Source organism: Acipenser ruthenus, chromosome 14 (genome assembly GCF_902713425.1).
Source record: "Acipenser ruthenus chromosome 14, fAciRut3.2 maternal haplotype, whole genome shotgun sequence".
In the NCBI taxonomy this organism is placed as follows: Eukaryota; Metazoa; Chordata; class Actinopteri; order Acipenseriformes; family Acipenseridae; genus Acipenser; species Acipenser ruthenus.
In genome coordinates this window covers 17,647,846-17,891,638 of record NC_081202.1, presented here as the reverse complement: position 1 = coordinate 17,891,638, position 243,793 = coordinate 17,647,846, and the positions used below count along the sequence as shown (strand labels likewise).

Sequence of the window (243,793 nt, the reverse complement as noted above, 5' to 3'; positions counted from 1 at the left end):
AACTAAGGACTGTGACAGACAGGCATGACAGCATGCAATAAACATGTACATTCAAAACAGCAAGTGTTACATTGCTGTCCTGATACAGTGGGCACTCTGTTTTAAAAGAGATGCACACTGGCAAGTAGATTGCTGTACAGGAATTAAAAGATGTGCTGTACATGTTTATAGAAAGATAATCACAACATAACGTTTCTGGAATTTAAAGTTTAATAAAAAATAATAAAATAATAAAAAAAATAAATCTGCTGAGTAAACGTCAATGTCACAAAAGATTTCTGGTGTTCCAGAACCTCCATTTACAGTAGGAGTTTGATTATGCACAAATGGATGTTCTCCTAAATAAGTAATGCCTGGCCAGATAATATCCAAATGAAAGATTAAACAACATCTTCAGGTTTTAAATGGCTCTCTTTTTGGTTGAATGTTCAGCTATGGGGTGTTAAAGCAGTTTTTTTATACCTGGATATGCTTACGATGATATGAAATAAATAAATAAATGAAACATGCAAGGTCAATCAATCAATCAATCTTTATTTTATATAGCGCCTTTCATAGTGGACCAACATCACAAAGCACTTTACAAGATAGTGAAGAACAATGCATAATACATTAAATACAGTGAAAATAAATTAAATACAGTGAATACAGGTGATGAAATAGCGACACCAATATACTGTACCACTCTGACTGATACTGTTCCAATGTATTACCACTAACACCTGCAGCTTTCCAGTGAATACAACATGATTTTTTTTTTAAAAAGAGATGCACTTAACTCTCAAAAAAACAAACTTTAAAAATAATCTCTATCAATATACTTTTTCATTCAATATACTTTTTACATTTTTCTTACAGAATCTGGCTCCAGAAACAACACTACATAATACAAACAACAACAACAACATAATAATAATAATAATAATAATAATAATAATAATAATAATAATAATAATAATAATAATAATAATATTATAAGTTGTTTTTTTTTTTGTAAGGAAAGTGTAATGTACACATTTACGCATTTCCCAGCTGAAAGCAATGTTTAATTGTAAATTATTATGCAGTGTTGGTAAAATGATTGCAGTGTTAGCAAACATTTACAATAAGGTCATTTTTTTTATTTCCAAGACATCCTCAGTCTGGAAAACTATTAAACGATATAACATGTATAAGGATATGTAGGTCTGTGCAGTGTGATTTTATTATCTTAAGAGGAAATGCAATGCTGCTGTGGCTGCTATTCTTCCTGTGGTTTCCCAGGAAACCCTTGTGAAATGATATCTCAACATGTTTCCTGGTAAAATATTTATATAAATGTAAAATATCTAAATATATAGTTTTTAAAATTGTATTCCTCCTGTTCTTGGTAACTTAATCTTGGTTCTGCATGACCATGTTGACAAGAGACATTTGAAAGAAACCGTTTGAACAATGTCTCTTAATGTGCAGCAACAGGGGTGTCCATTGAAACCTGAATAAAGTTCAGCTCCACTTATTTTTCAAGTGGCCATTGCTTTTCAGAATCAATCAAGAGTACATAAGGGCCAGTTAGGTTAAAAACAAAAGAAATGCTAAAATGTTATATTCAAAGTTGTTTAATGGGGTTGTTAGCTCTGGACAGAGATGTACATTTTAAGCAACATATCAACTGACCACATTATTATTTGTTTATTTAGGAGACGACTTATAGAGACTAGGGTGTGTGAACTATGCATCAACTGCAGAGTCACTTACAATTACGTCTCACCCGAAAGACGGAGCACAAGGAGGTTAAGTGACCTGCTCAGGGTAACACAATGAGTCAGTGGCTGAGGTGGGATTTGAACCTCCTGGTTACTAGCCCCTTTTCTTTAACCACTGGACCACACAGCCTCTTATAATTATGAGGAGCATTTTTCTTGTAAACACACTGAAGGAAATCAAGGTTCTGCTAATTAGACACTTGCGTACATTAAAAACAAGAGTTTTTTAATGTCAAAGCTGAACACTTTAGCTGCCCTTGTAATTCCTCCAGGTACCTACCCTACCCATCTGAGCCAGGCTGACCAGTGGGTGGGTTCCCTTGTATGTCTGAGCCAGCTCTCCCAAACAGTGATCCACATTTTTTACCACAAAATGTTTAATGTATTTACCTTACTGCTGAGCGTGCTTTAACAATGTTGCTATTAAAACAAATGAGTTTTCATTCCTGGCATTAGATTTTCATAACAGCTGTGCCAGTTCAGCTGTATCTGCCAGGATCATTAACCCTTGAAACAACCCCTATAAATTGTATTAATTGTCTCAAGAGAAAAGCAAAAAAAAGCAACATGGTGAAGCATTATTCACACATGGTAAAGTATTATTCAAAAGCGACAGAGGTTGTGATTTAGTGTGCACACAGGTTTATGCCCTTTTCCTAACACATTTTATATCAACCTGGTGCAACATAAACAACAGCTTATACCAGCATCATTATAAGACTCAGACAGGTGCATCAAATGGGACAAAATAATATCCAGTTTTTATAGGGTTTACTTGGAAACAAAGATGTTGAGTATTACTGCATTAAAATATCCTTTTAGTGTCCTTTTCCATCAGCCTTTGACCTTCATTGAGTAATTCACAGACATTTAAAAATCATTCCAGGCTCCCACAAAACAAATTGGTTGCAAATACAGTAACAGGCATACCTGTCAAGGTCCCAGGACACTTGACCAGGAGATTTTTGTAAGGGATAGTGTTAAGTGAGCAAAGCTGCACAGGGGGAGGGAGCGGGAGGGGGTTAACCTCCTCCTGCAGGGAGGGGACCATGATGTTTGGACTGGGAGTCTGTGAACCCACAACCTTGTCTGTCTGCTGAGATACTTCCACACTTAGTGTATTAAGCAGGTTTGCTAACAGTGGCAAATATTCCATACATTTACAGCCTGGTGTTTTAGCTTTATTCAAATCGCTATCCCATTCACCAAGTCAATTAGCTTTTCAATCTTTCATTTGTTCTCGTCAGTATGCAATCATACTGGGCAGCAGTGTGGAGTAGTAATTAGGGCTCTGGACTCTTGACTGGAGGGTTGTGGGTTCAATCCCAGGTGGGGGACACTGCTGCTGTACCCTTGAGCAAGATACTTTACCTAGATTGCTCCAGTAAAAACCCAGCTATAAATGGGTAATTATATGTAAAAAATAATTTGTAAAAAAATAATGCAATTGTATGTATAATAATGTAATTTTATGTAAAATAAAAAATAATGTGATATCTTGTAACAATTGTAAGTCGCCCTGGATAAGGGCGTCTGCTAAGAAATAAATAATAATAATTCATTTCTTATTAACAGTTTCAGATAATGGACCAAACTGTGCATGAAGTCTAATAGAATTATATTTTTTTCAATGATATTAGAATTAGAATGATGGTGGTAAGAGGTTTATGAGTTTTAGGTTGGCGGTATTTAGATCTGCTGTTAAGATCATTAAAATAAACTCTGGTATTGTATTATGAAAGGCAGACAAAACAGTCTTCTGTCACTTTTCTAAAAATAACGAAGAACATTTCTGTTGTCTTCTGTTGTAACACTATGTATTCTCACTATAAACACTACATTCATTATTGAGTGTTTAAATAAAATGTCTAAAAATATTAACATTAGAGGACCACTTTGTAAATGAGGCCTCTGTCTCAATGGGTAAATCTCCTAGTTAAATAAACAACTAAAACAAAAACAAAAAATAACCTATGAGCATTAGACCACAAGAAATATTGGATATGGGAAGAGAAAGCGAAGTTTGATTTAAAAATGTCATGATAAAACAGCTACATATTTGTATTGCTCCTAATTTGGCAATGTGAGAATTTGATTACAATTGAATAGTTGTACAGCAATGAATGGATGGCCTATTATCTTTTGGGTTTGGCAGAGTAACACTGGTATAGAGTCTGATTGTCTTGTTTTTCTAGTTTTTGCACCCTTGACTGTTGAATATCAGTTAGCTTTATTGACATTTCCCCAATTTCCTGGACTTATACACATATCATTAAGTAAAAATAAGAATTAACACTGAGAACTTTACTTTACTTTGGGCAAACTTTATTTTCTCCTCAGAGTAGAATATAAACATTTTGCACATAACCTTTTGCTCTTACATTTCCTGATGATTTGTTTGCTGCAGACTTCAGGTCATTAACAGCGAGGCCCGCTACTCCTTGGGGTCATCAGCACAGACATAATTAAAATGAAGTTCAGGGATGAGCTGCAGGAAAATACCACCCGGGCTTTTCTTTATTAAATGAGTCTTGCTTAACAGGCTTGTATACTGAGGCTCAAAGTGGGTTGGATTTTAGTTTGCATTCTTTCCAAGAAAAGTGGCCAACATTTTGCCATGAGATAATATGTTTTGTATTGTAATTAGGATAAGCTTTGGAACTGCCAGTAATTAAATTCAGCAGAAACTACAGCATATTATGTTTCTAACTACAATCCTAATCGTAATAATCACCTTTTGAAGCCACATGTGACTGAACAGTAATCCATAATTATTGCCCAGTGAATCCATTTAAATCTTTATCCAGTGGTAAACTAAGAGACAATATTTTCATGTTTGCAGCCACACCACTTTTTTTATTTTTTATTTTTATATCTCATCAGAATTAAGAAGATAGCAGGGCAGGTTTTGGGTGTGAGACGTCCAAGAGGCTGTAGAAAGTTGTTTGATTAGAAAGAACCAATGACCAAGCATTGTTTGAGGAGAGAACCATGATATTGGAGGTGGCACTACAAGCGTCCTCTGCTCTGTGGGCAAGACCAACATTATTGTTTTTTGGTACAAAATTCAATATTGCTGACTGTACTTTTTTTTTTCAAACTAACAATATGCTGTGAATGGAGTCATCCCAATTCCAGTACCCATTAAAATGATTTAGCCAGGATGACCTTCTAAGGCCTTATTTTAATGTTTGAGGTCAAGGGACACAGGTAAAAAGTGCTTCAATGAAACCTTTCTTCCACTCCTGGGTGTGTTAAACCCTGGGTGTTGTTAATTCTTTGCATCCATGCTGCTTTCCTGTCAGGATTAGTCAGATCCAGAAAAGCTTTGTTTCAAGTTAGGGTTGACAAATAATACATCCTTTGTTTGAGGAATTTAGCCATAAAAACTGTAGGGCTGCCAAGATAGTAAAGCTTTATCAAATCAAATTTAAGAGGTACAGTCCCATAATCCAGGTCTCATCATTGACCATCATCCCAAGACTGTGGTTGAGTGGCAACGAAGAGGAGCAAAATGGAGCCAAAGATAATGTTTACGGAATGATTATAACAAGGGAAGAACCTAGGCTATTCCAGCCCATTGCATTTTATATATGAGCTATATACTGTACCACAATCTTATTGTGGAGATTGGGAAGTCTGTATTGAAAGATCAGCCAGTAGAATGGGGAAATTCTGACTTATGATCCTGTGGAAGGATAGAGTTTTGTAGAGATCAGTTTTTGTCTTGGGTGTTTTGGACTTGGGAAGAGAGGTTTTAGCATGTTGTTGATAGATGTGAATGAGAACGTTGCTGGTGTCTGTAAGCTATGTTAAAGCAGTATGGTGGAAATGATATTCACAGTGAACTGAATACATTAATGGCATATGTGGTAGTTCTCTAGTAAATTAGTATTTTCCTGATGTCACTTGATTGTACTTCATTAACTTGTGTCCATCAGAACACCAGGTACACCTGAATTATGAGACTCAAGCATTTGCAACTAGTCTCACTTTTGTCTCATAAAATCTCAGCATACATTGGACCCATTCCACCCAGCTTCATATCCAATGATGATGTCACATATTAGTATTCTTATAATCTCACTCATTACAACTTTCGCAACATGAGATCTCTACAGGTAATGATTCATTTTTATGCTTGCTGCCTACTCAACATTTTTGTTTAATGGGTTTTCACATTAAATACAATTTAACAAACCACTTAGATCAGCTATAGTTTTCATATGCATGTACTGTATGTACTTTTATTTTAAGATGGATCTGCTATAAATTTGCTACAGTTTATTAAATATTTAAGTTGCATGTGACGTGTGTGTCCAAGGTATCTATTTCCTGACAAATGTAACTGAATCTCACAATCTGCCCCCCTACTAGCACTGATAAGTGTATCCCTTCATACTCGTACTGCATTATTGACTGACAGAGTCTCTCATGAGTTCTTGGATCATTTTCATCCATGTGTTTCCTTGGGCCCCCTAATGAGTCTGGAAGACATTCATAGACAATGACTTGGCTGAGTTGATGGAATTGTTTAAACACCATTATGTTTGTTTGAAAAATAAATCTTAGGAGACCAGAAAGTATGTTATTGAAAAGAGTATGCTAAGAAATCAAAGACCAGTTTACATTTTTTAAAATACATTTCCTAGTCGCATGAATAATGTATTTTTTCTTTCGAAAATACCAGAAAGTGTAACTCAGCATATTTGGCAACTGATGGTTTAGCAATTAGATTAAAAAAATACCAGTGCTAAATCAAAACTTCTAATAAGTGTAAGCATATTTATAAAAAGGTAGATAACAGCTGACCTTTCAGAGTAAAACAGTGCCTCTTTCATATCAGATACCTTCTATTGAATATCAATCTAGGTTGTGACTTTACAGTCTTTAGCTCCTGTGGACTATTCTGTGACATCAAAAACTGGCAGAAAGGAGGCTCATTGCTAGTCTTCTGTCTAGCTACATCTTCTAACTTTATGGTAACAATGAATAATATAGTAAAGGCACCATTGATTGTAGTCACTTTCAGAGCAACAGTTTAGAAATATTGAAAATCTCACTCCCTTCATATGAACCATTTCAAAAGATTCTGGATTTTTTTATGACTGTTTTCATGGGATGTCGCTGTCTCTTACATCTCAGTGGGCGAATCCTAATAATTTAGGAGATTTAATTGACTAATACAGCTGGCTTCCAATAGAATAGAGCACATAACCCTCATTTTTTATATAAATTCTCTATTTTGGCCAATTAAACCATAAGGTATAAGCATTTATTGCTGAACAATATGCATTTAAACATCCCCTACCAAATCATACTATAACAATTGCACAAAAGTGTCCTTCATGAACACTATAACTATTAAAAACACATTTAAATAAAACCTGATCAAAGATACCTTCAGACTAACCTTAACAATATCGTCTGTCTCTGCTCCTAATATTGCTTAACTTACTTCAATTGCTTAACTGGTTACAGGAACACATTGCTTATTATCTCCATAACTCCATAACCATGTCACTTCTCAGTTCATCTAAAATAAAAAAAACAGGCAATTTTTGACTCCAGCCTGACACTGTTTTCTGCTTACATTACAAATAAACATGCATCGCAGTTAAGCTTAAATAAGATGTTTTGCATAATCATTCCAAGCAACATCGCTGAGTGCACTGAAGAACATGTCAATATTTACCTTTTAGCTGAGCTGTGGGCTGGAATATGAAACGGAAAATCTATGTTGACTGAAGATGAGCCAGCCGGGAGATAAAGACTTGTAAAGAATTAGGAAACATTCCAAAGCCATCACAGCCTTCAGGTTATTTTGTGGTTAGGAGCTGGAGAAAACAAATACAAAGCCCCCTAGATCTTGAGCATTCATGTATATTTATTTTTATTTTATTTAAGTCTTGAAGTATTTTATTTAAAAATTACAATATTTGTACAGCTCCCCTACACAGCTGGGTTCTGCCAATCAATAGTATTACCTAAGGTTAGCTATATCTGTATCTGCAGCTGTGCAATTTAAAATGTTTATTTTAATACAGTACTAATGTGGGATTTTATGGACACTTTTGAATCTCCACGCAAGAGCTCCGGAGAACTTAAAGTGTATGTGCGTCCTCTGATCTCACCACCAAGCCAATCACCTCTTTAACCCAGGCTACTGGTCCCTGGGTGAAAAAGGCCATCTCTTTATGACCAATGAAGTGCTCCAATATTAGCACCCTGGCAAAGCCAGGACACAAACCTGTGTTCTACTGACTTCATGACTCACCCTACACACCAGGCTTTTTTAGAAGCACAATTTTTGCATGTTATATACTGTTACAACCTTTATTTTTAATAATGTGTTTATGACCTTTCGCCATTGGCACGGAAAATGTTAAGTGGACATGTTCTCTCAAATGTTTTTGCTAGTAAAAACCTGAACTCCAGGGTTTTTAGAACCAGCCTGCCAGAAGGCTATGAACTCTGTAAAGCACTTGCAATTTAGTGTGACGAAATTTGACACTCATTCAACATGGGACCTGTCAAGCTGTCGGAACAATTTCTAGTTCCTTTGATCTGGGCCTTATTCAGAGCCAAGAAGCTAATTGTAAAGCCAATGTTTTAATGTACAGAGCCATGTAGACCTGTGTTGTGTGTCTCTTTCCATTGAATATAAATGACTAATTATGACATTTCTTTGGCATGTAAGCATGTAAATTGTATTGCAAGACAAATACTGTTGTTTTTTTTCTGTACCTAGCATTTGAAGATGATTGTCAGAGAATTGTTTGGATAATTATTCAATTAAATGTATTTATATGAGTCAGAGCTTTACTCATCCATGCACAGGACTTTTTGAAAGATAACAGTGGAGGATTTTATAAAAGTGGAGAGTAACTTTTAAAGGTTACTTAAGGCTATTTTAATTATCTAAACAGTGGTATATCTAAATGTACAAAAAATGGATATATTGTGAAAGGACTCACCCACTCGGGTTCGTTGCCCCTTTAAAAATACGACCCAGGACACTCAAATGGATTTTTTTCAGCGCGGTTGCGCTATTTTTTAATAAACACAAAAGTAAAACAAAGTACACAAAATAAACACCTAGCTCTTTCTGAGCACTAACTACACACGCAGGAACCTAACTATCACAGGACGGCTAAGCCGTTTCCCTGTTCCACAAAACTTAACCACACAGGTTTGCACTGTACCTTTTTCCTCGGGACTGCCAGGAAGCAGAGCACTCCTTTCTGCCTCCTTCTCTCTAGCAGCCCCCGAGCAGACTGCTTGCTCTCCTTTTAAACCCCGCACCTGGGCCTAATTTCCAATAGCGCCCAGGTGTGGATGATAATTAACAATAAAACAATTAAACAATTAAACAATAACACAATTAGCAAATTAAATGAAACAATAAAGCAAACAACCAAACAAAGGTACATTCTCTCGCAGGGAGGTTTTAACCCCCTCCCTGCTGTCTCTCACAACCCTCTATCTCACAATATATATATATATATATATATATACAGTATATATATATATATATATATATATATATATATATATATATATTATTTTGCCGATACCATTCTACTGTTTTTATTATCCTTATGATGTTAACAAAGGGTAATAATACATGCAGAACAGAGTTGTTATTATTATTATTATAGTTGTTGATCAATTGTACACATTTTTCTGCCTAATCTGAAATGCCCAATTCAAATGTTGTCTCACCTTTGCAACCTACTTACCATTCCTGCTGTCAAACTACTGAACCCTGGATGAGGGCCCAGCCTGGGTAATGTCTACCTGGACTTGTCATGTGCCTGACCTTTAGAGGTCACTGAAACAAGATGAAGGGAACCAGCACCAACCTTGTGAGAGTGCAAAGGCTGGGCAGCGATCCACATGGGTCTCCAGCCTAGATTGTCAGCCTTGCATTCCATGGAATTTAAACCAGACTTGTGTGTTTATCTACCATGAATACATTTTACTGTGTATGAGGTCAATAATATTTTTAAATGTAACTTACCGACTGTATAGTCATTTGAACGATCGGGCCCCATTAACAAATCTTTAACACACATTTTATTTATCAAAACCATTATTGACTTGGAAGTGTATTCTTGTGATTTGAAACTCTCTGTTGCCATGGAGAGTATACCAGCAGCTTGCCACCAGGTGCTGGAAATAATTGTTGATCCAACATGGAGGTAAAAACTGTATTCTTTCATTGTTTACACGTAATCCAAACAACAATCAAAGGCCTTCTTAACCCCATTATTTGATGTCAAAAATGTAATAACAACCCTCCACTGAAAAGAACATCTGTTCACACATGTGTGCAGATTGAAGTTTAAAAATACCAGTTAGTACATGTTTCTTTTTACTCTCTAGACTCCAGTAAACCTGTATCAGCATTCGATTCATCCAGGCTATATGAGATGAATAAAGATATTATAGTAAACATCTATTCATGATGCATATGTATTCAGTGTGTGACCAAACTTAGTTCCATTGGTTGGATGCTGTATGTGGTTCAACTCCATCTGAAATAAGAACATGAGTTTAGTGCCTCTACCTTGTTCTTTTATTGAGGAAGAACTTTTTAAGGAAATACATTTGAACTTTAAAGTGCCAGGAGATGTTACAAGCCAAGAAACTGCATCAAGGCAATCTTGATTCGTCTCCTGCCATTCCTTTTGTAGTGGAACCTATCTTCTTGGCAAAAAAGTAAAAACGTCTTGAATAAATGTACTGTAGGTGCATGAGTCAAACTGAGAGACTCTCTCATCATGGTCTACTATTTACGCAATAAGGCTCACTGTCCTTGTGTGCTTTTGTGATCAGATCTGGCAATAATGAGTTAACACTGTTTTGTTGGAAGGTCATGCACAAATGCACAGTATTCATTCAACTTTCAAACTCATTTGAGTTACTTGTTTAGTTTGAACTGCTGTTGCTGGTCATCGTCATTGACTGAAATAAGTTGAGTGCTTTATTTTAAGCTTGGTATTCTTTGTTCTGAATAAAAGATAATACAAATGTACAAAAGCTGTTCTATATTTTTTATGGGGCCAAACTTATTATTATTGTTTTAAATAATCAAGAACCAGAAGGCTCTAATAAGATAAATCACACCTATGATTGCTTGCAAAAAATTTTGCTCACTGATCTGCAGTATGCAGGTGAGTATTTGTGGTTTATGGAAGAATGGTTTAGTATAAAAATGTGATGCTCTCCCACATTATAAAGCTGTATACAAATTTCCATATACAAAATGTAGAAACACAGTATATGTGCTGTGCATGCACATTCTGCACATAGTATTTTACTGTTGTTTTAAAAAAAGGATTCCTCCTGGAGGTGATTTAAAGTTAGAGGGACTATTTATGGGGCTTATTCCATACATTTTAATGGAAGAACATGAGATTTGGATTGATTCATTTTATAATTTAGACAATACAATGTATTCATTTAATCAGATCTATAACTGAGGATTTGTGCTGTATAAAACAAAGTTGTTTTCATTCCTGATTTCTTAAATAGTTCCTAATTGGTTGATATGCACATACAGTAGCAAGAACTAAAGGTTCTACAAGAATTGGACAATGTCAAGAGAGGAGGGAGGGCAGCCTTGCCTAGTAACACAGGACACAGATAACATGCTTGACAATAAACCATTAGATGAAACTGATGCTTGGAATGAAAGTTTTCACCTTCATTCAAAAGGAGGTATCTACATCTAGAGAGTTTAGAAAGCGGGTATTTTGTATGACTGAGACTAATCAGCCTGCTAAGATTTTGTAATCTGTATGAAGTAGAAATATAGGTATATAATCTCCCATCTCTGCAGATTTAACCAGGAGAATAATTGCAGCTGGATGAACATTTTGTACTATATTGTGTTTGGCAAGTTAATACTAGCTAAACGACCAACAATTTGAGCAACATCATACATCCCCCACTACAGATGATGAAAAGGTTGATGCCCACGGAGTTCCTTCCCAGCAGGGGATAATAAGTGTTCCATATCAGCTGATTCAGATACTTTAGTTAGGATTTGATGTCTGTTAATGTACAATTAGAAATGAAATAGGCAATAGAGAATGGTTGATCTGAATTTATTGGAGAAAAACAATTATTCTCACATTTTATTTTAATCATGATACAAATGTTAATATGTTTACATGATTGTCAAAGGCAGAGTTTTGCTATATAGGCCCCATAACAATTTGCAACATCACAGTCAGAATTATGTTACTGTAAAATTACAGGAATCTTTATTACATGCAAAGAGTAAATACTTTATGTTTCATTTTCTTTTGGACAGTATTCTCATGAAAATATAACAATCACAAGACCATTTGTTTTCAGTTTATATATATATATATATATATATAATCGAGGCACACCAACATTCCTGGGTTTGAACCTGAAGCGCTTGAAACATGCTTGCATGTTGGATACAAGTTCACCCCTTTTTTATAGCAACTTCTCTTAACATTTCCAATATATTGGTAAGCAGTAGAGACCCAGAAACAATGACACTGTCATTTAAATGACTTACTCTGTATAATTTGGAAGCATCTTCAAGTCTTTTTTAAAAAATAATTTAGAAGTGAAGTTTATCGGTTGATTTTTTTTTTGTTTCTGAATATGAATGAACTTTTCTCTCTGTTTACTCATTTCCAACCCTTATTAAGTACTGTTGGCCAAAATTTAGCAAAACAAGTGCAGTATAACCCAAACTGTTAACATAGTCTGTCTTATGAACCTGTCTACCTATTTAAACTTAAAGGCATTTTATAATGGAAATTAGTCTAAATTGTCACTTTCCTACAATTTTGTTCCTTTATAATATCCGCTTTGTAATATTCAAAGACATAGCCATGACCTTGTCATTTTCAATAATGTGTTAATCACACTTTAGAATTACCAACCAAATCATGTTGTCAGGCTGCAATAACCAAATTATTATTTTTTATTTATTTTTTTATTTCTTAAGCATAACACAAACAGTTAAAGCTGTCAGTATGAAAACATCTTTCCTGGAATAAAAATACCTGAAACAAAACATTTAGTTACTGAAGTTAACTTTTTAAACTGGTGTCCATATAATCACCAGTCTTGTTTAAGTACATAAAGGAACAACACATTCTGTAGAAGTTGCAATTTAAAACAACGAAACAGTGTCTTGGTCTGGAATGTATTAAGACTGTGGATAATTCTTTATATTTGAATGATTCTTTTATTGGCTCATGCAGCGCAGGGTCATGCATTTATTTGTATGACAGTTTCTGTATAGTTAATGCATTTTAAGATATATTTCACTTGTGATTTTCAAAACACTGACAGTGTGCACTTCCTGGTTCCTACTTAAATTCATCCACAATTTAAGACTTGTTAATCTGACTAAATTAAGAATGATATTGTCATGTCAGCCCTTTGTGTTTAAACAAACTGCCATGCATTTGAAAATGAGAAATCCAAACGCTGTTTGTACAGTGCATACAGGGAGAAAACTCGGGAAAGTGGTTCATATCTCAGTTCAATAGGTACAATCACCTTTTAATACATGAAGTACATTCTCTTTGGTTAGAAATTGAGGTTGGCTTTTTCACTGTAAATTACTGAACAGTGATTTAGTGTACTGCTCGTTAGACACATAGCAAGCTTTAACCTGCAACAACATGAAACACCTTGTTTTAAAAATATAAACACTATTTGCTGGTAAGTCTGTATGGAATAAAGCTTTGTGCATCTTTAATATTAACTAGGTGAGCAATTGAACAGTCCTACAGTAATGAACCAGGAAATAGGATCAAATAGAAGATGGTCCTGATTACCTTGGACACATTTTCAAAGTCAGCCCTGCATTACAATTATATATATATATATATATATATATATATATATATATATATATATATATATATATAAATATTGTATACTGATGAGCCATGTTCAGGAAAAGGGGGGTTCTATAATCACTACAAAATAAAACAATACACGCTTTTCTATTTTAAGGTTTGTTTTCTACTGCCCATGTCCAGCTTATGCTATTAATTGTTGCCGTTCAATGCAGATTCTTGAGTCCTACACGGGTTTTAAAGGACCAATGACTAATATACTGCAAGCGTGCTGACAGTGCCTTCCCTACCTTCTCTCATTGGTATAAGCCAAAAGCCTCATACTAATGAGATGCAAGTGGTGCACAAATTGATAATACATTGAATTCCAAAATGACAGGTGATGCAGGGATGATAGATTTATACCTATGGATTTTGGTGGTTCTAAATAAGACTGTTTACCATGGTGTCATACACATCTCAGGAACTCAACTCAAGCAGTACCTTGTTGGCAAATATATTCATAAGTAAATTAATCATCACATGTATGTTGGGTATATATATTATATATATATACTGATGCACAATGAAATCACAACAGTAAGTTTTAAGGAATAGCTCATTGGGCGCATACATAATGTTATTTACATTTTAAATAGTGAGCAGATAGATTTGTTGATTGTTTGAGTAGTATTGTTCCTTGGAATAACAAAACACCAATCTTGTCATGTGATTTCATAAAAACACCACGTGCTCAGTGTTTGGAATTTGAGTTGAGTTAAAATTGCCAAAATGAGTTGATTAAGAATCTGTATAAATAACCATTCGAAAAGAGATGATTTTAATTAACGCAAGAACAGTGAAAGATACGTCCATGTCCTGCTTGAGTAATGAAGATTGCCTGGTTGCTATCGGCTTGATTGAAGGTGGCCTGTCTGTAAGAGAACTTGCCCGGAGCATGAGATGTTCTGCTTCAACAATCAGCAGACTAGTCCAGAGAAACCAGGAAACAAGTTCTGTGAGAGACAGGCCACATCCTGGAAGGCAGAGGGTCACCACACTGGCCCAGGACCGTCACATCTGACTGATTCATCTGCGTAATCGTTTTCAGACTGCAGTGGCTACAGCAAAATTCCAGGAAGAAATAACCTACGCATCAGCAGAATGACTGTAGCTCGCCATCTGCACGAAAATGATTTGCATGCTCGGAGGCCGTTCAGGGGTCGATTTTCCAGCAGGACAATGCAAGACCACACAGTGCTAGGATTACAATTGCACGACTTCAAGAATACAATGTCGAGGTCTTCCCGTGGTCAGCTTTTTCTCCAATAGTCCAATAGAACATCTGTGGGACTATATAGCCAGTGCCATCCACAGGAGACAATCGTGATCAGCCAACCTTCGCCAGCTGGCTGCAGCTGCACAGGAAGAGTGGCGGTACATCCCACAGCAGTCTATCCAGAGGCTGATCAGGTCTATGCGTCAACGCTGCCAGGATTGTGTTAATGCTCAGGGAGGTTATACCCGATACTAACTTTATAATGTTTTCATTTTGACAGTGTGTCACGTTTCATACTGAAAATGTATCATGATTCTTTGATCTGTATTTTTGTTCAAATTTTCTGTGATTTTGTTTGACATCTATGTTTAAAATATTTGATTAAATCCATTAGACTTGAGTGTTGAGTTTCTTTTGTGCATCAGTATATATATTTTTTGATGACTTGCAACTTTCTGTTCTAATCAGTACATTTCGGTTGCACCACAAAATGGTTAGTGTAGACTGGCTTTAAGAGTAATAACATTAAAAACTAGCAAGTGAAATAGTCTTCATGTTAAATGCATTATTCAAGTCATATAAACACAGGATAGTCCTGGAAGCTTCTAATATTGGAGAACACTTATAAATATGATATATAAACTTCAATAGGCCCCAGTCTATGCTTCCCACCATACATGATAAGCAGTAAAATAAGTTTGGGTGTAGTGGCCCATTGATGACTAATCAAAATCTCAGAACAGTCGGATTATGTTTCAATTACAACAACCTGCTAAGTGCAGAATGAAATGACGTTAATATATACTGTAAAAATAACAGCACAATTAAAAACATTGAATATCTTAATAATACATACATAAATACATCTAGCAGGTTCTGGGTTGACAAAAGACTAATTCGAGTGTATACAACACTGATGCATTTCCTCATAAATGAGTCAGCTCCTAGTAAATCAGCAGGGGACAGCTGCATATTGAAAAGCTTCACTTGCAATATTTAAAAAAAATGAAAATCAAAAAAGAGATGAGGCATAATCATAAATGATAAGCAATGCATAAAGCAGCACAGTCACATCAGAAGGTTTGGTACATCTAAATACCTTGGCACTTGGCTTATGTTACGCAGATACCTGTACAGTATGCTTAATACTTGCCCAGTTAGCCTAAGTGAAATACATATTTTAATAGTAAACCCAAACCTTCATGAGTGTGTTTGATTTATGGAAAAAAAAAAGATCAATCACTTCCAACCTTCAGACTGGATGCACCTTGACATAAAACCTCAATTTTTAAAAACAGATTTACATGAAAGCTAATGATTGCAATAGGTTATTTTCCAGCTTTATTTTACAAATAGTTAGCAAATATCAGTTTTAAAAAACTTGCAAATAAAAACAGGGCACTTTGTCTTCAAAGAAATAATTTAAGAATAAGCAAGTGCTTTGATGAAAATGGTAAAAACTTGCAACATGCTCTACTAACATCAATGAATTTAAAATAGAGTGAAACTAAGTTATTGCTACCTACTGTTCATTCACCATGTCAAGCAGTCTTGTCCCTTTCCCAGACACGTATCATAATATTAACTACATTCAGTTATCACTACTTCCTCTGTTCAGACTGTGCATCCCTTTCATTTTACACTTGAAAGACTTTTTCATTTCTCCTCTTTCCAGCCAGGCTATCTAAATAATGTATACATTTTAATATGTATTTAATATGGAATCTTTCCAGATTAAATAAAGAAGACTACATTGGGTACTATGTTAACTATCGAGCAGGTCACATGGTCCACATATCAAGTGATGGCATATACATTTTGTCCCTTGAAAATACTGTTGTGTATTTTAATAAATTAATAAATTACACACATAATGTTAAATTAGATGTGTCAAAGTTTGTCCTTCCTTTTTAACTCTGTTCAACCCAAAGACTGATCTCATTTGGAAAAAAAAGTACACTCTCAGTCTTTCCAGAACAAATCCTGACATTACCACGGTGAGCATTAGGGGGAAGATACTGCCTGAAGTTTGAAAAAGTCTTAGCCCGCAGGCTTGGACAACTTTAATGTTCTTGAGTTTGGTAATGATTAGGGGTTCTGTTTTTCTGTATTCATTTACATGCTTTTTTTTTTACTTTTATTTTCCATCTCCTCAGCATTTAGTAGCTGATGTTAAAGCATGATATGGTTTACCAATTCTTGTTTTTTTTTTAGTTCTAGATTACCAACAGCATGTTGTACTGTAATAGAATTAAAGAAAAACAACAAAAAAAACATTAAAGATTTGGTAAATTAGCATGAAATATATGCATTTTACCATGCCTTTACCGTGCTAATATTACTGTCTGCATTTAATATGTTTTATCGTGACTCACTATGGTTTTCACCACGTTTTACCATACTTCTCTGTGATACACAATGCTTGCCACACCTTCCTTTGCTTTTATCATCGTACACCACAGTAAACTTTTACAAGGGAGACCAAGTAAAATATTTAATAGGTATGAGCATAATTAGTTACACTTTTCTAACAGGATCATTTTAATGAACCTGATTCAAATGACTAGTTTCCCTGAGAACTGGCTGTCCTTTGAAAAAAGCTGATACTTCTTCAAACAGAAATAGCAGGTTTTAGCACATGGGACAGTTGATAGGTTCTGGGGTTTGTTAAGATGGCAAAGCATCTCATTTAGGCTTTTCTAAGTTCACTATGTTAAATCTTAATGTGTTTCTATATTCACATACTGATTTTAATGAAGTATCTATGAATATAATTATGTGAAGGAAATGGTTATAGTGATTTATATATATAAAATCTACTAAAGCATAGCTAGAGCCCCATTATTGTAATTTGAGCCGTTTTCATTTTACAGCCTTCTTACAAACCAATGCTAATTACGGCTAAGTCTGACTGATTGACCTGTGTGTTATTTTCTCGGAAAGCCATCAAAATCCATATGCCAAAATTATCAGCTGAAAAACAATTCACAGAAGTTTTTTTAAAATTCTAAAACACTTCTTTGGCCCAAAGTCATAGATCTAGGAAGCTTAGAAAACCATGAATAAAGCTTTGGACATGAATATTTCAGAACTTGGCAATCCAGTTATAACTTTGATTTATGAAGAAAAAACAAAAAACAAACAAACAAAAAAAACACAACAGTAGAAAGCCACAGGAGTCATGTTGCAAAACCACTGAGAAAACCTAATGTCCCTTATTAAACCAGAACGTTTCAAAATGGATATGCACAGAACCAGAGACTGAAAAAATCCATCTGGATAATTGGAGTTCAATGCAAGTTCTATGATACATGAAATTCATTTATAGTTACAGTATAAAACATGGCCATAAAAAGTCTTCCTTTCTTCCAGTCCTTCCAGGCTTCAGTGCACATGGCAGGGTGAAATCATTAGGAGAATGGCGGGATACATCTCACAGTGATGTCATTTCCCATCTGGTTCCCTGCAGGGCGAGTGGATCACTTGCTTCCAGTATGCACTGTGGCCACTGTAGTGGGTCGGGGTCTCCGCTCAGCTCCTACTGGAGACAGGACAGGGGAGGGGGACGAGGCTGCAGACGCTAGACTACAAGCAGTGGAGGGGGACATACCTGAAGGGAAAAAAATAAGATCAAGTAAAATATATTTAGATGTTTCAATTGCTATGATATGGAAAGAAAACATAGCTTGAAAACAAATATGCGTACATTGTTGGATACAGAATGCAAGTTACTGACACAGTGCCTCATTTCAACCTATCCCTGCAGTTGTATAGGCGGTAGAATACATTTTGTACCTCATTTACAACAAAAAGAACATGTTTTTTAGAAGACGATAAGTTATCATTACCACTTTTGCCTTCATCTTTTGTAAAATATATTTTATAACATTATTTATTATGGCAAAGCTTCTACATACTCGACTTTGAACAAAATCAATTATTACATCATTTCACCACTTGATTAAATGTGTCATCATCAATGTGTTACTTGGAAGGGCTTCTTAATGAACCTCTTGCCGCTTATTAAACTCTCCTCAAACAGGTATCAGAAGGGATATGCTGTGGGTCAGAAGGTACTTACAATCTTTACGAGCGGTTGTGGCTATTGGGGGGTTGTTTAGGTGAGGGCTGGTCTGTGCGTTTTGGTGGTGTGAGCCCTCCATGCTGCTGCCCAGGTGTAATCGTCTCATGTGCCTGATAACCGCTGTGGCATTAAAGGCTTGCTGGAAATAAACAGTTAAAGAAAAACTTTTTAGTAAAACACGGGAAGACCCCTCTATTATCACAAGAACTGTGCTGATCAACATAAAGAGATACAGAAGCAGACAATGGCTGATTTACCGAAACAATCTGTGATTGTGTTCAAAGAAACAAGCTTTTTTTTTTTTTTTTTTACTAAATGCACTACCAAGATTAAATGTTAGTGTGTTATTCGTTCATTGTGTAAGATAATAAGAAATAGATTATCCTAGAGTACTTACCCTCCATTTACTTTTTGCGAAATTCTTTCTAATTTGTGCACTGACAGACTCGTGGATATTCTTGCTGAGGGCTGTATCGCCAGCAATCCTGAAACAGAATCACAATGGTAACTGGTAAATTATAAAAGCGTATTTGAGTGCGTCATTGTGGCAGTGTGCCCCGCCCTTGTGCGTATCTTTGTGTTCCATGTTGTCTGTTATATGTGGATATAGTGGTGCACGGGATATAAATGGGTCTGTGTAGCACAGGGGTTCTCAAACTCGGTCCTGGGGACCCCCTTGCAGCTCCCACCTCCACCACAAAAGGGAGACTACTTGCAGCTCCCACCTCCACCGCAAGAGGGAGACTACCTGCAGCTCCCACCACCACCTAAAGAGGGAGACTGCCTGCAGCTCCCACCTTCACCACAAGAGGAAGGATCAGGACGTGATCAGCCATTGCATAAGGATCAGCCATTGCATAAGCTGCTGAGAGGAACACGGGGGAAAACAGCCCTGCCACAGCGTCAGCGAAGACGGCCAGCACCGCCACTGGGGTTGCCTGTCCCGCACCATGACTGCAACGTCTAGGGCTGCCACGACTGCAACGCCTAGGGCTGCCGAGCCTGCGACGCCTAGGGCTGCCGAGCCTGCGATGCCTAGGGCTGCCGAGTCTGCAACGCCTCTGGGGATTTGCTAGGGTTGGAGGAACCAGCCTTGGCACTGTCAACATCTGCTGACAGCCATAAAAGCCCTTCTTTCTTCACAGCTGAAGAGATGCTTTTGTCTGAAATGTCCTGAAATAAAAACTTTTTAATCATTTAAACCTTTTGTGTACATCCAAAAAAAAACTATACCTCCTTTCAAACCTATATATAATAAAAAAATAAAAAAACTGCCCCCTATGCAGCCCTATCAATATTAGCCTGAAATAGAATGCATCACATAATATTCTACCCTAAGTGAATGTCTTAATACAGTAGTTCAATAATTGAAAAGGCAGCATACTGTACCTGGCCCCCTTCAAAAATATATAGTTTTTTACATGTGACAAGAATGAATCTTGGTTATAAATCTCCCTCCCGACCTGTGAGAGCGCGGCGTAAAGGGAACAGAGAGCCCCAGACTGGATGGTCGGACAATTCATTCCAACGGTTAGGTGGAAGTCGGGCATCTAGAAAGGGGGTGGAGCTATGGTACACCAAGCTATTGCCCCAGAAGGGAAGCGATGTGACAACTGCGGATTGGAGGAGAAATGGCTGCACTCGCTAACCAAGGGGGCGTGACTGACGGTACAAAAGAGGATGTGGCTAGGTGATCTGTTCCTTTGTTTATGGTTAAGAAAGAAACGCTGAAGGACGAAAGTAAAATAACCGTGAGTGTTTAGTGTTTGTTTTGTCGAGTCTAATTGTACTGTTTGTTATTTATTAGACGGCTAACATGATCCGGAGCTGTCGCTTAAGGCCAGCACAAACCCGGACAACACTGCACCATTGTTCACGGATAAATTGTAATTACATCACTTGCACGTTAGCACTCACTGTGGACTTGTGATCGTGTGTGTGTTTGTGTGTGTTTAATACTGTGTATATTATTTCGGGACTGTAACCCGTAGTTTAAACAGTGCAATACACATTGCTGTGTGTCTACTGCCTGGGATTATTGTTTACGGTCACAAACGACCTGGATTACAACCCCCCCCCCCCCCCCCCCAAATAAAACATTGTTTGGACATTGCAATCACATGTTTGTCATTACTTGTGCACTGCATGATGTCTACACCTGCACACTACAGCCACTTTGCCACAGTGACATAAATACTTGTACTGATTAAGGAGGAAGTCGCTTCACATTTTATTTCAACAGTTTATCTGCTTCACTTTCCTCTTGATGATATTTGCTAGTGTTTGTCGAACCAGTATCAGCTCTTCAGATCTACAATCCCTAAACATTTTGTGACTATGGCCCATTATGTGTTCGACAGGTTTTTTTCTGTTACTTACCAGGGATGTCGGAGCGCCTGATCACATGTATACCTTTTATTAGGATCCTTCTCCATCAAACTGCTAATAAAATCTTTAGCTGAAAAAAAGGAATAGTAAACATTGGCGGGGTTTCCACGCAACTTAGAAAGTCTTCACTCTCTCTCCACAGTCATTATTTATGTGACGTAGCACACACATACCAAGCACATTCCACGCGTTACAGGAAGCGTGCCTTTTCACGCTAAAAAGCATGCTCAGTTGACCAACTCAGGGTTTTTTGCATGTAAACATATCCAGAAGTCATACATTATGCTTACGAGACTTAAGCAGTGAAAATCCCGTTTGTGACGTAATCTCGCGCAACATTCTACTATAACTGAAGGCTGTGCCAAGCAATCCTATTGGCAAGCTTCTTTGACCAAATAGGAAAACAATAAGCATACAGTACAAGGTGCTTAGTGTTTTGTTTTGTTTTTTATTCAACGTTTCAGATTATTGCCATTAAAAACTGCTTTATAGTTATGTTGTTTTATAAGCAAGGTTATAAAAAATACTGAAGTGCCTTTGCAATAATTACATAAATACACAGCGGAGTCCTTACACTTCCTTTTTACTGTCTTCGTGATTGGTCATTGAATCGCTGATTGCTTTAGTCTAGACTTTTCTGTCCCTTAGCAATAAGATACAATATTATTTTACACTAGCCTTAAGCAGCATCTATCATGGGTACCTTACCAAAGGGAACAAAAGTGACGTTTGTACCGAAACATGTATTAAATTAGCAGAGCTGTGTTCTGCGGGCTACTGACAACGATAGGCTTGAGTCTATTTCTCTGAACATAAGATTTGTTTTAAAATTACGAAAACATTTAAAAAAAACGGATAGTTCCACGAATGTGCACCTTCCCTGTGGAATTTGGATTCATGTACAGTTGGTACCACTTTATCGGGACACCTCGGGAGAAGGGAAGATATCCTGAATAAGCGGCTGTCCCAATTAAATGAGAGGCAGTTGAGACGACCTTAGTCACACTTTTTAAATTCTTAATGAAAAGAAAAAGAATGAAATCACATCACATTATGATTAAATGTTAAATACATAATTTAAAATATGTCAATGTTTTTTTTTTTTTTTTTTTTATTCCTAAACAAAATGAATCGCACCTGTGATGTTGACACACTAACTTTCTTTGCAACAGCAGCCTGATAAACCACAGGAGACTCATCTTTCTTCTAGAGTTCAACCTGGTTTACGCAATTTACACAATTCACAGCGTAATCACGTACTCACTGCACTGTGCTACGCGACCTGTCTTGCTCTGAAAAGCGATCTCCGTTTATCATTTGAAAATACTGTATCCCAATTAAACAAAGTGACATCCCAATTAAACAACATAATAGCATTGGGAAGAACCGTCTCCCAGAGTTGTATCCCATTTAAGCAGAAATCCTGATTATCAGTATCCCTTTTATTAGGCTGTGCTGACTGTATTAATTATTATTATTATTATTATTATTATTATTAGAATGTCTTTATAAGTGAGAAATGCGGGCATGTAGGGTAGCCTATTGTAGATATACTACCTATATTTTAAAAATGTACTGTACTAAACATTTTGTGTATCATGAACCTAAATGTTGGTATTTTAGCTCTGTTTGATCAGAATTGCTGAAGCTACAGTTCTGTAGGAAAACTTTGTACATATTATATGTGCATGTATAATAGGTTTGTAATAAATATATATGCAGTCAAAAAATGTTTAGCAGATAATACAAGGATAGTACGCAACACTTTCTTATTGAATGTTGTTGTTTTTTTATTATTTGTGTAACGCTACAGTATGTCTTTTTTTCTTTTGTTTTGTTTGTTTTTGGCCAAATGAGGCAGGCTGTTAGGTGTTTTAAGACAACCTAAAAACTTAATGGGAAACCGGTTTAAGAAAGCTGTATGGTTCAGTAAGTCGTGCAAGGCCAAATTGGAACTCAGACACAAACATTTAAATATACCCTCCCGTATTTTAATATTAATTAATTTATTTGCATTTGGAACAAGAATTTCTCAGACTAAAATAAAACTACATGGAAACAGACACAACCCTAAAGTACTACCAAAATAGAGTGAGAGAAAGGTGAGACTTATTTTTCTTTTTCCATGGAAATTGCCCCATTGACATACTATTCCCAAAACTGGGGAAGAGGGCATAGGTTTTATACAATAACTAAATTAAACTTCACTTGAACCAAGTTGAGATGAAGTAAACTAAAATTAAACTAAAATGTGTTAAACAGTGAAAGAAAATGTAGCATTTGATAGCCTTACAGATTGTTAATGGTTCACAGATTCCCTGTGAAGTATACCAGTAAAGAAAAGGGAGCTAAAAGGAACCGAGCACTGTGTGAGATTAAAACCGAACTGTCTCCTCTGCGTTAACCCATGCCAAAGTGTTTGAAAGCTTTATCAGAGCTATTTATTGCATGCCTACCTGATTCATCAGCTCAGTTTCCTTTTAGTTTTCTGGAGAGACAACAGCTATAAGCTACTGAATCATCCCAAGATGGACACAGGATGCAACTTACTGGCACAGTGTCTCATTTCAAAACCATGAGAGGAATTTATATTGTCCCTCGGAGTGTGTGGAAATCTGGAGGGTGTAAATCAGTAGCCTTCATTATCTTTATGTTGAATTCCTCAGTTCTGACTTTAGCAAGTCAGACCGCAGACGATATGGACTGGATAATGTGTACTGTATAGCAAATGGAAGGGATCTGGGAATGGAATTTATTCCAAATAGGTTTGATAATCTGTACATTTATTTTAAAATGCATATTATTATTATTATTTATTTCTTAGCAGACGCTCTTATCCAGGGCGACTTACAATTGTTACAAGATATCACGTTATTTTTACATACAATTACCCATTTATCAATTGGGTTTTCACTGGAGCAGTCTAGGTAAAGTACCTTGCTCAAGGGTACAGCAGCAGTGTCCCCCCACCGGGGATTGAACCCACGACCCTCCGGTCAAGAGTCCAGAGCCCTAACCACTACTCCACACTGCTGCCCAGATTAGGTATTCATAGGTATTCTTTATATTATCACATCAAGATAAGAAACCCTAAATAAAATGTAGGATGAATTTGTTCAGATGGTCATTTCTCAATGCTTTAAGTCGATACATTCTTGTCTTCAGTATTCATCGTTGTGGATTCATTTGACGTAAAAGATTATACACCAGACATCTGATTAAGTCAATTTGCAATTTAAACTATTTACTGGTATGCAAGTAGAAATTGTATCCACATGTGTAATAAGCCGATGCTCTCTTTTTTAAAATTAACTTGTTTTATATATGTTCTGATTTATTTTACAGACTGAGCTAGGTGCTTAATAATACAAAGACTGTGCACTTGCATGTATTTTATTAACTAAAAAAGACCACAGTTTTAAAATGATGAATCCATGATGATTGCTTTATAATTTTTTTTAGTTCATGGATAGCATTAGTGTAGCAATGACCTGTGCCAGTTTCCTTCTGGTCTGAGTGATTTTAATGTTTGTTGAGGGAGTCTGTACTGGCTGAGAGCCCCGATAATGTGAAAATCCTCAGCAGGGAGTTTCAGAGTACGAGAACTCAGGGTTTGGGCTGGTTCCAGTACAACTGTGTGCCAAACTCTAAATTACACATCTATAACCTATCCCAGACTTGCAGGTGAACATTAAGTGTGCAGGTAGAAAGCAGAACCACTATACATGAAAGTCCAGTATTCAAACATGTTCTTGTACTGCATTTCAGTTATGTAAAATCTCTAGTTTAGTTTTTAATTTTCAGGCATAATATCTAAGTGCTTGTACTGTATACAGTACATGTTCACTGTTCATGTCAGTTCAGTTGGTGAACTTTATAAAGCAATGCAGTTTAAGTAACACATCATTAAATATGTTTTATAATTTATGACATAGTACATTTGCAGCACTGTATCCACAGTACTTACAGTGCACGCTTCAGTTAGATAATTGTATATAGATAAGCCTAATGGATGTGTGAAGCATGCCTACATGACCAGGAATGCTTAATTGTGAATCGGGCATCCTTATGCACTTCTGCATGTTTAAATTAAACTACTGCTAGTTTTCCTGATCTCATTATCAATATTGGGGCGCATATATTAAGCAAAGCCACTACTCACCAGAATCTGAAATGTCATCCCAGTACGGAGCATCAAACTCATACTCTGCCTTCAGAATCTGTTCAAAAAGCTTGGAGTCATTCTCATCATAGAACGGAGGGTAGCCACATAATCTAGAGAAAGATAAATGTTATTTACACTGTACCGTACTTTAACACAAGTAAAAGGTAAAAGTCTGAATATTGGCAAATCTTAAGATTTACTGGTAAATGTCAACATTTATTAAGTAATGCAGTAAATGTCAGAAATGATAACATTTACCGGCAAATCTCAAGAATAACCAAGTGCCTTTACCAATAAGCTTTGGTAAATGTCCAAAAAGCCATATCTTTCTTCATAATTCTGGACATTTACCACCTTACTTGGTAAATGTTGACAGTTACCGGTAAAATGTAAGATTTAACCCAGTGCTCCGAGTCCCCCTCAAAAATGTGCCAGAACGCACTATATCATTTCAACAGCAGTTCAAAATGAACTAAGAATAACATACAGTAGGAGCCCGTTCATCCAAACAGCTGGGGAACATAGCAATGGTTCATATTAATGAGCGTTCAGATGTTTACAAAAACAGCAATACATGTACATATATTGCACTCTAAAGGTTTCTTTAAAAATGAGTGTTTTCCTGATAGCCCTAGTTTTACACTGTATATAATGTCACTCTGCAAGCATGTCTGACAGCGGTACTGAAGTGTTATATACAAGTACATTAAATGTAAAACTGTTTTTTATTTGTATGCACATACATATCAGTTCATTGCTTTCACATTTTTTTTCAATGTTAAAAAAAGGAAAAACTATAAACTGAATACAATACTATTTTCAAAACAGCAGGCTGTATTCCATAGTGCTGTTGGTCCTACAGTTTTACGCTTACATTTGTGTGAATATTTCCCCCAAAACAACAACAAACATAGTTGATGAAATGTTAAATTAAACAAGTGACACAGTATCATGTCTTTCTTAACAGCTTGTCTAACTAGGGTTCCACCTGTAATTTATAACTTACATTTCTTATCAATAAATTCACATTTACTATTTTAACTGTCTTATCTCTTCATACAACATAAAACGTTTTTACTGAATTAAAAAAAAAATGGTATTGTTCAAAATTGAAGATTATATAACATGGCTAAGATCTGCATGCAGCTACCAACAATTACTAAGCACGAAACCCCGGACCCGGTGTTGTGTAATATTCTGCATTCCCTTGAATTCTGCATCCCCTGACTGATTGATTGCCGCATGCACAGTTTCATTTTTAGTTGTGATCTGACTCGTGTGCGCCTGATTGTTTTCAGTAGGGGGATTGCACATTCATGAGTCATCACCCAACAGTGCACGCTTGTGTGAGTAAGAGTAATTTGCTCATGGCAATCTTTTTTACGTATATATATATATATATATATATATATATATATATATATATATATATATATATATATATATATATATATATATATGCATTGGTTTACAAATAGTTTAAATATAAATGGTGTATGTTTTGTCATTTGAAAATAAAGCTACGCAGTGAATTTAAGTCAAATATATTTTAAACGGAATAATTTTTATCGTATTTTATAAAGGGTAATGTGCGGCAATCAGTCAGGGGATGCATAATTCAATATTGCACTTTAAAATTACAGTTCTTTGGGTAAAATACATGAATTCAGGTTTGACCTTAAACTTTCAATGAGTTAAAATTATTTGTACTGTTTCGGTGAATTGCCTGTGTACTGTATGTCATACAGATGACATGAACCTTAGTTGGAAAATGAAACAAAGTCACAACTGTGTTGTTAGGGTATAGAGATCATGGGACCTGCAAGCAGTACCTTTCAAAGGGTCTGAGAAGAATTACTGACTTTAAAAAAAGAATATAATCAAATTTGGATAGCTCTGATTTTGAAAGAAATAACAAAGGAAATGCATTTTAAATTAAATTTAACTAACACAGCTTAGCTGTTTTTTTTTTTTTTTTTTTTTTAAATGCAAATAAAAAGCAGTTTATTTGAACCCCAGTACAGCATCTCCACTTTAGAGCCATTTAGGTGCTTTGTGTGAGATGATAATATCTTGATTATACCTGATAGATACAAAAGCCATTGGCATGATATAATAACTATAATCTGGTGTTCTGTAGTAACGGGGGTGCTAAAGTATAGTGTTTCTGGAGACAATATTAGAAACAAAACATTCTTTATTTCTATGCTTGCATTTCAAAGCAAAGAAAAGTTCCAGTCACTTAACGAGGATATCAATTAGTTTACTTGACTGCACAAGCAGTTTTCAAAGCTAAAGTGGGTTAAATGGACCATACATTGGATGCAGTGCTATCAAATATGCTTCCAAAAATGGATTTGCATGGGACTGCAAAATGTTATACTATGCTGTTGTTACAGTGAGAACCCTGTTAGCTGCTTTAAGGGATTCTACTAAAGGATAGCGACCTCTCTACTTAAAGTTACTTTATTTTAAGTATCACATTAAACTAACATGTGCTAAACCTGCATTAAGTATCGGTTGTGATGTTAAAACGAGGACCAGCAAAGGTGCCAGATCATTTCTCTTACATTTTTCAGACAGGGGCAGTTTGCTACAGTGATCCAGAGAAGAAAACCTTGTGGTCCAAGGCTATAGTTTAAGCTTGAAATGTAATTGGCTCTTTAAACTTCAGTTACCATACTCTTGCCCATATTTAGCAATATACATGTGCAGGATTTAAACCCCCAGCTGGCATCATAGTTTTCATCCACTTCTGTAACCAGCATGATACAACTTTGTTGCTTTATTTAACACGCACTCTGTTTTTTCTCAGTAAGTGACAGTGTTGAAGAAAAATGCTCCCGTGATTCACAGCAACAACAACTACCTAAAAAAAAACCTAAAAATGTTAATACGGCTAAAAATGGTTTCATGAGTAAGACGCTTGTTAGTCTGAATGCTGATTAGGCTAATTGTTGAAATATGGAGTCAATTAAAATGAAAGATGGAACGTTCATTTTAAGATATCTCTCTGTAATGTGTAACAAAGAGTGTCTGACTGTTCAGATTACCTTGTAAACTCAGGATTCTGAATATGTAAAAGATGACTGTGGATTTTTGATTATGGAATTCTAAGGGCCAAAGGAAGGAGGATCTACCGTCCAGCTTGAGGAGAAGCTTCCATCCGACAGCCAGAGGAGGAGGAACTGCCATCCCAGAGATTGAGGAAGGAGAGAAGCCTGTGCTCCAGTGCGACGCCTATGGGTTAGCTCCCTCGGCCCTTGCTTCCAGACACCCCACCATTGTGTCTGGACCTCCCATCACCCGTTGACCCCCCAGACAGAAGAGGAACCAGCCAGAGATATCGAACGGATCGGTGGTGCCGTTGTGAGGGGGAGGATATGTGACAGGGAGAGCCCTGTTGCTGGTTATTGCGCGGATGTGTGCAGCTGGGACGCGGAACAGGAGACGTGTTGCTGGCAACCAATTGAGCAGTTAGGCTCACCCGGCGCTGAGCTGATCGGATTGGCTGGGGGGCCTGCCCGGGGAGGCTGCGTGCAGCTCAAAAGACGTCTGCCATAGCTTGAGGCCACTGCACAGCCATAGCCATACAGACAGGCACTGAGCGAAAGCTTGCTGTGTTTACATCGAGGAGGAGAGCGTCTGCTCTATGGAGAGAATACTACAAGAAACCCTTCCACTCCAAGATGGTGCTCGTGAAGGCATTGCCCAGCAAAGGTCATCAGGAAGAGGCCAGAGTCACAGGGAGAATGCAGGGACTTGGCTAGGTTAGTTTAGGAGATTTGATCCCAACAACAGTATAGCGAGGGTTTCGTAGGGTAGGTTCCTGGAGCGGGACATCTCTTTTAGTAAGGCTAGCGCTTGCTGTGAGTGGCAAACATTTATTTTTAGCTTTGGTTTCTTTTCTTTATTACCATTACCATTGTTGATACCCTAGCGTCAGGCCTGTGCTGAATTAAATCTGCACGCCTGTAGGGCGTGTCAGCACCCAATGCATTATTCTTCTGTGACGACCCACACACATAACACGTCCCCCTGTTACAATCTGTCATTTAATTTTGATAAGTGCAGTACTTATAGTAGTACTTAAAGTACAATGACTCTGTACCCTACCCCATGATCCTGTTAAACACATGACCATAGCAACCTGTAACTGGTTCAATGAACTGCTTCAATGAACACTGACTTTGTCCAAAATCAAAAGTACAACATTTAGATGTTTTTATTTATTAGTTACAGTTTGTAGACTGCGAACAGAAAAAAACATTTACAAAAAAATTATTCAGAACAAAGCAAGGTGACAGAGTTGTTTCTCGTCATGTTGTTAAGAAAATGACCTCATATCTTGGCTTCTAATTGAAGACCCTACATAGCTGTTGTTTATTTGTGTTCTTTTTTTAAGTAGCTTGCCTTTCTGTGAATAAAAACAGCTGTACATAAAAACCGCCTCAAAAAATAAAGATTTTTAATGAAATGGCATAGGTTATGGAAATAGATTAGTCAGCAACAATATTCACAGAAAAGCTTTCTAAGTTAGAGATCTGTCTTTCATGTGCACGGTGTTTCAGTTTGAATTTTAAAAAGGGGATTTAATAGTGTGTCTGCTTAAATATTTCATTCTTCCACATACAAAGCTTAGTGTTTTCCACAGTATACTGTGCAGCGTGATTCATGTTAGTATGCAGGGTGCTAGTACAAGTTAAAGAGTACTCACAGAATATAGGCAATCACACCAATGGACCAACAGTCTACTGCTTTGCTATAGGGTTTCTGCGCCAACACTTCTGGAGCTGTAAGAGAATATAGAATAGCCTGGTGAAATGATGAAAAAAAAACAGTACTAAAGTACTAGTTCTTCAGGTTATTAGTCCCTTATTTATATACCAAACACTGGCGACGCAAAGGGGGAAGCTTCCCCTCAAATTTCCACTAAAAACTACATCTCCCAGGATGCCATGTCTTTACTAGGCAACCATACACGAGAAAAATCTATCCACCCAACAAAACAGTATCCAATGTCTGATTAGCCCTGTTATCTTTACAGCCAATCAGAGTCATTGTCAATAGTGACAGTCATTTTGATGAAGCCTGAGCACATGAGCGAGAAAGGAACGAAGCTGAACCCACAAATTGTACCACCTTGTTGTAAAAAAAAAGGTTATGGATTTTTTATTAATGCATTTCCTTATTTTATTTCCCTGTGTTGTGAGCTTGTTATATATCCCATGGTGTTGTATTTACATGTTAACACGTTAACTGAGATGAAGAATTTCATGTTAAAATACAGCCCCCAAATAACTTAATTATTTGCAGTGTCAGTGTCATACCTCAACAGAAAAAATGTGCAGCCGAGCCAATAAAGAACCTTGTAGAACACACCCAAGAAACCCAGCTGGTATATGCAGTGTTTGTATTATATTAGTAACAACTGGTATCTCTTGAATATCATTTATTGGCAGTGAGTATATAATATTAAATTTATGAAGTCTAATCTAGAGACTTATAGGATGGTGAATTTCTTCAACAAAATGTTCCAATTATTGCCCAACCAAAGAAGCCATTCACAAAAAAATGATCTCTTAGAAATATCAGAAGTGTATACTTCCGCACTACCTATCCAATTGCTCAGAGGTCAGTAACACTCCAGTGAAAGGGAACACACTACTGTGGCCCAGATCTGCAGTGTTTTCAGTTCAGTTAAAACATTACAAAATCAACATGCTTTTTAAAATGGGTGATGCAGTGAGTTGTACTGACCCAACGATGGAAAAGTAACAAGCTGTGAGAAGACGCACTCATAACTGAATCCACTTGCCTCACAGCAGGCTATCTCGTTTGTTGTGACAACATCCCTGAGAGATGGTGTCAATTCAGATCAAAGCTGGTTTGTGTCTAAGCCAGCTTCAGTCATTTCTGTTACAAGATTATGGCAGTTCAGCAAAATCAAAAAGTTTAAATCATTTATGAGGACAGTTGTTCAGAAGATTTGCATTCACAAATCTCCAGTTAATTTTAAGCTACAGTAGTTGTTTCCAATGGCATAACACCTTACTAGAAATAAGTAAATTGAGATCAGTCAAAACAACACAGATCATTACACAATGGCTGCAAAACAGAAAAAATTAAATGGCCCCAAAACATGTTAGGGGAGAAATCTTAAAGCTCTAGTTAATTTTAAGCTTTTTGCTCCGACATGTGACATTGCTAGAAATAAATACTGTAGTGACACACCATGAGAGCGTGTAAGATCATACTTACAACTTACTGGTTTCCTTTTAAAGCAAAATAGGGATATAATATAAATAAATAAGTAATAATAATGGGCATTGCTCTGTGGGTAAGGTATTATTACTTTCATAAACATTATTTTTATTTTTTAATGTATCCAATAAATCTATTGTACAGTAATTATTTTGTATTTTCAATGCACTGGTATTCAAGTACCGGTATAAGAACAGACACATACTGTACTTTTATATTTACTATTCACAAATGTTTTTTTTGTTAGTTTTTTGTTTGTTTTTTCTTTTTAATAAAAAAAACTATACTATATGAACATAATTTAGATCTTTTATTTAACATCATGTAATCAAAGAAACTACAAAATCATCACGCAAAAGTCCTGGAAGCCATAATAGTAGTACAGTATAACCTTTCTCTACACAGCTAACTTGTTTGTATTGTTGTACAGTATGTGTGCAATTCTGTTACTAGCTTATAGCAAATCTATTTTGCCTTTTAGGTCAGTATATAATATTTCATTAGCCTCTAGATCGCAAGTGAACCTGAAATATTCTCTGAGACTTCAGACACCCTGCATATTTCTATTAATGTGTAAATTCAATTTTTCTAAATTCTGCAGTAGTAGATTTTAGTAGATAGACTTCACACACTTTGAATCTGCATAATATAATTCTGTTTATCAGCCTATTATATGTGTTCTTAATCATTATGTAATCATGTTTCTGCACACATGAATATTTGGGATCTTTAATAAAGTCAAGGTACCATTTCTGCAATGAGGCCAGCACAAAAATAACCACAGGGGGTGCGCCAGTAATTTATCCAACCTTGAAACAATATGTTTATTAGAGATCTGCAATGAAAAAACTGCAATGGAAAACAAATTCACTGTTTAGGAGGGAGAAAATTACTGGTGCACATACCTTACTCAGACAGCTCCAGTGTTAAAATATGTTATCCATGACTGTGAGCGCAGAAACAGTAATACATGCTAATTAAGAAGACATACAATGTGATAATATTCAGATACAAACATACATATGGTGGAAATTCAGAGGGTATGAAGTATTACTTTATTATTTTCTCCCTTGGAATTACAGAAAGAAAAAGGTGACACATGCTGTATCGTAAAAGATGTCAAGACTAAGAACCATGAAAAGCTGCATTTATGTACTGTGATATGGAGCAAACAGCAAGTGAACAGGCATCAAGAACTATCATGTTTTGTTTCTATCTAGGAACTTAAAAAGGCAAAGCGCCTTTTTCTTCCACTGTGTAGAATATAGCTCCTCTGTGTTTTCAGTGTTAACTGGTCCCCAGCCACTCGGTTGTATCAGAGCCCAATATTATTACATTTTAAGCCATTTTTATAAGCCGTTGATTGCTTTTTCCCTGCTTCAAGTGACTGCAATTGAGGCCAAGTGGGTGGCTCCCTGCTGTGATTCCCTGCTGTTTTCTGCCTGGGACTATTGCTAAAGGCACCTGCAGCAGCTATCATGTTATCCGCTCCTGCGGTGGGCACATTATCACTGCACTCACATAATTTGATATTTGTACTGAAGAAATATGATGTGCTCTACCACGTTACATGGTGGCTCACGCCAGGGAGGTTGTGGGTTTTGTTTTAATTAGCTTAAAAAAGGTTCATTTGCTCTGAAGCAGATTGGTTTCTTTTCCAAAGGGCACTTAAAGCTGATGAGAATGTGGTAAAATTTCCATGAGATCCACATGAAGAGCTACAGTACATTTCAAACACTTTGGATAGATTCTCAAAGCTATTTCTGGTTTGGTAATTTTTATTGGGTGTGTTTCTCCTTTCTGAAAAAAAAAGACTAAAGACAAATTGTAATAAACAACTTTGAGAATGTAGCCCATAGTGTTAGTTACAGGCACACTAATCTGAAATACAGTGCATGTTTTTCCATCCCATATATAAACATTGTAATTTCAGTGTTTAAACTATTTATATCAAGTCACTTATTTTAATGAATGATGTATTATTCCCTTGGGCTAGCTTTGCTGGAAAACTGCTTTACTGTATTTGGTAATACCAAATACATAACTAGGTTATCTGATGGTTGGTCATGTTTTTCAAAGTCTTAAAGTATTTTTTAAATTTGTTTCTGTAAAGTATTTGGGCTTTCTAAACACAGTAATTTTCCTCAGTACTTTGTGGAAAACTTCCAGTTAATTATATTCAAACCACAAAAGCTTTGTCAGTTTGGCCCAACATTTGTAAATATGGAATTCAGTCTAGCCACATGTGCAGTAGTTAACTGATCACTGAGCATGCCATTATAGTAACACACTAAAAATATTATAGTTGGAGAGCCCTGTGGCCATGTGACAGGTTGGCTGTAGGGGTGACGTCAGACCAGGAAGAAGTACTAAAAAAACACAAGTAGCAGGGCAAAATTGCCCTGCAGTGCTCGCATTTATTAAATACAAAACAAAAGGGCACAATGGCCAAAATAAACCAATCGCTTACCTTTCAAAAAATACAAAAGTAGCATTCCTCCAACTCTCACCAGACAAAGGCTTTCTTCCAGCTTTTATAGTATGTGGCTAGCGCCCAATTAATCAATAATTAACAATTACCTCATTAAGGCTCCTGCCACATTCTCACATGTATTTCTGGCAGGGAGGAATTTAACCCCCTCCCTGCCGATCCAAAACAAACAATTGCAAGATCAAAATATAAATAGAAACAAATACACACACACACACACACACACACACACACACATATATATATATATATATATATATATATATATATATATATATATATTAACTGAAATAAATCATAATAACAAAATATATATACACATAAAGGGGCGGGCACCCCGTCACACTTGCCTCTTCCCCCTTCTGCGCAGCACACATGGCCTTAATGGCCACCTCCCCCATTAAAGTCCCAAAAGTCCTGGTTTACATCCTGCCACAGAAACAGAATTAACAAGTAACAGCATGCTCCTGGCTGTGGAGGCGGCAACAGCAGCACTGAGAGACCCCTGGGTGGCGATGTACAGGCATCCCCGGGCAGCAAACTGGCCTCCCCAGACAACGGTGAGCAGGCGACCCCAGGCGACGACGAGGTCCCTCTTCATGTCCCCCTCAAAGTCCACCATCCAGTCCCAGATCAGCTTTGAGGACATCTGCTCTGGCAGCACCAGCAGCGCTTCTTCTGGCGCTCAGGTGTGTGGCTGTTCCTTACCCGAGGTCATGCCTGAGGGCAGCAGCTCTTCCAGCTTCTCTGGGGTGCCTGGTCCTGGCTCGCTCTTGCAGCCAACTCCTCTCCCTGATATTGGGTGGGGCAGATGGCCACTGAATGCTCGAACTCACCACAACCAGGGCACCACTCGTCTAGAAGGCAAACCTGGCAGATGGCCGGCTATGGCTACTCTTCTGGCCCTGGAGTCAGGCTCCAGGGCCAGAAGAGTTCCTGTGGCCGAGCTGACGCAGGTCGTGCATAGGGAGACCCCGACCAGTTGTGTCCGAATTCTTCACACCGCCTGCACCAGTTGGCCAGTGGAACATGCTGCTTGGGAGGTTGCTTCTGCTGTCACTGCTGCTGTTTCCTATGGCCGCTCCTTCCCATTTTCCAAAAAAGAAATACTTCTAAAAAAAAAATGCACTACTGCTCCTGACCTAACTGACATAGCTCAACAACAATCACGACAATGTAAGACAAACTCCCTTATGGGCAAACACTGATCCATCTGAATTGTAGCCAAACAAATTTCAAAATTATAATACAGTCTATCCTTGGGTAATGTCCTCTGTCTCAGAGGCCCATTGTTTTCTATCAGTGGCCTTAAGAGACCTTTTGCTTTAAAGGCACTTTAGGTTCTATAAAATGCAATTAAGCAGGTGTATACTGTACCTTGGGTTTTTGACAACAACAGTCTTATGTGAACATATTCTGTCATAGAGCATGAAGACAGGCAATACCTTCACCATCACACTGGTATAGTATTAAAAATGATTGACAATGCACTCTTTATGAGTAGGATTAATCTGCTTTTCTGATGGGCTATTCAACCAGTACCTGTATATTGTTCATACATGTGGAACTGTAGTGGATTCCTTCTGATTTATAATGGCCAGATTTCTGAAAGGAATAACAATCTCTCCACCAGACCAATAAATGAGTTTTTTGCAAGATTTTTGAAAATGTGTGCAGGATAACTACTGTTAGGAGCAGACTGAAATAAAAAATACAGGCGTAAATGTAAGGATGGAGGCTAATGGTTGTTTAATGTGTAAGGGGGGTGTACAGCACTATTGTAATGTTGTAAATGTTATGTTGTAAGCTCTGAAATACTGAACAAAAAATATAAATTTATATATATAACAAGGGCAAAGGGAAAGTCTCTTTTGGACTATACCATTACAGATTGCTATTATATATACAAAAATAAGAAACCAAAAGAAAAACACACAGTTACTGCAGATTCAACCAATAAAACCTAATAAATCTGACTATATCAGCAAGTTAAAGATTCAGAAACTATTCATTGTATTTGTTTTCTGTAAAACAAGCCTGTTAATGTAATAGTTTTAGTATTGCATTTATGCAACATGAGCACAAATATCAGAATATTAAGGTATATGTACTACAGTAGTCTCCGTGTATAGAAACATCTCCTAAGAGAACACTTCGCCTAAGGGAACACCCCAGTGGTGAAATGTAATTTTCCCCATTGTAAATGCTCTGTCTAAAGGAACAGGAACTTCGCTTAAAAGAAGACCTTTTTGTCACCGATAGCAATTCGTTCACAACTGATACAGTACTGTTTTATAACCCAATAACTCATTATCATCGAACTTAACAGCAAAACACACCGCTGTTTCTCTTGCTGCAAAAAAAAATTGTTTGAGCTCTTTAAAAAAACCTGAATCAGACACAAGTCGCCGAGCAATCTGATGTTTCCCGTTCTGGTGAGTTGCTTCACCATTCTGTTAAATATCTAGAGCTGCTGCTGCATTTTTTAACGTGTGTAGGGGTGCTGTGTTAATTTAGTTTGATAGTTTATTAAAGTTAGTTTGTCTGTAACTTTATTATTATAGTTTATTAACATACACTAGCCTATTGCTTTTCTGTTTTGTATTCTCATACTGTATGTTGATGCCTGTGCATCATGACAAGTAATACATACGTATTTATTTATAAATTAATATTGAGTCTGTGGTCAACTCTGGCTCAGAGAACACTTCACTTGCTTCCCAAGGGGCGTTCCCTTATCCAGAGACTACTGTATGTCCAGGTAATACATTCTCCTTAGAGTAGGATGCGAAAACAAGAATAAGAAAGCTTTATTCAAAAACACCTTTGGAGACTTTACAATATTTGCAAGTTAATTTATTTTACAGGATACAGATTTTCCAATTAAGAACAAAAATCTGTAGATAGTAATTGCCACTTTCTACTTCATTGGCAAGTAAAAAAAAATAAAATGAAATAATTAATACTTCAAATGAAGCAGTTACCACAGTATTTTCTCAGCTGTGTTCCTCTATGAACCAGCACTCCACATTCTACCTTGGTGATTGACTTCTCTCTTAGGATTAATAAATAGCATTGTGTCACTGAACCAAGTCATAGAGACCAACTAAACATCTGTTTTACTGGAATAAAATCACTTTGCAGGTTTAGATTGAGACAGACATCATTGCACTGGAGAAAGTACAGAGAAGGGCAATTCGGCTGATCCCAGGACATAATGACATGAGCTATGAGGAAAGGTTAAAATAATTACATCTCTTCAGTCTAGAAAAAAGAAGGGAAAGAGGGGACTTGATTGGAGGCTATACAATCATGAAAGGTATAGCTAAAGTTAACCCAAGACACTTCTTCAAATTTAGTAGAGAGAAGAACAAGAGGGCATAAATGGAAGCTGATAAAAGTAAGTTTTGAACAGAAAGTAGGAAGCACTTTTTAAAATGCATGGAATAGCCTTCCAGGTGATTAAATATGAGCTAAAATACTAGGAACATTTTAAAAAAAAAGATTCTGTGCTTTTATGTTCTAGATTCAGGGTTTGAAAAGCAGCTCAGACTGGCTCAGCATGTGACCTCTGTGTGCCACTGTCCCAGCAGGTGAAAAAGGATATCATGGGAAAATCCTTTCTAAAATAAGTCTAGTAGGTGAAGAACTAATGGAGGTTTATATAAAACCCATTCCACACTGTATAAAGGATCTGAAACAAAAACACATTAGAAATGTGAAAAAATACCCAAGTTATCAAAAGTGCTCAGCCATTTAAAGTGGAGATATCAAAAACACAAGCCAAGTTTCAAGAAACCATTGGGGCAATGGTTGCGCCAATAGGGACCACAATGAGCGTTACACTGACAGGAAACCAATATTTTTCAGAGATCAAGACCAGAATCTTAGAATGATGATGATAATGAAGATGACTCGAAAAATCTCCAAAATGTGTCCTAGAATTGACTTCATCTTTCAAAATACTGCTTGTTTTCTCAACTAATCGTGTAGCACTGAAACAGTAACACAACATGCTTGCAAACTGAAAGTTATAGTTTCAAATCCCATGCATGCCAGACCTGTTTTTATATTTATATTATATAAAATAAGATATTTTTTGCAGGCAAATGTTCCATTTTAAAATAGAAATAAATAATTTAATATAAATGATATAAACGTCACAATAAGTGCATTCCCTAGTATATTTCCATGTTGACGAAACAAGTTAATTGTCATTAAACTCGGATGTCCTGTAATATACATATGTGGATACGTATATACGTGGATAAAAGTCCTTGGGGTCTGCAAAAATCTGCAAAAAAACTGGAGAAAAAGAAGATAAAAAGGAGAAGGACTTATTTCTCTTACTGTATGACAGGTATTGACTTTTTTTCTACATTTCACCTAAGAGTGTTGGGAACTAGAAATTAAAAGTGAAATGGTGCTTTTGGCTGATTTACTTGAATACCCTGAAAACACATAAACTATCCTTGCTGTATAGAGAGTCTCTCACAGCTCTCGCTGATACCTTGGTGTGAAGAACTACCACTCCTCTCAATGTAAGTGTACAGTTTGAATTATCAGGCTTGCAAAAGCATGATGCAGCAGACTTGATTAGATTAACATTTAGCTGGAAAAAAGCATAGAAGGGAAATAGAATTCAATGCAATACGCAGAGTAAATGTTGATCAAGCATTATTTTGATCTAATAAACATATTGACAGTGAGTCTAAACAAACATTGCACCAAAAAGCTGTTCATTTCTTAATTTTGTTTTTCATTTATTTCCAACCAAAGGGTAATTGTATGTAGGCCAACTGTCCATCGCATAATATACAAAAGTTATACAACCTGTACAAGCAATTTTGTTAGGTTTATGTAATAGCCTCCTCTGCAGCGATCATTCCTACTTAATAATTTAGCTTTCTGATTAAGAACCATCTTCATGGGGACTGTTCTGACTCTTTACTGTCATCGTAGTCCTTTATCAAGCAGGAATGCCTCAGGGTCAGCATTCATACTTTGGTTCCTTACCTACATAACCTGGAGTCCCACATGCCGTTGACATGACATCTCCTGTTCCTTCCATTTTAGATAACCCAAAGTCACTGATCATAATCTTGGACTCGTCAGCGGGGTTAAAGTATAACAGGTTTTCTGGCTGGGTACAAGAAGGACAACACAAAATGGTTTAACTAAATATACAACTGACAAGACACTTTGTTACCTTGACTACAATAGAAGTATCCGTTCAGTGAAGAATGGTGTAACCTAGCTAATTTGCATATACTATGAATTAATGTGCTCAGTGATTGTTTGTTTTTACCAAAGTTTCTCTGTCATTTACCTTTCTTGTCTGTGCTTTACCAAGATTTTACCGTGGTTTATTACACTTGACTATGCTTTTAACATGGTATACTGAAGTTAAATTTTATAAACAAAATGAGCATTTTTTATTTTATTCCATAGAAAAATTGGCTTGACAGTTCTAATATTTTCCAGTCAGATACTGTTAGCATCATGAGATGGTTGTCAAGGCCATTGTCACAGATGGAAAATAAAGAGGGATGACTGATCTTTCTCGTTCTGATACAGTTTAATAATCATCAGTAAGTCTCCACTGAGTTTCTACTAGAAGTGAAAAAGTGTGATGTCACCAAAGTGTATTGTCTCGTTTTTCTGTGAGAAATGTTTGATCACTAAAGTATTTCTGTAGATGAATATTGCCTGACAAAATGTATTTTATTGAACTGTTCTGGTCAGTTTTGTTTTGTTTTGTTTTTTTCAAATATACTGTATGACAATAAGCAATTTTGAAAGACTTTTATGTGAATTACAATAGTTTATAACATATGTCTAATTATATATAATAAAGAGAATCAATTTGTGGTGTGTGGTCTCTGCCAAACAGCTGGGTTATTTTAGTCCAATGGTAACAATATAGAATAATATAATCAGTCATGTTATGCTATTAAAAGTACAATTATTACAGCATAATTACAATGAAGTAAGTGCTATGAATCAAGATTCTATGTGAACGCAAATAACTTTAAACAATGATATCACTCCTGGAAATAAGGAGCTTAACTAAATACTAATACATTTTAAGTTTAGGAAAGGGTTGACTCTTAAGGCCGCTGCACAGCAGAATCCAAAATAACGGAGGGAAAAATAAAAAACCAAGAGCTTTATAAAGATCATTGCAATTATAAAGATAAAGATAAAAGATAATATATGGGAGTCCATTTCAAAGGAACTGGATAAGCCTGGTGTGTATGATTTATTGCCATCATGTTGTCGAATATGGACCAGTGTTGACCATTGTTTTGTCAATAGCAGTTTTTTATACTTTTATAGATATGGCAGTTTTCAAACCTGTCACATTACATCTGTGCCATTTCGGTGTATATGCTCATGTTGCTGCGAAAGTATCTTGCATCTGGTGTGTAGCGGCCTTAAAAGTGACAAGCTCCAATATATTTATTTATCCAAGTGTTTGTGATTCAGGGATAGGGTCAAATGAATGCTCCACATAATGTTTACTTACTATAGCATGCTATGTTTTATTTGGCAATATTCAATCTTATAGTCCTGCAAAAATAGAACTGGCAACAACATCATCAAAATGTTTTTTTTTTTTTTTTTTTTAATGCCCTGCTATGTTCAGCTCCCCAGTGAAAATGCTACATTACCTTGAGGTCTCTATGGACTATGCTCATTTTGTGTAGATAATTGACAGCATCCAAAACCTGCCGTATCAGGGTACTGGCATCCTTCTCTGTGTAAAATCCTTTCTCCACTATTCGGTCAAACAGCTCACCTCCCGAGACCCTGTAAAACAAAAGTGAGGGGAAATGCATTCACTATTTCATGAAGAGCTGCCATTCGAGTATTGGAATGATGTTTTAGCAAAGGATGGGAACATGGATATTCAGTTGTTCTCAGTGATGTGGGTGTCAAGAGAAATAATGGATTTTGATATCAATCACAATGAAAGATATTCTGATTCTGATCCGGTTGATGCATAAGAATTATGAATGAATCAAAGTTACATCAGGAAGGATTAGTGTAATGAACAAAAACATAAATGTACATAACTGAATTAGAAAGTGGAATATAATTTTATTAACAGTACAGATATTGGTGACCTAAACTCTTTCCCTATAATTGATAAGCACTGACACCTGGTGATTACAGTTCTAACAAGACACTTTACAAGGACTTTTGATGTGTTTCTGTGTTAAAACTGAAACAGAAATTGGAACCGAAGAGCCTCTTCCTGTATAGCAGATTAAAACTGTCATCACACTAGAAGTTACTTTGAAACTCAGAATGAGAATTTAGATGACTGACTGAAGTCATGTTGCCACATTAAAACTGTATTTTTTTATAAGGATTTAAATCCGCTAGAATTTCCATTTAACAGCAGCAATCGTTGTCCTCTCGTAAAAATTCTATTTTTACGAGGCAAAAGAGAGGAGTATTCACTTATTAACAGCTGAGAAAAACATGGTGGAGTTCCTGACATCAGTGACATGCAATAAGAGTGTGCATGGAAATGATTATCAGACTTGCAAGTCCTAGACTATGCCAGACACAAAATCTCCTGAGTGCCGTAAATCAACTGTAATTAATTTACTTTACGAGTAAAAGAAATATAGTGTCTGTCTAGACCCCAGTTGAAACTATTGGATGCAGAATAACACATTATTGGTTATGAGCTTAGTTTAGTTAATGAAGGTACTTGATTTTGAAATGTTTCACACTACTTCTTATGCAACAGATATTTAGGCTTTAATGTAATCATATAGTACCAAACATTTGATGTTTGTTTGTTTTGTTTTTAATTGGTGTTTTCTGGTTTGGAAACATTTCACATTTGAAGTGTATATCTGTTCAAGAAATATGTTTTCATTAAAATGTGTCCAGCATTGCAGATCTTTTAATATGGTATACCCATACCTGACAACATTGAGTTTTCAAAATAAGGGAGCTTTTGTAAACTGAAATCTTAGTGGCCTAAAATGAAGTTAATACCTACATAAGACAAAAACATACAACTATTCCACTTTATTACTGCCTTCTAATTGCTTTTAAACAGGAAGAATATCAAACAGAAAAACAACCATGACATGCTTCATAATCAGATTCTCTCCTGGCCCCTGTGGTTCTTATTGTACTGTGGTTGTAGGCGGCTGATTTGGCAGCAGCCGATACTTTCTAAACAGATCCACTGTAGTTGATTTTGCACGACAGCAAAGCATACACAGTTGGTGATGTTACTTTCATCACACAACAAACCTAAAGGCTGAGTTTGGTGCTGCACGTTGACCTCGTCATCAAAGGACGAGCTATGGTACCTACTTTATAACAAGAAAAAAAACCCTCTAAATTCAATATCCCACCTTAAAAAAAATAAATAAATAAAAGCCATATATAAAAAATATAATATATATATAAGCCAAAATTGTGGTATTGCAGCATTATTCATTGCACTGCACATATGTTGTGGATCAATAACACCACTGTCAGTAATATTTCATTGGTGGACTTTCCATTCTTTTTTCAGCTCGACACATTTTCTTGAGAAAAATGTCTTGTGTAAAATGCTTTTTTGGGTTTCCATTTGCTCAGTTTATTTTACTCGAGTAAACTGGGCTTTTCACCCGACGTCATGCAAATGAAAGGGGTTGATATGTAAATTAGCTATGCATAAAGTACTCGTGCTGTTTTTGAAGATTACTCGTGAAATTTTGTGAAAATGTGGTTCCTATGTGCAGAGCTGCTGTAATAAAGCAAAATACCTAAGGCTAAACCAAATAGTATTGGCTTTACATTTTATTCATACTCATACATCTGTCTACAATACTTATTTAAACATATTACAGGTATCAGTATCATGGAAAATCATAAAAAAAGCTTGTTACTCTGACCTACAGTAAATCCACAGCCTGTAGAATAGCAAATGCCCATGCACAGTTTAATTAAATCTAGTCCTGTGGTTCCCAATATAAAAACCCATAATAGCTCTGCCCTACTGTACGCTCACAGTGTGTGAAATAACTTCTTGTTATTCCTTAACTAAGGTTCATCAAATTCAGAGAAGTGCTTCTAAATACACAGTCATAATTGACATAACCAATCATACATGTGACATACACACAGACATATGGGCGCCTCCACTGTATCCCGTTGCCTGGGATATTCATCCCCTGGGAGAATAAAAAAAAAGCTAAGTTGGAAATCAAGATCACTGGTAATACTACACTGTAAATTACAAAAAGACCTGTGCATAAATCAACTCACTGACCTCAGTGAAACCTTTGCCAAGCTGTCCCCGGTGCTACATGTGTGGGAAGCTACTGTGCTGTACGTTTAAATCTGTTAATCTGTGATTAACAGATCATCAGCATATTTGGAATAAATCTGCAGATGTTTCACAGAGTTGTATTATTTGGGAAGTGATGACACAAAGCATTTATACTTGTAGGCAAAGCGATTCACACCTGTGAACTGTATTAGACATGCCTTAGTCAAGTATCTCAACGAAAGAGGCTTGTGAATGTGAATATGCTGCTACATTTATAAAGATGCATCTTTTCAGATTAATATTGTTATTCTGAACACAGGATATATAATTCTACAGTTGTTGTTGATTTTACACAGCGGTATCTCAATTGTGGTATAACACCACACTAAAACTTCCAGTAAAACTGCCAAAGTAGAATCCAAAATTGTATGCAAAAAAGGGTAAGAGTCAGTTTCATTTTTTTTAGATAAAAAAGAAGCTATTGTTAAGAGTGTCAAATTAGCTTTCATCTCAAAGACCTTAATCCCGATGGTAGGTTTTAGTATTCCCTTGTGTGCAGTACAGCATTTTATGAGACGTGTGTGACAGTAAGTCAACCTACTCAGGGTTGATCTGTGATAACTAAGCAGCTTCACAGTGCTGCCAGTACATCGTCTTTCAAAGTGCATCACCAAAACCAAAACGATGCAGGGAGCTGCAGGAAGAAGACAGTCAGGAAGATTCAACATCACCATCATTCTTTTAGAAAGCTTTTTCTCAAGGCAAGTTCTAATTAACATCATTAGGAAACTAGTACTAGTACAGGAGACAGAAATACAACACAGAATACTAACTAAGTAGAGGTAAATTTGTTTTAAAAGACTTTCTTTCTGTTAGACAATATCAGTGACATTAAAACTCCACCACATCTATAAAAACAAAATAAGAGACATTACTAATGTGAAAACGTAGTTAACCATGATTTACATCCACTGTATGTTCATGTAAAAATAGAAGTTTGACATAGACAGATGGCTCCATATACCCTCCAGATTGTGCTAAAGAAGGTCCTTTGCAAGTTTCATCACTATTGTTGGTTCTCTAGATATTTGTGAAAACGACAGGGTGACATACAGGGTTAGGGTCCAGGGGACAGACATAAAGCCTCTATTTACCCCCGTATTCTATTACTTGTAATAATCTCAGCCAAAAATTGCCCTTTAAGTTTCATTACAATTGGATAAGTGGCCATCCATACTAATGTAAAACTGTAATGTAAAAATAAGGTCCTTTGAAAGTTTTCTCATAATTAATCAGGAAACAAAAAACTAGGAGTGAACCTGTGTTTTCAAACTGCCAGCTACCAGGGTGTTTTTGTAGAGGATCTCTGGTGGTTTGAGAAAATTGCAGTGACATTATTTATTTTTTATTGAAACTAGAAAGAGTAAGGTCCCCACAGAGAGGAAATGTATGATTCCTTCCCTGGAAATGCCCTCTTCTTCCTGCTTTGAAATTAATTGGTACACAATTCATGTTCCACCAGGATAATCAGAAACAGAACTATTTATATTTTCTTCAGTGAACTCAGTCAGTACATGCTGAACATTATAAGAACATAAGAACATAAGAAAGTTTACAAACGAGAGGAGGCCATTCGGCCCATCATGTTCATTTGGTTATTAGTAGCTTACTGATCCCAGAATCTCATTAAGCAGCTTATTGAAGGATCCCAGGGTGTCAACTTCAACAACATTACGGGGGAGTTGGTTCCAGACTCCCACAATTCTCTGTGTAAAAAAGTGCCTCCTATTCTCTGTTCTGAATGCCCCGTTATCTAATCTCCATTTGTGACCCCTGGTCCTTGTTTCTTTTGAACAGATTCAATTATTTTAGCCTGTCTGCATATGACATGCCTTTTAAACCCAAAATAATTCTGGTTGCCCTTCTTTGCATTCTTTCTAGAGCAGCAATATCCTTTTTGTAGCGAGGTTACCTCCACAGTAACCCTAAACCATTAAGGTCAAATATAAGACCCCTGTAAAGGGACTATAGTCAACTAAATATCTGTACTAAGAAATATGAGTAGGTACCATAAAACATTAACCATTACTCCTCTATAGTTGGGGAAAAAGTGTATATAAACTGTCCCTAGTTATTCACTTTCGCACAAAGAAGAGCAGAGAGTTTCAAGTTACAGTATATCTGTTCTATGTGGTATTCTATGTACATACAGTATTTGGCATATACTATAGTTACTGTATACATTAACACAAGTATAATTTCTGTTTTATCATCAATTGACCACAGGAGGGCCCCAATACCATTTTACTCACTCTGAACAAGCTGGTTGACATTGGGCTGTCATTTCACCGCATATGAAGACAGTAACTGTCCTCTACAGCTTAGAACGGTAAAGTAGAAAACATGACACACACATGTGTGGCTTCTTTATGCTCCGTGAATCTTAAACAGAATTGAGTCTTGAACAGTGACTTTCAAAACCTGGAATGCATACATTTTATTGTAAATGGGATGTCAAAATATTTTAAATTATTATATAAGTGGCAACCATTTTGAGCAATTTCCCCTCTGTTAGTTGAACAAGAAATCCCATATCTGATGTCTGTTTATTATTTTACTTTGGGGTTTGGGGTGGGGTACTTAATAACATTATACAACAGTTATCTGAATCCAGATACACTGGCATAGACTACAGAGGTAGTTATAATAGCCTTTACAAAACAGCAGTGCAAGTGAAATCCCATAATTTTACAAGACCTGATAATTAAATAACATCCTATTAAATTTGTCCAGCTCATGATTACACAATTTCAGATCCCACAATAGTAAACTGCATCATCCACTCAAGCCCGAGACAAATAACCACTGTCATTAGGCTGCAGATTGAGTGCTACAGAAACCCCCTGTGGCCTCAATAGAGCTCATGGAAACATGTCTAATGAGCGCATCTGGTACAGCAGAGTGTAATCTTTAACTTGTCCCCCTGCAACACTCTTCCCCTAGTGATTGTAAGAAATACATCAGCTGGAAATACCAGTGTTGCAGGGGGGGAGGGTAATTGCTATACTCTTGTGTACCAATTGAGCTCAGAGAAAATAAACGTTTCTGAGAGCTCTCTTGAAGACACATGGAGGCTTTAAAGTTTTAGTTTTTAAAAGTTACCAGGGATTGATGATTGAAACAGAAAACGATATACAAAGTGAATCTAAACAAAATGAAGAATACATCAGTTTATACAGTTTAACACTGATATTTCATACCCATACTCAGCTTCTATCTTAAGATAACTATATCACACTAAATGTGAATTTGCTAAGAATACAATCCATTAAAAAGAAGGAAAAAACAAACTGCCACATGTGTTAATCGTTCAGTTCTTCTGGGCAGATGTTTCAGAGTTTAATCAGTTAGAAAGTTAAGTGAAAGCGATTTTCAAAAATAATTTAATTAAGCGCAACAGGTGCTTAGGCAGCATTTCATGATTTTAATGTGCAAGGATTCGCATGACAGGTTTTTAAAAGGAATAAAAAAAACCATAACTGTCAAAAAGCTTTAAATCAGAGTTTCTTCTTGCTAACCAAGTCAAATTCTCCTGTCCTGACAGATAAAGGAGTGAGAAAATTATAGCTACTTCCATAACACTCTCAGACACAGCTACAGGTACATGCATGGGAAAAACAGATATCAAATTGATAATTTACATTGGATGTTATGATATACAGTACTATTAGCAACAGATACTCCTAAATTAGGAAAATTAGTTTGACTTTTTAAGTATTGAAAGTTCACTTCAGGCAAATACTGAAAGATGTATGACAGTTTCACCAAACTACAAACACATTTTACTGCCCAATTTGAAATTCTCTGTTTAAATATTGTATCACAATTGCAGCCCACTTACTGAGTGCTGATCTCTGATCTGAATTGACGGTGTTTATTTGAAGGCAGTAAATAGGTAAAAAATCTTCCAAGTGTATAAGCATACAGATTGTAGGTTTTTTCTATGTACGTTTTAACTATCAAGAATGGTTTGATCAAATGTTGTACCTTTCATTTATATTTAATTGCATAGGGATTCCAAATGCAATGATAGGACCCAGTACATAATCAATAGTCTACAAATTTGACTTACTGTAAGCACACCCATAAAATGTGAACCAAAGGCCATTTTGTCTTGCCAGCTGTCCTACTGCATGTCTGTGATGACTCATATGAAACCTTGTCACTCAACAGCTATAATAGAGGATGCATCACGTACATTTGGAAACAACTGATATTCATTGCAAAAAGTGCTGCATGTGTTTCTTGGTATTCTGGCACCACCAGCATCCTTATTAAAGGTCGTTGAAAGGCTTGTGGTGAAATATTTGCTTTTTGTCTTGTTTATTGTCAAAAGTGAACACAAACAGGACAGCCAAGGATTTTATGTAAATGTGTTGAGGTACTGAAGTTAAGGAGAATCTGATCTGCTGAGTAGTACCAGCACTTTGTACATAGGTCTCAATAACATCCTGCTGTGGTGTGTCCTGCTCTGCAGATGCATCGCTTACTGCAGCAGTCTGTACAGCAGCAGTAGATGCCACATGCAGCAGCTCTACTCTATGATAGTATCCAAAGAGAGTGAGATGGAACCGAGCTGGCTGTTTCAGTAAGCTGTTTAAATTTCCCCAGAGGCACTCCAAGGAGCTGAATATAATGAGGCTGTGCAGGGTAAGCCACACTAATTTAACCAATCAGTAACAGGTAATATTATCAATGTATATGCTTGAAATGGTGTCTAAATAATGAATGAACAACATAGATATTATATTAAGGTTACAGTCTATAATGTGTTTTAACAAACACAACTGAAATGGAAATAATAATTCCATTGTTTTATATTTTACTTCCTGGACAACTGAAAGCTCAAATTTCAGGGTCAAATGTTCAGTAATCACTTCAAATATATTCTATGGTTTATAGCTCCCCCTTCTGTGCAACCATGCAACAAACTGCAGAACAGATTGAACACAGATGACCTCTATGCATTGCATTGGTTTTCATGGCAGGTGTTCTTGTTTCTGTAACAATAATGTTCATTTGTGACACACTGATGTTGTTTGCAGTGTTGAAAACTGGTGGTCATGTTGTTAATTGTCAGAATAAATTCTAACACAGATTCACAAAGGCCTAGTCACATGAATCAGTTTGCCATGTGTAATGGGAAAGACGTCAAAATCATTGAACTTCATGTGAACCTCAAGCAAATGCAAAAAGAAAAAAGCTCAGCAAGCACTTCTAATATCTACACAAGAAAGGACTTAAAAGTCATGAAATATAAGGCTTTAAAACCATTTCTGTTTGGTTTTTTTGAGGAACAGATTTCAACAGCTACTACTTTATGAGAATGCTAAAAAAACAACAAACTACAAGCAACTACATTTCTACTTTATTATAATGATACAATCATCTATACTGAACATCACCAATAATTCAAGCCTTTAAAATGATGTTGTATTACATCATCTGCTCCATAATACAAATACAATACTGTACTACACTGAAAACAACATATATACTGTACAATGTTACTATGATTGCAAACCTGATGATTTCCTAATATAATTAACATTTCAAGTAGTCATTAGTTTTTATTCTAAAACAGTATTTATTAAAAGTCCAGCCATAGGGTACTGTGTTCCATTATGACTGACTCAGTCACTGTCAAATTCTGATGCATGATCTCTCTGACACATAGAGAGCAAAGGCCTAACGAGTACACCAAGGTCCCAACTCATCTATTGGTGTGATAACAGAATTTATTGATGTCATTCTCCAGAGGGATCTGAGCTCTTGCTGCTGCCCTGGAGCTGCCCGGTTTGTCGGTTTAATATAGCAATCATAAAATGTGCTTGAATATTTTGTTGTTTCCCTTGCTTATACCATGATTTTCATAATGCTTTATATTTATCTGTGAATAACCTTTCTTGCCTGTGCTTTACCATACTTTACCACATTTGGCAAACTGTAGACAATTTTCCATATTCAGTACTGTAATCTCCTGTCTTCTCACTATCTAAAGCCTATCATTTGTTTGTTTTAAATACAGATACATACCATACCCACCAGGCAGGAGCCATGGTGTGTTGCTTGTGATGACATGGATTTGTAAAGAGGCAAATGTCCTTTTAAGCCTCTAAAATAGATGTTATTTTCCTCCCTTTAACCTATTGTTTTTCCAAACAAACAAACAAAAACAAAACCGGTTTGTTTGGATTTCTCAAGCCCTAATCATATATATATATATATATATATATATATATATATATATATATATATATATATATATATATATATATATATATAGCTCTACACTTTAATGAGATTTTTTTTTAAGGTTTTAATTGCCTAACCGTATATCTTCTCTAACTCAAAATGGCTGCTTCTTCCAAGAAATTTCAAAACACACCAGATAAACATCAAGGAACCAATAAGCAAGATGCCCCATCCGTGAATTTGGCATACAAAAGCACTAATTAACATTGTATTGATGTATGGGCCCAAGGCTATAACAAGGTTAGCAAAAGCCAATTAAAGGCTTCAGAAATTAATACCATGATGTTGTTTTTATAACTATAAGCAAGAAAAAGAGTACATTTTAGCTTTCAGTTGGCAACACTGACACACAATGCTTGCTGGGAATGAATAGCTCCAAAACAATGAGCATTGTAAGTGAGTGTACGCTTTTCCTCAATTCACAATTGAGACATGGATTGTGTATGTGTGCCATTCAGAGGGTAAATGGGCAAGACAAAAGATTTAAGTGCCTTTGAACGGGGTATGGTAGTAGGTGCCAGGCGCGCCGGTTTGAGTGTGTCAAGAACTGCAACGCTGCTGGGTTTTTCACGCTCAACAGTTTCCCGTGTGTATCAAGGATGGTCCACCACCCAAAGGACACCCAGCCAACGGCAGGCCAGTGGTCAAAAACGGCTCATTGATGAAAGAGGCCAAAGGAGGCTGACACGAATTGTGCAGAGCAACAGACGGGCTACAGTTAGTCAACTGACAGTCCAGTACAACATTGGTGCCGAAAGGCCCATAAAAGAATGCACAACTCGGCATAGCTTGACAAGAATGGGGTATGGCAGCCGACGACCTAACAGAGTTCCACTTCTTTCAGCAAAACACAAGAAACTGTGGTTGCAGTGGGCTAAGGAACGAAAACACTGGACACTGGAGGATTTGAAAAACATTGCCTGGTCTGATGAATCCCAGTTCCTGCTGTTTCACGCTGATGGGAGGACTAGGGTATGGAGAAAACCACATGAGTACATGCATCCATCATGCCGTGTGTCAACATTGCAGGCTGGTGGTGGTGGTGTGATGGTGTGGGGTGTGTTTTCATGGCACACATTGGGCCCCTTGATAAAAGTAGAGCAACGTTTGAATGCCACAGGATATCTGAACATCATTGTCAATCAATCCCTTCATGACAGCAGTGTATCCATCTGCTAATTGATTTTTTCAGCAGGATAATGCCCCATGCCACAAGGCTAGGATTGTCCAGGAATGGTTCCACGAATATGACAGTTAATTCAGCTTACTACAGTGGCCTGCCCAGTTACCAGATCTCAATCCAATTGAGCATCTGTGGGATGAGATGGAACCAGCTATTCGGAGTAGAGATCCACTACCAGCCAACTTGACACAACTGTGGGAAGCATTGGAGTCAACATGGGCCAGCATCCCTGTGGAACGCTTTCGACACCTACTACTGGTTTAGAAGAACATAATTTGTAATGAGACAACATATTGCACAAAAGAACCACATTGCTTCAATGCTGGGTAATCAATGGAACCAACTCCCCAGTAATGTTGTTGAAGGTGACACCCTGGGATCCTTCAAGAAGCTACTTGATGAGATTCTGGGATCAATAAGCTACTAACAACCAAACGAGCAAGATGGGCTGAATGGCCTCCTCTCGTTTGTAAACTTTCTTATGTTCTTATGTTCTTATCGCAAACGTATAAGTCAGAAGTCATTTAGCAACTGGAACTCATTTCTGAATCTAACAAACTACAACAATAACAAAAGCAAACACTATACCTCTTTTTAATTTAAAAGCTAAATGATCCCTGCTGAGATAATAATGCTCTTTTGGCCCGTATCACAACAATCTGAAATTATCTTTCTCCCCTCCTTTAGAGTCTATTGTCTGCTCATATCTTCTGTAATTTGTCTATTTGTTCTGAGCCAAATGCTGTAGGACTGTTCTTCCTTCTAGGACCATCTCCACGTATACTTTACCCTCACTTCACAATTTCACCACAAATCCTAACCTTAGAGCCACTAACAGTTTGCAAAAAAAATAAAAAAATCAGTCCCTTAATGAATGGGATGACTAAAACATTATTCCCTATAGAACAGATGCTTTTGAGAGTGTGGCAGTCCCCAGAGTGATTGATACTGGACAAATCAACAGCCGGCCTGTCTTTCTGTGAAGTCTGCCTTCAGTCCCAGTGCTGCACCTGAGCAGTACGATCTATAGAAGCTGGAGTTAACATCAGTTCTTCTAGGCAGCATGCAAGTCCTTATTTTCTGAAAATGTGTGTTTTTTGTTTTTTAGTGACAGATGTACAGGCCATGTATAAACAAGGATCCTCAGATTGAGCTCCCACAGCAGTTATTTATTCACTTTTTCAACTGAGGCAGTTTACAACAGCACAGCAGTATCAGACCAGCCCAATCAGGTTTTATCTGTTTCTTCCCAACACTGTGTGCCTGATCTCAGTGCTTCATCAGTTACTTTTCAGATTTGTCCAGATTTATATTATTTGCAGCAGTGCAAAGTTGATGTATATTTTTTTCAAAGAATCACCTTTACTACATAGCAGTGGAATTACACATCTTCTTCAATCCAAGGTAATTAAATCTGAATGAATTATGGTAATTGCATGTACAGGACCCTTTTACCTTTTTTAATGCACTAATGGCTCTCGTAACATATGTGCCCTGCCATCCTTTACCGAATTTGAACTGTCCCAAAAATGCTTAATGGTTGGAAAAAAAGAGGATTTTATCATGTCATTTTAAATGTGATATTGAAAAAATATTCTCAAAACTTATTTCAGCACTCATACTGTGTAAAAATTGTATTCAAGTACACTAAAATAAGCTGACAGCTGTCTACAGGTTGATGTTAAAACACAGCAAATCTACAGTCAATATTATTGCTCTATTTACACATACCTTTTTAAAAATCGACACCAACAGAAACACTCTTTGACAACCATCGTGTGGCAAAGTGGCTAGTGAAGGGGAACAGGTGTAGCGGTGATGCGATGCAGGAGTGAACAGGCAGACAACGGTATACAGTGGAAAAATGGTGTTTTATTTATAATCCAGGTCTGGTGACCGTCAACTAATAAATCCCCGGCTATACACACCAATGTGTAAAGCACGGGGGTAACAAAACAGGGCACAGTCCCGAACAAAAAGGAACACACGGTCACCAGTCCTGGGTGAGTGCAGTCGTGCTGGTGCTTAGTGCAAACACAAGTATTTCGTGACGGTTAGTGCAGTGGTGCTCCGGATTGTGCTGACCCTCCGCGACAGCTCCGGAGATGTGCTCTAACTGTCTGGTGAAGCAAAACACAAACAATTACCACACAGACAAACACAACACAAAAACCCCGTATCACGTCTCTTTTTTATTTATTGAGAGCTCCTCTCTCAGTCCTTCTCTCTCTCGCGCTTTACCCAAAACGAAGGAAAAGAACAGCGTTACCCTGGCCCCTATATGTAATCCCGCATGATATCTAGGTAAGCGGTTGCAGCTGCCTTATTACTTGCAGCTGCCCCTCGTTTACCTGTCAAATCAATACGGTCTTACAACAGAGTCTCGCTTCCTTCCAGGCTGACCCACTTTCCGGTCCCGGAAACGAACTGTCAGGCCAGCCCTTCCAGATACTTCTCCTCCCGTTCTTTAGCGCCCTCACAGGTCGGGAGGAAGATTTATCACCAGAACTCACTGTATTTCTGTCACATATCCCACCGCTCAGAGTGGAGCCGAAGGAACACTCGGCTAAATCTACCTTTCCCATTACTCCCCCCTCCCGGGAAAAATAATCCGCATTTTGGTGGTCTTTCCCCGCACGGTGTACCATGTGGTACATGAAGGGCTGCAACGCCAGATACCACCGAGTTATCCGGGCATTGCTGTCCTTCATTGTGCTTAACCACTTGAGGGGGGCGTGGTCTGTGACAAGATCAAATGAGTGTCCCAGCAGGTAGTATCGTAAAGAGTGAGTAGCCCATTTAATGGCTAAACACTCTTTTTCGACTACGGAGTAGTTACGTTCCCGAGGTAACATTTTTTTGCTTATGTACAATATCGGGTGTTCTACTCCAGCTACTTTTTGGGACAAGACTGCACCCAAACCTACATCCGAGGCGTCGGTGTGGAGGATGAATCTCTTGGTGAAATCTGGGGTAATAAGGGTGGGGGCCTGGCAAAGTTTACGCTTAATCATATCAAACGCCCCCTGACACTCAGCTGACCATTTAATCAAATTTGGAGCACTCTTTTTGGTGAGGTCGACTAACGGGTTAACCACTGTGGCGTACTCGGGGATGAAGCGGCGGTAATAACCGGCTAAGCCCAGTAGTGACCTCACCTGAGTCTTGGTTTTGGGGATCGCTGCATCAACCAAAGCCTGGATTTTGGTGACCACAGGTCTCACCCTTCCATTTCCCATTAAAAATCCCAAATATTGAGTCTCTGTCTTGGCAAACGCACATTTCCTTAAGTTAGCTGTCAGCCGGGCTGCCCTTAGAGACTGAAGAACGGCTGCAACCCTAGCCAAATGCTCTCGCCAGGTGGAGCTGTAAATCACCACGTCATCAATATACGCTGCTGCATATTCATGATGTGGGCGTAAAACCTGGTCCATCAGTCTCTGAAAGGCAGCGGGCGCACCATGTAGCCCAAATGGCATGGTTTTAAAGTGGAACAGCCCCTCTGGTGTTGAAAATGCGGTTTTCTCTCTGGAGCTGCGGGTTAAAGGGATTTGCCAGTATCCCTTCGTCAGGTCCAGAGTGGAAATAAACCTCGCTTTTCCCAGTCTGTCTAAAAGTTCGTCGACCCGAGGCATGGGATACGCATCGAACTTAGCAATAGCATTTACCTTCCTGAAATCTACGCAGAAGCGGTTGGTGCCGTCCTTCTTAGCCACTATTACAATAGGACTGCACCACTCGCTCCTGGAAGGTTCAATCACTCCAAGCTCGAGCATATCCCATACCTCTTTGCGAACGCCACTTCGTCGACTTTCCGGGATCCGGTACGGTCTCTCTCGCACTGTGACACCTGGAGGAGAGATAATGTCATATTCAACTAAGTTTGTCCTGCCGGGCACATCAGAAAAAACATCGCTGAACTCCTCAATAAGCTTACGCAGCTCTCGTTGCTGATCCGGAACTAATTGTTCCCCCATTGAAATCGCTCTTGTGCTCGGGGTCTCTGGACAGGGACCTAAATCATCCTCCATATTGCCTGGGGCTATAAATAAGACCTCCCTTGCCTGCCAGGGCTTCAACAAATTAACATGGTAAATTTCACGTTCATTCCGGCGATCGGGCTGTCTAATTTCATAATTTACTTTCCCTATAGCCCGAATCACCTCATACGGCCCCTGCCATTTAGCACACAGTTTTGACTCTGATGAGGGAAGTAGCAGCATTACCTTGTCCCCTGGTCGAAAGGTTCGAATCCGTGCATTTTTGTTGTAATGCTGCTCTTGTCGGTGCTGAGCCGATCTGAGGTTGTCTCGGGCCAAACGACCGACCAAATCCAGGCGATCTCTGAGTAGGAGCACATACTTCACTACATTTTTAGACGAGCCTTTGTGCTCCTCCCACCCCTCTCTCAGCAGGTCGAGAATGCCGCGAGGCTGCCGGCCGTACAGGAGCTCAAAGGGGGAGAACCCCGTTGAACTCTGCGGCACTTCTCGCACTGCAAAAAGGAGGTAGGGGAGAAGTGATGCCCAATGTTTTTGCTCTTGTGTTACAAATCGCCTCAGCATCGACTTTAAGGTCTGATTAAAACGTTCCACCAGACCGTCCGATTGTGGATGATAAACGGACGTCCTGATGGGACGTATTTTTAATATTTTGTACACCTGCTGTAACGTATTGGACAAAAAATTAGTTCCGTGATCGGTCAAAATCTCCTTGGGGATCCCTACTCTAGCCATAATCTGTGCTAACTCGGTGGCTATTGCAGCGGCACTAGTGGACCTCAATGGAACTGCCTCCGGGTATCGCGTTGCATAATCCACCACTACTAAAATGTGCGTATACCCGGAGTCAGAAGGTAGCAAAGGGCCGACTATGTCCATTGCAATGCGCTCGAAAGGAGTGGAAATAATCGGCAGTGGGACCAAAGGGGCGGGGCGCACTCGACCCGGCGCTACTCGCTGGCAGTCTGGGCATGTGGCTACATATTTCGACACATCAGTATGAAGACCTACCCAATAGAATCGAGCCAATATCCGTTCCCTCGTCTTCTCGGCTCCGAGGTGCCCCGCAAAAGGGATATCATGCGCCAGCCTCATGACCTCCAGCCGACAAGACGGGGGAACCAATAATTGTGTTACAGGCTGTCCTGTGCCCGCGGCTAGGTTTACCCTATACAGTAATTGCCCCTTGATACTGAAGTGTGGATATACTAGCGCCCCAGCGCCTTCAACATCCTTACCTTCAATGGACCGGACCTGTCCCCAAGCGTGCACCAGTGACGGGTCGTTATGTTGGCCCCACACTAGGTCCGCGCTTGAGTACCACGGGTCCGGTACATTGAGAGGGGCTGGAATAACCTCTGCTCTAGTCGGTCCAGTAACCTCGCTCTCTCGGTCACACTGCGTTCCCACTCCCTTCGACTGGCGTTTATTACCATTGCAGCACTCTCCCACCAGACCCCAGCCTTGTCTCAACAACGCTCCCTCCCATTTTGCGGTCCGTCTCTCCTTATTCGTTTTTCTAGGACGGAAAAGAGGGGAAAACATTTCAGTGTGAAAAGGAAACACATCACCAATCCGTTCCTTTTTTTTTTTTTCTGCCACGTTTACGTGTGTGGCTGAGACTGCCATTATTTGCATCAATTCTTTGAATTTTGGCCAGTCTCGGCCCAGAATAACTGGGTGTGGCAACCTTTCCGCCACCCCGACTACAAGGTGACGTTTTATCGGTCCTACCGATAAATATACTTTTAAGGTGGGGTATGCCGCCGTGTCTCCATGGATACAGGAGATGGCCACCTGACCTCGTGGCCGCCACGACACACCGCCCAGGAGAGCTGTCCTAATCAAGGTTTGCTCACACCCTGTGTCCACTAATGCGTGGGTTTTCACATTCCCTAAAACAACATTAATCAAACAAGGCCCCTCCCGACCATTTTCCCCCTGCTTACCAGTTTCAGGTGCCCAATTGCACGCGGCCACGTCACACTCCATGGCAGCGGGGCATGACCTGGCCAGATGTCCCGGCTGGTGGCACCTAAAACAGATAGGAGGGACAGAGGGGGCATAGGGTAGAAATCTGTCCCGCTGCTGGTATGGCAACGGGGCAGGGGCAGCACCTCTACCCCAGCTGGGGGCCAACCTTGGTCTCCATGGGGGGGAGGCAAGGGGGCCCAATGGGGTCGGCGCTCTCGGAGGTCTGGGTCCCGGGAACAAAGGGGGTGGTGGTGGTGTTGGAGGAGAGGGAGGGAGAGGTCGGCTGCTCCGAAGGGCAGGGGCCGACAGGATCCCGACCCGGGCAGAAGTCAGGGAGTCTTCAAAGTCTTCCGCCAATTTGACCGCCTCCTCCAGGGTGTCAGGGTTGTGGCGCCGTATCCACGCCTGGGTTTCGGCGCCGACCACATGGCAGAACTGCTCTACCACAATGGCTTCCCCCATCTGCTGGGCGGTCTTCTTCCCGGGGGTCAGCCAATGCACCATGTGGTCGCACAACCGCTCTGCAACCACCCTGGGGCGTGTCTCCGGGGCTCTCCTGTACTCCCTAAACCGCGCCCGGTGGGTCTCCGTAGTTATATTCAGACGGCGGAGGATAGCCTGTTTGACCAGGTCGTAATCTGTGGCGTTATGGTCACTCAGGGCTTGGTAGGCTGCCTGAGCCTCTCCGATCAGGCAGGGTCCCAACTGGCTGGCCCAGTACTCCCGCGGCCAAGCCGCCGCGGTAGCCAGCCGCTCAAACGCCACCAGATACGCCTCCGGGTCATCCTCCGCCGACATCTTCATCGCCCGTGCCTTCGGGGGCGACATCCGCGGTGTTGTGGTAGGGGCCGTCGCTGCAGCCACGGCCAGCCCTACCCGTTCAATGAGCGCCGTGTAGCGCTCCTCCCTCCTTCTCTCCTCTGCGTCGCGTCTGCTCTCCAGCGCCTGCAGCAGCTCCGCCAGTGCGTTGCGGTCCATGATCCTTAGTCTGACACCACGTGTGGCAAAGTGGCTAGTGAAGGGGAACAGGTGTAGCGGTGATGCGATGCAGGAGTGAACAGGCAGACAACGGTATACAGTGGAAAAATGGTGTTTTATTTATAATCCAGGTCTGGTGACCGTCAACTAATAAATCCCCGGCTATACACACCAATGTGTAAAGCACGGGGGTAACAAAACAGGGCACAGTCCCGAACAAAAAGGAACACACGGTCACCAGTCCTGGGTGAGTGCAGTCGTGCTGGTGCTTAGTGCAAACACAAGTATTTCGTGACGGTTAGTGCAGTGGTGCTCCGGATTGTGCTGACCCTCCGCGACAGCTCCGGAGATGTGCTCTAACTGTCTGGTGAAGCAAAACACAAACAATTACCACACAGACAAACACAACACAAAAACCCCGTATCACGTCTCTTTTTTATTTATTGAGAGCTCCTCTCTCAGTCCTTCTCTCTCTCGCGCTTTACCCAAAACGAAGGAAAAGAACAGCGTTACCCTGGCCCCTATATGTAATCCCGCATGATATCTAGGTAAGCGGTTGCAGCTGCCTTATTACTTGCAGCTGCCCCTCGTTTACCTGTCAAATCAATACGGTCTTACAACAGAGTCTCGCTTCCTTCCAGGCTGACCCACTTTCCGGTCCCGGAAACGAACTGTCAGGCCAGCCCTTCCAGATACTTCTCCTCCCGTTCTTTAGCGCCCTCACAGGTCGGGAGGAAGATTTATCACCAGAACTCACTGTATTTCTGTCACACATGGACATTCTAAATTGACAAGAATGTACAGTAAATACAACTGGCAGCTCTTTCATCCCAGACAAAGGATGAGCGGTAAGGAATGTTATCTGGTCATTTAGCGTGACAGGCTTTGAAACTCTAGGTTTATAAACACAATGGATGCTAAAGCAGATATGCACTTGCTCAGATATTAACATGCTGTAATGTAACACACATTATTATTATTTTTTACACGATTAAAGTATATTCTGTATTCTTTAAGCTAAATTGAGAATGTAAGTAAAGTTAGTATCTGGGGAAGACCTGATTGGTATGACAGGATTATATACCCCAATCCTGAGGTTTAAGGCTGTATTATATCAACACAAGGGGACAATAGTTTTTCACAAAACAGAAAATATCCAGTCAATTTTATTAAACCTTGAAAGACAGCTTCATCATTTTCAGGTCTTGAGTCTTCTATTTCTCCAAGACTTCTCTAAGTCTGTGTTTTTGGAGGGGGGATATTTCTGTTACAACTTTTTACGTTTAGAATTTGTTGAAGCTCATCTTCAGAAAGCTGAGCCATTTTCCCCCCCTTGTGCTATAAAATTGAGCACATTAGTCTAGGTCAGAGTCGTTGCTATGAGTATCGTTGCTATGGAATAATTAAAGTACCGTTGAACTCAATAAAGATCGTTGTTAAAGACTGTAGTGCAAACTATAATCTGTCACATGATGGAGTTTTAATGGGTTTTAAAGGTTTAACAGATTTTAAAGATTTAATAAAAAATATATATGAAGCGAAAAAATGTTTTGCAAATAATGCATGGATTGTGCAAAGTACTATATACAGAGCACTTCATCAGTGTTTTATCCACCTTAAGTATATTTGTGTAACACTCTGTCTGGGTTTTTGTTTTGAAACACACACAGCAAGCTATAAAACCCACATTAATCTATAACAGTTTATTTTCAACACAATATAAAATCTTCTTATAAACACAGTTTAAGAAAGCTGAATGATATCAGCAGTCATGCAAGGCCAAATTGGAACAGGTACAGAAATATTTAATGTACCCTCTCATATTTTAATATTAATTAGGTCATCTGAACTTTGAAGGACAATTTCTCAACCTAAAAGAAAACTGCATACATTATGAACCCAAATTGCCCAAAAAGTACTACCAAAATAGCATGGTTGACATGCAAACCAAGCAAATCTGCAGGTGGAGTTCAGGTAGTAGTTGGTGCTCCCTTGAGAGTCAGCTGAATGGGCTTTGTTGTGTTGTTTGTGCATTGGAGAATCCTGTTACAAAGAATCCTGAATAATTGTGTTACACTAAGTGTGACTTGTGTTATCTATGCATGCTGATAAGTCTATGAAATTGCTGAAAGATGGACATTTTTGATCGAGAGAAAAGGTTTAATTTGCTGGTAATCCCACTGAGAGGTTAGGATATTATTTACAGCAGGGTTAGGAGCATCAGCAACTATTTGAGAAGTTCTCACATATGTAGAATAAGGCTCCCTTGCTGATGCAGGATAAAAAGGGATGTGTGGATTGCTTGTGACAAAGTTTTGGCAGCAGAAAACCATATCTTTATACCAAGGGTACTAAACTAAAATGAGTAATGTGATTAATCTTTGTTTATTCTGACTAAGAGTAAATGATCGAGAAAATGCATCAAGATTCAGTCCAGCTCTTAAAATCCCTTTTTACACAGAGCCATAAATGTCTTAAAATGATATGCACAGATGTTGTTATTCATAATTGGCATGCTGGTGATGTTTCAGTCATATCCATCCAAGTGAGATGATTGTTCAAAGCATATCCATCCATATAGAGTCATCTGAAAGCAGCCCAGTATGTCACTGATTTTTTTTTACTTTATAATTCCTCATTGTGGCATCAGGGGACTGATGTTGGGTTTTTCTGGCATATAAAACAAAATGCAATATATCAGTAATTGTGTGAAAGATTGCAAACAATAATGCTAATGTAATTGGCTTAAGGGGTGGCTTAATCAAAACGCCATTTTATATCCTGCTGTATGGACACCCATACCATTTATACTGCAGGAGGATCCCACTTCAAATAATTGTCAGCAATGTGAAAGATTTGAATACAAGTCACTGTAAGTATCTTCATGTCAAAATTCAAACAAATACTTATAAAACAGACTCACAAAGTTGCTCAACCCTATATGCCGATCTTTGACTTTTTGGCTGACCCCCACCTTAATTGATTTTAATAATACTTTCAGAAACTAACATTGAGATATCAAATATATTTTTGGAGCACTGTGGATTTCCTATTCTGAGAATTTGTGTATTTGCAAGCTGCTGAAAAAACATGCAAAATCCATTTATGCACAAGTTGGCTGCATTGTGTAAAGAAAAAAATAAACAAGTTCAACTATGAGTAATTTAGGACAACATCATGAACTTCTAATGTAGCTAGACACCTCATGCACTCATCTTTGTTCAAGTAAACTGGGCACCCAAGGCCACTAAAGATGCACTTTTCTATTATATCATCCGCCACCTCTGGTGAAAAAGTATATGCCTGTCTTTCTTAGTCCGCTGTGTACAAATGAATGAAAACTTGGTAAGATGTGAATAAATACATTTACTTTCAATCAAGCATCAATTCATAGCAATTCCTTTTCGGGCCAATCTCCATAGCTTCATGCCAGTCCCACTTTTATGAATGAACCTTAATTACAGGCCAGATGTTGATAATGAACAACAAAAACAATAATTCTGGGGAGATGAGTCAAGTAAAAACTCTCCTCATTTTAAGCTCATTTCTGTAGCCATGAAGTTAACTTCATATTCAGCAATACATAACCCAATAATATAGAAGAAATGTTCAGGCCTATGTCTGACTTAATACAATCTAAAAAAAAAAATGTAATAACTCCACATATGAAAGACAGGTGGCCTTTACAGTAAGGCTGTTAATCACTGCATTTCACACCTGCACTATAAATATAACGGCTGTGGAACACAAAATTGGTTCATAAAAAAAGATTTCACTCCCAGTGATGGATTATAATTTTCAAAGGCACTTTCAAAATGGGCAATGGTCTGATGAGTGTAAATTTTCTTGCAGTGCCTTTTGGAATCAATCCATGACTTTCCAATAGGCACTTTTATCTTATTATAGTGATTGAAACTTCTTGTATTCGGAATGAAGAAGCACAGAAACAGAGCACAGAACTTTAATCTCATTTTTAATTTGTTTTAATGTTCCAAACAAAACAAAAAATATCTGAAAACCCATGCAGGTAACACATTATCAAAGATAACTGATGTGTTATAATTATATATACAATAATAATACAGCTAGATAGCAAGGATTGTGCATGTAGTTGTGTCTGTGTTTGTCTAAATCCATGAATTTAACAGAAAACATGCCTCATAAACTGCAATTAGTTATTTTAGTACTTCTATCTTACTACTGAGTGCTTCATAGTAATTAATCAATATTATTTATGTCCATATCCTAGTTAGAGTTATACCATTGAAGCATTACACCATATGAATACATGTAAAACATTCATACATGCAAAACATCGCATCTCAACCAGTCTTAATTAATGCAGCCCCAGCTGGGGCTACAAAGTGTCTATCTGAAATTGATATAGAGCTATAGGATTCCTGAGCTGTGTAATGAGTGTCAATTCAATATGTCAACGTATGGTAAGATTTGAAACCTTGCATCAAAGATGGTTCTAAAGATTCTGCCACATTGTATTTTACATACAAAATATCTACATGTAGCACCGTTCAACATTGATTCTGTGATTGTGGTACCAAATTAAATATATGCTTTTCTACTTCTTAAAGGAATTCTTCTGACTCTGCAGGATACACAAATTACCCACCATTGTCATTTCTGACAGTAAGTGATTAAGCATTCTTGTCCAGTCACTATCACAGTGCCTAATGTATTTGGCACCGAGGCACTGCAGTGGGAGAAAGGAGGGAGTCAGTTACGTGATTTAAGACATTGTGTAGGAGTAGAATGTATAACTGTGATCACTGCGGCAGAATGAAGACACTGTCTCTAAAAAGGGAGCTGTGGTGATGAGGAGGGCATGGGTGCTTTTAGAATCGGTAAACCTGCCAGATGGAGAGTTTTCATGCTGGATCAGTTGCTAAAATCCACCACCTTATTTCCACTTTGTGTTGTCCATGAAGACTTCATTAATATATTTCCATTTTCAAGCAAAGTTTTTGTATTTTCTTGGTTTGTAATTCGTTTGAGGAACTGCAAATAGTCAAATTGAAGGGCTTAATCTAATTTTCTTTAAGAGGCTGGGGAGGGCTGTAAGTAGCATGCTTATCTCAGTTGGAAAGTCGTCAGTTTGAGTTCTCTGTGGATATACCTCCTCTTCTAATACCCTTTGCTACAGTAGCAGTACTCTCTGCTGATTAATTATTTAACACCACTGTTACAGGCTCATTTTTCACAGACTTTCTCTGAGAGATCACACCATTTCTAACCAGACTACAGATAACAGGGAAGACCATGAGACAAATCATGACTTAATCACAAAGGAACCTTTTTTTGTTTGTTTTGTTTTTGCAGTGCAATTGATTCTGGCAGGGTGGGTGAAGAAGATACAGAAAAGAAGATTAGGGAAGAGTAATAACAAGACCATTCAACAGAGCAGCTCAAACAAGTTTATTTTAAAAGGCATACTGCTCAAAGATTTAAAAATGCTCAATCTATGATTATGTGCAAAATCCATTTGGAGAAGAGATGATCTGACTCCATTATAAGGTCATTGAGATTTAAAATATGCTTTATACCAATGTCATTAAATGCAAGGAAATACAAAAAAATGCATGGAATGCTTTGGTAGAGATTAAAGATTAATATCTGAATATGAAATAATAAAAGGAACAGCAACAAAAAGTCACATGTAACCTGTGTACTTACAGCTGCATGATGAGGTACAGGTGATCTGGGCTCTCATAAATATCTTCTAAAGCAACAATATTTTCATGCTTGATTCTGAAATAGAAAAATTAAATTCTGCATAAAACAATATGAAAACTGTATATACAAGTTAAAATGTCAGGCCTCCACTCTTATTGGAAAGCATACATTATGCATCATTACTGGGTCTTTAAGAACTATTAAAGCCAATATGTGGTGCGTGTGTGTGCGTGTGTGTGTGTGTGTGTGTGTGTGTGTGTGTGCGTGTGTGTGCGTGTGTGTGTATAGAGTATGTGTTTGTGTGTTTGGTTTTTAATATTATTATTTACAGAAATACATTGCAAATATATTCACAAACGAAAGCTAAAATGTGAACTATCAAAATCTTGAACATCAAAGTTTTAAGAAAACAAATGATCTACCAACCCTGGATATCAAAAGCGGTGGCTGATTGAAAGCACTCAGTATGAAAGCACTCAGTAAGTTCAGTATGTTTGTGCTCATTAAATAGGTAACACTTCAGACTTACAGTACACATTTGTTTTTTGATATTTAAATTCCATAATCGTTCCAACTTTCCTTTACCCAGTAACACAGACAAACTCTTATTGGCACATAAACATTTGCTTTCAATATTTTTTTTAACTAATCAGAGTTCACAGCAGGTTTATTTCAAGACCTGTTCTCTTGATTTTAGTGTTTACTGCTTGCTTAAAAAAACGACCATTGCATGTTTTTTTCTTTTTTTTTATGGACAGAGGAGCAGCTGAAACAGAGCCCAAATTGATTAGTTTTATTGCTGAAGGGCTACATTGAGGAGAATTCAGTTATGTGATTATCAGAGTTAATATGGAGCAATATTTATTTAAATTAAATTAGCACAATATTGATGATAATGTCTCCTAATGTTGCTTCTAACAAAAAAGGTCATTGGTTTTGGCCCACAGTCTCACGTGACTGTTTATGCTGCTGTGTTTCAGCTGAGTTACAGGCCACCAAATAGGAGATGGGAAGAAATAGAAAAGACCAATTTTACGAGAGGTACAGTATAAGAATATAATCTGAAAGTGGGAAATGCCAAGCATAGCAGCATAATCTTCTACAAAGCTTATTCATGCCCACTGAGTACAGCTTGAAGATAAGCCTGTAGTAAAGAACACATTAAAACCAGCTCATGCATTTAGAGTGCTGTACTAAAATAAATTAAAAATGTCTGCTAAAAAAAGAGAAATGAAAATAAATAAAATACACCCCAAAAAAGTACACTTTTGGATAATTAAAATAAGTCCATAATTATATACAAATGTGTAAGTGACTGGAAATATCATATTATAAGGATATACAGAAAAAAATGTCACTATTAAAGAGATTCTGTGAGATTCAATATATTATTAGTTTGTATAGTTTACCAAAGAGATTAATAAACCTTAACCTAGCAGGATGTGTTTTTGTTGTACAGAGGTAATCGGATATGAAACAACCAGTGGGGTCTGGCATGGGTCAGATCCCAGGCTTTCTATTCATCATACATGCTCTGAACTACATTGCTGAACCAGAACCCTATTACCTGGAACATGATAGATAAAAAAAAAAAAAATGCAGTATTTCATTTAATCAATAATGTTTGACAAAGGGTAGCCTTCGCAAAAAGGTTATACCTGGTAAGTTGATTTTCTTACCTCCCATCTTTATCAATATTATGGGCATTTAAAGGTTAGGTTATTGGATAAAGGTCATCCATTTATTTTAAGCTATTTTTCCACAGATGTGTGGATGTGACTAGACTAAAAGTCTCCTATACTGGGGTGCTGATTTAGAAAAGAATGAACTTGCAAACAGAAAACCAAAGCAGCTATATTTCTGGAGTACTTTGTGAGTAAATTTGTAGCTAAGTTACTGTCCTATTGTTACCCCGTTTACACAAGGCACTAGGCAGCTAATCCTAAATCCAGTTGTCCTAGTTTGAGCCGTCACAAAAGAAGTGACCTACTCCACAGAGTTGGCGTCAAGCTGTCTTGGCTGTCTTTTTTGCTCTACTATCAATGCATTTGGACTTCAGTTGTAACATATACTGGAAACGTATTTATGCAGATAACAATTCGTAATTCTGCAACCTCAAATTGTGGTTAATCAGAAAGAGAAAAGCCTGTGTAGTATTTGTTCATTAGTGGCCAAAAAAGGGCCAGTGTTAACCATACATTAAAAAAGGATTTCAATAATTTTTAAACTCAGGGTACTGCAAAGCATGTCGATAATGTCGCCATGGAGATACAAGGTCACGCACTTGAGTTTAGGTGCTCTCTGCATATACAGATCCAAAGTTGATTTAGAGTCCAGTATAAGTGAAAATAATCTGTTGTTCCACCAGGGTCTAAGGTGGCTCTGGTCACAGATGTACTGTAAGTGTAAACACACTTGTGAAATAAAGCTGTTTTTACCCAGTTGTTCAAAGAGTATCTTTATTGTAGCCAGAGCCGGTGTCGGGGGGGGGGGAAGGGGGGCAAGGGACACAACTGGCGCCGGGTCCAGCCTTTGGGGAGCCAAAGCCCTGAGTCAAGTTCTTGTTTTTTCTGAGCCCGCTTGAATGAATAAAGGTAAAACATATATAGTCGCTGTCTAATCTACTAGAATTAGAAAAATAAACCGGAGCAAGGTAGTATTGGCGGACTGTCAATCAAAACGCAAATCCGCACTCTGGCAATGGGTTAGTGTTGTTAAGGTCATGTGACTGCTCTGCTGGCAGATGTAACCAAAATATTGTAGAAATTCAGTATTTTAAAAAAGTACATGCTTTTGGGATATTAATTTGTTAAATGTGTTAATAGAATTGTTTTTTGCTTATGAGTTGTATTGAATGCATTTGTACTGTGGGCTAAGTTGTGTTGCATTAGCACTGCAAGACAATGAATAAGGTTCTGCATATATTAATACAATAAAAGACAACAATGCTACAGAGAAATAGCACAGAAACAAAGTAATAAACGCAAATGCCATTATTAAGAAATGCTTTAAGGGCGAGCAGTAAATCTCTAAAATGAAATGTCTATAATGCATTTGTTAAGGCCTAACTGCAATGTCAGTGAATAAATACTGCATTTAGAATGTGCTGAATGAATAGTTAAGACTTGCCCTTAATGTGTGACAAGGCAATTACTTTGTTTCTATGGTGACGGTTAAATAAGTGCATCACAAAGACAAACAGGGATAGTTGTACACTAAAACGTTAGGTGTAAACAAGCATATATATTTTTATGATGCAGTACATACAATTCAATTGAATTTTTATCTATGGTCTAAGTGCAACTTTTCATTCAAATCATGCAAAAGAAATCAACCAATCACAGTTACGAATATACAACACAATTCTACAGTTAATAAAACAACACCACCACTTTTATTTTTAATAGCAGTTCATCTACACTTAGTGGTTCACTCACTCAAACTGCATGTGATGACATTTCTTATACAATAAGCAATACCCGACACACGACATAACAACGATTCGCATAACATCATTGTTGGAGACAAATAGAACAGAAGAACTGGTCACCTTTACTATACAGGACATCTACTGACGACAACTATAGCGAAATGGTGACATCTTCCATTGACAATGCAGCAAATAGCAGAACTGGTCCTTATTAACAACCAGTAGTATTAAAGGAGTGTATTAGAGAGTGATATTCATCTAAATTAGGGTTGATCAAACAGCTCAGATGTGTTGTTTGGCTGAGTCTACCTTTCTCACTCTAAAAGTAAACAATGGTTGAACCAATATTATATGAATCAATTACATATCAACACAAGTCATTTTTATTAAGGGGAATTGCTGCTTGTGAATGACAGTATGTAAAATGCTTTTAAAGATGGTGTCTCGCTACTGAGCTTTCTCTATTGATTGATAGCTGCCTGGAACAGCTGCACAGGCAGTTGCCTAGGGAAGGTCCATCCATTGATCCTTAATAACTATCTCTAGCTCTTTGCATGCCGTGAATCACCAGTTGTACATTTTCTCTTTGATAGATGATCAGATCTTGCAGAACACAGAGCTTCAATGACAATTTGTCTGCTTCGGTCATTGATTGAGACGCAGGCTGCTGAGAAGTTCTTTCTCATTAAAACCTCTTTGCGTTCCTGACCCAGTGCACAGCACTGTCCTGTGGGAAGGTACAGTACAATCTGACCTTCCCCTGAAACTATCTGTGACTAGTAGAGATTTGTTTTAGCCCTGTGACCTTAACTTTAATAACATTACAGTTCCATGGATCTGTTGTTTTCACTGTTCTACCCACCATATATTCAATGTTTTCCTTAATTTTTCCACTGATTTTAATGTTTTTCGGTTTCCAATATTGCAACTTTTTATGTTGGAAAAATATGCCTGATAAATAAGATATTTAGTCTCAGCAACTGCCATTGAAATATTTTATTAATACAACCCATTTTTTATATATTTTAAAATATATTAAATTGATTTTGGAATAACTTAAAATAAGGGATCAGTGTTTCTGCATCAGGTAAGGCTGACTTCTGCTGACTGTATTACAGGGGCGATAATAATGATTTGGACTTCCGTTAAACAATCCTTAATGACAAATATTGCCAATTTTTATATCTGTACTGTAAATGACAGATCTGCAGACAAGTGGAGCAGTAAATGGAAATTGGCTCTAATCTGAGAATACTATACCGTGGTTTTCATTACCTTTACTCCTGTTTCTTTGTCATTTGCACATTTTAGATTTTAAAACCAGGACTGGCTGTCAAGCCCTTTGTTAGTCTAGGTGTCTTTAAAATGCAGTTGTATGAAAGCTTAAAAAAAGGTAAATATAAGCACTGCCAGTTGGAAATGGCCCTTTTCTTAGTGTACACCCTGTGATTCCAGTCACATTTACAGTATGGGCAGCAGGGCTAGTTCTCAGCAGGGGACTAGGTTTTCAAGCTATGTAGAAGAATAAACCAGCTATCAAGAAAGTGCGCTGGCAGGTTATTATGGGTTGCTTACTGAAGCAGCAGACAGGATTGGGATCCTGACATTACAGGATTTAGAGTGTAGGCAGGGCCAGAAAGATCCCATTTGGAGCTGACAACATACTAGTTCCAGCCTGTGTACTAGGGCTTGTGTTGACAACACAGATGATGGTCAAGATAAACGAGCTGGATTCATGTTTGAGAAAAGCATTCGTAGCAAATTACAGCAAAGGAAATGGCTGCAGAACAGTATCAAAGAAATATGGAATACCAAAATCCACAATTAGAGCGATAATTACCACAGAACAAAATTAACTGAAATGCTTGAAAGGACGCCCAAAGTATATTACGGTTACAGCAGGTAGGAGAATCATCCAAGATTAACAGTCAAGGACTTAAAGAAAGAGTTCAAGAATCAGGCATAATAGTGCATTTAAGAACTGTACAAAGGCACCTGAACACAGAGGAGTTTAATGCACATAGACCTCGCTGAAAAAAAATTCATAAAACAAACTCTCTAAAATTTGTCAAGAAATATGAACAGGAATCTGAAGCGTTCTTCAACAAAATTCTCTGGTCCAATATGATTAAAATAGAACTTCCCTGAAAATGAACGACAGTATGTTTGGAAAGCCCTCAATGAAGAAAGCCTTGTACCTACAGTTAAACACAATTCATAAGAGAATGTGTAGGCCTTTGTCGTCAGGTGCAAGTGGTGTAGTGAATAAAATAAATGTCCAGGCAGTATTTCTCCCAAAAATAATCTGTGTATTTTACTTAAAGAAACAAAAAGCAATCCACCCCTTTACCAACTATGGTATTGGGGGGTACACGGCAGGCTTGCAAACCCAAAAACAAAACAAATACAATGGACATTGTCCGTCCCACGTCCTCCGTGCAGGGAAGTGTGCGTGCTCGGGTCCTGGAAAGCGAGGTGCCAGTGAATGTGGTGCTGTGCAGGGAAGTGTGCGTGCTCGGGTCCTGGGAAGCGAGGTGCCAGTGAATGTGGTGCTGTGCAGGGAAGTGTGCGTGCTCGGGTCCTGGGAAGCGTGGTGCCAGTGAATGTGGTGCTGTGCAGGGAAGTGTGTGTGCTCGGGAAGTGTGCATGCTCAGGTCCTGGGAAGCGTGGTGCCAGTGAATGTGGTGCTGTGCAGGGAAGTGTGCGTGCTCAGGTCCTGGGAAGCGTGGTGCCAGTGAATGTGGTGCTGTGCAGGGAAGTGTGCGTGCTCGGGTCCTGGGAAGCGTGGTGCCAGTGAATGTGGTGCTGTGCAGGGAAGTGTGCGTGCTCGGGTCCTGGGAAGCGTGGTGCCAGTGAATGTGGTGCTGTGCAGGGAAGTGTGCGTGCTCGGGTCCTGGGAAGCGTGGTGCCAGTGAATGTGGTGCTGTGCAGGGAAGTGTGCGTGCTCGGGTCCTGGGAAGCGTGGTGCCAGCGAATGTGGTGCTGTGCAGGGAAGTGTGCGTGCTCGGGTCCTGGGAAGCGTGGTGCCAGTGAATGTGGTGCTGTGCAGGGAAGTGTGCGTGCTCGGGTCCTGGGAAGCGTGGTGCCAGTGAATGTGGTGCTGTGCAGGGAAGTGTGCGTGCTCGGGTCCTGGGAAGCGTGGTGCCAGTGAATGTGGTGCTGTGCAGGGAAGTGCTCTCGTGACTGCTGGATCGGTGGTAATAGCTCTCTGGGCTCACTCCTCCTCTGCAACAAAAACATACACAAACCAAGAAAACAAATAATAAACAGTACAGGCTCCGGCCATCTGTTTGTACACATCAGCGCAAGGCGGCATACTGAAGTTGCTGCTTCCCCTTTGTACCCACAAAGCCCTCCCTGCAATCAACCCGTCGCCATGGTTTCTCCAATAGAGATTGCAATAGAGTCTTTCCAGGTACGTGCAACTACGTACTCCCCCTAATATGGTCACCTTCCGGTTTCCGCCTACCGTCAAGACGGTCCATCTAGGAGGCAGCATACCACCATTCTTACACAGCGCCCTTTCTGGTCGGGAGGGAGATTTACAACATTGATCTTTTCTCTCTTTATCACAGCTGTTAATGTACATTTTTTTATTGTGACATGAGAAACCTACAACTTGAAAAGGGATTTTTTAATTTCCAGTTTAGTGGTATGCATTCTCTTACTTTGCTACCTTATCCCCAGTTAAAAACTGAACATTGATCTCATAATGTTGAACAATGAACTACTGTAGCTGGATGAAACATGATTTGTCGGTTGTCACTATGGGCAGAAGAAACAGAGTCCTAGCTCATTATTATAGGAAATAGACTGCTACAGTATACCCTGAAACAGTAGAAGGGTTAAAAAAAACTACCCAAGTGTTTTAAAAGTAAGAATGTAAATATTCATCTCTACTGCAATAAATCGATGAAGAAATGTTTTCACAACTCCCATTATTCATTTGTAATAAATAAATAAATAAATAAATAAATAAATAAATAAAATAAAAAGAAACATTTTAAATGATTTAATGATTTGTGCTTGACAATGATGAAATGCTTGTTCGTGCTCATTAGGCAATTGTGAATATGTTATTATAACAAACTCTGGGCATTTTCTGCTAAATAAATAATGAACTCTTATGTTATACACAGTCTACTAGATTCATCTACTGCTTTGTCTGGTTTCAACATTACAGTACCTGCAAAGGCAAGGCTTTGGGTTTAGAATATTGCAAATAGGCCCTGATACAGTAAAACACTGCTAGTGAAATGGATTATCAGTGTTTATTGGTTCATACAATTTGAGTGGGTGACTGGACGTCCAGGTCATTAAACAGAATCTTCAATAGCAAGTATTTTTTAAACATCCATCTAGAATAATAACACGCCTGTTAACATTTCATGCAGTCGCAAATGAAAGTGCATTCAATGGCAATTACAGCTTAAATGACTAATGACAGAGAAGTAATACACTACCTCCTACAACATACATATAAATGCAAGTTTATAATTGAGCAACGGAAGACAATTTGCATTAAGAGCTGTACAGGGTCACACATGAAATGATGACACACAACCTACACAACTATGGAACTTCCAGTAGGCATGTTCTACAGGCAACTTACACTAAGCACAAGGACTTCTAAATCATGTCCAGAACAGGCAAAAAGAACAATTTATACTGTCAGCCACAATGGGTACAGTACATCATAGTTGGACTGTACTTCCTGCAAAATTATACATTATATGCACACCCTGAAATAAACACATTTTTGTGTCAATTTACAGGAGGACTCATTACTACTGTACATACTGTGTTTGCAATATTGCTGCTGTGCAGGAGGATTGTCCTGAAAAAACGTCATAGCCCCCACTCTTTAGATAACCTATCCTTTCTTCATATTACCAACCAAACACAATTTCATTTTCTTTTAGATAACCTATCCTTTCTTCATATTACCAACCAAACACAATTTCATTTTCTTTTAGATAACCTATCCTTTCTTCATATTACCAAACAAACACAATTTCATTTTCTTTTAGATAACCTATCCTTTCTTCATATTACCAACCAAACACAATTTCATTTTTTTAGATAACCTATCCTTTCTTCATATTACCAACCAAACACAATTTTTTGAAAACGGATTCATTTGTGGGAAATCACTTTTTTTCCATCATGTTTTAATTGTACTTTAGTATTAAGCAAAATTAGGTCAATTTGAAATCTCTGATATCAAGTTCTTTTTTCCAGGACATCACTCAATGGCCAGTGGTTGATTAATCAAGATCTCATTTCTAAAATAACCCCTCCTTCAACAAAACAAGTAAAACATGCAGCATGTGATGTTTGATTATGTACTGACTAGCCAAATGTTTTATTGAATATGGTTTACTCTATCCTGTGAATACATGTTACAATGTTATCTATTACCACAAAGGAAAGATGCTACTAAAGGTCCTTTCATAAAGAAAAACAAATGCAGAAAACAAGACAATTATGTTGTTGTTGTTTTTTGCTGCTAAGCAACAGCTACGTAGGATGTATGCTTTATATGCATGTGTGTGGAACCTTTGTGTCAAGTCCACTTATCAGATTACTTATTATACAGAGCTGATTGGGGATTTTCAGCTGACAAATAAGCAGTTTCTTTGTTTCCAGATTCTATAAGTAAAAAAAAAAAACATAGCTCTTTGTGCCTCATACAAATTCAATACAGAGTCCATTAGTGAGTGCCTGTTCTTGGAGTAAATACAAAAATCCTATGATGCTGTTTTAGAAAGAAATGTAGATGCATAAAAGCAATGAGAGAGCGTAAATCTCTCCATCTCACCCTTTCCATTTTGGGAAAAAAGCTTAATGCACAGTGGGCAATGAACAAAATGGCTCAAATTGTTTGAAAGATAAATGTATTCACATCCCCCGCACTGGTTTAATCATAAAATGAAATTGCAGGTTGTGGGGGCATTTTATAACTGCTAACTACACTATATCAAATATAAAGTGATTGGAATAAAGCAGAATTCTCCAGGTGTTCTTTTTAATCCACTACATGGGTCTTTAACGAACCAAGCCGTCATCCTATTTGGCTTACTCAAGGAATTGCTCTCACATTCAGGGCTTATCCTAAAGCATATGGTTAGGTTTATGGACTCTGAGATGACTGCTGTAAATATAGAACCAGACATTGGTGAGTGTCTTTGCACTCTAAGCAGAGGACATACAGCGAATATGTTCTGACAATGCAGTTAGTTTATTGATCAAAACAGCACTGTCTGTATGGTTGCCCTTTTCTGTGTGAGTGTGCACACTTGTTCCCAGTGGGGTAAAACCACAACTTCACATAGCTCTTGCTAAGATAGCACACTGAAGAATTAGGACAGCACACTGGCCAGTGGGGTCTTTTCTGATAGAATCTATGCAACCCCAGCTGTAATATACAAAAAAATATGGAAATGAAATCAGAAGCTATAACAAATAGCCAAATTGAAGAATTAAGATGTAACCATTTTTCAGTTTTTTTAATGGAAGTCAGAAGTTATAAGAAATGGTAGGTGAACATAATATACACCTAATTCTGATGATATTAAGTGCATATGACCCTTACTAATTCAGTCACTTTTGTATGGTTTCTGTATGCCTGCTCACAATTTAAGTACTACATTATCAAACATTTACCGGGGGGTAAAGATAAATGAAGTGATGAAATTACCCCAGTGGGTTTAAATCATTCACTACCGTAATAAAACAAATTTCATTTAAAACTAACAAAATGAATGGGTATACAGTCATTTTAAGAATGAAAATCTGCCTCTTTTTGATGACATCATCAGCATTATTAATGTTTCCTGGGTGGTGTGGGTAGCTGTTGCAAAAAGAAAGATGGAATGTACCGACAGTAGCCTACTACCGAAACCCGAGGCTGCAGCTGCCAGTTACGGGCAGTTAGCAAAACCTGAATCCAATGCCCCTATCTGCCAAAAATTCAGGACATGTCATAATTTAGAAAGAAAAAAAAAGTATTTTTTAAATAAATACTTTGTATTTCGTTTTGTTTGGCAACACTGGTAAACACATTTCCATACGCACACATCAATTTCCATTCTTAACAGCAGGATCAAAAAAAAAAAAAAACTAAACAAAAAAACACTGTAGGAAGACGTTTGAATAATACTGTAATTCTAGTAATAATAATAATAATAATAATAATAATAATAATAATAATAATAATCATTTGGAAATCTTTAAATGTTAATCTTACAAATTCTCAAGTTGTTATTATTATTATTATTATTATTATTATTATTATTATTATTATTATTATTATTATTATTATTATTGTTATGAATAAACCCAGCTTAAAGCAGGGAATCAATCAGAGGCGAGTTTACGTTTATGAATCAGTGAAAGTTGCACGCCGTATTGCACATTGTACACAAAATGGATCGTTTTGTGGTGCACGAAAAAAAAGAGAACATTGATCGAGCCTCGGACTGAAGCTCGATCAGTGTTTTCTGCAATACCAAGCAAGCCCAAATTTCCCACCAACTGCATCAGCAGCACTGGTATACTATATATTGTAAAGCTCCATGAAAATAAACAGGTTCACACAGGCAGTATTCGTCCAAACTGTTTATTGTGAACACAGGTAAAAGAAATAAAAAGCTACATTTTTTTTTTTTTTTTTTCAAAATAGGCAGTGTTAATCACGGATATGTCAAACTGTACAACAGAGCAAGTGTAGTAATAAAATAGATCTTTAAAAAAATAGTTTGCCGAGGCAGTCGTTAGTTTAGACTGTAGAAATCGTTATATAACTAGTTATCGACAGCATTTTGTTGTTGTTCACTCTTATGAATAGCAGGTTGACGCTCAGGACCGATGAAAACTTTATGCTAATGAGGTAATCGTTAACCTTTCTCTCAATTCGTTACAAACATGTCTTCATAGACGAAAATTTCTGTGGACTTAGTGTCCACAGAAATTAAGAAGAAAACATGGAAGATGTGTACGTTCTTCTGTTTTAATTAAAAAGCCCATAGGAATGAATAATTTAGGGAATAATTAGCAATTTGGTGCTACAATGTAAGACAGTCAGGTCAACAATACTCAAGGAACCAACTGTAGAGTTGTAGGGACATTACCATGGAAATGTAATGTACAATATTCACATTTTAAAAAATCTGTGTTCTAACATACATTTAAAACTTCAAAATAGCTTCAAATAATAATAATAAAAAAACTTCTGGGGAAATAAATGTTGATCAGATAAATGACAAAAGCAGAAAATACCACCTACATGCTGTAAATGAGTGTCAAAAGATAAACCATTAGATAATATGAGGTGAATTTAGATTTTCCTATAAACACCAGAGCTTATTATGACTCCGTAGGGTTGTCAGAACTGTTGCTTTCTACTCTCGCTCAGGGCCTGCATGGTTACTGGTACAGGTGGGTGTACAGTATTCCTTACATTGTATGACTATATTTGGGTGAAACACTGTAAAACTTGAATTAAACGTCTCCAGCGTTTATTTACAATATTTGCCGGCAGACCCGGCGCATATTGGAGACCAGCGATTATTTGAGACCGGCGTTTATATTAGATCACCAGCTTCACATGCTTTATGCAGTCATTGAGAAGCTGCTAACACACAACCCTGTAGCAACATCGTAACTCAATTTAAACATTCCAGCAACTTTTTTAAAATGTTGTGTGTCAGTGGGAACTAAGTAACAGTTTTGTTTTATAACAAAATTACATTGTATTGTACACCCTCAAGTATAAAGCAAAAGTATTATTACAGTCTTTTTATATGCACTGGTTAACAAGTATAAGGTATGCAAAACATTGGAAAATGAAGTATGAATTTGTATTTAAAAATGGAATTAGATCTACCATTGTTAATAATAATAATAATAATAATAATAATAATAATAATAATAATAATAATAATAATAATAATAACAGTTAAATCTGCTAAAAGACAGCCCTGTAGATATCAGAACACACGCATGTAGGCTACGCTTACTGCACAATAATAATAATAATAATAATAATAATAATAATAATAATAATAATAATAATAATAATAATAATAATACAAATTTCTAAAATGTTTTTAAAAATTAACAATAAAAGCTTGCTCTTATTGTATTACCTCTATTGTAACGCTTGAAATGTTTTTGCTTACGATTGTAAGTCGCCCTGGATAAGGGCGTCTGCTAAGAAATAAATAATAATAATAATAATAATAAAAGCAATACAGACGTGCTCAAATTTGTTGGTACCCTTACAGCTCATTGAAATAATGCTTCATTCCTCCTGAAAAGTGATGAAATTAAAAGCTATTTTATCATGTATACTTGAATGCCTTTGGTATGTCATAGAATAAAGCAAAGAAGCTGTGAAAAGAGATGAATTATTGCTTATTCTACAAAGATATTCTAAAATGGCCTGGACACATTTGTTGGTACCCCTTAGAAAAGATAATAAATAATTGGATTATAGTGATATTTCAAACTAATTAGTTTCTTTAATTAGTATCACACATGTCTCCAATCTTGTAATCAGTCATTCAGCCTATTTAAATGGAGAAAAGTAGTCACTGTGCTGTTTGGTATCATTGTGTGCACCACACTGAACAAGGACCAGAGAAAGCAAAGGAGAGAGTTGTCTGAGGAGATCAGAAAGAAAATAATAGACAAGCATGGTAAAGGTAAAGGCTAGAAGACCATCTCCAAGCAGCTTGATGTTCCTGTGACAACAGTTGTAAATATTATTAAGAACTTTAAGGTCCATGGAACTGTAGCCAACCTCCCTGGGCGAGGCCGCAAGAGGAAAATAGACCCCAGATTGAACAGAAGGATAGTGCGAATGGTAGAAAAAGAACCAAGGATAACTGCCAAAGAGATACAAGCTGAACTCCAAGGTGAAGGTACGTCAGTTTCTGATCGCACCATCCGTCGCTTTTTGAGCGAAAGTGGGCTCCATGGAAGAAGACCCAGGAGGACTCCACTTTTGAAAGAAAAACATAAAAAAGCCAGACTGGAATTTGCTAAAATGCATATTGACAAGCCACAATCATTCTGGGAGAATGTCCTTTGGACAGATGAGTCAAAACTGGAGCTTTTTGGCAAGTCACATCAGCTCTATGTTCACAGACGAAAAAATGAAGCTTTCAAAGAAAAGAACACCATATCTACAGTGAAACATGGAGGAGGCTCGGTTATGTTTTGGGGCTGCTTTGCTGCGCCTGGCACAGGGTGCCTTGAATCTGTGTAGGGCACAATGAAATCTCAAGAATATCAAGGCATTCTGGAGCGAAACGTACTGCCCAGTGTCAGAAAGCTCTGTCTCAGTCGCAGGTCATGGGTCCTCCAACAGGATAATGACCCAAAACACACAGCTAAAAGCACCCAAGAATGGATAAGAACAAAACATTGGACTATTCTGAAGTGGCCTTCTATGAGTCCTGATCTGAATCCTATCGAACATCTATGGAAAGAGCTGAAACTTGCAGTCTGGAGAAGGCACCCATCAAACCTGAGACAGCTGGAGCAGTTTGCTCAGGAAGAGTGGGCCAAACTACCTGTTAACAGGTGCAGAAGTCTCATTGAGAGCTACAGAAAACGTCTGATTGCAGTGATTGCCTCTAAAGGTTGTGCAACAAAATATTAGGTTAGCGGTCCCATCATTTTTGTCCATGCCATTTTCATTTGTTTTATTATTTACAATATTATGTTGAATAAAAAATCAAAAGCAAAGTCTGATTTCAATTAAATATGGAATAAACAATGGTGGATGCCAATTACTATTGTCAGTTTCAAGTTATTTCAGAGAAAATTGTGCATTCTTCGTTTTTTGTGGAGGCGTACCAACAAATTTGAGCACGTCTGTAAGTATCATTATCAGAAATAATGTATTGTTTAATCTCAAACTTGTACAGTGTTACAAAACACATTAAAATATACCAAGAGGTTTGTATCTGGCCTACTTTCAGCATGCTTAAAATTATCAAAACTTTTAGTAACGTAATAACTGCATCAAACAAATATCCATTACATGTAGGCCTACCTTCAATTACATGTTCTATTATTATTATATATTAATCCTGAGAGTCACTTTCATCGCTGTCACTTATTAGCAGTTCATTATGCTCAAGCTCCTCCTCATCTTCCTCATCTTCAATGGCAACGACAGAGACCCGGCGTTTATTAGAGACCCGGTTTTATTTACAATATTTGCCAGCAGACCCAGTGCGTATTTGAGACAGGCGATTATTTGAGACCCGGCAATTATTTGAAGTTTTACGGTAGGTAGCATGTACTTACTTTCTGAGAACAGCAATCTCATTCTCAATGCTGCTTTCCTTGCCCTTCAGTGCTTTCTTCGGGATACATTTGACAGCAAACATTTTCCCCGTGGACTTCTCTTCAGCCAGCACAACTTCTGAAAATGCTCCACTGAAAGAAACCAAAATGCAATACCTATTGCTTTCTGTTTTGTCATTATTGCAGACCAGCACGGTGCATTTATTAAAAATAATGATATAATGTGAGTTAACATTTCAGTCATGTTGCAGCAACTCGGGAAGGTTTTACTGAAGATGTGGTGCTCCAAAACTATTTTGAGCCAAAATCATAATTATTATTACTCCCCCCCCCCCCCCAGAGAAGAATTCTATGAGATTGGGCTCAAGCATAACCAATCAGTTTGAGGAGGCTCACACTGAGTGCTTTCATGATCACTAAAACTTAATTCTGGCTAATTTTTGTATCTTGTAAGTGGTAATCTGCAGCTGCCATGTGAACAAGATTCTACTTCTCAGGGGTTCTGTATCTTGTTAACATTAATTAATAATTAAACTGTGACAAAAAGTTAAATTTGAGCTTTTATTAATTCACAGTTTTATATGGCTTCAGACATTATTCATATAAAGAACAGCCCATATGAATCAGGTAAGTCACATCTAGTTTCTAGTATTTACTGTACTGGGGGGCCCTGGCTGTATCCTGGGGGGGAGTCAGAAGGTTCAGGGCTTTTTTTTCTTTTTTTTTGTGTGTGCTGGGGGGGGGGGTCAAGTACCACAGACAAGAGGAAGGAGGGTGCGGCCCAAAAAGTTTGCAAACCGCTGTTCTAGTAAACATGTGACTGAGCTGACACTGCAATATTTCCTAACAGTCTACATTCGGAGCCATTTAAGCTTTGATTTGTTGGTTTTGTTTTGTTTTATTCATCTTTTTTCATCTGCCAGCCTGATAAGTGTTATTCCTGGGTGTTCCTGCCATTCCTGACCTGTGTGTCACAGCTGGAGAGCAGGGGAAATGGGTTAGCATTAACCCATCTTTATTACAGCTCATGTGTGTGGATCAGTCTCTTCAAATGTTAATTTCTAGCACTGCTGAAGAACCTCTTCAAACTGACAAGCATGAGTTGTTATTCCCAGGTACAGATTGCATTGAAATTAGAAAACTGTTCACAATATTACATATTTACAAATAAATTATAAAGCATACTTAGAAAGCTTTACTATGCGTCGATTACTGCTTATAAAATCCTTTCTTCTAACATTAAACCTAACCCTAGCACTCAGTGGCTGTTCAGTTGTATGCTTAAAGGATAAAAATTGCAGAATATTTGACCTGTGAACTACCTTATTTTGTAGCCATTACTGATAAGTGCACTTCCTGCACTTACAATAGAAGTCACATGATGAAAGCAGACACACATTAAACACACAATCATAAGAAAAAAAAAGTACTGAATGCAAACACCATTCTACTAAACTTACTGCATGTGTTACATCAGTATTTTGCTTATGTACTTAAAAGGCAACTTGGCAATGAATGGTATGAGATATCAGATTTATTTGAACTTATGTCTTATTCTGTAATGTTTTAATTTACTTTGTAACCTTTTCTGATTTAGGTACTGCATCTTAACCTAGTAACTTTTAGAAATTTTAAAACTTCTTTTTAGAAGCTTAAAACAATCCTCAATATATCTCTCAGAATCTTGTTAACACCTGTGTACAACCACTGGCCTCTCTGCAACAGCCTACCCCTAGTGGCTGTAGTAAATACTACATTTGTTCAAGTACTGTATAACCCAGGGCGTCTCAAACTCGGTCCTAGGGACCCCCTGTGGCTGCTGGTTTTCATTCCAACAGAGATCTCAATTACTTAACTATACTCTTAATTGGTTAACTAATAATTTGCTTGATTATACCTTTTTACTTGTTTTCAGCTCTTAAATAGTTGCAGAGTTTAAGTTACTTATAAAATGTTATAGCAAACATGAAATCTGCAACTGTTTAAGAGCTGAAAACAAGTAAAAAGGTCTAATTAAGCAAATTATCAGTTCAATTAATGGTCTAGCTAAGTAATTGAGAGCTCGGTTGGAATGAAAACCAGCAGACACAGGGGGTCCCCAGGACCGAGTTTGAGTAGCCCTGGTATAAACAGACTCTTACAGAACATGTACTTACAACTTAGACATTCCAACAGTTTGAGACCACAGGGGTACTTTGAGCTTAGAAAAGTCACCAGAGTGTAATGACGGAAACGATAAATGCTACAATGTGAATCAAAACAATGACAAGAATACATTAGTTAACGTAACTGTGATATTTCCTACCCATACCAGATTGCTCCTTAAAGGGTAGGAAGCCTTTTTATATATAATGTATATATTTCCATTTCCATTACAAGCTTACAATTATTCAGAGTTCAAAAGATTACTGAAGAAATAAAGAGATATACTGGTACTTACCTGTATTCTCTTTACTTGCAGATTAATCATACAGGGAAAGCACTTACATAAAGCATTTACAAAAGATTACCCATGTTCAGTTTACCGTTATTAACTACTGTACATCCAAAAAGAAAATAAAAACATTTATAACATATAATGTAATAATGTAATGTGTTCAGTTTAAGGGAAGCTAAGTTACTATCAATTTGGTGCATGATTCTAGAATCTATGCAACCCCAGCTGAGGAATTAAGCTGTAATATATAAAACTTTATGTAAATGAAATCAGAAGCTATAAGAAATAGCCAAATCAAAGAATTAAGATGTAACCATTTTGCAGTTTTTTAATGGAAATCAGAAATTATAAGAAATGATGGTAGGTGAACAAAATATACACTTAATTCTGATATTATAAAGTGCATATGGCCTTTACTAAGTGAGTCACTTTTGTAACACCACCTAAACGTTTTCCATCAAAGTCTGAGAAATGTGACATATGTACTCACTAAGCACATAGGGTTCCACAAACCAAGACACAATGTGCCTGCTTTCAATCTAAATAATCTTTGTTGGTATAGCGTATAATGTCACCATGACAATCGTGCAACTGAATCTTATCTCTGTGGTTCAGTGTACTGCTGTGCTGTCCAAATAACTGTTCACTGTTTAGAAGTAAAAAGGGCACAAGACCAACTGCTGGTTATACACTGTATATTATTTTACAATTTCTTCAGTAAATCAGAACATTTCACTTTTTTAAACTGATACCCTGAAGCAGTTCCAGTTCTTGTGAAATTAAACTAGCTGTCAAATTGCTGTAGGCGGCTATTAGGCTACACAAAGAACCGTTAGAACTGAAAGTGCTGCTTTTGATTTTTTTCCCTGAGGATCATTAAACTACAATGTTGGCTGTAAGGACTCAAGCGATGATGCTCCTGATATGCAAGGGGAGGGGAGGCTAGACCACTTCCACAAAGGTTTGGGATTTGTTTAGATTTTGCCCACATACACTCTCAAATCAAATTCTACTGCCATTATAAGTCACTAAACATAACACAATCTGAGGTGTACAACCACATCCACATACTTAATAATGTCTACAGGTACCCAAACACAAAATAAAGGTGTTCACATTTTTCATGCTTTTAGTTCATTACTATACACCCACCTTATTCTTGTTTATGGACATTCTGCTATCCTAAACACCACCAGTGATGGAAGTTTTTTTGTGTACCAACTATAAAGACCCTATATGTCAAAGCATCTGATATGGCCAAACACACTAGTATGAAAATCAACTGTGTATCAAACATTAAGACAGTAACACATTTTGCACACAATGTTCATATAACACTGCAGATAGGAAGTCACAACCTCAAATGGTTTCCAAGATTCAAGGCTTTGACACTGGGGGGCAGGGGGGCAGGGGGGCAGCTTTGCAAAATGAAAGAGTTGATTTTGTTGATTTTTCTTCTATGAAACCCACAACCGAACTTGCCACAGTGCAAGGCAAACATTTGCTGTATTTATTTTTAAGTGTTAAAATATGTATATTGACACTATCCTTTTACAAATGGGAATATTACACAGCAATCGGTACATTTCATGGAAATCATTAAATCTGTGATAACTGTGAAAAAAATACAGCCTTAGTAATTATGGACTAATATTGCTTGGCAATACTGAAAGTTATCATAAGGAAGGATAAAATAAATCGCTTCAACATGATGTCAGTGTCTGATTGAGTTTCAAATGAGTGCTCTGTCTGCACCAGGTTTGTTAAATATACGCATAACAAGGGCCATTGTGTGGGCACCAGGTCCTCTACATCTCTGATATTGTTTCTTACTAATCATATACCAGACATTCAAAATAACCATTTGCTGATTTTAGTAAAACAGACCATCTGCACCATCTGTCACAAACATTAAAGCCTTTAAAAAAATAAAATGTTAACAAAATATTTGTTCCAGGGATGTATGCCTGTTGCTATGGTATCATCTTCTTGTACTAATGAATGAATTTCAGTGAACTGCAGTGCTGAGATACAGTTTCTGTATTGAATATTTGAATAGTTCTTCATGTGTTGCTAAGTACAGTATATTAGTGAAACCCACAGTAATGCTTAAATGATTCAACAAGTATACATTTTGTTTTTATATGGAAACACTGCCAAAGAAGATAGCTCATTTATTTTAAGTAATGTTTTCATATTATATGGATTCCATGAGATACTAGAATGATACTAATTCCATTCAAATGTTTTATATATGGTTGTGAACAGGCTGGCTGTAGGGGTGATGTCAGGTCAGAAAGAAACACACAGACAGTACTGGCAGGTGTGCCGCTCAGTGCATTTAATTGTAAAAATAAAAGGTTTAAACAAAAACAGCACATGGCACTTGAGGCCAAAATAAATAGACAAACAAAACAAACAGACACTAACAAACAGGGTGAACGAACGTTAAACAAACAATTATTGTGCTGATCTAACTCAGCACGTCTAGCAATTGTAATTATTATTCTTTTAAAGCTTACTCCCGACTTTCTGTCCCGTTCTCTCTACACTGAACACCCAACCATGAGTGACTAAAACGTGCATATATATATATATATATATATATATATATATATATATATATATATATATATATATTGTAAGGCAGCAGGTTGAGTGAGACAGCAGGGAGGGGGTTAAAACCTCCCTGTGAGAGAATGTACCTTTGTTTGGTTGTTTGCTTTATTGTTTCATTTAATTTGCTAATTGTGTTATTGTTTAATTCAATTGTTTGTTAATTGTTTTATTAATAATGATCCCCTGCACCTGGCTATTATTGTAAATTAGAGCCAGGTGCAGGGTATTTAAAGAGGAGCAGTCAGTCTGCTCGAGGCTGCTGAGGAGAAGGAGGCAGACAGGAGTGCTCTGCTTCCTGGCAGTCGTAAGGCAAGGTAAAAGTGTGCTGTGTTAAACCTGCGTATATATATACTGTTGTGCCGGGATTCAATTACTAATGAATTATTCACTTGAATCCCACTTGAACTAATTTTGCAATCCCGTGCTCACATACTTTATCTGCACGTGAAGTGATATTTACTGCATTTACCAACATTAACGCACCACACGCAACACATAACACATAATCCACACATGGGCGGGGCACACTGCCACAATGGTGCATATGGGTCACTCATTTCAAATACACAGCTTTACTATACATACTGTATGGTGGACCTACATTTCAAAATTGAAAATGTATTTTCTTTCCATATGAGACAACCGTTTTGTATTTAAGCCATACAGCCATATTGGAATATCCAGGATAAAAGGATAAAATGGGTAAACAACAGTTAAAAGCAATACAACCAGCAACAGCTACCCAAGTAAAGACTACAGAATAACAATAAACAACCAGGCAACTTAATCGAATCATTTTATTTGGACCATGTAAGCACACTGTAAACCTAAATAAATGATACCATTAGGTGTCATCTAGACTGTGACCTGTGAAGAATTGCCATGCTGACAGATGTTACCAATGTTGCAACCCATATTTAGATATTTATGAATGCATGGCAAAGGGGTCAGTTACATCAACAACAGAATGAGTAATCATTTTCCTTAGGGACAGAGAAGAAAAAATAAAATACTGATTCATAAAATGTGGTACTAGTCACCCATTCATTGTATGCCCTGTAGATACAGACAGGAATTACTTTGAAAAAAAAATGCTGGTCTCAGCAGCCCTTTAATTTGCCAACGCTTGCCTCAGGATCTCACTTGTCACTGTGAAATGTATCCAGGTTAAACCTACTTAAACAAAATAAACAAAGAAATGGCTTTGTGTTGAATACTCTGCTCAAATGGGTTTCTAAATGGCATGTTCTTGAATGCTTTTTTTGTAAATAATTAATTTAGCAGCCAAAGGAAGACATCTCATTGAGACAAGGCATGTGGCATGCAGTCCCAGTCAACGAGTCCTACAGCTTACTACTTGGCAGCATGCAGTGTTTTTCCTAAGAAGGCCAATATAATTAACATGGATGCCATTTTAATTTTTGTGTTTGTTTGTTTTTTTTAATAAAAGCTTCCAAACCAAATCACAAACCTAATGAGTCGTATAAAAAGTGCAGAATGTTTTTTTTTTTTAGACTTCTCATTTATTGTGTTCTATCTAATCTGTTTTTAATATTTTTGTTAAGATAATACAGTTTATATATATATATATATATATATATATATATATATATATATATATATATATATATATATATCCAAGTTGGACATCTGAAATGAGCCTAGTTCCTGATAGTGGATGTTGTCCTCCAGTGAAACCTCTTTGCAACCTATTGTCATTGACTATTCAGTCATGGTGAAGTACATAATATCCACTGTTGTTCCAGAGGGCTTGTTTCACATTCTGAATACAATTAAATCATTGATGCTAAACCCTCAATTCACTGCAATCTGCCAGTTAAGCTTCTATTTTATTAAATCCCTTGCTAATTTCCTGGGCAACAGAACTACACAACCTTTTTACAAGGGCAGAAATACACTACAGGTACAAAAGTGTTTTTTAAAAAATTATGCCACTCTATCCCATTTCTGTTCAATGGATCAGCCAGGTAGTTTTCATATCAAGTAATTCATTTACTTATGATAAATTGCAATTGTTCATTATGTCACCCTGTGAAATAAGAAAATAACCAAAAGCCAGTAGATTAAGAATCTGGTAATGTACTGTAACATTTGGCTTTTTTTCATCACATTCTATAGTTGCTTCAAGAAGAAATTAATTGGTTGTGCAAGTGATTGAATGGTAAATACCACATATATCATGTATTGAACATTTAAATATTGAACAATGTGTTCTTTATTAAGGTGATAGCGTATAGGCGTATTTTCTTGGATGAGATCTGGGGCTCCACCCTGCTTTCCCTGTCAATCTTCTCCTATTTCCTATTTAACCCTTTGCGGTCCATTTATTCAGCGCGTCTCAGGCGTGTCAGGTCCAATTTGTTTTCACACGCGCTGTTTATTTTACACGCACTGTTTAAAAGTAATTTTATTCAAAGTAAAACAGGTTTAAACGGCACAGCATATTCACTCTAGACCCGGGTCTCACCCCATGAACTGAATATATATATATATATAGCCATAATATATACAAAAATGTGCATACCAAACAAATTAAACTTGTGCTACTTTATTTAAAAAAATATGAAATACTTGAGGCTAAAAGTTGGTAAAATTGGTTAAAAAAAGTACTGTAAGCTTTAATGTTATTTTATAATGTGGAGAGATTTTAATTCCAAACTTACATTCAGAGTCTGGAACACAGTCAAAGGAAGGAACATCTGCATAGGCTTTATATGATCTGCAGCAACTTTATGCCAACTACATTCAAATCAGTGACGTAAACAAAGCAGATGCCAACTTATAAAAAATGTATTTCACAAAATGAAATCCCAACATATTCAACATAAACCCACTTACCAACTTCTGAAAATAACCCCTTAAGTATATGAATACTGCATCCTGCAAGTATTGTTTGTAGAATGGGAACATGTCCAGACTAAAACTTTGACATGTTCTAGATCAGGTCTCCAGCGCAAAAACTTATAACAAGCCAAGCATCCTCCTTATCAGTCAGGACAAGTACAAACTTCTAATTTTCAAGACCTTTGTTCCTGAACCGAGGACAGAAATTTGCTGTAGATTAATAAGAAATCCCTCTGACATTGTGAGGGTTAACCTTGTTCAGTAAAATTATTCTTCATATTTCATTGATGTATTAAACTAGATTGATAGGCTTGCAGAGACAGACAGAGATAGGATGGAAGAAAGATAAAGACAGTGAGAGAGACACTGACAAACACATAAACAAGATTCAATTCTTTCAAAAGATGTTCTAAATAACATTTTAATAAAAAGTAGAAAGCCAAATAACATCTGTAAAATCGTATGCTAAAGTTAAAATAAACCTAAAATATATAAACATTTTTAGAATATGAATAGCAGAACAAGTACAGTAATTGTCTTTAATTGTGTACATATTACACTTCAATTAAACTGCAGCAGTTTCATTTTTCATATACGCAGTGAATTAGCTTTCAGGCTTATTAAAAGCCCAAATTCAATTTCGTGTTATTAAAAAATGAAGCACTTTTAGATCTCCTTTACTTTCAAACATAATATTTGTCTGAAGAAGCGGGAATGTCAAATTTGACACCATTTCAAATAGAACTCAAAAAGGTCTGTTGGTCAGCAAATAGTGACGTGCGCAGCTTGCATGCTGACAACTACACTATTATCATGCTTTCAGCACTAAAGCATGAAAATGTCATAGTACTGTAAATGTAATGAGAATGGAGTTGCATGATAACATTTCAAAGTAGTGCACTTTATTAATTTAGTATTTACACCCTATACAATATCCATCCCAAGTACTGGATATATCCCTATTATTACCCACATTGTATCATTAAGTACTGCATCATAAATCCCTCTTTAATTAGATTGTTTGTTTAATTTTGTCTACTCTGTTGATATGACATTTATAAATCTTAAAAAAGCACCTTGTTTATTTCTAAAGTTACAAAATCAAGGGATCACAGTTATTTCTCTCCTTTCAACGATCTAGTTATGAAATCTCTTTGCCTTGTTGCCTTATTTGATTCTCTCCGCTGTTCTAAATTCTCTGTCCTTCTCCCTTCATAGTATAGCTAGCATGCCCAGAGTGGGGGCCATCTCTCTGACGGGACCACCAGAGGTTTCCTCCCAAAACGGGGAGGAGGTCGTCTCCAATGAATGTTGAGATTAGTTTAAAATAAATAAATAAATAAATAAATAAATAAATAATCCATATCTGTTGTGCATTGGTGGCACAGTTGCAGGGTGCCGGGGGTATCTTTTGGGGGTAAATGAAGCTCACTTCCCAACCTCAGAAGACCAGGTGCTGCTGGATTTGTCCTCCGCGAGGACGGTTCTCCACGAGTCAAGGGGGACCCCCGGCCAAATTTAACTATCACTATCATCTTCCCAGTCTCTCCTCTAGTTCCCCTTTGGGGGAAGTATCGGTTGCTTCCCAGTCTTGGAGACCGAACGGTTCAGTCTCACCTTCGTGAGGGCAGCTCTCCGCGAGCCAAGGGGAATCTCCTTACTCTTCTCTAAGTTATAAGCACATATCTTCTATTATCAATTCCTGAGGTCTCGTCCTCTACGCAGCCCTCGATCATGTCCAGTGAATTGTTGGTATACAGAGTTGTCAAGATTGTTTACAGTTGTAAAATGAGTAATTTAAAATTCCCTGCAGAGGAAACATTTTAGTCACATTATTTATTTCCAGTCACTCAAGAATAGATTAAAAATGTATTTGCCACATTTATATGGAAAACACACAGCATTTTTGTGATTATTGCTGGTTTTGTGTTCTCACTGTCCATGCTATATAAATGTAAACTGACAATGAAAATATGGTGCAAAACTATCAAATGCAACTGATTCATCACATAAAAATGACCTTATGTTAAACCTAACTCAAGCTAGCTCTGTAAAAACTTAATTGTGTAAACAAGGGAAATCGAGGGACTGTCTGTCTGTCCACTGGGAGAATTCAATATATTGACACAAGGTCTCAGGTGACAAAACACACACCATAAAGATTCAATGGCCATTTGAGTACCACACTGTACTCAACGACTCTCCCTCTCTCAATGATTTCTGCTCTATGAGCAAGGGAAAACACAGACAGTGGCAGCAGGATGTGAACGAGGCGCTTGTACTGTAGCCAAGACCAAAGTCTGGACAATAAATTATTCTACAACATTGCTGTAGGGAAAACTGTCAGAAAACAAAATTTAGGCAAGTTGCACAACCCCTGTGGAAAAGTAATCATGTCACCATCTTGGGAGATAGACTGCTAACAATTTCAGTGGAGGCCATATTAATGTCATTCTTAGTGGTACAAACTGTAGATACAGTGTGTTAGACATAAGCAGACCTTCAGACTAGAAAATCATACTATCCCCCTCTTTTGTTTTACAAGTGCACCTGCTTGCCAAATATTAACCTTGAAAAGCCCTGAAAAGCAGTTTAATTATGCCTCTGTGAAAATACGAAATGCAAAATCAAGAATGAACCATTACAAATCTTAATTATAAATGCTGCCTCTGGCTTATATTTCAGTGTGTCTTCAACATACAAATATCTGATTTGCTGGCTGGGGATATAACTGTAATTATTTTTTTCCATCTATGTATTTTTTTTAGTTCCGCATCTCGACAAAAAATAATTTCTGTATCAACATTTTGATAAAAGAGGTAATTATAAACTGTGATGTCTTGATGACAGAATGCCTGTTTAACAAAGTACATGATTACCACCTTTGAAAATACTATAATGTACATTTACTGTAGTGTACATTTCACCAGGTTAGGAAGTTAAAAGACATATAGGGGTACACCATGTACGTTCATTCTACAGTAACTAGCACTGCAGTTATTCCACAAACGAGGATATCTGCAGTTGCTTAGCAATGTGCCATAATTTGGAACAGTGCAATTCGGCCCATCATTCTGTCATTGGATTTGAATGAATGCAAGACAGATTCCAAAATGAGATTGCAGCAGCACTGAATATGAAAAAGTTATTTGATGAAAGATCTCTATATAAATGTTTACAGATGTGTGTTTCGGTGGATTGTCAATGGTGGTCTTAGTGCCATAGTGTACAAGTACCCTTTCAGGTAGACTCTTTAGAAAGGAAAGTGGTTGAATGGGTATGGAGAATAATCTCACAGAGCATAATGGGCCATCTACAGTTGTCTTTGGCACATTTACAAGGCATCGTAATAAAGCTCAAATGGGAGAAGCAAAACAAAATGCAAAACAGATCCAGAGAGACTTGCAATATTGAGATGGTATATCCCCTTTCACTGAAAGAACAATGTATGACAAGAGCGTAGTTTCCAGATTTTCCACAATGGTTGTGCAAATGAAGAATGTTTAACTATATGTAACGTTATGTGAGTCTCATTAGACACAAGATTAATGCTATACAAGTGCCAACAATAAGACGCATTTCATCCTGTCACAAACGTTACATGGCTGAGTAATGATTGGCACTGCTCTCCAAAATAATGTCCAATTTGATCATTTTTTGGCAGAAAAATTATTAAGTGAGGCGAAAGCTAATTCATCATGTCATACATTTAACAGCACTCTACTTTATGAAGCATCCCTTGTCAATTGCTGTGGAAATCAACTTTCCAGCACAAAAGCTGGGAAGCACCCAGGCTTTGCATCTAAATGAAGAGGTGGTTTTACATTGACGCCCTGATCCAATTACACAGTAGCTGAGTAAGCAGTCGTCCTCTGATCTAGCTCAGTAAAACAAAACCATATTACTCCTACACTTTCCCCACGATGCCCTCTATACTCACTCTTAAATTCAAACCTTTTCTGAATTCAAACGATTTAACAACCTATAACTTAAAAATCAAGTTATTGTAAAAAGTACAATGATGTTACTACCGTCTTAATAAAGGAATGTTGCACAATGGCAGTGCAAAATACATTTTTAGTTTAATTTCACTGTCAAGTAGCTGCATAATTACTGTAAAGGGGTATTAAAGGGGTGGAGAGAATGTCACCTTGCAGTTGAAGTAAAACCTGAAAGTAAAGCATAAACACCGAGGGCTTTCTTTAAACTAACATGGTAGCAGTTTTAAAAATGAAAATATAAGTTTGCAATAATGTGCTTTTATCAAAACTACACATGTGAGACCTCTGGGTGATTTATGCAATTATTTAATTAGCTAAAACCCCTTTAACAGAGCCTGTTCTCAATTGTAATGCTTGCTGCAGTCATGTGGAAACAGGGTCATATAACAGCTTAAATGCAAATGATTAAATCACCAACACTCTTGAGAGTTACATGAGTGCCACAAAGATAAAACCAGAGCAACTCAGTCTCAGTATAAAGAACAGAAAGAGTATTTCAAAAAAATAAATGGGAACTTTAAATGTTAATATTGCAATACATTTTATTTCAGTATTCAGTATCAATTACAGCAAAAAATCCCTATGCACCTGTTCCTGCCAATAGCTATGCACAAAACCATGAGGCTCATCAAAAACTTCAAGTTTAAACTTGAAACTATGGTCAAATTAACCACCACCATAGAAATGTGTCAACTTGCCTCTGGAGGAGGCACTGTGGAGGTCAAACAGTATCAGCACTGTACATCTATTTAGAACAAAAAATTCTGAGTGGCTGATATTGATGAAAAAAATGTAACCAAGCAGAGGAACCAATGAGACATTCAAAATATGATTCAATTCTTGAAATAGAACAGCAAAGTGACCAGGTTTAACTGTGACACTACATCATCAGAGTAGTTCTTCCTGCACATTGTCTTTGTAGACAGGCAATGAGGCTTCCACTGTGACCCAGCATGAACACCCACTTAACACCATTAGGAACTCGAATATGGTTTAGCAACTTAGCAGGGGAAAGTAACTATAGCAACAACAGCGATAAAAACAAGGCATGAAAAGCCTTTTCCTTTTGCCATGGCCTGTGTTGTGCTTCTGGGAAGAATACCCCACATATATTGTTCTGCACAGAAAATTGTATCCTATTACATTGTATCTCACTGCATTAAATGCAAATTAATTGTATAAATTACTTCCTATTTGGTAGCAAGGTTCATTAGTCTTTGTAAACAGAACATCTGAAGCATTATAATGACGAAAACAACTTATTCTGTTGTAAACACATTTCTAAAGGATATAACAGGAATTACTTGCACTTTTTCACTTGCTAAATTACAATTTAAAGATGCTATCAGCTTACACAAGTCTTTTTTCCTCTCATTTGCCACACTAAACACCTGTCAGCATGTCTGCTTTAGAGCCTGGAGTAGCTAGGATAATAAACAGCACTACTGCATGTCTCTTTCACACATCTTGATCTGTGGGATATATTTGTATATAGTCTCATTGAGCAGTTTATTTCAAGTAAGATAAAGAGTGCAATAAAACATTGTGGCAAAGTGGCTTGCAGTGTACAGGTGCAGGAGTGGTGCGGTGATTAAATGAAAGGCAGACAACGGTAATCCCAGTGCAAGTGGTTTAATTTATAATCCTGGTCAGGTGACCGTAAAAAATATTTCCCAGGCAATACACAGCAATGGGTATTGCACTGTTCTAAATAAAGGAATTGCCGTTCCTAATAATAAACACAGTCAATAGTACACGCACAATACACAAACACGGTCACCAGTCCTGGGTGAGTGCTGTTGTGCTCGTGGTGCTAAATACAATTTATCGTGGTAACAAGTGAAGTGCTGTCCGGGTTTGTGCTGGCCTCTGGCGACATCTATGGACGTGCTTAGCCGTCTACTAAATAACAAGAAACAATTAGAGACAAAACAAACAAACACTCACGATACGATTTCACAAACACAGGTCCTTCCGGGTTGTTCTTAACCAAAACGAAGGAACAGATTACGTTGCTTTGTCCCCTTCTTGTACCGTCACACATGACCACTTGGTAAACGATTGCAGCCACTCCTCCAATCCGCGGCTGCCACATCGTTTCCCTTCCGGATCGATGAGTTAGTGCACCGAAGCTCCGCCCCCTTTCTAGATGACCGACTTCCTTTTAACCCTGGGAATGAATTGTCAGGCCAAACAGTCCAGGGTACTCTGTTCCCATTACTTAGCACCCTCACAGGTCGGGAGGGAGATTTACCACCAAAGATCATTCTATTTCTGTCACAAACATATATGTAATTATTCCCCTAAATGTTGGTCCGATCCTTTCAGGGAACATCACTGTCAGGCAGCTACTGTAAGACATGAGAAAGTGAAGTCTTTGAAATGACGTCAGATGACTAAATGAATACCTTTGCATATACACAAAAGAAAACAACATAACAAGTACATTTTGCTAATTTATTACAATATACAGTATATACAGTATACTACTGTAGGGTGAAAGCCTACAGTTAAACAATCATAAATACAAATATTGCTAGAAATAAATGCAAGAATGGGAATTACTTTTGACAGTGTAATTATATGCATATATATTTAATTACAAAGCAGTATTTTCTGCTTGTTTTTCATTGCATAATTTCATTGCTAAAATATTTTTTTTTATTTCTCAGTTTTTGCCGTAATAGTTACACAACTGTTTATTGCTATAAGACTCTACAACAATGGTTCTCATTAGTTCAGGTTTTTATAGAAACATTTGTCTTGTTGGACTTATGGCTTATACTGTATGGCATGGGTGCATAAATCCGGTCCTAAAGTTTGGGAGTCCTCCAGGTTTTATCAAATAATCAGGAAGGAGGTTCCATTGGTTGAATGAAGTAATTTAGGATATAGACAGAACAAAGACCCTCTGTGCACTCCTGGGCCATGTCACCTACCTGAACAGCATAAGAATAAAAAAGGGAATGTTCTTCAGCATACTTATTGCTTAGCATTCGGTAATGTACATTTCAGAAAATAACATTCATCACATTTTCAGAAAATTTCTATGTGTTATATACAGATTGATAATTGTATGACAAGGTGCACAGTTAAAATAGGTTGTTGTTTTTGCTAGGATATTAAATCCTATTAGAGCATTTACTTACAAAATATCTTGCTATCCCTGAATAGGTAACAATCTCTTCAGACGGATGTAAAAGATGACAGCTGTACTCCACATATTTTCCATTTACTACCAATGCAGAATGACTGGGTGGGGACACTTGATTTTACCACCAAAAAATGGTTTTGGCAATGTGGTACCAGTCTTGGAATTCATCAATGCAGAAACCTATGTTAGGTGTAAAATTGAAGAATAAAAAATATCCAGTTGTTCTGCACTGGTAAATTAATAATACCTATTTTACATGTACAATTTTAACATTAGACTATTATCTTCTCATTAACACAATGTTAGTAATTTAGTAAGCAAAAGGTGTCAGTAGGTGAAAGTGGCAACACATAAACCGTCCCCAGTTGTTCTGAATTTATTCATCTGTCCCAATACTACACTGGAGTGTATAGATGAGCCTCTGCTCAATTATAGACAACTATATTACAATGGTCCATATAGTGCAGTCTACAGTATAAATGATTTCTTTCACTGGGTAATCATCATGGGAAAATGCAGCACATCAGACTTTACAACCACACTACCTTCATGATCTTATTTATAAAATATATTCTGCTCTGCTTGCAAGATGCCAACCATTTAATTTCAATAAAGTGAAGTGCTTGGCTTCAGCAAATTGAAATCATTTAGATAAGCAAAGTCTGATTATAGTTTTCCACGAGGGTCTGTATCTGTATCAATTAAAAGTTGGTTCTTAGACAATACATGACTTATTCTAATCAATATATGTCTCAAAAACTGAAATGTCCTTTATCTGCCTATGCAGTTTGAGCACTTGCTACCTTATTTAGAAGCACGTAAAATATGCATAAACTTCTAAATGAATAATTACTTTGCAATTATTACTGCAAGGCAACGTTCCAAAAGGTCTTAGTGGGTCTAGGTGTAATTAGTTCTAGAATAGCAAAGACTTGCAGTAAAATAATTTCTTCTTTGGGTATTGTATATTTAAGTAAACCAACCAAATAGACTCAGAGTAAGATAAAAAGGAATCTGTCCTTTACTAAGCGTGCTTGCACCCTGTAGGCTGCAATATGACCTACAGTACTATATACTATATAACAGCTAGTACACCAATAACGAACCAAGTAATCCTAGGACAGCATTTTTACTGTCCTTTCCAAACTTATTTAAGTTACATACAAATTCAAGACTTGAACACCACTATTTGACATAATTAGGCCAGTTTACATGTGTGATTATTTCACGTGAATCAACAATACACGTCAAACTTGGCAAGGAAAGCTCATGGAAGTGTCCCAAAAAACAGTCTCAGTATATTACCGTGAAAGTCTCAATTTCTTGAGAGATTCTAGGAAAAGCTTGTGAAATCACATGTCAACACGAGTGTCAACTCGTGAAATCACATGTCAACCCCACTTTTTTCTCCGTCTTCCCTAGAACTTTGCATAATGCTAATCATATACATATCTAAATGTGTTTGTAAAGTATCATACAGATTGTATTTACCAAGTTTCTGTTTAAAACTATTACTAAAAATGTTTGATAAACTGCATCGTGGGCTTGTGGATTCACGTGGTTTCAGTTACTGTACAGTACTTCAGAATACACTTGCAAATAGCTGTCCAATCAACTGTCAAAACGTCTTTATTGTAAAGTACTACAAAGTACTATGTTTAAATGTGTATAACTATACTTCAATGTAATTTCTCCTAGTTACTTATGTCTGAGCAAAACATGTGTCCATCCTCCACTTACATCCGTTGGAGCGATGAAGGCTTGAGTGTTAATATCCATAAGGGAAGAGGATATGATGAGGCAGCTTGATACAATACACAACACAAACATTGTTTAACCCACTCTCAAAATAAAATGTAGTGTGGAATTTTCGCGACTTATTTCTTGGGAATCAACAATATTACTCAATATTCCAATTATCTATTAAGCAGAAGCAGTCATACAAGTACAGTGCAAATGAGGATGCTATATTTGGTATAAAGAGATGCAAAACAAGCTAATGAAACAAAAAATGTGATACAAAATAAAAGTACACTATAGGGCTGCAAAAATAAAGATAGCCGTGCATCTCTAATAGCAGGACCCTCTTCATATCGCTGTTTTACAATTCTTGCTGGAGGCTGAGGTAGCTGTTCCTCTGCTTGCCTGAGCACCTCCTTACGGTCCTGCACAGATTGTGCAGGATACAGCAGGCTGGAATAATTTGGGGAACAAGCTTGTGGTTCACTTCAGTACGCTTCAGTAGTATCCACCCCATCCCTTGCAATAGCCCAAACACCTGTTCAACCACCACTTGGATTTGGCCCAGTTTATTATTAATAAAGATCTAACACCCCCCCCCCCCACCCCCCCCCCACCCCCCCACACACAGATTATGTGTGAAAAGCAGTGTGGGCAACAACACTAAAAAATAGTAGGGTCTGTCCATCAGCAAATCAGATCTTTAATAACCATTTATGTCAAACATGGTGAACGTGGATTCTTTCTCGTGAAACTTTTCTCTGCTCATGTAAACCGTATTCTGTGGACTTTAACTTAATTTAAGTGGGCCTTCAGCATGGCTAATTAAAATCTGCCCCCCTCCCCTTCTCCTTCATCTGCATAGCATTCCAAAGGGAAATGAGATGCTTTACATGTAAACACAAAAAGGCACCATGTCCACGTTTACTTCACGAGAAACAGATGTCTCAGGAAAAGCAAACACTTATGTAACGTAGCCTATTGAAGCAGTTATATATGGGTGAAAACTGCTCTAAGAACTAGGAACATTGAGAATCTCAAAATGAATTCATAGGAAAGAGGTCAAATACTCATGAGATGGATATATTTGTTCATAAATCAAATCAGCACAAAGTATCCAATTGATGAGGATTTATATTTCTCAGGAGGACTGGAGGTACTTATGTGTAGATTCACAAATTAAATTACTAGGAGCAAGAGGAGAAATGGTTATTTATAGGACTGCACTTGAATTTCGTAGAGCCCAAGTATTGTCTAAGTAAAATATGCCTCGCCTAATCTGATTTAAAAAAATATATATATGTATAAGAAAAAACTTGTTAAAAGAGATATGCATTTATCTTAGCTTTGAAAGGTTTTATCTGTTAAAAGAATAGGTAATGATCTGACTCAACCTAAACTTCTATTAACATTTCTGAGAATAGTATCTATTAAATGATGAAATCTAAATTAGTACAAACAAAGCCTGGTTTTACACAAATTAATCATATTACTCTCGCTTACAGTAGGGGGTTATTTTCAAAACATGGTAAATTAACATGTGTAATTTAGAGTTACATATACTGTATGTATATAGAAGTATAGATCTGTCTTATTTTTGTATTCAGTCCCAAATGTATATTCTGTTTTGCTCAGTTAATTTATGTTGAATAAGTAAATGTAATTTGCTTTCTTAGTTCCAGAGATCTACTTATGGTAAATAACCAAGTTTTAAAAATAACCTTCTTTGTACCAAGATCTCAGTATTATTTAGCAATTTATAAAACATATTGTTATATTTCATTCCATTTGTGGAAGCATTTAATAAAAAAGGAGATCTAAAATAGGCTTACATTTTCTGAATCAACCATCTTCATCATGGATTGTATAATGCACTAGGGATACCACACTTAGATTACTGTGTCCAGTTCAGTACCAAAGGGACATTCTGCCCTGGAGAGAGTCCAACAAAGAACAACTAGAATAACAATCCCAGGGCTTAAAGGAATGAGATATGAAGATAGGAACATAGGCTCAAACAATGGGATATATTTAGCCTAGAACAAAGAAGAATAAGGGGGGACATGACTGAAGTCTTTAAAATCTGAAAAGGAGTTGACAAAGTTAACCCAAACCAATCATTTAAGAACAGCACAGAAACCAGGACCAGAGGACACAATTGGTAATTAAGTGAGATAGACTTAGGACAGAGGGAAGGAAACACTTCTTCACACAGAGAGTGTGGAGGCTATGGAATGGTTTATCTAATCATGACGTTGAGACAGAATAACTTGAATCATTTAAGACTCAACTTGACAAAGTCTGGATATCAATCAGCTACTAACCAGACAAGCTTAGACAGGCCGAATGACCACCTCTCCCTCGTAAATATATTCATGTTTTTATGTTCTTTGAATGCTTTGACAATTGTAAAACCAGACCCCACAAATCAGCCCACACCAGTCTGAACCCAGATGCAGTCAGCCATACTGCAGCTTGGTAACCTCACAACCTTCTGTGCATTAGAGAAATAGCTGGAGCTTCACCAATACTCCTGGTTGATAATCACTCCCAAATGATGCTATTTAGCATTTTGACCGTGCAGAACTGGAACTGTTTCCCTGACTGAGCAAACACCTTATTTAGTACTCCTGCTTAAACTGCAATTTATGAATGGCTTTCTAAGGCACAGAGTTATCTAGGTGACATGTCTAGAGTCTGTGCTGTGTTAATAGAATTGTATTGAAGCAGTGTGCAATGTGTGATTATACACTGTTGTTGCTGGAATACTGAATTTCGTTTTCACATGAGGCACATCTTTCCTAAATTAAATTTTTCTATCAGAATATGTGATAACAGACTGCATTTAAATTGAAAGTGTATTAACCCAGTAAATACCTTGATATAACCAAGGAGTTTTGGCATACTATGGTATACTACAGTATTACTGTGGTCATTATTGTATGAACATATGCTAGCTTATTTCCCTCGCTCCTAGACTACCAGCAACAAATAACAACAACAACACATTGAGTTTGTTTCAGTTCTGACTGGTTCATTTGGCTTTATAATTAATACAATCAACAACTGTCCCTACAATATACAGTAACACAAGACAGGAAATATATCTTTGGCCACATGTATCCATGTGGAGCCATTAGAAATAAATTATACTGTGTGAAAAACTGGTTTCCTTGACAAGGACATTTGAATTAATTAACTGCTTTATTTACTGCTAAAACTGAATTGAAAAGCAATATAAATAAATAACAACCTATAAAAGAACAGACTGACAGCATGATGCATTATTTACTCTTAATGTTCAGTTTTAAATTTTTTTTATTACAATTTCCACATAAAAAAATAACAAAAAAACAAAACATCCACATTTTTTTGTAATTTATTACAAAAATATTATATTCATTATATTATTTCAATGTTGTTTTATAGTTCGATTCCTTGCTAGGGAGGGCCCGAGACAGAAATATTTTCTCTGTCATCTTAAAATGGAGCTGTCAGCTCACATGTACTGTTTACACAACATTAGCTAGGTCAAAATATTTTTCAACTTACAAAAGTTTACCACAGCAACTGCAGTTTCAAATACATTTAATTCAGTACATCTAAAGATTAACCATGTTTGTGTGTGAAGACCTTCTAAAGTTAAGCAGTAATGAGAAAAAGCAAGGCTGAGATAAAACACCACATGCAAACAAACCTCAGTGATGTTCTTCTTTGATGTTGTATTACATGCAGCCCGCATCCACCCCCCACACAGCAACAAACGGTCGCATTTAATAGCCATATCAAACCAGAGGCAGTTTATGTTAAAATGATTCTCAGCTCCCAAAATAAATATTCCCATGCATTATATTCCCATGCAGCTAACTCAAAATGATGCCTTTTAGTGAGGCACGCAAGTGGGTAACACAGACTGGTCATATGTGAGAATTATATAAAGAAGCAGCTAGAGTATATCTGCATGTACATGTTCAAAGAACAGTGCAGGATTACTGCTCATGCTAATCCTTTGTTCAATTAAACTAATATTTGAATGTTATTTTTATTTCTACTGTTGTATAAATGTATGTCCTCCTGTGTGTATATAAGAATTAACTGTGGTATACAATACTGTTAAGCACAGCAACCACTAGCAATGAAGAAATGTAGTATAGGTAATGATTCTTTAAAAACAAAACTGTACTGGAGTGAAGCACTTTTTTTATGAATACGTCACTCTTGACCCAGAAGGGATTATCACAACCTCACTTTCACGGGAAATAAGGTCACTTGTGCTGACAAACTGCATTTTTTCAGCCAAGAAAACGGAATGCCTGATGCATTATGGCACTGATTTAACAGATTGCTGTTTTTCGTTAGAAAAATAAAAAGTGTGGCTCCCCAAGACAGCTGATCCTATGAGACAGGAGAGCATGCAGTTACACTGTCTCTCTTCAGTTGGTGTAGTCAGCTTCGGGTTTCTGAATATGCACCAGATATTGAGAAATCAGTCATTTGCAAAATAAAAGGTTCAGCTCATATACAGTAGGTCTTATGAAAGGTCACATATTTGTGATGAATTAGCTCTATTTGCTAGTTTCGCTACATATTTTCATGGCGAGTTTGCAGCCTCAGTAAGGCAGTAAAAATGTCAGTGCCTTCGCTTCCAAACAGCTTTTAAATCACTCCATTGAGGAAGTTAATTGGCATTGATTGGTACTCATGGTGGGGGAAAGCCAGATTTTCTTGTTGTGAAACTAACACATTAATGAATGTGCTTGTTTGGTTTTATTTAAATAACTAAAAACATCTAAAAGATCCTGTACCTGCACACCCCTGATGCTCACTGGCTACTAACCAGGGTGCAACTAGATATTTAGCCTAGCCGGGGAGTAAGAGCTGTAAGCAAGTATAGAATGTGGTTATAGTACTCCCTGGAAATACAGGTTCCAGTAATGTGTGAATAATCACTTGCTTCTCTCTGTTAAGCTGCATCCACACTGGACGCGAGTGAAGTCGCCAAATGTCAGTCCACACCAGACGCGACTTGGAAACGATCCAAAAGACTGGATATAAATACATGACCCCGTCCATGCATTCCTATTGGACATACTAGAGATGGGCTGTCCCATTACAAAACAGGGCTTGTTTTGATAAAAGGTTACCACCCTGACCTCCAGCAACTCTGTTGTAAAATAAAGGTTGGACTTGTAAAATCTATAGGTCAGAGCTATTGAACATGCCTATATTTCCAACAGTTTTACTGTTATCATTATTATTAGCAGTAATTATACAGATGTAGTCGTAGTATTTTTTTTTTTTTCGTGGTACCAGTAGTAAGAGTAGTCTGATTTGAAGCTCGGTACATCTGCAGCGGTCAGCAGACAGCTGGACAATACTAGTATAGTTGAACTGATATTTTCAACAAAATAATGTCATTGTTATACATTTATATATACAATTTACTGCAATCTCAGTTGTGTTTCTTTACAAATTCCTTCTTTAATCCTTTTTGTTTATTAACTTTTTAAAGTATTTTAAAGTGCAACATTATTATTATTATTATTATTATTATTATTATTATTATTATTATTATTATTATTATTATTATTATTTCATTGTTGTTGTTGTTAAGCACTACATAATCACCATCTTCATTATTATTATTATTATTATTATTATTATTATTATTATTATGCGCAGGTCACCACTTACTTTATATTATTATTTACTTGTACTTTTAAAACAGTCCATCAGTCACATCAGTAAATCAGTCACATATGACCTCATATGAGCTCTTTCAAATGACACCAGATTTATTCAAATATCTTTAAAAATGACAAAGTTACAACATTTTAAAGTCCTGCATAAGAGAAAGCCTAATTCTGAGACATGCATGAATAAAGTAAAGCAACAATTTTCTACTATGTACATCTGCTATGGCAACGCATATTCAGGTTTATGCTAGACACTTAAAATTTGGCAGGCTTTAAGAGATTTGTCTAGTCTAATACTTTAATTTGGAGAGTGAGACACTTATGTATTTTTATTTTATTACCTTGCAACCTACAGGCCCTTAAAAAAAGTTGAGAACAGGATTCCATTGGATTCTATGGGATTTTGTCTGGGCAGCTATTTGGCTGTTGGTGCAAGTGTGATACGGCTTGCTCATTAAGTATCTCACATGGATCTTTTTATTTATTTATTTTTTTTATAAATTTAGTCTTTGCCAATTATTTTTATTATTTTCTCCCAATTTAGAATGGACAATTATTTTTTAAGCTCAGCTCACCGCTACCACCCCTGCGCTGACTCGGGAGGGCAAAGACGAACAAACGCTGTCCTCCGAAACGTGTGCCGTCAGCCGACTGCTTTTTTTCACACTCCAGACTCACCATGCAGCCACCCAAGAGCTACAGCGTCGGAGGACAACACAGCTTTCGGGCAGCTTACAGGCATCTTACAGGCAAGCCCGCAGGCGCCCGGCCAGACTACAGGGGTCGCTGGTGCGCGGTGAGCCGAGGACACCCTGGCCGACCTAACCCTCCCTTAAGTTGGAATGAAAACCAGAAGACCCTGCGGCCCTCGAGGACTGGAGTTTGACTCCCCTGCTGTAGGTGGTCAAAGATTATTGTCTTGAATGCAACCAACAACAACAAACAAACAAACAAAAATAACACAAAATAGAAATCCACCAGAAAATGACATGTACATGCATAATAGCCAACTAGCTAAACGCCCAAGGTAATCTATTTGCTTTATACAATCTTTCATGAATTAAAAGGAGAAGTTCAAGCACCTGATGTTGTTGTTAGCTGTGTCAACTCTGTTTTGGGCCAATGATTTGATGTAATGTGCAGAGATACATTTAATTATTTACATTTTGTACTGCAGCTGACCTCAGAAGAATCCCAGTAGAATGTTCTGAAATTGGTCTTGAGGTTTTACTAAATTACATCCTTCACATTAAACATTGAGATCAACTATCAGTTAACCTAAACTTAATTGGCCGGCCACTGAAGAGTCCTTGTGGGTTTATTTATTAAGTGAAAATAATCCCAAACGGTCAATGCTGAATCTAGTATAATAGACTAGGTACAGTTTATTTATACCAGTAAGTATAAGATCTTCATGGAGTCATGTCAGCAACTCACAAAAAAATAAAATAAATTAAATACAGACAAGCACTTGCAGGCAATATAGCCAACGGTTTTATATTTTGTATACATAAGTAATACACCACCCACTCGACATATCACGGGTGTCGGGGTCCAATATTAATCCACTATATATATAGAGCTGCGATATAGCGAGAGACCCATAAAAAAACAAATAGGCTAACAAATAAATACTGTACAACCACTCCCTCGTTTTATCAGGGGCGTCAGGGTCCATTATAAGTCCTCTACGCAACCCGCTTTTTCTCATTTTTTGTATAAATAGCAGCACACCGTTTTAATTCATACTGTGGAGGGTAATTGCTTCTCATCAACTTCAGTCTCCAATTAATTTCATCAGTCTTCCTCTCCTTTCTCAAATGCACAAACCCACTGCATTGAAATAATCCATTCCCAACATTGGAGGCTTGCTGCTAGGGAGCTAACGTCACTGCCCTGTGACTTTTGCTACAACGTTGCTGCCACAAGTGAACACCATGTTGGCTAAAATAAAAACCGCTTCAGCAAGTAGATATTTAATTTGCTTTGTGTTATTGTGCAATACGTGTGTATATGATAGCAGTATGATATTAATGTTTTGTTTTTAATTGTTTTGTATATTTTTGTTTGTGATGTGCAGTACAAAATAAAACAAACAGTAATTCTAAGTGCCTATGTATATTGCAGCTAAGGCATATGCAGTTAGACAGTACAAATGGGGAGCCAACTCCAGGACCGCGATATGTCCAAATCTGCAGTATAGCAAGGGGCGATATAACAAGGGGTTGGTGTACCAATACTAATACTAATGCTAACAACAACAACCACCACCACCACCACTACAATAATAATAATAATAATAATAATAATAATAATAATAATAATAATAATAATAATAATAATAATAATAATGATGCATCTTGAAGTGAGGCATGATCCAAATGCTCACAATTCAGGTTTGTGACTCAACATGACTGTAGCATTCATATAGTCACTGTTACCTAAAGATATTTATACATGAAGCATTCTGAGATCTATTTTAATGTGGTAAAAGGCTAATTCAGCTTGCTACTAGAAGGAATAATACACTTTCGAGCCCCCGACATGAGAATAAAATTCTGACTTAGTCTTTCACAGTTCTGACTTAGAATGCTGTGTCCTTTCACAATTCTGATTTAGAATGCTGGGTCCTTTCACAATTCTGATTTAGAATGCTGTGTCCTTTCACAGTTGTGCTTTAACTCTGCTTTACCTCACAGGAAAGGTTAAAAACTAACAGGGACGTGGCTACTGTAAGGGATGAATTCAGGTCACAGCATTTTATATTATCGTATCCTTAGGCAGAAGGATAACTCAATTTTCCCATTCTCCCTGCTAGTAACAATAATCCATCCCTCTTATCAACTAATAACTAGCAGTGACATAACAGCATGTCACAATCACCATGAAAATAAATATACAGCACAGCCATGCTGCCATGGTAGTAAACAGCACATTAAGTAGAACGACAAGGGGGCTCCTGTAGTGCAAACCACTGTTTTTCTCAGACTTGCATATGACACATTTTTCGACGAAAAGCTCTTGCCACTGTATTTTTTTTTAGTGTTAGTATTATTTAATACACCACCATTGCATGTTTTAGTTATGGATGAGTTACATTTTATTAGCGCTATCAGTATTATCACTTGCCCCCTTTTCATTCTACTAAAGATTTTGTACTTATAGCAGATACTACAGAAGCAACACTATGTACGAAAAGCTCCTGATGATTCCTGGAAACTAATTACTCATACTAGTTATAGTTCAAGCTTACTCCAGTGGACTAGCAGCGATCATTGACCTACAGCAAAAGAACCAAGATGCAGCAGTTTATCTACAGTAATGTGTTTGATATATTTGCATATCCTGAACAACCTAAATTCTCAGCAAATAAAATGCTACTAGAGCTAATAGGAGGTAATAAAAAGCATCTGAATACATTAGTTAGCACTCCTTTGAACGGATACTTTATATCCACATTTTTCTAATATTTAGTTTCCAGTTTAATGTATGTGTGCTCACTATTTTTTCAAGCCATTCTCTGTGGAATCTGTACCCTGTTATAAAATCACAGTAGTTTACTTAAACTCAGTCATTCTGTCCTTCAACTTTATTTATATGTTATCCATGATGAGAATGCCAGAGTCATTTTAATCCACCAGGAATCCTGGAGGTTTTGAAAAGGTAACATTCTTGGTACATCATTTTTTAAATTTGATAAACCAGCTATCCAGAAAGAGCTTTCTCAGATGATGACTCAACTGCAGATTAACTGCATTTGAATTCTGATTCTGATTCTGAAACTCATTATCATTCTAAGGTTAAGTTCCATTGTGAAAATTCAACCTTGAAAAATTATAGTACCAAAAGTACATTCAAATTGAAGCGCCTACATTGTCCATCACAGAACCATTGTAAAAGCTAAGTAAACCAGTATATTTGCATAATAGATTTTTACAGTGCTTTACCATGCTTACAGTATACAGCAGAATCCCTTTATTTAAAAAAAAAACCCTATAGGCCTGAGTAAAAGATCCATAATAGAGAACTGGTAGAGTCAGCTAGTTTCTAGAGCTGGTCAAATGAGGGAGTTTACTGTATTACACTGTACTGTACTGTAAACACTGTATTAATTACAGTGTTTACAGTACATGGTTAATCATGGTTTTACTTACATGGGATTTTTTTAATACAAAAAAGACACAGTGAGAAAAAAATACCTATGTTAAAATAAAAATAAAACCATTGTCCTCTTATAGGTCAGACAATAAACAGTTGCTTTGCTTTTTAACAAAAACATAGTAAAAGAATACTGCAGTAGCAGTTAACTGGCTGCGGAATACCCCTAGTCTAGACTAAGACAAAACAGTAACATTGTCCCCTCTGTGTGATGGGTGCAAGATTTCCATGGTCTTCACAGGTCATCTGCTCAGCAGCACAGAGTAGACCCTTGAGCAGACATGTCCAAGAGAACCTCAAGCAGTATGTAATACAGTATCTCCAGTGATACAGCCTCAAGTGCGAGAGACCAGCTGCAGTCTGTACTGTACCATGTTCAAGGACATCACTTTGAATACTACCAAGACACATTGCTATAGCAGCTGTTTTAAAGGCCCTTAGAATATCTTTGTCCACAGACAATTCAAGTTGTATAATAAAATACAACATTCTCAAGTTCACTACCTAGTTACAGAATGCAGCTCCTAATAACCTATTTCTTATAAATATACTATATGCCTAGTCAGTTTAAAAGGGAACAAATGCCCTACTCCCACCACAGTCGTTCTGCATTCATAGACAAGTGATGCATTTGTGAGCTGGCTCATTAAATTGAAAATATTTGAACAGCCGATTATAGTCTATTCAGGGATAACAAGGTAGTCAGTAGACTTTTTGTAACTTTTTTTTCTATCCACAAACATCAATATAAACTCAAACATCACTCAATCATGGACTAAGGCACTAGCTGAAACATTTGTTTAATTTATTTTTAAGTTTTACCTATTCACGAACAAAAGAGCAAACCATGAACACCGCAAAAAAAAGCTAATTGTTACCTCAAAGAGGTCACTCAAAAACTTTTCATTGATTTGAACAGCAAAATTCTCCCTGAAGCAAGACTTGACAACTGATAGAAATTAAGGACTCACTTCAACTAAACAAAACTGAAACATTAAATTGTTCATCAAGGAACCAAAGAAAATCGAAGTAATTTCATTTTCAGTCTTTTCTATTCATGTTATACTATGCTTACACAGTATTATATTACTGTACTATAAATAGCTAGGACTGCTGTATTTGTATTTCCACTAACAATAATCCAATGAAAGCAGAAAGAAATACAGAAGAAGAGTTTCAAAGACCAGGAGACCATTAGCATTTAGTTAAGATTATTAATCAGGATTTAGATAATATGTTCTGTTCTAAAAGCAGCACACGTAAACAAGAGGGAGAGAGAGTCAGAGAGAATAAGGTAGGTTTAAAGCACTGAAATTAGCCTCCCAAGCCCCACAAGCCACAGTGGCTGTGTGGCAAAGTGGTTAATAGTGTGCAGTAATGCAGCAGTGATCAATGATCTGACAAACAACGGTAATCCAGGTGCAATGTTATTTTATTTGTACAATCCAAAGTCTGATGACAAACAACAGTAAACAATAACAATGAGAACAGGCAGTACAGCGGCGTGTATTGCTCTGTTGTAATCCACGGGTTGGTCCCAAAATAATGACAGTCCCGTTTCCTAAACACCCACACGTAACACAAAACACAAACACAAGTCCACAGCGAGTCGTTTAGTGCTTGCAGTGTAAATACATTTTATCGTGAAACAAGTGCAGTGATGTCTGTCTAATAATAACAAACAGTAATTCTTTAGACACGACAGAACAAAACAAACAAAACACTCACGATTACAATACACGGTCTCCTTCCAGTTCAGCTTTAACCATACAAAGGAACAGATCACTTTGCTACGCCCATTTTTGTACTATCAATCATCACCCATTGGTTAACTAGTGCAACCGCTCCTCCAATCCGTGGCTGCTACGTCATTTCCCTTCGGGGTCGATGATTTAGTGTATCGTAGCTCCGCCCCCTTTCTAGATGACCGACTTCCTTCTAACCCTGGGAATGAATCCAGGGCACTCTGTTCCTTTTACACAGTGCCTTCACAGGTCGGGTGAGAGATTTATCACCAAGAATCATTCTGTCTCTGTCACAGGCTGTCATTAGCATCTACAGCAACTGCCTCTGCCCATCACTATATATGTGTAAAAATAGCATTAAAGAAGAAATAATGTTGAGTCAATTGTTTACTGGGGTCTGTATTTTTTAAATCTAGGATTAATGTGATAACTTGCCTTAGCCACACTTGAAGCGTGTGTCAATGCATTATCAAGCCTTTCACAGAGACAGTACAAGGTGAGTGAGGGCATGACTCCCTGTTAAAACGCTAAAAAGCAGAGAAACCCCTCTCCCCTCATCAGATGCTTAAATTGTAGTAATTCCTTTTAAACACCAGGGGTGTTCTTGGAGTGGGGCTCTAATATACCTCATAAAATAGAGTTAAATTCAACCCCTACATTTTGTGGGATCACAATTTGCTACAGAATTATACACAAACTTTTTGATTGTGCAGTGAATGAAAAAAGTGGCAATGGGTATCACAGAGATTATAGGCTGAACAGGAAGCTTTTCAACTTGATGGTCTTAAAATCGAATAATTTACACCAGTGTAAAGATTTATATTTTTTATAGACTAATACTTTTTTTTAAAGAAATCCTGGTGACTCCACTGCACAGTACTAAAGTGAGAATTATCATAAAGTGAAGACAGAAAACAAGAACATAACATATTCCTCTGTTCTTTCCTTTCATTGTGTAACAGAAGAGGATCAATAGGTAATAACATCAAAGTGCTTTCTGATAATAATGCTACACAATTTAATGTTGTGGAAGTTTGGCCAATTGCTTTGCAATGCACAGGAGCCTGATTTTGTCATCCAGTGAAATTTCATAATGCACCCTGAGCAGTGTTTCATAATGTACACTGAGCAGTGTTTCATAATGCACCCTGAGCAGTGTTTCATAATGCACCCTGAGCAGTGTTTCATAATGCACCATGAGCAGTGTTTCATAATGCACCCTGAGCAGTGTTTCATAATGCACCCTGAGCAGTGTTTCATAATGCACCCTGAGCAGTGTTTCATAATGCACCCTGAGCAGTGTTTCATAATGCACCCTGAGCAGTGTTTCATAATGCACCCTGAGCAGTGTTTCATAATGCACCCTGAGCAGTGTTTCATAATGCACCCTGAGCAGTGTTTCATAATGCACCCTGAGCAGTGTTTCATAATGCACCCTGAGCAGTGTTTCATAATGCACCCTGAGCAGTGTTTCATAATGCACCCTGAGCAGTGTTTCATAATGCACCCTGAGCAGTGTTTCATAATGCACCCTGAGCAGTGTTTCATAATGCACCCTGAGCAGTTTTTTTCAAGACAAAAGATGGTGGCTTTTCGCTCTACTTTTATTATGACTAGCCAATAGAAGGTAACAAAGCAGTAAGAGGAATCAGAAAGCAAACCCAACAGCAATGAAAATGGCTGAATTAAAGCAGAATAGAAGTTACTATACCCAATGTAATTGATAAAGAGCGGGGCTATGGGGGGCTGCTGTAGCTGGAACATTTCACAGGCACTATTTTTTAATTCTCAAAGTTAATAGAAATCATTCATATTCTTCTTTGAATTGCTCAGTTATTTTATAGCTGTGTAAAACCACAATGTGTCCCTTTCCTGTCCTGAGGATGCTAGTTTTCCCAACAGGATCAGCTTTCTCATTCCCATGCCCCTATCACTTGGTACGAAATGTGATATTCTCAGTTTATTGTTATTAAGCAACAGTAATAGTATTGCAATGAATCACCACTAGCTATGTATGTTGTGTCATTCCAAACTGCACAAGATCCATTTTACTTGTACTTAAGGTTAAAGAGTAAGTAGTGGGGTTCCAAAAAATATAGCGTTACACATCGCCACGTGTTTCTATAACTGTTTAAATAACGTAGTGTACTGATAGTGTAAGGATTATTGACAATGTTGTCAAACAGGTAACACACCAGTAACAATCTATGATGTGGTACGGAACTCAAAAGCCAGAGCACTTGTTCTTATGTTTTTTTTTTGTTTTTTAATAGCTCTTCCTGCAGTGATTTAGATCTCAAATCCCAGTGCACTAGTGGCCATCTTAAAAAAAAAGGCTTTGAAACAGACTTTAAAGTTATATGTGTAAAAAGTTGTCAGGATGTTAACAATGAAAAGAAGAATTACAGGTATATTATTTAAACACTTGTAGCAACACATGGGCACGTATAACGCTATATTTTTCGGAAGCCCGCCACTTACTCTTTAAAAGGCACTAGTCAGCAGGTAGCCCAATATGCTTAGGAAGTAGTTTAACTTACTGTAATTGGTTGGTGCCATCATATGTAATTATAAGTACTTTTTTGTGTTTCCAGTAATCTGGAAATGTTTCTACAGGAGAAGAGGTCACTGTGTAGGCAATGTACACTGCATGACTTGCTTCAATAAGCCACACAGTGTGCATTGTTGTCAAATAACGCACACCTCGGGCGCACTGTGAGGCTGCACTTTTAAACTTTGTATTCACTTGTATTGAATGATTGCAGTGCAAAATCACTATAGAGCTGTAAAAAAAACAAATTAAATGTTAATTCGTTTTTGAAGACATTGAAATGTATTTTTGTTATTTATTCATTTTTATACTAAAGTGTGTATTTATTTCTGTAAATTGAGTTTCAGTGCCCACAGCATTTGTCACTGCAGTCTGGGGCTCCACAGTCTACCGCGCAATTCTATTTTCTATGCGTTTGAATAATAAGTGTTGTTTGAGTGTTTGAATGATTATCAATTATCCATGTCACCTTATTGAAATGAATAGGGGGACCATGTTTGCCATGCTACAATAATAATACTCGTTTGATAGAATTTGTATTTCAATACATAAGATAATGTGATCTATTTTAATAATCTAAACAGTGACACATCTATAGCATCGTATAGAGCATACCTGGTAATCTTGCCTTGCAAGATTAGGTTCAGCCTCTGTGGTTACGATACCTGAGGATCAGTCTACTAAGGGGACAAAGTGCAAAGGAATGTAAATAGTGACCACAGGTTCACAAAATATATTTAGTGCTGCCTTGAAACTGAGAACTACATGATCCACCCCTTGATGCTGGATTTCACTGAAGAATAAACCTCATCTCCTCCCCTAATGAAGAGGGCCGCTGGAGAGATCAGGCAGATTAGTCCGTCCACACAATCCATCTGAAAAGCCTGATAACATGAAAAATTGCATTTTAGTGGAACCAATGCCACAAAATGCTCATGGGTCACAGCAACACGTTTGCTTAGTTTGTAGCTAACCTGTGTGTGGTTACAGTTGCTGCAGCAACTTAAAGGTCATATTTCATCTGTGAGTAATGACTTCAGTTTAAATCTTGCCAAAGTAAACAGACAGTATTATCACTCAAAAACATTCTGGTGTAACCACGGATGCCTCGCATGCGAACAGCTTTTGGTGCTCCCAGGCTTCAGTTGTCAGCGTGTTTCAAAACAGCCATCTAGAAAACAGCCATCTAGAAAACAGCCATGGAGTCTGTTCTTTGGTAGAAACTATTTTCTTTTTTTTTTTAAGTACTTTTTTTGGAAAATACAAATGACACATTACAAGAGGAGAACATAAATGAACCCAGTTTGTGTTTTTTTTTTTCTTTTTCTTAGCCTACCCCATTTAATAATTCAATTTCCAATAGCTCTATTTTGAAAGTGCAGAAGCATTGTGTCTAAACATATTAAATCTCATCTCAAGAGTCCTTCAGCTCTTTAAGATATAATTTAAATGCCATTATAATACAAATAAAAAAAGATATAATTTATATTATCCACGGCATTTTATTGTGTAAATCAGATTACTCACCCCTACAAAAATAATAATAATAATTTTTTGTTTTAGTATTTCCCTGACATTTGACAAGTCTCTCATACTCACTAATGCTCATACAGCTATACTGAATTCCTCGTAGGTCTGTCTGAAACCTTTTTTTTTCTTTCTCTGGCTAAGAAATACTTATTTTTCTTCAGTATTTGAGAAAACACTATGAAATAATGTTCTATAACTGAGTTCTCTAAGTGTACTATCAAGTACCCTTGGGATTTGTAAAAATCAGTTGGCAAACCAAAGACTCCCAGAACTCTAACTTGTCAATAGAAGAGGATTCAATATTTCCTAATAAAACTTTTCGATCAAATTAGTCAAATGTCTCCTGGGATTCCTGTGGTTCAGTTTTCATTATAAGGATGTAGTGAAATACTTTCACTGTGAACACATCTCTTCTTTATTTTATTATTTGCTCTGTTATTTGCTATATATATAGGTGGAACCAAAAGAACGGCAACACAATGACTTACCAAAGATAAGTACAGCTTGGGAACTGATTTTCCCTGCTTTCCCATCAAGCCCTGACCTAAATAAATGAAGCATGTGTCAGGTTAATATGTAGCTAACATTACTATCCAGAAGCCAATGTCACTGGCTGATAAATATGGTTGGAATCAGACCAGAAAACAATGTCTCCAGTCAGAACAGCATAAAACAAGGGACAACTATAGACTAAGCTCTATAACTAGTCCACAAAAACTGTAAAAGGAAATTAAATTTGCCATGTGTATTATACCTTGTCAGAGACTTAAATGAAATGCAGACCGTTATTACAGGTCATTTTCACCAGCCATTACAGATAAATGTGGTGGAAAGGGGATGTGAAAAAGCAACAACTTGGACTTCAAGCACGACTTACAGAATGAAGCATTAATGACGGGTCTGTAAACCATATGCACCACTGTAGTGCAATTTTGAGTACCATATGAGGAACCAATTTATTTACATCTTTATCAAGATTCTTTATAAACAGTAAAAGAGAAAACTTTCCATATCTTCATCTGAGCTTTTATGTAAACCTCTGTCAGCACAGCTCTTCTTGCTAGAAAATAATAATTTCACTTGAAACTCTGAGCATTTACTGACATTAAATACTGACAACAACAATGGTGATAATGGCAAGTAAGTTGTTTATTTATCTATGTCATTTGCAATAAAATAATTGCTCAATCATGAAATGATGTGGGATGATATAACAGATTATAAATGGAACAGATCAATGTCTTTTAAAAGTACTTAGTATACTAATACAATGACTATTTAAATCTATTTCGACAAGATATAAAGACATAATGGTTTAAGGTTCTCAGAAAACACAAACAACAATGGTGAAACAGGCTGATCATCTTCTTTTAATAAGGAATAAAAGCCCATGTTTATGCAAACACATATCTGACATTTTTACCAGCCTGTGAAAACAGTGTTCTTCACATGGATTAAATAAGGTCCAAATATATATTTTAATACTGCCACAGAGGTGTGGATTAGTATAGAATACATATTTGCTAATATTGATCTGAGAATACAGAATGAAAGGTTGAACAGCAACCATATATTTTTTCACATTCTTTATAAATGGGTTCAGTATGCAATCAACGTACATGTTTTTTTTTTAACTTGCACTTGTATGTGTTTCTCTTGGTTGACTGTGAGGATATCATTTCATCTTTGCTCACCTTTATAAGAGTTAATCAATAACAATATACTGTGATGAGTCTATAGATATTAAGAACGCAGAAAAAAGTAGTTTCACTAAAATGCATCTTTGATTCGTTTGAATATTTTATTCTCGATATTCCCCATGCACATTTATGCAGATTATTAATTGCAGTTTGGATAGGATTTTTTAATATTAAAATAACCACACAAATAAACTAAGATTATTGAAAATATTAAATCAAACAACCTTTATCAAGCCATTCAGATGTGTGCAGAGCTCAATAGGGTTGTGTAGATTATCCTGCAAATGTACCCGATTTAACAGCATATGTATACTGTAGAATGATGGATTCCACTTATATTTTAAACAACAGGTAATAGTCCTGGCGATGTTAAAAAGCAATAAAAATTGAAAAAATGAGAATTCTATAAATTAACTTTCTGAGGAGGGAAAGAATGTGGTATAATTATATTTAACACTACAAGGCACAGAAAATGTTTCTTCAAATCATCTGGTTTATATTTTCTATATAGTGGTCTGTGGGTTGATTTTCATGATCAGTCTAACTTTGTCCTCTTCACCAGATAAGTTATACTAATGTACTGGATCTTCTGATTAGTGCGTTGCAATTGGGACTAGGTGTGTTCAGTTTGTTGGGATTTTCTAGTCCTGAAGTTAGTGCACTTGAAGTGGACTCAACCACTTGTACTCTTGTATGAAACATAACAGGTCTCATGTGGCTGAAAATCTGATCATGTTTTTCCCTGCAGCACTAAAGACTTACATGATGAATAATTAAGAATAGGTCTACAGTAAGACACATCCTATTGCAAACTGAGCAGAGAGTACCCACTGATTTAATTAGGCACACTGGATACTCAAAACAAATATAACACTGTACTGTTACTCTTCTGAAATATTCTACCATGTTCACTCACAGGAACACTACAAAATATACATCAAATGTACAACTGAACCAACAATTGATGTCATAACAATACTACCCCAAAATCTACAGCCGTGTGACAGTTTCAGTCAGACTGAGGTTAAAGGGAAGACCTCGCAACCCTCCACATAGCTACTGCTGTAGTTCTAACCACAAATGCAGCCATAAGCAAAACCACCACTAGTTATAAAGTTGAAAATACTGTTACTGTAGTGCTAAAAGCAGCACACAGTAGATAATTGCTAAATACAGCAGTAGTGTTATTATCATATTCTACACAGTAATAGCTAAGAGTCCGCAAATAAGTGCTATTATTTGTTAATAAATATTCATACATACATTATACCCTTTAAATGTGTGCATATATATATATATATATATATATATATATATATATATATATATATATATATATATATATATATATATATATATATATATATATATATATACAGACGTGCTCAAATTTGTTGGTACCCTTACAGCTCATTGAAATAATGCTTCATTCCTCCTGAAAAGTGATGAAATTAAAAGCTATTTTATCATGTATACCTGCATGCCTTTGGTATGTCATAGAATAAAGCAAAGAAGCTGTGAAAAGAGATGAATTATTGCTTATTCTACAAAGATATTCTAAAATGGCCTGGACACATTTGTTGGTACCCCTTAGAAAAGATAATAAATAATTGGATTATAGTGATATTTCAAACTAATTAGTTTCTTTAATTAGTACCACACATGTCTCCAATCTTGTAATCAATCATTCAGCCTATTTAAATCTAGAAAAGTAGTCACTGTGCTGTATGGTATCATTGTGTGCACCACACTGAACATGGACCAGAGAAAGCAAAGGAGAGAGTTGTCTGAGGAGATCAGAAAGAAAATAATAGACAAGCATGGTAAAGGTAAAGGCTACAAGACCATCTCCAAGCAGCTTGATGTTCCTGTGACAACAGTTGCAAATATTATTAAGAAGTTTTAGGTCCATGGAACTGTAGCCAGCCTCCCTGGGCACGGCCGCAAGAGGAAAATCGACCCCAGATTGAACAGAAGGATAGTGCGAATGGTAGAAAAAGAACCAAGGATAACTGCCAAAGAGATACAAGCTGAACTCCAAGGTGAAGATACGTCAGTTTCTGATCGCACCATCCGTCGCTTTTTGAGCGAAAGTGGGCTCCATGGAAGAAGACCCAGGAGGACTCCACTTTTGAAAGAAAAACATAAAAAAGCCAGACTGGAATTTGCTAAAATGCATATTGACAAGCCACAATCCTTCTGGGAGAATGTCCTTTGGACAGATGAGTCAAAACTGGAGCTTTTTGGCAAGTCACATCAGCTCTATGTTCACAGACGAAAAAATGAAGCTTTCAAAGAAAAGAACACCATATCTACAGTGAAACATGGAGGAGGCTCGGTTATGTTTTGGGGCTGCTTTGCTGCGCCTGGCACAGGGTGCCTTGAATCTGTGCAGGGCACAATGAAATCTCAAGACTATCAAGGCATTCTGGAGCGAAACGTACTGCCCAGTGTCAGAAAGCTCTGTCTCAGTCGCAGGTCATGTGTCCTTCAACAGGATAATGACCCAAAACACACAGCTAAAAGCACCCAAGAATGGATAAGAACAAAACATTGGACTATTCTGAAGAGGCATTCTATGAGTCCTGATCTGAATCCTATCAAACATCTATGGAAAGAGCTGAAACTTGCAGTCTGGAGAAGGCACCCATCAAACCTGAGACAGCTGGAGCAGTTTGCTCAGAAAGAGTGGGCCAAACTACCTGTTAACAGGTGCAGAAGTCTCATTGAGAGCTACAGAAAACGTTTGATTGCAGTGATTGCCTCTAAGCGTTGTGCAACAAAATATTAGGTTAGCGGTCCCATCATTTTTGTCCATGCCATTTTCATTGGTTTTCTTATTTACAATATTATGTTGAATAAAAAATCAAAAGCAAAGTCTGATTTCTATTAAATATGGAATAAACAATGGTGGATGCCAATTACTTTTGTCAGTTTCAAGTTATTTCAGAGAAAATTGTGCATTCTTCGTTTTTGGTGGAAGGGGTACCAACAAATTTGAGCACGTCTGTATATATATATATATATATACACACACATATATCATACCATATATGTGTTTTTAAATGTATTACCATTTCAGTATTCACGGATATACAGCACATTTAATAAAGCTAACAGCATATTAGCGGTTGGTGCAGTCTCTAAGCAAGCCTTAGTAAGACGGTATTTCTTTTTTGAGACAAGTATAATATCTTCCCCCTGAAACATTTGGTTTAATATTATTAACAGCAAATATTTAACAAACTCATTGTTTACAGGGGGCGATCAGTGCATATCTCTACTGCATCTCTAGTGGTTATTTTATACTGGCTTCATTGTAGAAATCCCACCAAGCTCAGGCTTGCTCACAAGTGTGAAAATCGTATTGTATTTTACACAGTATCTTATAATATATAAGATATATATGTTGTCTGTGTGTGTATGTGTGTAAATACACATAATTAAATAGTATAGCTCATTTTAATATGAAGTCATCTCTGATACAAACTATCTGATGCAAATCAATAGCTTCTATACATTATATATATGTTAAATATTATGCAAATTCAGAGGGTATAAAGTTTGTATTTAAGAGGTGGATATCTTTAGAAATGTCTGACTTTAAGAGATGTCTAACCCAAGAATACATATATATATATATATATATATATATATATATATATATATATATATATATATATATATATATATATAGGGCTTAAATGGGGCTTCTTCATTAACCGTGCATCATGATTTTGCTGTACATTGTTGGAGCGTTTGACCACAGACTAATATTTACTAATGGAATTGGTTACATTCTGGAGCGTTCCACTTATGAAACCCAATGAGCTTTCTGCTTACAGCTTGGGCTCAGTAACAAACCTCAACCAGCTGCTAATTAAGTAACGTCCCTGCAAAGTGTTAAATCAAATTAATCGCCCGGCAAAGTCATTGTTCCCTTTTTTCTTTAAAACATTAACAACAAATATATAAAAGTTTTTTTTTTTTTTGTTTGTTTTTTTACATTTGGAAAAACGTGCAAGACTGGTGGAAACTGGAAAGCCAGTAATAGTGTAACTGACTTTCCAGTTTTTGTACTTTTGTTACGTATGTTCTGTGCAAGTGGCACAGAAAATATAGTTGCTTTATTACATTTTCACAATGCACAATATACTACAATGTATATTGTTATATTAACAACAAAATGTACATAGTAAAAAAACAAACCACGTTTCTTTTATTGTATGATATACATCTGCCATTGTATGCGACTGTAATGCTTGTTTTAAGTTACTTACGTTCCAAGGATTTCCTTGAATTCAAATACATTCTTGATTTCATCAACGTGTTTTTTCCATGACACCTTACTGGTCTCTCCGTTTTCCCGAGCCATTGCAAAGGATTAAGAAATGTTTGACTACTCCGAGTTAATAAAACCGTTTTTCTTTTTTATTTCCACGAGCTCTTTCTGCTGTGTGACTTCCTGCTCACATTAACCCAATTGATCAGAGCTGCAATTTATTTTATTTTCCCTTTCGATATGTCACCGCCCTTTTTCTTTTTTCTGTTTTTTCCTTTTTATGCTCTTCTATAGAATATGACGCGTCTCGATGCTGCGCAGACCACTTTGGGACGCTGTGGCTTTTTGTCTTCTTTTGAAGTATTTGCACCTGTTAGGTTCTTCTGTCGTGCAGCTAATGCTACTGTTCGGGGAGTTATTTATGTATTTTAAATCACTCTTGCTTATCAGCTAGAGTCTTTTATAAGACGCAAATGCTTAGCAGCAGTCTTAAGTCAGGTTGCTTACTCCGAGGAAATATATTTCATGTACCATGCTGGTTGTGCTATCGGTTGTTATGGCAATGAGATAGAAAACGAGTAAGATGCTGTTTAGTGCTCACTGTGTGTGTGTGTGTGTGTGTGTGTGTGTGTGTGTGTGTGTGTGTGTGTGTGTGTGACTGAGTGACTGGAGATAATTCGCATTGCACCAAAACTATACACACACACACACAGACACACACACACGTCAAAGGCAGGGGGATGTGCTTCAGAGAGCAGACTGGATAAAGAGGAAGCATGCTGTTCTGGATTAAGTGAACGAGTACGAAACAAACAACAGAAGGCTTCAATACATTGTTGGCAGCAATTCATGTCGTCAGCAGCAACTCGTTTTTGTAAATGCCTGGCTATGATTTCCTACAAAGTGCTGTTGCAATAATGGTTTGCATGTCGGTTTGTGTTAGACTTGTGTAGGTAAACGGCAATGTGTTTCATAACGAACACAGTTTGTGGAAAATGCAAAACTATTCCATGCTGCAACTGGTGACATTATTTTACACCTCATCTGAACCTCAACCTGAGCAATGAAAAGAATATTGTTGTGCACACAAGATTCCAACTGTGTTTGGTAGTTTAATGTAAGAAAGGAGCTTCTTAATGTTGAAGCTGGTACACTTTAAAAATGCTTTTGATCCATAGGCTGTAGATTAAGGCTATTGGTTGTTTTCCTAGAACATACCAGATATATATATATATATATATATATATATATATATATATATATATATATATATATATATATATATATGCCTCAACTCTGAGATAACCAACACCAGGATTGAGTCTTATCATTATGACTATGATTGCTTTGGTTTTCCAGACAAAAAGAACGACAATCCAGAGCATCCAGGTTATGTTCCATCATTGTTCCCACACAAAGTCGCAAAGAGCAGAGAGGTCTGAGATTGCCCTGGCAAGGAATGCCACTGTGGTAAACCCTAGTCAGGAATGCAGTAAGAAGTAGGCACCACCTAGTCCCTTTATCCTTGTATTTTAATCATTAACATGTTGCCCATTCTATAGGCCTATGACAGCAGTAATTAATTTATGAGGAAAAGAATGCCATTCATTTAATAGCTACACTCCTAACACTATGTATTTCTGTATACATTTATATGAATATATATGAGGGTGCACATCTATTGCTAGAAGGAAGAGGATCACTGATCATGCTGATGCACTAGCAGACATCGCCCATTTATGTGTACCAGCAGTATAAGCAGAGGCAGAACCTGAAGATGACCTGCTTGTTCCATCTCCTGAGCTGCCTGAACTCATTCAGGAAGTGTCTTATTCTGAGCTGCATGAGAGGACACCTCCATGTGCTATATGTATGAAGTGTCCACTTCATTGCACTGGTATGTAGTGTCACTAGTGTTATAAATGTTATGTGTTATAAATAAGATATAAGGCTATTATATTTACGTTATGCATGACATTATTATAGCATAAAACATGCAATTCATTAATATCACTCTTTTAGATATTGTTCACAGCATCATAAATATGTTTATTATTTTCTTTGTTGCATTATTGTCATGTACATATAGTGAGATACATTATTGTCCGCTATTTTATCCCATCACCTTTGTTTTAGGAATGCAAACACCACTAGACAATTCAGAGAGAATGCAGTTTACCAAGGACCTAATTGACTACAGACAGCAGAGAGATGAAGCATTGGAGAAAGTACAATTGCTGGAAAAGCAGCTCTATAAAGTAACAATCGGAGAAGAGTTTATCCATGATGACGACAACAAGTCTATGTACTTCACCGGCCTGACCTGGATAAGATTGTTGCAGCTGCTTACCTACTTGCCTAGTTTCATAGGTGCCAGGAGCAAGCACAGCATCCCATATGGGGATCAACTAATTTTGACTCCCATGAAGCTGCGAAGAAACACAGAAATTGAGGTGCTAGCTTCCCTACAGCCACAAACATCTTCTCTAGATGGGTGAACTTAATGCACGCTACACTTGGTTTTCTTGTCAAATGGCCTGATAGAAACCACGTGTTTCCAAACATTCGTTCTGTGTTCAAGCAGAAGTTCAGGACACTCGCAGGAATTGTAGATTGTTTTGAGGTTTTCATAGAGAAACCAAATAATCTTAAGGCACAGGTACAAGTGTACAGCAATTACAAGAATATTCAGATATCTTAAAATACAATTTGAGATATCTCTAAATGATAATTTGGCTTCGATATGATCACAATATCTTGGTGGAGGTTCTGCTAAGCCCTGTTGGCATTCAGGTTATTTTTATTACATCATGGGTAACACTTTAAAATAACGTCCACTTTAAAATTATGCATCTTTTCTGAATTCTGAAGTAATTAATTTTGAATTGAGCTCCGTTAATTCAACTGGATTTAATTACCCTTATTCATTCCAGGTTCCTTTGTAACAAAATATGTTGATAAAATATATAAGGCATGCATTCGTGCATGAATTCACACTTCTCACAATCCCCTGGTGGGCAAATAAGAGGATATGAATTAGTAAAGAATAAACAATAATAAACAATGAATTCATTAGTAACAGATGGAGGGGAAATTGGAACCTAAATTTTTCTAAATCATGATGAAATAACAGTACTGAATTCAAAATGAATTACTTCAGAATTCAGCCATTATTTTAAAGTGTTACCATCACTGTTATCTTAACTTACGCCATCCATAAATGTTTAGATCTATATAGAAATTGTATTTGTTTGAGTGCTATTTTTTGTATTTGGACCTGAATATATTGTACAAGTATATAGGTCTTATTTTGAACAGCATTGTTCAATTGTGCTGCTTTAAATACAGTATTAAAAGTACCTATAAAATATTCCTGCACAGTTGATGAATATTCTAGCTGCAAACTACTGCAGGTATTACCACAATAATGTATTCACCCCCTATATTCAAGACATATAGGGTTGGGCTAAGTTATCAATCATGCAAACACAAATCAATACAGGTCTTTGTTATTCTTGTAATACATTCCAAGAGCATTACCAAGTCTAATAGTAGAAGTTAGTTTCATTAAACGGTTATACATTCCAAGGAAAGATAACATTTTATTCAGTTTATATCTGTGCTGACCTAATAATAACAATACTACACATAGTTTTTTTTAACAGTTTTCACCCTTCAGATGGGCATATTTCTTTTGATTATAAACCAATGTTATAAAATACTAACAATTAAAAATATATTACAAGTTTGCATTACAACTACTTTTGTATTTACTGTACTCTTTTTACATCACCAATGCAGTTCGTGTTTAATACATGAAATTCTCTTGCATAATCGTACTCATGTATGTGCAAGTCTCAATTAGGATTTCTACTTCTAAATACAACATTTGGACGTAAATGAACATTATTTGTTTTATAGTGTTAAGTAAAATATAACTCAAGTTCATACTTCTAGCAGCAGTTCTAATGCATCACGTACTGGATAGCAATGCATGCTGTGTGGTGTATGAATCCTGAAGGAAGCTTTCAATCTGCACAAAAGAAAACGTAAGCTCTTTAGTTTTTGTCATCAGAGCTTTAAAAAAAAAAAAATCAGCCAAACAGAATATCTGGAGGGAACATAATCAAGAGAAGGAGACAAGCTTTTCAAAATACACATTTAAACACTACATTTGTAATAAATGTGTCTTTACAAATTAAGGGAAGTTTTACTTTTAAGAACAACTACACAAATATAACTACAAACTACAAGCTATTACTATAAAAGAAACATAATAAAAGTCTGACAAACTTCAACTACAACTCTTTCTCAAAGATAAACTACATTATATATCTATCTTATGGTAAAAATTTCATATTAAAAAAAAAAAAAAAACTAAGAAAACTTCATCGACACAATGCCTGAGAATTGAAAGACCATCGTTCGTAAAAGAATGGCTCCCCCCGGTGGCTGAAAAAAAAATTCTCTTAAAAGACGTGTAGTACAGTAGGTATGCATATAAATCATATAGGGACAGAACAAAATAGAGGTATTTGCTTTTATTTAGCAGGTTAAGTATATTTAAGCATGATATAACAAATCTTTTCCAATCAAAAGTCCATATTGTGGTACACAACACTGTATGAATACCTGAGGCTGATAAAGCGATATTACAAACATGCTACATATATTGTTTCAATTTACAAATAAAGACAATTAGCTTGTCCCAAAACACACTCTGTTAAGTCTTTATAACCAAAAAAAATAAAGTGCAGGTCTATATACAATAATTGTACTATGCATATATTTTTCATTAATGTGTAGTTTTACACTTAATAGTTTTGTTTCAGCAGTTTTTTTTAAGTTCAAGCCAACACTGTGAAAGATGAATGTTTAATAATCTGTACATCTAAATGTATCCGTGACCATTTTATATTAAGTTACCCGATTTGCAAATACCTTTTCTTTCAAAAGGTATATAAAACAAATCACTAATTTTCTTTGCTACAATTGTTTTCAAGCAAATGACAAATAAAATGTAGACCTAATTTATTCTGTACTTTAATAAGAAACGATTTTTTAAAACATACATTAAATAATAAACCAAGTTATTAAGTTAATGTTCAGACTGATCAATAAATAAACTAAAACAAAATCAAGCACATCTACTGATTGAAAACCCCCCTGTGCTTTCCCTTGCTTTTCTTTTCTCACTTTCTTTATTTGTAAAATTGTTTCACACACATATATATATATATATATATATATATATATATATATATATATATATATATATATATATATATATTTGCATGGTGTATGCAATAAAAAAATCATCATGCATTCATCATTTTTTTTTTTATTATTTTCTTTACAGTTTCAAAAAGATACATTTCTACATGTTTACAGTACACCTTGCCATTTAATTTTTTTCTAAAATAAAAAGCAATAAACTTTTTAGTCATTCTCGATTTTGGCAGAATCCCACCCCCTCACTGGCCCATCCTGCTTTGAGAAACAATTTTCCCTACATATCTTCATCAGATTCATCATCTTGTTGATTTTTTTTCTGGAAAAAAAAAAAAAAATCTTATTCCTCAACAAATGACAACAAACTAAATAGAGTAATAGTGAAAATACAGTACATAGAAATAAATTAATACACATTTAGTATTCTGAGATCCACACTTACTATTAGTATACAGCTTTCCCATTGAACTAGTCCAAAGTAACCTTTTAAAGCTTAGTTATCTGGTCAAAACATCCCACACAGCAGCCTATGTGACCAAGTAAAAGCTTAACCAAAGCCTGTTCTTTTATTAGTGCCATAGATCAGCGAAAGAGCATGGTGACTCTTACCAGCTTGAGAAAGTCAATGAGCTTGTATGTATCCTCTCCCGTGGAGAGGTCCACAAAGTCCCTGGGTATCCGATAACTCAAACAGGGACTCGGCTGGACTGTCACATCGCTGGTGGTATAGCGAAATGCTGGAGAGTCCTTAAAATCAACAAAACAATGAGTATGTTGTAAGCCAAAGATTATCTTTGGAAATTTGTACAAGAGACCAATTAACAAGGAATGGGGAGAAATACTGCATTAAAACAGTAGGAACTGAGGGATTAAAATGTTATACAAAATCAGTTATTTAACCAATGTAATATTGAAGACACAATGATTAAAACCTGTCATGTTTGATATTAAACGATCAATCCATGTAAATGCAATTATATGTCAAAGGGGTTGTAGTAGAATAGCTTCATCAATACAGAATTTAATTACCTGAAATTAAAAAGTGACTAAGCAGTAACTAAAAGTGACACTAAACTCTTGTTACAAAGCAGTTTTTAAAACCCAGATACAGTTTTTGGCAGGTTATAGTCTTGTATACTATCTACACTTCTAAAACAATTTAAGATCATTTATGGGCACAGCTGGAGATAATAAGAACATTTTAATGTGATGCTGTGTATTTAGAGATTTCTACGCAGTACAATAAAATGTTTTTTAATTATTATAGGTTATTTATCAGATTATAAATACCTGCTCTGTGGTCTCTCCTCCACAGTTTTCATCTCGAAGATTGGTTCCTGAAGTCAACTCCTCCCAAGTAAACAAAAGTGAATCTGTCACTTCACCAAAGGGGTTAAAATCTATAAGCCACACCCGACCCTACAAGGAAAAATAATTACAAACCATCAGCTACATCAAGTTAAAGTGCCCTTGGCTGCTTTGGTAAAACAATGCATACAACACTTGTATATATGAAGAGCAATTACTGTATTTAGGGCAAAGAAGTGTAATTTAAACTGCATTTTAATTACTTACCCTACTGTCTCTGTAGACGTCAAACACAACTGAAACAAAAAATACAGGTACTCAGTGGTTTTTAAATCCTTTATATAACCTATTTAAACAGAGTTGTTGGGGTTTATTGAAGATAGAATGACACATTTAGCTAATTTATTTCAGGATCACCTTTGACGTTAGCTTAAAAACACCTGAAACAGTTTTCAATCAGTGTAAAGTTAGACTCAATTTTTGTGAAATGCTATAAAAACTTCAGGAATACTTTTTTTATAAATATTTTTTTATAAATGTATTTTCTGTACACTTACAGTCTTCATCTAGGAACTTATACTGTATGTTCTCCTGGAAGAAATCCTGAATCGATCTACAGGTATCGTCTTCCTGTTTGGAAATGTGATCATAGTATTGTGTGTAGTCCCTCTGTGAGATACCTAAGAAGAGTTTGTTTTATATATTTCAGGAGAAATACTTTTCCATTATCCTTTACAGATATTATTTCACACACATTTGAATACAGTAAATACTTTTATCGTGCTGCTTTACATGTGTAAAAACTAAAAAAGGACAAAATGTGCATTGCTTCGTATGGGTTGCCCTTTTTCACTGATCAGATGAGTAAATTTTAAATCAGTAGTGTGCAAAAATCTACCATCTTGCTAGGGAACACATTAAAAAAAGGGGTCTTATCCTGGGTATATTATGCATTTCAAAATTTAAAATGTAGCTGGCGACCTTAGCTTAGCCATCTACAGAATTTGAAGGATGGTAAAATCGGTCGTAACTTGAAACAAGGTGTGCACAGATCCTCATATTTTCCGCCCGTCTAAATAACAGCGACAGGACCAACCCAATCCTAATTTTTCTTGTTAAGTATGGTTCTAGTTCTCTGTAAGGCTTTACATTCTAAAATATGGCTTACAGTCAGGTTGGACACACACACAAAAACATTAGGATGTTAATGGATGTCAAAGATTGTGAGTGATGAGCATAATGGCCTTACTGTGCATGCTTTACAAATCGATAACTGGGGCCATAAAAATTGATTCTACGGTGCATTTGTGAGAACAAAATGAAAATTCACTACATACCTATAAGTTTGTTTTCCTTGACAAAGCACCTGAACTCTCCACCAGGGATTAACTCGCACCATTTTCTAAGAACAAGCTAACAAAACAAATAATTAAACCTCATATTATTCAAATATTATATTATACATATGTAATACTCTACTTTTAAATATAAATATTTTAAGTCATTTTTTAGAAGTACTATATCACCCTCTTTATCATGTAAAAGATGTTCAATTGTAATTTGAAACACTTTTAGAACTGAAAAAACAACAGCATAAAAACATATTCTCAATGATATGGGACAATAAATTATATTTAAAAATAATGATTTACCTCATAGTTTATCTTTGGATCTGGGGAGTCATCATTACAATGAATAAATCTGAAAAAAGTTACAAAATACATTTTACTTACAGAAATATGTAAGGTTCAATGCCTCAACATTCTGCAGTTCTGCAAATTAAACTATATGAGCAGGGACAACAGTACAGTGCCAGTCTTGCAAAATGTACAGATACTATAGTTTAATAACGCATTGGGATCAATGGAATGTAAAATGAATCAAAAATGGAAAAGATGTGTACTCCTCTAATCAATAAAAACATAAATAATACCTGAAACAGCAAAAGTGCTAGAATAATGTAGTATACATAAAAAGGCTGCAACATGTCCCTATTGTATCCCCCACTCTAAATCGCAAGACTAATCAGTCTCTATCTAATGCACTGCTTTTCTGCTGCCACTAGCTTTCAACCAAGCACAGAATCAATACAAGCAAAAAACCAACAAGGATGACTCAGATTATTCCCAATACAATTAAATCAAAGAGATACAGAGTGACCTTTTCCACGAAGTGAGCATTAGTCTACATAACAAAACAGTAAGTAAGAGAGGGCCAGGACGGAATACCAAGGGCAGGGGTGTGCTTTTGGTACATTTATATGAACGTTTAAACGCTTTGCAGTGTCAGCATTTAAACCACATCTACAAAAACACACTCTCTTATATTACATTCTGATACTGACAGCCTGGGTTAGTATTTTCTAAGCAAATGAACCCTAAATAAGCAAATAACATTTTAACATTGCAAAGACTTAACTACAAAGTAAAAAAAAAAAAAAAAAAACATGTACACATCAAAATATATATTGAAATGTTTATATTTATGGTTGTAATTAAAGTTGCTAGTGGAAATATAACTATTGAACACATTTTCGGATAGTATAAAGTTTTTAGAATAGTGGGTTTCTTAAAGGCTCATTTAACAACAAAAAACAGGAACCTACTCCGTTTTTTTGTTGTAGTTTTTTAAAAAATTAAAGAGACGAACATCACCCACTGTACAGCGCTAATGCAAAATGGCTACAGGAAAGCGAAAGCGAGTTGTGTTTACAATTGAAAAAAAAGTTGGAAATACTTTCACTTCTGGAAAAGGTAATTACCAAGGATAAAATCACACAATATTTTGGAATTGTAAAGAGCACTGTGACTGATATTAAAAAGTCTACCTCAGAGATTTAAAAGTTTGCAGTCTTCGATACTAGGGGTGGGATTTTTGAGATCTACTGCTCGAGACGAGTACTTGAGCGTTACAAATTCCGAGTACTCGAATCAAACACCACTCTCCTCTACATACTGTACTAGTATACATAAACCTCCCAAACATTGCCACAAGTCCTATTTTAAATGCCAAGCTAACACACAATCAAGTAATATGTTAAGTCATTAATATGTTTGCCTTCTTGTGCAGTTAATTGTATATGGTCAAGTATTATTAAATAACGTAAAGTATTCAAATTCACATATCCACACAACTTTACATTAAATTGTAAAAAGAGATGCCTGGTCTACCTGTTTGAAGTGTGTCTCAGGGGTCCTTTACTTTAGTGCAGTAGTTCCAACATACCAATAAAAACTGTACTAAACAAACGGCCGTTCGGTCCAAAAGCTTACAGAACAATTTCACGATCACGCCCTGTTTGGCCAAATCTATAGCAAATGTTATTACGGATGTTTGCTTTTTTTGCCATCAGTAGCGCCATCCACAATAACTCTGAATGTTTTCATTTCAAATGGTGAAGCACTGAACTGTGTTTTTGTGGTACGGCAATTTTGTTTGGCATAATTATTTACATACCACGGTTTTCTCATCCGATTCCTCAAAATCAAACGTGGCTTCCTTTGTTTAGAGATGCCATTTTAAATATAGAACCAACTCAGAAAAAATGCTTATCATTAACGTTATTACACAGCCGTGGAATTGATACCATACCACGCCTACAACAGGCATGAACACACACAGTGCACCAAAGAAGCAACAGATCGACCGAGAATAAAATCTGCCCCATTGTCAATCTTTCTGTTGCACCAATTAGAAAAGCTACTTGGAGGCAACTGCCAAACCCCTTCCTTTTTATAATATCCACCCTTACTGTGGCACTAGAGCAGTCTGATATGAGACGGACTAATGATGAAAAATTACTAAAATTAATGCATAAAATAAATATGCGTTTGGTGACATTTGTCACGTGACCGGTTATACGTCTAGCATATTATTAAACGTTTAACCACTTCTTTAGAGTTTATACGTTTAAACGTTTAAAATTCCCATCCCTAACAAGGGGGCATAACACTTGCCTGTAAAAGTCTGACTGTTGTCAATGCATTTATTCTTAATTTATTAGCACTACATTCACATGCTCTTATATTACCTTTCTGGTGTCTATATTACTGATTATAATAGTAGCAGATCAAAATGCAGACGCTCTTTAACGCTATTATACTCTAGATGAGGTTTTCTCACTTATTAACAAACCTACATGCAATAGAAATACTGGAAAACAAGCCCTGAAAAATCAGATTTATAACCTTTAAGACAGCTGTTTCAGTATCAGCCACTATTTAGAACCTTAAAATAGGCCCCTTAGTTAATTTTTGAGTACATTTGGAGAACAAATGCAATGAAGCAAAATGTTAACACAGTTTTAAAAGAAGAAGAGCTCCAACAGCAGTAAAAACAAAACTGAAGAACAGAAAGAAAGACGGAGGAGTGTTGTGTCAGTCTGCAAGGTGCAGTTGTAAAAAGTAAAGACTCGGTATATGGTGCAATGTTATTTAAGGTTAATAAAGAATAAATGCATCTATATTTCTTATTTATTGGACAATGATTGAGGCTGATTTACGTCACCAGAAATTGTATGTATTTAGCTTAGTAAGAGCACTTACGGTTGAGTTAAGTCATGTGCAATGAAGTCTGAACTCTTAAAGAGGAGGAAAATGTCACTCAGGCTCTGGCACTGCAATGAACTGTTCATAGCAATCCAGTTTGCATCCTATTGGGTAAAAGAAAAATGACTCAAATGCTGCAAAATGGATCATCAAACCATGTTAAGAATAAAATAAAACATTTAAAAAATATTCTGCTGACTGACAATGCCTTTGCCTTTACGTGTAACAATAAGACCTGTAAACGACATGACCTCAAATACAATACCGTTTTGAAAGGAACCCGATTTGGAACCACTGTTCTAAAATTATAAATCAATAAAGTAGTAAGACACAGCTTTTTAACCCACAGCATCCCTCACATCCACTCTTACCCTTGGAGAACTCCAGTTCAGTTTAGGAAAGACACTCCCATCCAAAGTGTTGATTGCCTCTTGTACTTTTGATGTGAACTCTGGAAATTCAGGGGCCTAAAAAGATATATTGTAAGGTCGGTTGCAGGTTAATTCTCAATATGCAATGCTGTACGTTATTATTCGGATATAATATATTATGGGGGGGGGGGGGTCAGTTTCTATATTTACATGTATTTTCTAGTACTTACTGTAGCAGTTGCTGTAGTTTCATCATCTGACCACTAGTATTAGAAAATAAAAAAATAATAAAAACATTAGATTTTTTGGAAATGTTGTTTTTATCATACAATAAATATATTTCTAGAAATCAAGAAATTATAAATAACTTTTAAATTAATACAATATCAACTATTTTGGTGATGACTTTTGCTTCCAATACTGAGTAATGGAATCATTGGATACAGAAGCTCTCCTCTCTGTTCCCATTTATTCTGGTGGTGTCAGATGTCTATCATAATTGGGGGAAAAATTATTATTTACTTTTTTGCTATTCAAACAAAACTGATTAAAAAAAAATACTTGTTAATTCTCAAATTCAATTTAAAAAAAGTATCTACCTGTATTTCTTCTTCCTCTCCACTGTCGTTATTCTGAGAGTGACTTGGTGGCTCTTCTCTGGAACAAAAAATTATTTAACGAAGTTCTTAAGCTTTGCAATAAAGGTATGTATGACTAAGAACTTAAGTTACACATTTACTGCACTGTACTGGTCTGACTTTTGTTGTTCCACAAACTAGTTGCCAGGCAAACAGAAATGTTCCCTCACATTTAATATAGACTAATAGCGCCTAGTGCTTGTTAGCGATGCCAATATCAATAAAATACCCGAAGAGACTCTCTAAAATAACATGTGCAAAAAGGAGCAAGCTTACCTCCCAGAAACTACAAGCGTTCCATCATCCAGCAAATAATCTATTACATTCTGCGGCAGTGGAAGAATTAAACTGTAAAAGAAGACACGTTATCATTACAGCTCAGTGACTCGGTGTTATTTGTCTGCACGCAACTGCTATTATGTATCTTGGACACGTATTATATTAATTACAGAGTGGTATAAATAATGAATATTTCTCTCTCTGACTAACAGAGTAGCATGCACTACGCTACAGTTAGTAGAAATAAAAATGATATGACACCGGGCTTTCTGAGTGTGTAAATTGGTAAAATACTAGGTGTTACTCACCGCCCCAACAGGAAGACTTACACTACATATTCTTTACATTTATTTATGAGCCCGCTCAGTGGTTTCTTCTCTACTAAATGTTATAATAACAATAATAAATGTTACCTTTTTATTGTGTGTTTTTTAAACGTCGGATACCAGACAGAAAACTGACAGTTTACAACCTGCTCTTTCTTCATGCTGCTTGCGACAGGAAAAAGAAATATCTGTCCGATTGGAAAAGCACTCCGCCAAAATTGAACGCTGTATGCATTCAGTATGTGTTCCGCCAAAATATTTTTTAATGCTTAGTTCTTAAAGCTGCTTAAAATTAGACTGTTTTATTTGTCTGATAACCAATTTATAACTTTGTGTAAAACACAGTTGTTATTGCATTCTTTAAATTGATATCTAGTACAGTACAAACTGGATAAAGATCAGTGCTACGGAAGGATTTGCAAAGAACGCCATGTAAGATTTGAGAAGTGAGCGATGAAGCAACTTTGTGAACTCATTGCACCGATACGATAGATTGCTCGATGCAGGTAAATAAAACTGTAGCTTTATAATTTTAAAATAGAATAAAGGCATTAACAGCTGTAGGAAAGCGTTATATATATATATATATATATATATATATATATATATATATATATATATATATATATATATATATAATGGTGTGATGCAACACCATTGTACATATTATTAACACATACGGTCTGCATCGTTTCTTGCAAGTCTAGTAGTATACGTTTATATTTGCTATCGGTTTTACATGTGTGACTGATTAACAATTGAAATGAACCCTTAATGAAACTACGCCATGTGCTATAGTCAATCACTAGTATTCTTTATAAGTCCACTGTTCATTTCTTGAAGATTTGAACTGAAGTAAGGAACACAGCAAGTATAACCAGGATAGTTTGTTTAACAGGGGGAGAAAGTCATTATTTTTGTGGCATATTATTTTAGGACTGCTTGAACAAATGCCTAAATTGCACCTTGAAATCTTGTTGGATCTCAACACAATACTCAGCGACTAGTAGTATACAAGATTGAAATTGCATCTCCATTTTCACAAATTCAGCCAATAATAATAATAACAATTATTATTATTATTATTATTATTATTATTATTATTATTATTATTATTATTTAAAATGTCAATGTATTCTTTTTTTTTTTGTGGAGATCAAGAGGTCAGCCAGTGGTCACTTGCATTCCTACAGAATCAGGGTATCTTCAGCCTCTAATAGATAACGGTACTGCAAACAGCGAATTACTCCATTTTGGACTTTGAGCTTGTGAACACAGAAGGGACCAGCACTGTGAACATGGACAGATCAGTAGGAGACTCACCTAAAGCTACTATACCATCTGTCATTGAAGAAGAGGTACAGAGCATAATCAACTTTGTGTTTATAGTCTAGGAATCAAATATTCATACAAAATTGTACTTTAACAGCAATAAACTGAACCTTTATGCTTACACTTAGACACCTACTGATAGAGCCAAATTCCCAAAGGTGCACAATCTAAGGACAGACATGTGCACTGACAAAGTAAATTGTTAATTATTATTTATTTCTTAACAGACGCCCTTATCCAGGGCAACTTACAATTGTTACAAGATATCACATTATTTTTACATACAATTACCCATTTATACAGTTGGGTTTTTAGTAGAGCAATCTAGGTATAGTACCTTATTTAAGGGTACAGCAGCAGTGTCCCCCACCTAGGATTGAAACCATGCCTCTTCAGTCAAGAGTCCAGAGCCCTAACCACTACTCCACACTGCTGCCCTACATTTAGCAAGGAATACAGAATTTAAAAAAAAAATAAGTGTTCAAGTATAAAAAACAAAAAGCAAATGAATTGATTTGCTTAGAATATTGGAAGTAAAGTTGTTTCTGGCAGGTTGACAGCACTTTGTTGTTAAATAGGCATATTGGTGAGTGCTTTTTATCAATTGTACAGGTGACATCTGGTCAATTGGCCTGGAGTAACTAGCTGCTGAATGGGCAGAAGCAAAGATTTCAAAAGCGTTATGACAGAGGGTGCCCTGACTAAACTGCAAAGCAGTATTGAATTTTTTTTATTTTTTTTGTTTAAGGTGGTTGCAGAAGGAAAATGGGTAAAACTTGAAAAGACAACCTACACTGACCCTTCTGGCAAAACAAGGTATATTCAGTTTGGGAGGAGACAGCATTATCAATCAATATCTAATATGATAACATGGCTGCAACAATGCCAGAAAGTATTTTTTTTCCATGACAATTTAGTTCCTCACAACTGTGTTCATGATACTGTGTGTGTGTGTGTGTTTATCACTTCATTGAACTTATTTGACTTTAACAAGCTATTTTGTATTACTGCTGGTTTAGGACCTGGGAAACAGTGAAGAGGACAACTAAAAAGCATACTTCTTCAGCTGATGGTAGGTACACGACTACACTACAGTCCAATGTGTCTAGTACACAAATGGGACCCTTTGCTTTTACAATTCCGTTTTATATAAACTAAATATTTTCTACTTTATTTAAAATAAAATAAAAATGGATACACAAGTTTACACTGATTATTTAACTTTGACATTGCATTATTTCTAAAATGCAATGTCAAAGTTAAGTTCAGATTCAGGCAGAAGAACATATTTTTCATATCATAATTTTGATTAGCACGCCTAAAAAAATGGGATAACAATGTTGTTTCATTCTTATTCTTTTAGGTGTTGCAATATTTGCTGTTTTAAACAGAACTCTCCACTATGATTGCCTTGTAATGGTAAAACAGTTTAGACCACCAATGGGCTGCTACTGCCTTGAGTTCCCAGCAGGTAAGGGGATTCAGCTTCTTCACATATCAATGATGTTTGCATTTTGCATAATAAACCTAAACACTGAGCTTTAAAACAAAGCATAGTTATGCTGTGTAGTAGTATTTGTTTGCAGCCTCAATTGTTGGAAGATGATTTCAGAGCACACATTCTTTATACAAACGTGGTTGAACGTGTACATAATGTGTGTTTCAGGCCTCATTGATGATAATGAAAGTGCAGAGGATGCTGCTTTGAGGGAACTACTGGAAGAGACTGGATACAAAGGAGAGGTGGTTGGGGTTTCTCCAGGTAACCTGCTATTGTATTTCATACTTTGGCTTGGGTTTAGGATTTGTCATAACCGGCACATCTTAAATTTATAGACCTTTTAAATGCAGCGCTGTTTAGATCATTAAATAAAAACCCTGGATCAATTACCTCCAGATAAGATCACAGAGGATATTACCACAGTGCTTTTATAAACCAAGCAAATGTTTTTTGTGTATGAAGACATTTTGTTTGTAGGTTTTTTTTTTTACAAGATCGCTTACTGTTTTATTTCATACTTCTAAAGTCCCATTAGTTTCAGAGAGCATCCGCCAGTGGCATAATGACCGCTGTACTCCGAACCTGATTGACTGAGAGGATCACTAAGTTTTGATACTGGAACCACATGCCCTTGTAAAACATATTGCAAGTGCAGTTACTAATGACTTTCCAATTGTATTAAACTCCTACAAATCATTTCATTTTTAGCCATTTGTCTAGATCCTGGTTTGACAAATTGCACAACCCACATTGTGAAGGTCAATATTAATGGAGATGATCCTGAAAATATCAAACCCAAACAAAAGCTTGGTAAGATTTTCTTTCCTGTACAATAAAAAAAAAAAAAAAGAAAACACTAACATGGTCCATTCTTGAAAATCCAGACCGGTAGTGCAGCATTAAAAACAACACAAAAAGCATTGGCCATTTTTTTGTTCACTAATATCTATGATTTTTTTTACATTTAAAATGTTTTACTAAAATGTGTGCATTTTATGAAAATGTGAGGTGTAAAAAATTATATTGCATATTATAAAAGATTTACTGGGTTATTGTATTAGCTCCATGTATTATATTTAAATTCTGGCAGATCAATAAAATATATGTATATGAACTCATTTTGACCTTCAGGTAAAGGTTAAAAAGCAGTATTTGTTATGTGTATTAGCAGTTTCTAAACTAGATCTTTTGAATAAAGAAATACTTTATTATTTCCCATATTCTAAATGACTTTGCTAAAGGTTAAGCTATAGATATTTTAATCAGCCTAGTTTTTTTTTTCTCTAGTGCAAATCACTTAATAAAATGATGCTAACCATGTTTTTTTGTCTTTTTACAGATGATGGAGGTATGTTTTCTTGTGTTATGCATGCCCATGGAAAACCTAATTTTTATTTACTTATTCACATCTGAGCACTACTTCTGTTCATTATATGTATGTTTGCTTGCAGAATTTGTGGAGGTAGTTCTAGTTCCTCTAAATGAATTGCAGAAGAAAATTGATGGTAAGTTTTTGCTATTAATTTACACATTTTCATCAATATCAGGGTTGCTTTTGTAATTTTAAGCATGTGGAATTCAGTGTTTCAAAAGTCTAACCAGCCCTTGCAGCTTTATTGAAGTAATAAGTTGTTTCATTTTTTTTTTAAGAAATGGTGAAGAATGAAAATGTGGTGGTGGATGCAAGAGTTTACATCTATGCCATGGGGAGGACACATGCAAAATCAAAGCCAACTGAACTGCCAGTTCTGAAATCCTGAATATAAGTCGACATTCCTCTTTTACATATTTGTAATGGATCCAAATAAAGCTCTTTGGCATGTTTTAACACAACTCAGAGAAAACAAATAAACCTTGCCACAATTCCAGAATTAAAACTGCCTGTTAAGATTACGGTTGCTTATATGGCATTTTTAGGTTTTCACTATACCCAGCAAAACATACATACATATATACATTATATATATATACACACACTGCTGTGCAGAAGTCTTAGACATGTTGCACATTTTTCTACTCTGATGCATTATGAGCGTTAACAATTTAATCAAAACATCCACTAGTGGTTTCTACTATTATAACAACCTTGACTTGCATAAAGAAGGAAAAACATTAAGTGAAATAGCTTGCATCACTCGATTTTCAAGGTGTGGTATCTGAAGCATAATCAACAAGTACAGAGAAACATCATCTGTAATTGACAAACCCAGGACTGGAAGACCCAAAAAGCTGTCTAACAAGGATGAGCAATACTTGAAGATAATATCCTTAAGAAATAGAAAGAAGACAAGCGTTGAATTTACAACAGAACTGGCAAAAGGCACAGGTGTCGTTGTTCATCAAATCAACAGTACATAGGTCACTCTTGAAATCAGGACTTAAAGATGCGTTGCAGTAAGAATATTTCTGTTAAGGGAACAAGACAAAGGCTCAGATATGCACAAGAACAGAAATTGGACTATGGAACAATGGTCAAAGGTGCTTTGGACTGTTGATGGATGGACAAAGACACCTGTGCCTTCTGCCAGTTCTGTTGTCCCTCATAGATCCAAATCAGTCTTTTGAAAAAGATGTGTGGAATGCTATTGGTTTGGGATAGTCTGTTACCATTTATGTATTTGTCCTTATCCATTACAGGCATGCCATGCAGGGTTAAAATCATCATGTCACACAAACAAGCCAATCAGTGTCAAGTGTTAGAAATTTGAAATTACCACGTCTGACCATCATGTGTGTAAATAGAAGAGAAAAGTTTAAGACTTTCTTTTTGTGAATGCAATGTTTTTACACTATAAACTTACTTTCCAATTGTATAGAAGTGGATTATCCCAATGAATGATTACCCCCCTTAACAGCAACAATTTTGATAATTACAAACATTTTTAATTCATAAACAAAATGTAATATGTAACTGACTTAATAACACCATATCTTACCCATGCATTCTTCAGTCATAACTTTTGCACAAGTTATTAAACAGTTGTTTATTGTTTACACTTGTTATCGTACATTACTGCTGCAGAACATAACAAGTACTATGAAATATCTGCACATAAAGTGCTCACAATCACTGTGAACAAAGTACTGTTTGCCTTGTTTCAAATCTCATCACCTCCAAGGAACTATACAAGGGTTTTTGAACACAGTTTTTTAAAAGTAAGTTTAAAGTTGATGCATAAATAGAAAATTTAAAAGAGGCATATCCTAAGAAGTCACTACATGTGCAAGTGCTACTATAGCACTTACATATGGAAATAAGCATTATTTAATCTGTGTTCAGAAACCTTTTTGACAGATTGCAATCAATTTCACTGCAATTCTGTAGTGTTTTAAACAGGTAAATGCATTGGTTTGTAGCATTACAGGCAACACTTGATACTGAAGAAGTTCATGTAAACATTTTAAGGCAGCTGGCACTAAGTGCTGCCCACAGGCAGAGCGTAATATCCCATTACAAAATGGGACACAGACAAGCAAAATTACAACAACCTTTTAGACAAAAACTGATGTACAAAAAAAATATTTCCCTTTTGCATTAAATAAGGAAGAGTTCCAAATTGGGCACTTAGAAAAATAAGCCCCCCATCCCTCCAACTTCAGCCTGTTCCTTGACAAAGATTTCAAAATACTGGTAGATGATGGTAACAGCAAGCAAAATCCCAGTGCCTGATCCAATGGCTCCCAAGAAGTCGGCCATAACTGACAGGGCTCCAATGCACAGACCACCAAAAGCAGCAGCCGTAGGAATATACCTGAACAAGAACATTTACATTTCAAGTTAGCATAATGTAATGTGTGCCAAACAAAACTCAATCCTTACTAAAAGTACAGCAAGAAATAGCATGAATAGTTCTCTTACCTATTGAGCTCATGGACCATGGACGTTTCTCTGTGGCCTCTCATTACCATCTGTTGTTCCTTCAGCTGTTTAGCAACCTATAGTTATAAAATGTAAATGTAAATCTTTAGTTTATACATGCAAATATGGCAGGTTTTATAATGCAATACACTTTGTTAATATAACAAAATTTGCAAGGTCAACATCAAAACTATTTACTAGGAAGAAAAAAAAAACTACATGGTAGCAGAGAAAACCCAATTGTACTATAATTTGTATTTCACATTACAACCATAACACAAAATCCAATTTCCAAAAAATAGATTCCATTTCACTTACATCCTTTGCAGATGAACCAGAAACATCAATCCATGTCTTGGAGAAGAAAGCGCACGATCCCAGCATGAAAATAATGTAAATTATAACATGAATGGGATCTTCAAATATGGCACCCATTGACTCTGGAGGAGAAAGGTAGTAACACAGACCCCCAACTGGATAGGAACGAGCAGGTCCACCTCCACTTACATCCTGCAAATTCAACATGTTACAAAATTAGGTAAGCATTTCTCTAGCTATACAGTACAGTGGTCAATAAAACACCCTGTGGTTTCAGATAATCAATAATTTGCTTTCTAAATGTACTTTACAAGTTCATAAAAAACTTAAAATTACTTAAGTAATATAGATTTTTTTACCATTTGTCCTACTGTCTTACTTGGGTACAATTATAAAATCATTAATCTTAAAACACATGCAAATAGCTCTGCTTACCGCCCACTGCCCAAGTAGGCTGACCAGGAAGTTCCCACTAAATCGAACAGACAGCATCTGAGAGATGACGTAAAGGTTGGAGACCAGGGCAGACTGAAGGATAATTGGAATGTTGGAGGTGTAGAAAAGCTTAATGGGGTAGCTGCTGTACTGTCCTCGGTAACGGGCAGACTTGATGGGAAGATCTACCCGGAATCCCTGAAAAATTCAATTCAAGACTTTAGTTTAGTTATAAAACTTTAAATGTGATTAATGCATAGACAAACAACTATACAGCCGTGTTATATTTCAACCCACCTGGAAGTATATGACTACAGCAAAGACAAACACTGTAGCAATCAAGTTCAAAAAATTGGGCAGATTCTGGCGGTAAAAAGCCTCACGAAGAGCACGGACTTTATCAGCTCTAGTAGCCAGCAGGTGGAAGAGGGCAATCACTGCACCCTCAAATTCCGTTCCTAGAAAGAAAAAGAAAAAAAAAAAAGAAAATATACATGATTTGGTTCTTGTAGTGCTGACATTTGCATATCTTGATTACCCATTATTCCATAGCTATTACTTTCTCACCTTAACTCGAAAGCTACAGAGAGAGAGAGAGAGAGAGGAGAGACACGAGACACACACCCTCAAACACGCTTGTGGTTATACATTTTCTGTTTAACGCTATTTTAAAAAAAAAATATAGGTGCTTTGCTGTTGGAAAATTACATTCATTTAAAAGGACTACATACCTCGCCCAGTGTTGATTGTGGTTGGGCTAAAAGCTTTCCAGACAATGGTTTCACAAATGTTTGTAGCAATGAAGAGTGAAATCCCAGATCCCAAACCATATCCTTTCTGAAGCAATTCATCTAAGAGCAGCACAATCATGCCAGCAACAAACAGCTAAAAAACAAAAAAGCCTCATTAAAACTTGATCTAAACTGTGATTTAATCTAAAGCAAGATACCATTGGCGGTATAACCCCACGACTCAGCCGCTGCTTAGATGTACTGTATACTGTTTGTTTGAGTATTTATAGTATAAAGTGTGACTACAAAAGTAACCAAGATAACTTATTCTTCTTATTATTATTATAATTACTACTACTTGTAAGTTGCACAAGTAGTTACTATGTTCTAATGCATAAAACAATACAGCCAATAGGTCCAAAGCAAGGAATTGAAATAGTCAAAAAACACAAAACTGATAAATCACTCACCTGAATAATGATTATGAGACAGATGCCAGCCCCCATTTCTGCAGGATCTCCATACATTCCAGTCATAACATACACAATGGCCTGACCAATAGTTATAATCATACCAAACACTGGTGGGAAGAAAGAAAAGGTTTGTTTTTTTAAATAAAACATATTAATACATGATGCAGAAATTACAATGTTTCACTATTACAGTCAGTGCCGCCTAATCGGGATACTGATAATTGGGATGTCTGGTTAACTGGGATACAACTCTGGGAGATGGTTCTTCTCAATGCTATTATGTTGTTTAATTGGGATGTCCCTTTGTTTAATTGGGATACAGTATTTTCAAATGATAAACAGAGATCGCTTTTCAAAGCAAGACAGGTCGCGTAGCGCAGCGAATATGTGGTTACGCTGTGACTTGTGTAAATTGCGTAAACCAGGTTAAACTCTTGAAAGATCAGTCTCCTGTGGTTTCTCAGGCTGCTGTGAATGCGATTTTATTCTTTTCATCAAGAATTAAAAAAGTGTGACTAAGGTCGTCTAAACTAAACTGCCTCTCGTTTAATTGGGACAGCCGCTTATTCAGGATATTTATCCTTCTCCTAAGGTGTCCCGATAAAGCGTCGCCGACTGTATTAGTCAAATACAATTAAGCACAAAAATAAACATGCATTACAGCAACTTTTGTTGTATTAAGCTTTTGTGGTTCGTCATTCAACTGTTTAATACTTACATTTCTGTGCTCCATTAAATAGAGCCCTGTCTTTTGGTGTATCTCCAACCTCAATGATTTTAGCACCAGCCAGGAGCTGCATGATCAGGCCAGATGTTACAATTGGAGAGATACCAAGTTCCATTAGGGTACCTGCAAACAAATATGTAAAAATGATGTAATTCCATCTCCTCCAGCCAGGTAGTTTCAAACAGGTATATTTTCAATAAGGAAAAGTTAAAATAGAGGTTATTACCACAACACAGGATGCAAATCATTCCACTTGCAAACTACAGTATGTATTCATATTGTAAATAAACTCTTAACATTAGAACAAGAAAATATTACCCCTATTAGATGCCAGGATGACTCTCATCCAGTAGAAAGGATCAGCCGAATCTGATGACATAATTCCAAATAATGGAATCTGCAAAACAAAAATAAAAACGTCTCATTACTGTATAAAATCATGAACACAAATACATCCCAGCTTTATAAAGCCATCCCATTTTCTGTCCAACAGTGGTCCAAATAGGAGATTTAAATCTACCAGCCCTTTGAGTTTGTAGGTGGTTCACCAGAAACTATGGATTTAAACCATTTTATCCCCATTAGTATCACCATGCACCACAAATACAATCTGACAGTAAAACACAGTCTGCAGCACTATTTACAAAAATATACATATGTAACTATATGATTTAAAAAATGTATATTAAGTGTATGTACATTACCTGGCAGCATACTAAGAATATAAAAAGTGTTATAGCCGTCCATAGCACCTTCTCCCTAAACTGGATCTGGAAAAAAAAAAAATTTGATTAGATTTTTAAAAACAAACAAATAATAACAACAACAACAACACCACCACACAGCACCAATCATATTAATACTAAAATGGAAACTTCAATATTTGAGAGCTTTCACTTCTTAAATAAATTACCAAGCTGTGATTTTCCCCAAGCTATTAGGTGAGGAATGGGCATGCTTTTTAGCACCTAATTACACAGTACACATGAGCAAAGTTTACTTAATGCAGTGCTAACAAATGTTTAAAAAATATGTCCCATTGTGCTGAGGATCTGTTGGTTCTACACATTTTCTTCCTTTTATGGACAGCTTTATTTTCATCTTTACCCAAATTTCATTCCAATTTCCTACATACAATCCAAACATCCACAACACTTAATGTCGATTAATTCAAATTATTTTTTATGAATCTTTTGAGAACTTTAGGTTAGTTAAATACTTTATTTTTCCCTATCATTACAAGGGCGAAATAAATAATCGGAGGGTCACCAAAACAAATGTGAGAATATATTCTTACCTTTCTTTCAGGCTTCTGTATTTCAGGTAGAACAACACAAAAGGGCTTTATAACTTCTAAAAACTTAACTAGTAAAAGGAAAAAATATAGATATTAGATCAATTTGATATTCTTACATATAACGTTTAGTTCAACCCATAAATCTATTCCCTGCAGTATCACAATGTAACATAAAATGTATTTGATTATTATTATACAACATAACACTCCGATGCAGCCTGGAAAGTATCATGCAAATACGAAACATTCTGTATTACAATGTAGCAGCAGTTTGAGCCATTATCAGTTAGTTGATCATTTTGTAAATGGACACCAAGATGTGGTTTTGCTTTCTGGTCACTGTTGAATACGAACTTACAAAACCATTCTAAGCTCTAATTTATTTATCTAATGGGATGTGCTAAAAGAATAATCACAGCGTAATACCACCAGCATCATATCCTGACTACATATAAATGTAAAATTAATTATATAGAATGCAATTGCGATTTTCAGCCAAATACATTGAACACATAGTATAGTTTAAAAATTAATTAGGTTTGCCCAACACTCCCATTGTAGTAAAAAAAAAAACGTTTGCTATAAGTACAATCTGGGGGAAAAAAACCAAAAACAAACTTGAACATTCAGTGACATTTAACTCAATGATGATGCAACTGACGACTTAAAAAGTTTGAGATAACTTGGCTGGAATACAACAAAACAAGTATAACTCAAAGTACTTTAACAAACAACTATCTAATTTTATTAAATTCGGTTCAATTCCATGTAACTTTGTTTCTAACGTGTTTGGTGCTTTCTAATTATTATTTATTTTTACTTCTTTGAATCTACATATTTGCTGTATAAAAGGAGATTGCTTAAAGATGAATCGGTTTAGTTCAACTCACGCAGCTGTTTTTAATTTTAGTAACTGAGTGGTACTAGTAGCAGCACTGTGATTTTTACAGTAACCAAGTCACGCTAGGCTGTACCTACACCTCAGTTCTACGAAAACATAACTATGTTTCATATGTAAACCAAAAATCATATACTTACTTCCCATGTTTGAAAGTACAATTTAAAAGCGCTTCAAGAATTAACATTTAGAATGTAAAAACATAAGTGTGTGCCCTCTGCTGTTTTGCGACTGTGCCGTTTCTCTTCTCTTCTCTCTGTTGGGGGATGCCAAAAGGGTAGGACACGTCACGTGATTCTTCCAAACAAAATGGCTGTGTAGCCCACGGATTAGTTTTGGACACGTCAACCTACCTAGTAACACGACTTGGAGTGTAAATTATTAGTATTTATATGAGTATGTATATATGAGTATACAACTCTCAACATACACATTACTCTTTACTAATTTACTCAAATAAGACATAACCTTTTTTTATATAAAATTCGCACTAGTTCAAAAATTTTTTTCAGCAGTAGGCTATAAGGTTTCTCTGAGGGCAGCAAATTGCGCAGGACCCTTGCAGCAATGCTTGCAGCTCCCTCCCCCTTTTTTGGAAGAAGTGGTCGCGGGGAATTTGAAACAATTTATTGTGGTTTAAAATAAAATGTCATATTTAGCTTATGCAAATTATTATGTAGTCACGTTAATTGTTGAGATGTAGCTTGAAATAGTAATTGTATAAATTTCGTAAAAAAAAGATTACTATCCCTTGTCTAGTATCTTCATTACACAGTGTGAATTGCTAAATGCTTACTAAGTAGCACAGGTTGTTTCAACCAGCGACTTCGTATTTAAACAGGCAGGATCGTTTGCAACGTTCCACCCAACTGGGGGTTAACCTGATGCTGAAAACGAGTGAAAAAAAGACTGTTATTGGCTCAAATTCAGTTGAGACCAAGGTATCAAAAGCCCACTTCATCTTAGCTGAACGAGGTACCAGTTGAGGCTTAATTTAGACCTATGTACAGTTTACCTGAGATTCCCCCCTCCACCCCCGTTTTATGTAAAACTTTGGCCCTTGGCTTTTATTGTCAATTCCATTTGTACTTTGTTCCAGCCAGGTTCTTAGTTATTTAATACATTTTCAGCAATGTACTGTAATGAAGGAACTGGTTAGAAAAAAAGGTCTTGCAATGGGATGGGCTAAAAGAGCCAAGGTTGTCTACCACTGAACAACTGATTAACATAAAAAAAAAACATTAGAAAATTTTACAGATGTTATAGAAATTGCTCATTCGGTGGATATGGCTAATGTTACTGTACTGACATTCTGCATTTTAATTAGCTACAGCATTTTAAATGTACCATATATATATATATATATAATGTGTGTGTGTACAAATATTAGGCATGCAAATACTGCCCTGACAAGACACCTACATGCAATGTAATACACAATTTACCCCTGAAAGTACACTGTAAAGTAAAACAACAATGACAAACATATTAATAGATGTCTTTATTTTTTCCCAAAGCTCTGCATCACAGAACTCAAAGGTATTTGGATAGGCAGCATTTACCTTTTGTCACTGAATATTTGTTGGGAATTCAGTTTAAACAGTCTTTACATTCACAAATTATAATGAAACAACTTTATTAAACTCAAACATGTCCAACTGTTAACAGGGGTTATTGTTATGGTTTGGATTAGGTTTTTGGGACAGTAATTAAAACAATTTAAATTATGGATTGAGTAATGTCTCATACCAAATATCAACTTTTTCAAACAATGACCTGTCATTACAGTGTATAAACAAATTAAATGATACATAAAACAAAACACACACAGACCACAGATAAAACCACTCTAATTTCAGAATTACTACTGTTGTTGGTTTTCCAATTATATATATATATATATATATAGTGACAGAAGAACATTATGCCTTCAACAGATTAATCTTTCCTTGCTAAATATTGAAGCAATTTGTTAAATTCTAAATTGAAAACCAATTAAACTACCTTCCACTATCTTTTTCAATAATACATACTGTATATAAATATAGATCAATAACTTCTATTCACACCTTTTATAAATCTGTGGTCTATAAATAGCTATTAATAGAAGGGACAGTGTATTACAAGTATTTTATTTCTGTTCTAATTAAGTGCATATTGGGGGGAAAGTTGCTAATACATTACTCCTTATTGTTCAAGGGAAGATTTATGTTTCTAATGCTTTCAAATACATTCTATAGGCTCTGAAAGTAGTACATTTATGTAAAAAACATAAAATGTCAGAGACTTTTCCAGCACTGTAGTGTTAATGTGACTATTCAGTAAAACCTTTAGTTGCTAACAAGCGAATGTGAAAATCTATCCAATTATCAGAATGTGGTATTGGATTTGAGTAATATCTGTAATGTGTATACAATTGTATTTATTAACTCCATAGAGTATGTGTTTCTTTATATTAGCATGACTAATTACACAGTGGGGTTTTACTGTTGTTAAAAATGAACTATCGAATCAGGACCTCTTTGGGAGAAAGGCAGTCAACAGTACATGATTATGGGTCTATTGTAAGTAGAACTGCACTATGGGTAAAATTGAGACATTATCCATATTGGGTCAGATTTGAGCCAAGAGTTTTAGTACTGAAACAGTTGTTTGTTGTTGCTTCACTACCATTTAATTTGGGAAATGCCTAGGACACATTTTTGGTGCAGATATAACCTTAGTTTGGATTTAATCCAATCCCTAGCAGATTTCTAGGATGCAACATATCTCAAAAGATCATCACATTTCAGTATTTTTTTTATTTTCACTAATAGCTTAAATTCCCAATCCAACTTTAACAGCAGATGTTGCATAGGAAAATAGATTGCGTTTGAATTTATCCAACCTTGAGGCTTATGCTATGATTGATCTTCTCTTGCAGGCACAGTGCGGATAGCTTCAGGGGTTCCCAATGTACCTTTAAGAAAATGTTTGAGACAGTAAAGCTTCCTGCTGCTGCTGGTGGACCATTCCAATCCCAACGGCAGGTGCTGGTAGAGGAGGCCTGGTGACAGGCCGAAGCTGCAGGGAAGGAACAGAACCACACAAGGGTCAGGGATGGTGGTGTCCATTATTGAACATTCAATTTAAGTTACAAAGATTTTGAATGCAAATTAACTAACAAATTTACAAAAAGGGCAAAACATCCACAGTATAATATATCTTTTTTTTTTTTTTTTAAAGAAAATAAAACATTTGTACATATTGTTGCTGGTAATAGGATTTAATTATCTACTTACCTTACACGATAACTGTTTTTCAAACCTTGGGGCTACAAAAGACCATGGTCCCATGTTCTGAGGTTCTTCCTGACTCCAAATAAAATCTATAATGCAGATCAAAGTGTACATTAAAAAATATATAAAATGTATATAAAATGTATAATGTGTTTTTTATACATTTATACAGCAGCTGTAAAAGCTTTTGTATGTACATATTCCTGTTTACACACTAATTTCTTTTGAAATATTTATTTTATTATAGTTTTTTTTGAAGTAGTGCTTTATATGTGGTAAGTTAGAAAATAAACCCTTTTATGTTTAATTGTTCATTTAAATATGGCCTTTCGGCTGTGCAGATGTTTGATATGTTGTGCTTGAATAAAACTTTTGAGTTGTATCTGATAGTTTGTCTTCATTTTAATATTGATGTTGTTTAAAATGTACGACTGTAAGTCGCCCTGGATAAGGGTGTCTGCTAAGTAAGAAATAAATAAATAAATAAATAAATAAATACTAAAAATCCATCTTAAATGGGATTTTAGCAGTTGTAGGTGTGGCACGGTGGACTGACGGGGATACTTAAGCACCGTCCAGGCACTGACACATTCTATTGAAACCAATAGAGCTAAAACTAGGTTGACATGCTGGGGTTGCCTTGGCAACCATAGAACTATATAATTGAGTGTTGCGCACTACGTGGATTAAACATACGAATAGCAGACTAGGTTTCAAACCTTTTGCATTTTTGTACTGGTTCAGCTCTTGCTGTAGTGCCTCCACAGGGAATGGGCAAAGCTCCTCCACTCGGATCAGGGCAGTGTTTTTCTGAGCCTCTCCAGAAGCCTCTCTCTGTTTAAGCAGGGCATAGTAGTGCTTGCCAGAGCACAATACCACTCTACTCACACTATAACAAAGACAAATATGTGATGTGCAAAACAAATGACTGCAGTTTAAAAAAAAAAAAAAAAATGCTGCAAGTGTTCAAGGATAGCTTAAGTCACAAGTTACTGTCCATTTAAAAACTAACTGCATTCACATGTTTAAAGATCCAAGAGGAATATGTATACAGTTATCCAATTATTATTTTGACTAGAGAGCTTGAAATTAAACTTAAAATCAATTGTGACCCCTTACTTTTTGGGATCCACAGATGGGTCACCAAGAACTGGTTTGAAAGTTGTCCCTGGAGCCAAATCTGAAAGGCTTGATACAGCACCCTGGAACAAGCAGGAAACAGAAATAAGGTTGTTCTTTGAATTTTTATTTATATATATATATATATATATATATATAGACACACACACACACACACACACACACACACACACACACACACACACAGTGCCTCCTCGCTATAATGCTCTCTGTTATAATGCGCCTCGGATATAACGCTCCTACAGTCCCCCAATTCCCTATACTAGTGATTCATGCAATATTTCTACAGTAAATACAGTACTGGTGTTGTTCAAACTATAAACAACTTCTCAGTCTAACTTCTGTTTCTGTCTCTCCCTTTTGATACAGTATCTAAACTGAAGAAAAACTGCGCTGGCACTTTATAACACAGACATCTTATTCAGCATTCGTTTTATAACTAAATAAATATTAGGCCTATTACGTGGTTATCTTTCCTAATGTATTTACTTTTTTGCTGCAAGAGGAGCTGTGGCTTTCTCTGGGAGATGAGACGCTTCAGCTTCGCTACAGCCCCGCTCCGGCAGCCGGACCTGAGGCGAGCCCATTCCCTCTTCCCCTCTCCCGACCCGCTCTCCTCGCACTTCGTTTGCTTCTGTCGCTTCGAACTGAACTCCCGACCACAGTTTAGCCAGGCTATTTATAGTTTAAAAACTGCTAATTAAAATGATCCACGAGTGGGAATGTTCCCCTTTTTTTTGGGGGGTAAAAATATAGCGTTGAGTTACATTTATTCTTCATTATACAGTATGTGCATTATAGAGAGGGAGTTATTTTATTTTGTATTTTAGTCAGATGTGTGCTGATATGTCCCGCGGCGGCCCCCACCCCCTCCCCCGTTTATAACGCTCTTCGGTTATAACGCTCATATTGTGTGTCCCCCGAGACCCACGTTATAGCGAGGGAGCACTATATATATATATATAGTGGCAATGCCCTCAACTTTATGCACCCTTTAAAAATACTGACCCAACACCGAAACCTTGACTTTAGCGCTGTTTATTTGCAATAAATGAATAAACAATATAAATTTAGAAGTTTATAAACTCTCACCGGAAAGCGGAGCAGAATTTTGGGAGAAGCAACAATCAGGGGTTTGCGAAAGTTCCGGATCATCTGTCTACGCAACAGGTGAAAATACTGCGCAGGAGTGGTGGGGTTTACCACTGACATATTGACATTGTCTCCATCCACACCCTCCTCTTTACTGTCACATAACTAAAAGAAAAGGGAAAACAATGTTTTATATACTTAGTACATTTTTGGATTATATTTGGTTCCCTGGTATGTTTGACATTCTGAAATGTCAGTTCAGAAAGAAAGGTTCAGTATGTACATGGTATTTCCTAAACAACCATAGTCCAACAATAATGCTATATTTGGTACATTATATTACAAATGTTATGCCTCCTCTCTAATAATATTCATCATAGATTCAAGATTGTCCACAAAGTATAACATGGCTTGGTTGGTTGTTCAGCAACAAACACATTCAAGGAACTCACCTGCAGGAACCGCTCAATACGACAGGAGGAGTGTTCTGGGCCTGCACCATCGTATCCGTGAGGTAGCAGGATAACTAGGCCACTCTGAAGAAGCCACTTAGCTTCACCTGCAAACATAAACCACGACATTGGTTAGAAACTTGCATGGGCCCTTATTTTTAGATGTACACCTGGTTTCACAGATCCTGATTAGCGCTAGTCCTGGGGGTCTGTGAAACCAGCCTTTACATTCTTAAACCTCGTTTAACTCAAGCAAGTCTAAAGGGGTAGGTTGGCAAGAAGCGCTTTATTTTCTTTCAAAATATTGCACAGATAATTAAACCGAAGATAACATTCAAACTATTGGAAAAAAAGGAGGACTTACAAACAAACAGTATAAAAACAAGGAAGATGCTCTTTTGGGGCCAAACAAGGTACATATCGAATAATAGGGTGCTGTATGACACAAGCTGATAATACTGACCGCACTATATATGTTTTACTATATTTTTACAATATGTAGTTAAAAAGGAATACCTAAATAGTATTGGTAATTTTACTGCAACACCAATTTCATTGCCAATGTCATTTTCACAAACTATTTGATATATTTCGAATGGCTGTATCACATGAATATCAGGGTGGATTGTTTCTTTTCCTTACCTCCTGAGATAAAGGTGTCAAATATAATTTGAGCTCCATTAAAAAAATCTCCAAACTGGGCTTCCCAGATTGGTAGCAGCATTGGGCTCTCGATGCTCATTCCATATTCAAAACCAAGGACAGCCTCTTCAGACAAAGGACTGTTGCATACCTAATTACACAAGAATGCAGTTTACTTACAGAAATGATTAAAAAAAAAATACTAGGGGTTTTAGCCTTGACATTTTCTATTGATCAATGAATCTTCTGTTCTATTGATTGATGTATCACACCTTTGCTAGGGATGTGAAATTGTACTGAAAGACAATCACAAGTAATCACTTTTAGTGATGTATTCTGACATTTTCTTTTGAGCTGTACTGCTCATTCGCGTTTTCTTCATCCAAATGCCATGTCTAAAAGAAACAGACTAAAAACACATCAAGAGCATTTATATTACTATAAATGACCAGTTGCACTACAACACAGAATACTGTATTTAACAGATATATTTTTAGTATACCGTAAACTTTCAAGTTTCACTAACAAAGTTAACTTACTGAGTGCTATTTTATTTAGATTAGCTGAAGAAAAACTACGATATAGCTGTTCATTTTTTGACACCGTCTGAAAGAAAGACGCTGAATAAAAATAAATCAGCTTACTTGCAACTAAGATGATAAACTTGTAGTCCTGCTGTGAAAGGAAAGCACCGATGAGGAAATGCTGCAAGTTGCAGTCTTTTTTTGACTTTTTTTTTTATTCTGAGATATTGTCAATCAGTGGGTATACCTTCCAGTTGACCTTTTGCCAAGGTCTTTAGAAGTATCCTCTGCCATTAGTCAATATTTTTTTTTCCTGTTCTTTTTTTTATACCACACTCAGGTAGATCATGTTAATCAATCAATTATTTTTAAAACCCCTAATAAATAAAAAATTCTACCAAAAAAAACTGAGAAAGTATATATTGTTACTAGTACATTTCCTCCAAACACTGCAATGTTGCAAAGATCTTTATGTTACCTCCAAGAAACCCTTTTGTTCAGGCACTAAGTCATTGAGAGGGATGTACATATCATTGGTTTCCTGACAGACTACCATCGCATGACGCTGACTGAATGTACCACGTCCAACATCCTGTCCACAGATACGTATATTAAACCCTTTAGAAGAGAAAAAAAAAACAAGTTGTAGCTGCTAGAATACAAATAATGTGTGACCATTTTGCGTAATTACCACTGGAGGTACTGTATGTGCAAAATATGCTTTACTAAGGTTATCATACCAGAAAACAATTGCGGACTATTTTAGAAAATAACAGGTAGGCTATGTGTTTCTTGCACACCTACACTAAACTATTCTATGTAAATGTACTGTTTCTTTATTGTGTGCAGTATATGTAAGGTACTGTATGGTATCGGAGCTTGTTAATGCGGAACTATTTTGTTGTTTTGTATAGTATTAAGTAGTTGGGTAAAAAGACCCATTTAGTTTCAATTTAAAATAATCTTTTATTCTTTCCAAATTCTACAGTAATGTGTACAGAGAAGGCATGATTGATTTTGTGTGTTACCATTATTATTTACAGTAGCCTATAGGCTAAAGTAAAGAAAATGCAGTGGGTATTCATTTGATTTTACTATTTGTATACTGTACAGTTTACATTCTTACAAAGAACACAACACAGAAATGGTATTTTAGAAAAACGGAGCAGCAAAAGGGGAAATACATTTAAAATAAATGAAGCAGTATAAATATGCATGCATGCATTTTTTTTTTTTTTAAACCGGACGCTTAATTATCCCAGGTAACCTGTCCTCCGTTTAGCATGGGACTTCTGTATTTTGTTAACCAGCAGAATCTAAATGAGCAAACACCATGATAATTTCAATTATCACAATTTTTTATCCTGCAATTATCATTTCAGAGATTTTCAATAACGTCCCAACCCTAGTATACTGTTCCCCAAAATATCTTGTCCCTGCAAGTGATTTATTATTTGGATGCAGTGGCTTATCAGACCCTGGCAATGGCGGAGAGTGGCTCAACTTGAAACTTCCCAAGCCCAATGTTTACACAGTATGTGAGGCTACTAAACTCAGTGTTCCCGCTAGACACAAGTAAATTAGACTTTCGATGGGCATGTAACAAAATGTAAGTAGTCTTTGTCAAATTCTTTCGTGTTACAATCATACCTTGACAGAGAAGGGAACCAAATGCCATTGCTTCAACAGTAGACCAATCTAATTTTGTTCCCTCTTCCAGTTTCTGCAGTCTGGCCTGAAAAAATGTTTAAAGTGAATATTGATAGGTCTGAAAGTTTACTTTTTACAGTACTTGCCATTTCAACATTCAAATCATTATATATCCCTTGCATCCAAACATCCCAGTTTTCTTTGTTATGCATAACAAACTTTGCAGTAAACTGCTTTTTTTTTCCTGTGATGTAATTTCCTGGTCCCCTAAAGAGATTGTGTTATGCACGTTCTGCCCAGACCAGAGTGACGTGTGCAGTGTGACATACTCATATATCACTATTGTAGAATAATTTGTTTAGTTTTATTTTAAATAGCACTTTGATATAGTCATTATTTTACATACATATTGTGTAATTTTAAGGTAATTATTATTTTATTAGATTGTAGCATACATGCAAAATAAAAAGTGATTACATTTATATGTAAACTATATTGTGGCCTATGCTTTTATGTATGCTAGTGACCTTTACAGTGACTTTGTGGTCTGATTCGTTAAGGCTTCACCTGCTTATGCGTCCTGTGAAGATGACTGTGCAGGTGGATATCCTCAGGGATGAATACAGACTTGGCTCCCACGAACTGCAGCAGGTCAGTGGAGAGCCCCGTGTCCCAAGTCGTGATCTTAGCCTGAGGCTCCACCAGCTCCCTCCAATGGCCCTGCAGGTTGGTGGGAGGTGGGCTGTACAGTGTCATGTTGGTCAAGTGCTCATTCATTTTGGTGTAGTATGACGTCTTTATCTCTGAAATTTCCTGCTCAGTCAGGAGTCCTTCTGCTACCAAGCAGTCTGCATACGAGTCAGGAATACTCTTCCGGGATCTGCAGTGTAAACATAACAAAATAAATAGGAAGGAATCCATGATCCCTGCCACATGATAGAAGAGATTGCAAGCAGCATTTTGTTTCATAAAAAAGCTACTCAGGATATTGATAGTCCCTCTAAAGATGTTTACAGGCCTTTCTATTTAGATGAGAGGGAAGTGAAATAAATATACTGAAAAATTATTTTAACCAAGTTTAATTACAGTACCATTCCTCCCCTACTGTCCAACAGTTACGGTAGATTAGCTTGCAACTTTAAGTAAGGTTTTAATAACATGCCCTACTTCGTTAGCATTTTCACAATGGCTAACATTTTACATGTCAGATTATTCCCTTCCAGGCAGATTGAAAGGCGACATACCTGATGATTTTGTACATGGCAGGATTGGTAAAGAAAGGCTCATCCAGCTCATTATGACCCCACTGTCTGTAACACAGCAGATCGACAATCACATCCTTACGGAATCTCTGCTGATACTCCATGGCCAATCGGGTAGCTCGAAGCACTTCCTCTGCATCATCTCCATTAATGTGCATCACAGCACAGCCGACCATCTTACCTGGTGGACATGAATATAAGTAACTGCACTGTTCAATGGAATTGACATATGAAAATGACTGCATTTTAAAGAAGTAGTGTAGTGATCTTTGACATACCAATATCACTGCAGTACAATGAGGATCTTCCTCGTTCAGCTGGAGTGGTATAACCCACTTGGTTATTTACAATCAGATGGATGCTTCCACCTACTCTAAAGTGGGGGAGGTTTGAAATAGTGAATGTCTCAGGAACAATTCCTTGGCCAGAGAATGCGGCATCGCCGTGGACCTGTAATTAAATACAAAAAGCGCATATTATGGTATGTGCAGTGCTATTTATTGTTGTACTATTATTGTAGTTATTAAGTTATCCTCAGGGATAATCAATGCTCCTCATAAACACTTAACAATACGTTAACAGTAATGTTTGTGTTTACAAAGTGCCTGTCATGCAAGCATTGTACTGTGCCTTAAAACGTACACCTTATACACAAAACGAACAATTGAGTCATCTCTAAAATGATCACTTCTGAAATTATACCAGTATATATTACAGTACTAGAATTTGAAAAAAAAAATCCATTATGTTTTTTTGTAGCAAGTGGTAACAAGGAAAACTTCCAAGGCACCACAAAGCCATGAGATTTGTAGTACACTTACCTGCAGACAGAGGACTTTGTCTCCTGGCTGAGCTGAGCTGTCTGGGGAATAGTCCCCGTCTTGCTTGTACTGCTGCCTTCCTCGAGTTTTTCCCACAGTGACTGGGTTGATGGCCTCCAGGTGAGAAGGGTTAGGTAGCATAGTCACGTGGAGAGGGTGCCCAGAGCCAAAATCCAGATCCACAGAGGAGGTCAGATGCGACAGCACGTCTCCAATGGCCGGGGAGTTTTCAGGAAACTCACTCAGCCCTCTGATCTTACGAAACATTAGCTTTAGGAAGAAAAACACAGTTCAATTTATTCACGAAAGCCACCCATGTGATATTAATTAATAGTTGTTAAAACAAAACAAAAAAGGTAATACATAAATGTTTTCCCATACAGAAATAGTGTACATTGCATTCCTCAAAATAGTCACCTCAGGTGGGAACTGAAGGAGGCCTGTTAGGAGGTTTAGTCTTCCTCTGTGAGGCATTCCTGTGATGACATCAGTCACTCCGCTGTAAGCAGCGAGACGAAAGATCTCATAAAAGAATCCCATCATGCTCTCTGCCCCTTCTCCACCATACCGCTTCACTGTGGCAAACTTGGTAGCCAAGAAGTGGTCAAATTCCTAAAAATAAAATAATTTAAATGCAGGTAATGCTATGAGTTAAACAGAATATGTGTGGTAGAGTACAGTACTGATACCTTATTAGAACATAAATAGGCACACAAGCTAATACTTTTGTATAAACTGGCTTATTTGAAAAACCTGTTACCACTTTGCTTTCATATATAAGCCCATGCCCTGGTATCTGGATACAACCCAGTGGTTGAAGATGAGTTAAATTGCAAGACGTATATCTTCATTTTATAAATTTGCATTACTTTTTCATAGCATATTGTTGCAGGTGGATTTTATTTATTTATTTTTTCACAGTCGGCAGTGACGTAGCCTGGATTCGAACCTGCGATCTCCAGGCTATAGGGTGCATCCTACACTCCACATGGTGCGCCTACTGGATGCGCCACTCAGGAGCCCCCTGGTGGATTTTTAATAGATTTTCACTTTTGTCTTTTGCTTGAACTATTTTCTAAAATAGTTCTGCATTACATTATATCCAGGAAACAACTTTGTAAGGGCTCTAAAAATAGAGCTATTGTTCTCATTAGTTTTGGAATATGGAGGATCAAATTCAGTTTAATTGTTGAATATATAACGATCAGATATTCTTCTTAGTGTTACCTGGGACTGGAGCATTAATGTAGCCAGTTGTCTCCTCTCCTCTGGAGTGAATACTTCTTTCTTGAGCTCCTCAAACCTCTGAGCAAACCACTCCCTCTCCTCCAGTGTCTGCAGTTGACTTGTCTCGATGGACATGTGGCCACAGTAGGTATGATTGAGGTATTGCAACACATCTTCTAATGAACCCTCTGCCTTCCCAAAGTGCAATAAGCCTTTAGACAAATCATAGGCATACAAAAGATAAGTGTTTAATGTATTTAAAATGATCCAGATGTAGTAATAGATTCTTTTCACATGTTTAGCAATGCTGAGCTACCCAAATGGTTGCTGAAACTGTAAATCATTTCAATGTACAACATTTTAATGGATCAGTGACTATATACTCTGAATGGGAATGGATCAAATGGTTCTGTAAGCATCACTATAAAATGATGCTGAAAAATTATTCTAAGATAAATAATTAAATTAAATTGTAGTAAGAGTCAGTGTCATCTGATGAACACCTATTGTTTATTGCTGTTTAAAAATAGCATCATACAGCATATATGTAGTCATGAAAGAGTGGTTTCCTATTTTTTTTTTTTTTATAAAACAGAGCTACATACCACTTGTATTGAAAGGTCCGTGAATGACTTCTGTTAAGATCTGAACCTCAGGCACCACATCCACCGCTGCCTCTCCGGTGAATAAAGGGTTCACTTTTGCTGCTTTGTGCCCGTGTGCTCGGTAAGCTTCAACTAACCGCGCCAGTCCATGATCTACCAAAACATGGAACAAAATCTGCATTAAAGATCGACGCCTGCTATAGGTCTGTTCTATGTTGATGATGGTCCTTGCTGCAGACTTAAGTACTGTACCAAGTTATATAGGCAAAGTGTGACATACAGATGGACATTTCAGTGCTACTTCTGATGATATGTGAGTCATGGGCATCAACTCTATTCGATAGCTCAAATTCTGAATGAGTTTATTTTCCTCTTAGAACACTGAAGATCAGTCAACTGTTGTTACTAATATTAACACATTCAAAACATACCCATATAGAATTTAAAACAGTTACACTCACATTCAAATTTAAGCAAAATTAAACTGGTTTAATTTTTCCAGTATATAACAAATCGAAGTCCAGTCCAGTTTTTGATACTCCAACGTGGACATAATGTGTCTTTTTCTACTTGCGAAAACTTCCGAAGTTCACATATATTTCACACACATTTCTTATGACGTCTACACAACTTTAACTAAATTGACATACTTCGATTAATGACATAATACACTGACCTTGTATGCATGCATGGATCATTTCTGTCTTGCTCAGTTTCAAATCGCTTTCTGTCTTCTTGGGTTTGTATCCATATACCCCTCTTTGAGTGTGATACACATTACGTAAAAGCGGCCGAATGGCATTTGGTGATCTTCTTGCTGCTAAACTGCAGGTTTTCCCTAAAAAAAATACAGACATGTTTAATGATACAGCTTTTTTTGTCTAAATTAAATATTTGTATTATTCTAGTGCTGATTTAATGACACTCGAGTCAAGCAGCCGTAACTGGTTCCTCGACCGTGTAGAGAGCAGACAACACCTCCAAATCTGATTGGCCAAATGTGCATGGGATTATTTTTACACGCAAGAGGTTTGCGACAGCTACAACAGAAGGCGGCTGTCTGAATCACACAGGTTTATCTCTGGTATATATCTTTGATGTTTATTTTGTTATTAAAATAAAAGTGATAGTGGGCTCCTGAGTTGCAGTTATGTGAGAAACGTATTAAATATCCATATATTCTGCTTTAGCTCTTTATTTTTCCAGAATGTTACCCCGAAGATGGTGTTTGGAGACATAAATGCATGTTACCCATTTTAAATGAAATTAAAAAAAAAAAAAAAAAGAGACACCAAATGAATTTATAATATATATATTTTTTAATATTGTGATTTTCTGTCTGCTATGCCAGTACATGTGCGTTGCAAAGTGTCCAGTAATATGTCTTGCGTGGATAAATAAAATGTATGGACATAAATCCTGAGGAGATAGTGCCACACAGCGGTAAACGAGCGTTTTTTTAATGCGTACTGACTAAAACAGTATTAAATAGTACTGTATGCTTCACATTATAACTTGTTAAAACATCTGTTTTAACCGATGCTTGTTATAACACTGTCCCCGTCCAATACCAGCACCATGCGCAGAACTATTATTAATCGTCTATTTAATATTTTTTTTCCTCTCGGGCCTTATTGTAGGGTATGGCAAAAGAAGCGCCTGTTTTATGTCTCAGACACAATTCTCTCAAAAAATAACGATACAAGGAGAACAATCACTAAGAATGATTTATACTTGAAAAATGTTATGTTTGGTCTATGTTTATTGGATATATTTTAGTACTTGTTTACACTATTATTTATTTAGTTCAGGCACTATTGTTGGATAATCGTTCGTGGAGGTCCTTTAGCTAGAGAGAAGGTTTTTATTTTTTTTACCTGGAAACAAATCTGATGTTTACAGAAATTGAAGGTAAACCTATTCTAATATTGATTACACTTTGCATTATATGTATTTATTTATTTATTGCATTATGGTAATAGTTGGATTTGACATTTGGCATTTAGCACTGTTACTTTATTACTGAAGTGCAAATCAACAAAAACAGGTAACTACCGTACATGTTTATTTTTTTTTTACTTTCCTTTTTGCTACTACAAGGCCTGTATTGTAAACGCAGTTAATCATTCTTACCAGATTTGGCAGTTGTGGAACTGTTTTTTAAACAAAACTACTGCATAAAAGTAGAGTTTGCCATAACATTTTTTTTCCCGTACTCCCCTATGTTGTGTAGATCGAGAGGCAAGATACCATTGCTGGTGACAAGTACGTTTTCTGTATTAGTATATTTTCAAACCAGATAGTGAACGACATTTTAAAGAAACATAATAAATACATCCATAGTATGTACAAGCCCAGTTAATTGTATTATAATATAAAATAAGTTGTCAGATTGTGTTACATTTCACAATTATTGACATTTGCTCAGTTCGCGATAGCAGTCAATACACATTATACGCAAATAATATTTAATTGGCCTGTTAATATTTCTGTAATTATTATTATTATTATTATTATTATTATTATTATTATTATTATTATTATTATTATAGTGTATTGTTTAATTTACTTTTGTGTGGTCCAGTGAAAATTAATTAATCAATCCGATCAGTTCTTCATTTTAGTTTAGAAATGAATGCAACTTGATCACATTTTGGTTTCAGCAATAGTAGCTGGCAACAATCCATTCCTAACTTTGCTTCGTCAGTTTTTCACAACATGCCAAGACACTCATTGAAAACGCTGTATGGTGTGTGCTGTATTTTCAGAGCGTTTACTCTTCTGGGATGGGGTCAGTTCCTTTTTTCTTTAATTCCATACAATATATATTTTTAATCCATTCCATATTCTCTTTAAATCAATTTCAATTCCAAGACCTGCAAAGAATTGTAATTGATTAAAAGGGAATGGGAATTGTAATTGATTAAATGGGAATGGGAATTGTAATTTAAATTGGGGAGTTGATTAAAAATGGAATTGGAATTAAAAAGGAACGGACCTCCTACCATACCTGTCTTTAGTTAAATGAACATTTTGAAGTGAGAAACAAATGACAAAACTAGAACCAAACTACATAATATAAGTATCATAATCTCTCGAAATATAGACTGGAGTATATTAAATAACTACTGTATGTTACTGTTTTTTAACAGGTGTGCTTTTCAGAATTGCTGTCTTCTGAGTTCATACAGTAGGTGAGCTCTTACCTGAATGCATACAGAGAAGGGAACTTATGACACACATTTAGTAAACAGACCTTAGAAGTAAATATTCTCCATGGCTATGTTTTAATAAAAATCTTAACATTTGTCTTAATTTAGTTTTTCTATATGACCTGACCAAAGCAATATATTGTATTGTCATGCTTTTGGTGCCTGCTACATCAGAACTTGATTCTCTATTTTGCTGTTTATCTGTGTTACTTGTGACCACCAGCACTGGGAGCATTTGAAAAGTGCTGAATCCTACAGGAGTATGGCTTGTATGTGGTGTACATTTCTTAGTCACTTTTGTATTTACCTTGGTATGTGATACAAAAATGCAACATAGTTTTTTTTGTTTGTTTGTTATTTTTTACAGTATGCCTGCAGAACGCAAGAAGACAGTAAACATGGATGAGAAAGAGGCAAGTTCTGTCAGCAGCAAAGACAAAGAGAGTGGAGATAGGCGACCTGCCTCCACCAGGGAGAAGGGAAAGGATGATTCCAAACTCGGCGGCAAGAAGGACAATATGAAGGCTGCAGAGGAAAAGAAGAGGAAACTGGAGGAAGAGAAGCGTAAGAAGGAAGAAAAGGATCGCAAGAAAAAAGAGGAGGAGAAGCTGAAAGCTGAAGAGGACCAGAAAAAGAAAGAGGAGGAAGAGAAAATAAAGCAGGAGGAGGAGGAAAAGAGGCTGCAGGAGGAAGAAGAAAGAAGACAGCGTGAAGAAGAAGCAGCGCAAATAAAGTAAGAGCCCAATTTACATGTTACTGTAAATACTGCCCAGGCCTAGATTGTGTTTGCACTACTGCAAGGTTTACCCTCACTTTTTCTGCAAGGAGAAACTGTAGACCACTTAGAGTGCTAATTTGGACCTAAATTGGACCTAATGTTTTGCATACATATAAGAATCATCATATAGAAATGTAGTTATTTTAAACTGATAAAGTGCGATCCAGAATAAATGATCGGCTCTATGCTTTTATATATTTTTAATGTACATAATTATTTTGATGTGACTTGCACTTGCTGCAAACATCTTAGTGTATAAGGTTTACTTTATTTTTTCTCTGGTCTATGAGAGAAATGTAGAAATACTCAAACTTAATAAATTAAATGACAAATTAAAAGTCTTGCTCAATGTCTTCTCTATTTGTTTTAGAGAAAAAGAAGAAGCACACCAGTTACATCAGGAGGCATGGGAGCGTCACCAATCCCGGAAAGAGCTTCGCAGCAAGAACCAGAATGCCCAGGATGGCCGTCCTGAGGAGACCTTCTTCAGCAGGCTTGATTCTAGCCTCAAGAAGAACACTGCCTTTGTCAAGAAGCTGAAAACTATCACAGAGCAGCAGAGAGACTCTCTCTCCAGTGATTTTAGTAGCCTCAACCTCAGCAAGTACATTGCAGAGGCTGTTGGCTCCGTTGTGGAGGCAAAGTTAAAAATATCTGATGTTAACTGTGCTGTTCATCTGTGTTCCCTCTTCCACCAGCGCTATGCTGAATTTGCCCCTTTGCTTCTCCAATCCTGGAAAAAGCACTTTGAAGCAAGAAAAGAGGAGAAAACTCCCAATGTAAGCAAGCTGAGAACCGACCTCCGATTCATCGCTGAGTTGACAATTGTTGGGATTTTTACTGATAAAGAGGGTCTGTCCCTCATCTATGAGCAGCTGAAAAACATCATCAACACAGACCGTGAGACACACATGCATGTATCCGTGGTGATCAGTTTTTGCAAGCACTGTGGGGATGACATTGCTGGGCTGGTGCCCAGGAAGGTGAAACTGGCTGCTGAGAAGTTTGGATTGAGTTTCCCTCTGAGTGAGATCATCAATTCTGAGAAGCAGCAGCCCTTCCAGAACTTGCTAAGGGAGTACTTCACTTCCCTGACCAAACACCTGAAGAAGGACCACAGAGAGTTGCAGAACATAGAGAGACAAAACAGGTGATTGCATTATTTATGTGTGTGCTAACACTCTCGTGATTCATGTCACCAGAAACCCTTGATAGAATTATAGCCTTATTATGCACAGCTTAGTTTACTTTGTTCCTTATTATTATTATTATTATTATTATTATTATTATTATTATTATTAATAATACTAATTATCATATGTATAATTAAAGCGTCCGTGGCTGAAATTAGATAATAAACATTAACTGCAATATACCAAATTGTTCTGATATATGGATTCTTGTGTATCTATGCAGGCGTATTCTGCATTCCAAGGGGGAACTGAGTGAAGACAGACACAAGCAATATGAAGAGTTTGCTACATCTTATCAGAAGCTGCTTGCTAACACTCAGTCTTTGGCAGACCTTCTGGATGAAAACATGCCAGAACTTCCACAAGATAAAACTGTACAAGAAGGTAGCGTCTACATGTAATGAATCTGTGTATTAGCACACGTTATTGAGAGTATCAGAATCTGATATTTTTGTACAATGAATTTGGATGGAGATACAATGTACATGGAGATGACTCTTATCTTGTATATGGTGGTAGGGGCTTTATGTTCAGAAACATGTTATATTCACTCAGTTTGGATAACAACATTTTTATCGCTTTCATTTTTACAAACTAACTGAATCGCACGGATCCCCAGCTTTTTCAAGTACTTGACTTGGGTGGGAATTGGTTCTGCCTAGTGCCATTTCCTCTGTTTTAATAGCTGAAAATCCACATTTTAAACTTTAATGTAGTAAATCTGCATTCAGTGGTTCCAGTCAATGGGTGGAGAAATACATTATTGATTCCTAGTGGGTATTTTATTAAAGCAATATCAGCTTATTACATTTTGTCATCTTAGTAAGGCCACATAACTTGTGTTTTTTTTTAAAACAACACCATTTGCCTAAGTGCATCATCATGTTTCCTATTTCTACAATCTACAGTATGCATTGACACCACTAGGTGGCTCCTTTTTCAAATTTCAGTGATATTAGGCTAGTACAAAAATATTGCCTGATTTAAAAAATATACATTTAATTATAGGACTATTCTATATTACAAAGAATATGTTTTTACAAGCACTTTTAAATAAACCTTTCTTTCTGTATGATGACTTTACTCTTCAATTTTTTTTTTTTTAATTGTACAATTACTTTAATACAGCATAATACTGAGTGTAAATTATGTTATGGAATATTATCTAATTGATACTGCATTCTGTCAATGGTTTCAAAAGAGAACTAGAAAGAGAGCAAGCATGAAAGTGAAGATATAAAAATCAAAAACCAAAAGAGGCTGATTTTGTTGGTCCTTATTTGCTTTTTGTATTCATAACAGGTATTTTTTGTTCTAATTAAATTGTTTGAAATATATTCTTTACAGAGCATGGTCCTGGCATTGACATCTTTACTCCTGGCAAGCCTGGAGAGTATGATCTGGAAGGAGGAATCTGGGAGGATGAGGACGCACGTAACTTCTATGAAAATATGGTTGATCTAAAAGCCTTTGTACCTGCAATATTGTTCAAAGATAACGAGAAGAGTTCTCAGAACAAAGACAACAAAGAAGAAGCAAAAGGTATTCATAGAGTTTCAAAGTGTATAAAAATGTTCTGAAAAATTTTAAATTCCATGATAACCGCAACATCTGCTTTCAGGTTCTGCTGGTTTTGAATATTTTCATTCTTTTAAACACAATACTTTTTGTCAAACTGAGTTTGCAAATCGCTGACAGTGTTGTCTTGTTTTGAAATTGAATTGAAAGAAAAGGTAGTTGGATACAAACCCTTTGCCTGATCAGTTATGATTAGAATAATTTAAAATGACAGGTACAGAACAGTGCCCTGAAATCATTATTTGGTCTTTAATGCCACTGGCTATTTCTTTAAATGAACAGTTCACCAAAATAGGCTTTGCATTGGTGATACACACAGCTAAACAAAGAATATAACTTAGACCAGACTATGTCTAAAAAGAAGAACTTCCAATGATGTCATGGAAAATCTGAAGTATTAGTACAAAATCAGGTCTGCCTGTTGTGTTACCAAACCCGGCAAACCTGCTTGAACATTTTACATAATAGAAAAGGTGTGTTTTGTATTTGTTACCTTTAGTCAAATAAAAAATATTTCTGTTGAATGTTAAAGACATTTTCTGTTGAAGCATGCATTTTTATTTCCGGAATTCAAATTAAATAAAACATTTTTAATTGTCATGTCTGTCTGTTTACATGCACAAGGAATGAATAATTTTGCAATTCATTATTAATAATTGGAAAACAATTGTCCATCATTTACATGACAAATTCCGTCAAGTTTGGAGGAATCAATGGCAATACCCCAAATCCGAATTCCGCTCAAAACTCCATGCAGGATATATTGATGATTTTGAAATCAAGTCCTCAAAAAGGTAGCTTGAATCTGATTAGATTTTGCATATAAGCAGGCAATTCTGTATAAGAAGAAAAAGGTGAAAAGAATCTGCTTATCAGCCATAAGTCTTCCACTACTTCCAATAATTTGCAGCATAAAAAGGTCTCTAAAAAGTTGTCTACCATTTATACTTGTCTTAAGCTGATTAGAGTATTCTATCACTTCAAATGCAATGAATTGTGCATTCATTGCATTTGAAGGACTGCTGTATGTGAAACTTTTTTTTTTTTTACCAGAAGTTAAAGATGGGAAGGATAATAAAGATGTGCCGAGTACAGAAGAGCTGGAGATGGAACTGGAGACCCTGGATATTAATGATGATACTCTGGAGATGGAAGCAGTGGATGAGGCAGAGGCAGATGACCTTACAAAGAAATTACTTGATGAACAAGGTAAAGTTTACTTGATATATGCAGATCCAGTTGGCAAGCAGCATCTTCTTTGGCAACTCTTAATCTCTCCACTGTTATTAGTGATAAATGTAGTAGATTGTTAAACATCTAATAGCATGTCTATAAACACATTATATCTTATAGATAGGCTTGCTAGATTTTGATATATATCGGTAAAGCTCGTTAAACATCGAGTTCCCAAAAAATGAGTTCGACTGAAATAAATTTGTATACAATAAACGTCGGTATAACCACTTGCTATTTTTAATTTTCTTACCAAAAATAATCAATCATTTAGAAATCATCTCCTAGTTTTTGTAGTTTTTATACTTGCTGTCTGTCCCGTCTCCGTTCCGCTCTGAATGGTTGGGGGTCGCTGTCAGTCATCAAAGGGGTCTGTTAGTATTGTAGTTTCACCCAGTTCTGACAGATCTTGTTGACTAAAGCAGTGCTTCAATCTTCTCATTTGTCAGCTGTAGCGCCTGTCATTCAAAGCGCCTACTTTGAAATTAGAGGGGTAAGGTGTAGGTAAGCTTTTGCTTTAGGTATACGGTGGCAGTTACTAGTTTGATTTGAAAATGGGGCGCAAGAGAAAAACACTTAATGAGTATTGTGCACAATACCCTGATCGACGTCTGAAGTCTCCGCGGCAGGAAAAAGCGGGCCTGTCTGCCTTGCCTTCCAGTGAATTTGAGTCCGGCTGTGCTTAAGCAGGAGAGGGGGAGCTCAGACTTTGAATAGTGAGTGCAAGTTAGTTCTGTTCAACTATCTAATGTTTTGTTATGTGCATATTATTTTTACTCGTAAATGTATGCTATAAAGGTCTGTGTTATACGTTTTTATTTGCTGTGTTTAGTTTATTTGAGACCATTTTTAAATGTATAGCTCGGCCATGACCAAACGTTATTTCAATTAGAATGTTGGTAACCATGGTTTAGTTGCATGTTGAATATGATAAAGGGGTTTCGCTAAATGAGACGTTTTTCAATGGCATAAAAAGTCTGTTTTTTCACCTATTCTCTGCTTGATTTGAAAAATAAAGATTGAATAATTCTTCCTAAAATAAACATGGATCTTAATCGTCGATTTGGCAAAAAAATTAAAATCTAATAGCAGCAAGCCTGCTTATAGATGAGCATTCAGATCAGTGATGGTTTGCTATTCTAGTTTTATTCTATAAAGTGATTATTATGTGACCATTATTCTTTTTTAGAACAAGAAGATGAAGAAGCAAGCACAGGCTCCCACCTCAAGCTGATAGTGGATGCCTTTCTTCAACAATTACCCAACTGTGTCAACAGGGACTTGATAGACAAGGTGCAATTTAGTTTGCTTAGTCCCTTTTTCCCTTCTGTAAAAGAAATTATAAAAAAATTCAGACCTCTCAGAGCAATGCTTTCCATGAGTAATGTGTGTTTTGAGTGATTTAAAATATATATATTTTTTTTTACTTGATTTGTGATAATTTTTTTTGCATGTCTTGCGCAATTATGAAAACTTCACAAATGGATAACAATAACTTGATTTCACTGTTTTCCACAGGCTGCAATGGATTTCTGTATGAATATGAACACCAAGTCTAACAGAAGAAAGCTTGTCCGAGCCCTTTTCACAGTTCCTAGGCAGCGGTAATACTCTTTTTACAAATGGTAGAAAAATAGCAAAGACTTTTTAAATAGATTCATTTTTCTTATTACCATGAACAACCAAATTGTTGTGTTTTTTTCCCTTTTAAATCTGAATATACAACCCTGCTGGGGAAATGTGTGTGTGTGTGTGTGTGTATATATATATATATATATATATATATATATATATATATATATATATATATATATATATATATATATATAATATACATTTTTTCCTGGTATCTGTTTATATCTTGTGCTGAATGGTCTATGGTCTGATTGCAGTTAGACCAGAGCTTTCCAAGGTTTTTATTTACATTTTTTATATACCAAGCATAAAAAAAAAGTATCACTATTATAACACATTTATTTTCGAAAAAATAAGGTATATAAATGATGGACGTTGACAAAATGTTTTTGGTTTCTTTTTAGTCATTCGATCATTCATCCTTGACCGTGACACGCTTGAGTGACTATGACTGAAGCATATGCACTTAATCACCTTATTATTATTATTATTATTATTATTATTATTATTATTTATTTCTTAGCAGACGCCCTTATCCAGGGCGACTTACAATCGCAAGCAAATACATTAAAGTGTTACAATACAAGTAATACAATAAGAGCAAGAAATACAATAATTAGTGAGACAGTTGATTGGACACTGGATATGGCGTGATTTCAGCTGTTGAATTGCAAGCTTAAATAAAAGCAATAAAGAAAATCACAAAAAAACAATATGACACGTCTGTAAAGACAGCAGTGCCTTCGTGCCTTCGTGCGATCGGCATGTTGGAGGCTGGACTAGGGCAGCGTACTGTGGCTCGTCGTTTTGGGTGCTCACAGCCAGCAATTTTAAACCTGGCGAGACGGTATAACCAGACACATTCTGTCAATGACTGGCCACGAACTGGGAGACCAAGAGTCACAACACCTGCCCAAGATTGACAGATCATTTTGCAGCATCTTCGTGATGTCAGTTGTTAATTAGCACAATAAAAAGTCACTGTACCTGCTCTGAAACAGAGTTTGTAATTTTTCGATCACATCTAGTGAATTTTATACAAATATAAGTGATAAGTTGCTTTTGATGCTCAAATATAAGTGATAAGTTGCTTTTGATGCTCAGTATATATAAAAGAGCCATACCAATGACCTAGGGAGTTCTTATAGAGCCATACACACATATAGGGAGGGATAGAGATTGGAGAATATGCCACAGGCCACTTGAAGGTATTCTATTTATTTTATAAGTTAGCCTTGGCTTCTTCCATTCCACAAGCCATGAGTGAAGCCACAGAGGCCATGGCTAATGAGTAAAAAATAAATGTAATATTTTTAGTTGGTTTGGGGCATATTCAGGGCTTCTGTGTTTTGTTTTTTATTAATTAACTCAGTGCTTATTTTTAGCTGTTTTCGTTTTTTTTGTTAGGGCTTTCACCTTTTATACTGTATGAAACGATTGTTTTCAGTTACTTTCCAAAATGTTTTCTTCTTTTTTTTCTGTCACAATATGTATGAACGCGACAGTACTTGCACACTTCAATTGTACCTTCTTTCCTTTGCTGTCTTCCACAACGAAATCCTTATGGTCATGGACATATTCTTCTGGAGTTTCTCTGTGCTTTGGCATTTTTTTTTTACATTTTGATACAATTTTTTATTCATTTTTAAATTCCACAAGCATGTAAATACACCCTATGATGAAACTGTAATACAGCTTCAAATCTCACAAGCAAGAACAATCCTCTGCTTCTAGTAATTGTAATCTTTTTTTAAATCTCGCACAAGTGTTAGATTCCTCCAACAGAAATGTATGACTGCTGCTACTCAGCAGTGGGATGGGTTAAAGTATTCAGAACAAATCAATGCAAGATACAAGTCAGGAAGGAGGGACATTGCCCAACTGCGCTTTTTGTAGTTTACTGTATTTTATTTATGTTTTCACAGGGAAAGGGGTAAAGTCAATCAACTGGTAACCATTTCCTGTGTTTTATTGGATATACACCGATTTTCTTGAATAATCTGTTATGTCAGTCATAGTATTGGCCCCAACAGAGGTTATATTTTGCTATGAAACACCAAACAGAGGTTATATTAAGCTATGATGGGCAAAACGTCAAGATAATTGGTTATACTGAAGTTGTGCGTGTAATAAGCACAAATAACATGATTTATCTGTGAAATGTATGCTTGAACACAACTACAATTTATTTGCATTTGGACTGCACTTGCTTGTACCAAAAACTACAGATTGTCTTTGTAGTCTTTTCACAAACAATCATTAAGAGCCTTCTAAATCTAAGAGCCAGATAGAGGGGCTTAACGAGCCATCTGTTGGACAGCCTGGAGATAGACCATAAGACAGAAATTAATAGAAAGCAGAGAAAGCAAAAAAAATAGTTTTAAGTATATAGTATAAAGCGGACACAATAAATATTTTAAATTAAAAAAGATACAGGTGTGAATGCTGCTAGTGCTAATGAGTGGTACAAAAATTGATTTTAGTCCTGTGTTTAGTTACCTAACTGGTTCAACCAGATTTGAGAGGTATTTTGGTTTTTCCGGGAAGGAAGGGGTGTTTGCATGGTAAGGTTCCTTTCAGTACTGAATTAAAAAATTATATATGGTGGGTGGCACACCCTTCATAACTCCTTATACACAGTTGTTTGTGACACACCTTGCTCACTACCTGCATTTAGTGTTTTGTTATTGTGCATAATAATCAACGCCAGGCACAACCCATAGCAGCCATCATCTTCCCTTATTGGTCATTTGCCTTTCCACACTGATCAGGCACCAGCTGGCCCTACGTGCCTTGCATGCACACCTGATTACTCACATGTCGTGTGGTTCTGGCCCTTTGCATAACATTGCTTTGTGATTTGCCTGCACTGTTTCTTAATAGTTACAAATAAAGTACTGAATGTACCAAGGTGCTGAGTCAAACTTGAGAAAGGACAACATAACATTTAACTGTACAGGGATGGGAATAAGGCTCCCATTGCTGGCTTTACTATGTTTAATAAGACACATCTGCACTTGTTACCTATACACTGGGGCTAATCAAGGACATAATACAACCTGGAATGGGTGAAAATGCTATGTAATAGGAGTCTCGTTTACATCCCTGCTGTATGTAAACTGGAATGGCAACTATTGATCTCTAAAGTTTCCTGATCATGTTGACTATGAAAAAGATGGCTGATGTCAACATTTTGCTATGTTTTATTTGTAATAGATAAAAATATCTTCCAAATGTGATCCTTGTTGAATAAAACATAATTAACCTGAATAGTAAACACTTGGAAGTGCTGTTATGGTACTTTCTCCTATGTTACAATGTTCAGATTTTTGGATTAAAGCAATCCTTTGTTCTACTTATTTTGACCAGGTTGCAACCAACTCTTTACTTTTCAGTGATTTATTTCTCTCTGTTGTCTAAGTTTACTTTGCAACTTAATGGACTTCACATAGTCAATATGGTTTTAAATAGAGAAGTACATAAATTACCTGTTGCTGACTTAGTATCACCTTCCAGGGAGAGGGCTGGGTAGACTTGAATTAAATAAAGATTTTTTTTGTCCCCTTTTCTTTGTGCTCTTCCTTGTTTTGGCTATTAGCCTGTGGAAGTGATCTGTAAAGTTTCATTTTGTTAAGGAAACAGAGCCTTGATCACTGGCACATGTTCTTAAGGGAGCATTCTCGAAATATGCAGTGACTAGTCATTTACAGTTTTTCCAACAAAAGGAGAAAAAGCTGAAATGTTTGATAGGGTACCCACATACTGAAAGGGGCTTTATACATTAAAAACAGGGCTTGTTGGGTAGAGCCAAAAAAACATTACAAAATACCTTTATATATTTGCAAAATAGTTTAGTTAAAACTATAAATGAGTCAATCGGTGAACTGGTCACAAACCAGTATTTGCATTTCAGGTAGATATTTGGTTTGTAACTTGTATATATTTGACCAATTAATTGAAAATGGTCATTTTTACAGGCTGGATTTGCTTCCGTTTTATGCTCGTCTTGTTGCTACATTGCATCCTTGCATGTCTGATGTTGCAGAGGACCTTTGCTCTATGCTAAAAGGAGACTTCAGATTTCATGTGAGTATTTAATCTTTTTTCCATCCAAGTTATTTCCAACCCACACATTAAATATATTCAAAATCCTGTTGATAAACCTAAAAAATGTTGTCATAAAAATGTACTTAAGTACCTTTTAATTTAGTTACAAAGGTACAAAGAAAATTCATAAATGTTTTGTTACACTGGGTCATGTATAAGTTAAGACAAGTGCACATTTAGACAGGTGTATGGTGAACATTGGCAGGTAGGCTCATCAAAACATTGTAATTTATACCACAATGGTGTTCATTTGTCATGAAATGCAGAAAACTATCCATGTTTTGCAAATTTGGAAAAGTAACATATTGTAATTGTAAATGTGTATGTTTTAGGTACGGAAGAAGGACCAGATCAATATTGAAACAAAAAACAAGACTGTAAGATTTATAGGAGAGCTGACAAAGTTCAAGATGTTTTCTAAATCTGACACTCTTCATTGTTTAAAGGTTGGTGGCTTAATTTACTTTTTACAACAAATGTTTAGATATTAGTTTATGTGGTATAGTGCTTGGAAAATGAAATCTTTCATGTCAGTAGGTATACAAAGCTGCCACCACCACAGTGCCAAAGCTTCATAGAAACCATTTGAGGTACAGATTTGTTTTTATAAACACTATACAAAATGTGTTGGTGACCCATGAAATTGGACATATAAAACACAATTTAGCAATTCCAACATTTATGTTGAACATGTATTTTTGCTCCTGTTTTCCTTTTTAACATAGCACTTGTGGAGTTTAATACTTCTGCATCAACAAAATTAATTACTATTATTATTTAGTCATTTTAGTAGACACTTTTATCCAAAGCGACTTACAGAGACTTGGGTGTGAACTATGCATCACAACTGCTGATGCTGCAGTCACTTACAATAGGACCTCGGTTTTGTGTCATCCGAAGGACAGACAGACACACACACACACACACACAAGAGGTCAACCATTATAATTATAATTGTAATTTATTATAAAACTGATTTGTGACACATTAATTGGTTGTAATTTGAGTGAATGGTTGAATCCCCCAGAACAAGTTCTATCTAGACAATGTTTAAATTTGACAATGGGAAGCATATGTAGTATTTGTCCTAATCACAGATTAAGTAAGAGCTTGGACAGTTTATATAGCTATTTGAGACCTGAACATATGTTAACATTTATTGGTATTTTGACCCACTCTAGCAAAGATTAATGATAGGAAGAGAAGAATATGTATTTAATGGAAATTCATCATGCTCATAAATGGCTAATTTGTACCAAAGTTTGTTACACCCAAGGTAATCCTCAAATCAAGTTATACCGTGCACTACTTATATCAAATGTATATATATATTTTTTTTACAATTATTTTTATTCATTTTCCAATTTTTCTCCAAATTTTTTGGAATGTCCAATTATTATTCAACCCGGCTCACCGCTGCAGCCCCCGAACTAACTTGGGAGAGACGAGGCCGAGCACTCGTGTCCTCCGAAACGAGTGCCGTCAGCCGTCCACGCTTTTTCACTCTGCAAGCCCGCCGTGCAGCCATATTCAGAATTAACAGCGTTGGAGGACCACGCAGTTTTGTTACCATCTTGCTGAGGATTTGTTGAAAACAAACAAAAATCACTTGGCCCTTTATTCTCAATGCTATTTTTACACAGATGCTACTATCTGACTTCTCTCATCACCACATTGAAATGGCCTGTACTCTTCTGGAGGCATCTGGGCGATTTCTCTTCAGGACACCAGAATCCCACTTGAGGACCAGTGTCCTTTTGGTAAGATAGATGCTTAGATTAATGTAATGTGTATTGTATTGCTTTTTGTACAATATAACCTTTTGTATCAAATGTTAAGTCCAAAATTTGCTTTTTGACCCCTGCAGTGGATAAACAATAAAGATCTTCAAATAATTAAAAGCTTAATTTCCGCCACAGTATTAAAGAAAAAATAGAAAGTAAAAACCAACTGTACATGTATTATTTAAAAAAAAAAACACACACATTTGTGGATTAACAGTTTCTGTAAAAGTTTTATTTTCATTTTTTTTTTAATGTTCTTGTTCTTATTCTTGTTCTTTAGATGAATCCTCTTACAAGTTATACAATAGGTCATGTATAGTCAAATATATAATAGCAGAAGGAAATTAACTTTTTAATGTAAGAATGTAACCTAACCAGCAATTGGGGTTTATTAGTTTTCATTTTGACAAGGAACCATTTTCTTTTGAGCAGACAAAAAAGGGCTTCATTTTCTAATGTCAATTTGGAATTTTGGATTTAAATGAAGGATTGTAAGGGAATTGAGGTCTCAAGAAGCTGCATTGTTGGAGACAATGAAGCCCTTTTTCTAAATACCCCAAGTGCAAATTGCAAAACCTTCTTCAAGGACATAAAAGGTCGAAGTCAGAGAAACATAGGAACTATAAAATGTATACTTTGTATGTTTTATTTGTTACCACAGAAGAGGTTTCTGAATGCTAGCAGTTTATTTCCATTAACCTAATGCAGAACCTGTTTATCACTTTAGATATAACACAACAATAGCCCCCTGTCATGCTATTGGATTGTAATTCAAAATGCTGTATTTTTGTCTGCTATTTCTTTGAGTCTTTTCAAGAACATATTTTATTCCATCTTTGGTTTGGTTGATACCCAAATAATTGTGTTGACAGATTTCTCTTCGTCCCATTATTTGTTTGGGGCAATAGGATTCCTTTATCAAAGATAATGATTGTACGTTCTGGCTTTCTGCCCTTCTGTTAAAAGATTGGAATAGAAGCACGGTATTGGATCTGAAACTGCTAGTTGCATAGCTAGATGTTCACAAAACCAAGACACTAATTACATTGTTCTGTTTGTGCAGGAACAAATGATGCGGAAGAAACAAGCCATGCACTTAGATGCCCGCTATGTCACCATGGTAGAGAATGCATATTATTATTGTAACCCACCTCCAGTTGAAAAAACTGTGAGGAGAAAGCGACCACCACTTCAAGAGTATATCCGCAAACTCCTTTACAAGGACCTGTCCAAAGTCACCACAGAAAAGGTAAAAACATTACAAAAGATGTAAGTAAGGTGTATTGCCAAAAGTAATCAGGCTGTCTGTGTTTGTTTGTCCATTTAGATAAAAATCCAGTCCTATACAGGTATGCACTGGGACATCTTGGAGAAAAAAGGGTCAGCTTGTTCATAGTGTTCAACATAGATACACGAATATAAACTTATATTATGACATCTGATGCTAACTGCTTTAATTTAGCTGTCTTTGCTTTAACTGGATAATCAAATAAAGCTAGAATTGTCATCTATTTTATATACAGGCATAAATGAGAGGTTTATTAGACCTTGTTCCATGTCGTATCCTCAGTCAATTTGTAATGAGGGACAATAAAAAAGAAATAATAATTCGCTAGATGACAGACAAACGTGAAAAATAGTTTTTGTTCTCAAAGGTCAGACCTATCATATTTCACATACTGCAATTTCAGTCTCAAACACACCAAATCACTCCTAATCACCATTTGGACCTCCAAGGTTCTAATACCTGTCAGCTGAGTAGGATCTGAAGTACCGTTAATAACCAAGCGCTGAGGGCCAGACAAAGGAAATGAATCAATAAATGTTTATCTTTCTTGATTTTAGGTGCTACGGCAGATGAGAAAATTGCCCTGGCAGGAACCAGAGGCAAAAAATTATTTAATCTGTTGTATGGTTAACATCTGGAATTTAAAGTACAACAGTATCCACTGTGTAGCCAACCTGCTAGCAGGGCTGGTGGCATATCAGGAGGATGTGGGCATCCATGTGGTGGATGGGGTGCTTGAGGACATCAGACTGGGAATGGAGGTGAACTTGTTTTGTATATTATTCTGTTCTCCTGAGGGGAAAAAAATGACGTATTGCTTATTTGTCATGTACTTTGCTGGTTTACTAAGTATATCATAATGGGGTCCGTTATAGAAAAAAAAATCATAATTTCGTAAATTCAGTTTTTTTGCTCAAAGTAATAAAATGTGTGGTCTTGCATGGTAAAGTAATTATTGATATTCTTCAGCGTGGTTACAGCAGACAGATTGGGCTTTTTCATAGAGAGAAGCAGAATCACAAGCCCTTTTGTATACTTAAAAATGGGCCTGTAATCTTTAGTACAGGTTTGACTGTTTCTTTTTTATGCAGAATGTAAAATCATACTGTTTTGTTTTTTTGCAGGTTAACCAGCCCAAGTTCAATCAAAGACGAATCAGCAGTGCCAAATTTTTGGGAGAATTGTACAACTATAGAATGGTAGAATCGGCAGTGATCTTCCGGACTTTGTATTCCTTTATTTCATTTGGTGTAAATCCTGACGGAACTGCCAGTCCCCTAGATCCTCCAGAGCATCTTTTCCGAATCCGTATGGTTTGTACTGTTTTGGATACATGTGGACAATACTTTGACAGAGGATCAAGCAAAAGAAAACTTGACTGCTTTCTTATCTACTTCCAGGTATGCGAGTAAAATAATGTGATATTAAAAAATTGTGTACAACAGTAATCTTTTAAGATTGTATATTGAAATGGCTGTAGATTGTGATGGTATACATATTTACTATGTCTTTGTAAGTAGAGGAGAAACTTGGTGCTTTTTCCCCCTGAATAATGGTCGGGAGTTGTTCTCTTAATACATGGAAATACACCGAGTATCCCAAAACCAGAAGGAAGTGAGATATATACCTAGAGGGTTATCATCCTGTTTAATTTGTGATTGACGATGATGATGATGGAGTTTTTTTGATCTGTTGGATTTGTGTTTTTGTTTTAGCGTTACATCTGGTGGAAGAAGAGTTTGGATGTCTGGACCGAAGGCCACCCATTCCCTATTGATATTGATTACATGCTCAGTGATACCTTAGAGCTGCTGCGACCAAAGATGAAACTGTGTTGCTCTCTGGAAGAGGCTATTCGGCAGGTGACAGGCTTGGAGCGTGAATTCCTGGTTAAACTAGGTGAGCACATACCAGTAGTTTTACAAAATAGTTCACATAATTGGTGCCCAGTTAAAGTGTTACTGAACACCCTTCAGTGTTTACAACAAACTCATCACAACATGCACGTCTCGTGGTGCTGGTCTGTGAAAACATATTTACATGGGGAGTGGGTAATGACAGGTTCATCTCCATTTAGGCTTGTTTCACTACATTGTGCACTCACAGCTCACCTGAAGGATTAAGTTAATGTACTGTACAGAGATGTTCTAGAAACTAGCTAAGGTATTTTTCCAGCTAAAAAGGTATGTCTCTTGTGTTGCTTCAGCGGATGTTTTTCATTCTTTTCTTCTGAATAATTGCTTAGCCTACAATGGGATCTTTATTTTAGTTTAGCTTTGTGAAGGTCTAACATTCTTCAGGTGTAGTGTGTTGTTTTCTTGCTTTTTGTTTTGTTTCTTTTCAGGTCACTGTACATTTTGTACATTAGTTTCTTGGCCTAGTTTGTCACATAAGTGTAGTCACAGTTACTAATGTTGGTCAAAAGGTAAATCATTAATTTCTTTAACATCTAAGGCCTATTGTGTTTTATCGTTGAAGTAGTGTTGGGACGATAATTTGATAATATCATGGTAACGGTGTTTGTTGATATATACACACACACTATACTGTTTTATTAGTATTATTTGTGTTATAATATTGTATTTTATTGGTTATCATGATGATCGCCTGTCTGGTTACAATTAAATGTGCTGTAAAGCGGCTGGCCCAGCATGGCACATGGGTAGGGATCTTCAATGAAACTGAGAAGTGTTTAAACTGAACCACAGTAAAGTGACACAGGTTTCATTCAGGGCTGTAGTAAGTGTGTGCCTATAATTACATGTTCAGCAGTACAACTGAACAGTTTTGGGATTTGTGCTGTGTATTGATTGGCTGGAGTGTCATAATGCTGATCAAAAGAGTAATCTCGGATCAGAGTAGGTTAATGTTAAGCAGCATTTATTTACTGTTAAAAGAACACAAGTTTAGTTTTTGTATTTTCATCTTTGATATGGTATTTTGTTTTAAAAGGCAGTTTTGAAATATTTGTGTTCAAAATAAAGCAATGCAGCACCTTTTGCATTCAAACAAGTTCAGTTTTATCGCTGTAAGTGCAGATACCAGCATCATTTTTGGATGATTATTGTGATGCAGAAAATCCATTATTGCTCTAAAGCTACCTTCAAGCCCACATTGTTGTGCAGTTACAGCTGGCTAAGGCTGGTGACACATTATACTACAGATCGCAGCCTTTCGATCAATGAGTCCTTCATGATCCAGAATTGGTAACCTTTTATATCCTTTCATTCATAACTTCACAAAGATTTGAAGCATGGATGCAAAATGTTACAATGTTATAGCAGGTTAAGACCGATTTCCATTTGCACCCATACTTGACTAACTATGAACTATGAACACAAAATAACAAATCTAAACTTAACTGAAGACATTGACTCGGTATGCAATTACAATGCAATTAAAACCTGTTATTTTATTGTTTATGGATTTTCTGAACGAGAAGTTAACAAAACCATATCTGAACAGTAATGCATACACATTTTAAAGGTTTACTCGATTTTCTGGGGAACTATGCATGTTATGAAGCTCTCCACCATAGAACATGGGAAAGTTATAATTATGATGCTGTAATGCTATCTGTCTTGCCTTTTGTAGAGGTTTTAATAGCTACCTTTGTGACAAAATTAATCTGGGGTGCCAGGTAGGCATTGTTTTAATCCTACCAAATAAATGATATCAAATAAATCGTCACTGGGACCTAACAGCAAGCACACTTCTAACTATTAGACCCTACTATTACCCCAATATAAACTCATGTTTATAAATACATATTTTTAATAAAGGATACAGAGTTTCATGGAATAACCATAATTTATCAAGGATGAGACAATAGCATTTAATATACACCAGGCCTACTATAAATACAAAATATCAAACTATATAAACAAAACACATACAAAGTTCTTCCCCCTCTTATCCTAACTCAGATTTTAAATCCATGTCATCATATTATGCAAATTAGAAAACACATGTACATGCATATATTAAATCCTTCATTACAATAACTCCTTGCATATGCTATTGCGTTTCAGTCAAAATGACAAATCTGTGCTCCCGAATGGTGTATCCAGTAAAGGCACTCCGTGTGGAGTGCAGGATGTGCCTTATAGCCTGGAGATTGTCGTTTCTAGTCCAGGCTATTTCACTGCCGACCTGGACAGGAGTTCCCAGGGGGCGGCGCACAATTGTGCACAATTGAGTGCTGCCTGGGTGGGGAGGGCTCACCGCGCACCAGAGACCCCTGTAGACTGTCCGGGCACCTGTGGGCCTTCCTGTAAGTCTGCCCAGAGCTGCGTAGTCCTCCGATGCTGTAGCTCCGAGGTGGTTGCATGGCGGGCCTGCAGAGTGAAAAGAAGCAGACTGCTGACGGCACATGTTTCGGAGGACGCGTGTGTCCGTCTTCGTCTCTCCTCGAGTCAGCGCAGAGGTGGTAGCGGTGAGCCGGGTTGTAATAAAAGTAATTGGGCTTTCCAAATTGGGGAGAAAATGAGAAAAAATAATTGGCAATTCCAAATTAAAAATAAAAAAAGACAAATCTGTCACAAAATATCAATTGTTACACTAACCAATGATTACAGATAACTCCAGCAGCACAAGTAGGCAAAGATACTCACTATAGTTATTTTTAAATCATTGAAGAGAATACAAACGCGATAGTATACATCTAAAACACCCACATGCAATGAATTGCATATTATGTTCAGGTTAAATAGCAGTGAAGCTCTTTGTAGGACAAATACCATTTCAGAGACAATAACATTCTTCATTCACTATTAGAACTAACCAAAAATTAGGAATAAATAACACATTTCAATCTACTATATGGCAAATAGGAGAAAATAGCATACAGTTACTGTAAACAGAAAAGATAAAGTTACACGGCAGTCAATTTTTACCACAAGTACATTATTGTAATGCTACATTGGAATTTGCAACCAAAGAGTCCCGCATCTATCCAGCACTGTAAAAGCAGTATTATAAAAACAGTCTCTGGTGTCTCGCTGTCAAAAAAACAGACACGAATGATTAAATTCATCCAGAATTCTGCATAGCTTTAAATTAAACAGTCTCAGCTATCCCGGTTCAGCTAGTTTATTGGTCTGTGATCCAGCAGTCCCCCTCCCCTAGTTGTAGCAAAATACAAATAACAAAAATGTAGCCAGTCTAAAAGTGAAAGTACTTCACAGCTGACGAATTGATCCTTTCCAGCAAAATAAATAGCAACCAGTATACAGTCAAACCCGCTCGTAGGTCGCTTTCTGTTCCTAGATTGCTCTGCCTTCCACAGCTCCATAAACTCTCCAGTTTAACACATTCTGCCAGAAGCCCACAGAAAAGTCCTAGCAAACTCAGAGCTACGTTCCACTGTGCCGATCCAAGAACAAAGTTAATTGAATTAATCAACCTTACTTGACTATTGCCTATTGTTTATTGCTTATTTTAGTAACCATATTTAGAAGATAAGACTTGCTGTAACCCACCACGCTTGCCAGCATTACAATTAGAATTTTCTCCGTCCCCCTCTTACGACACAGGTGTCTTTGTTCCAGGACTCATTCAGTGGCGCACTATTATACACTGAACAGATGGGTTCATACAGATCATGTGGTGTTCTGGCAGAGACCTTTTAAATTAAAGCTGTTTCAATATATTTTGCTTTTATTTAAAAAAAAGAAATTGTATCATGATCTGTCTTTTCTCTTATGTAGCATTATTATTATTATTATTATTATTATTATTATTATTATTATTGCAAACACCAAGGATCAGAATTTTTCTGACTGAGATATCAGATTCAAACTCTTAAGTTGTATCTGTGCATGTATTTACTTTTTCAAATGTCCTCAGCAATAATAGAGAGAAGATTTACTGAAATAAAAAGTGGTGGACTAATATTTACAAAAACAGACAAATAGGCTACATTCAATTATTATCCCAGTTTAAAATCTGGTTTCAAAGAAAAGACATAAACAAGGCATGACTAATTGCATGCCACTACTATTCTTTAAAGGTAGTACACAGTGTCCTCTTTAAAATAAAGCAGCGGAGATAAATGTATCTTTAGAAAAAAGGTAAGGTTAAATAAAGTACCGTCCAGCTTTGAATATGTGCATGTTTAATCTGCTTTTTGTAAGAAATTCACTCTGTTTCAGCGTTACAATAAACACAATTGAAATGTTGCTTTCTTTGTATGCTTTTCCTTAGCACTGGCCTCACCAGGAAACCATTCCCTTGGCTTCTTAGGATTTCAGTTGGGGTTTGCTCTTCTGTATTGATGTGACAAACCATTCATCACTCAAGTTCACAACTAACATATTTCCTTTTTTCAGAACTGAAATGTTGACATAGAATATTTATTTTCTAAAAAAATATTTAGGGCTAGCTAATGACAAAGACTCAAAAGACTCGAGCAGTATTAGAGAAGGAGAAGCCATGGAAGAGGAAGATGAAGATGATGATGAGGAAGGTGGTGCAGAGACTGAGGAGCAGTCTGGAAACGAGAGTGAAATGAATGAGCCAGAAGAGGAGGTATGGTTTGAGCAATCACAAGACCCATTGAATGCTGTACTAGTGTTTGCTTTCACCTTTGCAGAAACTCATTTTGAGGGTAAAATGAAGAACAAATAGCTCACCTAGTCATTCTGAATTGGTTGTAAATCTACAGTAAGCACAATAAACACTTGAGACAGCACTGAATACAAGAACATGTTATACATGTGTAAGATATTACAAAGATGAAAACAATTAACAGCAAACCAGTTCATAATACTTCTATGTAATATATTTATTTATTAGAAACTGTCCATTTTAGACTTTAAAAGCAAGACTAATTCTGTAGTTGTATTGCACATTAAACAAAATAAATTAGTAATATTATTTTAGTGATTTTTATAGTATTTTCAGATCCTAAAATGTATGATACAATACTCTGGTGATTCTGTATACTTCTCTTTCTGAAAATAAAATACATAGTTTCAGCAGTGTGTACAGATATTATAGAAGTTGTTTGAAGACCAATGACTTGCATATGCTTTGTAGATAAAGAATGGTTTCATCAGGGCAGTGATGTAATGTATCTATGGTTCATGCAAATAAAGAGCCATAGCCTATTATAAAACTCCCTTTGAGAGAAAATCTTAAGCTGTATCTCTTAGGACAAGAGGGATTCCATTGTGTATTTTTATTTTGTATAAATACCATAGCAGACTACAGTTTCAAAATGTAAATATAGTAGTGTTCATGTAGTGTATTGTTTAAGGAAACAAACCCATAATTATTTAAAAACAAATAGAATCATTGAAAGCTGATTGTAAGAAAGTCACCAAACAGCATTTCAACAATTCTTTAGGGGCCAGCATTACAAGGCTGGGGTGTATAAATGAAGGTATGTGATATATCATTGATCAGTAGCAGGGAACCAGTTTTTAGAAGTCTGAAAGGTACTTTCCGTGAGTGGCAATAATCAGATAAAATAAAAGTAGTGTATGCAAATTTCAGATTAAAAATAACTGTCAGTTTATAGAAAAGAGTGATTTACAGAGGATTTAGCATTTTAATAAGCAGGATAAAAGCTAAACTGGGTCATTCCACACCGAAGGGATTACATTTTGTGATCTTCCCCAACTCACCATATTTTGATATTGCACATACCTGGAAATGTTTTCGGAAGGTTCCCAAAATATGGAAAGTTATGGGCCTATAATGGGGAGGTGCCTATGATGGATGAAAACAAGCACTGAAAAGGGGCAATGTTTGAAAAGTCAGGTCTTCGAAGTATTCAAGATATCTTCTTGATGGGCGCTGCGCACACAGAGCTACTCTTCAAGTTTAGTAATGTGTCAACATATTGCCTTTTGGTGACCATATATGTTAATGTAAAGGAGACACATTTAGAAAAAAAAGTGCAATGATGTCAATAAAAATGCCATGCTTGAACTCCAGAACCCCCCCCCCCAATAGCTTTATGACATCATAAAAGCACAAGTGTATATCTGCTATCCCTTGGATATCTATTAGAGTTAATAATTTGTGATTCTTCCTAAAACACTTCCAGGTACATTCATATGTGATATAAGAATGAGACAGTGAGGTGGCTATCATTGATCCATTTGATGTGGAATGAGCAAATGTGGATTTGCTCATTCACTCCGAGCTAAGTAAATTTCTCTTTATTTTCTACCTTGGAATGCTGCTAGAAACATTGCAGAGTGTACTGTAAATTATCCTTTTGTTTTTTATGGGAGGGTTCGGAGAATGAGGAGGAAGAGGGAGAGAGAGAAAGAGAGAGAGAGGAGGAAGAGGAGGAGAACACTGACTACCTGACTGATTCAAATAAAGAAAATGAAACTGATGAAGAAAACAATGTAAGTACACATACAATCTTGTTTAGAAATCTATCTATTTGAAAACGTGAACCATATATTATCATCCAAACTATGAAAAATATGTGCAATTTGTTCCAATTATCATGTTAGTTTTCTTAGCTTTTTTTAAAAAGTTATGATTTATCCAGATTACAATATTGATTTTTGTGATAGTTGTTTCTTGATTTCTATCCAATTTAAAACCCCCAAACCAGTCAGCTTTACTTCACAATTCTGTTGCCCAAATTGCATACTATGGCATCTCTTATCCAATAAGATACTCTACACCCAAATTTATTTACATATGGTGAAATTAGTTATGAAGTACACTTTAAAAAGCCTTTCAATACTAGGATTTTTAATTTTATTATTAAATATGACTGAACATCTGTTGACTGTACTGTGTTTTTTTAATTCTTATATTTTTCAATCTGAAAGGAGGTAACGATAAAGGGCGGAGGTCTCAAACATGTTGCCTGTGCAGAGGATGAAGACTTCATCCAGGCCTTGGATAAGATGATGCTGGAGAACCTTCAGGTAATATAGTTAGCATATGTTGCCAAGCAGCAGACATGCAGATAAACAGTTACACCTGTAAGCATGATATGGTAAAACTCCAGTGGTATTTTGTGCTAATGAATTGTGAAGTTAGTCTTTTATTAGTGTCTGTTTCATTTTCTTAATTCTCTGAACTTCTCCTGTGCTGGTAAATAGGTTCACCCTGGGAAGTCGAATGCAGTTGCTGCCTTAACCACTTTATTGGAGAGGCTGTGAAATCTGACACACTGCCTCTGTTCAGTTTATATGGTCGTAGTAACTGCTACCCCTTTGAGGGGGGTTGAAGTATATAATGCTTGAATCAGATATTTATTCTCTGTAATACCAATACATACATATATCTTTTTTTTTTCTCTTAGCAACGCAGTGGCGAGTCGGTGAAAGTGCACCAGCTGGATGTAGCCATTCCTCTGCAGCTGAAGAGCCAGCTAAAGAAAGGACCCCCACCTACAGGAGGGGGGGAGGGAGACACCGAGATTGCAGACACCATGCAGTTTGTGATGTTAACGAGGAAGGGCAACAAGCAGCAGGTACAATGTTATTAACTTTTTTTGTGTTGTTATTGTAGGAGGCTATAGAACTTGAAAATGGAATTATCCATTCATAATTGCATTTGTACCTATATCTTAACTTTCCATCCAATTGAGATGAAAGGTGTCATGGTACTGACTGATTAGACTGTATTGAAAGCTTGAAAAATGTGTTAAAATAAGTTATTGTAGTTTTTATAATTGTATCAAATAATATTACGTTTCACTCAGTTTCATTGAGATTATATTTTTTGTGAAGGACATCCAGGCATCAGAAGAGTAGGCAGCTAATTTGTAAATATCACCTCATCCTTCAGTAACATATATATATATATATATATATATATATATATATATATAATATATATAGATAGATAATGTGTGTGTGTGTGTGTGAATTTTAGTTTATTAAAAAGAAACTTGAGAAAATAGCTGTAAATAGCTATTAGCTAATAGTTGCCCCTGAGAGATCCTGGAATACCAGGGACTCTGAAACTGAATTCATTGAGTGAAGGAATTGCAAGACTTTTTTTCTCAGTTTAATAAAATAACACACACACACACACACACACAAATATTCCTCATGTTCTTTGGACAATTAGTCTAGGGCACTCATAGTCATTAGAATTTCCTGAACCACACCCATGCTAGATTTTAATCTTCTTTCTTTCTTTAGAATAGTGGGAGCGCTTTTATATATCTGTAATCCAAAATGCAGCCAGATGCACTCCCTAACAAAGGGTGTCCTTTTAGAAGCGCTTGCCTTTTAAAAAAATAATATATCTTAAGTACATTTTCGCATTGGCAACCCTTTCTAGTCCAAAAATGTACCTATTAAATAAATCTAAACTTAATTAAACGTTTAAGAATGTTTAAATATTTCAATTTCTTGGTAAGTATGCAGACAAAGATTTAACCCTCCTTTTTACAGAGTTCAGTTCTTTAAAATAACCAGAATTGCTTAAATGAAGATAAGGCATCGTATTGGCTGAAAAGAGCAAGTAGTTTTTATAGGGGATTAACATTTGTCCTCTGGTCGATGTAAAGCTAATGAGTCAAATGCTCTTATCTCTGTTGAAATGAATATTAAGTGACAGTTGATCATTGTTTATTTAAAGCTAATTAATGTGGGTTAAATGGAACTGGAGTGATCAGCTGAGTTTAAAAGAGAGAGCACTTATTTAAACATTTCTATGATGTGCTTTTTATACAGTACCAGTACTGTGAACTCTGCTTATGAAAATACTGACTTTCAGTTTCCACAGACATCTTGATTTCTATTTCGGCCTATTAAATTGCAAGAAAATATACTGTAGTGGGATTTGTGGTTTTGGGATTGAAACCGTGCCTTGTTCTAAAAGGTGTTTTAATGTTGCTGTAGGGAGTTGGCTTTTCCTGCAAAAATAAGCAAAAAAGTAATAAGAAATGTGGGACTGTAAGCACAAAGACTAAATTGAGAGAAAAAAAAAAAAAAAATAGTCAAAGGGTTGAGGGTGCTTTCTCAGTTTTGAGCAATGGTACTGTGACAGGATTGACCGAGGTTTGAGACTCAGAGACAGTATAAAGTTAAAAAATAAAGTTTTTAATAAACAAAAATACAAAATAAATAGGCACAAGGGCCAAACAAAAAGGTTTTAAACATAAAATAAACACAAAGCCAAACTTACAAAATAAGCTTTCCAGGCTGGGCGTTGCCTTCACTGGAACAGAAAACAAACTGAAAACACAGCACAAACAAAACACTCTTCTTCTCCTTCCAGAACTCTCCTCTACAACTCTCTCCAGCCAGGGCCTCTCCCCTGGCTTTTATTCCCTGTGGCTGGAGCCCAATTAATCAATAATAGCTAATTATTCAATTAGGGCTCCAGCCACATTCTCACATGTTTTTCTGGCAGGGAGGAATTTTAACCCCCTCCCTGCCAGTCCCAACCATGATCATAAAGACGGGGCAGTCCCCCGTCACAGGTACACTTAAGTAAACACTGACTTTTGTGTTGCTTTTGAATATAGCTGTAAGAGTTAATGAACTTTCTATGATACTAAAACAAATGTTTCTTGTTTTAACATTTATGTTTTCATATCCCATAATTGAAACCCTGTTTTGCATGCATGGTTATTTGTAGCTCAGTAGTACAAGCACAGCTAAAAAAAACAAATTCACAGATCAAAGTTACCCCTGTTGATGGTAAATGATGGGTTTTGGCACTTCATGTAGTTAGGATTAAGTAAGTGCAGGCACTTCTCAAATTTGTTGTTTGGTACTTTTTAAAAGCTGTTATAAAGATAGCACTGCCATGATTACATTTTATTCCTTGTGTTTTTCTTCTAAATAAACTGGTTCAACAACTGGTGTAACAAACTATTATTACATATACAAATACAAGCTAATTAAAGTGTGTATGTGAGGGTGTGTGTCTGTTTTTATGTATTTTCATTTGTGCCACAGTAGTTCAATACAGTTTTGGGTTCATGCCAAGTAGCATGTACATTTAAAGTCACTGACATATTTTAGAGTCAGACTATCCAACTGCTTTTCTTTTCATTATTAATTAATTAATTAATTAATTAATTAATTAATTAATTAATTAATTAATTAATTAATTAATTATATTTATTTTTAAATCTCATGTTTTTATCATTTTGTTTTTTGTAATTAGGAATGCATGGTAGCATTTGTAACTAATTTATGAATAACACACTTTAGTCAGTCTGCCAGTCAAAGGCCCTCAGGGAAACTTTTTAGTGTTAGTAATCAGGAGAGTTGAGAGCATGAAATTGTCTGTGGGTAACAGTTAATTGAACCATATCTTCATTCTGGTTAATGAGAGATTCAGTTATTTATATGGTATTGCTTATTACGAGTGATGTCCTTGACCATCACTGGTAATCTGTCACACAATTGTATTTAGCACTGTAATAGCTTCATGGTGTGTGCTGTCACATTGCCCTTTAGAAATATTTTGGCCTTGACATTACTAAACAGCATGATGTTTTCAGTAAATGTGCATTCAGTAATTAATTCAAGCCTGTTTAAGACAACATCTGGGAGGGTGATGGGGAAATTACAAAAAGTTTCTCCTTGTAAATGCAAACAGTTTTCTAAATGAGAAATAGATTCCATGCAAGTTTTCTCTTATCCAGTGTTTTTGGTAATGTTTTTTTGTTTTGTTTTCTTTTTGCAGTTTAAGATCCTAAATGTTCCCTTGTCATCCCATCTTGCTGCCAACCACTTCAGTCAGCAGCAAGTTGAGCAGGAGGAGAGGATGCGCATGAAGAAACTCACCCTGGATATTAATGAACGGCAAGAGCAGGAGGATTATCAAGGTGAGTATTCCATTGCACTTGTATTTGGGGAGTACCCCAGTCATGCAACAGGTATTAAACATAGGATTTTCAAGGGAAGATTACAAAAGGCTCACAATTATCTGGCTTACGATTTGCAGTGCCTTGTAGAACTAAATAAAGTACATTTAATATGGGGCACTGAATGCAGTGGTTGTGCAGCAAAAATGCTTTGAAAAATGTACTTTTAATTTAGTGGTACAACATATCTTAAGTTAACTATTGTCAAATTCTGAGAAAGCTGAAACAAGACACCCTGCTAAATCCATGATACCTACAACTTGCAAGCAATTGATTCCTCGTGGTCTTTTCTTTTTGTTTTTGATAATTGAAAAGAGGTATAATTAACTGAATGGGAGTTTGTAACCTGCCCAGGTATGTGACTGAGCAAACACGTAAAGTGCTGCTATTGCCAGTCTTCAGGCAAGTTTAATTACCTATGACCCCCTAAATAAGTTACTGTTTTAATCCGTTTAGCTTCAGGGTCACATCAGAAAGAAGGAGTGATGTATTTTTCTTGCTGTGTTTTTTGATGATTTATTTTTTTAATTGGAATGGGGTGTCTACTCTCTAAGAAATTAGGTCCAGATGTTGTTCAGCTGGGTAGCGTCAGAAGGTTAAGTGTGGGGGCAGTATGACATTACATGCAGATGTAGATTGTTAAAGATTAACACAGATTGGAAGACAGACTAAACATATTTGTCTGGATACACAATCCAGGAAATGGCATAAATACTTTCAATAAAAACATTTATAAATGATGTTTTTACATATGACGTTTGCAGATTGAAGAAGTGGCTTTAACCATAGGCATGCAATTGTAATGGGGTTGACACCTTTACATACAAAACATCAATCGCAGCCCATCAGGAACTTTTTCTTGGTATAGATGGCTTCAATTTATAGAACCCTGCCATCTGCTGTGTCAAGAATCTTGTTTTATAAGTGAATTCTGTTGTTTGCAGAGATGTTGCAATCCCTAGCACAGCGCCCAGCCCCTGCTAACACAAACCGGGAAAGGAGGCCCCGTTACCAACATCCCAAAGGAGCGCCGAATGCCGATCTCATCTTCAAGACTGGAGGGAGGTAAGAGAACTTTTAAACTTGCTGTGATGAGAAAATGTTACTGTTATAATAAGATTTAATTGATACCCCCTGTAAACTGTTATCTTCCATTTTCTACATTATTTACAGTATGCATCATTTACAGTATGGATCCACTATAATACACTACAAACTACAGTCATATTTGCTGAGTAAAATATTTAAAATCATTGAAATTTTGGTAGTAAGCAATCATTTTCACAATTTAGTATACACAGAGTTTAAAAAAAAAAAGGTGCTGTAACTGATTTTTGTTCTCATGTTTCTTTTCTTATAAAAAGTACATTAAGAAAGCTGATTTACCTCTGTTTTTCAGGTACACATACAAGTGAACAGAGGCAACAGATGTTTTCATATGAGCGTATTTTCTTAAGTGTTTTGAAATAAAAACAGGACTTTTTGAAGTTGATTAAGGATTGTTTTTAAGCCTGGGTTGTACAAAATGTCTTCACCTTGTGTTCACTGCCTGTCTGGTGTCCTGCAGAGTCCCTCGGTATGCCTAATCCAGGTATTGTTGCTCACTGTGCTCCAACACTGTTTATCATATTTATTTTTCAATTGAAAATAAGTTTTTATACTGTTAAGAATACATTTCATTCAATAAAAATTGTAATGCCTCTACTTATGCCTTAAATAGTGAGGCATATTTGTTGTGTAAATATCCCAAATGCTGCACTAACAGGGTGATGGCATCATGAATGTCGTCATGTTGATGGAGTTTGCAAAGAAAGAAAGAAACGTTATACATTGGCAGCACAGTTGAATGAAAAAAGTATGTATTTATAGGTGTTGGATTTATGTATAGTTGTCCTGTAAGCCACATTCCCTTCCCTTATTTCTTTTTACATGTACAATTACACAAAAAAAAGAAAGGTGATCCAGCAACATCAACAATAGTGTAGGCAATACAAGCTGCTTTACTGCCTAGTGCCAGATTCAGCATAAATTTAAACAAACAAAAAAATAAATAACTAACGTGCTCAGGGTATGTATGCACCTAGTTTCACTGCACACTTCTTTTCCCCTTTACATTATTTGTAAGCATACTCTTCATGCTTTCTTTAAATAAATTGTATATGAGCTTCTGAAAATTGTGTTTTGTATGTTTTGAGTCTTTTCCGAAAAATATGGTGTTAATCCCTGTTTACAATGGTAGTGAAGAGCAAGTAAATAAAACAAAAGTACAGCAGTCCCTATTTATCCGTATCAGAATATCGATGCTGAATAAACAGTTGACAACTATGGCAAATCGAAGGCATCTGTGCATTGGTATGGAAGAAGCACAAGCAGACACACTCGGAGCCAGCTTTCTACACAACTGAAAGCATCTTCACCCTCCCCATACCCATGTCTATAAGGTAGTCCTGTAGTCAGTAGTGTGTTTTTCTTTGGGGGGGGGGGGCGGGACAGCACACCGATTATCGCATTCTAATGTTTATACATTCAGGGACTGAAAACAGCATTTGGCATTTCAAGCAATTTTACAAGCAGGACTTGTTTCACTACAAAAAAAAAAAAAAAATAAAAAAAAATTTAAATTTAAAACTATGCTCTTCAGAATTCCAAGGCTGGCTTGATTGAGTGTTGGTATCAGTATGCAGTCCCTTAAAATGTATTAATTGCTATTCAATTATTGCTTAAAGAAAAGCTCTTGCGGTAGTTCTTGTTTAAAGTTACTTTCTTTGTTGTATAAATAGCAATGAAAACCCTGTTGAGCTTGATGTGGGGTGGGGGGCATTTATAAAATAACTGCAAAGCTATTTTTATTTTTTTTATTTTTTAGGTCACATTTTTTGTTTTATTATATTCTAATTCAAATATGCTTATAATTTAAATACACATGTCATTGTCATATAAAAAAAGAATGCATCATAAAATTTAAGCAGTGTGGTTAACTCAGCTGCTGGATAATTGATCCGTACCCTAAAAGGAAGGCCACATTGCAAGTACCTAGCTCTTTTTGTGATTTAAAAGCACAATGCTACCAGTTATGAACCTTTTGTAGCCTGCAACATACAAATAATTTTGTACTGGGTAAATACAATATAAAGTTTAATTTAACAAGCTATATTAATCAAGTGGTTTTCACTATATTTATGATGTCTGTTTTATTGTTGTTCTTGTAGTTGTATTTTAAATATAGTTTTTTAATATGGAAACAGAGCTGAAATATGCTATTTTTTTTTTGCTTATTGTGGTGCATCCTATATCATGAAAGGTTGCATCCATGGCTTTGTTACATTCTATTTTTGGTGTCCAGCAGGCCTTGGTTTCAGTTGATTTTGGCTTGCTTGTTTCTCCCTCATAGTTTTGTTGTTGAAGTCTGAATCTATTTCAGCATTTATTTTCATGCAAAAACACAATTTAAAATGTATTTTTGTTAAGTAATAGATGACCATTTTCAAGACCTCCAACTGTAACAACTTTGTCGGTCAGAAATGATTATGCTGCCAAAATAAAGTATTTGAAAGATGACCTTCTGTGAACAAACCAACTTTTTTAATGTCTGTGTTGATGAATGCATTATATTAAAATGCAAAAAGCTTGTGGAAGATTGGAGATGGGGAAAAAATGGTACGATGTGGGAGGTGTAACTGCGGTGGCTAAGAAAAATAGGAAAACACAACACTGAATTTAACTGCTGCAGGATGAAATAAGGATTTAAAGAACACACAGGACTGGGTTCTGTATTTGAAACAACATTTGGTTTAGTGACATTTCTAACCCTACATGAAATATAAAAAGACAGAAAATCAGAAGGAGAGAGAAAGAAGATCTTCAGGAATACCATCGATAGGATGTGGCAGATCTTGTGAAGTGCTGGCAGGAACTTGGAGATGCGATAGCTGATGGAGCTGATTTCAAGGTAACTGCTCACTTTTAACACGATTTAAGACGTTAATTCACGTTTTAAGTAATACAGTGTCCCCTTCAAACATGTTAAAGGAGAGATTCGGAATTAACATTCAAACCTATGCGCGAGTAAATACCATCCTAACTCCTAACATCCAAAAAAAAAAAGAAAAAAAATAACAATAATATATATAATTGCATGCCCCGGTTTCTACGATATGGAGTCTTGCATGCCCCGCTAGCTACGATATGGAGTCTTTCCATCCACCTCCGGTTTCTTCATTACGGAGGTGCATGCAATATATATATATATATATATATATATATATATATATATATATATATATATATATATATATATATATATATATTTTTGCATGCCCCGGTAGCTAAAAGCTTGGTTACGGCTATGGGCAAAACCAACGCCCTTGGCCAGTATACAATATTTTTCTCTATGCATTCTTTTCTGTTGAGCACTCCTGACGCCGTTGAAACGGTGAGTCTCAGGTCGCCTGCGGATACATAAGTCCAATCATTACGTCTGAACCTGGTGTGTAATCCCAAGGTAACTGCTCACTTTTAACACGATTTAAGACGTTAATTCACGTTTTAAGTAATACAGTGTCCCCTTCAAACATGTTAAAGGAGAGATTCGGAAATAACATTCAAACCTATGCGCGAGTAAATACCATCCTAACTCCTAACATCCCCCCCCCCAAAAAAAAAAATGAAAACAAAACTATATATATATATATATATATGCATGCCCCGGTAGCTAAATGCTTAGTTACGGCTCTGGGCAAAACCAAAGCCCATGGCCAGTATACAATATTTTTCTCTGTGCATTCTTTTCTGTTGAGCACTCCTGACACCGTTGAAACGGTGAGTCTCAGGTCGCCTGCGGATACATTAGTCCAATCATTGCGTCTGAACCTGGTGTGTGTAATCCCAAGGTAACTGCTCACTGTTGTAATTGTTTGCCACAAAGGTCAGTGGTGTCTGGGATTACGCAAGCACGGAAGACGTGACATTGCTAAAATTCCCAAAACACTATCAGCAAGGAACGAAGAAACAGATTTGTAATAAGGAAGACCCTTTAAATAACCCTCCCAAAGGAAATGCATATACAAAACCATCGTCAAAGAGGAGATAAAACAAGTCCATTGACCTAAACTGTCACCATAGCACGGGGAACAAGTTTAAACTGTCGTTGTGAAACATTGAGGAGCATAAAGTTCATACGAAGTTTCTAGTATTACGACAACACAAAGCTTCTAGTATTACGACAATGAAGAAGTCGTTTCTATAAGTGAATGAGGTAAGAACCAAGAGAAGTGTTATTCATTTATGGGGCAGCAGTGTGGAGTAGTGGTTAGGGCTCTGGACTCTTGACCGGAGGGTCGTGGGTTCAATCCCCAATGGGGGACACTGCTGCTGTACCCTTGAGCAAGGTACTTTACCTAGATTGCTCCAGTAAAAACCCAACTGTATAAATGGGTAATTGTATGTAAAAATAATGTGATATCTTGTAACAATTGTAAGTCGCCCTGGATAAGGGCGTCTGCTAAGAAATAAATAATAATAATAATAATAATAATAATAATAATTATAAGTGCTCTCTCAAGTTACGGGATTCAGAGGTTGTTTACTGAAGAAAAAAACGAAAGTTGAATATATTGAAGCTGCAGCTGATAGTAAATGTGTACTTGCAATCAAGAATGATCGTGGTTAAGACGTGAGCTGTTTTGTATTACTGTACATGAAGGGTGTGTGTTCTTGTTAGGAGTATGTATCGTAATTGCACCATTGGAACTTTACTGTGTCTTGTAATTAGTGAAACTAAAACATTATTCCCAACACTCTGATACGTCTAACCACGGTCAGTTTACCAAATAAGTCTAGGAAATGCCAATTGTTTTCACAATATTTCAGTTTTAGATCCCAAATTCATTTTCTGAAGGAGTCTAATAATAGCTGGGATGAAAGCCTACTCCAGTAAAGTATTAGGGCAAGGGCGTTTATGCTGAAGTATCCAATGCGTACAGTTCACATTGTCAGGCAGCTTTAAACCCTTTTTTTGATAACAGGACAATAGCCTGCTACACATTAATACGCTTTGTTCCTTGTCATTGGGCTTTGGTGTTTTTTCCTTATGGAGGCCACCTTCAGTCTTAACTACATCAGAACACTCCAATTGTCTATTGCTGATTCAAGATTTGGTTTATTTATTTAATAAAATGAACTGTGCTACTGCAGCATTTTACTCCAGTATTTTGCTGTAAACACTATACTTTAAAGTGGTAATTTTTATTATACAACAGTAAACTATAGTGGCCATACTTAGTACTGTAGTCTACTATAACATCCTTGAATAATGCATACTTCAGTGGTTATAGAAATTTTCAGAATTTACTATAGCATACTTTCAAGGAGGTGTAATTGCCAGTAGTATTTACTACAGTGCCTGTATGTTATGCAGTATTAAAAAAAGCATTTACAGCAAATGTGCTCATTAACAATAGAATCCTGTATTAAAGTATGTGTTTTAAAAAAGTTGCAATAATTTAAAGTTGTGTGAAGTTTAGATTTTATTTTTCATAGAACATAGTCCTGAATAAGGGACACTGCAATCACCACAGAGAGCATAGGGAAACTAGTACCTCTTCTGCAGACCTTCATAGCTGATAGCTTCTTTTTTTTGTACTAATTGTTACTCACATGGGACTGTAAGGATGTAACATTTTATTTACAAATTCGTCCCTCGCTGAAGCTGGTGTTTGTGAAAGTTTAACTAACTGACAAGGGGCAGGGAAAAGCTAATAAAGGGAATGAAAATTGATTATACCATACTACACCTCTTTTTAATAGCCAAAGACAAACCAGTTAACATCTTTTCTTTGAAATCTGGTGAGGACACATGGTGAGGACTGTTAAGATGGAGCAGGACTGTCAAGTCGGAAAACCCATGCCTGCAGCTGATCCCAATCTGACAAGCCCAGACAATCATCATGACCTCACTGCCAGTGCAAGAGAGGAAGTGGAAAGCACCAAGGAGAACGAGGGTGATTCCACACACATGGACCAGAGCAATGCCCAAGAGAAGCCAGTCATGAAAACTAAGATGGAACCCTCCTCCACAAAACTGTGTGGGTACCTGAACAAACTGGGGGGGCCCTTGATGGCCTGGAAAGCCCGCTGGTTTGTTTTCGAAGAGAAGAAGTGCCAGCTGTACTACTACAGAACGTCACAGGATGTCAATCCCTTGGGAAGCATTGACCTGGCTAACGCTACCTTTGTCTATCCAGCTCAAGCTCAGGAAGGGACCTTTCAAATTCAAATCCCAGGACGGGTTGTTGTGCTGAAGGTATGTCTTTTTAAAATTAAAACAATAGGAAATCCCCTAATCTGTGAAGGTACGTGAAGCAGTAACAAGCCAGCCAATAAAACTTAATCATATACATCTTGCACTTCCATTCGTTGAGTAGAACACACAAGTGCAGTTCTGAGTTGAAACAAACACAAGTTACAGCAAACATTTATTTTCATTAACAAAAAAAAAAACACTGTTTGTGCCTATACTGATGTCTTAATTAAGTTATTTTGTTAGATACAACCGCTTTGGTTGAGGATACACTAATCAGTTTGGACATCCACTTACTGTCATTTTTTTTCAAATAACCTTAAAAAACGATGTATCATTTTAAGAAAGTGCCCTTGTGCAATACCAAGGGTTCCCTTATAAATTTAACCACAGTAAATTTAATGCAGGAATTTAGCATTTTTCCCATGGTTCTACAATGCATTTACTGTAGTTTACCATGGTATATTAATGTTCTTTACCATACCTCTGTGTTCCAGGGATGGAAATAAGACTTCCATTGCATAGCAGTTTGATCCATTCCTGGTTTTACTTTGAGTTTAATATGACACATCGGAACTTGTTACTTATACACTGTGGCTAATCAGGCTAATTTTAACTGCAATGCAATAGGGGTTTGAATGTCTGTCATTTGGTGCAGGGTGTAAAATTAGCTTTTGAGCACTGGGAACCTGAAAGTTTTATATATATATATATATATATATATATATATATATATATATATATATATATAAAGACGTGCTCAAATTTGTTGGTACCCTTACAGCTCTTTGAAATAATGCTTCATTCCTCCTGAAAAGTGATGAAATTAAAAGCTATTTTATCATGTATACTTGCATGCCTTTGGTATGTCATAGAATAAAGCAAAGAAGTTGTGAAAAGAGATGAATTATTGCTTATTCTACAAAGATATTCTAAAATGGCCTGGACACATTTGTTGGTACCCCTTAGAAAAGATAATAAATAATTGGATTATAGTGATATTTCAAACTAATTAGTTTCTTTAATTAGTATCACACATGTCTCCAATCTTGTAATCAGTCATGCAGCCTATTTAAAGAGAGAAAAGTAGTCACTGTGCTGTTTGGTATCATTGTGTGCACCACACTGAACATGGACCAGAGAAAGCAAAGGAGAGAGTTGCCTGAGGAGATTCAGAAAGAAAATAATAGACAAGCATGGTAAAGGTAAAGGCTACAAGACCATCTCCAAGCAGCTTGATGTTCCTGTGACAACAGTTGCAAATATTATTAAGAAGTTTAAGGTCCATGGAACTGTTGCCAACCTCCCTGGGCGCGGCCGCAAGAGGAAAATCGACCCCAGATTGAACAGAAGGATAGTGCGAATGGTAGAAAAAGAACCAAGGATAACTGCCAAAGAGATACAAGCTGAACTCCAAGGTTTGTGATCGCACCATCCGTCGCTTTTTGAGTGAAAGTGGGCTCCATGGAAGAACACCCAGGAGGACTCCACTTTTGAAAGAAAAACATAAAAAAGCCAGACTGGAATTTGCTAAAATGCATATTGACAAGCCACAATCCTTCTGGGAGAATGTCCTTTGGACAGATGAGTTAAAACTGGAGCTTTTTGGCAAGTCACATCAGCTCGATGTTCACAGACGAAAAAATGAAGCTTTCAAAGAAAAGAACACTGTACCTACAGTGAAACATGGAGGAGGCTCGGTTATGTTTTGGGGCTGCTTTGCTGCGCCTGGCACAGGGTGCCTTGAATCTGTGCAGGGCACAATGAAATCTCAAGACTATCAAGTCATTCTGGAGCGAAATGTACTGCCCAGTGTCAGAAAGCTCTGTCTCAGTCGCAGATCATGGGTCCTCCAACAGGATAATGACCCAAAACACACAACTAAAAGCACCCAAGAATGGATAAGAACAAAACATTGGACTATTCTGAAGTGGCCTTCTATGAGTCCTGATCTGAATCCTATCGAACATCAATGCAAAGAGCTGAAACTTGCAGTCTGGAGAAGGCACCCATCAAACCTGAGACAGCTGGAGCAGTTTGCTCAGGAAGAGTGGGCCAAACTACCTGTTAACAGGTGCAGAAGTCTCATTGAGAGCTACAGAAAACATTTGATTGCAGTGATTGCCTCTAAAGGTTGTGCAACAAAATATTAGGTTAGCGGTCCCATAATTTTTGTCCATGCCATTTTCATTTGTTTTATTATTTACAATATTATGTTGAATAAAAAATCAAAAGCAAAGTCTGATTTCTATTAAATGTGGAATAAACAATAGTGGATGCCAATTACTTTTGTCAGTTTCAAGTTATTTCAGAGAAAATTGTGCATTCTTCGTTTTTTGTGGAGGGGTACCAGCAAATTTGAGCACGTCTGTATATAAATGTAATTTACACACGCATACAATTCCATTAAATTAGCCATTGTATGGTCTCATGTTATGCTTTACCTAAAATAAATACATTCATCCTAAACTGGTATAGAAATGTATTCCCTGTATCTACTGGCATACATTTCATCAAATGGGCAGCAGTGTGGAGTAGTGGTTAGGGCTCTTGACTCTTGACCGGAGGGTTGTGGGTTCAATCCTCAGTGGGGGACACTGCTGTTGTACCCTTGAGCAAGGTACTTTACCTAGATTGCTCCAGTAAAAACCCAACTGTATAAATGGGTAATTGTATGTAAAAATAATGTGATATCTGTATAATGTGAAATAATGTATAATGTGATATCTTGTAACAATTGTTATTCGCCCTGGATAAGGGCGTCTGCTAAGAAATAAATAATAATAATAATAATCAAATGCTCTTGTCAAATGCTCTTGGTTGTGAACACAAAAATAAGCATTACAGTTCTAGCTTTGTTGTTCTCAGTCTTTAAAATGTATATTAACAATCTAACAGCTTGCAGCTAACATGCTTAACACTGTGCGTAATAATGATCTACGGATAAGCTTGATCAATTATGAAAGAGATTGTTGAATTAATTTGAAGCAGTAGCAATTTTATATATAATGTATGTTCCGTTCTAATATCCCAATATATAGTCACTTATAAGTTACGTTGCAGTACTCCACACCATTCTTCCCATGGCCTGAACTCAGAATAAACTGTCCAGCTAACAAGTTATAAATTGTTCATTGGCTATGAAAGAAGGGGTTCTTACTAACTTTTCACTTGTAATCTTACATGAGCATCATCCAGCCAGTTGTGCAAGAAAAGGCTCTGATTGTTGTATGATAATGTGGGAGAGGAATGTTTCCAAAGAAAAGACAAAAACTTAGTGTATGGTGTATTGAGGGTTTAGTAAGTTGAAGGTAAAAGATTAAACTTCAAAGTATATTGAATTTGGTATTTGACTGCATTGTGACCACTTTAAAATCCACAGCCTTCCTTTATAGTTTGAGTTAAGCGAATTAATCTTTTTTTTTTCTTATAAAGCTATAAAATAGCAGCTCTGTAAGTGTTTGCTGTAAAAAGGTTGTCAGTATAACAAAGGGAATCCTTTTCAGATGCTGCTTTGATAATACACAATAGCATCCCCCAAGCAGGTTTCCCTACATCTAAAATTTGTGCAATGATAAAAATGGATTACTGTGAAGGAATGGTTTGCAGTGTGCAGGTGTAGTGATGATGCAGTGCTCCAGAACAAACACACACAAGACAGTTCACAATTAACAGCTCTTTATTTTCAGCTGGGTTGCGTGCCAACAACACTTTAAATAATAAGCATGGGCTCTACACATCAATGTGTATTGCACCATGCAAAAGGAGGGTTACAGTCCCGAAATAATAAAAACACTTTTTAAACACACAATACACAGACACAGACATGTCTCCTGACAGTGGGTGCTCTAGTGCAAGTGAATGGTGAAAGACAAACACAGAGGTAACAGTAGGTCAGTGTAGTCCGGGGTTTGGTGCTGGCGTGCAGCGACAGCTCCCGGTTTGTGTTAGCCGTCTAGCCAAACAAACAATGACAGTTAGCTGACAAACAAACAAAACACAAAACACTCACAGTACTTTTAATTCTCCTGTGCATACGGTCCTTATAGTTTAACCATCAAAACTAAGGAACAGATCACTGGGGCCACTTCCCCTTAAAACCCTCCGTCATGCCCTCTTTCGGTGGCGCGGCCAATCACGTCTCCTCCAATCCGTGACTGACACATCACCTACCGCATTAAGGCGCTGACTTCAGGTATCGTGGCCCCACCCCCTTCCTGAATGTCCGGCTTCCGACTGACCCTGGAATGAACTGCAAAAACATCCATTCTGGGGCACTCTGTTCTGGTTATACAGCGCCCTCAGAGATTGAGAGGGAGATTGTTGACGAGGATTCATTCATTCTCTGTCACAATTACTAACCATTTTTATTAGTGGGGCTTGCGAAGCAAGATTCCCCACTTTGAATCTTCAACGTACTTCTTCTTATTATTCTTTGGTACGCTACTCCTCTTACACCGTTTAAGCTAGAAACGCTGTTCAAACTTTAAAACGTGTAGACCGGTCTGGAATAGTGTGCTTGTATACAACTTTTTGATATCTTTTATACTTTTTAAACTATTAAGCTTTTTATCCTTTTTTTTGTCCATCTTCATTCACTTTAATGGGACTTTTTTCAACATTCTAAAGCTCCCCATTGTTTAAAAACTCCCAGACTTCCAACATTCTATTTACTGTAAACGATGTAACTTTTGACACAAATCAGCTACTTTGACCACTTTCCCAACAAGTAAGACAAAAAGTTAGAGCATATGGAATCTTCCTCTGCTTCTCTGCTATTCAAAACAGAAATAACTTTTACCAATCAAGAGATACAGCTGTTTTAGTAACCGCATCAACTAAAATTTTCTCTAACTTTTTATAAACAACTGAAATTTTGACCACTTTCCCAACAAGCTAGACAAAAAGTTAGAGGGTATGACATCTTTCTCTACTTCTCTGCTATTCAAATTTGAAATCAAAACATAAATAACTTTTACCAATCAAGAGGTACACCTGTTTTAGTAACTGCATCAACTAAAATGTTCTCTAACTTTTTATAAACTGCCATTTTGACCACTTTCCCAACAAGTTAGACAACTACTTAGAGCAAATGAAATCTTCCTCTACTTCTCAGCTATTCAAATATGAAATCAAAACAGGAATGGCGTCTACCAATCAAGAGGTACAGCTGTTTTAGTAACCGCATCAACTTCTTTCAGTAGGCTACTTCCCACTGTTGAATTAACTGTCATAGAACTTTGAGAAATATCAAATTCTAGCACATTCTAAGCATGAGGCAATTAATAAACAATGTGACTTTTGACACAAATCAGCTACTTTGACCACTTTCCCAATAAAGCAAGCCCCACAACTTGTAAAGTTACCATCTAGTTTGTTTTGTTTTTGTTTTACAGGCATTAAGCAGCCAAGCCATGCTGTATTGGTTGCAGCAGCTGCAAATAAAACGGTGGCAGCACAATACCAGCCTGGTGAAAATACCTGCAGAGCCCTCCACTACCTCCACACAGCTCTGCCAGCTGCCTTCTGCACCTTGGGAAGGTAAGCTCACTGACAGCCCAGTTTTAATTCTAGCTCAAGTCGACCAAATTGTGTGTGGGGTGGGGTTCTTCAGTTTGTGATCTGAGTTTGTGATTACATTGTGTGTGTGTTAACCTGAGACATAAACAACAACAAGGATGCACGCTTTTTAACAGTACAGTAATTTTATGAATCCTTTACTTTTCTTTTATTTACTATGGTTAAACTGGGCAGTTATGTGAAGTGACAGCGTGTACAAATTCTGACCTGCTAAGAGCTGAATTTACTGTTTTAGATCCATAATAAAATGTGCATTGATCAGTTTCCATCAGTACCATTCAGTTGGTAGCAGCATATGTAAGTCACACATGGCACAGGTCAATTGGGTAATGATGGTGTCATATCTTACAGGATCAGATACGACAAGTTCGACTGTACTTTGTATCACGTTACTGTGATTTTGTACTCTATAGGTCAGGCTTGCACAGTGTTGATGTGATGTTGCAATGAACAGCAAAAATTATTATAATAACATAAACATACTGTATAAAAAAAAAAGATCCCTGTGTAACCCCAGGCTGCTCTCTGATAAAAGTTAGGAGACCAGTTATCTGCTTATTAGCAAAACTTAAATCCACTAATATAAAGTCAAATAATAATTCCAGACACGTGATCAGTTGGCCAACTATTTTTTTCTTCTATTTCTTTGTTATTAGAACAAAACAAGTATATTGTTTTTGTACAGTGTATTAATTGACATTAGTTAGCCACACTTTTTTTTTATGTATCCCAGCGATTTTCAAACAGTGTTTTATAGGGTACAAATGAGTACAATTATGAAAGCAAAGAAAAGCAGTGATCAGTCAGGACTAGGTCAAACCTGTGCTCTTAATAAGTAGAGCTCACAGTAGAAATGTTTTAAGTACAACCACAGATTGTGTTCTGATTTCATTCGTTTACTGTGTTTACTAGGACGATATAGAGGCGCACAAGATCCAAAACAAGTTCCTCAACTCTGAAATCTACCAGCTTACTAAGCTGTGGAGGAACAGTTCAGAAGAGGAGAAGGGCCTCCTGATGAAGGTATGTGCTTTACAGCTTGCTGTGTGACAGATCTGTACCCATTTAACCATTGTGAAAAAAACATATATGTTCAAAAAATATATTATCCTTACCTACAAGTCTTTAATGCAGTATCGTCACTGTGTAAGGCTAACATATAAGTGACTTTATTTAATACTAAACATCTTATTTTCAGCTTTTATAGCCTAGGCCCCAGATTAATAGTAATAGTAATGAGTTTTGTTTATTTCTTTTTTCTTATAGCTTTAACCACAAAACCACAATGAGATCTGTGATTTCGCCTAGAGACATCTCTGTCTGCACTAAGAAGCCAAAGTAAATTAAAGAACAACTAGCATGCTGGTACATTATGATAAAGCAAACTGCTTAGTGACACATGGATTGCAAGTGGTTCTAATGTAGTGATGCAAGCTGGTGACCTACTGGGCACTATTCTTACACAGTCTAATGTAAAAAACAAAACAAAATAAAAAAAACAACTTTAGATTCACTTTGTATCATTTTCACATCCTGGTAACTTTTTAAAAGTTTAAAGCATTCCTTTGGCCTCCTGTTTAACCACAGTATTTCTGCAGTTTTACCCATTCTTTTCCCATGGTTATACAATGCATTTATAATAATTTACCAGGGTTTACCATGTTTATTAATATACTTTTATTATTATTATGTATTTCTTAACAGACACCCTTATCTAGGACGACTTACAATTGTTACAAGATATCACAATATTTTTACATACAATTACCCATTTATACAGTTGGGTTTTTACTGGAGCAATCGAGGTAAAGTACCTTGCTCAAGGGTACAGCAGCAGTGTCCTCCACCGGGGATTGAACCCACGACCCTCGGGTCAAGAGTCGAGAGCCCTAACCACTCCTCCACATACCTTCTTACCTTGTTATTGTAGTCTAGTATCTGCATAAATAAAGACATAGGCAGTCAGTATTTTTGGTCAATTATTTTGCAGAGATACTTCCTCTGTTATGTTTCTCTTTAGTAATTTGTGGTTTTTCTTTTTTCATTTTATACTGTGCTTCCCTTATTTTTATAATTTTCTTTGTACTCCTACTTGGTTTAACTCCTTGTTTCTTCTTCTTAGTTGACTGTCATAGTAGTTCTGACTGGCTGGCTGTTAGCCTGGTCAGCAACCTCGGGTGTGTTCATGCATTACTAATTAAAACCACAGAGAAGTTAGCAACTGAGCCAGCTCCAGTCTCCCAGAATGAACAGATCAGACTGACTGGGATGTTTCCCTTTCATCTCCAAATCTAGGTCTTCTCTAGATGCAGAAAGCAAATTGGAAAGATATGTAGTGAATTCTAAATACAAGTACAGTGCTGTGAATGTAGGGCACTGTTCACAAAAAACACAAATGCCTGGTTTGCAAATTAAATTAATGTTTAATCTTGTTGACCCCAATGTGTTCTTTGGGGTGGGTCAAGTTGTAGCTGTTTCTGTATCAGTGCTTGATCTGTCCTAGTGCCTGCGTCATGGCTCCATATAGTGATATCCCCTGAGTGCACTGTGCAATGAAACAGCTACTGGCTGGTATGATTGCAGCAAATTAGATGTTTTATCTATCTGGTCTGATTGGCAATGGTTTTAAATTATTTTAGATATATTTAGGATCAGACCATTTTTGTGACATGAAAAACTATTGTACTACAGTAGAGTTGTTTCAGGATTTCTGGGAGCACTTGAATTAACATTTGATACCAGGGTGACTCTGGTTTAAAGAAGAACCAAATAGCAAAAATTGTAAAAATAAATAAACAAATATAATTTCAGTTGCAGGTTATGCTAAAACTGCTAAAATTGCCAAAAACATAAACGCTTTGATTTCCGAATCGTAATCGGAAAAAAACATGTATTGTACACAACAGTTTAACTTTCAAAGAAATGACCCTTCACAGCCACAGTGTCCATAAGCACTCGGGTGACACACATATTGCACTGTAGGAAATAGCAGTCTTGTAATTAATATAAGCAGCACAAGGGAACAAGTGAACACTGCAGCGAAGAGGATTTTTAAATAAAATTAATTTAAGGAGCAGAAGCAAGATTATAATTGGAATGGCTCCATCAGAACTGTAAAATTAGTTATTTGGAAATGTACTAGGTTCATTTTTACATTTTAATAAACAAGTTCAACCCAGTTAAAAAGTAACAGGGTGTAGAAACCCTCTGCCTTTGGACTGCCCTGTCTTGGAAATGAGTGGGAGGTTGTGGGAGGGTTACTGCTTTCACCAGCTGCTGTGTTTTGTTTTAATCCTAACCCTAAACCTCTCTTTTGTGTTGCAGTGTGCCTACCTGGAGGCCAAAAACTGCCAGATTGAGAGCAAGTACCTGGTCGTGCTGCGCAGGCTGCAGGAGAGCAAAGGGCTGGACAGCAGTCAGCAGGAGATGGTGAAAAGGCTCATTGAGGACTCACTGCAGGGAGACAAGAAGGATGGCTTTAAACTCAACCCTGTCAGGTAAGACAGTACTGACATTTCCATACCGGGGTTTCACAGCGAAAACTTTTTTCCCCCCGGTTACTTTCTTGTTTTTTTTGTTACTAAGTATATTCAAATATTTAAAATGCAATTCTATTGCTAAACTGATGATGTGATTGCAAGCTACACCAGTTCCATTTTCATATAATACCCTCATATCCCGAACTGAAATACCAAAACAAGCAAAGGATGAAAATGTTAATGTTGGTTTGTTGCAATTGTGATCTAATAGGTGCGCAAATGAAAAGCCAAAAAAGAGCTGGAACTTACAGTAGTTTCTGGGCTTTGCTGTCTATGATTTTCTATGTCATGTGCCCTGCTCTTTTAATGTGATAATTTAATAATTGAAAAAAATATATATTTTGTTTATGTCACTTCTTTAAAACAAAACAAAACAAAAACTCTTTTTGTTTTGTTGCATGGTCTGTTTAGAACAGAAGTGCAAATTATATGCATTTCCTATTTTTCATGATTATTTTCTCAGTTTGTTTTTGTCAATATTATAGAAATTCCTTCCGTAGAGTTTACTGTAGTCTTAACAGCTGCACAGGAACTCAGATTGAATAGTATTGATTGTAAATTGAACAGAAAATGTTAGTTCTGCTGTTCGAGCGATTGATGCAAGCAGCTGAAATGAGCTTGCTGTTAACTGTATAGTAATCCACATCACAATACCAAGTTCGCAATTTCTGCGCAGTTCGTGAAATCTCGATTTACACAGGGCCTTATACATAACCCTAGGCAGGTTAGTTTCAGGCACATATACCATTTACACATAACCCTTTCCTGGTTCTTGTACTGGCTTCCAAACACATTTACCTCCTCCTAACCATCAAACTTCAGCCCACTCCCTTCTCTCCCTCTGTCTCTCTCCGCCAACTGTTCCAACTCAACTAACTAACTCAATGCTCTCCTGCAGCGATGGGGAGGAATATGCTGGCAGAGGGGACTGATTAGAAATATAACAGTACAACTTAACATAGAGGTTCATTACACATAACTAAATCACAAAAACCTGGAGCCATGCACCTACTATACAATGTTGTATGATAATTTAGGGAATATGTGAATACTGCATGTTACCAACATCCTTGTTTAACTTTCTGTTCCTTCCCAGTGAGTACGACGACTATGGATTCAAGACCATTCCTGATTATGAAGTAGAGGACGTGAAGCTCCTGGCCAAAATCCAGGCCCTGGAGATCCGTTCCAACAACCTGCGCAACAATGAGATGGAGGACAAGCCTTTGCGGACCAGGTGGGCTAACTACCTGGCCAGCCGTCCCTTGGACCAGCTGGCTCCCTCCCCGGAGCTGAAGGGCCTGATCCGGTGTGGGATCCCTGTGGAGTACCGGGAGCAGGTGTGGCGCTGGATCGTGAGGACACGGATGCAGGTCTATAGGAAGCGGAATCCCAATCGCTACCAGGAGCTGAGAAAGCACTGCGAGGTGTCGGAGCACCCGGCCTCATGGCAGATCAGGCTGGACCTGCACCGCACCCTCACCAGCAATAAGCACTTCTCCTCGCCCACCTCCGACGCAGTCCAAAAGCTGCAGCGCATTCTGCTAGACTTCTCCTGGCAAAACCCCACCATCGGCTACTGCCAGGGCCTCAACCGGTACTGTACCTTTTGTATTGAAAGTTCTTAATGCCATTCGCTCATTTTAAGTAGTAAAAGGTGTTGCCAAAAAAGACAAAACACTTTCTTGTACTTCTTGGACATGGACTAGCATAACTTATCCTTTTCTAAAACTGTGGAGTCATGTGGTGTGTGTGTTTCCTCTTGTAGGTTGGCAGCTATTGCACTTTTAGTTCTGAAGGATGAAGAGGATGCCTTCTGGTGTCTGGTGGCTGTTGTTGAAATCATAATGCCACAAGACTACTACAGCAAAACCCTGACTGCCTCTCAGGTACAGTATGTACAACAACTGATTTCAAATCAGTGAACCCTCTTCTTCCCTCCAGGGACACAAGGATGCAACAAGCCCTTGCCACCTCTCGATCTTAGGCAACTTTCTCTGCCTCATTTCCTTTTCCCTTGCGGTATCCATTGTAGAGCTACCTTCTGGATATGGGTTTGTTCCATCCTGAGTACGTGGCCTATACACCTCAGTCTTCTTCTTTTTGTATCTGTGATGATTTGGTCTTCTCGTGGAGGTCTTTATTTGAGATTTTGTTTGACCAGTTTTTGCCTATTTTCCAAAGGCACCTGTTATGGAAATTGGCTAATTTGTCCATGTCTCTCCGTTATTACTAAGAAAATGTTAAAATATTTGTGACATTGCTCGTCAGCCTATAGCTGAGTTTTAATGCTATCCCCTTTGCTTCACCAGTAAGAACTGTGGATGTGCTAATTCAGGCAGTCATAGTCCCTATTTGTTCTAACAGCTGAGCAACTCCTGCTGCTCTAAGCAGAGCTCTTTGTTCCTTGCAGGCTGATCAGAGGGTGTTCCGTGACTTTCTTGCTGAGAAGATGCCTCGCCTGATGGCCCACTTCAAGGAGCACAGCATCGATCATTCCCTCATCACCTTCAACTGGTTCCTGGTGGTCTTCGTGGAAAGTCTGGTCAGCGACATCCTGCTCAGAGTGTGGGACGCTTTCCTCTATGAGGGCACAAAGGTACAGCGCCGGCTGTGTTAGTAATTGATCCTTTAATACCCACCCCCCCACCACCAACACCACCCACACCACCCACACTTACCCAACTGTGTTGAAACGTGCTTAATACATTTTTCAGCACAAATTGTTGAGAAAAATTGTCTTAACTTGCAAACATGTGCACAGTATGTCACACTTACATTGTAACAGCTTATCCAATTATTTTAAATTATAGTAATGACATTTTAGAGAGTTATAGAGAGTAAAAATGAAAAACATGGAAATAAGTAAAATATAATTAATTATAAAAGGGCTCAGTCCAGTGACGACTTGATGAGCGAAAGTATCCTTCTTTTTTAACCTGAACAGTATTTCCTTCTTTCTGTTTCCAGGTGATATTTCGCTATGCACTGGCCCTCTTTAAGTACAATGAAGAGGACATTCTAAAAATTCACGACAATCTGGAAATCTACCAATACCTCAGTTTTTTCACCAGAACTATCTCTGATGGCAGGTGAGGCAGAATGAGGATGATGATAATGTACAGCAGACGCATCAGACCAGTTGCTGTCAATCACAGACTGTATAAACAGTTCACACTCATCTCACTCACTCCAGTGGCCATGCTTTTAACCACTAGTAAAGTTAGTGATTTCAGTAAACTGTCTTGTACCATTTTGATGATGGTAAATGTGAACAGTGATTTTGCAGTTTACTGAGCTTTACCATGCATCCACTATGAAACCGTAAGTCCTTCTTTACCATTCACTTCCTACAGGTAATGGAGCCCCCACCTCACAGACCCACATAATGTCCTCTTTGCAGCTTAGAAAACGGATGTACTGTATGTATTGCTGTTTAATGAACAGTTTGCAAGCAGATTATTAAAGTGTTGAACAATTTAAATGGTAGGTCAATTGGCTGGTTTCACAGGCCCTGATTAGCACTAATCCTGGACTAACTATTGTTATCTTAGGTAAGGTAGTCCAAAATTAGTGCTAATTGTAGTTTGTGAAACCAGCCGTTTAAGATACTATTAAAAACAGAATTTTCTTGCCATTAGGTCTTAGTAGTAAAAATAAGTTATCCTAAGGATGAATAATTCCAAGGTTCTGTTGCCTTTTATTTACTGAAAACATTTATTTTCTGTTATACTGTAGTAAGGAACTGGATCAATCAGTCTGCTTTCTCTTGATTTTCAGTGAAATAACTGGGATTATATGATAATAATTTGGCAGAGCTTTCTCACAATGACTGTAAAGCAGCATAAATATGTTTCCATTTAGTTCTCAAAGCCTTTTCATTGGAATTATTGATTCAATCACCATGTTTCTCCTCTGCCCAGCCACTAAACCTCAAATACAAACACATTCATTTAGATGCAGCCATTCATGCTTCAGTATTAGACAAGAATCCAAGCAGTGCCGGCTGTGCAGAGACAGGGGGCCATTGACTGATTTGGACCACCTGAAGATTGATACACTGTAGAAGTTAATGGGTTCAATCTCTAAACAATTATGTTAGAAAATTAGCAAGCAACAACTTTGTATGTCAGACTTACATTTTTTGTTCCTGTTAGAACTGTGCATTGTTTCTCAAGTGTGTATGTTTGTCTTTTTGTCTTTTTATGAATTTAATTTTGGCAGGCCCATATTTTGTTGTTTATTTATTTATTTATTTATTTATTTATTTATTTATTTATGTATTTTTTGAAAGGGAAAAATGCAGGGTTCCCAGGTCCTTTTAACTTTGCAGTTGTTTCATCAGTGGCATTTTGTTTTCTCTGTATCTTCTGTCTTTTGGAAACTAATGACCATAGCGTTTAATTATATGAACCCCTTCCCTATGAAGCTGCTGAAGAACAGACGAGAGTTTCACATGGAGAGGCTGACAGCCGAGCTGCAGGAGCTGGAGAGGATACAGGAGGAGTTTGTGAAAGAACAACAAGTGGAGCGCAAAGACAAGGACCTGGACACTGCTGTCAGCGAAGACGAAGAAGTATTATTGAATTATTGATCCAATCACCATGTTTCTCCTCTGCCCAGCCACTAAACCTCAAATGCAAACACATTCATTTAGATGCAGCCATTCATGCTTCAGTATTAGACAAGAATCCAAGCAGTGCCGGCTGTGCAGAGACAGGGGGCCATTGACTGATTTGGACCACCTGAAGATTGATACACTGTAGAAGTTAATGGGTTCAATATCTAAACAATTATGTTATAAAATTAGCAAGTAACAACTTTGTATGTCAGACTTAAATTTTTTGTTCCTGTTAGAACTGTGTGGAGCTCCCGAGAGGCGCATCCAGTAAAGGCGCTCCACATGGAGTGCAGGATGTGCCCTATAGTCTGGACATCGCAAGTTCGAGTCCAGGCTATTCCTTTGCCGACCGAGGACAGGAGCTTCCAGGTGGCGACACTCAATTGGCCGAGCGCCGCCCGGGGGGGAGGGAGGGTTAGGTCGGCCAGGGCGTCATCGGCTCACCGCGCACCAGCGACCCCTGTAGTCTGGCTGGGTGTCTGCAGGCTTGCCTGTAAGCTGCCCAAGAGCTGCGTTGTCCTCCGACGCTGTAGCTCTTGGGTGGCTGCATGGCGAGTCCGCAGTGTGAAAAAAAGGGGTCGGCTGACGGCACACACTTCGGCCATTCCAAATTGGGGAGAAAATAATAAAAAATAATTGGCAATGACTAAATTAAAAAAAAAAAAACTGCATTGTTTCTCAAGTGTGTATGTTTGTCTTTTTGTGTCTTTTTATGAATTTAATTTTGGCAGGCCCATACTTTATTGTTTATTTATTTATTTGTGTATTTTTTGAAAGGGGGAAAAATGCAGAGTTCCCAGGTCCTTTAACTTTGCAGTTGTTTCATCAGTGGCATTTTGTTTTCTCTCTATCTTCTGTCTTTAGGAAACTAATGAACATAGCATTTAATGATATGAATCCCTTCCCTATGAAGCTGCTGAAGAACAGACGAGAGTTTCACATGGAGAGGCTGACAGCCGAGCTGCAGGAGCTGGAGAGGATACAGGAGGAGTTTGTGAAAGAACAACAAGTGGAGCGCAAAGACAAGGACCTGGACACTGCTGTCAGCGAAGACGAAGAAGTAATACAGACTGCAGTTAGCTTGCATCACACGTCCTGAAGTTATTGAAAAATTACACATCACTGATACTATTTAAACTAATTTGTTTGCCTTATTATTCCCTGCTGTGGAATATAGTGGGGCTTACATATTGTGTATGTCACACATACATCTAACTGTTATACTTTGTCTGTTGTTGAGTATATAGGTATGTCAGACTTACATTTTTACATGTACAGTTCGGCTCTTATTTTGTAATGGCGTGTGATGTACCGACATACTTGTTTTAGAGTCAACAAATTAAGTTTACCAAACCTGTCAAAATGCAGAATATTGATGGAAATAGGTGTGTTGGTAATACACACACACTACATCTCTGAATGCTTGACTTCAAATCCAGTTTAAGTCACACATGAAAGGAGTATGGTGGTCCTAAGCCCTCGGCTTCCACATCACAAAACCAACACACAGTGCAGCACAATTGGCACAAAGGATAAACCTGTTTCTTATCTCATAAAACAGCCTTTTACTATAATTATCATCTGTCAGTCTCTGAATTTCTTCAATCACCAATTCTATTCCACTCAGATCAGTTCAGTAAATTAATTATTTTGTAATTTCCCAAGAAAACAAAAACTCATTGGAGATCTTGAAAATTAATGTCTTGAAATGTGATTAATTTAGGCCAGGCTAATCTGAACAAGTACAGATATTCCAGTTACTTTTCAGACCGGCAACCAGGTTCCAGATTTTCTAAACGAGACTATCTCTGAAATAAACTTATTTTTTATGCATTGGTTGTTTGTTTATATTCCTGTAAATTGCATAGTTCAGTTATTGCTAAGTTAAGAGGAAGACGTTGCTTTGTTTAATTATGTTAAATTGTATGGCAATCCTTCATGATTTGCATGAATTCACTTAGGTTTAGAGGTACAGTTTTAATTCATGTACCTCTGATAAACCTAAACTAAGTGACGAAAGCAAAAACACAAACGTTTTTTACTTGAGCTTGAAAAGGAAAAAATAGAATGAATACAGTGCTATATATACTGTGTGTGTGTGTATATATATATATATATAATTGATCGCTACATATAGATTTTTCAACGCTGGTAAAATGTTTAATTCAGTAATGATTTTAAAAATGTTTACTTTTTAATTTTTTAGGGATGCAAGACATGTAACAACTTTGTGTCTAAAGTTTTTAAATGCCAACTGTTAAATAAATAGAATTATGGATATTAATGTGTTGATAGTAGGGATAGCTTTTGTGACTGGAGCATGGCTGCATTGTCTATTGCGCTGAATTTTAACCAATTTTAACAAATTGTTCCCATCATTCTTATTTTTTATTTTAGCTTTTCTCTTCAAATATTTTTTAGAAAACAAAAAAGCACAAACAAAATCTCAGCGCGTTTCGTCTTATTCATGAGTAGACTTAATTTGATACAGAGGAACACCCCTTTTTTATACACTCAATTTTCCACAGGTGATTAATCACCTTTTAAGAGATGGCTCAGCTGACAAACAACTCTTGAGAAGGGAAACTTTTGTGATATTATTTTTAATTCTGTTCCACCACATGGCCTTAATGAAGACTTTAAATATGGGTATTTTTTGTAGAATGTATGTTTGTATGTATACAGTATATACCTCTGTTCATTATTCAAGTTGCAGAGTAAAAAGAAAAAAAGTAACTTAGTAAAAGAATATTTAGTGGTATGAAAAGTTTTGTGTTGACGTACAGATTGAGTGTTTAAAATAATTTAAAAAGTATGGTCTTCTGCCTTCTGTTGTCATTTCTGTACCTAATTACTTATTAATTTCAGTTGTTTTTGATTGTTCTGATTGTCAATTGAAGGTTTGTGACGTAAAGGTGATTAATCGCCTGTGGAGAATTGAGTGTAAAAAAAAGGGGTGTTCCTCTGTATCAAATTAAGTTTACTCATGATTAAGACTCTGTCGAAACACGTTGAGATTTTGTTTGTGCTTTTTTTGTTTACTAAAAAATGTGAAGAGAAAAGCTCAAATAAAAAAAATAAGAATAATGGAAAAATGTGGTAAAATAAATTATTTTTGTGAAGAATGGGTTGTCTTTTTCACTCGAATCACTGTATAAGGGCCTGTTGGCAACCAATACAAGCTGCCTTTATTTTCTCAGGTGTTGCCAGGTTGATTACCTGGTCAAAGACTAAACACATACATGTAAAACATTTAGAACATATTTGTATTCTGTATTTGAATATTATGATATTTGATTGGTTTTTTTATGTACGTATTATTGCACAATAGGGAGAATTAATGAGAACATTTCTAATATTTAGGCGTTCATTTTTGTATTGCTGTTTTATAATGTGATGGCAATCTGAACTATAGTCAAAGTCTCTCAAAGTGAATTATTATTATTTTAGGAAAGTATTACGGCACAAGCACTTATATATTACCAGTGTCACTCTCCTCACAAGGTTAAACTGTGAAACCCAGAACATACTTTAACTGGCCGAGATGAGCCCTTTTCAAGGCATTTTCTCTGCTGTATAATATAACACAACTTGTTTTTTGATGAAATGGTGTGCATTTTTTGCATCCTTTGTGTAAGGTATTTGAACTGAAAAACATCAAATACTGGTATTATCATTGTGTTGTTTTAGATTTGTTGAACAAAATCTTATTCTACTGAAAATATTTCTATTTTGTTTCTATAAAGGTTTATATAAATACAGTAATAACATTTGCTGACACTGCAGTGGAGAAACACTTCATTTATTAATTTGTCCCACAGCAAATTCAGAAAAGATTGTCCTACAACAGTGTTAATACCTCCCTTTAGTTTACTGATAATAAATGTTAATCAAAAAACATTAACTAATATTAAACTGCTGAAACGTCTGTATTTCTTTTCCCCAATATATTTCTGTTTTACTCAATGACATTCCAGTTAATTATTCAACAGCCAAGCTTTTATGTTGTGTATCCTGATGCAGTCAACATTTTAAAATCATAATTTTTTCATCTATGTTTGGAAAAGGAGACCATATAGAAAAAAGGTAGTCGAGGATCAAATGATGATATATGAGCCTCTAATACAATCACTAATAATATATATTGTAACAAAAGGCTGTCACTGGGGCTTTGTGCATGCTTCTGTGCTTGAAGTGCTTTGCAGAGCAAAGTTGCATGGTCTGCGACCGTGCTTCCCATGCGTAGGAACGCTTACCCTGCTGCAGACACTGTTCCCCTATATTGGATTATTGGTGCAACCTTGCAGGATCATTATATGTACCTTGCAGGAGCCAGGGGGAGTGGGGCTGATAGTGGCCACTGATTGGTCGTGGTTAACCTGCAATGTTGTACGGGTTGTGGGCTGTAAGAGGCAGCTTGCATGCTAGACAGGAATGGAGAGCTGGAGAAGTAACCTGTCTTGCTAAGAAGTATGTAGCCTGTTCTTTAATGCAAAATAAAAGTGATTGCTGCTTTTGAAGAACGCCTGTTTCACACTTCCATTCTTACCAAGTCATTACTATATATATATATATATATATATATATATATATATATATATATATATGAAGCAACCGGAGGTGGATGGAAAGACTCCATATCGTAGCTAGCGGGGCATGCAATTATATATATATATATATATATATATATATATATATATATATATATATATATATATATATATATATATATATATATTGTTATTTTTTTTCTTTTTTCTTTTTTTTTTTGGATGTTAGGAGTTAGGATGGTATTTACTCGCGCATAGTTTTGAATGTTATTTCCGAATCTCTCCTTTAACATGTTTGAAGTGGAAAGTGTATTACTTAAAACGTGAATTAACGTCTTAAATCGTGTTAAAAGTGAGCAGTTACCTTGGGATTACACACCAGGTTCAGACGCAATGATTGGACTTATGTATCCGCAGGCGACCTGAGACTCACCGTTTCAACGGTGTCAGGAGTGCTCAACAGAAAAGAATGCATAGAGAAAAATATTGTATACTGGCCAAGGGCTTTTAGCAACCGGGGCATGCAAATATATATATATATATATATATATATATATATATATATATATATATATATATATATATATATATATATATATATTGCATGCACCTCCGGAGTGAAGCAACCGGAGGTGGATGGAAAGACTCCATATCTTAGCTATCGGGGCATGCAAGACTCCATATCGGAGCTACCGGGGCATGCAATTATATATATATATATATATATATATATATATATATATATATATATATATATAAAAATTATTGTTATTTTTTTTCTTTTTTTTTGGATGTTAGGAGTTAGGATGGTATTTACTCGCGCATAGGTTTGAATGTTATTTCTGAATCTCTCCTTTAACATGTTTGAAGGGGACACTGTATTACTTAAAACGTGAATTAACGTCTTAAATCGTGTTAAAAGTGAGCAGTTACCTTGGAATTACACACCAGGTTCAGACGCAATGATTGGACTTATGTATCCGCAGGCGACCTGAGACTCACCGTTTCAACGGTGTCAGGAGTGCTCAACAGAATAGAATGCATAGAGAAATATATTGTATACTGGCCAAGGGCGTTGGTTTTGCCCAGAGCCGTAACTAAGCTTTTAGCTACCGGGGCATGCAAATATATATATATATATATATATATATATATATATATATATATATATATATATTGCATGCACCTCCGGAATGAAGCAACCGGAGGTGGATGGAAAGACTCCATATCGTAGCTAGCGGGGCATGCAAGACTACATATCGGAGCTACCGGGGCATGCAATTATATATATATATATATATATATATATATATATATATATATATATATATATATATATATATATATATATATATATTATTGTTATTTTTTTCTTTTTTCTTTTTTTTTGGATGTTAGGAGTTAGGATGGTATTTACTCGCGCATAGGTTTGAATGTTATTTCCGAATCTCTCCTTTAACATGTTTGAAGGGGAAGCCTTATTTCTTAAAACGTGAATTAACGTCTTAAATCGTGTTAAAAGTGAGCAGTTACCTTGGAATTACACACCAGGTTCAGACGCAATGATTGGACTTATGTATCCGCAGGCGACCTGAGACTCACCGTTTCAACGGTGTCAGGAGTGCTCAACAGAAAAGAATGCATAGAGAAAAATATTGTATACTGGCAATATATATATATATATATATATATATATATATATATATATATATATATATATATATATATATATATATATATATATATTGCATGCACCTCCGGAATGAAGCAACCGGAGGTGGATGGAAAGACTCCATATCGTAGCTAGCGGGGCATGCAAGACTACATATCGGAGCTACCGGGGCATGCAATTATATATATATATATATATATATATATATATATATATATATATATATATATATATATATATATATATATATATATATATATATAATTGTTATTTATATATATATATATATATATATATATATATATATATATATATATATATATATATATATTAATTATTGATATTTTTTTCTTTTTTCTTTTTTTTTGGATGTTAGGAGTTAGGATGGTATTTACTCGCGCATAGGTTTGAATGTTATTTCCGAATCTCTCCTCTAACATGTCTGAAGGGGACACTGTATTACTTAAAACGTGAATTAACGTCTTAAATCGTGTTAAAAGTGAGCAGTTACCTTGGGATTACACACCAGGTTCAGACGCAATGATTGGATTTATGTATCCGCAGGCGACCTGAGACTCACCGTTTCAACGGTGTCAGGAGTGCTCAACAGAAAAGAATGCATAGAGAAAAATATTGTATACTGGCCAAGGGCATAACTTTTTTGACAAGCACATAAATACTTTCTAACTGAAGAAACCTCCTGATGGATATCCTTAAGAGAATTCCAGTTGTGTTGGTCCATTAACGCAGAGATCTATATGGTAAACATATCATCCTGCCATATTGAACAAGTATAAAACATATTTGAAGAATATAGGCATTTAAAAAATTGTGATGTCCATGCACTGTATCTTGCCATTATAACATGTAGCTCTTCTGTGTTTATAATCTGGTTTCCAAGCACATTTTCTTAAGATTGTAAATTGGGTAAGATTTTTGAAGGTCAGGACACAAGAAGCAGGATAGATACCTCTAATGTTTCCATTGTAAATCTAGATGGATGACACAAAACTCTTTTTTTTTGGTGTGAATAACAAGACAGCTCTCTAGTTTTATAAATATTTGAAAATTGTTTCCATCCAGGCAGAAACCCAAGGCTCTGAAACACGATATTTTCACTGCAAGAAGCATGTCAGTCCAGTCAACTGGATATTGAATGATTGTGACATGATTGTACATGTCGAGAGAAAACTATATAAAAAGTTACTGCCGCAATAACACACGGCGGGGTGTTCAAATACGGTCCAATATCCTCAGACCTAGGCTGTTTAATGGCACTTTGCCTCTAGGCATGCGGATATTGAACCATATTTGAACTCCTTGTCATGTGTTACTGCTTTCATATATTGTTTTGTAGGTCATGAAGATCTACCTTCTCAAAGTACTGGGATTACAAGGACATGTGTTATTCTAATTTACATGCGGTGAATAGAATTTATTGTGACCAGCATTTTGTGGGACTGACACCTAATTTGCTAAACCATTTGTGGCTATATCTTGTCATGTATAACTAAAACGATCAGGCTACTATTCTGAACAGTAAGTTTAACTTGAGTCTGATGTGAAGTCTTTAGTGGATAATCGGCTGGAAGTGATTCAGACAACCATAAAGGGAAAACAGTTGACCTTATCTAGATCAGAGTTAGCATGTTTGCTGGCATCTGATCAATAAGGTGGTTATACAAATAGGACTGGGGGAAGTGTATTTCTCAATGCCTACTCCGAGAGACTTTGGCTTAGAAGGATTCCTTGTTAATTGCTACAGAGAAGTTTAAAAATTAAATATGTTCATTATACTAAATAGTCAGTTGTATGAATATGACTTTGTGGGGCTATAACTTATTTGAAATGTCACTGAACTGCTTTTTTACATTTCACTTAATGTTTTATGTGTTCTGTTGCTCCTTATTGAGTTAATATTATTATTCTCTAAAGCTGCCGTTTCCTGGCTTTTGAGCTTAAACTTATCAGCAATGAACAATCTTCATCAATCCATTCAAATCATGTGACAATGCGACCATTCAACTCTAGAGTACAAAACCCTACTACTCTCATATTCTGCATTAACCCCATTTCGATGTGGCCCGGGGCCAGGCCGGCCTTTACAAATGTATGAACGCAAAGCAGACTAGTGCCGCCTTTTCATATCACAGTACCAATTTGATTTTCTATGACAACACAGAAAAACAGGGATTTTCTATGCTGTCTGAGATTTTTTTTTGTTTTACATTTGGGGAGGGGCAAATAATAACCAAATCAATACACATACCATATATAAACATGAACACGGCAAATTTGCTCTAAATTTACATAAACATACCTGTGTAATAAAACTACTGCTTCCGGTACTCAAATTCAGTGTTGAATGAGTCTTCAGTTTATTTCAGTCAGTATCCAGGGCTATTCAAAGATGCTGAAAACAGTAACAATCACCCCTGAAGATCGGATCAATGAGTTTGGCAAGGACGAATTTCACGTCGATGGTAATGTGCTGTTTTGTACGTCATGCAGCAAGGCTGCAGATTACACTCATAGGCAGAACACATGGGAAGCGCTAAACATACATTGGATGAAATGAAACTTAAACAAACACCAAACTTGGGATTCTTTTCTGCACACAACGCCAGCGTCTCACGACAATCTGAATGGAGAATGCTGCAGCTGTGCTTTACAAAAGCCGTCCAGATGACAAAGACTAAATCTGAGTTGAACTAACATGAATATTTGTTTTAATTGTTTTATTTATTTTTACAACAGGGAACTATTTGTAATGTTTTAAGTAAAAAAAAAAAAAGTGTGTTTGTTTTATTGATTAATGGCACTGCTTGTGACTTGCTTAGAATTTGAAAGTGTAATACATTGTATTTTCACTGTAATATTTCAATGTCTGTTATTGTGATAGTTATTGTTAATGTTATTCTACTGCCGATAGAGCAGTAGTTTATTATATGTCGTGCATGTTGTTGAGCAAAGTGTATTTGATATATCTGACGGTGCATTGCTGTATTTAGGGCGCTTCCTTTAATGAAGTTGCCGTAACTAGTTGCCGTAACTGGAACAAGGGTTTTGTTATAGCCATATGTTTGTTAATCTTCCAAGAGAAGGGGCAATGCTGATGTTCAGTCTTGTAATGGTTAGGGACTAGAGAATAATAATGACAATGATAACAATAGAATAGTTAACGATCATGTTTGTAAACAAAGACGCTCATGTAGTTTAAAAACAAATACGTAACTGAGAAGAAACATGTGTAATGTTTATTTTTATTTATTTTTGTATAAAATGATTCCAGGGTTATTGAATTAATTAATTAATGTGTCTTTCCTTAGGAGGGAGCAGTAGGTGGTCAGTCGTTGGCTTGTCTGTGAATGTACCGCCTGTTAGTCATTTACAATCTGAGTGAAGTATCCATTACGAAAACAAATATTTATAAAAATATAAACAAGCAATTAAAATGATAGGCTACTCTTTAAGCATGCTACATACTCCTGCATTAATCAAGCAAGATAGAATAAAAACAACCAACAACAACAAATTCATGTTATAACTTTTTTTATTGTGCTCAGCATATCCGTTTTTACAGTAAAAGCGGGGAAAAGAAAAGTCCATTAGATATAAAAATATTAACTTTCTATGTGATTAATGCATTGATTCAAGCAATAGTTGCAATATACCTTCTGTTGTGATAGTAAATACAACCAATATACAGAGGTGTACACATATCTATTTAATTTTAAAGCTAACTGATGATCACAGTATAACATGTTGTCACTGCTTTAGATACTGTAGCAATTACATGTTTTTGTTGTTATTTACAAAACTTCTGTGCCAGTGTCTACCTTAAATGGAAGAATACTCTAATAATGTGAACTTCTACTTGCTACAATAATATTAAAAGCTGTTATTACCTTTCAGGGCATTTTAACTCACTTGAAAGAAAACTTAAGGCTCAAGTTAATTTGTCTTGTATTAAGGGAGGGGCAGTTGTATTATGTCAATGAAGCATGAAAAACAAAACAAAAAAGAATGATCCTGTTTTTATAATCTATTTCTGAGTAGCTGTATTTTATGTTTTCTGATTTACACCTTGGACTATATGTTTTAAGTGTAATTTAAAGAAATTAACTATCATGTACACGTATTACTACGCGTAGTCTTTAAAAAGGAATCCCACTTTCTGCAACATGTATTTCTAGGCATCCAAGAGATAACAAAATGAATGATATGTCAGTTAAATCCCACTCTTACTCTTTTATAAACATAACCATTAATTAAAATAAAAGCTTGTAGCAGACCAAGCAGCATCATGGCAAAAAACAAAAAATGTTCTCTTCAAAACAGCCAGTTTGCAAAGATCGTTCAGCTGCAGGCACAGTCCTCGGCTACCAGCAGCAACAGACCCACTGTGTAGCCTTGCACTGTATGTTTAGTGAGCTGTCATACCTATGCACGGTTAACAGCAACTAAACAACACAATTTTACACAATGTATTATGATGGAATGAGAGAGTAAGAATTTTGGTGCAGTCTCTAAACACACACTGCCAAAAAAGGAGAACTCTGTCTTTTACGATAAACAATGGGATCAAATCTGAGTAAGCAAATACTCTCTCTAGTCTTGGGTGTGCCTTCTAGTTTCTCAGCTATTCTCCCTATTAGTTACAAATATGACAGCCCAAAGTAAGGTGTTGTATCTCACCATCTTAGCCTTTTTCACATTCATAATTCTTCCAACATCAAGCAATGAAATAAATTAGATTTTGAACATTTTAATATATACAATTGGGCCTATCCACACAGTTTTAACTTGTGCTTTACATTTAAAAAAAATAATAAATAAATAAAAAACATTTTTAAAATCTGTTTCGATTAATAAAATTAAAAGTTTGATATTTTGAAAAAAATACTTTAAGAAAAAGGGTTGGCCCGTTTAATACTCAAAATAATGATAGTAATCTTTGCTACAAGATCTTAAATGAAGGTGAGGGTAATATTTTAACCAATAATAACAATACTTACAAATTAATATAAATTAAAGATACATTAATAATGGATTCCACACCCCTGGCACACAAACACCCCAAGCCCAACATGAACAGCTAGAGCATTCAACTGAACAGACAAATAATTGGTACAAATGTGTTACATTAATACTATATGAATAAAGAAAAGAAGAAATCACATGATAATTCCCTTCTACAAACATATTGACCTTCAAAAACTAGAATTCTGCTCGTGTTTGAGAAGGAAGACAAAAACATGACAAGGAATAAATGTATTTAATTAGGGTTGTAGTATTATAATACGGGAGGACTTTAAACTAGTTCCAATGAATGTTTGCTTTGTTGCTTGAGGCATATTTAGTTGTCATGACAACCCAAGAGGCTCAAACAGAAATAATGTATGTAGAGATGGATATAACTTTTTCTTCTTGTTCATTAAAACAGATTCCTGGCTTTGTATTGCAATAATGTGTTTAAGGACAATGTATTACTGTTACACTACATAACTGCATTGCCATGGTGTTTTAGATAGTGCCTGTGTTGGACTACCAGGCAGTTGACCAGTGAGATAAGGCTTGGCTTGCTAAAAAGGGCATTGTGTAATTACAAATCTGTTCACAAACTGGGCTCGTACTAGTGCCCTTGTCTATTTGATTACAATTACAAAACAACACAGCTCTTCCACTTAAAATTTGCACCCTTTGCTTTTTTGGTATTTCTTGGCCTGACACAACACATAAGCTTGCACATTTCCTACAGTTTCATTTCTACATGTCAGGTTTGTGTTTTTTTTTATTTTTTGGTTTTTTTGCCTCTTTATAACAGAGCTTTGGGGTCCTATTAGAAGCAAGTGCAGTCACTCCTCAGTTGTGAGGGAAACACAGACTAGAACTAATGACAGACATAGAGAGGTTGTTCCAACTACCAATGCCCAGGCACACATGTGCAAGTTAACAATGGATGACTGCAAGGCAGTATGTTAGCAAAGCCTTTCTACCCAGAGTTCAGAAATTCAGACAACCACAATACAACTTCCCCGTGACAAGGTAGAGTCCCTCCAAACAATGCTTGTGAAACACAGGATTTCCTACAAGCATAAAAACATCAGCTTGCAAGTCTGGAAGGTAAGACGGATGTCACTCCATAACCTAAAATAGCTATCAACTCTGTTACACAAGGAGTGAAATAACCTTCCACAAATGTTCTTCCAAACATTGACTGCTTCCATGAGCTTCAGGTGCCCAATAGTATGTTAAGACCAAGGTGAATTCTGACTATTTATCAGTTTGTTTTGTGGAATTGAATGGTGTTCTACAGTTGACCCTGAAGATACCCTGACAAAAGCATGGAAAACCAAGCATGCTAAAATACTGGTAACACATATGGAAGCATGAAGAAGCACGAAGAATGACTAAGGGATGACAGCCAAACTGGATATGTGAGTATACATTTGGTAGTTATATTCATAAAAGAAATAGTCGAATAAACATTAATTTGTCAAAATTATGCAGCGTTAAATATATTTTTACTAGTTGATATGTATTTTTTATAGCCAGATAATGGACATAGGTTTAACTTTCTATCATTGTTTCAGGCTACTCTACTTGAAATACTGAGAAATAAATTCAAAAAAGAGAGAAAGACACTTATTTCAGTGGAGACTGTAGAAGACATGAAAAAAAAGTTTGGTGCTGTGGGTCGAGGAAGGAAGCGTGCACCAGAGCAACAGCAACCGCTCATGAAAAAGAGAAGAGAATCTGTAAGCCTAACTCTTGGATCTGCATTGACAGAAATAGATTGAAATAGAATTACATACTTTATATATGTACATACATGCGATTGTGTAGTTTATTAGCTAATTGGCTTTCATGGAGAGTACTTGATCTTTAGCATTTTTCCAGAGTAAAGAAAAGCACAGAGAATACATGCAGTAAATGCCTGATCATAAGTATTGAATTACTTAACGTTATGATACATATTGCAGATGCAAAGTGAGGAGTTCCCAGGAGAAGACGAGCATAGTATTGCCAAACACTTGGACTCCATATGAAAAGAAATAACGAAATTGAGGCCGAACATTGAAGCCATATGTGACAGCATGAATAGAACTGTACACACTCGGGAAAGAATGATGGAGAAGAAGTCCACTGAAGAAGTCCTTGGTCTGTTTCCATTCCTAAAGCATCCTAAACTGGTAGGTACTAGTTTTTATTCTACTATGGTGATTGATCAGAAATTAATATTTTTAGTTATAAGCATGTATAATCACTTTAATTAGTCCTCCTAGGTGACCTTTCTGCATCAGCAATCCACCTGCTCCAGCTTTTACAAAACTCCACTGCTCCTGGTTTTTCCCATGCAACTTCTTTCTGCTCGCATTCAGTTTAGTTTGATTTTGTTTTATTTATTTATTTTTTTAACTACTACATTATTTGTAAGTATTCAACTCTTTTTTACAGCTGTGTATATCGCCTTGGATAAAGGCATATGATAAATAAATAAATAAATATAATAATAACTTTAGCATCTGTATTTTAGCTGTTGCACGAAGTAGAACTACGTTTTGGAGTAAACTTGGAACGGAACCTAATGAGTGGCCTATCCAGAATGGTAGATGCTATTTTCAGACTTTCTAGTGGGCATCTTCTAACTACTGTGATGTCCTACATTGAAGATGCTTCAGATAAGACACAGGGAAATGGTAATGTATAAGAAATATTTATTGTACATCAAATTGTTTTGACCTATCTCAGAATAGGATCTATAAATAACTATTAAACAGAAAATGATGCAACTTCATTTCATACACTTGGAGCATAATATTTCATGGGGAAGATAGCTGGTATTTAACTCTCACAGGGGCATAAAAACCAATGCGAAAAACCTGCATGAACAGATTTTTAGAAACTTTGTTGATACTGTTCTTAACATTTTTTTGCTCCAATCCACAATAACGTTTGTATCAGTGGTGGTCAGTCCTGGTCCTGGAGAGCTACAGTCGTGTGTGTGTTTTTTTTAGGTATCTTTAAATCATTTAAACTATTCTTTATCTGTGCAGTTTAGCAAATAATGAATTCATGAATGTAACTGAGAGCACTGGTGGAATGCAAAGCCAAAGATCCTGTACCTCTCAGACCAGGGTTGCTCAACATTCTTCCGTTTGCTTTGTACTTTGTATATGATCTGATACCCTATTTGTAGGACTGAGAATGAATGCTGCATTGTTGCTGTTGCCAGCTTTGTTTCGAGAGAGGGAAAATCTGTTGTTTGTTGTTGACCAAGTAAGTTAATTGAGCTCTACTTTTTAAATGTAGCTTAACTGAATTGATGTTTTCAATGTTAAATACAAAGTCAAATTATCATTTAGAGATATCTCAAAATGAGTTTGAGATATCTCCAAATTAATTCCTGATATCTGTAAACCATTTTGAGATATCTTAAAATATGTTAAGATATCTCTAATTATTTCAAAATATTTAAAGATATATTCAACTGATTTAAGGATATTTTGAAATATTTAAAGATATCTGTTAAATATTTAAAGGTATCTCTTAATTTGGCTTGCCATAAATGTGTACTTAATGAATTATGAGGGAGACTTGTAGGCAATTAACAGGAGTTTAAGACGTTCCTCGCTGTTTTAAGTGAGATCCGACAGTTAAAATGTTTTTAAAGGGAGGAATATTACGAAATCCCTTTAAAGTAGCCGCAGCCCCACCACACGAGCCGCCACTGCTTGTAGGTATGGTGAGATGCTGCTGAAGTACAATTTCATATAATTTATTGTTGAATAAAGTTATTAATTATTATTTTAAAATCTATACAGGTACCACCATCACCTACGCCAACTATCGTTTTCAAGGGAACAACAAGCCCATTGGCAGCAGATGACATCTCTGTTTGTGTTGATGGAATTGAGATACTCAGTGATTATCCAGGAATGGATATCACCCTTGCTGTTGAATGTATTTTTTCTCTTTATTTTTCCTTGGGCATTGAGTATCCTAAAGCTCTAAAAAATTGTCTGACTTTCATGGAAAGGTACTTCATGAAGCTGAGTATCTCTGACAAAGTACCTTTGCCAGTGTTAAAGATGTACAGTCAAATAACTGCACTTTTACTTGGGGAATAATTATATTGATCTGATGGAATGCCATTTTAACATTTAATCTGAAATTAAATGAATTTATTGTGTCAACTATTTAATTTGATTACAAAAACAGAATATTTGATATAAAAATGTAATTGTACATATCAAAAAAAGTATTTATTTTAAATGTAAATGGCTGATTAGAAAATTAATTGTTTATAACAAATGTAAATTGTTTTTAATAGAAGTTTTGATTTCAAAAAACTAATAAACATTCAGTCTTAATTTATAGATATCATAAACTCATAATAAGCTCTGATCTAAATACTGTACTGTAGCTCTTCTAATTTGTGTCACCAAAAAATGAATAAGAAAAAAGAAACCCACGTTCATCAGTTTCAATATACATTTTATCTCAGCTTTTTCAAGGTCTATTACATGTTCTTGAAAATGTATTTTGTGTAAGTTTCAGGAAAATCTGTGGGATGCATAGATTTATTTTCCAGTTTGCTGCGAGACCCTTTTTTTCACTGTGTAAATAATATGGTTTAATTATTAAAAACACACAGGTTGAATAAAACTGTGTAAAACTGTATATAACTAAACCTGAAACTACTCTAATGGTTTAACCTGTAAAAACAATAAATTGTTATATAAATGTTTAATAAATAAATTGTTGGCATCCTGAATTGAGTGATTTATCAAAGCACTTACACTTCTGAGGTTGGGGGATTCTAAAGGATGTGAAGAGCTCTTAACGGTATACATTTGTTTTTTCTCAGATGAACCAAACAAATGTTAGCTTGCGAGGTTCGGGGGGCGTGAAGCTGGGGGGGCTGCTAATCTCTAATCTTTCAATTTTCTAATCTCCAGTTAATTAGTTCTATTTTACTATTTAAGACCTGATCACCTGCACCTTTTCTGTCTAGTGTTTCGTTTTTCCTCCTCCTCCCCTCCTCCACCTTCTACATGCCTTCGCATCGGTCATCTCTGGGGGGCAAGTGAGGCTCACTTCTCCGACCTCAGGGCTAGGCAGCCGCCTCCCTTACCTTCAGGGGTTCTCACCGCGTGAGTCAGAGCGGACCCCCGGCCAAACTCTGTCCTGTCGCAGCTCCTGCGCTCATCTCACTCGAGGCTCTCTTCTATTCTGCCTCTCTTCAGGACGTGGTCACTCGTGCCGAGTCCTATACTAACCTCAATGCTCTGTCCTTATTTTCAGGTCCCAGGCAGCGTGATGTCTCGGCCAATCAGGGGTTTTACGAGCGCCCCTTACATAAGCCTCAAATGCTGGGTACCTCTCTCATCTCCTCCCGAGGGGTGGCTTTTCAAGTCTAACCCTCATATGTGTTTTCAGGTCGCCGGGTCCTCCGCCCCTGGGATGTCGACAGCGTCGGCCCCAGTCGACGACCTCTTTTCTATCCCGTTTCAGGTTGCCGGGTCCTCCGCCCCTGGGATGTCGACAGCGTCGGCCCCAGTCGACGACCTCTTTTCTATCCCGTTTCCGGTTGCCGGGTCCTCCGCCCCTGGGATGTCGACAGCGTCGGCCCCAGTCGACGACCTCTTTTCTATCCTTTGAGGTTGCCGGGTCCTCCGCCCCTGGGATGTCGACAGCGTCGGCCCCAGTCGGTGACCACATTCTGTCCTACTAACTGCTCCTTGCTGCTTCTTCTGCCTTATCTTTCCCCTCCCAGCTCACGCCCAGTGAACCCTCCATAGAATGTTAATTGTAAGGTTCAATAGTGTAACTCTTATGGTTCTATATTAAACCTCAATAGAAGGTTCTTCAGAGGAACCAATATGGTTCTGTATTATACCATTAATATAAGAAACATGGTGGTTCTTTATTAAACCTCTAATGCAGGGTTCTTCCAAAGAACCATTTTAAAAGGTTCCATATAGCACTTCAAAATGGTTCCAAGTCTATACCAGCAGATAGAACCTTTTAGGGTTCTATATTGTACCCTTTTTTCTAAGAGTGTACTGCATAAAAAAACGAGTGTGTTGTCGGTTACCTATTTACCATGGTATCTCTCCCCTGGGTGCGTTGTGTTTTGGTGAGCAGGAAAGCAGCGGGCGGGATGGCGAGCTTGTCCTGCTGCTCCAACACAAGCTACCTTAAGAGCCGGTACGATGCGGTCAATGGGTGGTTCGTCAGGAGTACTGCATAAAAAAAAAAACGAGTGTGTTGTCGTGGCAGTTGGTGATCAAAGAAATAAAACAAAATAAAATCAATAAATAATAATGTCATAGACTTAAAGTCATACCTTTGAAGTCATAATGCATTGCAAGTGTTATTAGGGAATGTTGTGCTGTGTTTTCAAGCGCTTCAATGTGACAGCGGGTGCGTTCACGGAGATCAAGAGCAGCCGCCGCAGGGGAGGGATACCATGGTAAATAGGTTACCTATTTACCATGGTATCTCTCCCCTGGGTGCGTTGTGTTTTGCTGAGCAGGAAAGCAGCGGGCGGGATGGCGAGCTTGTCCTGCTGCTCCAACACAAGCTACCTTAAGAGCCGGTACGATGCGGGCAATGGGTAAAGTTCGTCAGGAGTACTGCATAAAAAAAAACGAGTGTGTTGTCGTGGCAGTTGGTGATCAAAGAAATAAAACAAAATAAAATCAATAAATAATAATGTCATAGACTTAAAGTCATACCTTTGAAGTCATAATGCATTGCAAGTGTTATTAGGGAATGTTGTGCTGTGTTTTCAAGCGCTTCAATGTGACAGCGGGTGCGTTCACGGAGATCAAGAGCAGCCGGAGATCAAGAGAGCAGCCGCCGCAGGGGAGGGATACCATGGTAAATAGGTTACCTATTTACCATGGTATCTCTCCCCTGGGTGCGTTGTGTTTTGGTGAGCAGGAAAGCAGCGGGCGGGATGGCGAGCTTGTCCTGCTGCTCCAACACAAGCTACCTTAAGAGCCGGTACGATGCGGTCAATGGGTGGTTCGTCAGGAGTACTGCATAAAAAAAAAAACGAGTGTGTTGTCGTGGCAGTTGGTGATCAAAGAAATAAAACAAAATAAAATCAATAAATAATAATGTCATAGACTTAAAGTCATACCTTTGAAGTCATAATGCATTGCAAGTGTTATTAGGGAATGTTGTGCTGTGTTTTCAAGCGCTTCAATGTGACAGCGGGTGCGTTCACGGAGATCAAGAGCAGCCGCCGCAGGGGAGGGATACCATGGTAAATAGGTTACCTATTTACCATGGTATCTCTCCCCTGGGTGCGTTGTGTTTTGCTAAGCAGGAAAGCAGCGGGCGGGATGGCGAGCTTGTCCTGCTGCTCCAACACAAGCTACCTTAAGAGCCGGTACGATGCGGTCAATGGGTGAAGTTCGTCAGGAGTACTGCATAAAAAAAAAAAAAAACGAGTGTGTTGTCGTGGCAGTTGGTGATCAAAGAAATAAAACAAAATAAAATCAATAAATAATAATGTCATAGACTTAAAGTCATACCTTTGAAGTCATAATGCATTGCAAGTGTTATTAGGGAATGTTGTGCTGTGTTTTCAAGCGCTTCAATGTGACAGCGGGTGCGTTCACGGAGATCAAGAGCAGCCGGAGATCAAGAGAGCAGCCGCCGCAGGGGAGGGATACCATGGTAAATAGGTTACCTATTTACCATGGTATCTCTCCCCTGGGTGCGTTGTGTTTTGCTGAGCAGGAAAGCAGCGGGCGGGATGGCGAGCTTGTCCTGCTGCTCCAACACAAGCTACCTTAAGAGCCGGTACGATGCGGTCAATGGGTGAAGTTCGTCAGGAGTACTGCATAAAAAAAAAACGAGTGTGTTGTCGTGGCAGTTGGTGATGAAAGAAATAAAACAAAATAAAATCAATAAATAATAATGTCATAGACTTAAAGTCATACCTTTGAAGTCATAATGCATTGCAAGTGTTATTAGGGAATGTTGTGCTGTGTTTTCAAGCGCTTCAATGTGACAGCGGGTGCGTTCACGGAGATCAAGAGCAGCCGCCGCAGGGGAGGGATACCATGGTAAATAGGTTACCTATTTACCATGGTATCTCTCCCCTGGGTGCGTTGTGTTTTGCTGAGCAGGAAAGCAGCGGGCGGGATGGCGAGCTTGTCCTGCTGCTCCAACACAAGCTACCTTAAGAGCCGGTACGATGCGGTCAATGGGTGAAGTTCGTCAGGAGTACTGCATAAAAAAAAAAAAACGAGTGTGTTGTCGTGGCAGTTGGTGATCAAAGAAATAAAACAAAATAAAATCAATAAATAATAATGTCATAGACTTAAAGTCATACCTTTGAAGTCATAATGCATTGCAAGTGTTATTAGGGAATGTTGTGCTGTGTTTTCAAGCGCTTCAATGTGACAGCGGGTGCGTTCGCAGCCGGAGATCAAGAGAGCAGCCGCCGCAGGGGAGGGATACCATGGTAAATAGGTTACCTATTTACCATGGTATCTCTCCCCTGGGTGCGTTGTGTTTTGGTGAGCAGGAAAGCAGCGGGCGGGATGGCGAGCTTGTCCTGCTGCTCCAACACAAGCTACCTTAAGAGCCGGTACGATGCGGTCAATGGGTGGTTCGTCAGGAGTACTGCATAAAAAAAAAAAACGAGTGTGTTGTCGTGGCAGTTGGTGATCAAAGAAATAAAACAAAATAAAATCAATAAATAATAATGTCATAGACTTAAAGTCATACCTTTGAAGTCATAATGCATTGCAAGTGTTATTAGGGAATGTTGTGCTGTGTTTTCAAGCGCTTCAATGTGACAGCGGGTGCGTTCACGGAGATCAAGAGCAGCCGCCGCAGGGGAGGGATACCATGGTAAATAGGTTACCTATTTACCATGGTATCTCTCCCCTGGGTGCGTTGTGTTTTGCTGAGCAGGAAAGCAGCGGGCGGGATGGCGAGCTTGTCCTGCTGCTCCAACACAAGCTACCTTAAGAGCCGGTACGATGCGGGCAATGAGTAAAGTTCGTCAGGAGTACTGCATAAAAAAAAACGAGTGTGTTGTCGTGGCAGTTGGTGATCAAAGAAATAAAACAAAATAAAATCAATAAATAATAATGTCATAGACTTAAAGTCATACCTTTGAAGTCATAATGCATTGCAAGTGTTATTAGGGAATGTTGTGCTGTGTTTTCAAGCGCTTCAATGTGACAGCGGGTGCGTTCGCAGCCGGAGATCAAGAGAGCAGCCGCCGCAGGGGAGGGATACCATGGTAAATAGGTTACCTATTTACCATGGTATCTCTCCCCTGGGTGCGTTGTGTTTTGGTGAGCAGGAAAGCAGCGGGCGGGATGGCGAGCTTGTCCTGCTGCTCCAACACAAGCTACCTTAAGAGCCGGTACGATGCGGTCAATGGGTGGTTCGTCAGGAGTACTGCATAAAAAAAAAAAAACGAGTGTGTTGTCGTGGCAGTTGGTGATCAAAGAAATAAAACAAAATAAAATCAATAAATAATAATGTCATAGACTTAAAGTCATACCTTTGAAGTCATAATGCATTGCAAGTGTTATTAAGGAATGTTGTGCTGTGTTTTCAAGCGCTTCAATGTGACAGCGGGTGCGTTCACGGAGATCAAGAGCAGCCGGAGATCAAGAGCAGCCGCCGCAGGGGAGGGATACCATGGTAAATAGGTTACCTATTTACCATGGTATCTCTCCCCTGGGTGCGTTGTGTTTTGGTGAGCAGGAAAGCAGCGGGCGGGATGGCGAGCTTGTCCTGCTGCTCCAACACAAGCTACCTTAAGAGCCGGTACGATGCGGTCAATGGGTGGTTCGTCAGGAGTACTGCATAAAAAAAAAAAACGAGTGTGTTGTCGTGGCAGTTGGTGATCAAAGAAATAAAACAAAATAAAATCAATAAATAATAATGTCATAGACTTAAAGGCATACCTTTGAAGTCATAATGCATTGCAAGTGTTATTAGGGAATGTTGTGCTGTGTTTTCAAGCGCTTCAATGTGACAGCGGGTGCGTTCACGGAGATCAAGAGCAGCCGCCGCAGGGGAGGGATACCATGGTAAATAGGTTACCTATTTACCATGGTATCTCTCCCCTGGGTGCGTTGTGTTTTGCTGAGCAGGAAAGCAGCGGGCGGGATGGCGAGCTTGTCCTGCTGCTCCAACACAAGCTACCTTAAGAGCCGGTACGATGCGGGCAATGGGTAAAGTTCGTCAGGAGTACTGCATAAAAAAAAACGAGTGTGTTGTCGTGGCAGTTGGTGATCAAAGAAATAAAACAAAATAAAATCAATAAATAATAATGTCATAGACTTAAAGTCATACCTTTGAAGTCATAATGCATTGCAAGTGTTATTAGGGAATGTTGTGCTGTGTTTTCAAGCGCTTCAATGTGACAGCGGGTGCGTTCACGGAGATCAAGAGCAGCCGGAGATCAAGAGCAGCCGCCGCAGGGGAGGGATACCATGGTAAATAGGTTACCTATTTACCATGGTATCTCTCCCCTGGGTGCGTTGTGTTTTGGTGAGCAGGAAAGCAGCGGGCGGGATGGCGAGCTTGTCCTGCTGCTCCAACACAAGCTACCTTAAGAGCCGGTACGATGCGGTCAATGGGTGGTTCGTCAGGAGTACTGCATAAAAAAAAAAAACGAGTGTGTTGTCGTGGCAGTTGGTGATCAAAGAAATAAAACAAAATAAAATCAATAAATAATAATGTCATAGACTTAAAGTCATACCTTTGAAGTCATAATGCATTGCAAGTGTTATTAGGGAATGTTGTGCTGTGTTTTCAAGCGCTTCAATGTGACAGCGGGTGCGTTCACGGAGATCAAGAGCAGCCGCCGCAGGGGAGGGATACCATGGTAAATAGGTTACCTATTTACCATGGTATCTCTCCCCTGGGTGCGTTGTGTTTTGCTGAGCAGGAAAGCAGCGGGCGGGATGGCGAGCTTGTCCTGCTGCTCCAACACAAGCTACCTTAAGAGCCGGTACGATGCGGGCAATGGGTAAAGTTCGTCAGGAGTACTGCATAAAAAAAAACGAGTGTGTTGTCGTGGCAGTTGGTGATCAAAGAAATAAAACAAAATAAAATCAATAAATAATAATGTCATAGACTTAAAGTCATACCTTTGAAGTCATAATGCATTGCAAGTGTTATTAGGGAATGTTGTGCTGTGTTTTCAAGCGCTTCAATGTGACAGCGGGTGCGTTCGCAGCCGGAGATCAAGAGAGCAGCCGCCGCAGGGGAGGGATACCATGGTAAATAGGTTACCTATTTACCATGGTATCTCTCCCCTGGGTGCGTTGTGTTTTGCTGAGCAGGAAAGCAGCGGGCGGGATGGCGAGCTTGTCCTGCTGCTCCAACACAAGCTACCTTAAGAGCCGGTACGATGCGGTCAATGGGTGGTTCGTCAGGAGTACTGCATAAAAAAAAAAGACGAGTGTGTTGTCGTGGCAGTTGGTGATCAAAGAAATAAAACAAAATAAAATCAATAAATAATAATGTCATAGACTTAAAGTCATACCTTTGAAGTCATAATGCATTGCAAGTGTTATTAGGGAATGTTGTGCTGTGTTTTCAAGAGCTTCAATGTGACAGCGGGTGCGTTCACGGAGATCAAGAGCAGCCGCCGCAGGGGAGGGATACCATGGTAAATAGGTTACCTATTTACCATGGTATCTCTCCCCTGGGTGCGTTGTGTTTTGCTGAGCAGGAAAGCAGCGGGCGGGATGGCGAGCTTGTCCTGCTGCTCCAACACAAGCTACCTTAAGAGCCGGTACGATGCGGTCAATGGGTGAAGTTCGTCAGGAGTACTGCATAAAAAAAAAAAAAAACGAGTGTGTTGTCGTGGCAGTTGGTGATCAACGAAATAAAACAAAATAAAATCAATAAATAATAATGTCATAGACTTAAAGTCATACCTTTGAAGTCATAATGCATTGCAAGTGTTATTAGGGAATGTTGTGCTGTGTTTTCAAGAGCTTCAATGTGACAGCGGGTGCGTTCACGGAGATCAAGAGCAGCCGCCGCAGGGGAGGGATACCATGGTAAATAGGTTACCTATTTACCATGGTATCTCTCCCCTGGGTGCGTTGTGTTTTGCTGAGCAGGAAAGCAGCGGGCGGGATGGCGAGCTTGTCCTGCTGCTCCAACACAAGCTACCTTAAGAGCCGGTACGATGCGGTCAATGGGTGAAGTTCGTCAGGAGTACTGCATAAAAAAAAAAAAAAACGAGTGTGTTGTCGTGGCAGTTGGTGATCAAAGAGATAAAACAAAATAAAATCAATAAATAATAATGTCATAGACTTAAAGTCATACCTTTGAAGTCATAATGCATTGCAAGTGTTATTAGGGAATGTTGTGCTGTGTTTTCAAGCGCTTCAATGTGACAGCGGGTGCGTTCACGGAGATCAAGAGCAGCCGCCGCAGGGGAGGGATACCATGGTAAATAGGTCTATTTACCATGGTATCTCTCCCCTGGGTGCGTTGTGTTTTGCTGAGCAGGAAAGCAGCGGGCGGGATGGCGAGCTTGTCCTGCTGCTCCAACACAAGCTACCTTAAGAGCCGGTACGATGCGGTCAATGGGTGAAGTTCGTGAGGAGTACTGCATAAAAAAAAAAACGAGTGTGTTGTCGTGGCAGTTGGTGATCAAAGAAATAAAACAAAATAAAATCAATAAATAATAATGTCATAGACTTAAAGTCATACCTTTGAAGTCATAATGCATTGCAAGTGTTATTAGGGAATGTTGTGCTGTGTTTTCAAGCGCTTCAATGTGACAGCGGGTGCGTTCACGGAGATCAAGAGCAGCCGCCGCAGGGGAGGGATACCATGGTAAATAGGTTACCTATTTACCATGGTATCTCTCCCCTGGGTGCGTTGTGTTTTGCTGAGCAGGAAAGCAGCGGGCGGGATGGCGAGCTTGTCCTGCTGCTCCAACACAAGCTACCTTAAGAGCCGGTACGATGCGGTCAATGGGTGAAGTTCGTCAGGAGTACTGCATAAAAAAAAAAAAAAACGAGTGTGTTGTCGTGGCAGTTGGTGATCAACGAAATAAAACAAAATAAAATCAATAAATAATAATGTCATAGACTTAAAGTCATACCTTTGAAGTCATAATGCATTGCAAGTGTTATTAGGGAATGTTGTGCTGTGTTTTCAAGAGCTTCAATGTGACAGCGGGTGCGTTCACGGAGATCAAGAGCAGCCGCCGCAGGGGAGGGATACCATGGTAAATAGGTTACCTATTTACCATGGTATCTCTCCCCTGGGTGCGTTGTGTTTTGCTGAGCAGGAAAGCAGCGGGCGGGATGGCGAGCTTGTCCTGCTGCTCCAACACAAGCTACCTTAAGAGCCGGTACGATGCGGTCAATGGGTGAAGTTCGTCAGGAGTACTGCATAAAAAAAAAAAAAAACGAGTGTGTTGTCGTGGCAGTTGGTGATCAAAGAGATAAAACAAAATAAAATCAATAAATAATAATGTCATAGACTTAAAGTCATACCTTTGAAGTCATAATGCATTGCAAGTGTTATTAGGGAATGTTGTGCTGTGTTTTCAAGCGCTTCAATGTGACAGCGGGTGCGTTCACGGAGATCAAGAGCAGCCGCCGCAGGGGAGGGATACCATGGTAAATAGGTCTATTTACCATGGTATCTCTCCCCTGGGTGCGTTGTGTTTTGCTGAGCAGGAAAGCAGCGGGCGGGATGGCGAGCTTGTCCTGCTGCTCCAACACAAGCTACCTTAAGAGCCGGTACGATGCGGTCAATGGGTGAAGTTCGTGAGGAGTACTGCATAAAAAAAAAAACGAGTGTGTTGTCGTGGCAGTTGGTGATCAAAGAAATAAAACAAAATAAAATCAATAAATAATAATGTCATAGACTTAAAGTCATACCTTTGAAGTCATAATGCATTGCAAGTGTTATTAGGGAATGTTGTGCTGTGTTTTCAAGCGCTTCAATGTGACAGCGGGTGCGTTCACGGAGATCAAGAGCAGCCGGAGATCAAGAGAGCAGCCGCCGCAGGGGAGGGATACCATGGTAAATAGGTTACCTATTTACCATGGTATCTCTCCCCTGGGTGCGTTGTGTTTTGCTGAGCAGGAAAGCAGCGGGCGGGATGGCGAGCTTGTCCTGCTGCTCCAACACAAGCTACCTTAAGAGCCGGTACGATGCGGTCAATGGGTGAAGTTCGTGAGGAGTACTGCATAAAAAAAAAAAAACGAGTGTGTTGTCGTGGCAGTTGGTGATCAAAGAAATAAAACAAAATAAAATCAATAAATAATAATGTCATAGACTTAAAGTCATACCTTTGAAGTCATAATGCATTGCAAGTGTTATTAGGGAATGTTGTGCTGTGTTTTCAAGCGCTTCAATGTGACAGCGGGTGCGTTCACGGAGATCAAGAGCAGCCGGAGATCAAGAGAGCAGCCGCCGCAGGGGAGGGATACCATGGTAAATAGGTTACCTATTTACCATGGTATCTCTCCCCTGGGTGCGTTGTGTTTTGCTGAGCAGGGAAGCAGCGGGCGGGATGGCGAGCTTGTCCTGCTGCTCCAACACAAGCTACCTTAAGAGCCGGTACGATGCGGTCAATGGGTGGTTCGTCAGGAGTACTGCATAAAAAAAAAAAAGAGTGTGTTGTCGTGGCAGTTGGTGATCAAAGAAATAAAACAAAATAAAATCAATAAATAATAATGTCATAGACTTATAGTCATACCTTTGAAGTCATAATGCATTGCAAGTGTTATTAGGGAATGTTGTGCTGTGTTTTCAAGCGCTTCAATGTGACAGCGGGTGCGTTCACGGAGATCAAGAGCAGCCGGAGATCAAGAGAGCAGCCGCCGCAGGGGAGGGATACCATGGTAAATAGGTTACCTATTTACCATGGTATCTCTCCCCTGGGTGCGTTGTGTTTTGCTGAGCAGGAAAGCAGCGGGCGGGATGGCGAGCTTGTCCTGCTGCTCCAACACAAGCTACCTTAAGAGCCGGTACGATGCGGTCAATGGGTGAAGTTCGTCAGGAGTACTGCATAAAAAAAAAAAAAAACGAGTGTGTTGTCGTGGCAGTTGGTGATCAAAGAAATAAAACAAAATAAAATCAATAAATAATAATGTCATAGACTTAAAGTCATACCTTTGAAGTCATAATGCATTGCAAGTGTTATTAGGGAATGTTGTGCTGTGTTTTCAAGCGCTTCAATGTGACAGCGGGTGCGTTCACGGAGATCAAGAGCAGCCGGAGATCAAGAGCAGCCGCCGCAGGGGAGGGATACCATGGTAAATAGGTTACCTATTTACCATGGTATCTCTCCCCTGGGTGCGTTGTGTTTTGCTGAGCAGGAAAGCAGCGGGCGGGATGGCGAGCTTGTCCTGCTGCTCCAACACAAGCTACCTTAAGAGCCGGTACGATGCGGGCAATGGGTAAAGTTCGTCAGGAGTACTGCATAAAAAAAACGAGTGTGTTGTCGTGGCAGTTGGTGATCAAAGAAATAAAACAAAATAAAATCAATAAATAATAATGTCATAGACTTAAAGTCATACCTTTGAAGTCATAATGCATTGCAAGTGTTATTAGGGAATGTTGTGCTGTGTTTTCAAGCGCTTCAATGTGACAGCGGGTGCGTTCACGGAGATCAAGAGCAGCCGCCGCAGGGGAGGGATACCATGGTAAAAAGGTTACCTATTTACCATGGTATCTCTCCCCTGGGTGCGTTGTGTTTTGCTAAGCAGGAAAGCAGCGGGCGGGATGGCGAGCTTGTCCTGCTGCTCCAACACAAGCTACCTTAAGAGCCGGTACGATGCGGTCAATGGGTGAAGTTCGTCAGGAGTACTGCATAAAAAAAAAAAACGAGTGTGTTGTCGTGGCAGTTGGTGATCAAAGAAATAAAACAAAATAAAATCAATAAATAATAATGTCATAGACTTAAAGTCGGTGCGTTCACGGAGATCAAGAGCAGCCGGAGATCAAGAGAGCAGCCGCCGCAGGGGAGGGATACCATGGTAAATAGGTTACCTATTTACCATGGTATCTCTCCCCTGGGTGCGTTGTGTTTTGCTGAGCAGGAAAGCAGCGGGCGGGATGGCGAGCTTGTCCTGCTGCTCCAACACAAGCTACCTTAAGAGCCGGTACGATGCGGTCAATGGGTGGTTCGTCAGGAGTACTGCATAAAAAAAAAAACGAGTGTGTTGTCGTGGCAGTTGGTGATCAAAGAAATAAAACAAAATAAAATCAATAAATAATAATGTCATAGACTTAAAGTCATACCTTTGATGTCATAATGCATTGCAAGTGTTATTAGGGAATGTTGTGCTGTGTTTTCAAGCGCTTCAATGTGACAGCGGGTGCGTTCACGGAGATCAAGAGCAGCCGGAGATCAAGAGAGCAGCCGCCGCAGGGGAGGGATACCATGGTAAATAGGTTACCATGGTATCCCTAATAGGTTACCTATTTACCATGGTATCTCTCCCCTTGGTGCGTTGTGTTTTGCTGAGCAGGAAAGCAGCGGGCGGGATGGCGAGCTTGTCCTGCTGCTCCAACACAAGCTACCTTAAGAGCCGGTACGATGCGGTCAATGGGTGAAGTTCGTGAGGAGTACTGCATAAAAAAAAAAACGAGTGTGTTGTCGTGGCAGTTGGTGATGAAAGAAATAAAACAAAATAAAATCAATAAATAATAATGTCATAGACTTAAAGTCATACCTTTGAAGTCATAATGCATTGCAAGTGTTATTAGGGAATGTTGTGCTGTGTTTTCAAGCGCTTCAATGTGACAGCGGGTGCGTTCACGGAGATCAAGAGCAGCCGCCGCAGGGGAGGGATACCATGGTAAATAGGTCTATTTACCATGGTATCTCTCCCCTGGGTGCGTTGTGTTTTGCTGAGCAGGAAAGCAGCGGGCGGGATGGCGAGCTTGTCCTGCTGCTCCAACACAAGCTACCTTAAGAGCCGGTACGATGCGGTCAATGGGTGAAGTTCGTGAGGAGTACTGCATAAAAAAAAAAAACGAGTGTGTTGTCGTGGCAGTTGGTGATCAAAGAAATAAAACAAAATAAAATCAATAAATAATAATGTCATAGACTTAAAGTCATACCTTTGAAGTCATAATGCATTGCAAGTGTTATTAGGGAATGTTGTGCTGTGTTTTCAAGCGCTTCAATGTGACAGCGGGTGCGTTCACGGAGATCAAGAGCAGCCGGAGATCAAGAGCAGCCGCCGCAGGGGAGGGATACCATGGTAAATAGGTTACCTATTTACCATGGTATCTCTCCCCTGGGTGCGTTGTGTTTTGCTGAGCAGGAAAGCAGCGGGCGGGATGGCGAGCTTGTCCTGCTGCTCCAACACAAGCTACCTTAAGAGCCGGTACGATGCGGGCAATGGGTAAAGTTCGTCAGGATTACTGCATAAAAAAAACGAGTGTGTTGTCGTGGCAGTTGGTGATCAAAGAAATAAAACAAAATAAAATCAATAAATAATAATGTCATAGACTTAAAGTCATACCTTTGAAGTCATAATGCATTGCAAGTGTTATTAGGGAATGTTGTGCTGTGTTTTCAAGCGCTTCAATGTGACAGCGGGTGCGTTCACGGAGATCAAGAGCAGCCGCCGCAGGGGAGGGATACCATGGTAAATAGGTTACCTATTTACCATGGTATCTCTCCCCTGGGTGCGTTGTGTTTTGCTAAGCAGGAAAGCAGCGGGCGGGATGGCGAGCTTGTCCTGCTGCTCCAACACAAGCTACCTTAAGAGCCGGTACGATGCGGTCAATGGGTGAAGTTCGTCAGGAGTACTGCATAAAAAAAAAAAAACGAGTGTGTTGTCGTGGCAGTTGGTGATCAAAGATATAAAACAAAATAAAATCAATAAATAATAATGTCATAGACTTAAAGTCATACCTTTGAAGTCATAATGCATTGCAAGTGTTATTAGGGAATGTTGTGCTGTGTTTTCAAGCGCTTCAATGTGACAGCGGGTGCGTTCACGGAGATCAAGAGCAGCCGGAGATCAAGAGAGCAGCCGCCGCAGGGGAGGGATACCATGGTAAATAGGTTACCTATTTACCATGGTATCTCTCCCCTGGGTGCGTTGTGTTTTGCTGAGCAGGAAAGCAGCGGGCGGGATGGCGAGCTTGTCCTGCTGCTCCAACACAAGCTACCTTAAGAGCCGGTACGATGCGGTCAATGGGTGGTTCGTCAGGAGTACTGCATAAAAAAAAAAACGAGTGTGTTGTCGTGGCAGTTGGTGATCAAAGAAATAAAACAAAATAAAATCAATAAATAATAATGTCATAGACTTAAAGTCATACCTTTGAAGTCATAATGCATTGCAAGTGTTATTAGGGAATGTTGTGCTGTGTTTTCAAGCGCTTCAATGTGACAGCGGGTGCGTTCACGGAGATCAAGACCAGCCGCCGCAGGGGAGGGATACCATGGTAAATAGGTTACCTATTTACCATGGTATCTCTCCCCTGGGTGCGTTGTGTTTTGGTGAGCAGGAAAGCAGCGGGCGGGATGGCGAGCTTGTCCTGCTGCTCCAACACAAGCTACCTTAAGAGCCGGTACGATGCGGTCAATGGGTGGTTCGTCAGGAGTACTGCATAAAAAAAAAAACGAGTGTGTTGTCGTGGCAGTTGGTGATCAAAGAAATAAAACAAAATAAAATCAATAAATAATAATGTCATAGACTTAAAGTCATACCTTTGAAGTCATAATGCATTGCAAGTGTTATTAGGGAATGTTGTGCTGTGTTTTCAAGCGCTTCAATGTGACAGCGGGTGCGTTCACGGAGATCAAGAGCAGCCGCCGCAGGGGAGGGATACCATGGTAAATAGGTTACCTATTTACCATGGTATCTCTCCCCTGGGTGCGTTGTGTTTTGGTGAGCAGGAAAGCAGCGGGCGGGATGGCGAGCTTGTCCTGCTGCTCCAACACAAGCTACCTTAAGAGCCGGTACGATGCGGTCAATGGGTGGTTCGTCAGGAGTACTGCATAAAAAAAAAAACGAGTGTGTTGTCGTGGCAGTTGGTGATCAAAGAAATAAAACAAAATAAAATCAATAAATAATAATGTCATAGACTTAAAGTCATACCTTTGAAGTCATAATGCATTGCAAGTGTTATTAGGGAATGTTGTGCTGTGTTTTCAAGCGCTTCAATGTGACAGCGGGTGCGTTCACGGAGATCAAGAGCAGCCGCCGCAGGGGAGGGATACCATGGTAAATAGGTTACCTATTTACCATGGTATCTCTCCCCTGGGTGCGTTGTGTTTTGGTGAGCAGGAAAGCAGCGGGCGGGATGGCGAGCTTGTCCTGCTGCTCCAACACAAGCTACCTTAAGAGCCGGTACGATGCGGTCAATGGGTGAAGTTCGTCAGGAGTACTGCATAAAAAAAAAAAACAAGTGTGTTGTCGTGGCAGTTGGTGATCAAAGAAATAAAACAAAATAAAATCAATAAATAATAATGTCATAGACTTAAAGTCATACCTTTGAAGTCATAATGCATTGCAAGTGTTATTAGGGAATGTTGTGCTGTGTTTTCAAGCGCTTCAATGTGACAGCGGGTGCGTTCACGGAGATCAAGAGCAGCCGCCGCAGGGGAGGGATACCATGGTAAATAGGTCTATTTACCATGGTATCTCTCCCCTGGGTGCGTTGTGTTTTGCTGAGCAGGAAAGCAGCGGGCGGGATGGCGAGCTTGTCCTGCTGCTCCAACACAAGCTACCTTAAAAGCCGGTAGGATGCGGTCAATGGGTGAAGTTCGTGAGGAGTACTGCATAAAAAAAAAAAAAAACGAGTGTGTTGTCGTGGCAGTTGGTGATCAAAGAAATAAAACAAAATAAAATCAATAAATAATAATGTCATAGACTTAAAGTCATACCTTTGAAGTCATAATGCATTGCAAGTGTTATTAGGGAATTTGTTTTCAAGCGCTTCAATGTGACAGCGGGTGCGTTCACGGAGATCAAGAGCAGTCGGAGATCAAGAGCAGCCGCCGCAGGGGAGGGATACCATGGTAAATAGGTTACCTATTTACCATGGTATCTCTCCCCTGGGTGCGTTGTGTTTTGGTGAGCAGGAAAGCAGCGGGCGGGATGGCGAGCTTGTCCTGCTGCTCCAACACAAGCTACCTTAAGAGCCGGTACGATGCGGTCAATGGGTGAAGTTCGTCAGGAGTACTGCATAAAAAAAAAAAAAACGAGTGTGTTGTCGTGGCAGTTGGTGATCAAAGAAATAAAACAAAATAAAATCAATAAATAATAATGTCATAGACTTAAAGTCATACCTTTGAAGTCATAATGCATTGCAAGTGTTATTAGGGAATGTTGTGCTGTGTTTTCAAGCGCTTCAATGTGACAGCGGGTGCGTTCACGGAGATCAAGAGCAGCCGCCGCAGGGGAGGGATACCATGGTAAATAGGTTACCTATTTACCATCGTATCTCTCCCCTGGGTGCGTTGTGTTTTGCTGAGCAGGAAAGCAGCGGGCGGGATGGCGAGCTTGTCCTGCTGCTCCAACACAAGCTACCTTAAGAGCCGGTAGGATGCGGTCAATGGGTGAAGTTCGTGAGGAGTACTGCATAAAAAAAAAAACGAGTGTGTTGTCGTGGCAGTTGGTGATCAAAGAAATAAAACAAAATAAAATCAATAAATAATAATGTCATAGACTTAAAGTCATACCTTTGAAGTCATAATGCATTGCAAGTGTTATTAGGGAATGTTGTGCTGTGTTTTCAAGCGCTTCAATGTGACAGCGGGTGCGTTCACGGAGATCAAGAGCAGCCGCCGCAGGGGAGGGATACCATGGTAAATAGGTTACCTATTTCCCATGGTATCTCTCCCCTGGGTGCGTTGTGTTTTGCTGAGCAGGAAAGCAGCGGGCGGGATGGCGAGCTTGTCCTGCTGCTCCAACACAAGCTACCTTAAGAGCCGGTAGGATGCGGTCAATGGGTGAAGTTCGTGAGGAGTACTGCATAAAAAAAAAAAAAACGAGTGTGTTGTCGTGGCAGTTGGTGATCAAAGAAATAAAACAAAATAAAATCAATAAATAATAATGTCATAGACTTAAAGTCATACCTTTGAAGTCATAATGCATTGCAAGTGTTATTAGGGAATGTTGTGCTGTGTTTTCAAGCGCTTCAATGTGACAGCGGGTGCGTTCACGGAGATCAAGAGCAGCCGGAGATCAAGAGCAGCCGCCGCAGGGGAGGGATACCATGGTAAATAGGTTACCTATTTACCATGGTATCTCTCCCCTGGGTGCGTTGTGTTTTGGTGAGCAGGAAAGCAGCGGGCGGGATGGCGAGCTTGTCCTGCTGCTCCAACACAAGCTACCTTAAGAGCCGGTACGATGCGGGCAATGGGTAAAGTTCGTCAGGAGTACTGCATAAAAAAAAACGAGTGTGTTGTCGTGGCAGTTGGTGATCAAAGAAATAAAACAAAATAAAATCAATAAATAATAATGTCATAGACTTAAAGTCATACCTTTGAAGTCATAATGCATTGCAAGTGTTATTAGGGAATGTTGTGCTGTGTTTTCAAGCGCTTCATTGTGACAGCGGGTGCGTTCACGGAGATCAAGAGCAGCCGCCGCAGGGGAGGGATACCATGGTAAATAGGTTACCTATTTCCCATGGTATCTCTCCCCTGGGTGCGTTGTGTTTTGCTGAGCAGGAAAGCAGCGGGCGGGATGGCGAGCTTGTCCTGCTGCTCCAACACAAGCTACCTTAAGAGCCGGTAGGATGCGGTCAATGGGTGAAGTTCGTGAGGAGTACTGCATAAAAAAAAAAAAAACGAGTGTGTTGTCGTGGCAGTTGGTGATCAAAGAAATAAAACAAAATAAAATCAATAAATAATAATGTCATAGACTTAAAGTCATACCTTTGAAGTCATAATGCATTGCAAGTGTTATTAGGGAATGTTGTGCTGTGTTTTCAAGCGCTTCAATGTGACAGCGGGTGCGTTCACGGAGATCAAGAGCAGCCGGAGATCAAGAGCAGCCGCCGCAGGGGAGGGATACCATGGTAAATAGGTTACCTATTTACCATGGTATCTCTCCCCTGGGTGCGTTGTGTTTTGGTGAGCAGGAAAGCAGCGGGCGGGATGGCGAGCTTGTCCTGCTGCTCCAACACAAGCTACCTTAAGAGCAAGTACGATGCAGTCAATGGGTGAAGTTCGTCAGGAGTACTGCATAAAAAAAAAAAAAGCGAGTGTGTTGTCGTGGCAGTTGGTGATCAAAGAAATAAAACAAAATAAAATCAATAAATAATAATGTCATAGACTTAAAGTCATACCTTTGAAGTCATAATGCATTGCAAGTGTTATTAGGGAATGTTGTGCTGTGTTTTCAAGCGCTTCAATGTGACAGCGGGTGCGTTCACGGAGATCAAGAGCAGCCGCCGCAGGGGAGGGATACCATGGTAAATAGGTTACCTATTTACCATGGTATCTCTCCCCTGGGTGCGTTGTGTTTTGCTGAGCAGGAAAGCAGCGGGCGGGATGGCGAGCTTGTCCTGCTGCTCCAACACAAGCTACCTTAAGAGCCGGTAGGATGCGGTCAATGGGTGAAGTTCGTGAGGAGTACTGCATAAAAAAAAAAAACGAGTGTGTTGTCGTGGCAGTTGGTGATCAAAGAAATAAAACAAAATAAAATCAATAAATAATAATGTCATAGACTTAAAGTCATACCTTTGAAGTCATAATGCATTGCAAGTGTTATTAGGGAATGTTGTGCTGTGTTTTCAAGCGCTTCAATGTGACAGCGGGTGCGTTCACGGAGATCAAGAGCAGCCGCCGCAGGGGAGGGATACCATGGTAAATAGGTTACCTATTTCCCATGGTATCTCTCCCCTGGGTGCGTTGTGTTTTGCTGAGCAGGAAAGCAGCGGGCGGGATGGCGAGCTTGTCCTGCTGCTCCAACACAAGCTACCTTAAGAGCCGGTACGATGCGGTCAATGGGTGAAGTTCGTGAGGAGTACTGCATAAAAAAAAAAAAAACGAGTGTGTTGTCGTGGCAGTTGGTGATCAAAGAAATAAAACAAAATAAAATCAATAAATAATAATGTCATAGACTTAAAGTCATACCTTTGAAGTCATAATGCATTGCAAGTGTTATTAGGGAATGTTGTGCTGTGTTTTCAAGCGCTTCAATGTGACAGCGGGTGCGTTCACGGAGATCAAGAGCAGCCGGAGATCAAGAGCAGCCGCCGCAGGGGAGGGATACCATGGTAAATAGGTTACCTATTTACCATGGTATCTCTCCCCTGGGTGCGTTGTGTTTTGGTGAGCAGGAAAGCAGCGGGCGGGATGGCGAGCTTGTCCTGCTGCTCCAACACAAGCTACCTTAAGAGCCGGTACGATGCGGTCAATGGGTGGTTCGTCAGGAGTACTGCATAAAAAAAAAAAACGAGTGTGTTGTCGTGGCAGTTGGTGATCAAAGAAATAAAACAAAATAAAATCAATAAATAATAATGTCATAGACTTAAAGTCATACCTTTGAAGTCATAATGCATTGCAAGTGTTATTAGGGAATGTTGTGCTGTGTTTTCAAGCGCTTCAATGTGACAGCGGGTGCGTTCACGGAGATCAAGAGCAGCCGCCGCAGGGGAGGGATACCATGGTAAATAGGTTACCTATTTACCATGGTATCTCTCCCCTGGGTGCGTTGTGTTTTGCTGAGCAGGAAAGCAGCGGGCGGGATGGCGAGCTTGTCCTGCTGCTCCAACACAAGCTACCTTAAGAGCCGGTACGATGCGGTCAATGGGTGAAGTTCGTCAGGAGTACTGCATAAAAAAAAAAAAACACGTGTGTTGTCGTGGCAGTTGGTGATCAAAGAAATAAAACAAAATAAAATCAATAAATAATAATGTCATAGACTTAAAGTCATACCTTTGAAGTCATAATGCATTGCAAGTGTTATTAGGGAATGTTGTGCTGTGTTTTCAAGCGCTTCAATGTGACAGCGGGTGCGTTCACGGAGATCAAGAGCAGCCGCCGCAGGGGAGGGATACCATGGTAAATAGGTCTATTTACCATGGTATCTCTCCCCTGGGTGCGTTGTGTTTTGCTGAGCAGGAAAGCAGCGGGCAGGATGGCGAGCTTGTCCTGCTGCTCCAACACAAGCTACCTTAAAAGCCGGTAGGATGCGGTCAATGGGTGAAGTTCGTGAGGAGTACTGCATAAAAAAAAAAAAACGAGTGTGTTGTCGTGGCAGTTGGTGATCAAAGAAATAAAACAAAATAAAATCAATAAATAATAATGTCATAGACTTAAAGTCATACCTTTGAAGTCATAATGCATTGCAAGTGTTATTAGGGAATTTGTTTTCAAGCGCTTCAATGTGACAGCGGGTGCGTTCACGGAGATCAAGAGCAGCCGGAGATCAAGAGCAGCCGCCGCAGGGGAGGGATACCATGGTAAATAGGTTACCTATTTACCATGGTATCTCTCCCCTGGGTGCGTTGTGTTTTGGTGAGCAGGAAAGCAGCGGGCGGGATGGCGAGCTTGTCCTGCTGCTCCAACACAAGCTACCTTAAGAGCCGGTACGATGCGGTCAATGGGTGAAGTTCGTCAGGAGTACTGCATAAAAAAAAAAAAAACGAGTGTGTTGTCGTGGCAGTTGGTGATCAAAGAAATAAAACAAAATAAAATCAATAAATAATAATGTCATAGACTTAAAGTCATACCTTTGAAGTCATAATGCATTGCAAGTGTTATTAGGGAATGTTGTGCTGTGTTTTCAAGCGCTTCAATGTGACAGCGGGTGCGTTCACGGAGATCAAGAGCAGCCGGAGATCAAGAGCAGCCGCCGCAGGGGAGGGATACCATGGTAAATAGGTTACCTATTTACCATGGTATCTCTCCCCTGGGTGCGTTGTGTTTTGGTGAGCAGGAAAGCAGCGGGCGGGATGGCGAGCTTGTCCTGCTGCTCCAACACAAGCTACCTTAAGAGCCGGTACGATGCGGTCAATGGGTGAAGTTCGTCAGGAGTACTGCATAAAAAAAAAAAAAACGAGTGTGTTGTCGTGGCAGTTGGTGATCAAAGAAATAAAACAAAATAAATTCAATAAATAATAATGTCATAGACTTAAAGTCATACCTTTGAAGTCATAATGCATTGCAAGTGTTATTAGGGAATGTTGTGCTGTGTTTTCAAGCGCTTCAATGTGACAGCGGGTGCGTTCACGGAGATCAAGAGCAGCCGCCGCAGGGGAGGGATACCATGGTAAATAGGTTACCTATTTACCATGGTATCTCTCCCCTGGGTGCGTTGTGTTTTGCTGAGCAGGAAAGCAGCGGGCGGGATGGCGAGCTTGTCCTGCTGCTCCAACACAAGCTACCTTAAGAGCCGGTAGGATGCGGTCAATGGGTGAAGTTCGTGAGGAGTACTGCATAAAAAAAAAAAAACGAGTGTGTTGTCGTGGCAGTTGGTGATCAAAGAAATAAAACAAAATAAAATCAATAAATAATAATGTCATAGACTTAAAGTCATACCTTTGAAGTCATAATGCATTGCAAGTGTTATTAGGGAATGTTGTGCTGTGTTTTCAAGCGCTTCAATGTGACAGCGGGTGCGTTCACGGAGATCAAGAGCAGCCGCCGCAGGGGAGGGATACCATGGTAAATAGGTTACCTATTTCCCATGGTATCTCTCCCCTGGGTGCGTTGTGTTTTGCTGAGCAGGAAAGCAGCGGGCGGGATGGCGAGCTTGTCCTGCTGCTCCAACACAAGCTACCTTAAGAGCCGGTTGGATGCGGTCAATGGGTGAAGTTCGTGAGGAGTACTGCATAAAAAAAAAAAAAACGAGTGTGTTGTCGTGGCAGTTGGTGATCAAAGAAATAAAACAAAATAAAATCAATAAATAATAATGTCATAGACTTAAAGTCATACCTTTGAAGTCATAATGCATTGCAAGTGTTATTAGGGAATGTTGTGCTGTGTTTTCAAGCGCTTCAATGTGACAGCGGGTGCGTTCACGGAGATCAAGAGCAGCCGGAGATCAAGAGCAGCCGCCGCAGGGGAGGGATACCATGGTAAATAGGTTACCTATTTACCATGGTATCTCTCCCCTGGGTGCGTTGTGTTTTGGTGAGCAGGAAAGCAGCGGGCGGGATGGCGAGCTTGTCCTGCTGCTCCAACACAAGCTACCTTAAGAGCCGGTACGATGCGGGCAATGGGTAAAGTTCCTCAGGAGTACTGCATAAAAAAAAACGAGTGTGTTGTCGTGGCAGTTGGTGATCAAAGAAATAAAACAAAATAAAATCAATAAATAATAATGTCATAGACTTAAAGTCATACCTTTGAAGTCATAATGCATTGCAAGTGTTATTAGGGAATGTTGTGCTGTGTTTTCAAGCGCTTGAATGTGACAGCGGGTGCGTTCACGGAGATCAAGAGCAGCCGCCGCAGGGGAGGGATACCATGGTAAATAGGTTACCTATTTCCCATGGTATCTCTCCCCTGGGTGCGTTGTGTTTTGCTGAGCAGGAAAGCAGCGGGCGGGATGGCGAGCTTGTCCTGCTGCTCCAACACAAGCTACCTTAAGAGCCGGTAGGATGCGGTCAATGGGTGAAGTTCGTGAGGAGTACTGCATAAAAAAAAAAAAAACGAGTGTGTTGTCGTGGCAGTTGGTGATCAAAGAAATAAAACAAAATAAAATCAATAAATAATAATGTCATAGACTTAAAGTCATACCTTTGAAGTCATAATGCATTGCAAGTGTTATTAGGGAATGTTGTGCTGTGTTTTCAAGCGCTTCAATGTGACAGCGGGTGCGTTCACGGAGATCAAGAGCAGCCGCCGCAGGGGAGGGATACCATGGTTAATAGGTTACCTTGGTAAATAGGTTACCTATTTACCATGGTATCTCTCCCCTGGGTGCGTTGTGTTTTGCTAAGCAGGAAAGCAGCGGGCGGGATGGCGAGCTTGTCCTGCTGCTCCAACACAAGCTACCTTAAGAGCCGGTACGATGCGGTCAATGGGTGAAGTTCGTCAGGAGTACTGCATAAAAAAAAAAAAAAAACGAGTGTGTTGTCGTGGCAGTTGGTGATCAAAGAAATAAAACAAAATAAAATCAATAAATAATAATGTCATAGACTTAAAGTCATACCTTTGAAGTCATAATGCATTGCAAGTGTTATTAGGGAATGTTGTGCTGTGTTTTCAAGCGCTTCAATGTGACAGCGGGTGCGTTCACGGAGATCAAGAGCAGCCGCCGCAGGGGAGGGATACCATGGTAAATAGGTTACCTATTTACCATGGTATCTCTCCCCTGGGTGCGTTGTGTTTTGCTGAGCAGGAAAGCAGCGGGCGGGATGGCGAGCTTGTCCTGCTGCTCCAACACAAGCTACCTTAAGAGCCGGTACGATGCGGTCAATGGGTGAAGTTCGTGAGGAGTACTGCATAAAAAAAAAAAAAACGAGTGTGTTGTCGTGGCAGTTGGTGATCAAAGAAATAAAACAAAATAAAATCAATAAATAATAATGTCATAGACTTAAAGTCATACCTTTGAAGTCATAATGCATTGCAAGTGTTATTAGGGAATGTTGTGCTGTGTTTTCAAGCGCTTCAATGTGACAGCGGGTGCGTTCACGGAGATCAAGAGCAGCCGGAGATCAAGAGCAGCCGCCGCAGGGGAGGGATACCATGGTAAATAGGTTACCTATTTACCATGGTATCTCTCCCCTGGGTGCGTTGTGTTTTGGTGAGCAGGAAAGCAGCGGGCGGGATGGCGAGCTTGTCCTGCTGCTCCAACACAAGCTACATTAAGAGCCGGTACGATGCGGTCAATGGGTGGTTCGTCAGGAGTACTGCATAAAAAAAAAAAACGAGTGTGTTGTCGTGGCAGTTGGTGATCAAAGAAATAAAACAAAATAAAATCAATAAATAATAATGTCATAGACTTAAAGTCATACCTTTGAAGTCATAATGCATTGCAAGTGTTATTAGGGAATGTTGTGCTGTGTTTTCAAGCGCTTCAATGTGACAGCGGGTGCGTTCACGGAGATCAAGAGCAGCCG

At 37.3% G+C, this 243,793-nt stretch overlaps 7 protein-coding genes across 23 annotated transcripts; 3 read left to right on the top strand and 4 right to left on the bottom strand.

The window, feature by feature from the left end:
- Positions 1–16,185: 16,185 nt before the first annotated feature.
- On the bottom strand, positions 16,186–117,543 carry LOC117419416 (calcium/calmodulin-dependent protein kinase type 1D-like). 3 transcript variants are annotated; one of them, XM_034032144.3, is made up of 11 exons: positions 116,919–117,543; positions 78,443–78,574; positions 63,691–63,765; positions 40,934–41,072; positions 39,276–39,402; positions 30,222–30,297; positions 25,502–25,614; positions 21,331–21,409; positions 19,349–19,436; positions 18,949–19,090; positions 16,186–18,477 (listed from the first exon to the last, which is right to left on the bottom strand). In XM_034032144.3, the coding sequence occupies exons 1-11, from the start codon at positions 117,011–117,013 to the stop codon at positions 18,347–18,349; spliced, it is 1,197 nt and encodes a 398-aa protein (XP_033888035.1). In that variant the 5' UTR covers positions 117,014–117,543; the 3' UTR covers positions 16,186–18,346. The 3 variants fall into 3 exon arrangements, with proteins under 3 accessions (XP_033888035.1, XP_058841982.1, XP_058841983.1); XM_058985999.1 differs by lacking the exons at positions 16,186–18,477; positions 18,949–19,090; positions 19,349–19,436; ... (4 more) ...; positions 40,934–41,072; positions 116,919–117,543 and adding an exon at positions 52,844–58,366 and having other exon boundaries at positions 78,443–78,492; XM_058986000.1 differs by lacking the exons at positions 16,186–18,477; positions 18,949–19,090; positions 19,349–19,436; ... (6 more) ...; positions 78,443–78,574; positions 116,919–117,543 and adding exons at positions 52,844–53,169; positions 57,000–58,763.
- A 3,903-nt stretch (positions 117,544–121,446) lies between these two features.
- LOC117419429 (cell division cycle protein 123 homolog) lies at positions 121,447–129,817 on the bottom strand. Of its 2 annotated transcripts, XM_034032163.3 has the most exons (13): positions 129,709–129,817; positions 129,293–129,364; positions 128,978–129,035; positions 128,609–128,641; positions 128,379–128,474; positions 128,005–128,111; positions 125,113–125,161; positions 124,798–124,873; positions 124,018–124,140; positions 123,728–123,756; positions 123,443–123,571; positions 122,762–122,899; positions 121,447–122,471 (listed from the first exon to the last, which is right to left on the bottom strand). In XM_034032163.3, exons 1-13 carry the CDS (start codon positions 129,780–129,782, stop codon positions 122,430–122,432), a joined length of 1,026 nt encoding a protein of 341 aa, XP_033888054.2. In that variant the 5' UTR covers positions 129,783–129,817; the 3' UTR covers positions 121,447–122,429. The 2 variants fall into 2 exon arrangements, with proteins under 2 accessions (XP_033888054.2, XP_058841980.1); XM_058985997.1 differs by lacking the exon at positions 124,018–124,140.
- Positions 129,818–129,993: 176 nt separating this feature from the next.
- On the top strand, positions 129,994–135,446 carry LOC117419430 (ADP-sugar pyrophosphatase-like). 2 transcript variants are annotated; one of them, XM_034032164.3, is made up of 10 exons: positions 129,994–130,127; positions 130,777–130,979; positions 131,702–131,769; positions 131,973–132,025; positions 132,317–132,424; positions 132,620–132,715; positions 133,163–133,264; positions 133,794–133,802; positions 133,906–133,959; positions 134,105–135,446. In XM_034032164.3, the coding sequence occupies exons 2-10, from the start codon at positions 130,920–130,922 to the stop codon at positions 134,212–134,214; spliced, it is 660 nt and encodes a 219-aa protein (XP_033888055.1). In that variant the 5' UTR covers positions 129,994–130,127; positions 130,777–130,919; the 3' UTR covers positions 134,215–135,446. The 2 variants fall into 2 exon arrangements, 1 of the variants encoding a protein (XP_033888055.1); XR_009307254.1 differs by having other exon boundaries at positions 130,006–130,127; positions 130,783–130,979; positions 133,794–133,959.
- Positions 135,424–141,651, bottom strand: LOC117419422 (protein transport protein Sec61 subunit alpha). 2 transcript variants are annotated; one of them, XM_058985996.1, is made up of 13 exons: positions 141,546–141,651; positions 141,333–141,448; positions 140,295–140,362; positions 139,702–139,767; positions 139,316–139,394; positions 138,989–139,120; positions 138,268–138,377; positions 137,798–137,951; positions 137,364–137,524; positions 137,067–137,264; positions 136,632–136,823; positions 136,314–136,390; positions 135,424–136,206 (listed from the first exon to the last, which is right to left on the bottom strand). In XM_058985996.1, exons 2-13 carry the CDS (start codon positions 141,337–141,339, stop codon positions 136,020–136,022), a joined length of 1,431 nt encoding a protein of 476 aa, XP_058841979.1. In that variant the 5' UTR covers positions 141,340–141,448; positions 141,546–141,651; the 3' UTR covers positions 135,424–136,019. The 2 variants fall into 2 exon arrangements, with proteins under 2 accessions (XP_058841979.1, XP_033888043.1); XM_034032152.2 differs by lacking the exon at positions 141,546–141,651 and having other exon boundaries at positions 141,333–141,539.
- A 1,029-nt stretch (positions 141,652–142,680) lies between these two features.
- Positions 142,681–154,868, bottom strand: LOC117419461 (2-oxoadipate dehydrogenase complex component E1-like). Its single transcript, XM_034032216.3, has 17 exons — positions 154,562–154,868; positions 153,886–154,038; positions 153,281–153,492; positions 152,471–152,665; positions 152,054–152,323; positions 151,511–151,682; positions 151,215–151,413; positions 150,538–150,850; positions 149,971–150,055; positions 148,799–148,938; positions 147,797–147,947; positions 147,155–147,261; positions 146,703–146,867; positions 145,590–145,672; positions 145,190–145,359; positions 144,474–144,559; positions 142,681–144,255 (listed from the first exon to the last, which is right to left on the bottom strand). Exons 1-17 carry the CDS (start codon positions 154,740–154,742, stop codon positions 144,154–144,156), a joined length of 2,784 nt encoding a protein of 927 aa, XP_033888107.1. The 5' UTR covers positions 154,743–154,868; the 3' UTR covers positions 142,681–144,153.
- A 28-nt stretch (positions 154,869–154,896) lies between these two features.
- Positions 154,897–187,065, top strand: LOC117419748 (regulator of nonsense transcripts 2-like). 10 transcript variants are annotated; one of them, XM_058985994.1, is made up of 24 exons: positions 155,606–155,796; positions 156,119–156,150; positions 157,038–157,075; positions 157,465–157,830; positions 158,246–159,025; positions 159,292–159,452; positions 160,416–160,610; positions 161,700–161,855; positions 163,069–163,172; positions 163,398–163,483; positions 167,492–167,600; positions 167,954–168,067; positions 169,265–169,381; positions 170,469–170,654; positions 171,251–171,454; positions 171,818–172,093; positions 172,409–172,592; positions 177,070–177,221; positions 178,937–179,056; positions 179,495–179,593; positions 179,974–180,144; positions 183,327–183,468; positions 184,452–184,572; positions 184,907–187,065. In XM_058985994.1, the coding sequence occupies exons 4-24, from the start codon at positions 157,466–157,468 to the stop codon at positions 184,920–184,922; spliced, it is 3,858 nt and encodes a 1,285-aa protein (XP_058841977.1). In that variant the 5' UTR covers positions 155,606–155,796; positions 156,119–156,150; positions 157,038–157,075; position 157,465; the 3' UTR covers positions 184,923–187,065. The 10 variants fall into 10 exon arrangements, with proteins under 10 accessions (XP_058841974.1, XP_058841976.1, XP_058841971.1 ...); XM_058985989.1 differs by having other exon boundaries at positions 157,038–157,079; XM_058985993.1 differs by lacking the exons at positions 155,606–155,796; positions 156,119–156,150 and adding an exon at positions 154,901–154,969.
- A 1,370-nt stretch (positions 187,066–188,435) lies between these two features.
- Positions 188,436–208,950, top strand: LOC117420096 (TBC1 domain family member 2A-like). Of its 3 annotated transcripts, XM_058985984.1 has the most exons (10): positions 188,436–188,761; positions 196,201–196,345; positions 197,297–197,407; positions 199,709–199,881; positions 201,020–201,520; positions 201,692–201,812; positions 202,337–202,522; positions 202,894–203,015; positions 204,353–204,499; positions 205,409–208,949. In XM_058985984.1, the coding sequence occupies exons 3-9, from the start codon at positions 197,402–197,404 to the stop codon at positions 204,357–204,359; spliced, it is 1,116 nt and encodes a 371-aa protein (XP_058841967.1). In that variant the 5' UTR covers positions 188,436–188,761; positions 196,201–196,345; positions 197,297–197,401; the 3' UTR covers positions 204,360–204,499; positions 205,409–208,949. The 3 variants fall into 3 exon arrangements, with proteins under 3 accessions (XP_058841967.1, XP_058841969.1, XP_058841968.1); XM_058985986.1 differs by lacking the exons at positions 188,436–188,761; positions 196,201–196,345 and adding an exon at positions 197,651–197,722 and having other exon boundaries at positions 196,909–197,407; positions 205,409–208,950; XM_058985985.1 differs by lacking the exons at positions 188,436–188,761; positions 196,201–196,345; positions 202,894–203,015; positions 204,353–204,499 and having other exon boundaries at positions 196,909–197,407; positions 205,409–208,950.
- The last annotated feature ends 34,843 nt before the right edge of the window (positions 208,951–243,793 follow it).

What these genes read in the sequence shown, in the direction of transcription:
- LOC117419748 (XM_058985991.1), top strand. Translation starts at nt 157,466, where the DNA reads ATGCCTGCAGAACGCAAGAAGACAGTAAACATGGATGAGAAAGAGGCA. An exon ending in TGAATGAGCCAGAAGAGGAG is followed by an intron (nt 177,222 to 178,936) that starts GTATGGTTTGAG and finishes TTTTTATGGGAG; the next exon opens with GGTTCGGAGAATGAGGAGGA. An exon ending in AGAGCAGGAGGATTATCAAG is followed by an intron (nt 183,469 to 184,451) that starts GTGAGTATTCCA and finishes TGTTGTTTGCAG; the next exon opens with AGATGTTGCAATCCCTAGCA.
- LOC117419430 (XM_034032164.3), top strand. Translation starts at nt 130,920, where the DNA reads ATGGACAGATCAGTAGGAGACTCACCTAAAGCTACTATACCATCTGTC. An exon ending in CATCTGTCATTGAAGAAGAG is followed by an intron (nt 130,980 to 131,701) that starts GTACAGAGCATA and finishes TTTTTGTTTAAG; the next exon opens with GTGGTTGCAGAAGGAAAATG. An exon ending in GACCCTTCTGGCAAAACAAG is followed by an intron (nt 131,770 to 131,972) that starts GTATATTCAGTT and finishes CTGCTGGTTTAG; the next exon opens with GACCTGGGAAACAGTGAAGA.
- LOC117420096 (XM_058985984.1), top strand. An exon ending in AAACCCTGACTGCCTCTCAG is followed by an intron (nt 201,813 to 202,336) that starts GTACAGTATGTA and finishes TGTTCCTTGCAG; the next exon opens with GCTGATCAGAGGGTGTTCCG. An exon ending in TCCTCTATGAGGGCACAAAG is followed by an intron (nt 202,523 to 202,893) that starts GTACAGCGCCGG and finishes TTCTGTTTCCAG; the next exon opens with GTGATATTTCGCTATGCACT.
- LOC117419461 (XM_034032216.3), bottom strand. Translation starts at nt 154,742, where the DNA reads ATGTCTGTATTTTTTTTAGGGAAAACCTGCAGTTTAGCAGCAAGAAGA. An exon ending in GCCATGTACAAAATCATCAG is followed by an intron (nt 150,851 to 151,214) that starts GTATGTCGCCTT and finishes TTTACACTGCAG; the next exon opens with ATCCCGGAAGAGTATTCCTG. An exon ending in GTATTGAGCGGTTCCTGCAG is followed by an intron (nt 146,868 to 147,154) that starts GTGAGTTCCTTG and finishes CTTTTCTTTTAG; the next exon opens with TTATGTGACAGTAAAGAGGA.
- LOC117419422 (XM_058985996.1), bottom strand. An exon ending in TACAGAAGCCTGAAAGAAAG is followed by an intron (nt 139,768 to 140,294) that starts GTAAGAATATAT and finishes TTTTTTTTCCAG; the next exon opens with ATCCAGTTTAGGGAGAAGGT. An exon ending in ATGGTCCATGAGCTCAATAG is followed by an intron (nt 136,207 to 136,313) that starts GTAAGAGAACTA and finishes GTTCTTGTTCAG; the next exon opens with GTATATTCCTACGGCTGCTG.
- LOC117419416 (XM_058985999.1), bottom strand. Translation starts at nt 58,002, where the DNA reads ATGGACCGCAACGCACTGGCGGAGCTGCTGCAGGCGCTGGAGAGCAGA.
- LOC117419429 (XM_034032163.3), bottom strand. Translation starts at nt 129,782, where the DNA reads ATGAAGAAAGAGCAGGTTGTAAACTGTCAGTTTTCTGTCTGGTATCCG. An exon ending in GCACATGACTTAACTCAACC is followed by an intron (nt 125,162 to 128,004) that starts GTAAGTGCTCTT and finishes AACTTTTTTCAG; the next exon opens with ATTTATTCATTGTAATGATG. An exon ending in ATCCAAAGATAAACTATGAG is followed by an intron (nt 124,874 to 125,112) that starts GTAAATCATTAT and finishes TTGTTTTGTTAG; the next exon opens with CTTGTTCTTAGAAAATGGTG.